Genomic DNA, 281,595 nt, shown 5'->3' with positions numbered 1-281,595 from the left:
CTTCTTCCTTTTAGCCTCCAGGTTTCTTTCAGTGGGCCCTGGACATGCAGACAGCGGCCTTTCTGTGGAGTGACCGGCTCCCCAGAGCACCCAGTTAGACCACGGTCTGTGTTCCTCCATGGCCCCTCGAGGTCCTCAGGCCCATTTAGTAGCATCAGAAGGGGTCTTTGGTGTGTCATTTCAGTCCTTAAACAAGTTGTCATTATTTACTTCACAGAATAAATGAGCCACCAGCCCTGTAGGGGGCAGGTATAGGCCATGCATAGAGTCTACCAGTGATAGCAGGGTGACCACAGTTTTGAAGGCCTCCAGGGGCAGGGATGGGCGCCATCTATAGCAAAGACAACTTGCTTGTTCAGCACCCCCAGGACCCTATACACACAGACATTTAAACCCCAGAGGGCTCAACCACGTCTGAGGCCACAGATTAGTCCACAGGGGCTGAGAAGAGAGTCCTGAAAACCAGGCTTCCTGTCATAGTCCCCACTGGCCTCTGGTCACAGGCAACCCGGACACTGCCATCCTGCCATCTTGCTTGAGCATGCACCAGGCTCTGGCTTAAGACAGGAGGAGACACTCACTGAATTAATAGTCAAGGTGTTCCAACCAAGTCCTTATTTATACTCCCAAATTGTGTCTTCACTTCTGGTCAATCAATTCCCTCAAGATATGTGTAGTGAAGGCTTACTCTCTAATAACTTAATGAAAGAGTGCATCAGAAACATTTATGGTGGATTTCAATGGGTCACCCCTGGACTGAGTTTTACTAAGTGAAACCTGAGAGCCTTCTTGGGGCAGCTGGTAGCCCCAGGCACTGGCCTTTCTGAAATATCCGTTCCCAGGTCTCCGGTCACTAGGAAGAAGGGTGAAAAGAGAGATTCCAGGATGGCTGAGGGCAGTGAGCATCCTGGGAAGGTGAGAGGAGTAGAGGTTCGCGCAGGTCAAGGTGATGCGCCTTGGAGGGCTCTGGCTCAACTCCAGGCAGCTGCCTTGGGCCATCCCGGTCTTTGGTTCCTCCAGTTCCCCCTCTGGGTCTCTGAGTAGATCTGGCTCTTCCTAGTTTATAAAGCATGCTTCCACCCATCGTCTCCTTGGATCTACAGCTCTGACAGGAGACTTGGGTTGCTATCACCCCCATTTTAAAGACAAGGACACCAAAGCCGGGGTGGGGGCAGTGATGACTCCCATAAAGACTCCCTGCTGGTGAAACGGAAGAGCTGGGACTAGACATAGTTTCCGAGGCTAGCCCACCCACACCAGGAGTCATCTCAGGTGAATTCTCCTGCCCCCTTTTGGGGGATGGCAGAGAGAGGGCATTGCCTGGAGCCTAGGAAAGGTGGCTCTGAAAATTTAGTCCGCAGCTGCTGATTCTGTTGCTTTTATGCAAGGTTTGTGTCTTCTCAGTGCAGTTCTGGTTGTGCTGAATTTAATTATTTGTAACAAAGCATTTTCACAGCCGCTAGTAAAAGTAGCGTAATTACAGTGCAGTGATGTAGAATCCCTGAGCCTCCGGGCCGCCCCTCCTGGAGAAGGGAACTTCCTGAATGAAGCAGCCACTGCATCTTTGCCAAAACACCCCCATAATTAGGTCACATTAAGGACGCAATGCCCGTAAAATTGGATTGTTTAAAAATAATGAAACTTTAAGAGGCAAAAAAAAAAAAAAAGAATTTTAACAATTAAAGATTTTCACACAGTGATTAGATTAAGATTTCCTTCCAGTTTGAACAGATTAAAATGTCACCCAGAAAACTGGATTTAGGGAAGAAATGAAGAGGGCCCCTGGTCCCCTTGAGATGTGGGACTGGGTTGAGTCGCTGCTCCAGGAGAGCGAGGGCAGGGTGAGCTGAGGGGGGGTCTCTAGCTTAGGGGCTGCTGGGCACCCCCGGCTCTGGTGGGGTCGAGCTGCATATGGCTCTCATTCTTTGAAAGGAGCACAAGTCCTTGCCTTTTGGGCTTTGATTTGAACACTGTGGCGAGTGAATGAAATTCACCTTAGGCCCTGGAGGGCAACTGGAGGGGTCCCCCTGCCAGGCTTCAGGCTCAGGATGAGAATGAGGATAGTGGGAAGCGCCCTCACTCCTCTGTGCCCACAGAGGCCCCATGAAGCCTCTCTAGAGAACCCTGGAAACTCACCCCGGGAGGCCCGACCGGAAGGGTGGGCCTGTCTGCTCGCTCAGGGAGGGACTCACGTTCCCACTGAGGGTGCACGTAGATTTTGAGGACCCCTCTACCATCTGTGGAGGACCATCTGGTTCCGAGTGCCCCTCTCACCCATGCACTCACTCAGCCGCAGTGAGCTATGGCACAGTCTGGACCCTGAGGGTGCGGCCTGTCCACCCCGGTCCACCCCGGGACTGTCAACACAAAGACAGAATACGTGACCTCAGGCCCGGGGAAGCACAGCAAGGAAAGAGAGCAAGGGGGAGGTGGGGCAGGGTCAGGTGGGGGCAATGGTGAGTGGGGAGAGGAGCTCAAGAGAGGGGCTGCCAGGCGGCACAGGTGTGTCTGCACCTGGTGGCAGCACCTGCCTGTTTTCTGGCTGGACTGGAGCAGCCTGTTCCCTGCAGTGGCACCGCCTAGAGACCACCCTCCAGCCTGAGCCTCCCCACTTCCCGGCAAGCCCACCGAATGCCTCCCCCATGCCCCACTTTCCCTTCTCAGTGCCTCAATTAGCTGTGGGCAAGGCAGGGCTGCACCCTCTGGGAATCTCTGTTGGAGGGGGCTCCTGCTCCTGAAGTGCAAGCATCCAAGGAGGACTTTTGGAGGGAGAATGATTCTTTTCCTCCTGCCTTGGCTACATCTCTCAGTTGTCAGGCCCTCTTCAGGCCAGTGATCCTGGGGATTCCATGTTTGTCATTGAATCGTGTGGGGAATATCCAGGTGAACTCATGATCTGGGTTTCTCAGGCTCTTGGACAACAAGGTCATTCAAGGTTGTGATCGGCTGCCACCTGTGGAGAGCTGCTGCAGCTCCCAGGCCCAGCGAGGTGCTGGGGGTGCCTCTTGGCCCTAATGCACATGCTGAACTTACAGGTCCCTTTTGAGCTTTGGGAACAACATTTCAGAGTGGAGAGGATGGGATTGGCTGTGGCTCCCACTGCACAGGGAGGAAACCGAGGCTCAAGGAGAGAAGAGGGGAAAGGATCTTCTATAGTTTGGATCTGAAATGTCCCCCCCAAAGACCCATGTGTTCAATACTTGGTCCCCATCCTGGCACTGCTAAGAGGTTGTGGAACTTTTAAGATGCAGAGTCTAGTGGGAAGTATTGGGAGCAGGCCCTGGAAGGGAATTGTGGGACCCCGCCCCTCTTCTTCTTCTCTTTCTTTCATTCCTGGCCATGAAGTGTGACTTCCTTTTTGCCACACATACCTGCCTTGATGTAGATCCAAAAGCAACAGAACCAACTGACCATGCACTGAAATCATGAGCCAAAATAAGCCTTTCCTCTTTTTAAGTTGATTATTTCATGTATTTTGTTACAGTAACAGAAAGCAACTTAACACAGCCTGGAGCTAGCAGGTGTCAAGGTCCAACCTGGAGCCCTGGCTGGCCTCTTTGTATACTCGCCTGTGACTTCTTTGGCAGATTGCCAGGAATTTGTTGGCCTAAAACAAAAGAATTTATTCTCTCACAGTTCTGGAGACCAGAAGTTGGAAGTCAGTCTCAGTGGGCTGAATCAAGGCCTGAGCAAGGTCTTATTCCCTCAGAGGCTCTAAGGGATGACCCTCCCTTGCTGCCTCCAGCTTCTGGAGGTTGCCAGCTTTCCCTGGTCTGTGGCTGCACCGATCTTGTCTTCAAGGCCACATCTTCGTTGTCTTTGTATCACCCTCTCCTCTGTGTACATCTAATCGCCCTCATGCAGATCCATATCATGGCATCTGGGGCCTGCCTTTATCCAAGATAACCTCCCCATCTTGAGCACACATGTGCTGAGACCCCTTTTCCTCATTAGGAAAGTTTACAGGCTCCAAGGATTAGGCCTGACATCCTGGGAGCCATTGTTCAGCCTATCACACTCTCCCACCTGCAGAGGCTGCAGTGTTAGCTCAGAGCTTCCAGAACATTGACTGGGCCTCAGCTTTGAGCTTAGACAGATCTCCCCCAGCAGACATCCACAGCGGGAGACCAGGCGGATCCTAGGGATGGAAGGCTGGCCAGCCAGGAGTGGGGGAGGGGAGCAGGCAAGCCCAAGGTCACTGGCTGCCTGTTGGCTCCACCCCCCAGCATGCAAGTTGGGTGCAAATGGTCCCCACTGGGGAGACCCCAGGGAAGGAGACTGACATCTGAGCTGGGACCTGCTTTGAAGTTTGTATCAAAGCAAAGCAGAGTGAGCACCCAGCTTCCCCAGGAGTGGAAAGGGGAGAGGCAGCCATGGGGCTCCCAAGGGGCTCCCATCTGTCCAGATGCCTCTGACAGGCCAACCCCACATCCTCAGGCCTCTCCGACTCCTTGGGCACTAAGCTCTCTAGACGCTCGCACAGAGTCACACTTCCAGAACCGGCTGGGGCTGTTGTCTTCCCTGGCGTATTCATTTTCCAGGGCTGTTGTAAGAGATGGCCACAGCCCGGGAGGTCCAGACCACACACACTTACTTTCTCATGATTCTGGAGGCTGGAAGCCAGAGGTCAAAGTGTCGGCAGGGCTGGTTTCCTGTGAGGCCTCTCCTCGCCTGGCTGACAGCTGCCTTTTCCCTGCGTCCTCTTGTGGTCTTTCCTCTGTACACCTCCTTTCTCTCTCCTCTCTCTCTCTCTCTCTCTCTCAAACCAAGGGCCCTTCACGTGCTAGGAGAGTACTCTACCGTGAGCTACATCCCCAGTCCTAACTCTTCTTTTTTTAGGAGAACATCAGTCAGATTGAATGAAGGCCCATCCCCACGACTTTTTAACTGGATTACTCTTTAAAGACCCTGTTTCCAAATACAGTCTCATTCTGAGATACTGAGGGTTTGGGCTTGAACACAGAGTTTCGAGGGGGATGCCATTTAGTCCGTGCGTGCCCTTTCCTTTCCCGCGGGGCATCCTTCCATTTGTCCTTTGAGGCTTGGCTCCATGGGGTGCCTCCTCTGCAAAGCTGTCCTAGAACTCCTTCTCCCCAGCAGAGGCCTTCATGGCAGAAGGGTGTCCACACTGCCCACAGTTCTCACCGTCTTCTCACCGTCAGTCACATCCCCGGCTGCTCTCATTGCACCTGATCCCTTCCCTCTGCCCTGTGTTCCTGCCCAGGGACTGGCAAGAAGGGCGTGCCAGTCCTAAACAGAGAGGCAGGCCCTCCAGACCGCAGGCTCTGAAGCCTTCCTTCCTGCCTGTGGCTCTGGGTAGGACTTGCATACAGCTCCTGTGTTCCACCCTGAGACCCTCCAGCTAGACCTGGGTCATGGAGGACCTGGGAACTAATAGAGGATGGAACATTTAGGGGAACTCATCGGCCTGACTGGCCAGCTTCCTGATGGGGCCATTCTGGTTTCTTGATGGTTCTGCCAAACTGAGCATTAATTACCAGGATACTTAAGTCTCTGTGTCCTTTCTGAAAATGAGAGACACTGACATATATTCCCTTCTTTGGCATGAAGTACCAATCTGACACTAATTCTAATAATGTGATAATTCAGAAGGATCTTTAAAGGCCCAATAGCCCCGTACAGAGCCACCATGATGCCCCCTGGTGCTCACTGGAATGACCTAGTTTGGTGCTGACTGACATTCTCACTGAGCAGGATGCTGGCCGAGTTCCATTTCCCTGTAGCACTGGGACTTCTACATGTGGCTTTCTTCTGCTTTCTCCTCCCTACATTTAGTGGACAGTGACTGGTTCTACTTCTCTGTGCTGAGGGATCACAGGCCAGCCTGACTTCTCAGGGTCCTGTTGGTCTTCCAAGTGGAGACCACTGGGTTGCCTCGGTATCTCCTGGGCTCCTGGGGAGGCCGGGTCAGCTGATGCATACCAAAGAGCTTTGAAAACAGCTGCTTGAGCACACACTTAAAAAAATCATTCCAGAGGTTGCGAGACTCTGCTTAGGGGAAACCACACAGTTGAGAAAGTGGAATGGGTTGGTTTGCACCCACACCCTGCAGGGGAGAATTCTGCTCTCTGAGCCAGGGGACCAAGTTGCAGAGAGACACACTCCCCCCTTATTGCCCCCTCTGCCACCTTGCTCAGGGAGTCCATTCCTAGGCAGCAGGGGCTGTCCAAGGGAGTCAGGCACCATTGATACTTGCCCGCAGGCCTGGAGCGGAGTTCCTGGGTAAGGCCATCTGCATGCAAGCCCGGGGACAGATGAGACATTTAAATTTTACCAGCTCTCAGTTATGGGCTTGACATAGAGAAATGGCTGCAATTCTTTTTATCAGCTGAAAGAACAGGCATTAAATGACAAAATATTAGCCAGGGCCTACATTCGCAAAATCGACAAGTTCAGGAGTGATTTCATGAAATCCAAACTCCGGGTAGAGCTGGAGACGGGCAGACAGGGCTTCCTGTTTCCAGACCCGCTCTCGGAGCACCTGATCTTCTCTTGCATTTATTATCTTGCCCACTTTATTCATCCATCTGTTCATCTGTGTCAGCCCATTTTTAAAAAAATTTAATTCTTATTTGTAGAATGACCTTAATAAACTCTCCTCAAGTACTGCAGGTTTGTCACTGTCATGGATGAAAACATTATTAATGGCCAGCTGGCTGGCTGGGGACCACTGCCCTTTAAACTCCTCTGGAGCTGGCTGGACTGCAGAGTCCTGGCTGGGAAGAGGGGGCAGCGGTCGATGAGGTCGGGTCAGCTGCAGGGGCCCATCATTACTGCCCCCTCCTATCGACACAGCCCACCTCGCCCTCAGGTGGAGCCTTCTGCTCCCGCTCTCATCAGATGTCCCCAGAGCCCAAGTGCCCCACACAATCTCTTTATTTAAAATAAAGAGAAATAAACAGAAGGCGGCAGAAGCCAGAGAAGGAGAGTGTGTGGAACCTTGTCCACGGGGAGGCTGGGAAGTGGGATGGCTTCACAGAGGCTGTCTTGGCCTTGAAACAAAGAAGTCCCTGGCTGGGGCATGGCTTGGTGGTGAAGCCTTGGCTGGCAGGTGCGAAGCTGGGTTTCAGCCCAAGAACTGAAAAGCAAACAGCAACCAAACTCCTCTTGGAGAAAAATCAGACCAAGCAGACAGAGCACCAGGGGCCCACAGAAATATTGTAATTTCCATGTCTTGTAAAATCAGAAAAAAATAAATAGAATAGCAATTACTATATCATAATGAATCTAGTGTAGATTATATTTGTCTTGGTACCAATGCTATGCTAAGACATGATTTTAATTTTGTGTGTGCGTGGCTGAGGGCCATGTAGGAGGGGGAATCCGCAGGGCTAAGGCGCCCAATACAGGACCCACGAATACCCTAAAGCAGCCCTGGCCCAGGCTCACAGGTTTGTTAAACTATGTCTGATACTCTCCCCAGATGGGTAATCCATAATTTCATTAAAAGCACATCCTGGTTTTGTGGCCTTCTCTCGTCACCTGGGATCGTAAACTTTCCAAAGACGCTGGCTTGGCAGGGAAGAAAAATATTTCGTCAAATTGTAAATCAAGGCTGCATCCATTAGCCTTAAAATTAGATGCTTCTCCACGAATTCTTGGGCACATTCTTAAAAGACAATAGTCTGCAGCCTGACTGGGAAACAGATGTAAATCCTGATTGTCGGTGGCAGACAGACTCCAAATGGACATTTCCCCTACTTTAGGGGCTGAAAATAAGCTTAGCAATGATTTGTCAGAATATCTCAAATCCTGCTCACTTTCATCTCCCATGCTCGGTGACAGAGCCTGAGTGTGCAAGGCACAGCGGAAGGGCCGCGGCATCCAGGGCTTCCCCAGGCACGTGGCCACTGGGACTCGGGAGTCCTCCCACGCCACCTGGCCCAGAGCTGGTGAGGTAAATCACACCACGTCCCCATTAACGTCTCATGTTGTTGCAGGGAGGTAATTTTGACAGCAAAATAAGCCACCAAACTGCATATGCTATTGGGTGACATGTAATTTTAACTTCATTCAGGAGCGAGACTTTTGAGACATTGTTACCTGCCCGAGCAAGCAATAAAACAAGGATGTACAGGAATGTGTCAAATAGAGGACCTTCCTAAATTACACCGGGAGGCACAGATTAATACATTTAATATATTCTGGTCATGAGTGAGGTGCTCATAGCAGAACAACTGCTCCTTCAGCGATATCATTCATGGGAATGAACTACAGTCGCCCTGACAGCCTGGAAAAATGCCCCCACTTTTCAAACTGTACAAATGGTGGTTGGACACAGTAACTCAAAACTGGACACTTCATTTCAAGTTTAAAGCTAGTGGCCCAGCCACAAACTATTACTCCATCTTCTTTATTTGTGGTCCATGGTTTTGTACTCTTTAAGAATCAAATAAATACTGGTGTAATGGTTAGCAACTGCCAGTTCAACGAAAAATACTGCTAAATTCACCAATAAGTCTTTTTTCCACACACACAAATTTATGCCCCAAGAAAAGAGCCCATTCCTGCCACGGGGCCTGGATAGTTTTTTAATGTAGAGGGAGACTCACTTTAGTGATAAGAGTTTAAACCTGAAGTCCTTTTTCCTTTCTTCTGGCTCATAGATCTAGCACTGGGAGCAGAGGGAGGTAAACGATCAATGTATGTAAGTGGAGGTGCATTAACTCTGGCCATCGGCCATAGGGCGGGATGGGCAGGACTCCTCCCCACCGCCCCAGCTGGACTGGGTTCTGAACCCTCACCCACACTGGGAATCTTCCAGGTTGGTAGTGGAAGAGACCTAGCCAGTGTCAACACATTGTTGATATTGTCGTCATGGATAAAAATAGCTCCCATTTCCTGAGTCCCTTATTTTTTTTCACTTTAAAAAACCATTTTATTGACATGTAATTCACATACCACCCAGTTTATTCACTTAAAATGTACAGTTGTGGGGCTGGGGGTGTAGCTCAGTGGCAGAGCGCTTGCCTAGCATTAACAAGGCCTCGGGTTTGGTTCCCAGCACCACAAATAAACACACGTGTACAGTTCAATGGGTTTTAATGTATTTGCAGATATCTACAACCCACTGACACCACAGTCAATTTTAGAATATTTTTTATTATTCCAGAAAGAAACCCCCATACCTATTAGCCAACATCCCTGTTTCCTCTCTTTCCACCCAGCCCTGGGCAACGGCTAATGTACTTTCTGTCTCTGCAGATTTGCCCCTTCTGGACATTCCTGTAAATGGAATAAAACAACGTGTGAGTCTTTGGGATTGGCTTCTCTGGCTTAGCACGTTTCCCTATTTCATTCTTGTAGCAAGGTTCGGTGATTTGTTCCTTTTGTTGTGGTGCTGGGATAGAACCAGGCCCTGTGCGCGCCAGGCAGCTCCTCCGCCGAGCCACACCCCAGCGCCCACGCGCTCTTTTCGTGGCACAGATGGACCACAGTTTATCCATTCCTCAGGTGCCTGGCCAGCGTCTGCCCCAGGGCTTGGCCCACCCGAGATCTTCGCAGCAGGCCTACTGTGCGTCAAGCGTGCAGAGTGCAGTCGTGTCTGTGGTTTCCAAGCTCCTTACATACACTAGGCACTGCACCAGGTGCTGTTTGTTCCTGGCTAGTTGACAGCCGGGACACTGAGGCAGAAATAAAGCAAGGTGCCCAAGTTGTCTGGTCTGGGACATCAGCTCAGAATGCGACTTTCCATTCAAGAATCTTTCTTCCACACGGTGAGTCCAGCCAATGAGCTGGGAAATTTCAGCCCATCTCAGGAGAAAGAGGTGGCCCTGGGTTGCCCATTCTCCTGTAGAGATGCAGCCACAGGACTCCAGGCGGCTGAGCATCCTGGCAAGGCTCACACAGCGGTGTGCAGATTTGTGGTTCCCCTGGTCTCCTCGACACCCACCCTGGGGGAGTGACTGTCTGCCTGAGTCATCGCATTAAGAGGGGAAATCCTATCAGCATGTGAGCAAGGCCAGGAGGGGCTGATTCCAGCAAACAGGGAAAAACAGAACTTCACACACCACGGTCCCTGCTCCCCTGTGTGCTCTGTAGTGGAGTCACGAAATTGTGCCCGATCAGACACTGTGGGTCCCTGCGTGACATCAACTCTCCCCTTCTTCCTTGCCCACAGATTGTATTCAGGAGTCAGTACGCCCCACTAAAGGACCACAGTTCCCAGCCTCCCTTTCTGCAAAATGTAGCCAATGAGAAGAAAGCAAATGTTGTTAGGCAAAGATTATGGGTAATCTCTCCTTAAAAAAAACACAAAAGACAAATTTTTTATTAGAAAAATTTTTAAGCATAAAGTTGAAGACAGGGTAACAGACACTCAAATTTAATATTTAACATTTTGCCATATCCCCCCTGCCCCAAGTAATTAAATAAATACAGATGTCATGACATTTTTGCCTCTAAATATTTTAGGTGCATTTTAAAAAGGAACATTTTCTTATCTATCCATAATATCTATCACACCTAATAAAATAAATAACTTCCTTATTATCAAGGAATCAGCCCATAGTTGATGGAGAAAATCTCTGAGGCTGACTCACATGAGAGACAGGTGTTCTTTTGTCCCTCTTCTTTCTATCTTTCTGCTTTTCTAAACCACAAACATAATGGTTGGAGCCCCAGCAGCTATCCTGTGATTCTGAGGTCATCTTGATGATTAAAGCCAGGGATAAATATTGCAAAGTTGACAGAGATCAGGGGAGGTTCCCAGATTAACAAAACTCAAAAAATTCAAATTAATAAAATAAGATCCAACTCTCCCCAATGAGTCAACGACAACAACAACAAAACCAGTTTTATTTGAATTGCAGATAAATAATGAATAATTACTTTATTTTAAGTATCTGGGACATACTGGAACATTATTTGTGGCTTATCTAGAATTCAAGTGTACCTGAGCATCCTGTGTTTTGTTTGGCAATCTGACAAGTGGTCTGGGTCTCTGAGTCTGTGGAGCTGGCAAGCAGCCTGAGCCTGCTGTCGTCTCCTATCCTGCAGGTTCTAACCAACCCACTTAAGGGTTATTTATTAAGCACCTAATATGTGCTAGGTCTTGGGCACATCCCTGTGGATGCAGATAAGACCCACCATCTGGGGAATGATACAGATATTAAGGTCAATACTCCCATACCTGGAAGATGAGTAATATAAAGGGGATGGAGTGCCCCCCTCCCCACACCTGGCCATACTGACCCCTGAATAATGGGTTGTTCCCCTCCACTGGCTTTTGTCTATGCTGCCCCTTCCCCTGGAATGGCCGCCATACTCTGTTCTTCTCACTTCTTCCTGTTGTGCGTTCACTCATTTATTCGTTCATTCATTCTACAAACCATAATTAAATACTTGCGGTGTCCTGGGGAACAGCCCCACCCTGCAGGGGCTTGCAGACCCACTGACCTTTCGTGAAGTCTTTTGGGGGCTACCACAGAGGTGGGGCCTGGGTCGTGACAGTGGAGCAGGCGGGGAGGGGATCTGCAGGGCCGATGGCTCACTAAGCGCAGGTTGGGAAGGGCGCACAGAGGGTGGAAGTGACCGAGCGGTGGAGGATGTGGCCCTCCCAGGCGGGCCCCAGCGTGAAGTACTCTCTCTTCTCCGTGGGGACAAGGCCAGATCCAGGGGGACTTCAGGGTCCACAAAGCCTGGATGGAGCACTGCGGGAAGCAGACGCCGCTTCCCTGCCTCTGGCTGGGCAGCAGTCACGCCCCACGGTGTCTGCCTCAGCTGCTGGGGGTTTAAATCACTTCACTGTTTCCGTGGCCCACGCTGCCACTCCGCAACATGAGGTTGAAAAGCCCGAGGTGGCTCACGCTCCAATCTCTCCCCCTCCAGCAGTTTGGGAGTCTTGTAGAAGGTGAGGGCGGAGGTTTCTTAAAACAATATGAACCAATCACTGGGTTGAATGATGAATAAACTGAGCCCAAAATCAGCGACAGAACTTCCCCAGGGTTGTATCCCACAGCATGGTCCAGCCAGCTGTGTTGGAGGCCTGACTTCCTGGATCACCACATGCCAGCAATGATGGGAATGGTTCCAGGCGAGTTAGAAAGGACACCTTGCCACCAACTATTTGGGGCACCCTGGTGGTGTCCTAACCCCTTGGTGCAGACCTGCCCGGCATAAGCCCTGGCAGCTTAGCTTAGGCCCTCTACGAACGCCAGCCACCTCACAGGCTGGAGGCCCAGGCTCCTGAAGCCAGCCAATCTTAGGCTGTGGTGGACAGTGGTGGACAGTGGGCATCCTCGAGGCCCTGTCTCTTCTCTGCCTTTCCTTCCCCTGGGGGTTCTGCCTTTCCGCCCAGCGTGGCTATAGCCAAAGTGAACACAGGAGGGAAGCCTGGAGTTGTTCCTTCCTAGTGAAGGGGAGAAGCTGCTGAGACTGAGCCTGGTGCAATGAAAGGCAGTGGGAGCTGGGACGCAGTCTGCAGGTGCCCATGGAGCAGATCCGGGAGTGGGAGCGGCTGGTTCTCCTGGGAGAAGGTGAGGACTGGGCTGGCAAAGGCTTCCCAGGAAGGCAGCCCTGGGGCCCCTGGGACCTGGATTAGTAAATCACGGAACCTGATTTCCAGTGAGGCCAGAGAAGACGGCATCAGCCTGCTTCATACGTGAATAGGGCCCAGATGCAGTGGAGACCATAGGTCTCCTGACTCCCTTGCTCCCCTGGGCTCTCCCTTGTCCCTGGGCTGCTGATGGAGCCTGGCTGGGCCTTCTGGGGATGTCCCAGAGTGCAGTGCCGTGGCCACTGCAGGTGAGCAGTCTGCTGGGAGCATGTGGGGCATTATCCTTCATGGACTCAGAGGTTAGGTGCTGATTCCACCTTGCCGCTGGCAATGAAGAGCACAGAAGACAGATGGAGCGGCTCCCACTGCCACTATGCTAATCCCCTACCCAGTGGACCAGGAAATGGCTGGCCATTTGAGCCGCCATCAAGACTCAGCGCTGCTGCCTCAAAGCTCACGTCTTTAACGCTGTCCCCTAGTTGGGGCTCCTTGGAGCAATTGCTCCAGTCAGTTTCCAGGGTTGCCAGCAGCATGAGGAGTGGAACAAGTGACAGAAGTGTGGGGCTTCGTGGGGGCCTTCGCGGAGCCCTCTACCCACACTCATACTGCCCTGCCTGGGCACCTTTGGGCCAGTATCAGCACCTTCACCTCTGCTTAAGTCTGGTGGATGACAACCACAGAGTCCAGAGTGCACAATGCCACTCTGGAGTCTCAGCCCCATGCTGGTCTCTCTGCATTGCTCATAGGACAAGAATGCTGCCTGGCATTTGCAGAGTTTGATCTTCAGGCGGTGCCAGGCTTCCTCATTGGCAGCCACTCGGCCCTTCTTATGCCCAAGCCTTCAGCCACAGCACTTTGAACTTGAACTCAGTGCTCCTGGACCCCTTCCTTCTGACCACCAACCTCTATGACCTCCATAGACATCTGTGTACCCTTTGCTACTGGGAAACACCCAAACTGGGAGGCCCTCTCTCCTGGACCAGCCAGCCTGGCCATCTGGACCCGGAGGTGGAAGCTCAGGGGGACTGATTCCTAGTGTGTGTGTGTGTGTGTGTGTGTGTGTGCACGCGCGCGGGGGGGGGGTGCACAATGTCCTTGTCCTCCTAGAAAATTGACACTGACAAAGCCCCACTTTAAACTGATCTGTTTAACACATCACGTCTGTTATCCTATGTGGAATTGAAAACTTGGAACTTAATGGGTTAAAACAGCCGCCTGCCATCACTGACTTTTCTAATCAATGGGAAAACAAAAGAGATATGATGAGGAATTTGTCTTAAAACTTTTCAAAATAAAACTCATCTTATTTTCAAGTTGAGGCTATAATTACATCTGTAATCTGAACCAAGCCAAAAACGAATCAAGTGTGACTCTGGGCAGGGGTCTGGGTTTTTCTGCACCAAATGATGGCTCACTCTGTAGGCTGTTCTGTGTGGTTGATTTTCACAGCATGGCCTTAGAGAGCGTCATTTTGGTAAAATTCTCCAGACGCCTCATGCATTGTCCCAAGGGCGTATCTTAATCTGTGGCACTCAAGTCACTCTTCTGAGTGCTGCTGGTCGTCCCCCCTTTGCCTGTTTTTTTTTTTTAAACTTGAGAATGGCCAGATCCTCATTTGTCAAGGACTTTGCATGAAATTCGAATCATTCTCTAGCGTCATTTTCATGACTCCATGAAATCCTGCCAGGGTGGCACAAATTGCAGCTTCATTTTGCAATCCATTTATTCAGGCTTTGCAATATATTGATGGAACATGGGACAATTAGTGAGGCAGACAACAAAGATGACAGGCGATGATATGAGCAAAGGCAGACACTAGGGTTTCCCAGAAGGGGAGGTTTGAGTGGGTGCTGCTTCCATGGTTGTTAGTCCTTTAGCGGACACAGCAGGACACAGCATCGTGATGACTTTCACTACCCTCAGGGAACTACCTGGAGGGCACAGGTAATGAGTCCTAGGATAATGGGAAACCGGAGTGTGGCATTTCTTTTATGTATCTAGATCCTCTCCTCTGAGAAGCAGGGAGGGAAACCTGCTTCCTTCTGTGTTGTCTCTGCTGGTTTTTCCTGAACCAGGTCTGAGAGACTCATCCTCTCTAACTCAGTAGAGCTCTGCGGGAAAGCGCTCTGGACCTGTGACCTCTTTAAATTGGGTCAGTCTGGCAGTCTTCTCTCTGGGAAGGCAAAGGGTTCAATCAGAGATGAGAGTCCCTGTGCCATCTCTCCAGGACTCAGGTCGTTGGCGGGCAGCACTTTGGGTAACCCATCTCATGAAACACCAATGGTCTTGAGGGCATCGGTATTAACATACCAGTATTAAGTATGTTCCTTGTGCCAGGTCTTGCTGAAAACACTTTAAAAGTATTATTTTATTTCATTTTTACTGCCCTGTTAGTGTTATTCAACATTTTAAAGTTGAAGAAGTAAAGACATAGGTGATCCCCCCCCCCCGAGGTTACATAGTGAGTTGGGATTTGAACCCAGGTTTCCTGACTCCAGACCTCAGATTTGTGATGAACACTGGATTGGACACGAACTTGGCTTGTTTCGTCTTGGTCTGAGTAATGCCAAGGGTCAGAACTAAGACCCAACAGGAAATGAATATTCAGGATATTGCCTCATTCTCAATTGGATAAGTGTAGGAATGGAGACCCAGGAAGATCTTTGTTCCACTTGCCCACTAACTTGTATGTGGTCTCCCAAATCAACAGCAAAAGGCAATTAAAATTGAGTCTCCTAAACCCTTCCCAAGTGGACTTCAATTTAATCATGAATCCATTTTTAATATTCCAAGCATAAGTCAGGAAGCTGTCTTCTACGAAAGGCCACCCCAGAAAAGCTGTTGTCACTCAATCTCAACAGACACAGAAGTATTTTCGCAAAGATGCCTCATTTCTTAAAACTAATAAAATAATTGGGCTGAACATGCTCAATGCAGACCTTCCCTACCAGTGAGCTCTTTCATAGCTACTGAAAAGTCACTTTTTGGGGGGCTCATTATCCTTCAAGATCTTGTGCTGCTCATTTGCATATGAAAGAGGAAGTTCATAAAAGCCTTTCTTATTTTCTAACACAGGTTCAAATCAGGGGCCATTATCATCCTATAGAAAGACCCAAATGGCATATGGATCATTCTGGAGAAGGGGTGAGCGCCTTTTAAGAGAATTGTTTTAGTTTTTGCAGGAAATTAATCAGAGGGATGGGCTTTGTGAAGCGGGGAGCAAATCTAATCTGTCCTTTGTTCGAATTTGCCTTGCTCCAATTCCTAGCAATTGTAGACAACATGGTCTTTTGTTCGGGAGACACTTGTTACATGCGTAATTAGAGACTGCAGTAGCTGTGTTTAAAGAAAAACTGTTTTCCAATGTAATGTGTGATCTTGATAATAGTATTTTCATCAAAGGTAGCAATTACATTCATTAAGCTGGGACTGGCGTGGAGGCAAGGAAATTAAGTGGAAAGTGAATAAAAAGCTCCCCTCCCCCCTTTTATCTCTTTCTCTTTATAAGTTGAAATGCACCATGGTGAGCTGTAACTGGGAAATACATAGTGAATATAAAAAAATAAAGTCCTCCTTAACCTTTCTGAATAATGACCCTGCAGATATCCTAGGGACAGCAAGTATAGATGCACTTTTCAAATCAAAGGGCTTTATTCTGCCCTAATTTCCTATGCATGTTTTAAACGAGCTCAACATATGATTCAGGCCTTTAAAGGCTGCTGGGATCTTTAGGATTAATTCACTGTTCTTTTCACACATAAATTAATACTTCTGGGTTCTCAAAAAAAAAAAAAAAAACCCACAACAAGGCATAAATCAACCGGTTTAGGAGAGAGACAGGCCAGTCACCTACTTTTAATTACCCCTTTAACTACTGATTAGAATTCCTTATACTTTAATTTTGAGGAGGTTATAAATGAAGTGCACACATTTGAGAGAGAGGCTAGCATTGGGAAAAGAGTCCTGCCCACGTTGCATCTCACTATTGTGTTGTGAGAAATTCATTCTGCAGGCTCCAAATGTGCATGTGTGTGTGTACTTGTGTGTGTGCGTGTACTCGTGTGTGTGTGTGTGAGTGTGTGTACTCGTGTGTGTGTGTGTGTACTTGTGTGTGTGCATCTCCTCCAGGTCGAGGTTCTGTGTTTTCACCCACTGGATTAAAAGTCCTGCTTTAAAAATGTCCTTGCAATGCCTCAAATGGCTTGATGATTCCAATTTTATTCAGCAGAGCACAATGAGAGTCGGGCATTCCTGGGCAAAGCAGATGGAAACACATCACCTCCTATCAGCACCCTTGCTCCCGCCGATGTTTGACCTGAAAAGCTTTCTGAGAAAATGAAAGCAGTCCACAAAAATCAATTGGGGACCCCTCTTCTGGTGATTGGGTGGGCACAGCTCTGCAGCAAGAATCATTATCTCTCGATTGATTGACCCAAATGTCATGCAGATCATCTTAGAGTGGAGGCCAAAGTGCTTGAACAACCTCCACATTTTCAGCCGGCTGCACAGCCAGACTCGGCAGTGGCCTTGAGGCTGACCTCAAACCCAGTGGGTCAGGGTATTTTACTCCCTAGGGGAGTTGATACAATTTTAAGAAAAAGTGAGGTTTCAGAACTTTCTCAAATTTACTTTCTGACTGCTCCTTAGCAGTTGCTTTGACATCATGAGACAAGAACATTGACTGAGGTGCCAGGAGACCCAGCTTGGGGTCCCAGCTGGTGTTTACTAAGAGGTTTGCTGTCTGCCTGGTCCTCTGCCCAGGGTTTACATGCACATACAACTTGCTCCTCAGAGTGACCCTTCAAGATGGGCATCAGCATTATCACCAGGCCCCTTTACACGTCAGAAGACTGAGCCGACTTGGACAGGTCAAGTGGCCTGCTACTGTGGTCTGAATGTCGGGCGGAGGGAGGAGAGGAAGTCTTTGGAAGGTGATTAGGGTATGGGGGCTATACCCTCACGAATGGGATTGGTGCCCTTAGGAAAGAGGTCTGAGGGAAGGTTTTTGCTCCTTCTGCTATGTGAGGACACAGCGAGAAGGCATCACCTAAGAAGCAGAGAGCCCTCACCAGACACGGATCTTGGACTTTTTTTTAAGTTCTGATTTATTATATATGACAGCAGAATGCATAACACCTCATATTACACATACAGAGCACAATTTTTCATGTCTCTGGTTGTACACAAAGTAGAGTCACACCATTCATGTCTTCATACATGTGCTTAGGGTCATGATGTCCATCTCATTCCACCGTCTTTCCTACCTCAGCCCCCTCCCTTCCCCTCTTCCCTTTGCCCTATCTAGAGTTCCTCCGTTCCTCCCATGGTCCTCCCCCACCCCACTATGAATCAGCCTCCTTACATCAGAGAAACCATTCAACATTTGGATTTTTTGGAATTGGCCAACTTCACTTAGCATTATATTCTCCAACTCCATTCATTTACCTGCAAATGCCATGATTTTATTCTCTTTTAATGCTGAGTGATATTCCATATTGTGTGTGTGTGTGTGTGTGTGTGTGTGTATAACATTTTCTTTATCCGTTAATCTACTGAGGGGCATTTAGGCTGGCTCCAGTGTTGAGCTATTGTGAATTGTGCTGATATAAACATTGATGTGGCTGTGACCCAGTAATGTGCTGTTTTTAAACCCTTTGGGTATACATTGAGGAGTGGGATAGCTGGGTCAAATGGTGGTTCCATTCCCAGTTTTCCAAGGAATCTCCCTACTGCTTTCTATATTGGCTGCACCAATTTGCAGTCCCACCAGCGATGTGATCTTGGACTTTTTTTGGCCCCTAAAATGGTGAAAAATAAACCTCTGAGGTTTATAAACCACCCAGTCTGAGGCGTTTTGTTATAATGGCCTGAATAGACACTGACGCCCACCCAGCGGGGTACAAGTAAGAGGCGTCAGCAGATGTCTGAACTCCGGTTGTCTGATATCCAAGCCTTGGCTCTTAGTCATCTGCTCAGAAACCAGGGGGAAAGGGCTTTCGCTCCTCGGCTCTGACTTCCTCTATTTAAGATAAGGAAGTAAGCAACAAGTCTCTGGGAGAACAGGCTGAACTTTCCAGGGAACTGAGACTTACGGTCATCTGATCCTTCAGCTGCTCTGGACTTGAGCTCTGCTTCTGCCAAAGGACAAAAATCATGCCCTGCACCCTCTCGTACCACCCATCAGTGTGGCGTCAACTCAGCCCCGCCCAACAACTGGACGGGATATCCACCTCCGAGCAGGGCTCCCTCCCCCAGGGGTGCTATCTGGGTTCTGGGATTTTACCCAGGGCCGTCATATGAAGGGGTCCCTCCAGCCTGCATCATCCTCCATGCTCTTTACACCTGTGTGAGAAAAGGTCCATTCTTTTGACCCAGACCCTTCCTTCGGGCCGGCTTCTCTGCTGGGGCCGTACTTGAGGTACAGCTTGTTTTGCAAGGAGAGGGTTCTGCCCAGGGATGCAGCCTCCTGGGGGTCTACTCCTCCTCCCCTCCTCTTTGGAACATGTTTCAGGGCACTTGTGTAGCCTACATATCAGACCTGAAGACCTCTCTCCCTTTCTGCAACTGGGGGCAATCTCTCTTTAACTTGGGGGGAGTTCTTTTTTTAAGCATTGTTCTGCACATTGGACTTGGGTTTCTTCTTTCTCTTCACACTTTTTTCAAAACTCAATAGATTAAGCTTCTAGACAAAAATCAGGAAGAGTTGCCACCAATCTCAGCCAAAGGCAAGAAATAGTACCTCCTGAATAGGGAGAAGAGAAAGGAGAGAGAAGAAAACAGCTCCTCCAATTCCTCTTCCCCTACTGCTTCACAGCCAGCAGGTCCTGGAGACCAGGGAAGCTACTTGGTCAGCAGCTCTGGGCACCACTTGCTCTTCTGAGGGAGAAGCTGTGCATCTTCAAGAGCAGCACAGAACTTTCTGGGATAATGGAAACACTCTGTCTGCACTGACCTACGGTGACCATGGGCCACAGGTGGCTAATGAGCACTTGAAACGTGATTAGTGTAACCAAAGAACTGAATTTTAAAATTTATTTCATCTTGATTAATTTAAACAGACACATGTGGGTATCATATTGGACAGTCCTATTCTAGCGAAATCATGGAAGAGGAATGACATAATCTAACATTTAAAAGAATGTCTTAGAAATGCAAACTAAAGATCCTAGGCCATGTTCATTGGTTATACATGTTTGGAATGTTAACCAATATATTTGTCAGTTGTGATTTTTATTCACTGTTACACTTTTGTGCATGCTTTAACAAATTATTACTTTTTAAATCTAGACTGAGTGTTCTAAAGACTGCTACTAAAGATCTGATTAAAAAAAAAGACTACACTGAGATTTCACCTCACTCCAGTCAGAACAGCAATTATCAAGACTACAAGTAACAATAAATGTTAGTGAGGATGTGGGGGGAAAGGCACACTCATACATTGCTGGTGGGGCTGAAAATTGGTGTAACCACTCTGGAAAGAAGTATGGAGATTCCTCAGAAAACTTGGAATGGAACCACCATTTGACTCATGTGACCATCCCACACTTTGGTATATACACAAAGAACTTAAAATCAGCATACTATGTATAGTGATGCAGCCACATCAGTGTTTACAATAGCTCAACTCATAATAGCTAAGCTATGGAACCAACCTAGGTGCTCTTTAACAGATAAATGAATAAAGAAAATGTGGCACATAACACAATGGAATATTACTCAGTCATAAAGAAGAATAAAATTATGGCATTTGCTGGTAAATGGATGGAGCTGGAGACTTACCATCCTAAGTGAAGTAAGCCAATCTCAAATAACCAAAGGGCAAATGTTCCCTCAGATATGCAGATGGTAACTCACAATGGAAGGGGGGATTTACAGATTGGTTAGGGAAGAGTGAGGGGAAGACAGGAGGGATGGGAATAGGAAAGGCAGGAGAATGGATTGGACATAATTTTTCTATGTTCATATATGAATACACGATTGGTGTAACTCTACATCATGTATAACCACAAAATGGGAAGTTATACTCCATGTATAGATGATATGCCAAAACTTGTTCTACTAAAATGAACAAGTAAAAATTTTTAAAAAGCCAAAAATAAAAATAAAAGAATGTCTCAGGATGCTAGATGGAAAATGTATTGGATGACGGGAAGCATGGAAGATGGAAGCCAACTATGAGGCTACTGTGCTAGTCCAAGCAGGAGACAATGCCCTAGGTTAGACTGTAGTGTTAGTAGAGGTGAAAGACCTGACAGACTGAAGAACTGCTTTCAAGGTAAAACCAGTGAAGGAAGCCCACTGGTGATGGAGAGCTGGCTGCCATACTCCACGCTGAAATTTACATTTGCAGTTAATTGTGTCAGTCCATTTTCTGTTGCTGTAACAAAATACTAGAGACAAGGTAGTGTATAAATGAAAAAGACATATTTTGGCCCGTGGTTTGTGGAGGTAGGGAAAACCAAGACAGGGCAGCTGCGTCTGGTGAGGACTTTGTGCTGCTTCAATTCATGGTGGAAAGTGGAAGGTCAAGTGAATGAATTCAGGAAGAGAAAAAAATACAAGGGGCAGCTCTGCTTTAGAACAACCTGCTCTCATGGTAATTCGTTCAGTTCTAGGAGATCAAGAACCCCCAGGAAAAAGGTATTTATCCATTCATGAGGGCTCCACCCCATGGCCAAACACCTCCCATTAGGCTCCACCTCCCAACAGTGGTCACTGAGGTTAAGAATTAAGATTTCAACATGTGAACTTTTGGGAAGCACACTTAAACCACAGTATCAATCCACCACCCGCTGAACCATCCACTGATCCTCGGGTGCCCCTTGATGGAGGGCGTCTTCTTTCAGTGGTGGACGCCGTCCCAAGCCATGTGAAGCCACAGAGACAAGGACTACCCTTCCTCTATCCAGCTACAGACCTGCCAACAGGAGTGACCACAAATACTCCTGTCCCTGCAGGTTGATGTTCCAAACGATGTCTGTGTCCCTGGAGTCAATCCCAGCAGGACCCCACTGGGGTGAAAACAGAAAGTAAAAGAAAGAGAAATGCGACCCACAAGATGCTTCCTGGCCAGCCACAGTCTGTTCTCAGCGGTCCGGAGGCTGGGCTGGGAACAGGGTGGGAAGGGAAGATTCTTCCTGTTTACTCCAAATTAGGTGATCCCACCAGAGCTTCCCAGGGTTCTGACTTCTCCCTCCTCCTGTCTCCTAAAGTTTTTCTCAGCCAAGAAAAAAAAAAGTATTCTAATTTTTGAAGTCTTCAAAATCCATCTGAGTTTAATTTCCCCAACTCTTTTTTTTTTTCCTTGGTGGTCGTGGGGGGGAATTGAACCCAGGGCCTTATGCATGCGAGGCAAGCTTTCTACCAATTGAGCTATATTCCCAGCTCCTCCCCAACATTTGATATGCTAATTCTCCTCTTTTTCACTTCCTGAAGAGCTCTGTCCTCCTTCAGTCAACGAGTAGTCCACCCCTTTCGTGGTGCAGCTGCGGCAACCTTCCCCACACTGACCACAGTGTCCTGCAGCCTCAGTTCCCAGAGCCACTTGCTTCTCCAGTGCCTGGGCTGCTGGGCTCTTCCCTGGGAGGCTCTTCCTACATCCTGCCCACCTCCAAGGTCAGCTTTGCTGGATGGTTCCAGACTTTAGCTTGCTTCCGAAGTTGCCCCTTGCTTGTTCTCAAGAATTTGGTTCTCTTTTCCTCTGTACTTGAAAGGCAGTACTTAAGAATCCCTGGTTCTGGGCCTCATCTCTTCTTTGTCAAGCTACAAAAATGTCGCAATTTCTTAGATTTACCTTCACCCCACCCAAAAGAGATCAGCTGCTTTAGGGTAAAGCTGGGTGGGAAAGAGACAGAGCCTCACCCCCTCTCTGGTCTGGAACCTAACTCCTCAGTGGAGGCTAAGAAGCAGGAGCAGGGGTCTCTGCTGCAGACACCCTGCGCCCCATTCCTACCCCAGAACTGGCCAGGGGTGTGTAATTCTGCTTTCCTTATGTCAGAAATCAAATCAGGAAATAACAATACCACATGTGGAAACAAAAGCCTTCTTTAAAAAAGACTACTTTTTGTTGAGGATGCAAATCAAGTCAAGATGGCGCCTGGCACTTTGCCAGGAGGAGTGGTTTGTGAAGCAACACCAGCGAGCCATTAAGATGATGAGGATTCCTTAAAGACTGACTGCTGTATCTAGATGTTAATTGAGTTAAGCTGTGTGTAATTAGTTAAGTATATACACCTCTGCTGTCCCGCAGAGAAGCGGCTCCTGCTACTTTGAGTTCTTACTCAGTTCCCGCTGAGTTCAATCGCAATAAAGTAGTTCCCATTTCAACCTTCAAGTTGCTTGTCACCTCCCGGTTATTTGCCCAGCCGGACTGCGGCAATTTTTTAAGTCAGTTTCTAAAATTTATAGCAAAACAGAAGAAACTAAAGAAATATCCCATGTATTTCTGCAATCATATCTGCACAGCCTTCCTGTTAGCCCCTCCCCGTCCCAGAGTGGCACATTCGTTACTATTGGTGAATCTGTACCGACACATCACCCAAGGCTCACAGTTGACGTTAGGCTCACACTTGTACATCCTTTGGATCTGGACAAGTGTCTGATATGTCTTCATCATTACAGCACCAAACAGAATAGTTTCACTGGCCTAAGTGTCATCCCTGCTCTACCTGTTCGTACCTCCCTACCTTCCTCTGGCAATCCCTGAACTTTTTATGGTCTCTATTTTTTTTTTTGTCTTTTCCAGAATGTCCTATAGCTGGATACTAACAGCATGTGGGACTTTGCCCACAGATTGGACTCTGTGGCAAAAGTCAATGTATTTAATTTGCTCCACATTTTCATGGCTTTATAGCTTATTAAAAATTTCTACATCATGCTTTTTTTTTTTTTTAGTGCTGAGTAATATTCTGCTGTCCTGAGGAATCCTCCTACTGACACCTTGGTTGCTTCTTCCAGGTTTTGCTAATTAAAAATAAAGCTGCTATAGACATCTCTGTTAGGGGCTCGTGTGATCAAACTCATGGAGTGCCCAGCTCCTTTGGGTAAATACCATGACATCTGATTACTAGATCAAGTAGTGTGTTTCAATTAGTAAGAAAATCAGCCAAACTGTCATCCCACCAGCAGTAAACCAGAGTTCCTGTTGCTTCACATTCTGAGGGAGTTTTGGTGTGGTCAGTGCTTTGGACTTCTGCCCCTGAGGTGTTTCCTGATATCTTGTTTTAATTTGCATTTCCTGGTTACATGTTGCAGAGCATATTTTCATATGCTTATTTGCCATCTGTATATCTTCTTTGTTGAGATGCCTGTTATGGTTTTGGCCCATTTTTAAAAGGAACTGTTTTCTTATTGTTGAGTCTTAGGAGGTCTTTGTATATTTGGATAATAGTCCTTAATCATAGGTGTCTCTTGCAAATACTCCCTCAGAGTCTGTGACCTGCCTGTTTGTTCTCTTCAGAGTGTCTTTTGCAGAGCAGAGATTTTAATTTTAACAAAGTTCAGCATATCAATTCTTTGATGGGTCATGTGTTAGTCAGTTTTCTGTCACTATTATAAATACTTGAGATAATTAACTTATAAAGTTATTTTGGCTTGTAATTTCAGAGATTTCAGTCCATGAAATATGTTGCTTTGGGGCCTGTGGCAAGGCTGCAGCACATGATGGTGGAAAGCCTGTGGCAGAGAGGGGAAGAGGAAGGGACTGGGTCCTGCCTCCCACTCCCTTGAGGGCATAACTCCAAGGACCTGAAGACCCCACTTGGCCTGGATTCTTAGTTTCCATCACCTCCCAAATGCACCACTCAAGTATCCCTTTGAGGGATATTTAAGGCCCAAAGTATAGTTGGTCATGTCTTATGTAGTGTATCTAAAAAATCATCAGCAGACTCCAGGTCTTCTAGATTTTCTCTCAAAGTTTGTTTTGCTTTTGTTTTTGTCCTAGTGTTACCGCTGTTGACTGGTGACGAGTCCTTGCTTCCCCAATGTTGAAAATAACACCAGAAAAGCACATGCCGAGGCAAGGTCAGAGTAGAAATTAGAAGTTTATTAAAGGACAGCAGGAAAGACTTCTCCCAGAGGAAGAAGGGGACCCAAGAGGTGGAATCCATGGAAGTGCGGTTGTTTCCCCTTTTTATAGTTTTGGTGATGGAATGTAGGTTGGAAGGCCCGAGGGGTGGGACACAGGTGGACTTAATTATCACCTTTTGGGATGGGATTATCACTTCTCTGGGATGGACTATCTCCAAATCTGTTGAGGCTGTTTCCTGGGCTCCATTAACATTTCTTTGAGGTGGACTTTGGCCTAGGGCCTTTTCAGGACTTCATTAACATTCCATGAGTTGTCCTGCGTTTCCTGGAATCATTCTCAGCATGGCCTCCATTTTAGATTTCACTCGATATTAGACCCGATCTAACTTCACAGACTACCTAACTTTAAATCTGGCTTCATTCCCCCCTCTAATTTGGGAACTCCTTACTGCTGTAAGGAAGCGGGGCGAAGAAGATCTTTCTGGCTTCTTCAGGTTGAAAAGGGACCGTGTGGGGCAAGCAGTTTGGAGTCCCCCTTTAAAAATCAGGTCCATGATAGAAGTGGTCCATGATAGAAGTCTGATTGAGAAGTAATAGACTGGAAGGCCATTTGAGTGATGGGTGGTCTATAAGAGAAACAAGAATTCATTAGTACTGGAACCAGATTGATGCAGCAATAAATCCCATAGCACAGGAATATGCCAATGAGTATGATGTCAAAGACAAAGACTAACAATGTTTTCCACCAGGAAGTACCAGAGAACCAGGAGCTAAGATATTGTTTCCATGACAAAGTTGCTGAGAACATGGCTTCTGTCTGAGCATGTAAATCTTTAAGGATATTTGTCACATTGCCAGAAATGTCAGGGATGTAAACACAACATTTAACTTTTAGGGTTACAGATGTCCTTTCCCTAAAGATACAGTTTAATAATTTAATGTCATCTGATCTTGCAAAATCCTTTTACTAGTATGACCTCTGTGTCTAATAGAGAAATCTTTAATTCTGTTACTTAGGGCTGGATAACCATACTAGCAAACATTGAGCCTATCTGTGTAGGTTAGAAATAAAGGCCTTAAATTAAAAACTACTCTGGCAGTTCCTTTTGATAGTTATCAGGCATTCCTGTCTGAGAATCTCTTTTGCAGCCTCCAGTTTACTTATTTATGGAAGTTACATTTAACTATTATTTAAAATGCCCAGGAATAGCTGTGTTTTGGCTTTGACTGTCTTTGCTAAGTGTTTAAGATGAAGCAAGTCAAACTGACTTTTGTTTCTATCTATTGTTAACAGTCAGCTGAGTTTCCCTGGGAGTCCTCGGGGAACTTACAGCAGCTTCTCAGTTCTGCTAGTGCCATTTGCGCTGCTAGTGCCATTTGTGCTGCTAGTGCCATTTGCGCTAGGATGGGTCCAGGCCTTTCTTGACCATGTGGCTTCCCTTGGAAGCATCAGGGATGTCTCCCTTCTTTGATGACCCTCCTCTTCACAGCAAATGCACTGATTGGCTTTCTGTCCTCCACTGGTCTCATTAATCTCCCTGATTGGGAGGTTATGTGGCCCAGAGTTGCAAAGCTCTTTGGAGAAGTCCCCTATTCCCTGATTCAGACTGACTCAGAGGGCAAGAGCCAAATATTGGTTTTCTTGGCCCTTTTAATTTAACTAATTTTAAAACTTAATCTTAAACATCTAGCAAATAAATTTCAACAGCCTTATATTAAGAGCACTGGGCTTTAATGTCTCTCTCTCTATCCCGTAGGTGATAACTCCTTATCTTAAATTAACCCAGGTTGTGTGTTCTTAAATCAGTACCTCTGCAAAACATTAACAGGCAATCTTTAAGCCATTTATAAGAAAACTACAAGATAAAATTATCAAGAGTAAAAACATATTTAGTTCATGTAATAGCTACCTTGAATTTTGGCAGAGTTATACATTATAATCCCCTGTTTGAGATCCTAGTAATTTTGACAAAAACCAACTTTTGGACACAACTTTAAATGTACTGAAATCTGGCCTACTTCTTTCATAGTCACTTTCACATGTAGTGAGATGGGACATAGAGCCTTATCTCAGGTAAGGCGGGGCTCTTCATGAATCTTAAATACTATAGCTCTGAAGCTGATCTTTGCTTTTTAGACATCATTTTATAAAGCCTACATAAATTGTTGTTCAAGTTTACATGAATATTAGCTAACACAATATAATATCACACCTAAAACATGAATTAAAGAAAAGCTGAAAGCTTTTAACCTTTTGTAGAAAAGTAGCAAAGTACTTTTGTGTTTTGCAATAAAACCTTTACATAGATTAGGCTCTCATTAACTTAAAAATACATTTAAATTGTATCTCAGTGTAAAAAGTAACATGGAACTTTACGTAACTTATTGATAATAAGTCCAGTTATAGGACACAAATGATATAAACAAATCTCCAACATGTTTTTCTTTTTTAAGCCTAAAATTACCATACAACTTTAGATCACAGCTTGATATAATGCTCTTTCTAAAGCTTCTATCTTACAGACTTGTATACCTGGAAGATATGAACACATTAATAGCACCAATTACATTGATGTTTTTATATTAACCAAGTTTAGCTTTTAAAGAAATAACATAGCACAATTTTCTAAAACAACAGCATTTGTTTAACCAGCTGTTTAATTTCTTAAGATTACTTGCTCAAAAACTTACACTTATAAGCAACTTACACAGACCTTCTTTATATCATTTACTTAAACCCTCTTAAATACTTAATCATATAGACTCTTATCCAGAAACACATTTTTCCTCTATTAAATCCATACCTAGAACCTTCTAGTTTCTCTTTTTTATCTGTTAACCTCCTTCTGTTCACATTTTGAAACAACACTTGTAAATTTTTTAATTTAAGCAGATTTAACATTTTATTAGGGCCTTTTTTGAACACCTAGAAAAACTTATAAGCTTAATTTAAGACCTCTTTTTTTATCTATTTACCAAATTTAAATTGAGCCACTTGAATCACGTGAATCAAAGATATTTGGATCCATTTTTTTAAAATTTTTCATGAGCGCTCCTCATCTGTCAATTGTCATATCACTGCATGATATGTGGACATACACACATACAGACATACCAACATACAACATGTAACACAAGTGTAACACAACACAATAGTAAAGGCCTTGTAGCTTTCTCAGGTGAAATCTCATTGCAATGTTTAAAAAAAACTCCAGTTGATCAAAAATAGAACTTATCAGAAAAACATTAACTTGTCTGTAGGATCAAAATCATGAGCTCCAAAAAAAAATACAGAATCTAAGAAAAAAGCAAAAGTCCTAGAAAAAATTGACCGGCCACTAATTAGTAAATGCCATACAATTTACTCTTTGGTTTAATCTAGTTTGAGTTCCCATAAAAAGACACTTTTACTCTTTTTTTTTTCTTGGGCCTCAGATCTGTCTCCTACTGAGCTTCTTCTATTTGCATATCAACTTAAGTCCTGGCTGAGGTCTGGAAGGAACTGGGAAAACTGGAATTCTGAGCAGAAACCTCATGCCTAAGGCATTTTAACCATAAGTCACAATTTTTCAGGTTTGGATGTTGAAAATCATGATACAAGTTTAAGATACAATTTACAAAATTTCATACCTTTACATTTTCCTACACTAGAAAAACTTGCTCACACAAAACTGAAAATAGGATCTTTCTTGATAATATAAAAGCCACCATCAGAAGAAATTCCTTCAGGATCATTAAGCTACTTCCTTTGTTTTGAAGTTCCTAAAGTAGTACTAAGTTACATTAAATCACCTGAAAAAATTTTCAAAAGAGAACCACACTACCATGTATATCCAAAATTAAGCTTTAAAAATTTTTAAGACTGTTGCTATTTAATGTCATTTTAATAAGCCAGGCCAATGTCCCAATCCAACACTTTCTTTTCCTAAATCTTACACACTGAGGGGAACAGATACCATATCATAATTTACTATCCTTGTCCAAGTTAATGCACTGGTGCACCTAGTGAAATCTTCTCAGGCTACCCAGCCAGTTCAAAATTGATGAAAAAATAAAACTGAATGATTGGGAGTTACTTGCCAACTTGGAATTAGAGTTCTTTTAATTTTTTATCCTAAGTATCTAAGTTCTCTGGCATGAATTATCTGAAATCATAAACTAAACAATTACCTAACCCCAACTTTTAACTGCAAGATTATGCAATGCTTCAAACTCATTTAGATACCAGATGTTACAATGAAACATCATCTTTTAGACACACATTTAACCTAGATTATCCCCAAGAAACAATCTATAATAACCTTTAAAACAGACCAGATAAGAAAAAAATCTCTCCAGGTTTTGAACTTCCATTTAATTATGACTCCTATCAGTGGCACCATAGATTTTCCCATGAGTGGACCAGATGTTTTCACATAGGGGCAACTATAGGCGTAAAATCAAGGGTCTCAGTGTGACTGACTTTACTGCATTCAGGTGGAGTAATCCTTACAGTGCAGGGAGGGAATGAGGAATTTCCCCAAAGCGAAAATGGCTTTGGCAGCTGCTGGGAGCCCCTTAGTTTCCCTTTTACTTACAGGATTAGCTCCTTTGGATAGATCCAATCCCAGGCAATCTGGCATATCTCCTAACTTTCCAGTAGAGTCAGTTTTTATCTGCCTTAGGTCTTGAAGGGGGAAGGGGGTATGTACTTTGATTGGCTCAAATTTTTCTCTTGATTCTTTTTCCTCAGTGAGTCCAAGATTTTTTCTCTTCATGGCAGATATCACAGCTAAGTCTACTTTACACTGTTGGAATTTAGGATTTTCCCTTAGAGCAAAGAAAGTCTGAACATACAGCACCTCACATCATTTTCTTTTTTGTAAATTTTATCAAACTGTAAAATTGTATTAAAATTGATATTTCCCTCTGGTGGCCAGGTTTCTCCATCAGAGAGTTTGTATTGAGGCTAGGCCAAGAAAATGAGGCGCTTTTTCTTGAGTGTCTGAGGTTCAAATTTATCCCAATTTTTCAATACACAGGCTAGTGGTGCACCTGGCATATTGGAGAGAGAGAAGCTCCCGTCTGAGAAGAAAACAGGATTGAGGCGCCCACGCTGCGCTGGAGAAAACTGTTCTCATTAGGGATGTCTCCCTAAGCTTGAGCTTCCTAAACGGTTCAGAAAACCCATCTCTCACCTTGCTTTGCCAAGGAGTTTCTGATCCCCTTTAGCAAAGTGCTAGGGTCTCAGTTTGCCCTGTGCCAGAGACCCTGGGAGGATTCAGACTTAAGGGCATTACTGCTTACCCTCCCGGCCACTAAAAACCCATTGCAAAAGAGAATCATGCGCTCTTTTGTTGCCTTTGCTCTGTAGACTAAAGGAGCCCCCTAAGTGTTAAGGGATATCTACTGGTTGTAAGGTAGCAGATTACTGGAGGAGTTGATTCTAAAAATGCCTCTCTAGTAGCTTGAAGAACACAGCACATTTTAAACATTGGGGCCGTAAAACAGACTATTGAAAGTTACCCATGCACCTTAGGGAACCTGGGCAGATTTTACTAATTATCTCATGCCTTTCTCAGTCCTACAATCTGAATTGCTAACATTTCTGACCTGCAAAGGAAGGGGAACATCCAGGAGGAATGGATGCGAGGTTGGGAGTGTTGCATAGCCCATACGGAGGCAAATGTGATTGGGGCTTTCCCTCAGTGCCATTCATCTACCGATCACCCTAGATACCCCTGAGGGCTGTCGGGAGTGGGCTCAAGAGAAAGGAAACTTAGGAATACGTCTGAGTGTAGCCCAGACCGGAATTCCACAGTTGTTCCAAACTCCTTCCTCCACCTCCACGCATCCGAGGCAGATCGGGATTTGGGACACTGTGTACTCACGCCAATTGCTCTCCGGGCCCAGACAGAAAAGTTGGAAGCTGCTTTGGCAGAACTCAACATGCCTGCTCTGTATTGAACAGGTGATTGAGAGCTGCCTAGGCCGGGAAACCTCTCACCCGAGTCTTGAAGAATGACGGCTGCACTAATTGCGTTTAAGTAGCCGTCGGGTGCCCACCTTACCCTCCAGAAAGAAAGACAGAGAAAGATGCACCTCAAACAGACATGGGGTGCGTGCACTTACCTCGGTGTAGAATCTCGGTGGGACCTCCAATATGTTACCGCTGTTGACTGGTGACGAGTCCTTGCTTCCCCAATGTTGAAGAATAACACCAGAAAAGCACATGCCGAGGCAAGGTCAGAGTAGAAATTAGAAGTTTATTAAAGGACAGCAGGAAAGACTTCTCCCAGAGGAAGAAGGGGACCCAAGAGGTGGAATCCATGGAAGTGCGGTTGTTTCCCCTTTTTATAGTTTTGGTGATGGAATGTAGGTTGGAAGGCCCGAGGGGTGGGACACAGGTGGACTTAATTATCACCTTTTGGGATGGGATTATCACTTCTCTGGGATGGACTATCTCCAAATCTGTTGAGGCTGTTTCCTGGGCTCCATTAGCATTTCTTTGAGGTGGACTTTGGCCTAGGGCCTTTTCAGGACTTCATTAACATTCCATGAGTTGTCCTGCGTTTCCTGGAATCATTCTCAGCATGGCCTCCATTTTAGATTTCACTCGATATTAGATCCGATCTAACTACACGGACTACCTAACTTTAAATCTGGCTTCACTAGGGATTGAACCCAGGGAGCCTAACCACTGAGCCACATGCACAGTCCTTTTATAAATTTTTTATTTTGAGACAGGGTCTCACTAGATTGCTTATAGCCTCACTAAGTTGCCAAGGCTGGCTTTGAACATGTGATCCTTTTGCCTCAGCCTCCCTAACCCAAGCCACTGGAATTATAGGCATGTACCACCACTCCTGGCTCCTAGAAGTTTTATAGTTTTGTGTTTTACATTTAGGCTATGATCATTTTTAATTTTTGTGAAGGGTAAAAAGTCAGTGTCTAGATTCTTTTTTCTTTTTCTTCTGCGTATGAATGTTCAGCTGTTTCAGTACCACTGTTTGGAAAGAGTATCCTTTCTCTGTTGTATGGCCTTCGCTCCTTTGCTCTAGATTAGGTGACTATATTTACTTGTGTCTATTTCTGGGCTCTCTCTTCTGCTCTATCAATCTATTTGTCCTTCCACCAAGACTGAACCAACTTGATTACTGCAGCTCTATAGTTAAGCCTTCATGTTGTAGTTTCAATTCCTCAAGTTTGTTGTTCTACTTCAATGTTGTGTTTCTAGATATTTTGCTTCTCCACATAACTTTAGAATCAATTTGTCAATATCCACAAATAGCTTGCTGGAGATTTTTATATGGATTGCATTGAATCTATAGGTTAATTTGGGAAGAACTAACATCTTGACAGTATTGAGTCTTCCTATCCATGAACATAGACTATCTCTCCACTTATTTAGTTCTTCTTTGATTTTATTAGAATTTTGTAGTTTTCTTCATATAGATCTGGTACACATTTTGTTAAGATTTATGCTGAAGTACTTCATTTTGGGGAATGCTAGTGTTAATGGTATTGGTTTCTAATTCAAATCCCACTTGTCATTGCAAGTATACAAGAAAGTGAACAACTTATATATTAGCCTTGTATCCTGCAACCTTGCTATAATCACTTAGTAGCTTCAGGAAGTTTTTGTCTTGTTGATGCTTTTGAATAATATGCATAGACTGCAAATAAGGTAAATAAAAAAGAGTTTTATTTCTTCCTTTTCAATCAGTATACCTGTTATTTCTTTCTCTTGTCTTATTACATTAATTAGGACTTCCAGTCTGACAGTGAACAGAAGTTTTTGTTGTTGTTGTTGTTATTGTTGTTTTGTACTGGGGATTGAATGGTGACTGTACCATTGAATTACATCAATAGCCCTTTTTATTTTTTGAGACAGCATCTTGCTAAGTTGCACAAGCTTGTCTCTAATTTTTTACACTTTGAATAAAATCACATTTAAAAATAATCCTGTGGACCATAGTACATGGCAAGATCATATTAGAAATAAAACATACTAAGTGGAGCTCAGAACACAAAGCTAGAAAGAAAGTACCCAAGAATGAGCCTGCAACTATAGACTAGCCCTAGGCCCAGGAGCACCAGGGAGGCCTATTCACCCTTCAGAATGCACTGCAGAGAAGGTGGAGATGTCTAGTGACCTCTGTTACATGGGGTCTGCTGAAATGATCATGAAATCATAGAAGGGAATGATGCAGGAATTAGGGACCAAAAAATGATAGAGTCAGCAGCATAAGACATGTCCAAAGAGCAAAAAGAGATGAGTGCTGAGAGAAATGACCTAAGAGCCTCAAACCAACCACCAAACAATGTGCCAACAATGAGAGTCCTCCCCTTTCCTGCTGGGCATGAGCTAAGAGGCACAAGGACGGTCTTTCAAGAGCTGTTGCTTTAGATGCCGGGGGGGTATTCTGCCTTCACACACAGAGCACAATGACTTCCTCCAAGGGGCCAGGGTGATGCTGCAGTGTTTCCTTTGGACAGGGTTCTACAGCCTCTGTATTGCTAGTCAAAGATGAGAAAGTAAACTAGTTTAGAAATGCTTACTCTTCTGGAGACTACTCTTGACTGAAAAATCAGCAACCATGAGGCAAAAACTAATAAAAACTTAGGGTCAACTGGGGCAAGAAGTGCATTAACTGAAATGCAGCATGAATGTCCACATCAAATAAGAAGTTGTCTTGTGAGAATATCATGGTAGTTTGGCAGAATCAAAATATTTTTATATAAAATATTTATAAAAAATAAACATACAAACCCAAACCTATGTCTTTCTATATCTGGCAACTGTTTTACATTGAGACGTTTCACCCTGAGTAATTTCCAAGATATTTTGCCCACTGGATACGTGAAGGTTTGCTTCAGTCTCAAAATGCTCATCTTTACAAATAAGTTTAAAATGAGCTCAGCAGCAATCAATAAGCATATCCTTAGCCTTTGTCTACTTGGAAAAATCAATCAGGTTGGCAAGATGGAGCGTTAATGTGTGAAGGAACTGTACATGCATTATACACTGATGGGTTTCTGTTACATGACAGAGCACAGAATAAATCAAGACTGGAAGGGACTGTCCACTCTACCGGAAGTACTCCCTTCAGAATCCCTAACCCTCCAAGGGGGCAAAACCTTACAGCCTGGAGTTACTTTATTATTAGTTTGCATCTCCAAAAGGAAAAAAAAAATTAATCTCTTTGAGAAGTGGTTAGATTTAAAAACACCAAACTCACAGTGAGTTATTTTATCAGCAGCTTCTAAATCTTGATAACAAAGGTGAAAATTCATGAAAGCGAGCCCCAATGAGCCTCTTGGGAACTGTGAACACCTTGTCCTAAATAACCCTGGTTCTGTAGAAGCAGGAAAGCAGATAGTGTGGGACTTCCTAGGAGCACCTTGGGAGGGTGTGTGGGGAGTGGGTAAGGACACTCAACTCAGGAAGACACAGAGGACCTGCTGGGCTGCTCCTTCCCCCTTCTTCCTCTCTAAGCAGGCAGGGCTTTAGGAAACTCCAGGGTTTACTGAGTTGGTCTTACTGGTTTGGGTGCTGAGGAAGAAGCTGGACAGGAATGTGGACTTAGGGCTAGAGTCATTTTGAATATCCTGCTCAAGCTTTCATGTGTGATGAGAATCTCTTGGGGGATTCTTAAACAGGCTGATTCCCAGGACCCTTCAGACCCAGTCCTAGGACTCCTAGATCCAGAAGTGAGACCTTTTTTACAGCAACCTGGTCATTTGGGAGCAGAAAGCCCAGGAGGTGGCCATTCCACACTACCTGAGATCTCCACCTACCTCTACACCATTAGTAACTCTGTGAGATCCCAGATCTCCTACCCTAATCTTTCTGCACTTCAGAAAAAAATTTCCAAAGCCTGCTGCATGTCCTACCAGGACAGGCCTGAGAAGAACACTAGGCCAATGACTTGAAAACTTAGAGGGCTATGCTTCAGTCTGCTCTTCTAGGACCCTCAAAGCTCTTCTAAAGCACAGTGAATTCTGAGACTCGTAGCCTCAGGCCAGTGCTGATGGCCATGCCTTGCCTGCCTGCAAGCCCATCTGGGAGGCCCTGGGAAGCACAGTAGGACACACATTGCTCTGCCCACAGGACAAGCAGTTGAACCTGGATAGAGCTGTTTATATATAGACATGGCATCTTCCCATCGGGGATTATATTTCTGTCCTTTTCCCTCCTTCTGTGCCAGTCATGTTCCTGGGAGGCTGAAGGGGCTGTCTTGTTGGCTGTGGCTATTTGAGAGAAGCAGAAAGATCAGTTAAAAATGAGGAACAAAAGTGAAAATTTTCAGTGACCCTATTATAACTGTTAATTTATTCCCCATTACAGTTATATAAGAATATATTTCCATTATAAAATTTCAAATAGTATAGATGACACCAATAGTATAAATGATATTCCTAGTCCTAGCACAGGCCCCCAAATCAAGTGCAGCTCTCAGTGTGGCAACATTATTTTCCAAAGAATTTGTACCTACATGCTCATACATAGAGAAATAAAAATAGTTTGTACTGTTCTGTACAAATACTGAGTGGTTCATCATTTTCTTAAAGGTGTGACTTGATGATTTTATCTCCATATGTGGATCTTATTCTATTAAACTGCTGAAAAGAATGTATAGTGTGTATTTCCATGTTTTATTCATTTATTCTTATTAGTCGTTTCTAACTTTTCACTACAGGGCTAAGCATCCCTAATCTCAAAGTCTGAAATGCTCCAAAACCCAAAACTTTTTGAGCACCAACATGAGGAAAATTTCACACGTGACCTCATGTGACAGGTTGCAGTCAAAATGTAAACACATTAAAAATATTTTGTTAAATTACCTTAAGGATATGTGCACAGGAGATTATATATATATATATATATATATATATATATATATATATATATATATACACACACACACACACACACACACACATACATACATACACACACATACATACACACACATACATACATACATACATATATATAATGGATAAATTCTGTGTTTATATTTGGGCCCTCCTCCATGATATCTCATTATGTATACATAAAAAAAATTTGAAAAAAATTAATAAAGCAACCCTGAAGTCCAAAACTTTTCTGGTCCCAAGCACTGGGACAAGGAATACCCAACCTGCATCAAACTTGCACTGATGTCCCTAACAAATCTTTCTATACATCCTCCCAGCATCCCTGAATGAGACAGCAGAGCTTGTCATGCCCTGGATGACAATTAATACTTCACATTTTTAATTAATCCAGGTTATTTAAAGTCATGATTGGCTTTTAATATCCTTTTTATTTATTTATTTGCTTACCATTGTGTATAATGATGCTGCCCTTAAATTGTGTCTTTTTTGGAATTCATGGTCCTGAGTCAAAATTCTAATGTCCATTCATTTGCATTAGAAAAGAAACAAAAGCATTCCCCATATAGCAATCTTTTTAATTATGCTATCCAAATCCTCTACATCTGTTCTTACCTCTTCCTATTTGACTTGTAGGTTTCTAAGTCAGTACCTATGCTTATGGCTTTGTCAATTTTTTTCATTGTATTTCTATTTGTTTTGCTCTATATAGTTCCCAGTTATGTTGTTGGGGATTAGGGACATAAAGTTCATGACTATTGGACCTTCTTGGTGATTCTTTCTTTTTATGAGATATCCTTTAAAATTATTTTTGCTTTAATTCAGTTTTGCTACGTATTAACATTGCTACTCCTGCTTTTTTTTTTTTTTTTTTTGCAGGTTTCTAAAGTCTTTCCATCCCTTTATTTCAACCTTACTCTGCTGTTTTGTTTTAGGTGTCTCTAACTTTATGTAGCTAGGATTTAAATTCTTCTTTTGCTCATCTGAACATTGGCACCTATAAATACCACTATGTGTGGCTATTATTCCTACCATATCTTGTTTTTTCCCTAACCATGACTGTTTTTCTTTTTTCCTTTTGTACTGGGGCTTGAACCAGGGCTGCTTTACCACTGAGCCACAAGCCCCTGCTCTTTTTTTAAGACAGGGTCTCACTAAGTTGTTGAGGCCAGTCTCAAAACTCCTGAGTTGCTGGGATTATAGGCATGTGCCCCACATTTTTTTCTTTTTTTTGGGGGAGTGGGGTACTGGGGAATTGAACTCAGGGGCACATTATGCTACCAAGCTACCAAGATGAGCCACATCCCCAGCCCTATTTGCATTTCATTTAGAGACAGGGTCTTGCTGAGTTGCTTAGTGCCTTGCTGGCTAAGAACTCATCCTGCCTCAGCCTCCAAAGCTGCTGGGATTACAGATATGCACCACCACAACCGATTTTTTTTTTTTTTGCTGTTGTTAATATCATGTTTTTTTCTTTATATTGGGAGCTATCTGTAACAAATACCTGCAATTTAAATAACCCGTAGCCACCACTCAGATTTTTATCATATTCTCTTGTCATTCTTCACACAGCAGGGTAGCTTTTAGTTATTATTTTCTTAAAATTTTTTTTCATATGAAGAGTCGTCTGTGGCTGGGTTCAGTAGTTCATGCCTATAATGCCACTGGCTCAGAAGACTGAGGCAGGAGGACCACAAGTTTAAAGCCAGCCTCAGTAACTTAGTGAGGCTCTAAGTGACTTAGCAAGACCCTATCTCAAAATTAAACAAAATAATAATAAAAAAATAAAAAGGTTTGGGGATTTAGCTCTTTAGCTCAATGTTAGAGTGCCCCTGGGTACAATCTCTGGTAACCAAAAAGAAAAAAAAGTCACCTGTGGCATATAGCATGTTGCCGTTGAAACTCTGGAGGAGATGGCACCTTGGTACTCTGTAGTTCATTTATTTTTCAATACTTTTCCAGCCATGTACCAATGAGCATCTTATTGAAATTCTCTATGCCCCAGTCTCCTTGCCTGTAAAATGGGATATAAGAGCATCCAACTCATAGGCTGTATGAGTTAATATGTACCAAAAGGGAAGTATGACAGTTGGCACAGGCACATGGGAAGCTTAAGAGGTGTTAGCACTTGTCATTCTAACAGATCTGAGGGAGTACTTCTGCATTGGGGTGACCTTGGTAGTTTTCTACTCCATCTTTTTATGAGGATACACCAATGAAAACATTAAAAAGACAGTAAGGTGGGCACACATTTAAATAAGCTGTTCTAATTCATTTACAATGGCAGGTCAGAGCCCATAGTACCTCTGATATAGTAATTACTCAAACATGTTGCTGAATGACAAAAGGAAAATCTGGATTTCTAAAATAATGTAGGAAACAGTGGGTCAGATAAGCTGAAATCTTCTATGGCAGACTGAAGTGTACCACTGAGTAAAAAGTACAATAACATAAAGTTTCCAAAAGTAAATCATAAGCCACAGGCTTAAATATCAGTCACATAATATATGAACCATGAGGATATGCTCAAAAGAGGTGACTTCTCTACTCAAGAGCTAATTATTTTGCCAGGGAGCGGGTAGAGGACACTGGTAAATTTTTCTTTAGTGTCGTGAATTTAAACTTGGTTTACAGGAGAGGCGAGCTATTGACTTGGTAAACAAAGGTGTTGCATCTATCTTGCAGGAAGATTACATTATTTTCTTCATCTAAATGTGTAAACGATTTTGTCTTATTAAAGTAGCAAAAATCTCCAATTTAGTGCATTATGTTTTCATTCATCATAAAATATTGATTTTGTAACAGTGAATATATTCTGATAAAAACCATTAAAACAAAACTTTCACTTTATGAAAGATCAGCATAAATAAAGCAGTGAGAATACAACTAGTGCATTTACTAAACTACAGAATAACAATGAAGTCAAATGATCACATACAATAATCTTCATATCTGATCCCAGCTACAACCTAGGAGAGCATGTTAAATGCCAGTGCCTTTAGCAAGTGATTAATATAAGTAAGTGAGACACCGATGAATCCTAATACTTGAAATGTTCATTCTTTGCCAGTTAAATCTAAAATAAACCAACACACAATAGCAGGGAAGAAATCCAAGATCTGTTGAACAGGGACAGTATTAATAGTGTATTTGGATTCTTGTCTTTGTGCCTGCATAATCTTGGGAGAGCAAAGGCTATGATCCTTCACTTTAAAAATGAGGAAATGTCTGGGCGGTTCTCTAAGGTCTTTCTAGGTCCATGATTCAAAAATTCTTGATACCGATTCATTTTCATGGATGAATTCTCTAACAATACTAATATGGCAGCTGGGTTAAGACCAGCTCCCCCCACCCCCAAATATGGTCAAATAGTTCTCTACTTTCTAATCCCCATCCTCAAATTAACAGCCCGATCCTCAAAGTAACAAACAATAACAACAGGCTTCAGGAGGCTGGATCTCCACCAGACACAAACTCAAGATAGAAAATTTTAAAGATCCCAAAGTCATGGTTATCAGAAGAAAAGCTATAATGAAAGAACAACAGGGAAAACCCACAGTATCTTCTCTGGTTAAACAACACAATGATACACTAACAGAAGATGATAAGATCATATAATAACAAGAATATAGAACATGATTAATTTTGACTATTCTCTGTGACATGCACAAAGTATACACCACAAATTAGAACTTCATCATTCCTAAATATACATTCATGGTCCAGATATATATGGCAGCCTCTGATACTGCAAATTTAAACATGAGGTTAATTGTACTTTCACAAGTTTTCCAACTGTACAGGAAGAGGGTGGGATTCTGTTTACTAATATCGGCTCTTCCTCCATCGTCTGTAACATCCACCTCTTTTCCACATCATCAGACGAAAAATATCCAAGGCACCCAGGGCATTTCACCCACTTCCAGGGTAGTTCACTGACCCCCTACTCTCATCAAATGACTGTCTTTTTGTTTTGAAAGACTGGATGGGGTTTCCATCATCTTCCTATCTGAATGTAAAGCAGACTCTCTCTTTGGACCAAGGTCTAAATTTGTCCTTATTTCTTCGTAATATTTTAATGTAATTCCTACCTGAATTGTGTTTACACAACTTTGAATAATTAACTATGATTTGCATTGCAAAAATTAACACAACTCAATAAACATGAATGTGTAAAGCAAAATTGCTTTGAAAATGTCAGGTTTTCTTAGTATTTATCCTTTCATTAAAGTACAAAAATGCCCCATATAATAATAATAATGATTACTTTCAAGTGAAATTGCATGAGGCTTGGAACAATTCTCATGTTTGACCCATGTCTCTTTTTCAGAGAATTCAAAACTCTCATCTGTTGTCCTCCTGTGAGAACTTAGGATCAACCCTGAAGTGTTTTTTCCTGCTGAGACTCCCTATATGTAAGGAATGGCATTGCCTGCTATGTATTTTATTGGGATCCACCTTTCTGTCATTTGTATTGTAGAAAAATATTTACTTTTGTCTTCCCAATTATAAAATTGCTTTAAGTTGATTATGATTTTTCAAACTCTACAGCTCCCTTCTATCCCTCATTCCTTATAAGATTCTGATATGCTTCTTAATGGAGGCAACATCTCTCTTTCTTGAGAATCACTGAACCGAAACCCAATTTTTGAATTAGTTACTATTTAGGATGAAGCCCAATAACGAAGTTTGAGAAAAGAGCATTCAATCAAAACACAGAGAGAGGACTGGGGATATAGCTCAGTTGGTAGAGTGCTTGCTTCGAATGGACAAGGCCATACACAAAACAAAACAAAAACAAAACACATACATAGAGAAATTATATTATTGAAAATAGTGCAAAACAGAATGAATATTACAATTTTAGACATTTTCAGTTAAAACAACTTCATTTGAACTTCATAGTTGAAAATTAATGCAAAGACAGATTTTTAAAACGATCGTCTGAAACCATTATGAAATGCAGTTTTTATATAGGTTAATTAAAGTGGCAAATTATATTGCTTTATTATAAGACCTATAAAGTTACACCCTTAATTTCCACCCATTCACTGATTTTTTTTTAGAAGTTTTAGATTTTTTCCAAATAAATTTCTATCATTTTTGGCCTCATTTGGCTACTTACAATAAAATCTATAAAGTATTGAATAAAAATCGTTGATTGTAACAAATGTTTCTCTGATGTAGTAATATAAAGATTTAGAAAAAATATAAAATAACTACTTTTTTAATACTTTGATGCCTTCATTTTTCCAAATGTTGACAGAGCAAAGCTTTTGTATACTCTGAAATTACAGTGATAATTTATATAAATATTAACATAAGTTTTAAGTCAATTTTGGAGAAAATATGGATGCATTTCTTCCCAAATTAAAAAATGATCTCCTGTGCCCATAAAGGGAAAAGGCCAAGGCCACAGACCTGGCCTGGGGACCTCAATAAAACACCACAATGCCATGGAGCCTAATACCCCCAACAATGCACAGGAGTTTAGAATGTTAGACCAATGGCATTCAGGAGGGGCCCAGACCCAGGGCCATCAGTATTCCTGGTCGATGTACTTTGCAATGGTGTTCAGCTGGATATTGGAAGTTCCTTCATAGATCGTACCTTAAATGAGAGGAAGCAAAAGGAACAATTAGGAAGGGACCCACAGCTAAGAGTCAAAGACAAAACCATAAACACTACCTCTGTAGTTGCTCAAATCCATTGCTAGTCACATTATTTAATGTCCCCAGAATATGGAAGTACTGGACAAAGTCATTTTGACCAAGAGAAGATGACAATTTTCCTTGGCTTAGAAAATGTCCAGAATCAGCAAGGAGCAATTGAAGATTCTGGTTCCTAAACCATCAATGCATAAGCTCTGACTGTCTCTGAGGAACATGTGGCGTCTGAGCTAATGTGTTTATTTTCCTTTCAGGTGGTAGAGCACTGGACCACTCCAGCCTGATAGGGCACTTAGCTTCTGAAATTAGAACCCTACTTCAAAAAACAGCATTAAATCACACTAGTCACAAATATTAAGACTTTTAGTAAAAGAAAAATTAAGATAGTAGATCTTGATGCAGTTTTACTCAAAGGCCTGTTGAGGCACTTAAAAAGACAAATTGATGTTTTTAAAATACAAATTCATTTTTCAGATAGAAGAGGTGGGCAAAAAAAAAAAAATCTAGCTACAAGAAGAGAGCCAATAAACATATACTGAAGAGATTAAAACTACTTATGCCAAGGTACCAGTAAAATAAAATCAACAAATATAATAGCTCAAATGCCAAAATAACAACAAAATAAAATGTAAAAAAATCTACTTACCAATCTTTGCATCTCGGAAGTATTTTTCCACAGGGTAATCTTTTGTGTAGCCTACTCCTCCCATCCATTCAATACATTTACTAGTTGTTAGCCCTGCAATCTACCAAAAAACAAGCAGCAAGTTACATACTGACACCACATAATTTATGATTATAAACACTCGTTATGCTATTTTAGTAACATGGATTTATTATTACTGGCAACTGGAAGGACTGAAGTTGTTTTATAAACTAGCATTTTTTTGTACCATTCTAATATAAGTAATTTAATTTAATAATTAATTTTCAAAATTCCTTTTTCCTTAAGAAAATCAGAATTTTGGTGTTCTGTTTGTCTTCTGCAGTACTAGAATGCTAGGCAATCACTCTACCTGACCTACGCCCCCCAACCCAGAAAACCAAAGAATTGCTCACACTCATATGCTTGCCATTAGGTATCATTTATTAGCAGACATTTGTCAAGGGTGTCCTTTATACTGCATACTCTGTCAGTCTATGGGTATACAATGGTTGGCAGTGAGCAGTCACTGCCCCTTTGGTCCTGGTGGTCACGTAGAGAAAGACATTAAACCAAAAGCACAGAAACTGATAAACTGCATAGGGCAAAAGAGGAGCTTGCTGGGAAAGTGATGTGATTTACATGGTGGGATACTGGAGGAGACAGTCTGAGACCTAAATAGGAGTTACAGGGCATGTTTTAATCTGAGAAACAACACATGCAAAGGTGCCACGGGGAGAAGGGGCTCATCATCCTCAGGGACCTCAGAGAGAGAGCTGATGGGCTAGGTTCAGGGAAAGCTGTGATAAAAAGAGAATGGAAGGGTACGCCGGCCTTAGAGGATGGTGAGCTGCTTGACTACTGGTACTGGTCCCTCCAGGATGCCCACAGCCTAATCCTCAGGAACAGAATAAGCTACCTTACATGGCAATGTCTTTGCCACTGTGATTATATTAAAGACCTTGGGATGAAGATTTTATTCTGGATCATCTGGGTGGATCTAATGTCATCACAAGGTTTTTTAATAAGGGGCAGAGAAAGGCAAAGTAGTCAATCACTGAAGGCAACAGGAAGTGTGAGAGAGCTTCAACTCTGCTATAGCACTGGCTGTACAGACAGTACAGGAGGAAGAAGTTGAGGAATGCAAGCAGCCTGCCTAAGCTGGAATCACATTCTCCTTGGGAGTCTCCAGGAAGGCAACCTTGCCAACATCTTGATTTGATCCCAGTTAGACCCATCTCAGACTTCTGACCACCAGAAGTGGGATACAATAAAGTTACATTGTTTTAGGCCATTTCATTTTTGGTTATTTGCAGTAGTGGTGATAGAAAACTAACACAAAAATATTTGTATGAGAAGGCAATGAAGTAAAGGTTTAAAGTGGAGAGTGACATGACCTCATGGATACTTTGGAGTCAGCAACAGGAACCATGATAGCAGTTAGGTGACTGCAGTAGTTTGGTGAAGAAATGACATGTCTTGCTTGGATGGTGACGTTCCAGGGAGAGAAAAGTACATAAATTCAAGAAATCTTTTGCGGGCAGATCTACAAGAACGGATGACGGATTTAACATGGGGAAGGAGGAGAATGTTAAGATGACACTGAGGTTTCTGACTGGTGTACTGGGTAGATGGGCAGGTTAAGCACAGGCTGGATGCATTAGTTGGAACACAAGGGAGGTTAAGGTAGGAGGATAAATTTAGGGACTGGAGAGCTTAAATAAGTATTCAAAATAAATCAGACATATTGTCAAGACTGGGAAATAGCTGTTCAATGATGTAGCTAATTTCTCCAGCCAAACTATAACTCCTTAAATGTTAAGTATGAGCAGAAAACATTAAACACAGACAATTTTTTTCTTTGCGCTTTTAATCTCATTTGCTAACACCTCATCTTCCATGCCCCAACCTGAAACCATGGGCCTGACACCACTGCTCACAGGAGGCTCCTCTGTGGACTTGTTAGGGTGGGCTACCTGAACTGACTACTCATGAAAACACAAGACCCCACAGAATTAAAATGTTCTCCTAGGGTAGCTTTGCTTTTTTGCTTTTCAACTGTCAGAAGTGAAAAGTCCATGTTACCTACTTGAAAAAAAACCTGAGTTCAGTCAACATTCTTAAGTGGAAAGGTAAAAATAAAAAATTCCATTTTTTTTTTACCTCTGCTGCATAATATTTGGCCATAGATGCTTCTTTGATGAATGGTCTTCCAGTTTCTACAAGCCTAGCAGCGTTGTATATCAGTAATCGTGTAGCTTCCAGCTGGGTGGCCACGTGAGCCACTTGGTGTTGGAGCCCCTGTAATATTCAAGGCCCAAAATGGAGAGTTAGGATCTCTTGAGACAGCTTTGGTCCTTTCAGAAGATATAACCCTGACAGATTCAAAATATATCCCAAAGGAAATTCATACTCATTTCTAAAATACTTTAAAATCTCCAATCTAAAAATGAACTAAGACATTACAAGATTACTCTTTTCTCAGAAAAATTCAAAGCTCATGTAATTCTTTATAATTGTCAAGATTTAATAATTGTCAAGATTTAGTATCTCAAAGTCAGATTTAAAAATCTGAGTGTTATTAACAATTATTTTCAATTCTCTTTTATGATGAAAATTGAGCTTAAATTAAACTCTAACAGCAAAACTTTATATTCTTTATTTGCTAGAATTAAGAAAATTCTGGGGCTGGAGTTGTGGCTCAGCGGTGGAGTGCATGCCTAGCACATGTGAGGCCCTGGGTTCGATCCCCAGTACCACATAAAAATAAATAAAATAAATGTATATATAAAAAAAGAAAATTCTGATTTTGCACATGGTCTCAAGGTATCACATGATATTAAATGCAAAGTAATGAAGGAATATTTGAAGCACCCCCTTTGAGTGACTTTATTAATGTGACTTTACTAAAAAACCCAATAACAGATACCACTTTCTTTAAGGTTATAGAAAACAGAACAAGAACTTAAAAAAACCACACTAAAAAAACTCATACCACTCTGATATTTTTGAGGGTAAAAAAAGTGAGTGATTTAGTGAGTGAGAAATGAATGATAATATTTAGAGTTATAATTAATTTCCTGGAAATCTAGGCACAAGATGTTTATTATAGACTGAAATGATTCTCATGCTTAACTTATCTATTCACCCAGACATTTATTGAGCGGCTAGTATATGTCAGGCACTATGCTGAGCAATGCAGACATCACACTGAACATTATAGTCAAGAGTTCCCTGTCCTTCTGATTTATGGCATCCTGCAGAGAGAACAGACAAATAAATATAATAATCTGTGCTGAATGTTAAGACAGACTCTTGATTGGGCAAGTACTCATATAATCCCAGGAATGGCCTTTCCTAAACAAAAAAGAGGAATAAACTGCAGAAAAATGGCACTGTTTGCAAATACCCTGTAGATTCTTCTGCCTGTGGTATGTGATACATCAAATTTTGATGTGTATAAAAAAGACTAAGTTACATACATATAGGTTATGAAACATGGTAACAAACCAAACACCCTCAAATCTATGTGTAACACAAATATCTTCTCCATTATGATCTTTTTACTTCCTGGCATCTTCTTTTAAAAAATTAATTAATTTATTTGTTCTAATTAGTTATACATGACAGCAGAATGCATTTCAATCATAGTACATAAATGGAGCACAATTTTTCATTTCTCTGGTTGTATACAAAGTAGAGTCACACCATATGTGCAGTCATACATGTACACAGGGTAATGATATTCATTTCATTCCACCATCAATGTGGACAAGAATACCCTTGCCATCAAGGAATCCCTGAATGCCCTATCAGTGGACCAGTCCAGTATTTCCCAAAATGTCTGGCTCAGAGTATCTCAATTGCATTAGCAAACTGTATCTCCAGTAAGATGCATGTGTCAAGGTGCCCTCTGAGATTACCACATGGGTCTGGTTTGACTAGGGCACTTAAGACGAGTTTTACCATCTACTGAGAACTATTACACCATGAAGTGTGTTAAACACTTCACACATATCTAATTTAAAATAGGATGTCTCATATCATATTATCTTTATATTATAAATGAGGCATTTGAGGCTTAGAGTGATCAAAGCCTAAAGCTATGACAGATTGAACACCTGGATTTGAAAATGTGAAATCCATAAATGTCCCAAAATCTGAAAATTTTTGAATGGCAAAAGTGAAAAAATTTTGATGCCACAAGTGAAAAAATCTACAACATGAAGCTTTGTTTTGTGTACAACATCATTAAGTACATCATATAAAATTACCTTCAGGCTATGTATATAAGATGTATTTGAGGTACAAACGAATTTTGTGTTTAGGGGGGGACCATCCCCAAGATGTCTTATTATGTCTATGTAAATATTTCAAAATCTGAAAACACCTGATATCTGCAAGACTTCTGCTCCCAAGCATTTCAGATAAAATGATACACAATGTGCAAGTGGCAGAACTAGGATTTGAACCCATGAAGTCTGACTTCAGACTTCATGTCCTGTACTTATGAAGCAGTGAGGAGAAATCTCTGAAAAATTCACCAAGACATCCCATGTCACAGCACAGCTGGAACACAAGGATGACAGTTCCACCCTTGACAAAGATCAAAGCATGTACAAATGCATGCTCAGAGGCCTATTCCTGCCCTCCTCCCTCCATTAAAATCCCCTCCAGTGATTCCCTCCATGGATTTTCAACAAAGCTCCTTATCAACTGGAAGAGAGGAGAGTCTGGGATAGTAGAACAGTCTAATCATGTACCTGAAAATCAAATATTCTTTGGCCAAATTGTATCCTTTCTTTAATATATGGAATGGTGTAGTCAAAGCATCCTTGGGCCAGTCCCAGCATCTGTTTAAAAAAAAAAAAAGAAGGAAAAGAAAACCAGAATTTCTCACTTTTCCACAAGTTTATGGTTGTAGTTACCCAAGTCATAAATTACTTTTCTAGCAGATTGAACAGATGGAGTAGGAGGAGAACTTGATCTACCAAAGTGCTGAGGTATGTATTAACTACACATCTTCATCTATTGCATTTATAGAACTGAACTTCCAGTAACTGGGAGAAAATCTGGACTGGTGTCATATAAATATGAGTGTATTTAATTCTAGGACAGAGTAAATCTTCTGGCATGGCTGTATTCATGCAACTAAGCTACTGTTCAGGAATCTTTTTCTTTAAGCTCTGATCCTCTAGGCACAAAGTGAGCCACAGAAATTCTGCCCAGAACTGGCCTTCAAGACAGTAACAAGTGTCCTCTCCAGTCCTTCCAGAAGTCAAATATGGAAGATCACTTCTTAACCTTCTACCATTTTGCCTATAATTAATGAAAGTTCCAATGGAAGGGACATCAGAACATAACAGAACAGGATTTCCCAAACTTGGATGCACATTAGGATCATTTGGGGAACTTGATTAAAACAAATCCATGCCTGGGTATAACATCTGAGTATAAGAACTGAATCCAAATCTTGGAAGTGGAGGAGGTGGTTAAGTGTGTTCTAAACATCAGCGTTTTAAAACTCTGGGTGATTTAATGCACAGATAAGGTTGAGAACAACTGATAGCATCTGGTAAAATCATTAATTTACAAGTTTGAAGAATAAGGGATGGTGTTTAACAATTTTAAATGAATTATGTCACTGCTAATCAATTCTATATCTATTGAATGATTTGAGCTTATAAATGGTTTCTAAATTTCAACATTAGGTAGCTATTAAATCACTAATTATGTCAAACTATGGAGGTTTTTAAAAAGGAAAAAAAATCAATAGTTAAAGCTTTAGGGGGAATGCCCACAAACATCAATATTTCATTAGTGTTCATTCATATTTTCATTTAGCCTTTACTTTGAACTCTCTGCAGAACAGAAGATTATGCTAAATATTAAAGGAACAGCTAGGCATGGTGGTTCATTTCTGTAATCCCAGTGACTTGGAAGGCTGAGGCAGAAGGATTACAAATTTAACACCTTGGCAAAGTAGCAAGACCCTGAATCAAATAAATTAAAAGGGCTGGGGATGTATCTCAATGGTAGAGTGCCTCTGGCTTTGATCCCCAGTACTTGAAAACAAAAAACAAAAAAGAACATAAGAAAATTAAAGGGACAAACCCCAATTTAAAATGAGGCAGTAGGTTCAATGCTTCTGGCTATAAGAAAAGATGATGTCAGTCATAACTAGAGTTTAAAGCATAGAAACAATAGCCTATACTGACACAAAGACTGAAGATATTAGTTATCAATCAAAATAAGCTATTTCATCTCAGTAAAATGTTTCCATAAAAAATACTGAAGAACCAAATTTTCTCCAACTGCAGTGTTTTGAGGATGGATGACCTCAGTTCACTCTGTTACCTGTGCCTCTTCCTCTAAAAGCCATCCACAGAGACATAATAACTATCTGACCTTAACTTTTCATTAGGTTATAAGATAACTTGGAGTAATTAGACTAAAGACCATGCTGTGTATTTTACTGCCAGAACATCTCTATTATTTAAATGCCTGAGAAAAATCAGGTCTGGTACTGTAGTTTTTAATGCCACATCTGATGAAATTAAATCACAGAAAAACTTTAAAAAGGATAGATATGCCAGTGCTCTTTAGTAACATATTACCTAGCTTTGTGGGAAACTTAGGTTAATTACTGATCTAAAGAACACTCTGTTGGGCTGGGGATATAGTTCAGTAGTAGAGGTAGCAGGCATGCTTAGCATGTTCAAGGCCCTGGACTTAATTACCAGCACCAAAATGAACAGTTAGTTAACAAAGTAACAGCAGCAGGAAAATATCTGGAGTAATACTCTAACATTTAATTATTCCAATTGCTAATGTATATCAATGTACATCAAAATCTAAAAGCTCTAAATTGAATTTCAGATATTCACCTATAAAATAAATGTTCTATAAAAGTAACATATTTATAATAAACTAAAGCCTTTATTCATTTTGTTAATCTAGAAAATAATGTCATTTAATATAAAATGAATATATACAATAGGGTAAATCTGGTAAAAATTTGAGTAATTCTCAAATTACACTGTGTATTTATTTATGGCTGTTTTATTTCATGTGCCACAAAAAATTGCTCCATTTTCACACTTGTAAAACACTAAGCAGTGAGTCTTTCATTGTTTGAGTCAGAGATCACAGAGAATATGTATTTATTCTTAATTTAAAAGATGTCTTCCAGAATGAATTTCATGCTTTGAGATGCTGACTTTATAAAAATTACATATTTAACTTAGAATACATTTTAGAAGTTATTGAGTCAGGTATTAGATAATACTTCAGTGTTCTCAAAATAGAAAACATGTTATCACTAAGCCATTGTTTGGTTCTCTGGATACTTACATAATTGACTAAAGTGGAATCTGAAATAACAAGCCGTTCTTTCATCTCATGTAAGGGAAGGGTGCCATCTTGTGTTCAAAAGTTTCCACATTCTCATTGGTCTTACTGCATTTCTTTATTTTTACATTTTAATTGGCTCATATTGTGGAAGAGTTACAATTTGACTTACCTGTGCAGCAATTCCTATTCTGCCTTCATTAAGACTTCCTATAGCATACTTATAGCCGTGGCCAATTTGTCCCAAGATATTGGCTTCTGGAACCTGAAAATACAAATGTGCACCTTTTTCTCAATTTAATTTGACATAATTTGATTTGATTACACACACATTTAAAGGCTCATATACTTCCAATTTGTGTGATAGTACCTGATCACAGTACTTATTAAAATCTAATGAGATTATCTGCTGATTTCTCCAAGTCTCTAAAACTACTTCCCCAAGTCGGTTATTCACTATTGCATTGTGCAGAGCCTAGCAGTCTGCTCCATAAATGAATGAATGACTCTAGAAAAAGGGAATGTTGAACAATTCATCAATTGCATAAATAACAATTTTCCTCCAATTCTTATGTGTATATTAATAGTGTAAGATAACATCATTAGGAACTATAAAAAACATGAAGTACTTGTAAAATAATAAGGTTTTCTTCTGTTGAGATGATTCATCCTTTTTTAAAAGTCAACTGAGGCATGTGTGTAGTGTGTGTATACATTCCTGTGTGCATGCAAAAGGGAGAAAAAAGGAGGAACGAGAAAACAGACTAAAATGTACTTGAAAATAAGATTAAAGATTCAGATTGGGAACAATAAAAAATACTTAGCTTTATAATATGGGCAATTAGGAGAGGGAGCAGAGCAGAATGGGAAAGAAAAAGGAGAATCAGAAGGTCAGGGGAGGGAAGTAGCCAGACCCAAATGACAACTGTAAAGTCATCTCCTACCCCCACCCCAGATACACAGGTGCATGAAGATCAAGCTCCACTATGAGTGACGGGAAACCCATGACAACCTGTCCTTCCTGTGTAAAAGCTCTGGAGCCTCAGCCTCAGCACTCCAGCTATCTTGTTTTGTGGGGTGCTACCTCCTTGCTCTTCATTCTCACTGAGCAACATCCCCATCTTGTGGCCTTTGATGCACTGACACCAGACTTCCTTCACAAGTACACCAAGCTTTATAAAGTAGTAGTCATTCAGAAGTATGCAAGTTATAAAACATAACAGGTTAATTCTCAGCATTTTCTTCCGAGCCAGTTACTGGGAAGAAAGGTTTCCACTCTGGTCTAAACTACCATGAAAAGTACTCTGGTGACAACTTAACCTAAGAGCACTTTTAGGATTCCACAAAACACTCCTATGCGTACTGTTTGCCACTTAGTATTTTGATAGCTCTCTTGCACACCCACACTCCCTATGGTACCACCCGAAGCTCCTTTCACAATACTTTACTGATTATTCTAAATACCCACCTTGACATTTTCAAATGTTACTGGGCAGGTGGAAGAAGCTCTGATACCCAGTTTATTTTCTGCTTTCCCTATATGAAGGCCTTCTGTATCACGATCTACTAGGAAGCAGGTGATTCCTCTATATCCCTAGAAAGAAGATTTAAAATTCTATTTCCACTTGGATTTATAAAATCTCTTGTTCATAAAGGGTTCCAAGGAAAAAGAAAACTAAAAATGGACTTTAGAATACTTAGGAAAGAACTCTGAATGTGTGCATTATGAAATAAGTGGAAGATGTGAGATACAACACCAGGAACCTTGCCATTTCTTTTGCTTCTTCAGAAACCATAATGGATATTAAAATTATTTTTGTCATAAGGTATAATATGATTATGAGAATCCCATGTTTTAAATTTAATTTTATTAAATACCTTAAAGTTTTTCAATTCAATTAAATGTTACATTAGTGGAAATATTAAAAATATACTTTTTTTTTGTGGTACTAGGGATTGAACCCAGGGACACTCTATATACCCAGTCTTTTAAAATTCTTTAAAATTTTGAGACAGGGTATCACTAAGTTGCCCAGCTGGTCTTGAACTTGTGATTCCCCCCAACCTAAGCCTCCCAAGTAGCTGAGATTACATGTCATTGTGTCCAGCTCTAAAACATTCTTAAAAATAAATGTACTACATAGGTACTTAAATTCTTCACTATTAAAATTTGAAATAATATAAAATTAAAGATTGGCTTCTTATATAGCATATTAGGAGATAAATAACAAATGGTCTCATGTAATTAATAATTATGTCAAAATATTTTGAGAGATTAATAAATAAGGTGAAAAGATGCCAGTTCAATCTCACATTTTCAGTACCAAGGAAAATACAAATTTAAGACTAAGTCCTACAAAGGAAATGGAAGGAGGAAAGAAAAAGAGAAAAGATGAGGAGGAAAAGAGAAGAAATTTTGTTTTCAAACTTACACGGGTAGGGTCCACATTTGCAAAAACCAGGAAGAGTCCTGCATGTGCAGCGTTGCTAATCCACATCTTTGACCCATTGATGAGATAGTAATTTCCCCTTTTATCAGCTCTGGTCTTCAAAGCAAAGGGGTCACTACCTGCTCCAGTCTCTGAAAGGCAGAAGCTTCCTACCTACACACATGAGGAAAAAAAAGTCCAAATAACAATTGCATTTATGTTCTGCATGACAAATGCTTATAGCAAAATGGACATTTGTAAATAAAACCCATAGCTACTTTTTAAAAAGTCTATATTTATCAAAACAGTACTCTCACAGTATTATTTCCCTCAAACTACCACACTATTTGCCTAAGACAAATTTGCAGACCTGAGAATACATGCTTAAATTCATCTAAATTAATTCTAATAATTAGAGGAGAAAGCCAACTCAACACAAATGAAACTATCAACAAAAGAATTGGAAAACAAAATTGTGACAAAAAAGAAATAATTTTACTGTATAAATTTCCAAGTGGCAAATGAGAAGCAGAGTTTTTCCCCCCGCCTAGTAAGTTACTGAGCACCGCTTGATTAATTTATGGTGCTGCATTGTATCCTAGATAATAAAAGTTAACACTGCAGCTACTTTTCTCCTGAAAATATTGCAAACTTAGAAAAGACCAAACCATTTCAACAACTCATTTTTAACTCACTTTTTCTGTAACCAGTTTAGGAAGATGGGTGGTCTTTTGTTCTTCTGTTCCATGTTTTTTAATCAGCTTGTTAATTATTGTGTTCTGGATGTCACATAGGAGAGCAACAGATGCATCAACTTTGGCTAATTCCTCTATGACTAGGATACTGGAAAAAAATGAGAATCCTGTTCCTCCATACTTTGCATCAACTTCAATACCCATCAACTAAAGGAAAAACAAGAAAACAGATTAAGCAGTCTATTTTTATGCCTGAAAATTCCTTGCAAGAAAAGTTAAAAATACACTATAAACATAGATGTTTTTAGTTCTTAAAAAATTAATTAATCTTTGGTACTGAGGAATAAAACCAGGGCATTCTACTGAGAAACATCCCAGTCCTTTTTATTTGCTTTTTATTATTTTTATGTTGAGGCAGGGTTTCACTATGTTTCTGAGGCTGGCCTTAAACCTGCCATCCTCCTGTCTCAGCCTCCCAAGTCACTGGGATTATAGGTGTGTACTACTGTGGCTAATTTGATATCAGTAAATGAAAAAAAATTGTAACAGAAATAATTTATTTTGGAAAGGAATAAAATTGTATTCTAGACCTATTATTTTCTTTTGGGCCTCCAAAAATGAAAATAAGAGGTAAAATGCTTTTGAGAGTGTTTAGTCAGTTTTGCATTGCTGTGGCCAAAACACCTGAGAAGATAATCTCAAGAGGAAACATTTATTTTGACTCATGGTTTTAGAGATTCAGTTCCTAGTTGGCAGACATCATAGCTCTGGGCCCAAGATGAGGAAGAACATTGTGACAGAGGGCATGACAGAGGAAAGTAGTTCAGGACATTGTGGTCAGAAAGCAGAGAGAGCTCTATGCATTAGGGACAAAATATAAACCCCAAATATAAATCCTAAGGGACTCATTCCTCCAGCCATGTCCTACCTGCCTTCAGTTATCACTTTGTAAATTCATATTCATATCAGTGGAATAATGCATTGATTAGGTTAAAGCTCTCGTAATCTAATCATTTCACCCCTGAAATTCCTTGCATTCTTGCATTTGGGGGATACCTTATATCCACACCATAACATTCCACCCCTGGACCCCCCCAAACTCAAGCCCATCTCAAAATGCAAAATACATTTAGTCTATTTCTAAGTGTCTCCATAGTCTTAAGTTATAGCATTACCCAAAGTCAATGTCTGAGACTCAAGGCAAACTTAGCTATGAGCCAAGATCAAAAGCAAGTAACATATATCCAATGTATAATGGCCCAGAATAAACATTTCCATTCCAAAAGGGAGAAAGAGGAGTATAGGAAGGAAGACTGAAATCCAGCTGGCCATACAAGTTTTGTAGCTCCACATCCAGCATCTGGGGCACATGGCTTTGTGAGTTTTCTCCAAATTTTGTGCAGCTTCACCCCATGGCCTTGTTGGTTGCAGCTCACATGACCTTTCTCTTGGCTTGTGTCGGCTCAATTCCTGCAGCTTTCCTCTGCAGATGTTCCTCATTAATAGCATCTCTCAATCTGTGGGTCTCCACCGCAGCTTAGGCTTCCTTCTCACGTCTTCATGCATCATCCTCTCGGTGCAGCTCACAGGAACTCCAACTCTGCTACACTCTGCCTGGCCTCCGAGGCCTTCCTTTGAAATACTGGTGGGGGCCTCCATAACCCCGAACTCTAATTCTGCAGTCCTGCAGAATTGGCACTATGTGGTTGACACCAAGGTCTGCCACCACCATGAGTAGTAGCCAAGCCTCCTGGGACCATGGCTGTAGCAGCCTCTGAGTTCGGATGGCTGAGAAGAGTAAATTAACTTCCTAGGTCCCCATGTGCAAGCAATGTTCCCCCAAGGACTCAATGGAATTTTAACTTTTACACCCTTGAGCCTGATATGGTTGTGGTCTTGCCAATTCCTGAGAAGCTCTCAAGCGATCTTTTCCATTGTCTCTGTGTAAAGTACTTAGCATCTCTTTATACTGCTGTAATGTCTTTAATAATCATACCTCAGCCCTAGCTTTACTGGTACTTTCCTAGCCAAACTGCAAGTTTTTCCAAATCTTTCTGCTTTGCTTTCTGCTCCTGATTAAACTTGGTTAAAAGTATCCAGAAATATCTATGCCACCCCTTGAATGCTGTGCTATCCTGAAATTTTGTCTGCCAGATTAATAAGTCCATCATCTTTAAATTCAGCCTCACAGAAAGTCTCAGGATGCTGGCAAACATAGAAAACTTGTTAGCCAGAATGCTAACATGAACAGCCTCTACCCAATTTCCAATAAAGTCCTCCCTCTCCTCTGAAACCTCATGAGCCCAGTCTTTACTGTCTGCAGTCCTACTGGCATTCTGTTCTGCTGAGTTCCCACCAGCCATCCATTAAACTACACTCACAACATTCTAAAGCTTTTCCAGTTTGTATTTCTAAACTTTTCAAAATTCCTCCCCTCATAAACCAGCTCCAAAGGCTTCTGAACCACATGGTCAGCCTAGTCATAGTAATGACCCCACTTCTCAGAATCAAATTCTGTTTAAGTTTTCTCTGTGTCACTGTGACTCAAAGACCTGAACAGAACAACATAAAGGAGAAAAAATTTATTTTGGCTCACAGTTTTAGAGGTCCAGTCCATGGTCAGCCAATTCCATAGCTCTGGGCCCAAGGTGAAGAAAGATATCATGATAGAAGGGCATGACAGAGAAAAGCAGTTCAGGACATGGCAGTCAGAAAGAAGAGAGAGAGCTCTGTTCACTAGGGACAAAATATAAACCCCAAAGGCATACCACCAGTGACCTACTTTCTCCAGTCACACCCTATCTGCCTACAGTTACCACCCAGTTAATCCATATCAGTGGATTAATCTACTGATTTGGTTAAAGTTCTCATAAAAATAACCATTTCACCTCTGAACATTCTTGCATTGTGTCAAAGATGAGCTTTTGGGGAACACTTCAGATCTAAAGAATAACTGAAAGGAATGAGAAAATATCTTACGTAATACAAACATAACCTGATGTCCTTTCTTGCTGATAACTATAGGAGTTGTTTTGGTCTTTCAACACTATCCCCTTTATACCACTTTGAATATAATAAGTAAATACAAGAAAACGACTAGCCCTCAAGGGGAAACATTAACAATTTCATTTAGCATAATCTCTTCTAGAGAGGTTTCTTGATATTTTCAGCTGAGATAAGGGTTGAATGACCAATCCACTTGCAATTTTAGCAAGTCTAGGATAGCTAGCAGATAATACTTGGCACTACTTGCTAGAGTCACATTTGACCAGGCACAGGTGCCTGATAAACACAACAAAATGTTGGCCACAGACTTCTAATAACCTAATACAGGCCAACTGATCAGTCACTACTCCTAAGTATGACATATGAATCTTCCTCAGTAACACTCATTCCATTTTTATTTTTAACTTTTTTAAAAAATATATATTTTAGGGGGCTGGGGTTGTGACTTAGTGGTAGAGCGCTCACTTAGTACACATGAGGCACTGGGTTCGATCCTCAGCACCACATAGATATAAAATAAAGATTGTGTCAACCTAAAACTAAAAAATAAATATTTAAAAAAATTATATATATATTTTTAGTTGTAGTTGGACATAACCTTTATTTATTTATTTTTATGTAGTGCTGAGGATTTAACCCAGTGCTTGCACATGCTAGGCAAGTACTCTACTGCTGAGCCACAAGCCCAGCCCCAACATTCCATTTTTAAGAGACTTTATTTCAGATAGGAACATGTGAACATGTGAATCAAGACCTACAGCTGGTAATGGATAAATGATAATGCTCCAATTCTCACTATACTCTCTGGGAATCACTCCATGTTATGTATGGTCAGGGTTATGGCTGTCATGTTTCAGGATGAAGACAGATTTTGCTGCTATGAAGGCAGAAACACAAAGGGGATGATTAAAATGTGAGAGAACCAGAAATGATGCCCTCTGAGGAAAACCTGAGGATCTGGGCATGCCTGGAGACTAGTAGGCCTGACAGCTACCTGATTTAATATTTGGAGCAGCCATTGGAGATACTGCTTCTCTATAAAAAGTCATGAACTTCTCAACTGGAAAATAGGCGTCAGGTGACTAAAGAGCTAAGACAACAGGTGTTAGGTAAGTGGAACTACTCTAAGCAGAAGCAATTTATGGAGCTGGGTACTAGGAGCATCAGGCCTCTGAGGTTTACCACCTCAGGAGAGGCCTCAGAGAAGCCTACAGGGTCATAAACCACGACAGTGAAAGCTAGCTAGTGACGGACCATTCAGTCTGTTTGTCTTATGTTCTGGACTTCTGATTGACCTGGTGTGGCTCCACATAAGGTTCCATGTTCCCAAAGTTGGAAAAAACACTAAAAGCTGGTCACTTTAAAATAGGAAGAAATGAAACTATATGGCTAAGTGGCAAGGTTATTTTTCAAACAGGATGACAGATGAAATTTAGGACAATGACTATGAATAGCAGTGACTAATTCTGTGCCATCCTTAGTATTAAAAAAAAAATCACTTTGCATCTATGTAGAAGGGAGAAATCAGGAGTGAGTGTGGTGATTTTTAAATGTCCTCCTTGGAGTCCCCATGTCCTCCTTGGAGTTCCTCATAACCTCTTCTAGCCATAATCAAAGTAGTTCTATTTTAATCTTTTTTGTCTATTTCACTAAAGGTCTAGTGACTTAAAGAGTTAGAAATCTGTTACCTTGGTTAACATAGAATTCAGATGTCACCCGTTTCTAAGTGTCTAAGCTGAGCACACACATAGGAGACTCAGGTAGAATGAATCCTACACTACGGCATCTTATTGTTGCTGTGGCAGTTGTCCTGTGCATTGCAGGATGCTGAGCAGTATCCCTTGATGCTGTGACATAGGGTTAAGGAAATAGGCTTTGGAGTCCAAAAAACTTGATGATCTGCTCTCTCAATCATCATTTCCTCATTTGAAAGAGCTGCAGTGGTGCAAAGGGCAGTGCATTATTCCTACTCCATTGGATGCCTGCAACATGCCCCCTGGAAGGCCAAACTGCTCCTGGGTGAGAACCACTGCTCTAAAGAAATCACTCTCTCACTGCCAACTTTTTTCTTAAAAAACACAATATTTCCATTTATAATGTTAATTCAACTACTAAAAATTTTAAGTATATAAACATTAATGAAGACCAACAATGAACAGAGAGCACAGACATTTTTTGGCTAGGAAACAAAGGGTTCATTATGCTCATTACAGTCCCTAAATTTAAAAGAACACATGAGTGTTAACACTGGAAAGTATCTACAGAAGCTTGAAATTGGAAGAATTATAAAATATATACCCCTTGTTGGAATAAGCCTTGTATTACTGATTTTTCCATTTTTGAATTTTCATCCATGGTTGAAACCAAAGGAGCAATCTCTTCCTGTGCGAATTTTTTAACTGCAGAAAAAAGAATCACTTTTTAAGTCTACGTTCAAGTGGTAGTCATTTTAATAATAACTATAATCATCATTGATAGTTTGCTGACAAACTTTAATTTTTAATTTAAGTTAAATGCATATGAGTGCACTTATTCTTTTAAAACAGAAATTATAAAGTTTCTTTAATATAGAAAAGTATAATTCTCCAACTCCCTTTGTAATCCTTGATGTCATTAAAAATAAGTAACATATATAAAAAATATAAACAATACAGAAAGCATAAAATGAAAAATGAAAGCCTTATGCCCTGTTCTGGCTACCCACCCCTCTCCCCAAAGGTTACTATTTTTATGTTTATTATGTATTTTTTCTGAAAACTTTTCTTTGAAAATCATCTGTGTCTACACAGACACATGAATTATCCATTTATCTGTCAACTTATATCTCTACACAAAGCAATCATATGAAACACATTCAACCTTCTCCCCACGCATGTCTAGCTCTTTCCATGCCAGCACACTCCATCTAACATGGGCCTCTGACTAGCTGCATGGCCACACAAGATTGAGGTTTCTCCACCTCAGCACTATGGACACTTTGAGCCACACTTTTGTTGTGGAGTCGTCCTGTGTACTACAGGATATTTAGCAGCATCCCTGGCCTTTATACAAGTAGGTGCCCATTCCAAGGCTCTCTCAGAAACTTTTTAACAAAACAGCTTCTGGCAAGAACTGGGGAAGCAGAGACCAGAGGTTGGGGGGGGGGCCCTTCAACCAGACAGCATTTTAGTCTATTGTTGTTTTTAACTTTTAGATATATATCACTGTTTTTTTTTTAAAGTCAGAAAACTCCATTCACAAACTTAATGAATTCACCTTTCATCTGTCATATGTAATTTCATATTGCAGACCTCACTCATGACCAGAGGAGTAACAAGGTAAAGTGAGAAATGTACTCACCTGCACTCTTTATCATCATTTCCTCGTCTGTAAATGTTTGCAGAGGCACAAAGGGTAGTGCATTATTTCTGACATCAAGGACAGCTTCTGACTGGGAAGATTTTAGGACACGAGGAGGAATTTTCCAAGAAGACAGGCATGTTGGGAAGTTTCTTCTTAGCTTTAGGAACAGCCCCGATGAAAGAGGGAACACATACACACACATGAAAGTAAAAAAGTGATTGAACATCTGTTGCTTTGGGGATAATTTCATAACCAATTCTTATATTTCACCTCACCAAAATGAGAGCTTGACTTAGTAGATTTTAAAATTTATTGTCTTTTGAACAAACACAAATTAGTTTAACATTATATCTTCTTTTCCCAGAAATTGGTGGCCAAGTAATTTTTTCCAATCAAGGAAACAGCTTTCTAGGTGGAACTCACTGTCAAAATGTATTTCTCAGTTCACTGACTTCTTGGCTAGGGAAACTGGGACACAGCGCTGCTAACGTCTACCACTGACCACTGTCAAGAGCATTCTCTCGTGGGGCACAGGAGCAACTGGGGGAGTGGCACTGCCTGCCCTGCAGCTGGCCCAAGCAGCTGTGCTTCAGTGTCTAGTTTTGTTTTCTCAGAGTCTCCCTAGTAAGAGACTATGCAGCATAAAGGTTAAGGATATAGGCTCTGGAATGTTAAAGAACTAGTCTCAACTCCTAGCATCTGATATTTAATAGCAATCTAGATGGGCAAGGGATTTTCTTCTACTGGTTCATTATAATTATACAAAATAGTGGAATTCAGATTGTGTTTGTAGCCGCCCATTGCTCTCTAACGCCAGTGCCGCCTCTAGCGCGCCGACCTCTACCTGAAGGAGAAAGGGGGTAAGTAGGGAGGTCTCTCTACCATGGCTCCTACAAAGCAGACTGCCTGCAAATCAGTGTAGCACCCAAGAAACAACAAGCTACAAAAGGTGCTCACAAGAGTGCATCCTCTACTGGAGGGGTGAAGAAACTTCATTGTTATAGGCCTGGTACTGTGGCACTCCATGAAATTAGACGTTATCAGAAGTTCTGATTCACAAACTCCCCTTCCAGCATCTGGTGTGAGAAATTGCTCAGGACTTTAAAACAGATCTGCGCTTCCAGAGTGTAGCTATTGGTGCTTTGTAGGAGGCAAGTGAGGCCTATCTGGTTGGCCTTTTTGAAGACACCAACCTCTGTACTATCCATGCAAAACGTGTAACAATTATGCCAAAAGACATCTAACTAGAATGCCACAGTTGGAGAAAGTGTTTAAGAATTCATTATAATGGGAAACATTTCAATCTCAAAAAATTTTTTTTCTCTTATTCCTGTCATTGGTAGTTCTGAACATTAGATTTTTTTCCCACGGGGTCAAAAGGTACCTAAGTATATGATTTGCGAGTGGAAAAATAGGGGACAGAAATCAAGTATTGGCTGTTTTTCCATTTTCATTTGTGTGTGAATTTTTAATATAAATGTGGGAATGTAAAGCATTAATGCAAGTCAAAATGTTTCAGTGAACCAGTTTCAGCAGCTCAACTTTATAACAATTATACATAAAACTGTTAAATTTTTCTGGACAATGCCAGCATTTGGATTTTTTTTTAAACAGGTAAATTTCTTATTGATAGCAACTAAATGGTATTTGTAGCATTTTTATTTACAGTAGATTCCATCCATTCACTATACTTTTCTGAGTTGTCCAATATGTAAGTATATGTTTTTAATGTTGTTAAGTCTTCTCTGCTGTTCCTGTAAGTTTGCTTTTAAAATACATTAAACTATAAAAAAATAGTGGGATTCACTGTGATATATTTGTATATGTATATGACATGATTTGATCCATTTCATGTGGCAAATGATTTTTAACTTCTTAGTTAAAACTTCTCAGAATCTATTTCCTTTGGACTGGAAAAATGAAGATAATCCATTGGAGTTTTGAGTGGCTGAGTGAAACAATCCACACAGAGGTTTTAGCCTAAGTATCTATCATACAGAAAGCGCTCAGTAAACATTAATGACTGTTTCTACTACAACTTAGAAGACAGTGGTGGTGGTGATAGCAGTAGTAATAGTATCAACCTTCAGCTACCACTGCTTGCCATCAGTGCACCTCCCTGTTACTGTGTCCTGATGCCTCTGACAAATGTAATAATGAACTTTCTCAACAGTTTTGATTATACGCTGAAAAGCTGAGAAAAATGAAACAAGAGTCACTTCAGTTAATATCACTGGCAATCTTAGTTACTTGTTGGCCAATCTTTGCAATTATGTGCCTAGGTGAAGACGTGTTCTACTCTGGATTCACCTGGGTAAAAGAAACATTGACCAATCTGAAGAAAAGCATGTCTTCATTTTTCTCATTACATTTTGTTATTGTTGTTTTTAAAATCAGTTTTTAAAATGAGTTTAGGGAAAAGTTGCACAAAAAGTTGCACAAAATTTTTTTTAAAATGAGTTTAGGGAAAAGTTGCACAAACCTTTTTTCCCATTAGAAGACAGGAAACTCTGGACTACAAAGGGGGATACATGAGGTATTCTTCCTGATGAGACAGGAAGAAGTAAAAAAGAGGGTAAAGAAGTTCAAAGGGGCTCAAGATGGGGAGGAATGTTGTTAAGCAGCATAAGAAGGGGAAGTGGCAGCAACTGATACACAGAAGAACCAGAAGAAGGAAAGAAAAAAATGGAGAAGAGACGCAAGCATGGAGGTCATTTGGCTCAATGCTAGTGGCAGTCTTGGATGGTGTCCTCAATATATAATCAAATGAATGAAAGAATGAGCCAACTAAAAATAAAATGCTCATAAAATGCTCATGAAACTTGCCTATTCACTTCAAAAACTGCAACACACTGCCCACATTTCTTATTTCTAGAGATTATTTACTTCACTAAACCTACCACAGAATTCTTTGTCTCTTAGTCAGCGCCTCTGTACCTAAGCTGATATTTAAAAGAAAGCCCACCACTGAGAAAATTAAGAATTCAGTGGGTCTTAAATGACCCAGCTATATCACTCTTCGGTATATATTCTAAAGAATAAAGTCAATATACTATAGCAATGCATGCCCATCACGTTTATAACAGCATGATTCACCATAGCCAAACTATAAAGCCTAGGTGTCCATCGATGGATGAATGGGTAAAGAAAATGTGACATATGTAACAATAGAGTTGTATTCAGTCATAAAAAATGAAATTATGTCATTTGAAGGAAAATGGATGGAACTTAAGAACATTATGTGAAATAAGCCAAACTCGGAAAGTGAAGGGTCATGGTTTTTCTTATATGTGAAAGCCAGAGAGGAAAAAGGAAAAGAAAGGTGGGGGAGGATCTCATCAAAATTGAAGGAAGATCAGAAGAGTGGAGGAAAGGAGCCAGGGGGAGGGAGGAAGAGAGGAAAACGGGAAACGCTGGGGAATGATATTGGATAAATCATATTGTTATATTGTGTGCATGTACGTATATGTAACAATGAATCCACTATTATGTGTAATTATAATGTACCAATAAGAATATGGAAAAAATGATTCAGTGCATCTTATGATAATACCTATTTTTCCTGATAACAATTGCGAATCTCTTAGTCTTAATATGGTTACTGACAAAGTATATGACAACTTCAACACCCAGTAATTCTTTTAGATACAAAGACAAGAAAACAGAGGTAAACTGACTTTTAAAAATGCATAAAATAGTAAGCAATCACAGGTAAGATTGCTGAAAATGTTTATCATAAAATACAGGGATGATAAGCTAAGTGAATGGAATCCACTTTTAGTCAAAGTATTGAGAGATATTATCTACCAGATAGAAGAAAACTTTGTTTAATATGAATCTTTAATAAAGGGAACTGTCCTTTGCTTGCCTTTAGACTCACAGCCAAGATGTCGATGTTGATTTTCTAGCATGCTCTGCCTTTTGGTGGTGCCTACAGCTGCTGCAGCTCTGGGGTTCACTCCATCAAAATGATTTTCCACAGTTATAACCCATTGCACCACATCATCACATTTTTTTTGTATAGAGCAGCAATTGCTACTTGATGAAATAATGGTTATTTATGCCTTGCCAGATACGTGTCAGAGCTTGAGTCTGATCTGTTCTGTACTCAACTGACCAGAGTTCTGTTGCACTTGGAAGTGCTGATGATCAAACCCAGAAGAAAAATAAAGACTATGAACTTGGTTGGGGGGTGGGGAATAATACCTTTATTTCATAAATCTCTAACCAAAATGCAGCCATGTCCCCATATCTTGGGCAACATGTTATGGTAGTATTAGCAGCATCTGTAAACTCTGCCACCAAAAGAAATTACATCTATTTTCATATTATATCAAGTTGATGCCCATAGCTTAAGATACTGTTTGTGCTCACCATGACTTTGAAATTGCAACAGCTATTATAACGACTGCCAGGTCTTATTTAAGAAGCACATATTACTAAATCAAATTTTAAAATATTTTATAATTATTTTATTATAATTGATTTCCTTTATAATCCCATATCTTTCATGTTATACATTTTAAAAAATTTTGGAAAAGATATAAACTTTACTGCATTGCTGTATACTCTTTTTTTTTTTTTTTTTTTTGGTTCTGGGGACTGAACCTGTGGCACTTAACCACTGAGCCATATCTCCCCCCTCACCTGCCCACACTTTTTCCCCCAACCCTTTTTTGTATTTTATTTAGAGACAGATCTCAACTGAGTTGCTAAGTGCCTCGATAAGCTGCTACGGCTGGCTTTGAACTCGCAATTCTCTTGCCTCAACCTCCCAAACCGCTGGGATTACAGGTGTGTGCCACTGCACCTAGCTACTGTACACTCCTTTGCAGGAAGCCATCTGAGAAATAGATGAGGATCTTCTCTAGCATGAAGTCAGGGAGAGTTAGGCCACAGCAACAGATTGCCAATGCACGTGACCTTTCCTTCCCCTCTGCTAGGAAGGGTCCTCACAGTAGCTCTGGAGACAGGCATAACCTGTTAGGAACTGAACAGCCCACCTTTAACCTTTTTTGGAGAAGAACATTCCATAGAATCTCTTTGATGTTTCCAGATATACATAAAGCAGGAAAGGGCTTCATTTTGTCTAGAAGCTCAACCTGTCTGATCAGCTTGCCTGTCCTGCCCCTGCTTTTGAAACTACTTTCTGTGTTTTGTGTTTTTTAGCCATTTTATTTCTCTTAGCTTTTATTTCTCAGCCAGCCCATTCCATGGAGGGGAACCCCATTCCCACCACCATCACGGGACGTGGGTGGGACTCCTTTCTCATGGCACAAACAAGTTAAGAACACCTGATTAATGGCAAGCATGTTCTAGCAAACCTTTTGCTAAACTCAAACTTAGTCACTGTGCTAGTCATCACTCCTTCTCCACTATGCTCTAGCATAATAAAGTACTGTTTCAACGTATCTAAAGTACTTCAAGTCTAGAAGCTTCCACAATGCATGAAAGGCAAAGGAAGATATAACAAGAAGTTGTACTGACCAACAAGGACAGAACCAATGAGGCTACCACAAGGAAATGCTTCCATACAACACAACAGCGTGTCACCTTAAATCTCCACAGTCACTGGTTCCTTCTGAGGGTGCACTTCTGGCTCTTTCCTCTCTGAGAGGGACCATCTGCCCACTGTCAACTCAGATATCCATCACTAGAGAGCATGACAAAAGGCTGCTTCCCTCTCAGCTTCTGAGAACATTCCTCCTTCCTGGAGTAAAGGTGACTTTGCTCCAAGTACACACTTCCCCGAAAGTTCACTCAAGTGGAAATTGTTCCTTCTCTCACAATCTGCCTTTCTAGAGGTGAAGGGTCTCGTAACTCCTACTACTTTGTGAAGCTTCAAGAACATTATACCTGAATCCTCTTGTGGGAGGAAGGAGGAAGGGGAGGGAGTGAGAAAGGAGACGATTTCCCTTGACACTCAGGATAACAATCAACAGCACCCTTTCCCACCCTTCACCCCAGCATCTCTGTCCTCCTGGACAATTTCCCTTGTTTATTGAACTTTGCCCACAAATAGCCTCTCTACCCAACACCAACCAGGGGTTTAGTCCTCATGGACTCTGGTCCATGAGGCTAACTTGACACTGGCCCTGACCTCTTCTCACACCCAGTGACTTTTCCAATTTTATCAGCCATCTGCTCTAAGTCATCCCATAGTAGTCTCTCTAGAAGTCTCCATTTCAGATCACAGCTTCCTGTCCCTCAAGCTTGCCTGCTAACTATGACACTGAACTTGTTTCTGAATATCACCAGTTCTCCAGCCTCTTCAACTCAACTAACTTCTTTCTCTCCAGCTGTCCGTCCTGCCTGCATTACCTCCACTACCCAGCATCGGCTCCACGGTTGATCTTTGACAACATTTACTTCATTATACACGAATCATTCTTACCCCTATTTTCTTCTCCTTTAAAAAACTCTGTGTTGAGATGCTGTCCTTTCAGAAGATCTGCATGCAGGCTCATCCCATTTCCCTCCAACCAGCTCCCCTACGTGTGAGCACCTGAAATAACCATGTTCAAACATCACTGTGACCTCTCAGTCAGGAGACACACAGGGAGCCTCATACAAATATAAGTCCATGGCCACCAACATCCTCAACTCAGTGCTTAAGGCTGTCTGCACCTGAGTATCTGCACTCAGTCCCTTTCCTGAGCTCTAAATGACGACCTCAAACCCACACTCTGCTCGAAGGCCCTTCATCGTCAGCTAGTACCTCTCCTGCTAGAGAAGATAAATGCCAACAAGCGGAACCAACACAAGTGCTCACTGCTACACCCACAGATTGTCCTGCATCTGCATTTCCCCCTTCTCTCTTGTTAGTGTCCCTTCTCTCAAGGCCAGTCCTCCAGTTCTTCTCTGGGTCCCATTCTTCCTGCCTTCTCAGGATCCTCAGTCACTACTTTTGCCTTCTCATCTTTGCCATTTCCCTTTAAGCCTTTCTTTGGCATGACAACCTGCAGATTCTCCCCATCTTGTCTTGTTCTCGCTGACTTTGCCTCCACTTCTAGCTACTATCCTTTCTCTCCTTCACCCACACACCCATATATTGCCAAAGCATGGCTTTATTTGCTGTCTCCACGTGTCACCCCGTTCACTCCCCAACCCCCTATCTCAAGATGCCCACCGCCCACCAATTACCAGAAGCTCATCTCAGTCAGGTGACCAGACATCTCTGTGTTCTTCAGGCTTCCTTGTATTTGTCCTCAACAGATTCAGTCCACCAAGCACATCTTCACCCTTTGCTCCTGTGCCCAATTCCCATGTCTTGTTTCTGCCCTATTTCCCTCCAGTTCTGAACTGTCTTAGTGTCTTACAGCTTCCTCATCACTACTTGGTCCTGAAGTGTGAAGGAAAGTGGGGGAGAGGGAGAAGAGACTCTTTATCCTGTGGGTTGAGGTGTAACTCACTGGCATAATAATTTGGGACAATTTAATGAGACCAAAAATAAAGATATGCTATGACTGAAGTATGTATCCTCCAAAATTTAGACGTTGAAGCTTAATGGCTAATATGATGTTGTTAAGAAGTGGGGCTAGGGGGTGGGGATGTGACTCAAGTGGTAGCCTGCTCGTCTGGCATGCGTGCGGCCTGGGTTCGATCCTCAGCACCACATACAAACAAAGATGTTGTGTCTGCCGATAACTAAAAAATAAATAAATAAATATTTAAAAAAAAAAAAAAAAAAAAGAAGTGGGGCTAAGCTAGGTGCAGGGAGGCTGAGGCAGGAGGATTGCGAGTTCAAAGCCAACCTCAGCCAAAAACGAGGCGCTAAGCAAATTCAATGAGACCCTGTCTCTAAATAAAATATAAAATAGGGCTGGGGATGTGGCTCAGTGGTCAAGTGCCCCCAAGTTCAATCACTGGTACGCCCCCCCGCCAAAAAAAGAAGTGGGGCTTTTTGAGCTGATGAGGCCATGAGGCTTTTCCCGGCATGAACATAAAAGTCGTTTCACATGGCATTCAGCACATTTGCTCTTCTGCATTCTGTCTTGTGAGGACGCTTGTCCTTAGTAAGGAAAGTCCTCACCAGACAACTGAGCCTGCTGGCACCTTGATTCTGGACTTCCCAGTTTTCAGAACTGTGAGAAATAAATTTCTGTTCTTTATAATCCAGTTAATAGTATTCTAACAGCTCAAAACAGACCAAGACCTTACTATGGAAAGGTCCCATAATTTTTACTTTAGTTCATATGAACAAGTACACAAATGCAAAGGATGCAGTGGTGTTTGTAAGGGTCAAAAATAAAAAGCCTTATTATCAACATAGGAATGCATAAATTGTAATATATTGATTCAAGAGAATATTTTACAGGAAGAAGGAAGAAGGGGGAGCTACAGGTACCAACATGTATAAATCTTTTTTTTTTTTTTCAACACAAGTTTAACTTTAGTTGCTTAGTGAATTTTGAATTAGCTCCCTTTAGTGGTAAATATAACACTTTGTATTTGGTGTAGAAACTAAACAAATCAGGCTTTTCCCTCGACAGTGCAATGTTCATTTGTGTGTAAAGTACTAGTTTTATTTATAAAGTAGTTAAGTAAACTTTAAAGTCTGCTTTGTAGCAGTGAGACTGATATCTTTCATGGATAAATTTTGACAATATAATATTGAGCACAAAAATGATTTGTTCAGGATAACAACATTTATGTACACTTTTAAAACACATTAAATGACGGCATACATTCTTAAGGTGCATGCAGATGCAGTAGAAGTTCCTGACATGAACAGGAAGCATACATACCAGCTTCAGAATTGGGGTTACAGGAGCAGTATGGAAGTGTAGGTTTATGACAGCATTGTTTTATCTGTTTAAATATAAATCTATATCAAATGTGGGTTCACTGCTAGTTATACTAGTTCCTGCACTATTCAGTATATTAGAAATATTTTTTAAAACTTTGATGTTTAGACCTCTTAAAGTATGTATAATTGACTGAATCATGTATGCTTTGGGATTTCAAAGTAGGCTTGCCTTTAAAAGCCTAGAAGTAAATTTTGGATAATGTGTTCACCATGTTCACCATGACATTACAGAACCATCTTATGGATGTCTTAAGAACTTAACTGACAAATAAAATGACACATAATTAAACTGAAGAGATTGGTTAGGGCTGTGGCTGCGGCTGAGTGGTATCGCACTTGCCTGGCATGTGTGAGGCACTGGATTCGATTCTCAGCACCACATAAAAATAAATAAAATAAAGGTCTATCAACAACTAAAAAAGTATTAAAAAAAAAAAAAAGAGATTGGTTTATTCTGAGAATATCTACCAACTACTCTATTAGTGTCTACAAAACAAGTGCTCCTGAGATTTAAATCAGAGGTTTCCAATGCTGGGGGTCAGGAAGTGAGACCCTAAAGAATGGTGCTTGACATCCTGAGTTAAACCAAAGGAATGGCTTCAAGGTCTTTCTGACTCCCCTCCCCCATCTCCAACCTCTCTCCTGAAGAGCAGAGAGCTAAGGTTCACCTTATCTGACCAAGGGAAGTCCCTTCAGAAGGAAGGTAATGTACCGCCCTCTCTCTTCCACCACCACAATTTCATCAAACAGGGAAGATCAACTTGCAGGATGGAAGACTGGAGCAACATCACCTGTGCAGATCCTGTTAACTTTGTATTACCTGTTCTTTGGGCCCATTCATCTCCCTAAAAACCATTTACATGTTTTCTTCCTTATCTTTGGTTTTGCTTTCCATGGTTTTAGTTACCTGTGATCTGAAAATATTATCTGGAAAATTCCAGAAATAAACAACTAGAAAGTTCTAAATTTCATGCCTTTCTGAGTATAATGAGAGATGGTAGAAACTTTCTTGCTTTGTCCAAACAAGCCTGAATGATCCCTCTGTCCTGCTGCATTTGCTGGCCCATTAATCACTTAATCCCTTAATAGACATGTAGGCTGTACTGTTGCTATGTGGCAGTGGTTGTGTTCAAATAACTCTTAAAGCACTTAACATAGACCCAAAGTACAAGAGAAACAATGCTGGCAATTCAAACATGGAGAAGCAAGAACACAAGCGCATGCTTTAAGTGAAAAGGTAAAAGCTTGATTTAATAAGGAAAGAGAAAAACTGTACACTGACGTTGCTAACAACCACCGTAAGAATGAATCCTCTACCCATGAAATTGTGAAGAAGGGAAAAGAAATTTATCCTGGATTTATGGTCATATCTTAAGCTACAAAACTTATGGCCATAGTGCAATAAGTTAGCTTAGTTAAAAGAGAAAAGGTACTGAATAATAGGGTTTGATATTATCCATGGTTTTGGGCATCCACTGGGGATTTGATAAGGTGGGACTGCTGTATTCTCTTCTCAAACAGCACACTTCTTCCACTTCCTTATAAAGATGGTGTAAATGAAGGAAAACCTAAATAAATCCTCTAAATTTACTTGCTTTCAGCTAATTTGGATGTCATGCAGATAATTAGTCTCCCACAAACTTAGCTGTAGAGACACCTCTCTTCTTAGCTGAAGCCACCTAACAGATTAAAACTATTCTCTGGCAAAAGTTGTTTTGTTCTCCTCCCTTATTCTGCATCCTAAACTGCAAGGTTAGCTAAAACTAAAAAGACATATGAGTTAATAAACTTCCTAATCAGTAATTTTTCGGTAGATTTATAGAACCCTGGGTATCTGATGACCTTCAAACCAGATCAAAATGTATATCATTTAACACAAAACATTCAACTTGCAAATAATGTTCTTCAACAAAAAACAGAAGTATAATTAATGATTAATGTTTAACTTGCAGGAAAATACTGTGTTTATCTGAAGAATTACAAAGACTGTCCTAGGAGATGAAGGTCGGTTGTTGTAAGGATATTCTGGCAAGAAAGAGAAAACAAAATATCTCCTGATTGACAGAGATGAGTATCAAGCCAGGATGGATGACTCAGCATGTCCTCTTCCTGCCCATGGCCGCCCCCCAACCTGAACCCCCTTTCCCTCCCTATAAATGCCCTTTCACATAACTGAGGTACCAAAGATGTGGCTCTGAGATATTAAGTTCCCTCATCTTCTCAGGGTACCAGCCCATGAATAAAACTGATTTGTCTCTTTGAGTATTGGCTACTGAGTGGAGAGCAGACAGGCCTGGTCCTGTAACAAAGGTACATAAGTTCCAAACTTCTAAGTTATTGGATATTCACTTGCTTATGATGCCAGTGTGCACAGAATAAACTTGCATGCCTTTGTTCCTGTTGATCTGTATGTTGTCAGTTTGTTTCAGCAGGCTCAATCACCAAACCTTCAGAGGGTATAAAGGGAAGTTCTCTTAGCCCCTAAACCACTCTTGACTGCATACCCAAATCACCTGGGGAGCTTAAAAAAGAGCACTGTTCATTTCACCACTTAAGATGATGGGCTTCTTTGTTTCTAACAAATCTCCCCCAGGTGACTAGAATATGGAGTCTGGGCTGGAATATTGTGGTTTACTGACAAAGTCACTGCCTAGCCAAACTTTAGGCTTCTGCGCCTTTTCCTACGCTCATCTGAGCACTTCCTTGTGAAATCTAGGTGTAGCAAAGAACCCTAAGTCAGTTCAGCCAGAAGTCCCCTTCAAATATTTGATCACCCTTAATATCTGGTCAGACTCCTCCCCCTCAACCTCCACCCCAGGGAATGTCTGAACACTCTGGACATCTTCAGCATGAATCCTGTTCAGTTTAGTCAGAATCTCTTTTACTCCTGATGTTTTCTCTTAGTCAATTTTCTTTCTTTTTTCTTTGGTACTGGGAATTGAACTCAGGGACACTTGGCCACTGAGCCACACCCTCAGCCCTATTTTGTATTTTATTTAGAGACAGGATGGATTTGAACTTGTGATTCTCCTGCCTCAGCCTTCAGAGCCACTGGGATTACAGTCATGTGCCACTGTGCCCAGCTGTTAGTTATTTTCTACTCTCTGACTCCCACACTACTCCCTGGCTATCCAGTCCTACTTGCCTATGCTATATTAATACTTGAGTCTAATCTCCCCCCAACTGCAAGATCCTGCTGCAGTGGTTCTTATATGTACCATGACCATTCTGAAAAAGTCTTCCCTGCTGTGCTTTAATAAGTGCCACTGAACAATGTTTTTCTTTAACATTACTGCACTCCATTCTTTGGAGGATGAAAACTCAACTCCTCTTACAACATTCAAAAGCCAACCTGCTCCTTCATTTGTTGCCTAGATTATAAGATAATGATTCATGAATGTGCCTCCTCATTAATACCCCCATCCCCAGTTGTCTGTCTTTAAAACTTATTTTGTTCAGTATATAACACAAACACATTTTAAGAAAGCTGTCATAACCTCCTGATCTAGTCCACTTCTCAAATTCTCCCATAGGTAACCACTTTGACTGATTTCCTTAGAATCCTTCTAGTGTTTTGTTTTGTTTTCTGGCACTCAATCACTGAGCCACATCCTTAGTCCTAGTTATTGTATTTTTAAGTTAGAGACGGGGTCTCATTGAGTTGCTTAGCACCACACTTTTGCTGAGGCTGGGTTTGAACTCACCATCCTCCTGCCTCAGCCTCCCGAGCCACTGGGATTATAGGCGTATGCCACCATGTCTGGCTCTAAACAAACATATTCAAATAGGAATATACATTCTCATTTTCCTTCCTGTCCTTTGCAAAAGGAAGCATATTACATAGCTTATCTCCCCCCCCCCCCCATGGAGCAATACATTCTGGAGATCTTTTCATATTAAGCTTTTTCACTCCTTTGTTAAATAGTTGCAAAATAGTTTATTGTATACAAGAACAGCTTTCTTTCAAAGGAGACTCCACTTTAGGATGCACAGGGCAGGCTAAGGCAGGAGAGGGTTAGATGGGAATGGTATGGTAGAACTTTTATTAAAAATGATCCTGCAACTGAAGCCAAGCCCTTCTCTCTGAGCTGTGGAGAGGCAGCCAGGATAGGCTGAAGCACAGGCAGCAAGCTCAGGCCTTAGCCTGTGGGGACACCAGTTCCAAATAGCACTCCAGCCCAAACCCCTGAACATTCACAATTCACTGACCTCAACCTCTAGCTTCCCAATGAGCTGCAAGAAAACAGAAGTGGGGCAGACCTGAGTGGAAGTTCAGACTCACGGGTTAGACTTTTCCAAACCCCGAATAACCTAAATTTGGACCCACAGTGCTGACCCTAGAGCTATATAAACCGCCCCCCCCCACTAGCACGCTCAGGTCCCCTCTTACCCCTGCGAGAGTTCTGTTTCTATTCTTCACACTTGAATAACTCCTATTCCTTTTACTTTTCATGAATTTCATTCTTCAGATTTGTTGTTGCTGTTGGTGCCAGGGATTGAACCTAGGCTCGCTTAGCCACTGAGCTACATCCCAGCCCTTTTTATTTTGATACCTGTTACTTAGGGCATCACTAAGTTACTGAGGCTGGTATTGAACTTGTGATCCCCCTGCCTCAGCATCCTGAGCCACTGGGAATACAGGTGTGCGCCACCATGCCAAGCTCATTCACCACCACGCCCAGCTCATTATTCAGCTATGTCAGACAAGAACCCTGAAAGAAGTTGGTGGTGAGCTGTTGGGGTCTGCTGCAACATTGGAGGGCAAACCTGCCCCCCCCTTAAGAGTTTCGACACTAAAAGCTGCAACATGCCACTCAATGGTGGTGGAAAAGAATCATGCTTTGCCGGCTGCAACACTTGAGCTAACCCACGAAGGCATTCCCTAATGTAAATAGCTGCTACCATAAAATGGGCTTTCTCCACCACAGAGGCCTGCAGCTTGCAGAAAATCAAGTTTTGTCTCCAACACCAGTGCTATCCGCCAGCAAGGACAGAGAACTGAATTTGGTCTCAAGAAATCTTTGTATCTTTTTTTTAAAATCTTTTATTGATTTTATTTTATTTTTTAATACACAACAGCAGTGAAATGCATTACAACTCTTATTACACATAGAGCACAATTTTTCATATCTCTGTATATAAAGTATGTTCACACCAATTCATGCCTTTATACATGTACTTTTTTGCATTACAATTATTAATACACATATATACCACAATTTTTCATATCTGTTTGTATATAAAGTATGTTGACACCCAATTCAAGTCTTCATACATGTACTTTGTATAATGATGTCCATCTCATTCCACCATCCTAATCCCCTGCCCCCTCCCTTTCCCTCCCACCCCTCTTCCCTATCTAGAATTCATCTAATCCTCCCAAGCTCTCCCTCCCTACCCCATTATGAGTAGAGAAATGCAAATCAAAACTACTCTAAGATATCATCTCACTCCAGTCAGAATGGCAGCTATTATGAAGACAAACAACAATAAGTATTGGCGAGGATGTGGGGAAAAGGGTACACTCATACACTGCTGGTGGGACTGCAAATTGGTGTAGCCAATATGGAAAGCAGTATGGAGATTCCTTGGAAAACTGGGAATGGAACCACCATTTGACCCAGCTATTCCTCTCCTCGGACTATACCCCCAAAACTTAAAAACAGTATACTATAGGGACACAGCCACATCAATGTCTATAGCAGCATAATTCACAGTAGCTAAACTGTGGAGCCAACCTATATGTCCTTCAGTGGATGCATGGATTAAAAAAAATGCGGCATATATACACAATGGAATTTTACTCAGCATTAAAAAAGAACAAAATCATGGCACTTGCAGGTAAATGGTTGGCGTTGGAGAAGATAATGCTAAGTGAAGTTAGCCAATCCCCAAAAAACAAATGCTGAATGTTTTCTCTGATCATCTTTGTATCTTGATTGTAGTAATGATTACAAAAAATTGACCTGTGACAAATTCCATAGAACTATACACACTGCACTTTTCTCTACCACTCTTAGTTAAATGGTGTTGGGGTTGATAATGGACAGATCAATAGGAGAAAGGCAAGGTTTATTTACACATGCTGCTGTATTTTCAGAAGGCTGAGTTTTAACTTAGGCCATGTTTCTGACTGTGGCTGCTGGTTGTTGGGATGTTTATACAGTTTAAGGTAATGTTCACACCACTGTAGTGGAATAGGGGAAACAATAAGGATTTGTTGTTGTTGTGTTAGGACAACTCTGTTTTTTAGCACAGTATTCTCAACTTGCCCAACTAGTTGTTGCAGTATCACAATGTTTATGTTGATGTAACCCTTATTTTACTTCACTGTGGTCCCAAAGTGCAAGAATAGCAAGGTTAGAAATATGGGTATGATAAAGAGAAGCTGTAAAGTGCCTTCTGTAAGTAAAAAGGCAACATTTACCATAAGCACATAAGATAGGAGAAACACAGCATATAGAGGGTTCACTGCTATGTTTGGTTTCAGGCATCCACTGGAGTTCTTGAGACACTGATAAGGGATAAAACAATAAATTATGTAATGTTCCTTTCTCGACTCCCAATAGCTAAAGGATTCCAATCTTCTACACAAACTTCCAAACTTCCACTGAATTCTGACTAAAATTGGAATATCCATGGTAGGATCTGGTTGAAATGCCGCCTACCCTATTTATGTTGCCTCTTTCTCTGCTTTCACTTCCCCAAGCCCAAATTTCCACACCAAAATCTCACTACCTTCTGCTTGCTTTCTTCAAAACAGAGACTTTTGCTCTTGAAATTCTCCAAAACTACAAATGGTATAATTTTTTCCCTTCCACATGTTTCTGGCTCCTCATTTTATCTCTGTAATTTCCTAACAATCCCTCAACCTTTTAAAATAATAGTGACTGCCTCAAAAGAGGCCTAAACAAACCAAGACAGGGGATAGTACCCAGGAATTAACACAAAGAATACCTGTTTATTTTCTGTACAACCCTGGCCATGCCAAAAGTTCTCATTCCTAAATCACCAGTGTACAAAAATGACACCAGATGTTCCGTTTTTTCTATTTCCAAAGAAATCTTAAATGATAGGATTACTTTTTATGTAGTTATTTGGGTCTAACACCTTATTGGGGACTGTGAACTCCTTTGATACCCTCCTTTTCAGGGAAGACAGGTTATGTAGCACAAAGAACACTTAACTAGAAGTCAGGAAGCCAGGGTTCCAGAGCAGAAGTGGCTCAATCAATGTCTGCAGGGTCAGGCGGATACCAAGCTGAGTGGAGGGTGTGCTGCAGGCGTTCACAGCCAGCTTGTTTTGTATTCCAGCAGCTCCAAGTGCAGGACCTACTGTGTCTAAACAACTCCCCGTCCTTCACTGGTTTGTTTCCTTTACTTTCTGTGACACAGATTCCGCTTGTACTTTTGCTCTTAAATATCCTTCTCCGTTTTTGCTCCAATTCTGAATATGATATATTTGTTGCAAAGACTCCTCTAACTCTATTCTACTAATTCTCCTGCTTCTTTGCCTTCCTTCGATGTTCACTCAGAATGGTCTGCACGCTACTCCAAAGGCTCAGACTTGTCATCTCCTCTTTACTCTCCCTCAGATGCCCCATAGCTCTCTGTGGCTCTGGCATCTATATTTCTAGCTTCTATTTTCCTACTACTTTCCAGGTCTATTTACTGACCAGCTTCCAAAATACTTTTTAAGGTGTTGATAACATTTTAAACATGTCTAAAACAGAATTACTCATCTTCCTTTCATTACCCTAAATTACTTTTCCTCTACACACTGCATCAAGAACTTAGAGGCTGCTGTCCTAAAAGCACTCTCTCTTCACTTGGGCCTTCTGTATGGCTGCAGATGCCTGATAGGCAACTAAAAGCAGGATAAAAGCTAAGCTATTCCTTCTTTAGATGGTCAGTTCAAACCCCACTTCCTATAAGCACATCTGCCCATACTATTATCATTAGCCATCTTAGCTATCTTCTACTGCCCCAGTATTCATTTTCACACACATTTACCACACATTTTAACATCCCGTCTCCCCAATTAAAATTGTAATTTCCTTGATGTCAAAGCCCCTGTTGTAAACTTATAAATTTCCAAGACCTGTCCAAGTACTTCGCATAAGGCAAAGACACCCTGCCTCTTCCCTCATGGTATTATTGGTAACGGGTTCTCCCTGTATGATTAGCTAGTGGCTTTGAGTATTTATGTGTCTTAAGTACTTAGCATTTACTATTTCACTTAATACTGTTGTTCTCTCACTTTGCAGAAAAGGAAATGGAAGTAGAGTGGGGAAGTCACTTGTCTGAAGTCATCATGCTAAGAGGTAGCAGAGAGGATTAAATTCAAGCAGCATGATTGATTACACAGCCTGTGATTATTTTTCTCCCTTATTGCTCAAGGATAATTTGTTTGCCAACTTACTTTCTTTGTCCTTTTTGTTCTGCTATGATAGAATACTACCAACTTGGTAATTTAAATAAACAGAAATTCATTTCCCCAAAGTTCTGGAGGTTGGAGGGGCCAAGATCAAGGTGCTGGCATCTTGTTGTGACATTCCACGGCAGGTGAGAGGGCAAGAGGGAGCAAGAGAAACAAAGTTTCACAAAGATGGCATTATCCATCCAGGAGGGCAATGAACCCAAGACCTAAACATACCTCCTCAGGCCCCACCTCCCAGGGGATCAAATTTCCAACAAATGAACTTTGGAAGTCAAATTCAAACCATGGCACCTACCAAGCTCTCTCTACCTGAATGCCAAAAAAGGAAAAAAAAAAAAAAAAAAAAAAAAAAAAAAAACAGTGTTAACTTTGTTGATTAGTAACACTTGTCTCTGGATAGGGATCAAAATTAGCCCCAACTTGCAATTCTCTATCTTCCAGCCACCTGCTACTACAGCTAACTACACTTTAGCTCTGATTAAGTACCTCTGAGGCTCTAAACCTTCAATGGCTCTCCACAACTCAAAATGATAAAACCCCCAAATTCCTTAAAATGTACATTTCACTCCCCATTTGCTACAAAGCTCCCCGGCCTAAGCTTCCTAAATTCTAAAACCAGCTACCAGAGTCTGTCTTTGCTCAATGTTCCTACTCAACACTCTGTCCTCTGAACTCATGGCCAGCTGTGGACCCTTTAGGATTTGTTTCACACCTAAATGAATATGTAATTAGATAAAGTTATACATCTTCAGGAAAAGATAAAACTTCTTGAAGGTAGGGTGTTTTAGTCCTTCTTACATCTGTCGTGGTCACAAAGCCTCATGCCTGGAATAAGAGCTAACATTTACTAAAAGCCAACTATAGACTGGGCACTATTCTAAGAACCTTAGAATATAAACTCATTCAATCTTCACAATAATCTTAGGGAGTAGGTAGTATCAATCTTTCCATTTTAGAGTCAGAAAATTGAGATCAAAAAGAGTAAAAAACTTGGCCAAGATTTTGCCACTAGAAAGTGACAGAGCTGGGTTCAAACTCAGGCAGTCAGGCTATAGAATGCACATTCTTAACTATCATGCTACAGTCAGCATTCAATTATATATGGTAATGTATGCTCTAAAAACTATGAAGGACCATTACCACAATAAAACCAACAAATCTAAACAAAATATCTAGCTTCCTGACGTTAAGGAAGGGGAGGCAGCAGTGCACACAGGTTGGGTTTTTAATCAGACCAGAGTTTCAACACAAGTTCTATCACTTTCTAGCTTTGGGAATTCACTTAAGTCATTTCTGCAACCTGCATCTGCAAGATTAACTAGTACTTATTATGTTATTTCTGAGAATTAAGTGAGATCAGAAGCAGGCAGTAAACCAGGAACATGTAGAGCACACATTATGTGGTCATTATTTTTGGCCCTAAAACAGATTCAAAACATGAAACCCATAAAACTTTACATTATTAGTCAACAGTTATAAAACTATTCAACAGCAATCATGCGAACACATTCTATTCCTTTGTGACAATACACTGACATGACTTTACTTATTTTCTTAATACCACGAGCTTATAAAATAGTCAGAAAACATTAATTATCTCTAATGTGAGATGAAGTTATAAAAGAGTTCTGCCTCTGGGCAAAAGAGACAAGCAGCAATACAAGAGCCTTTGATTAGTTAAAGCAAAAGCAAACGAAATATAAAAAGCAACCGTCAGCAGAGGGAAAATTTCCAAAGTACCACCTTTACTGAGAAACCCAGGGTACCCAAACGTGTGAGGATTTTTGAAAACCCGCCATATGATGACAGGGCTGAAGAGGACAGGGATGTTCAACGTGTAAGTACCAATCCCGACACAGGGCTGCGGAGGAGTGAGCAGTTTGCGAGGGTCCAGGGCAGGATTAAGTACAACGGGAGGCTTCGGGAAGCGGCTCCAGAAGGGGCTCCCCCGAGCCCTGGGGTGCCCTTCCCTGCAGGACGGCAGGCCCAGCGTGCGACGCGGGCAGAGGGAATTCTCTCCCCGGCTGGCAGGTCCCTCCGACCCCGGGACCCTTCCACCCGGCGGGCGGGACTGCGGAGGAGGCAGGAGACACCTGGCGGGAACGAGACCCGGCCAGTTTTTAGTGGGGTCATTAGCCACCGGGAAAGCCGGGTTAGGGCACCTGAGAGTCAGAGACCAGTCTGGCCGCCTCTCACCAGTGGCCTGTGAGGGTCTCCTGCCCGGCCAGCGCTCCGACCCCACGCTAGGGATGGACCCCCGCCCCCTCCAACGCAAACGGAAGCCAGCTCCGCCCGAGCGCGGGGCGAGGTCGCGGTGGCCATCCGCCCCTGGGTGGCGGCTCTGAAGGGACCAGCGGTCCGACGAGAAGCGGACCCTGGACCGGCTCCCAGCCTGTGAGAAGACCCCGACGACGAGGACGTCGGGGACCATTGTCGTCCCGGGGGCCCAGGACGCTCGCCACGAACGCACTTACCAGACCGCTGCTCCGCAGCAGCCGAACAGCTGGGCCCTCCATAGCCGCCGCCAGCCAGAACACTCGGCAGGCCGGGTTCTGCGCTTCTGGCCGTGCGCCCGCACCTGGGGGCGGGCCGGGCCTGGCCCCGCCCCTCACACACCCCCCCCCGGAGACGACGCCCCCTCGTGCCTACGGAACCCTAAGAGAGACAAACAGTGCCCTCCTCCGCTGGCGCCCTGCGCCTTACTCACGCGAGACTTGGGCAAGGCAGGGGGCGGGAAGGGATCGGAGACACAACAAACATGGCGGCGGCGGCGACGGTGACGAAGACGGAGGCGGCGGCGACGGCGGCGGCGGCGTTGAACAAGGCGGTGGGGGTTACCCGGAGTGGTTGTCAAGAGGTAAGTAGCAGGCTCCCGGGTTGGAGAGCGGCGCCCCGGATGAGCAGCGCGCATAGAAAGAGGGGCAGAAGGGGACAGCCGGGTTCATCGCGGGCCGGCTGACCCGGCCCGAGCCTCGCCCCCAGCGGAGGGTCGTGCGTGGCCCGTCGGTGGACAGGGTCAGGAGCCGGGTCCTTCCTGGCCCGAGCGCGTGCGGCGGCAGGGTGGGCCGCCGGAGCCCCGGGGGAGCGGTGCCTGGGCGTGGGCGCCGTCGGGCCGGAGTGCGGAGGCTCCGGGTGGCGGAGGCTGCTCCGGGCTCTGACAGGTGGCTGCGCAGGGGGCGCCCGGCGGTTTGCGTCTTCACCGGGTTCCAGGGGCCGGGGTCAGCCCCGGCGCGGGTCTCCTAGGTGTTTCGAACCCTGGCGAGGATGTCCTTCCGAATCCTGGCGAGGATACAGTCCCGACGCCGGTTCCGGGCTGCTGTTTCGGGGAAGGACGTTTAAAACCTCGGTCCTTTATTTCGCGATCCTGCCGGGATCCGTTTCTGCTGCACGTGCACTCTAATTTGGGGAACCTGTGAGCTTTCCGGAGGACGTTGAACTATTGAGGAACTACTCGGGTTCATTCGGGGTGTAGGTCTCTGATGAACTGGAATGCGAGTAGCCACCGCAGGCATCTAGTAAGTGTTCCATAACCGTGGGTCTGAAGTTTAGTCGGTTCTAGCTGCCAGTAACCACGTGGCCCTTTTAGTGACCCGGTAAAGTGATCGGAACCCGAAAGAGGAGTGACCGTCCGGGGAAGTCATGAAGACATCTCGGATTGTGAGATATCAGGAAATAAAGTTTAGAAGAAGCAAAATTAATTTTAAACCATGTTTTAAACACCTGGACTAACAATTAAATGAAGAGTTCCGTCGATTTTGATTTATATCTGTTTTTGAAAAAAAAAAAAAAACAGCTAGAGATTGATATATTCTTGGGAGTTCCTTAGAGTGAATTGAGATGTTTGGTGTTCTTTCCCCCGGTGGTCCGAGTGTTTCCCAGAAAAACCTAATTATTTTGTATTGGTATAGAGAGGATAATGAAGATGAGGATCGGATGGGATTAGATGTTCTTTTGTTGGGCATATGGTAGTTCTGTTTTGTTTTTGTTTGGGTTTCTTTACACCCTTTCCTACAAATATTTCCCTAATATAGGGCTAATACATTGTTGTTGGGCAACTACAGCTATTCCCCAGGACTAAGCCTGACCCTTGTACAAGTATACTGTGAACAAATGAAATTAATATTATAAATTTAGAAAAACATTTACAAATTTCCCAGAACTAAAATCTTGAGAAGTCACCAGTGTGTGTGAAGAGTATTCAGTAGTTATATATTGCATGTTATTCTTTGGTGATTCTATGGTGGTTTTGCAGAAGTGAGACTGTTGGTTTGTTCTTAGATTGTCACCTTCATTCTGTGTTCAGCTAATGGTAAGATTGGCACAAATTTCTTAATTAGTTTATTAAACCTGTAGATGCTAATAAGATTTTGATTTGTGGTGTGCTTTTTTTTTTTTTTTCTTTTTTTCCACAGACCTCTGTATGGCTTTTGAATTTTAGTTGAAATTCTCTCCATGGCCTTTTGGAGTCCCTTGGTATGTCTCCAGAATAAATTTCAAATACTCTACATTTCATCAATGTTGGAGTGGCAAGAAAAAGGTGGAACTGATTTGGGGTGAAAAGGTTAGATTGTATAACACTTCTTTTGGATTTCAACATGGTTTTAGTTATGTTTTACTTTTATATTATATTTTCTGGTTTCTTAAAGCCTCCTCAAAAGGTCCCTTTTTGCCTTCAAAGAGTTTTTTGACATTTATGAAATGAGGAATTGTGTTCTAATTCTTTATGAAGGCCCGTGTTACTATATACAAGCCAAGCCTCCCTTATCAGCCTTCTCAATTACTATGAATTCTATTAGAGAGTAAATCTTTCAGTGATCATAATTATTATACTGTAGAAGTAAACACATCTGTTGAACTATAATCACTTTACACATATAGACCTAAAAGTCCAAATGAAGTATTATATATTAGTTGCTAAGTATTCTTCTTTATGTTTAGTAACCCTTAAACACTTCTCAAAAAAATGCTAGATGGATGAAATGTATCTTATTGTTCCCTAATCATGGTCTCAAAATTCTCCCACAGTTTGTGGGGAGGACAGGTTAAAGAGCCTCTTCTGGTTCTTATATTCTCTCTGTTTCAGTTGTGTTTGCCTTTTAATTCACATCTTGATACCTCTGTTTCAAATAATTAACCCCCAGTTAAGAGGAACTGGGTATTCATGTATTCATCATCAACTTCTCATTTCTGAGACGGAAGATGAAAGGTAAAGAATTTGGTACAAGATAAATCCTTTATCAGAGGCCAAAGAAGGTTGGAGAATAGTTTAAATTACCTGCTTGAAGGTAAAGAAGTTGTCATGTTCTTCTGGGATATCAAAACTTAATTCTTGGATGTCTTTTTTTCCTCGACTGACTTGGGCAACCTCTGTTTTGTAAAAGCATTTATTTTTGAGACTTGAATGGATAATTTTCTGGACACTATTGTCACAAAAATAATTTCTGTATGCTATAGCCAGCTTCTCTACATACATATATCCAAGAGAATTCCATACTAGACTCAACTTACCTTTTTTTTTTTTTCTTTTGTGGTGCTGGGGGTCTAACCCAGTGCCTCTTGCATGCTAGGCAAATGCTCTACCACTGAGCCACATCCCCAGTCCATCTCAGCTTAAGTTCAATCAGAGTAATCACAGGAAGGCCTCAGGAGTTATACTAAATCATAAGGTATGATAATAATAAGGTTTGAAATACATATTTTCTTTGGTTGATATATTTATTTATCTGTTTTAGTTCAGGCTATTATAACAAATTGCCATTGACTTGGTAGTTTAAACAAACATTTCTCATAATTCTGGGGGTTGGGAAGTTTAATCTCAAGGTACTGGTGAGTCCAGTGTCCAGGTACAGGCCTGCTGTCTGGTTATATTCTCACAGGGCAGAAAGCAGAGGGGAAGCACCATGTTTCTTCTTCTAACGGCACTAATCCCATTCAAAGGGCTTCACCCTCACAGCCTAATTATCCCTCAAAGACCATCATTTTGAGGGTTAGAATTTCAACACATGGATTTTAGGTGATACAAATAATATCATTTAGCAGAAACAGTAGATCTGGCTTGGGACAACCCACCTAATTCTATAATATTGGAGAATACTTAGTATGTTTCTTTTTCTGATGACATGATTTTACATACTAAAGTTTTGTGTAAGTAACTTTTTGGCAACAAACTCCAAGGTTTGTTGGAATGATACCATTGGAAAAAAATTATACTTTGCTGACTTCTTTTTTTTGGGGGGTGGGTGTTACCAGGGATTTAACTCAGGGGCATTCAACACTGAGCCACATCCCCAGTCCTATTTTGTATTTCATTTAGAGACAGGATCTCACTGAGTTCTCTAGTGCCTTGCTTTTGCTGAGGCTGGGTTTGAACTCCCGATCCTCCTGCCTTAGCCTCCCAAGCTACTGGGACTACAGGTGCCCGCTACCATGCCTGGCTGATTTCTGGTATACACAGTCATCCCTCAGTCATCCCTTGGGGGATTAGTTCAAAGATCCCTTGTGAATACCAAAATCTGAGAATGTTCAAGTCCCTTATATAAAATGGAGTAGTATATCCTCAAGTGATTCTCCTACCTCAGCCTGAGGCTGGCATTATAGGCAAGCATCACTGTGCTCACCTATCCAAGTCATCTTTAGATTATTTTTACCTAATACAATGTAAATGGTTGTCAGACTGTATTGTTTAAGGAATAACAACAAGAAAAAAGTCAGTACACACTCAGTTCAAATGCCATTTTTCATCTGCCGTTGGTTGAATCCTTAGATGCAGCATTTGTATTATCTTGGCACAGATTTTTAAATTTATCCGTGCCTTACCAGTACCTCTAGGTATCAATTAATTTGTGGAGTTTTTAGATTAAACTTTCAGCCCTGAGCTGATGATTATTAAGAACAGGAAGATGGTTCGGATAGAAAATCTGTATTAACAGGAAGTCTGTAGTTTCAGAATTTTTGTTTTCCACATATTGTGCTTATAAATATTAACCTGAGATGGTGAAAGCTGTGTGTGAGCTAAAGATTCCACTAACATTTAGACACCTTTCAAGAATCTGTTCCCCTGCCTAGAGCTCTGCAAGCACATGTCATGTCTCTTGTCCACAGATATGTGTAATACAGATGATGATACAGGTCAGGTGTACACCTAGATACTGAAGAATGATAATGACACCAAATTTTTAAACCATGGCAGGATGTCTAAGGTTATAAGCCATATTAGTATGTTTAAAATTATAACTTAAGAAGAGCTTGTCTTAATGTTTAGAATGTTACCTTCCCTTATTCATTGGCATCTTTTTTTAAGTCCATCATGCATAATTGAAAGCAGCTTGCAGTTTATGGTAGGGAGCACTGTGAAATGTATAATGTGACACTGTGATGATAGCTAAGACTGTCAAAATATGTCAGCCATCCTCTGTATTTAGGCTCATTTATGTTCTTAAACTTGAGATGCATGTATAAAAATATCACTCTTTTCTGCTTGCTTACTGGCAATTTTAACATGTTTTCACTCCATTGTCACATGTTGTTCTATAATGGTGTTATGCTTTCTAATCAAGATTTAGTGAAATTTAGTTTGCTTATTGAAGCCTATCAAAGTACATTCAGATATTTTTAGAGGAAAATATATCAGCTTTCATATGAACTGTATACTAAGTTATAATGTAAATACTGGGATTTCCTTTTTAATGAAATCTCGTATAATTAGAACTCAGATGATCAGTAGGGCTTTACAGCTTGAAAAATCATTTCTTAGATCTTATTCTTGATCATTTTCATTGATTGGGGCAGACCCTAGCTCACATTCCCTAACCAAAAGGCAAAATTTAAAGGACAAATAATCAGCAAATCATCAATAGTCACAAAACAAGTAGTAATACAATGACAGAGAACTGGTTCAAGTAAACATGATAATATAGAAAAAAAAATTGAAACTTCAAAAGTCAACAATAATCTATAAGATTGATAAAGTTGAGCCAGATTAAAGCAAGTGATTTAAAAGTAAAATAAGACGAGGTGAGGGAAATTATAGATGGACTTAGGAAATTGCAAATGGGGATATGTGAATTAATGAGATTGAAGTGGTTTATATTTGTTTCATTGAACTAAGGAATAGATAGATGCTCAATATATTCTCCATCCAAGTTGATAAATGAAAGAAGGGGAAAAACTTTGAGACAGAGAGGAGTTTCTTAATCCAAGTATAATTACTTTTTGCTGTAAAAATAATTATTATAAAAATAATTAACTGTTGTCTGAGAACTTACCATATTTTGTACATATTGTGATTCTTTATGCATATTTAACTATAAAACTGAAGATAGTACTGCAAGTTGGTTTTATTATTCCAATTTACAAAATAGGAAATAAGAGCTATGAGCTATGAGTGGTCCCTTCCTATTCAGTGGTCCCTTCCTGTTCAGAGTCAGACAGTCAAAGTTTGACTTAGTACCAAAATATTCTCTTCATCCACAGAATAGAGTTTCAGTAGGCTCATTTTTCTAGAAAACAGTGAAAAGGAATAGTCACAATAGTAACTTTAAAATCTCTGGGAAACTTCTAAAAAAGGAGTTAAGAACCATTCACAAATGTTGCATTGAGAAAGAATTCAGGGGCCTGGGGTTGTGGCTCAGAGGTAGAGCACTCGCCTAGCATGTGTGAGGCACTGGGTTCAGTTCTCAGCACCACATAAAAATAAGATATTCTGTCCACCTATAACTAAAAAACTAAAAAAAAAAGAAAAGAAAAAAAAAAGCAGTCACCTACAGGTCCTTAATGTATTCAAGTAAAGAACAAATTAGATGTAAGAGAAAGGAAGAAAAGAAATATGAAAATAAAATATATCAGTCTGGGACCAGTAAACATTAGGGAAAATAAGAATAGCCATATTCTTTCATTAGTTCCTGAGTATATCACTGCATTGTTGTAAAGTATGGTAATCTGTAGTAATGTCATAGTCTAGGGTTGGTCTATTTCCAGTTAAGTCAAAGTGTAAAAGTTTTGATTCTTGTGAGGTTGGGCAAGTCTTTGTAAATTGGGAAATATACTTTTGTGAAACCCCCTTATTTCTCATCCCCACAGTTCTGCCATTTAAAAAACTTAGGCTGAAAAGGATCAAGAATAATATAGTCATTCTCAAAAAAGAAAATCAAAACTGTTGGTCTTAAAGGATAACAACACTTAATAAGACTGAATAGTGTGGCATCCATAGACATAGACAGGATAGTGGAGCAGAATTGAAAATTCAGAAATAGAGCACATTCAGAAATAACCACCTGATGATTCTGGAGCCTGGTGGAGAAAGGCTGGCCTTGTTAAATTCAGGTTGCTGGGATGTTGAATATCTTCTTGGGAAAAAAAGCAAGTTTTGACTCTTATTGCATGTAAGACTAAATTCTGGATAAAAATAAAAGAAAAATGTTAAAGCTTTTAGAAGGAAATATAGGATAACATCTTCAAGTAAAATGAAGACAAGGATTTCTTGAATAGGGCACAAACCTCTCTAAAAGTAAAGGGAAAGAATGAGTGAATTGGACTGTATTAAGAACTTCTGGCCAGGCATGGTGGTGCACACCTGTAATCCCAGCAGTTCGAGAAGCTGAGGCAGGAGGATCAAGAATTTAAAGCCAGCCTCAGCAGTTTAGAGAGGCACTAGGCAACTCAGTGAGACCCTGTCTCTAAATAAAATACAGAATAGGCCTGGGGATGTGGCTCAGTGGTTGAGTGCCTCTGAGTTCAATCCCTAGTATCCCAAAACAAACAAACAAACAAATAATTAAAAGGGCTGGGATTGTGGCTCAGTGTTCGAGCACCCCTGGGTTCACTCACCAAACAAAAAAAAAGGACCTCTTTTCATCAGAAGTTACTATTAACTAGTTGAAAGCACAAAATAGGAAAAAGATAAAGAATTCTTACATATTAATTAGAACAAAACAGACAGCTGTAGAAAAAAGGATCAAAAGACTTGAACAGACAATATCCCAAAGAGGGTATCTAAATCGCTAGTTAACATATTAAAAATATATTACTTCACTAATCGTCAAGAAACATAAATTAAAACTAGTGTAAAACCACCACACATTCACCACAATGGCTAAAATGAGAAAGGTAAAAATTAGACAAGTGCTGGCAAGAGCAGAACTCTTGGCCACTGTTGTGGCAGTGTAATTGGTAAAATCACCTTGAAAAACTATTTGGCACTAACTAACCCTGAATATATACATACCCTTTGACACAGAAATTCCGTTTCATTTGTATATAGCCAATTCAATGTATAAATATGCCTTTTCTTAAATCTATTTAATGAGTAATTTTCCATCTAAAAAAGTTTTCATCTTTAATTGCCAGTTGTAGGCATCTAAAATTCATTACTCTTTGGCATATTGCTTAACTCTTTCTTGAAGCATAGCATAAACACAGAAAAGTATATAATTCAGAAGTCTTGAGCTAATCAGTTGTCACAAAATGAAAACACATCCATGAAATCACCAAAATGAAGAGTCAGAAGGTTGCCTGCTTCCTGGGAGCTGCCCTTGTGCTACCGTCTGCCCTAGTGGGGGTCCCACAGGCCTGACTTTTGGCACTGCAGTTCAGCTTGGTCTGCTCTTCAACTGGATGTAAATGCAGTCCTGCCCTACAAACCCTCATGGGCTTCTGTCACTCCACATTCTGATTGTTAGATCCGTGTAGTTGCATGCAGCTCAAGTTTGCTCCTTTCCCTGCAGCCAGCTGTGTGGCCATGCCACAACTAATGTATTGTACTGTTTTGGGGTCATTTGGGTAATTTTTGGCACTTGGCTGTTGTGAATAAAGTTTCTCTGTTTTCTGTCTTTAAATTTCTTTCCGTCCTCTGTAATGAAATTTGAATTCCAGTTACTTAATTATTAAATATGTTAATTTTTCACCGTTTTCAGATAACCAATAAGATTATATGAGATATTGGAAAGCAAGCACCATATTTTCTGTTGCTTTGTACAGTATCTTGCACAAAATAGTTTTTGTCACTGTTGTCTTATTTTATACTGGATCTCCCTAAATAATGTAAAATTATTTCAGTTTTTCCCCCCTCTCTAGGTATAAGAAACTATAAACGTAAGGAGGAAAAAAAAAGCAAAGATGGGTGAAAAGAAACCAGAACCTTTGGACTTCGTGAAAGATTTTCAGGAATACCTGACTCAGCAGACCCATCATGTGAACATGATTTCTGGATCGGTTAGTGGGGATAAAGAAGCAGAAGCTCTTCAGGGAGGTAGACTCTTCTTAATACTATTCATCACTTTTATAAATGTATCAATGTTTGTGTGTAGCTATCCATACTATGAAAACTAGTATTTACTAATGTAGATCATTCCACTTTTTTAAAGAAAGATATAGGACTTTTTTCTCCCTTTAAGTGTGTCAGATTCTCCCTCAGATTTTTGCTAAGGGAGAATGACTCAACATGGGGTTCTAAAACCCAGCCTGTCTTTTAGGTTCTGTTAGCTAACAATAGACTCAAGGAAACCAGAAGAAAGCAAAACATCAACTTCACCACCCAGAGATTTCAGCCATCAGGAAGTATGGATTAGACCTGAGTCTCTAAAGGGTTTTCTGTTCTCTCTGAAAATGAAGAAAGGGCTGACCATGTTTACATGTTTAAGAGGAGAAACTAGAATAGGAAAAGCAGCAACCTACTGAGCCTGGTAGAAGTAAACTTTCTCCAGTTTATAGACCACAGAGACTGGAATATATTTCCAAGCGTAGCTCAGGGTCAGCAAACTATAGCCTATAGACCTTATCAGTACTGCTGCTTTTGTGTGGCCTACAAGCTTAAGAAAGATTTTTATTTGCTGGTGAGGTAGTACATGCCTGTAGTCCCATCAACGTGGGAGGCTAAGGCAGGAAAATTGCAATTCAAAGCCAGCCTCAGCAACTTAGCCAGGCCCTAAGCAACTTAGACCCTGTCTCAAAATAAAAAATAAAAATGTGGAATGTGGGAATGTGGCTTAGCAGTTAAGCACCCCTGGGTTCAATCCCCAGTACTCCCCCGCAAAAAGAAAGGTTTTTATATAATGTCATTACACATGAAAATTATATGAAATTTTAACTTCAGTGTCCATAAATAAAGTTTTATTGGAATATGTACATATATTTCCATATTGTCTATAGTTGCTTTTGTGCTCCAACAACAGAGATGAGTAGTTGTGATAGAGACAAAGCCCACAAACTCTAAAGTGTTTACTATTTCACCCCTATAGGAAGTTTGCTGACCTCTGACCTATGTGGTCAAATCCAAGGACTGGCAGCAGGGATCAAGCATCACCTGGGAGCTTGTTAGAAATGTAAAATGCAGACAGTTGTGGTGGTGCACACCTGTAATTCCAGTGACTTGGGAGGTTGAGGCAGGAGGATTCGTGAGTTCAAAGTCAGCCTCAGCAACTTACAAGGCCCTAAGCAATTTAGTGAGACCCTGTCTCAAAATAAAACATTAAGAGGGCCAGGGATACGGCTCGGTGGTTAAATTTCTGGTACCAAGTGGTTCAATCCCTGGTACAAAAAAGAGAGAGAAAGAGAAATGAAAAGAAAAGAAAAGAAATGTAAAATGCCAGACCCCACCCCAGATCTAGTTAGTCAATTTATTTTAATTATTCATGCATACATCAAAATGTGAGTGTTCCTAGCTATGGAAAGCAGTGGGAACAAGGGAGATACCGAGCCTGGTCCCTCAGCACACTGGTTCCAACCTGCACAATCACTTAATTTCTGGTGAAGGGTAGAAGTAACAGTGGAGCAGGGCTTGAGTAGTGCATGCCAGTACTGCTCCATCCTGGGATGGAGTGGAAGTTCTTTTCCCAGGAGACTGTAGGAATAAAAATTTTCCCTTCTGAGTCTAGTGTGTACAGATTCCTATATTGGCATTGAAGAAGCCAAGTTTGTAGTCCCCAAAGTTTGCTGGTTTTCCTGATTATGAGTACCTGCCCCTTTATACAGTTTCCTTTATACAAAGAAGTAGTCCACTTAGATTGAAAGCAAACACCCATGCATCTTTTAGCTCTGAATTTCTTAGTCCTCACACTCAATGGTATCAGATAAAATATTTTCCTTTATGTGCTAAATTAGAATTTTAAGATCCTGAATATAACCCAGAATGTGGACTATATATATAAACTGAGTGGTATGGTGGAAAACTCATTAATTGCTTTAGATTAAAACAAATAGTTTTAGAGATTATTATGAATGCCAATTATTATTGTAGGAATGACTAGCATCCTAAATGCTTGTGTGAACTGTGCCATCAATCTTAAGGGAGTCTCTTGGATCTCTTTATCTCTTCTTGAAAAGCATGTTGAGAACTGACTTATTCAACTTATGTTTATAATTTGAGGTCCCCCTATAAAATTTTCTCAGAATATAATGCTTTTATACAAAATTAGCCTCAGTTAGAAAAAAATCTGTGTTATTTTACAGATTTAACTTGTAGGAAGTGAACTTTCAATTTATGAAAGATTTTCAACCACTTGAGACTAAAGTGCTAAATTGAGTTGATTCTGAGATGCATAATTTCTTTTGCTATACTTTGTTTATAGCTGGAACAGATGGTGATCAAAATGGACTTGATCACCCATCTGTTGAAGTTTCCCTGGATGAAAACTCAGGAATGTTAGTAGACGGGTTTGAAAGGACCTTTGATGGGAAGCTCAAGTGTCGGTACTGCAATTATGCCAGCAAAGGAACAGCACGGCTTATCGAACATATTAGAATCCACACAGGTAATGGAGAAACAGCTGTTGAAGGGGGGCTAAGGAGCCCAGGTCTGTCCATCATATAAAAAGCACCAATTGTTCACAAATGAAGGTTTGTAAGGTTTGAATCAATGGAGAAGTTATTCCATTTTCTTACAAAGCAATAGCTTAATGGCATACAAAGAGTGGGAAGTGAGGCCCCTTTTTAGTTCATCTCCCTTCTCAGGCATTTTACTGGTTGAAGTACATAATCTGTCAACTTCCGTCTGTTTTTAAGGTTGGGGAGGTTAATGGTAAAGGCAGTATGGAATGTTGAATTGTTTTTATCTTACTCTCACTAGTACAGTTCAGTTGCACCTGGTCTCACCTTCACCATCTCTGAGCAACCTTCCTAACTACACCCTACCCTGCTTCAAGACCAGGCCAGTTGTCCTGCCTTTGTGTTCCATGGCATTCTGTTCTCATCCATCACATCATTTTGGTGACTTGAAAAGCCTGTGAAGACAGGGATTGTGATAGGGCCATTCTTGTACCCCAAAACTAGCATAGCATCTGGCACATAGTAGGTCTCGATACTAGTTAGGTGAATGGCTCCAAATCTTTCATTTCAAATGTTTATTCTGCTTACTTGGGGAGTCTTCAACTAACAGCATTAACTAAAATCGTGCCTTCTGGGAACTAAAGAGTAGGAAGGTAGAAGAAAAGTCCTGGCAGTTTTGAAGGGATAATTTGCATAACTCATACTTGGACTAGCAAGCTCATTTTGATTTTGAACTTTTTATTTTATATAAGGACTTTTAAAAAAAAGTATTTTTTTTTGTATTTTTCCCCCTGAAGAAAGGGTATGCATAAATGTATATATCTATGAATATCGATATATAATTAAGTGTTTATTTATGGTCATGTGCTTGAATATATTTCTCTGAGGCATACTGTTGATAAAATCATGTAGCAAATATTATTGTCATTTCGGCTATTTCTTCTTTCCCCAAATGCCAGTTAAAGCTATAACTATATTGACTAATAGAATTTAAATGTATATCTCAAATTGTTGCAGATGAGTTCTTAGGTTTTATTTCAACTTGTAGGTTTCTTTACAGATTTTAATAATCTTTTATGCAAATGTGAATTTCTTAAAAACATTATATTTTTGACCAATTCCTGAATCCAATGAATGGAAAACATGGAACTTTCCATAAATGAGCTACTCTTGCAGTTTCTTCCCCATTTTTCCTTTTAAACAGGTGAGAAACCACATAGATGTCACTTGTGTCCATTTGCATCTGCTTATGAGCGTCATCTGGAAGCCCACATGCGTTCCCATACTGGAGAAAAACCATACAAATGTGAATTATGTTCCTTCCGCTGCAGTGATCGAAGTAACCTGTCTCATCATCGAAGGCGAAAGCATAAAATGGTACCAATTAAAGGTACTAGGTCTTCCTTAAGCAGCAAGAAAATGTGGGGGGTTTTACAGAAGAAAACAAGCAATCTGGGGTATAGCAGAAGAGCACTAATCAACTTAAGTCCACCTTCCATGGTGGTTCAGAAACCAGACTACCTTAATGATTTTACCCATGAAATCCCAAGTATCCAGACTGACTCCTATGAAAGTATAGCAAAAACAACACCAACTGGTGGCTTACCGAGGGACCCCCAAGAACTCATGGTTGACAACCCTTTAAATCAGCTCTCAACTCTAGCAGGACAGTTGTCCAGTTTGCCACCTGAAAACCAAAACCCTGCATCCCCTGATGTCGTTCCCTGCCCAGATGAAAAGCCTTTCATGATTCAGCAGCCCTCTGCCCAAGCAGTGGTTTCTGCTGTATCAGCAAGTATTCCTCAGAGCTCCTCTCCCACAAGCCCTGAACCTCGGCCATCACATAGTCAGAGGAACTATAGTCCAGTGGCAGGTCCAAGCAGTGAACCAAGTGCCCACACTAGTACTCCCAGCATAGGAAACAGCCAGCCAAGCACTCCAGCCCCAACCCTGCCGGTCCAGGATCCTCAGCTTCTGCACCACTGCCAGCACTGTGACATGTACTTTGCAGACAATATCCTTTACACTATTCACATGGGGTGTCATGGGTATGAAAATCCTTTCCAGTGTAATATATGTGGATGCAAATGTAAAAACAAGTATGATTTCGCCTGTCATTTTGCTAGAGGGCAACATAACCAACACTGAAAACAATCACTTTGTTTTACTTGGTTTGGCCTTCTGGGGGGTTGTAGTTTGTTTTTGTGTGTTTTTTTTTTTTTTTTTTTTTTGGTTATCCCTAATGAGGTGTCTGCTAATTTAAAGTTTATGCATTATATTTATAGAATATGAATTTGACAGTGGAAAATTTTTTTCATAAAAGTGTGGTCAGGGTCATTTATATATTAGAATAGTTATTGATATCTGTTTTTCCCTTCATTTATACATGTGAGAATTGGAGTACAATCATAATTTTAACAGGTGTTCTTTTACATTTCCCACATTTACGGTCCATAGAGACTTGAAGGCTTATCCATACTCTTGCTATTTCTGTATATGCAGTATAGCCAGATGTTACTTCTGCCATATTTCAAAATGGTAGAGTAAATTATTTTCTCTTACAAAATCTGTTACAACCTATTTCAGTGTTTATAGAGAAATTGGCCTTTAAAATTATTCTTAATTAAAGTACTATTTAGTTCACATATCTTAAGTTGAATTAGTAGTTTGATTTCAACTGATAATAGTAAACTTTTTTTTTCTACAAGGGAAAATGTAAAACAATTATTTTAAAATTAAAGTTATAAAAATAGGTCAAAGTTCTGAAAAGAAGTAAAACTCAAGACTTTAAATTGAAAATTGTGTTTAATATTTAAAATAACCTGTTTATTTCATGTCTACTTTAAACATGTCAGTTTTCCATTGGATTTTTTTCTAATAGTTGGCAGTTAGTTTTTAAAAACCACTAGATGCCATTTTCTTTTCATTTTGAACTTCTCATTTAAATTCTTCCTTCTGATGTTTAGTGTCAGGTGAAGTTGGTATGGTGAGAATCTGTTTCTTCCTATTCCTTTGATGACCAAAGAGGTATAGTGGAAGTCATTCATCTTATTATTAAGATGCAGTCCTTCAAAAAAAATCTCCAAAGTTTCCTTTTCCTGCCTTCTATCCATTTATTGCCCATAATATCCAAGAAAAGGTGGGTATAGAAACACACGGGGAAATGTGATAGTAAAGTAATACTTAATAAAAACAAGAATTTGTATCCAGAAGAGATCCTGGTCTTCTCTTCAGGGTTGGCCATTTGAAATATTTTCTGTGAATTCAAACTGTAATATTTACTTGCAGTTTTACCAGTCTTCATGTACAGTGACAATACCATATGGAAACTGATTGAATTGTCCCCTTAATAGAAAAGGATAAAGGTGTAAAAATGGATATAAAATTCATTTAAACATGCCATTTAATTTGTTTATACAAGTAAGGCTTGTTAAATAGAGTAATTCATTTTGAACAGGAGGCTATTGTTTTTATATTGTGTAATAACTAGCTTACTCCAGAGAGAGTTTGGTCAAACAATAAAATATATTGTTACTAACTTGGTTTCTGTGTACTTTGCAAAAAATTTATTTTTAACTTGGTTCATATCTTGAAAATATACATAATTGGATTCTTAAAGAAAATATGCTATTAAGCATTTGTTAAAAAAAAAAGCATCCTTACTCTTATAGTAAATAAAAGGGAAATATTGATAGTATCTGCTCACTAAGCCCCAAGTGCCAAGTTAAAAGAGCCTTCTGCCTCCCTGCAGTGCTTGAAAGCCATTAGAGTGAGTGCTTGTGGTTGAGTAGCCAATCTAGGATAATCTCCACTGCCTTGTTTAAAGCACAGCTTCAAGGACACTTTCTCCAAACTGGAACTCTCTTGCTGTCAAATCTTGTGACCTTAAGTTCTGATTTCACTCCTGCTTGAATCACCACTGCTTAGATCAGTTTTAGTGCAGTTTCCAAATGTGTAACTTGGCTTTAGTTTTTATCATTTGTCAGAAAGAAACAAGTTGTCATTTGGAAACTTTTGCAATTTTATTTGTTTTCTATGTTATTCTTCAAATAAAAGCAATAGCCCAAAACAGAAAACAGAAATTTTCATTAAACAAAGAGGAGTAACTCTTCTGAAAACAAGCTTATTAATTGTATATTATGGGCCAAATAGTGACAAATACATTTTTTTTCTAACAACTAAAGATGGATGTTTTAAAGGTACATTTTAATTTAAATGGAAAATATTTTTCATAATTACAAACTAGAATGTAAAATTATAATTTTCCTACCACTTAAAAGAGCACAGTTGGTATTCCAAAGGTGTTGATGCTTCAAAGCTACAATTCTTTCTAAATGCACTAAAATTTTTGAAGCAAATCTACCTTAGAAACTTTTTTGGAATTGTACTTTTTAAAAGATTTAGTATTTTATTTAAACTTCCTGAGTTGAATTGTGTATTTGGAAAGATGTTAGAATCTTCCCTTAAATGTTCATTTTATTTTAATCAAATATTTTATAGAAAATGAGTTAGGAAGAGTTTAACATGCACTATTTATAGTACTTTGCCATTAACAGGCAATGTTCTGAAACTAAATTTATTTTTGTTCAGTGAACATGAGTTTAGATCTTTAAAGTTTGTAGATAATTTATCTCCACTAATATTTTTTTAAGAAACTGTGAAGAGATTAACAGGGAATAATTTTATTTCAGATTTTACTAATGTAGTATGTAGCTGCAATTTCTTGAAAATCAAGTAAAGGCTAGCTAGACTTTTACTTTGAAAAAACTCCATTAGTATTTTTTGTGCTGTTTCGTTTTAGAAAAAAATATTTGCCCTTCATCTGCAGAATTGATTGACAAAGGGAATATTACTAATAATAAAGAGAGAGAAACCTAATTTTAAGTTCTACAAAATTATTTATCAAATGAGCGTGTTGTTAAAATTTTTTTAATTCCCTGCTAAAGACTTTTTCTTTAATCTTAGAGGGTATATACTTTCTACAACTTGTTTTTCTTAATATGTACTTTGATGTAAAGAACATATTTTGTATGCAAAGCATAAATCTTGCATTATGGTTGTAAAATACATTATATTCTTTAGGAATCCAGGAAACAGTTTAATGCTGAAATAATTATATCTAGTATGTAGTTTAAATGGTGAATGAAGCTTTGCTTTTGTAATATATGAATAAAAAAATAACTTTCTAATGACCTTGATTTTTCTTTTTTGAAAACTAGGAATAAATTAGTTTTTTAGTAATTTTCTGGTATGTAAAATGTTATTAAAAGAAAAAGATTTTATGGGTACTCTGGTTTGAATTTCTGGAATGCCTTACCATGAAAAGATCTTTCACCAAGTTAAAAACAAAAATAGCCCCACATATGTGCAATTGCCTCCATCCTAGCTTACTCTCTTTATTCAAGATCCATTTAACCTGACTCCTATGCCCTCAGGGTTCTGGCACATCAATGAGGAGGGCCACCTCGGATGCTTAATTATCCATGTCATACCTGACAAGTGACTGAAGTGATTTCTGTTATGACTAATGGGTCCTTTAGAACAGACTGTTTTCTTTGAAAGAATGGTCTTTAGCAGGTCACATTATTGGCCTAGAAAACACCCACTAATACAAAATTACTTATCTGCAAAAGCTCATCAAAATCAAACAGTTGGAAATTCTGAAATTTTAATGTTGCTTTGAAAAATACTTCTGTACAATATTATCTTTCTCATTACAAAAAAAAGAAGTGACATCTGATAGGTCAGTGGTTGGTTGAAAGCATAGATATTTGTTTCCTTGTCTTAGGTCTTCCAGAAATTCTGCTTTGAGCTTATTAAGTTCTTCTGCTAGAAGCTTCAAGTTGTTAGGAAGTACTTGTTCATCTAAAATAAAAAAGATTCTCAAATTATTTCTGCAAATCTAGGCTGAAAATTAATTTGATTAGATCACACAAAGGATTCTCTATCCTATTCAATACAGTAGGTGCTAGACATTCAGGCACTATTACTGAGAATCTGAAGTTCAACTTGACCATTAGCTTTATTAAGATTTAATTCATATACCATAAATTTATCCACTTAACTGGATAATACAGTGCTTTTTCATATAGTCATATAATACAACCATCACCAAAGTTGATTTTAGAACATTTTCATAGTCTAAAAACCCTCTACCCTTTGGCTATCACTCTCCTAACTTCCCTTTTTCCTACCCCTTTCTCAATCTCCAATTGTCTCAAAAGTTCCCTATTCTGGACATTTCATATGACTAGAATCATATAATAAATGTTTATTATTATTTCACTTTGCATGTTTTCTCATGTTGTATTCTATATCAATACTCCATTCCTTGGCTGAATAATATCCCCTTGTGTGGACAGACCACATTTTGTTTATTCATTTATCAGCAGATGGACGTTTGGATTGTTTACATCTTTTGGCTATCATGAATAATGCTGGTATAAACATTCATGTACAAGTTCTGGTGTGAGCATCTGTTTTCATTTCTCTTGAGAATATAGACCTTGAGCAGAATTGCTGGGCCACATGGTAACTACATTTGAGGGAACCGTTAGGCTGTTTTCCAGAGCAGCTGCATCATTTGACATTCCCAGCAGTAGGGCATGAGGGTTCAGATTTCTCCACATCATCAATGTCACCTAGGCTTGAAGTGGTGTCTCCTTATGGTTTTGATTTGTATTTCCTTAATGACTAAGTGATGTCAAATGTATTTTCATGTGGTTATTGACCATGTATATACCTTCATTAGAGAAATGTCTATTAGGATCCTTTGTCCCTTTAAAAAATTGAGTTATTTACTGAGTGATAAGAGTTCTTTCTTTATATATGGATATATACACGTTCCTTACAAGCTATAAGTTTGCAAATATTTTCTCACCTGTCAGTTGATAGAGGAACTGAATTTTCAATTTTATTTAAACACAGATTTAGAAACTAGACTAACTACCTTGGATCCCCTTAAGAGTTTTTTTATAGGTGGGAAATAGTTAAGACAGATTTAGGCATAAGAGAATAGAAGAAAGGCAACGGTTAAGAGAGAACTCCTGGAACTACTTTTTATTATTTTCTAATTATGCTGCCGTTTCTGTTCTGGACCTTTGCTATAAATTCTGGATCGTAACCCATTAGTTAAATTCCGATTTACATCAATCTTGCTCAGAATTCCATGAAAATCTTACACCTATCTGGCCCTTGCCTACCTCTCCCCTGCCTTCCTGTGTCACTTCAGGCTCAATGGCTTCTTTTCTGTTCTAGAACATTTCAGACGGCTTTACATCTAGACTTAGGCACATCATATGTCCACTGCCTGGAACCCTCAGGTCTCTTGCCTGGCTTTTTCTTCTCATGACTCACATCTGGGTTTAAATGTTAAGAAGCCTTTCTGATTACCTTTTTAAGAATAAACCCATCACTCAACATTGCCTTGGCCTACTTTTTCTTCAAAGCACTGGCATATATTTCACATCATTCCTTTTTGTCTCCTCACTAGAACGTCCTGCTTCTTGCTTACTGCCCATATTGGTCGCAATGTGTCACCAAATTGCAATTTTAAACTAAGCAAGATGTGAAGTTTGGAACCTTATAAACCACCAGAGTGTCAGGAAATGGCCACAACAATAGTCAATATCACATGAATTATAGCACACAACAGTCACAAGTCAACTACATCAACTACAGCCCCCTACTGTCAACAGACCTTTTGCTTCTTTCATTGTCTGAGAGACAATTCTTCGGAGTGTCTGATCAGCTTTATGAAGAACGTTAGTTGAACAAATAATTCTGTCCATTTCCTATGTAAATACAGACATTATTATCATTGTTACTGGAATAGCTAGTTTATCAAATAAATGGCTAAATGTAGGTGACCCATTTGATGAGATTAAATGAAAAGTAAAGTGGCTTTCCTGTTTGTTAATTTTCCTTAGGAAAGAGTCTAAAGGAATGATGTCCACTTGCTGGAGAGTGTCTGCTGACTGGCTCTCCAGGGAAAAAAGTAATCCCCAAAACCTCTCTGTAGTGTTTGCTTATTTTTGTGGGGTAAATTTACTATCCTTGTCCATTTCAAGATACCAATATAATGTCAAAAGGCTCCAGTGTTTCTGAAGATGAAGTTTTGGCCAAATGGCACAAGCCACCTAAGGTCACCACTACATCCAGGTGTCAGGTGCTGAATATTGGCAAGACGCCAAGCCACTGACAAAGCATCTTTACATCTGACTCACTGAAAGCTCAAAAAGATCTGAAAAGTTTTCCTTCTCATTTACACTGAATTCTTACTGGAAGACTTACCTTTTGTTCCATATTGTCCTCAATATTTTTTACTGGATTTTCCAAAGCAGTAAGCAATAATAAATCAGTCACCTCCAGGCTACAGAGAAAGTGGAATAAAATACAATAATTCCTTATGGTGAACATCTCTGTTCTTAAAGACTAAGTATTTATTAATACTGAATTGAATTCTAGAGGAGTAAAACTGCTACAACCCAAGATCATTAGTAAAAGGGGAAGAACTCAACTGATTGGAAGTATCTTCCATTTGCAAAATCCAAATACAAACAATTATAATTCCAAACCTCCCTCGTTTACAAAATATTAATTTCCTAAGACTCATCAATAAGCTTTGAAAAGTTATCCCCTATCTTCCCCTATTAAATGTTGGGCTATATAGGCTATATAGCCCAACATTTAGTCTTTAGTCTCTGATGAAAGAAGGTCTGTCTTTACTTTCTGTCTTCTGCTTATTTACTGGATAAGGATTAGCAAAGTTCCTCACTGGTCAAGGGTCCAGAGAGGACTGAGGTAGAATTCACTCATTCACTTAAATATTTATTGAGCTTCTCATATGAAAAATATTGTACAACTGCTTATGTAGAACTATGTGCTGATTTGGGGTATAAAAAGATCCCTAACCCCACCAAGCCTGATAATATAATGGAGGGAAATATCAATTAATTAAGCAAAAATAATTTTGAACAGTAATGGATAGGTGAGTGAAGACAATAAATAAGGTGATAATGGTAAGAAAGTGACTCTTTCACCCTAGTCAGACAAGGCAGTCAGCTTAAGTATGTGGGAAACACAGCGGGGGAGCAAGTACAGAGGCCACAGGAAAAGACCAGTTTAGTTTAAAAGTAGCAAGTGGGGAGGGGAAGTGGTAGAATATGAAGCTGGAGAGTCAGGGCTATTAGAACATGTAAGTAAGGGTCAGGAGTTTGAATTTTACTCAGAATACATGGAGGACTGAAATGGTAAGCCAGTGAGATCATCATGTTGAGTCTTAACCTCAAGATGATTTTTCTCACACTAGGAGTTCAGGTTCTAAAGTGAGACTGCAGGGGGCTTGGCCACTTAACTACCTGGGTCTGTCACTTCCTGGGCCTGTTATCCTATGGAAAAAAAAATAGGGATTATAGTTTCCCCTCTTAAAGTGTTGTTATAAAGATCGAATGAGGGAGCTGGAGTTGTAGCTCAGTGGAAGAGCACTTGCCTAGCATGTGTGAAGCACTGGGTTTGATTCTCAGTACCACATATAAATAAATAAATTAAAGGTCCATCGACAACTAAAAAATATTTTTAAAAAAGAATGAATGAGACCATACACATAAAAGTCCAGAACATGCCCAATATGTAGAATGTGATCAATAACTCTTATTATTTACTTTGTAGAAGTCTGGAAAAGGTACCTTTATCAGGTCATTTTTCGACTTCAACACAGGACCACCAGATTCCACACTTCCCCTTCAACAGTTACCCTGTGACTATGTGGATATAGACATAGGTGACAGGTTCTTAAGACTGCTCTTACGCACAATAGTCCTCCAAAGCTACGTAAGGATCAGCCAAATCGAGATGGGTAGAACATTTACTAAGCACAGTCATTGGCACAGGGGGCACCAAGGAAAGATGGCTTTGAGTAGCATACCTGCTCTCCAAAGAACATGCTGGACTCTGAATTGTGAGGCTGTTGTGTTCCCAAGCATTTTTCTGAGGGTTGGGCTTTTCTATCTTTTCCCCCATTGCATAAATGGTCTCAGGTGGCAGGGCTCGTAATCTCTGGCCATTCCTCTGCAAGCAGGTCTCAAGGGGACAATCTAAAAAGAGCTGGCAAAAGCCTAATGAATCTGAAAACAGTTTAAATCATCAAGTTACTGGTCTATTGTCTTTCCAAAATGTGAAGTTAACATATATTAGACAAACTATCCCAGCTGAAGCAGGAAAAACTCCATCTGTAATACTGAACACCTCACTTTTAAAATCAAATCTGTATAAACCTCCTATCCAACTAAATTCTTACTGAAGACAACAGTGACTGATATATGAATAACTGTTTCCATGTGTAAGAAAAAAGTGTTTTAATTACATTTCCGAGCCAGCTGGAAGACTTCGTATCTCATACTTTGATAATAAAAGTTGTCATCTAAAACCAAAAATAAAGGTCTGGAAACAGCAGTTTTTGCTAAGAGATAGCAATATGGGGCCTTGAGTGCTGAAGAAAATATCAGTTCTTGATCCTTTAGGCAAGTTATAAAATTCTCCCATGTGGCTTCAGTCCTGTTGGGTGGGGCAGACAGCTGGCACCCGCTAATGACAGCAGTCAAGAAGCATTCCAGGTACTTCAACAGTTCCTGTCGTAGCATTTTCCATTGGGATGGCTGTAAAAGATGGAAAAATTACAATTTACATTAGGCTTTGGCCAGCAGGGTGGTCATCTGTCCCAACTGCCACCCTGCCTCATACGGAAATGTCAGCTTACAATGCTAAACCATCTGGAGTTCCCTATAGACACCTCCTTTCTCAGGCTTCCGTCTTCATATACACTGCTCCCTTTGACTGAAAACTCTTTTATTTAATGCTGGTAGTGCCGAGAGAAGCCTCCTTCAGACTCAACCTCACCAAAGGCAACTCAGCTTCTCCCTTGCCTACTGACACACCCCATTCTGTACATATTATGTGTCCACTCTAGTTAACACTGGGCTATTTAACTGTTTGCACATCTCTATGTCTCTGCCAGATCACTAGTTCACTGTATACCATCCCCCAACTGACAGTCTGGCACCTATCGGGTGTTCCCAACATTTATATTCAACGAATGAATGAATGAGTGAATCAGTGAGAGAATGAAAAGCTCTCATTTAGAAAGGAGGAGCTAAATAAAACATCCTGCCAAATTAAGAGTTGGCTAAGATATGACAGTGCTGATTTGCCCCTGAAATGAGGAAGATTACAGACAGCAAGATGGTCAGCTGAAAGATCTCCAGGTCAGGATAAAAAGTCCTCAGGCTAACAACTCGGCTGGTGGGGGGCTAGAAAATATGCAGGAAGCAGATTGATGGGAAGAAAATAAGCAGTTGAGAATACAAGCAATCTTGTGTTGGTCCAGGGCTGTGAGGAGCACTGACATATTCCTGAAGTCAAGGCTGAAGGGAGAATGCCAGGACAGGTCAGGTCCCTGCCTTACCATCTCATTGAGATTACACCGTGCACAGGTGCATCAGCTAAACCCCTAAGCAGGAAACATGAATCACTTCCTAAAAAGTGAGATTTTCTAATCATGGTGACCAAATGAGTCCCAGAACCTCTGTCTAAAGACAAAGAGTGGGAAAAATATATAGTAATGAACATGAGGCAAAGGCCAGCAAATACAACACTCCTACCAACAATTTTCTAATTTCTTCCAACTAAATCCTGTGCTACTCCAACACTGTATCTACCTCCCAGTTAATGAAGAATGAAGAAGTAGGTAAGCTTTCCTGGAGAGGTGGAGAATTTGTCCACATGCCAAAAGAACTATACTTTCGCAAATATACTTATTGAGCAGAACCATGTCATGTTTGCATTTGATTTATGTGAATTCATCTACACTCAAACACACAGCAAAAAAAATCACTATTTAAAAATATCAGAATATTTCAAGGGGTATTTGCTCTAGAGTGAGTAAATTGCAGACAGGCCTTACTCTTCCCCGGTGGCCTGTTTCCATGTGCTTCTCCAGGAGGGTAAATCTCAGTGTGCTGACTTTAAGTGGAAGGATTACAGTCAAGTATATGCTTGGAATATACAAGCTGGTTCCCAAATATAAGCCCATTAAATTATCCAGTGGTCAACTAGGACACAGTCATCTTTTTCCAATTCTGGTGGAGGCAGATTTTCCCTGACTGGAACGAAGATAAGCCTGAGAGGCCAGGCCCTTCATTTGAACAGTCTCTTTCTTTCTGGGAGGAACTCTTGCAAATGTTGTTCAAAAAAAATTTTTTTAAGGGAATAAAGTTCCCTTTACACCAAATGACAGAGTTCAAGCTCTGATCTGGTGTTAAACTGGCTACCTTGGACTCTTGAGAGATTCTTTCTTGGCCCAAGGAGAAACTTCCTGTGGGTCTGGTGGTGCTCACCCATAATCCCAGCTACTCGGGAGGCTGAGGCAGGAGGACCACAAGTTCAAAGCCAACCTCAGCAATTTAGCCAGGCTCTAATCAACTTAGTGAAGATTCTGTCTCAAAAAAAAAAAAAAAAAAAAAAAAAAAGACTGGGTGGGGGGATATAGCTCTATGGTAAAGCGCCCCTAGGTTCAACCCCTAGTACAAAAAAAAAAAAAAAAAAAAAGAGAGAGAGAGAGAGAGAAAACTAGAAAAGAAAATTACTTCTGACTACCCCTGTACACTGAACTCAGAACTTAACTCTGCCGTAAGAGTCCAGTGTGGGACGCGATGGTGCAGGTCTATAGGCTACTCTGGAGGTGGAGGCATGAGGTTCGCTTGAGCCTAGAAGTAAGAGGCCAGCCTGGGCAAAATAGCCAGACCTCGTCTCAAATCAAAAACAAAAATCAAAAGGCTCCACTGCATAGAATATGCAATCCATAAATGCACCAAACGCACACGTAAACCTCCACAATGCATCATTCTAAAAGTCTTATCCAAGGCCCCCTCGTTCACGGGCTGCAACGTTAACCGTGCCCACTCTCCTGGAACTCGGCGTCCCCTGCCCCGGCAGGGCTCCATCTCCCACACAGCGGGCGCTCGCTACCGTCCACACGGCACCCGTCCGCGTGCACCCGGCGCTGCGTGCCCGCGCTCGGCGCCCTCAGCCCGCCCCGTGCTGACCGGCGGCCGCGCGCCCTCGGAATCCAGGGAGGCGTCTGGGAGGACGTCGTCGTAGGAGAGGATGCCCACGGTCCAGCCTCGCTCCTGCCGCAGCCGGCGGCCCAGGGCGCGCGCGAAGGTCGATTTTCCCGCTGCAGGCAGGCCGCACAGCACGCAAAGGCCTCGCTCCCGCGGCCCTGCGCTACCGGCAGCCTGGGCGCCCGCCGCGGTCTCCATCCTGTCCGCGGCCGGGCGGCGGCACCGGAGTCCCCCAGTTCGCCCAGCGCGCACGCGCCGCGCTCCCGCTGCCCTGCTGCGCCCCCTGGCGCCGCGGCGGAGGAATGGGCGAGGCTTCCAGTCCAGGAAGGATACGCGGTGCAGGTGGTTTCCCACGGCGCCCGTAGGGTCACGCGGCCAGCCTTCTGGCCGTGGAGTCCACGGCGCTGCGTCTCCTTCTCCCCGACATTGCTAATGGGTCCCAGGACTGGGTTAGTCTTCCTACAGAATCATTCTCCCTTCCAGAAACGAAAGCCATTAGGACTTGTGCCTCGGTTTTGTTTCCTGCCCAGGAAAAACCCAAAAGAGACTCTGGGCATTTTTATCCAGCAGGCTTTAAAAGGTAAATTCCCGGAGACCAAAGAAGAGGAAGCGAAGCGAGGACCGGGCTCCGCTGCCCTTGCTAGAGGTGAACCGGGCAAGAGCGAAGTAATATCAGTTATGGCGCCGGAGCGCCACCTGTCGGCGACAAGGGTGAGGACATGCGGGCTGGAAAGGAAATCCTTGGACCTCTTCTGCGGTGCAGGGCGCAGGGTTGGGGAGCTAGTTAGCGTTAAGTATTGTGGAGAGAGAGAGAGAAAAAACAAGAAATGTTAATGTGGGAATACTGTGTAGGGCAAAAGGAATTCAGATGCTACTTTTTCATCGTATTTTTCGGAGATGACTACTTTCTACTCATGACGGTTATGTTCAAAATATGAACACGTGAGGATACAAAAAATGTTTACTGAGCTGAAATACAACCAGTAACCTGATATACTTTTAGAGCACATGCAATAAATCGTCTCCTTTTCATTTGGATTGCAAATGAACAGTATTGCAGTATTGAGTTACTCCCCATCTCATGATTTTTTTTTTTTTTTTTTTTGAGGGGCGGGATACTACTGAACCCAGAGATGCTTTACCACTGAGATACATGCCCATTTCTTCTATTTTTTATTTTGAGGCAGAGTCTTGCTAAGTTGCTGAGGCTGACCTGGAATTTGGAATCCTCTTGCCTCTACCTCCCCAGTCGCTGGGGTTACAGGCATGTGCCACCACTGTGCCTGACATTTCATGGCATTTTATCATTATTGGTTCAACACAAGGTCCCAGCTCATTAATTTACCATTTGCTTTTATCCCTTCATTTTCCACACTAACACTTGTTTCTCACCTTTCCTAAAGACAGCCATTTATTTTTCTTTATAACATGGTTACTTTTGTTTTGGTCATCTCGTTTTTAAATACACAATACATTTATTTATTTGTTTTTGTGTGGTGTTGAGGATTGAACCCAGGGCTATGCAAGCATCACACGTGCTAGGCAAGCACTCTAACACTGAGCTACACCCCCAGCCCTGTTTTGATTATAGCTTAAAATAAATAGACTTTTAAGAGCAATTTAAGATTCACTGCAACATTAAGCAGAATGTACAGAGTTCTCATGCACCCCTTTCCCATCCCCCATACAGCCTCCTCCACTATCAGTATCACTCACCAGAATGATACCTTTTCTCCAATTGATGAAACTACATTGAGTATTGTCACCCAAAATTCTGTTGTTTACATTGAAATTCACTTTTGGAGCTATACATTCTGTAGGTTTTGAAAATATATGATAATATGTAGTTACCATGATAGTGTCATACAGAAGAGTTTAACAGCCCCCCAAACCCTCTGCATGCCATCTATTTATTCCTACTTCTCTAATACCTGGCACCACTTAGATTAGAATCATAAAGTCTTTTTAGATTTTTTCTTTCACTAGTAATATGCATTTAAAGTTTCCCCATCTTTCCATGGCTTGATAGCTTATTTCTTTTTTGGCACTAAACAGTATCCCAATGTCCATAGTTTATTTTTCCATTTACCTGCTGATGGATATCTTGGTTGCTTCCAAGTTTTAGCAATTATGACCCATGTGCAATTTTTTCTGTGAACACAGGTATTCAATTCATTTGGGTAAATGCCAGAAGCTGGGTTATATGGTAAGAGGATGTTTAGTTTTACAACTGTCTTCCAGAGTGGCTGAGTGGTTGTGCATTTCCACCAGCAAGGAGTGAGACTTCCTGTGCTCTACATCCTCACCAGCATTTGGCATTGTCAGTGTTTTATATTTTTGCCATTCTAATAAGCATGAAGTGATATCTCATTACCCTATTAATTTCAAATTCCTTGATGGCCTAGGATGATGTGCACCTTCTCACATACTTATTTGCCATCTGTATATTTTCCTAGTTGAAGTGTCTGTTTAGATCTTCTTGCCCATTTTTAAATTGGGGTGTTTGTTTTCTTGTTGTTGAATTTTAAGAGTTTTTTGTGTATTTTAGATAACAATCCTTTATCCGATGTCTTTTGTAAATAATTTCTCTCTGCCTGTGGGTTGTCCTTTCATTCTCTTGACTGTCTTTGGCAGAGCAGGACTTTTAATTTTAATGAAGTCCAGTTTACCAATTGGGTCTTCATGATTTACTCCTTTGATATTAAATCTAAAAAGTCATCATGAAACCTAGTCTTCTTAAATTTCTCCCATATTATCTTCTAGGAATTTTATGGGTTTCGTGTTTTACGTTTTGATCCATCCGAGTTAATTTTTGTGGAGGACGTAAACACTACGTTTCATGTTTTAAAACACTGGAGTCCAGTTGTTTCAGCCCCAAGTTTTCTGGCAAAGGAGCTAAGGAACTGCAACAAAGATCAGTTCGATTATGTTTCTATGGGTCTGGTTCTCACTGGTCTAGTTGTCTGCCAGTGTCCCCATACCATGCTGTCTTGATGACTGTAGCTGTGTGTAAGCCTTGCAGTGAGATAGTGTCAGTTTTCCACTCTCATTCTTCTCTTTCAATATCGTGTTGGCTATTCTAGGTCTTTGCTTCTACATAAACTCTAGAATCCGTTTGTTATTGTTCACAAAACAACTTGCTGAGATAGATTGGGATTGCAATGAATCTATGGATCAAATTGGGAAGAACTTCCACCATTAAGTACAATATAAGCTATAGGTTTTTTGCAGATATTTATCAAGGTGAGAAAGTGCCCCTGTGTTCCTAGTTTGTTGCAAGTGGTTTTTAAAATATGGCTGTGGATTTTGTAAAATGTTCTTTCTGTATTTATTAATGTGATCATATGATTTTTTTTCCTTCTTTAGTCTGTTGATATGATGAATTTCATCGATTTTTTAAAACGTTGAACCAGCTTTGTATAGCTGGAATAGATTCCACTTCATTGTGTGTATAATTCTTTTTATATATTATTGTATTAAATTTGCTGATATGTTGTTAAATTACCAGGTTACACACATGGCAACATTGTATTACTACTGGAGGGTGTTGAGGTGGACCGAGGTAGGTAGATTAGGATCCAAGAAATGGGGCCAGGGGATGTGGACTTTTGCCCTGCTCTGCACTCCCTTCCTTCTGTAGTTCCAGGTTGACCACTTTGCCCTACTAGAAAGGGAACTACTCGTGGCTATAAGTGGCGAGCCAGGCTTGTTCTGTGTGTGTGAACTATGAGCATTGAGCACTAAGTGGACTGGACTGACATTGCCTCTCTGGGCTGCCGACGTGTGTATCCTTTTATGTGACCTTCCAAGATGTCAGTCAGTCTGCTAACACCAAGACATTTCGAAGCTAGACTCAACCCCCTGAAACATGACCCTTGCCTCCTTTGAATGGCTTCTCCCTAATAGACCCCAGATTCTAGGCGAGCTCCCTCTCATTCTTGCCTGCCTTGCCTCCTTTATGGGAGCTGGGTCAGAGGGACCGTCACAGAACCCAAAGAGAAAGGTATTTGTTTTTATGTGATTATTTCGTGCCAGCCCAGTTCTCCTGGAGTGACCCTGACTGGCTTAGTCGCATGCAGCCACAGCTGTATTTCACGCTCCTCTCATCCCAGCTTGGGACCCCCACAAGTCATCCTTCCACAGTACACCTTCCGTGGGTGCCATCTGTGGCCTGTTTGTTTCTGCACCCAGTGGGGTCAGGCTGGGTACTTGGTACAGACAAGGGTGAGAAGTTAGTGATGTGGGAAAAATCCTCCTGAACCATGTATAGACTGTCATCCCCACCACCCCTTGTTGGCAGAGATCCCAGGCCAGCACCTATCCTAGCTCCCAGGGTTCTGAGTGTTAAAAGAAAATCTTCTCTTTCAGAAGAAGCCTGGCAGGTACAACAGAGATTGGGTGACTGCGGAAGAAGTTGGGAGCACCTCTTTCTACCAAGACAGCTTGTGGGGAAGGAGGGGAGCAAACCGAACTAGATCTGTCTGGAGACTGAGAGGGAGTTGGAGATTGACAGGCATTTCCTGGAGTCAAGGCAGCTGGGAGGGAACTAATAGAGCAGTGGTAGCTGGAAATTACCTCAAGATCAGTCCAACTGAAGTTTGTGCAGATTTAAACACTTGTTGATCCCAGGTCAATTTGATTATCTCCAAAACGAGTGTGGTCCTCTTTCCCCTCCCGCTTTCAATAAAGAGCACTACCACCTACCAAGCTTATCTAGGAGTCACACGGATTCTTCCCTCTTCTTCACCCCCAAATCCAGTTCACTTGAAGGTGTCTTCCATTCTCCCTTCAAAATTTGTGTCTATCTTCGTTCCAGTCCTCTACAAATATATAATCTTTTAATTGGAACCACTGAATCCAGGTGCAGAATTAGTAATTTTTTGGTGTTTGGATGGGTAATACATATAATGTGTATGAACCTCGGTGAGTGTCTAGGATAGTGCCATATAATCAGATACATTAATAATTCTTCAAAGAAACATGGATGTTCATACAATGAAAGGTAGCCCTCATTTGAAAACCATGCAACACCGCCCCCCCGCCACTTTGTAACTATATTCTTGAAAATCTTTACTTTAAAAAAAACTATAAAAATGGCTATCTGTAACCTTTAGGTATATAATTTTACATTAATATTATTATGGCTAAGTCATTCATAGTATTGTATACTGATGTGGTTCATTCATCTTGACTGCTAATATTAAGTTATGGTATAAATATAATTTATTCATCCTGTTCATAAACATTAGGGTTGTCTTAAAATTTTGTTATCATAAATGGTGCCACTATGAACATTCTTATATATATCCTTGCTCTACATATGCAATAATTATTATTGAGTATATATTTAAGGGTAAAATTGCTAAACTTTTGAAGGTTGGAAGATAATACCAAACTTCTTTAAAAAATGATTGACTCATTCAACATCATTGTTAACATTTTATAAGAAATGCAGATCTATTATCTTCTTGAACATTTGATATTGATGTTGATGTGATTTGATGTTGAGGCCCATTACATTGATAATGCATGTTATTGTGGTCTGGATTTACACTTCCCCTCAGGAAGAGGTTGAGTAGCTCTTTATTTCTTCAGTTTGTTTTGGCTATATTTACTCATTTGTGAAATTCCTGTTGATGTATCTTTTCACTTCTGTGTTGTTGTGCTTTTCCCACTGATTTGTACCAATTATCACATGTATATATTGTGATTATTTTCTCTAAGTTTGTAACTTTTCTCTTCCTTTTTTTTTTTTTTTTTTTTTTTTGGCAGATTGTCTTTCTCTTAAGAATGGGTCACATTTTCCTACTTCTCTGTATGTCAAGTAATTTTGGACTGTTGTTTGCAACAGTGTGGATGATATTCTGTAGAGATTCTGGACTCCATTTTGTTCCTCCAAAGATTGGAGTGTGATTTTATTAAAGCAAATAGTTTACATGACAGAACTAACCCTGCACAGCCAATTGGCCTGCCCTATATTGAGCAACAGTTTGTATTTCAGTTTGGTTCTTTAGACTTTCGCTTAAATCTCTCGCTTGTGCATGAATTCCTCGAAGATCAAAACACTGCATGCAGAAGTTACTTGGGCTGTTTTTTTCACCCATCTTTGTTGATTTTTTACATCTGAGTATACAAAACTTTTAGCATGGTTCTCCATCCTGTCTACTCCATTCCCATTCAATTCCTGTGGGTAACCAGTAACATTTGTTTTAATTTTTTTTTTTTATTTTTTATTTGGTACTGGGGATTGAACCCAAGGTTGCTTTACCACTGAGCCACATCCTCTCTCTCCCCACTTTGTATGAGGTGAGTTCTCATTAAGTTGCTTATGGCCATAAGGCCATAAAGGAAGGCTGGCCTTGAACTTGCAATCCTCCTGTCTCATCCTCCAAGCTGCTGGGATTACAGGCATGCACCACTGCATCCAGCAAGGACAAATTTTTATTGCTCTGTGAATATTAGTACCCATGTTTAGACTTGATCTTTGGAATCATTACTAATTATCATTGGAGGCAATAAATGAGGCATTAAGCAATCCCCATCTTCAATGGAGACAGTGGGTGGCCAGTTTTACCTTACACACAGACATAGAACCTAAGGGCCATAGGTCACTCTAGTCTAGGGTTTGCTGTTAAACTTGACTAAAATTGCATTAGGTTGGTAGAGTCACATGGGCAGAGTCAGCTGTCATCATTCTGTCCCTGATGACCCTTAGGACAGTAGGGGGCAGGTTGGTAATCCTTCATGCTAGAGCAGGCATTCTACTTGGAACCCAGGGCAAGGCCACGTGACCCACCTCACCTTACTAGTTCTGTTCTGTCAGTGCTGCCACTCAGGGCCCTGGGCATTATAAGGAACTTTTTAGAAAATCTGAGATTGGACTTCTGCCATCTTTAGTACACTTATAAGCAGGTTTCTCTTCTGGTTGCTTTCAATTTTGTGCTAACTCATCATCCAGCCTCTTTAATTGATAACAGAGATTGCTAACAGTAGCTGCAAAAGCCCAGATTTTATCACAGCAATGGCTATAAAAAATCCACTTCTCACCCCTTTTGCTCATCTTCTGCCTTCTTTATTAATTCAACGGCCAAGACTTCTGAAGCTCCCTTTAAGTTATGAACAGATTTTTACCTTTTAAAAATGCCTGGAACTCCTTTAGCCCAGCGTGGTGGCATATGTCTGTAATTCCAGTGGCTGGCAATGTGGCTTGGTAGTCGAGTGCCCCTGAGTTCAATCCCAGTTACCCTTCCCCCCAAACCTGGAAATCCTTCACCATAGTTCAAACATGAGTTGGTCAGTATACAATGTCCACAAACTCCACACAAGTCTCATTTCTAGTTGCAGAGAGTAAGTGTTAGTTAGTACCTGGTAGATAATATTTCATGCTTGCCCCTTAGCTGCCACCCACTCACTGACTTTATTCTTCACTGAGGCAAAATTAATACCCATTTCAACATTTTGTAAAATGCAGGCCAATGTAAAATTTACAAGCCTCCTGGCTCCTTTTTATACTGTCCATTATTGGATCATTGTCATTTGTGGTTGAATCACCTTCAAGTCACCTGTCTTACCTTCCTATTTTTTTTTAAACAGGGGATCCTAAGATGTGAGTCAGATATTTTGACATATCTAGTGATTTTTGGTTTCCCAAAGGCCACTGTGCTCCTAATATTATGAGATCCAAAGCAAATAAGTTATGTAATCTGCTGAGAGTGGATACTAGACCCAGAATAATCAATGTCGCTAACACTAAGATTACCATGTATCTTGAACAAAGAGCAGTGGTACATGTTGAGAAAGGATCTGAGCATCCAGCACAGCTTGGGAAGAAAGCAGTTCCTAGCAATTTCCAATGACTTTTCCCACTGTGTCCTTACTTCCTAGCATTGTTTTATATGTTTAATTATAAAGATGTTTAAAGTAGCCCTCCCACAGGTTAATAATTGTATTTTAATGCTATTTAAGTTATTCATTCAGTGTTCACTTGATATTTCTATATTAGAGACTATTAAATCCTGGGAGTTCACACGTAAATAAAGATAGTTCCTGCAGTTAAAAAAGGTCACAATTTAAAGGGATAAAGTGAGATAAGTACAATGTCTACAGTATGTTGAGAAAAAAAAATAATTACAAATTAAGAAAATTTACATTTGATTGTTTATATCATGTTACATAAAAAAGCACAGCTAACCAAGCTGATTCTGCAGTAGCCCCTTAACCTTTAATCCAATAGTACAGCATATCCCTGGAGGGAATGTTAATAAACATACCTCAAAATTCTATCAACATTCTGCCTAAAATGGGTGATTTCTGAAGGAAATGTACAAAATTCACATGGACTGTAGAACTTTTGATGGGTTACTTTTTCAGAGTGTACAAGTGCCACAAAAGCATAATAAAAAGTAGTAAATCAAAAGTTCAAACCCTATAGTTAATTTAGTTTAGTTGATACTTTAAACTTACCAAAACAAGAGTTGGTTCATCTAGGCCTCTAAGACTCTTAAGTTACTGCCGAGTCCTCAAGAAAGCAGGATAAAGCAACTTCATTAATGGGTTCATTATGAAAGTTCATCTTCAGTCAGGTGTTCTAAAGCTGGAGGGGCATTTTCTGTATTGTAGTTCACGCTGCTTACCTTTCTGATCCACTTTTTACCATGTTCATTCACATTAATGTACATTACTGTAGACTCAAGTAAAACATTGATTTTTTTTAAATTAGGAAGATAAAATATAAACAAAAACTCTGAATTTAAAAGATGTGCCAAAGTGTTTAAGAATGTGTTATAAGACACACATAGTTAGCAATAAGACATCGCTATGTGATTCCTACCTACTTGTATTAAGGAGTCCCCTAACTTTACTTTTAAATTATTCTCTTTATCAATACTCTAGGGTAGTGATCATAGACAGAGGTAAGGAAGCAAGAATAGCGATTTTTGTGTGTTGCTAAGAATGTATGTTTTTTAAGTCACACACACTATCCCCTATATAACTAGCACTTTCCCACTGAGAATTAACTTACTAATGGAAGAATGTCCATTTCTTGACTTATACTGACCATCACTGCTGTGTTGAAGATCCCTTCAACCACCCTCAATGATTTGCTGGAAGGACTCATAAAACTCAGAAAAAGAAATAACTCACAACTGTGATTTATTACAAAGAAAGGACACATATTAAATTAGCAAAGGTACATAGTGAAAAAATCCAGGAAAGACCAAGGACAAGCTTCTAGTTGTCTTCTCTCAGTGAAGCTGGGAGCATTTACTTGTCTCTGCAGTGATGTGTGACATGTATACATTATTGCTGACCAGGGAAATTCATTGGCACCTTGGTGTTAATGGTTTGTCATTGGGGTCAGTCTCATAGGTGTGGAACATCCATGTGCTTTCTTCAGTCTTCAGTCTATCCAGAGGTCACATTGATAACAGCATGACTCACCTGTGGTCCTCACCTTAAATCATTGCTGACATAAACTAGCTGGCAGGATTCCTCTGGCTTAGAGGTTATCTTCCAGGAGCTGGTCAAGAGCCAGAGTCTTTGGAAACTGCATTACAGCTTTAGGATAAGAAAGTGTAAGACAGGGGATGATCATGTATGTGGACAGATTCCACTATAGTCTAAAAGCCTCCACAGTATTTCAACATTTTCTTAGGCTGTATTGAAACCTGTACATAGTCCAGCAGTGTTGGTAACCAGACAGAGGTTGTAAATGAGGTGGAGGTGGAGAGTGCCCAGTGATGGAATTGAGGGAGAACGGTAGGGAGGCTAATCTTTCCACACTTTCCTTACTGCAGGCCCAGTATGAAGACTTGCTGGGAAGGAATTCCTGGCAACTGTGACTTGCAAGGACAAGAGAGAGGAGGGAAGAGAGGAAGTACAAAGCAAGTGGTCCTAGCAGGGAGGGAAATCATGTCCCTATCACCACTTTGCTGGGTAAAAGGGCATCTGCAGTAAAATGCTATTTAAAATGCAGATGGTGTAAATTGCTGCACTTCTAACTGGGTTCAAGGAAACATCTTAAGTCACTTCTAAAATGTACCTTTCAAATATATGCTGCCCCATATTCTGAAAATAGATGTGAAACATGCTCCTAAAGCTGTAATTAGTTGTTGAAAATAGGTAAACCAAAAAATTGCATAGTTTATCCTAGTGATATTGGTAGGAAATTTCCAACATTAAAAAAAAATTATTTCAAAGTGAAAAATAAAGCAAAAAACAAAACAAAAACACATTTGCAGTTCTTGATAAGGGTAATGAATCATATTGAGATCAGCTCTAAATCATTACCTTGCAGGCTTTGGGGGAAAAAAGGCATAAAATTGGATTTACTAGTTCTGCCTTTTTCTGCTTTTAGTTTGTGATAAAGCTGCCCATTAACACCAATCAATTCCACACAAAGAACCTGTAGTCAACAACCAGGCACAAAGTAATTCTTAATCTCAGCAAGCATGAGGATTAATAGGCAAAAATGTCAAAGAAGAGAATTTTAGTGCCTAAAATAAGTGCAATGTAGCACAGAGGAATTAGTTCAATTATGTAGCAGAGTGGATGTGGGCATGGTTTGAATAATAAACAGAACTTTCACAACTATTGAGAAGAAATGGCATTCTAGGTAACAAAGAACTTTGATTGCATGCTAAGGAGTCAAGATGATGGTGATTCTCTATCACCAGAAGGCAGAAGGCAGCCCAAAGGATATGCAGGTGATGAGAATAAAGACTAGTGACAAGTAAATAAAGGGCTGGAGTGGTTCATATGAAGCTAGTGCTTTAAAACATAAGCAGCAGAGATAAAGGAGATCTTAAAATGTAGACTGGGTGATTTATTGATCATACGAGAATGAAAGGGAGACCATAATGTGTTTACTTTTTTAAAAATATATTTTTTATCTGTAGATGGACACAATACCTTTATTTTTATGAGGTGCCGAGGATCAACCCAGTGCCTCAAACATGCTAGACAACCACTCTACAACTGAGCTACAGTCCAGCCCCAGCCCCATAATATGTTTACTTTTGGTTCCAGATTCACCCGCCTTAACGAAGTACAGATAATATTGATCTTGTTCCCGAAATTGCAGATTAGTGTTTCTGAAGAGCCTATTTTCCTTTGAATTGTCCACAAGTCAAAGTTAACTTATGACCAAAGAAACAGAAAATACAGAACTGAAATAATGGTAAGAACCTAAGTTCTCAAGAGTCTAGAGTATTAAGGAATATTTGCACACCAGGAGCTTTTTAATTAAAGACTTTATTCCTTTTGAGTTCTGTATCCATAAGACATCTGGTTGGGTTTCTTTCAATCTTGGTGAATTCACTTACACACTGGTGAGTTTTAAATTGAGGACACGTATTCAAAAAGAAAAAAAGGTAAATTGCAATGAACGAACACATAATACGCCTTAAACACAACTTTGAAACTCTGACACTGCACTTTTCTATAAACTATTTTGTTCTCTCAAAAGATGCTAGAATCACCTACAGCCTCTTTGGGGCGAAAACTGGAGGTGTACGGCCTTTCTCTTCTTTCCCTACAGCCTACAACTACAAGATAGATGCAGGACATCTAGAAGGTCCCAAGTTACATAGGCTCTCACTTATCCCCACCCAAGGCTTCAGTTCCACTTAATACAATTCTTCAAAAGAGGTGGCGGGCATGCGGGTTAGGCTACCCAGGTCCCCTGGCACACTGGAGCCGGTGCGCTCCCTGGGCGGGTCCAGGCGCCTAAGAAACCAACAGCTGCCGGCACAACCTCGCGGGGCCGCCTGGAAGCCTCCACGTCGCACTTCCGCGACCCTTTTCACGGCAAACGAGCGCCAGGCGCCGAGGCGCGGGGAGAACTAACACCAGATTCCGTCACCGCCGCTACACGCCCCGGGTGCCACGCACACAGCTCAGGCTGCAGGGGAAAGGCCCCGAGTCCACTCCAGCGGACACTAGGCCCGCAGCGGCGCCCAGAGGTCGCGAGGGGGAGGAGTACACACCTGCCACCTGCAAAAGTCCTCGGCACCGCAGACACTTCTCCCCGCCAACGTCGGAAAACCGACACCGGGCCTCGCCCTCCACCTCTTCGCCTGAATGCGCTTCCGGAAGTAACACGGAAGAGCGCATGCGCGCCTCGGATTGCCAGGTCTCTAGCCACAGCCAAGGGAAGCGGTGGCTCCGGGTTTGAAGACAGACAGCCGGAAGTCGCTGCGCGTCCTCTCTCCACTCTGCACCGACCAAAACTCGAGCCCTACAAGAGAGGTTCCGAGGCTGGCTGCGGCCGGAGGCGGCGGGATGGAGACCCGGGCCGAGGACTCGGGAATGACCGGCCGCCCGACGCTGGCCTCTTCCTGGGATACCGCGAACGGGGTCCTGTCCCGGAGCCTCCTCCTCACCCGGGCTGGCGTCGGCGCCCAGGACTTCGACTGGGAGGAGCTGCTGGCGCCGCCTGCTTCGGGGTGCGCCGTGCCTCGGGGGAGCCGGGTCGTGGCGCTCGGCGACAGCCACGCTCCGGGGGAGACGAGCGGGGGACGCGGGGCGGGAGACCTGGGAGCGCTCGCAGGCGCCTCCGCCTCGCCCGCTTGGAAACGAGGGGCAGCTCCTGGCCGCCCGAACGGCCCAGAAGTCACCTAGAGCCCCGCACGTGCGGGCGGGGGAGGGCGCGCGTGCGTCAGGCTGCGCAGAGCCGGCGAGTGCGGGACTGGCTGCGGCCAGCAGCGGCTCGGGGTCAGGGAGGGGCGCGGGCTGCGGGGCTGCGGCCCAGCCGCGCCCCTGAGCGGCGCGTCCCGAGGCCGCGGGGGTCCGGGGAGGGGCGCGGGCGGGTGCGAGCGCGACCGCGGAAACCGGGCGTCACGCGTGCCCCGACCTCCTCCTCAGCCAGCCTCTGGTGAGCCTGAGCGCCGTGCCGGGCCCCCGGGGCGGGACGCCCTGCTTCCTCGACCTGCGGTGCGACCCCGGGGCCGGGGAAGAGATCCTCGCGGTGGGCGTCCTGAGCTCGGCGAGGAACATGGAGGTGTACGTGGGAGAGGAGTACTGTGGCACCGGCCGGGGCCAGGGCGCCCGCACCGTCCCGGAGGGCAGGTCGGTGATTCCGCGCCGCTGCCCCTCGGCCCCTTTCCCGGGCGTGGGACGGTTCAGATTGCCTGACGTCGTGCCAGTCACCCAGGGAGGGAACCTAACAGTGCACCGGTGGCAGAGACGGGGTCGCCTTGCCGCCTCTTAAAGGCAGCGCAGTTCAGCCTAGTTGTTTTCATACCTGGAAACTTGGGGCTGGTTAGTGGAAGAGTTTTGTTAGGAGAAGCCCTGACAAGTGCTCCTTGTCTCTCTCCTTCGCTCACAGGGTTGGCTTCCAGAGTTTCCCCCAAATTAATGACTTCGTCAGTCTGGAACACTGAGCTCATCTTCTAGGAAGCCCCTTACTAAGGGTGTGGGAATCTAAGACTGCCGCAGCCGCCTAGTTGTTAACCGGTTATAAACGTGATCATTTGGGCGCCCCCTCCCACCCCGTTTCCCCCCTTACAAAGATTCTGCTGCATCTTTTTTAATGTACCCGAAATTTAGAGCTTTCCTATGACCAGTGCAAGTTGAAAATAATAGGTGTGTTCAGTGAACTTTACAATGTGGTCTGTGCTCCGTGACTGTAGTATCTCCTTCACTTCTCCTGGCTAGTCTGGGAGGCCCCTGTGGTCCTGAAGGCGGTGCAATGCATTCGGGAGCCCCAGCTCCTTGTGCCTCACCACGAAAACGGTCCCAGGATGGAGTATTGTCCTAGAAACATTTATTTTTAATCGTAACTGTTAATCATCACTAAAAAATTATTTTTTGTTTTTAGTGAACAGGAAAATGTTATTTTCTACAAAAAACATCTAAAATTGGAAACTTCCACATATGCTTGTAAAATAAAGGTAAGTCATCATCAAATTTTAACTAATTTAAATTTTTATCAAATTTGTTTTTCTTCTATACATAATTAATTTTCTTTCCTTGAATACAATTAATCCTATATTGTCCCTAGTTTTACTAAGACATAGTAATCATATAAAAGGTAATAACTTTCCTAAACCATCATCAATCCTCTTGAAGATTTAATTCTTTTAGTCTATCACCAGTTATGGAAATATATTTTGAGGTTTTGGGAAATTTATCTAAAACATTTTTTAATCTTTCTGTAAAACTGTGTTGCCAAAAAAATTACAAACAAAACTCTGGTCCTATGAATTAAAGAAGAAGGTAGTGAAAGGAGTTTCAGACAAGAGAACCAAGAAGTTAAAGGGTTTTGGACTGTTGGCTGCAGCATGAAGATTGTTAAGGTTTGCATTAGTGGTAATGTCAAAGTCTAGGAATCATGAGAAATACAGAGCCAGAATATTACCTCAGCTTTGTTGCTGTCACACTAGTCAGAGCAAGCTTCTTCGCTTGTTTGGACGTACTTCAGGAGTAAAATTAGAGAACTGAAGAAAGAAAATTCTTGGGTTCTTTTTGACTGAAAAATCTATACTTATTATCATCACTTATGGGAAATTGTGAGATTTAGTTTTAGAATAAGGTAAAATTAGTGATTTTCTTTCATTGAAGAACAAAATAAATGTTCTTCAGTCACAGAACTGATTAAAGTGATTCATTCATTCTGTGAATATTTGATGCCAGATACTATATGAGGCATTTAGGAATTACCAGTAGTAAAATAAATTGAAATACCTGCCCTCATGTTGCTTATATTTTACTGGGACAAGACTGGTAATAAGCATGCTCAATGAGTGAAACAGATCCTATATTTGATGTTGAGAAAGTGTTTGGGTATTACAAAGAAGAGGGGGGAGAATAGGTTGGGATGTAAGATAAATGTAATGGGTGTTTCCCTGATTGTTGAAGACTGTCACATATTTGGTTACACACTTAAAAGAGTTTTTAGAGCATAGGTGTACATTTACCTATTGTGTGTGTGGGTCTGTGTGTGTCACTCTGGTAAACATTTTTTGTAACTGTTGTATGGAAATGAAGGGTTGGTTCATTCATGGAACCCCTGGGTTATGTATGAAAGTGTGTTCTGGGACAAAAGCATATGGAAGGTTAAGATAAAAATAAAGTGTTCCTAATACAGACTTTTGAGCACTTCCTCAGGGATAGATACTGGATATTTTGACACATAAGCCATTTCTCATTTTACTGACTTGATTTTAGTTTTACCCTGTGTGAGCATTTGCCCAGGGTCACCCAGGCTGTTGAGCAGCAGAGTCATAATTTAAACCCAGATGTGTCTGATCCAAATCTCTTTCCTTTCATTTTACTACTCTGTTTTATGGACCACACATGGAGTACAGCTCAGTGCTACAGCTCTTGCCCCACATGCTTGAAGCCGTGGGTTCCATGCCCAACACTGCAAAAAAAGAAAAAAAAAACTACAGGGATAGAACCAGAGGATTTAGACTGTAAGCTCTGATTTTTAACATTTCCTTACAGTTCTAAATCCTGAAAGACTGAATTGTGTCTATAATTTCAGTAAATACTGCTTGGGCCTCTAGACAGTTATATTTTGTATTAAAGAATATTATACCAAACTGTGGCATGTTAAGATCTCAGACTGTTTATTTTTAATGCCTTAACTTAAGTAAATCTACTCAGACTTATTTTCTGTATATTAGTTTGAGAAGGATTTCTTGATTCAAATAGTTGATCTGAGCCTTATGTTAAAATAGAAATTTTTCTATCTATGACTATTCTAAAGATAACTTAAAAACATGCTTGAGATTAAAACTGTTAGCTTCTTGAATATTTCACTCTTGATTTGGTAATACTAGGAAGTGACTTTAAATTATTGGTTTTAATACCTATATGTCCTGGACTTTTTTGTTTCATAATAGTTGCTGTCCTTTGGTGAAAAACAGTGTGTGTTCATCAGTAAGGTTGTGGTACACATGAAACCAGTTTCAGGAAATTCTTCACCAAGCTCTCCTGCTCTAGGATCAAGGATAGACCTTGACAAGGTCCAAACCATAATGGAGTCCATGGGGTCAAAGTTATCACCTGGAGCTCAGCAGCTAATGAACATGGTTAGGTTTCAACAGCAGGTAAGTAGAAATGTTTTTCTTTCCACATAGCAGTAAAAAATCATTTCAAAATGATGGCCTTTAATGAGGAAAGGCAGTATTGTGTATTTTTTTCAAAACTTTTTTCTGTGATACTAGGGATTGAACCCAGGGACTTGGGCATACTAGGCAAGCACTCTAGTGCTGGACTACCTCCCCGGCCCTTCTTATTCTATTTTAGATGGGGTTTTGCTTAGTTGTTTAGGCTATACTTGAACTTGCAATCTTTCTGTCTCAGCCTCCAAAATAGCTGGGATTACAGGTGTGCACCACTGCACCCAGCTAAATTTTTAATTTTTATTATTGATTTAACCGTCATCTGTTCATAGTTTGCAAAAGGCATATTTTGTAGACTTACCCTCATATAAAAAGTTTTGACTGGACAGCTTCACCATTTTTCATTAATTCTTTCACCCATCATTCAGCAAGTAGCAACTTTGATGAATTATGGGCTGGTCTGAGCACTTTCTAGGATGCAGAAATGATCAATTGGTGTACAGCCTGTTTTTAAGGATTTTTACAGGCTAGATCATATGAGTGGTGTCATACAGAAATAAATTTTCTCTGATGACTGAGTAAAGCTCCTTTGAGCTAAAAGAATGTTGTCTAATGTTAAAATATTAGAAATAAAACCCATCTTATTCCAGGAATATTTTAAGACTTATTCAAAACTTGGAATAGAATAAGAAAAAATGACAATAGGCTAGCATTTCTCTATAGAGAGCCTTTTCCAAAGTGCATTTCTGTAAAATATGTTGGATGGGTACTTGCTATCATCACAGGTGCCTCTGCCTCCACTTCCCTGGCCCTCATTATCCCCTTTCCTACCTTATTTTTTCCCTGAAGTATCTATCACCACCTACATCCCATGATGTATTTATTTCCTCCTCCTCTCTCCTCATCCCTCCTGTCTTTCCCTCTGTCCTTTCAGGCAGTCTCTCCCTACTATCTTAAGACTCCAAGAGGTCAGAGATTTTAATTTGTTTGATTCACTGCCATATTTCTCAAACCTCAAGTGGAGCCTAACACATAAATTTCTGGTAAACATTTTTTGAATAAATGAATGTAGATCTAGCTTCATCTCAGAATAATTTTTAGAATATCTAGATCAATGTATGACCTGAACTTCTTTAGCTAATCTTGATAATTACTTTTCAGCCCATCTTTCAAAAATGGAATAGCAGTAAGTGTGGGATGATAAACCCTGATAAAAACCTGTAGTAGGCTTCTACGTTTTGAATTTAAGAGCTCCATATGCCTTCACACAAACAATTCAGTTAGAGGTCATTTGGTTTTTCTTTAGTGGAAAAATTGAAAACCTGAAGAAGAAGATAGTATACTTTCTCTTCAACGTAAAATCTCAAGAAACAAAGGAAAGAATAACACATAAGCAATTTAGTCATGGTACCAATATGGAATTTTGTTTTTTTTTATTTTGGTGTAGGGATTGAACCCAGGACCTCACACACTTCAGGCAAGTGTTCTACCACTGAGCCACATCCCTAGGTCTTTAATTCTTATTAAGGTGGAAATTCTTAAACACAGACAAGTGGTAGCTCATTTTAGTTATTGAAAATGTCACAAAGCTAAGTGAAATAACCCAATCCCAAAAAACCAAAGGCCAAATGTTTTCTCTGATAAGTGGATGCTGATCCATAATGGGGGGTGGGAGAGGGCATATGAAAAATGGAGGAACTTTGGATTGGGCATAGGGGAGGGAGGAGAAAGGAAGGGGCCTGGAGGGTAGGAAAGACTGTGGAATGAGGTGGACATCATTACTCTAAGCGCATGTACATATGGTGCTGCACATATGTGTAAGGCCACATCGTGTACAACCAGAGAAATGAAAAGTTGTGCTGCAATTGTGTACGATGAATCAAAGTGCATTCTGCTGTCATGTATACCTAATTAGAATAGTAAGTTAATTAATTAATTAATGTAAAAAAAAAAGAAAATATCACAAGTATATACATAGAATACCTAGCTTTAAATAGTGTATAGCCTCCATTAAAAACTCATGGCAAAAGATATGGCCAGGTAAAAACGAATAGCTTTTCAACCATATGTTGAAAGTTGGGGAATGACATAATTGAGTTCTAAGAGAATGATCAATCATTGTAACTCAGTTGAGAGTATCACATTTTTATTGTCGTAAATTAAGGAGGACTTTGTAGGTAAAATATTAAAATATGTCACTGAAATTTTACTATGCAATTTTAGCATTTATTTTCTTTAGAAAATAATGTTAAGTCTTGCCTGTGGAGTTAGGTTGCTTGGATTTATGACCTGGTTCTGCCACTTACCAGCTGATTACCTTGGCCAGGGACCTTCTGACTGGGTCGACTTAATATTGAATAGTAATAGCCTACCTTCCTGAGGAAGTTTTAAGGATCAGATGAAGGAATGCACAGTGCCCAGGAATGACTCCCACAGTGAACTGTCCTTTTTAATCTAAACATTTTCTTATTTACCTTGCTTAGAACTGTATTCCCATTGGAGAGCAGCTTCAGTCAGTTTTGGGAACTACCGGGTACAAGCATTTGATTGCACTCCAGCCATCGTCCACTTCAGGAGCCTTGGACAAGTCATCCTCCACACCTTTCCCTTTTAGAACTGGATTGACATCTGCAAACAGGACTGAACCCTTACAGGCTTTCATCGATAAAAACACCAGGCCACCTGGGGAAGGAAATACCACCAGCCGCGACAGGTGTAAAACTGCGCCACAAAACCATTCCCTTCTTGAGAATGATCTTAAAAATGCAGTATCTTCTTTCTTACCAAAGAAAGCGAGTGACGGCTCACTGCCCAACTCTGAGTTGCTGCCCTTTCTCCAAAATCTGTGCAGTCAAGTTAACCATCTTCGCGTGGGACATAACGCCAAGTGGCAGGAAAACGTCTCCAAGCCCCGTGAGGGCATTGTTGGTGTTGCGTGAGTATTTTATCTCAAGACAAATGTGGTTACAAATGAGGTTTATAGCCGGTAGGTGAGAGAATCAGATGAAGGGAAACAGATCTGTCTCAATGAACAATCTTTCCAGAGAAAATTTGAGCAGTTTTTGCATTTTACCATGAACACGCTTGGGGGCAATAACTGTTCTCCAGAGTGAAATGCATGGCTGTGACAGAAGTGCCTATAACTGAAGGTGCTGCACACCTCTCGGGCATTTGGTGGAAGGGTTACCAGCAGCAGCTGTGGGTTGGAGTAGAAGGCTATTTGCATGAGTGGAAAGGTGCTGTGGTAATAATGATCTTTACATTGTTTTTATTTGGGTTTATGTTATTTTCTAGCTGGGGTATACTAAGCATGTCATTCCTTTGTAGATTATATTTGGTCTAGGTTAACTTTGGAATTATCAAAAACTATTTTAGGATGGTAATTATCTGTAGGATACAAGTTTTTATGCTCTAGTCTCTTAATCCCTTACCTTGACAACATGTTTCAATAAGAAGTGGCTGAGGACTTAGTATGTTCTTAATCCTTTTCACAAATATAGTGTGTCAAAATAGGATTCTAGATTGGAATTCAGACTTTGGTCATAGTTTTCGTTTATTTTCTATACTTAATCTCGCTTAGAATTTTCATCTAAAAATGAGATAGTTATATTAGTTTGGAACTAAATCCACTAACCACCAGCAGGATCAATTGGCATTTATAGAACTCTCTGCCAACAGTAGCAGAGTACATTTTTTTTTTTTTTGAAGATTCACAAAGATAAATTATATGATAAGTCTTAAAGCAAACCTAATGAAGTTTAAGGGGATTGGATCATAGAATGTGCTTTCTCTGGCTACAAAAGACAAGAAATCATATCTATAACAGAAAAACAAGACATTTAGATTGATAAAACACTTGTAAATTAAACAACACTTGTAAATCTATGATTCAAGAAGTCTCAACAGAAAAATTTTTTACGAATATATGAAAATAATAATAGATCAAAATTTGTGTGACTCAGCTAAAGAGGTTTTGCTAGAACTTGTTTACCACTGTATGCTTGCATTAGAAAAGAGCAGAGTTTTCAAATCAGTACTATAAAACTACAGCTACTCAATAAAAATGATATAGATAATCTGAATAGTCTTATAAGCACTAAAGAAATTGAATTTTTCATTTAAAAGCCAAGCAAAAGGAACCCAAAGCTAGCAGAAGAATGAAACAATAAAGAACAGAAATCTATTTAATTGAAAAAAAAATCAGTTAAAAAGCTGGTTCTTTGAAAATTTCAGTAAAATTGACAAATTTCTAGCAAGACTGGCAAATAAGAGATGACACAAATCACCAATCTGAGGAATGTAATGGGAAATACCATTACAGGGCCTCAAGCCATAATAAAGATAAGGGAATATTGTAACAATTTGATTGACAACTAGGAGGATATGGATTAATTCCTTAAAAAACACAAATTATCAAACACAACCAACATGAAATAAATAATGGGACACTTCTATGGCCACTAAATACTATATTCGAAATCGAAGAGATCGTGAAAAAGAAATGTCCTGTCCCAAATGCTTTCACTCAAGAATTCTGCCAGACATTTAAAGAAAACCACTTTTACACATTTCCAAAAAATAGAAGAGGAGGGAAGACTTCCCAACTCATTTCATGAAGCCAGCATTACTCTGCTACCCAGACTAAATTATCCCCAAAGAAATAAGTACATATAAATGAATGTAAAACATAATTGTACATATAAATCTGACACGAGACATAGAGGAACTTACGGCCTGAAAATTGTTAAATACTGATGAAAGAAATGAAAGAAGACCCAAAGAAATGGAGCAATATACCGTAGTCATGGTACTGTTGAAGACTCAACAGTAAAAATGTCAGTTTTCCCCTAATTGATATATATATGTTTAGCACAGTTTCTATCAGAAGTTCAACATGTATTTTTTGTAAATATGAATAAGATGATTCCAAAATTTGGAAATGGAAAATTCTAAGTGGAAAGACAACAGTACTGGAATTAGAATAGAGAGAAATCACTACTGGATTTCAAGAGTCTGTTTTGCTAGACACATAGATGAACAGAATAGAACAGAGAAGACAGAAATCGCTCTACAGAAGTATACCTGTCAGCCTTCTACCAACGTGCAGAAGTCATTCAGTGGAGGAAGGATGATCGTCTAGCATGTGATGCTGGAACAATTGGAGAGTCACAGGCTAAAAAATGAACCATGAATACAGATATATGAAAATTAACACACAATGGAGCATAAGCTAAAATGTTAAGTATAAAACTGTAAAATCTTTTTAATATATGGGAGAAATTTTTAGGGACCTAGGAAGATAATTCTTCGAGGTCACCAAAAGCATGATCCATAAAATATGTATGTAGAGCTCATTTAATATTTACAGATTTTACATATGAAAGGCCCCAGTAAGAGGATTAATACACACTGGGAGAAAATATTTGTAAATCACGAACCCAACAAATGCCTTGTATCTAAAATATATGAAGGCTTTGCAAGATTTGTTTTTTAAAATACCATCTAATTAGAACATGGATAATAAATGTGAAGACTCATCAGGAGGATGGATATATAAATAGCAAATAAGCCCAGGAAAAGATGATCAACAGTGACTTCACTACTAGTAGAGAAGTGCTTATTAAAACCACAAGGTAGGGCTGAGGTTGTGGCTCAGAGGCAGAGCGCTCGCCTACCATGCGTGAAGGACTGGGTTCAATCTTTAGCACCACATAAAAATAAAATAAAGATATTGTGTCCACCTATAACTAAAAAATAAATATTAAAAAAATACCCACAAGATATCTCTATATATCTATTTGAATGACTAAAATTTAAAATTATAAACAATAAGAATACCAAATGTTGACAAGCATATAGAGAAACTGGATCTCATTCCTTGCTGGCGGGAATTAAAATGGTACAACCACCCTAAAAACGTATCTGGGCAGTTTCTTAACAACTAAACACACAGTTACCATACAACCCGTTAGTCCTAATCCTGGGCATTTATCCCAAAGAAATGAAAAGATGTGGCAACATTAAAAAGCTCTTCGCAGTTGTTCATGAGAACTTTATTTGTAATAGTGCCAAACAAAAAACAATCCAAATGTCTCATGGTAGGTGAATGGTTAAACAGACTGGGGTGCATCCATATCATGAACAACAATTTAAATGGCTCTGCAGGGCATTATGCCAAGATCAAACTTACTGGTGTTTACAATCTTAAAAATAATTGAGGACTCCTAAAATCTTAGTTTTACAGCTATATAAAATATTTGTTCAAAAATAATAATTAAACTTTTCATGTCAGTGTAAATAAGAAATAGTCAAACTTTTAAAACATTTAACAAGAAGAATTTTGTTTTAAATTTATGCAAATCTATATTAGCTTTTGGGCACATTCTCATACTTGTTACTCTATACCATGTGTAATTAAACATAGCTAGTATGAGAACAGTAGGAATACCGAGAACAGTTGACCTCTGAAAACATACATATTTATACAGTAAATCTACTACCTGAAGAAATTCTAAAGAGAATTCACAGCCTTGATTTCTTTTAGAAATTAGAGCAGTGGCATACATTGTATAGACTCTGGAAAAGTACTTTTTCCTCATTGAGCTCCTGAAAGAATTATGGAAACCCTAAGCGTTGTGGATTTTTAGAAATCGGGTACTTTTGATCCTATTAATCTTTGTTTGTCCATCCTAGTTAAATTCATAAACATTTTCAGATCAGGTTAGCAAAGAACCTTCTAGTGTTTTAGTAACGTTGTTTGTATTTAGAGGAAAAAGCTATATGAATCATAGGGTTGCTTTGAAAGAATACCTGGAAAAGATGCATTTTTTTTTTAAATTGTTCAAAATCAGTTTTTATTTGGAACTTAAAAAGGGCATTCCCCAAGGTTTGTTTTTGAAGATGTGTCTTCATTTTTATGTTCCCACTTCAACTGAATACTTAATAAGAAGTAAGGAGTGTGTTGGGCATTAAGGGCTGTGGTCACCTATTGCATGTGTTTTGCAACCTGGAAATGAGACACAGGAGCAGTGCAGTTGTGGAGACAAGTTTCAGCCATGTTCCTTGGCCAGTGGTTGCATAGCTTGCTTGTTTTTGTTGTAATAGTGGGGAAAATTGATAGACTTTTTTAAACTTATTTTTAGAGTGGAAGAACAGCCTATTTGCTCCTACTTGGAAAAGATTCTTTCTAAAAATATGGAACTGATGGAAAAGAAACTTGTGGACTACATTGATCGGCGAATACTCCAACTCCAGGAGCACATAGATGATAAGATTACCTTGTTAATGGACTTCCTGCAGAATCCCAACTCCCCGCCCAATGGGCTGCCTTTGAGACATTATGACTCTGGAGAAAGACTTTCCAATGGAGAAAGATAAGCTCTCAGCGTACGATGGCCTGCAGATATTTATTACCTATTTATTACAAAGCCCAAACCTAAAAACGTTTATGAAAAGCAGTATCTGATGTCCTCCGAAGGATCATCGGCTTACATAAAGTGACCTCAGTGTCCATTTTTACTGCCCTTGTTATTGTAAATCCAGTACTGTACACCAAGAGGTGACCCCATTGTCCTAAGTTATTCTTATTTGCAGTGTTTTTCACTTACAGATTTTCAATGTATTCTTGTGTGTTAAATGTTTAAATGATTATGGATTTCTAATGCAGTTCATTGGTTTGTATTGTATGTTTTTGAAGTACTATTTTAATTTGTACAAAGACCTTATTTAATAGTTGAAGAGTATGAAAAAATGCTTACTTGACTTTTTTTCCCCTAATTGATTGTTCTTGGAAAACCAGGTGTTTTGACCTGAAACATTTAATTTCAGATCACCAACATATATTTAATGTTGTTTACTTCACATTTCAAAAATGGATGTCATGTATGGTACATGAAAGATCATTTCTCATTGGGGCCATTGGTTTTATGCTCTGTCACATTTTAACAGCAGATAGGAAAGTGAAAAATGAAAACTGGCCCATTCTTTGTTAGGATTGTTACTTGGATGCAGTGTTTGATGTAAAATGGAAGAAGTTGTCTTGTCTTACCTCAGTAACCCAGAACACATAATGAAGCCTCCTTTTCCAGCTGATACAGGTTCTTTTTCCCAGGCCTTCCTAGCTTATGTTGAGTATGAACTGCTGAGGGTCTGCATTGATGTATTAGAGCACATGAGTCCACTTCTGTCTGGTAGACTTGATTCTTCAGAAACTAGCTGGGCATAGTGGTGCTCACCTGTAATCCCAGAGACTCTGGAGGCTGAGGCAGGAGGATTGCAAGTTTAAAGCCAGCCTCAGCAACTTAATGAGGCCCTAAGCAACTTAGCGAAGACCTAGCCTCAAAAAAATAAATAAATAAATAAAAGGGCTGGGGGTGTGGCTCAGTGGTAAAGCACCCCTGGGTAAATCCCCAGTGCCAAAAAACAAAACAAAAAACAGGTACAAATGTATATATGTTGAAGAGTGATATATTTGAATGTAAAAATAAATGCATTCACTCTGGAAGCTACTTGTTTGGAATAAATAGAAGAATTTTCTTTTTATTTTATGTTTGTTTAAGATGTCTATTTTCATAAAAAAATATTACCCTGAATATTTTGGTGAACTTAGTTCTTTAATATGAGAACTTATCTAATGTTTGTTCATGTAGGAACAGAGTTCTCGTTCCTTAGATGTATGTTATTCCTGGGAATTATAATTGCACAATTACGTGCTTGAATCCTGGTAAATGGCTCCATGTTATTTCATTGAGTAATTGAAACATATCAGGCTTCAATTGAAATATTAAATCTGCTTTTGATTAGTAGTCAAAATACTGAAAATGTTAGAATTGATTAAAAATAGCATTTATATTTCATAGGAGCTAATACATACCTACATGTGGAACAGAATTCAGAACTCTGAGGTAGGGAGCTGGGATCCTATGGGTTGATGTCACACTGCTTGGGGCATGAATGTTGGAGTCGGCACATTCTACTACCACTGGACCACACTGCTTCCAGACATCCACTCTCAACCATAGACCTTATTTCCTCTTACCAGAATGATTAGATTCCTCTTTCTCAAATGACAGGTATGAGAAAATAACTTCTGATAAAATAACTTCTTCAAAGTTGTCCCCCCACCCCCGCAACAGCATCCTTAATCCACCTCTGGGTGGTTTAACTATCTATCTGTGGTTTAAGTAATCTGCTTGCCAGTCAGATTATGTACTCCTCTTACTCCCCAGTTTTGGAGTGAGATGAAGCAAACTCTTATCCCAGACAAATCAGACTTCCTGGTGGGGTGGGGGGAGTATTTAGGAAGAACACCCATGGTCTATTAGATGAGTAGCAAGAGATCCCAGAAGAAGCTGATTCTGGGTCTATGCAGGCCACTCCCCATCTCAGCCTTGGGCAGGGGTTGGCCAGAAGCTTCCAGAATCTCCTTAACTCTGAGATGGCATGACCCAGTTGGCAGTGGGTGATTTAAAACTTTTACTCCCTAAAATATTTACCACTTAAAGAATAGCTTTGCATATTATCAATATTGTCAGACAATAATTCTTTGAAGTAATTCCGTTAAGCTTACATCTTTAAAGCTTAAGTATAGCAGGAGGTCATTCTGAGTAGGTGTGGACACAGTTCAGAGGCCCAGGCACAAAGCCATTAGCTCCATTGCAGGCCTGATTGTAAATTAAGGGCCACCATAACCTGTGAGAGGCAAAGAGTCTGTCCCCTGGCTGGCTGTCCTTCTACTCCTTCTGTCTGGGTTTTGCATCTCAGCTCCTCTTCATACAGAAGTGAACCCTCTTACCCACCCCTGGCCAGCCTCAGCCTCTCTGGGAAGATCCCTCAAGGTTTACACACAGAGGATCTGTGTTTGGGTCTGTTCCTCCTCCCCTGGGCGAAGGTGTGGAGGTTGCTGATGGCATGTGGGAGGGAAGCCACCCTCACTGCTTGCCTACACTTCTCTGCCCAGGTGTGAAAGATGTTTGATCTCAAGACAAAGATTATCATCGGCATTGGGGCCGGCTTACTGTTTGCAGCCATCGTGCTGATCTGCGTGGTCCTCAGTCTTTTCTTCAAGGTCTCCAGCATACTGAAGTGAGTCATATGGGCAGAGTGAGTGTCCTTGAGATGGGACACCTGAGCTCTCAGCTTGACTGCTCATTCTTTGCTGCCGTAGCCACTCCCTGGGTGAGGTCAAGAGCCACAGACAGGTTGGAGAAGGCAAAGGCACAGGATCTTGGGGCTGTGACTCCTAAGTAGAATGTTCTCAGCCTAGAGGCTGTGTGTCCCAGCACAGCTTTGCTGTCATTGGTCCTCACGGAGTTTCCCTTCAGGTATATAGCAGCCCCTCGGCTGAGCCTCCCTCTGTCCTGGGCGCTGCAGACTGAATGTGGGGGACACTGTGGGAGCAAGATCTGCCTCCCACTCAGAGGACAGGCCGCATTGACCTCCTTTTGCCAAGTTGGGAGCTCCCAGGACGTTCCCCCTTCCATTGCTGGAGGCCTTGGGAACAGCGGGGTGAACCTGTAGGACAGGTCTGCTAGAGAACCGCTGACAAGGGGTGCAAGTCGAAGAGGAGGTATTTAAGTTTTGGGGAGAGGACCTTAAGTGTGGAGAGCAGTTAGCAGCACTGGTGTCCCCGTTCTAGGGAGTTAGATGGTGGATACAGAGATCAGGTCACAGCCAAGTGTGGCACCTTCCCCATCACTCCTGCATCTTGAGGGCCTACAGCAAGCAGCTGGTGGGTCCCTGCTTCAAGTCACTCTCCTTATTCTTGTGACCTGATTTTACATGCACAGCAGTTGTAGGAAAGGATGAGGGAGGAATTTAGCACAGGACCAGAGAGTGTTAGCTAGGGCGGTGTAACGTGTGACTGACTAGCTCCAACCCTGAACCTCCCAGATAGCACTGATAATTGTAAGAAATGCACTGTGAAGAAAAATTCTAAGCCCATGCTTTGGTATGTTTTTTCTTAAGAGCGGCAAAGGAATGTTGTCCAACCAAGTTCCAGAGCAAGATCATCCCACCTAAAGGCACGATGGAGTCTTGTCCTGCCCTCCCGTGCTGTGACGAATATAGCCTATATGCAGATTACGATGCCCTGCCACCTTGCTATTGTGGCACAAATGAGGGGCTCTGAAGTGCGAATGGTGGACACACATTTGTGAACAATATTTCTTAGTAGAAGCCTTATTATTGAAGTTCTATAGTGTTTATATTTATGTACTAATGAGATATTTATGTACTTTCACATAAAGGTACAATAATGAAAAGAATCCTGCCTGCCTCAGTTGTTGTTAGTTTTAAATGTCCTTTTCCTAAAGTTTTGTGTTACCACTTTGGTACTTGAGGCAACTAGCTCATCATTTTATATTGCAACACAAGCAGGAGAGTTAAAGTAGAAAATAGAGGCCATGTGAATGAATGGTGTTAACAAGAAGGGACAGCATATTGCTAGGTGCCTGGTATAAAAAATAAAAACATTTGAAAACTGAGTTTTGACTGAATCTTCCTGGCAGCATAGACAAAAAGAAACTTGACGTCTCTGAATGAGCCCAGGTTTTCTCCTGGTTCTAAGTTAGATTTATTACGTAGAACCTTCTCTTTGAAATTCTGAAGAAAATGATTGTGGGTTCCATTTGGGTTTTTTCAAAGGCTCAGACCAGCTTTCAAATCTTGGCACATGCTCACTGCTGAGGGCAGCTGTCCACCCAGATGTTTATTTCTTCCTAAACTGGAAGCACTAGGTTGCCTCTGGGGGCACAGGATTTTCAAAGTCATACACTCTCCTGTGGGCAACGCTGGACTCTTCTCATGGCTATTGCCAGGGCCAACGTAAGGCCTTCATCTGTGAGGAACATAAAGGACCAGAAGGAGCTCTGAAAAGAGTCTCACATCATCTGGGCTGCTTCTGCCACCAGAGATGCAATCAGCAGATTGAGTTTATAACCACCCGACCCAGGTGTCAGTCACAGGATGGGCACTTAGTAAAATAATAGACCTGGTAAAAGTCCCTGTGGATGTGAATTCTAGAGAATTCCAAGAGACACACAGGGATTGCATCACTCAGTCTAGCTCACAAATCCTGAACATAGCTCTGGCCCCTTCCTCCCTCTGTTGGACCTCCAGCCTCCAGTCTCCATCAAGCCCAGTACTCCTGAATGGTCATGAAGTGTGGACTGCCAATGAAGTGTCCACTATCCAGAATGCAGAGCAAAAAGTGCTTCCACTTCCCTAAATTGCCTGTGACTGACTGAATTTCTTTACAGACCCCTGGCTCAGAGCCCCAACTCAGCATTTGGTTCACAGAGTTGGGGGCACTGGATGTGGAATAAGAGGACATTTGCAAGGTTAAGGTTCAGTAGTAGAAGGACAGAGCCAAGCCCTGATTCCTGCCCTGGCCCAATTTTCCAATGAGCGGTGGAGGCACTTCTGTTCTCTAAGCTTAGTTTCCCCTGTCAGAGTTTTGAGCCACTCTTGTCTCCACTTGGAACTCAGAAAAATCCTTCCTAACGAACTGGGTGATAGTGAGGTCAATGGCTGGATATGGGTGATTAATGAGCAAAATTAAAATGAAAGAATATATTTCAGGATTTACTCTTGTGTCTAAATTAAGAGGATCAGGAGGGTAAATCTAACAAGTTGATGAAATTCATGCAATTTATGGGAGGTCATTGCTTTGGATTGAGCTCCTGCACTAGATCCCAGCAGAACAGACCTAACCAATATGGATTCACTCATGCTAAAAGCCAATAATCAAACCGAGTTTGAAACAGGCCAGTTTTCCAAAAAACAGGAAATTCTTGGCAAATAATCAGAAGAAGTTCAGTCTACTCAAAGTCAACAATTCCTTTTTTCTAACAGGTAATAGCTTTTAATTATACAAAACTAACATATTAATAATAGCAGAAAAGGTATTATGTAAGTAACTAATTTTAATTCATGTGGATTTAAGAAATATAGGCTTAAGGAAGTTTGGTATCTTGCAGAGAACAAATCCAAAGTTCTAAATATTACTTTGAGAGTTATTTTTTTCACTAAACCTACAGAGTAAATTTTTATTTCCATCAGTTGATAACATATAAGTCACATTTTAAGAATAATACAGTGATAATTCACTATTTACCAATATTGTTTTTGACTAACATTCGATGTTCTTATTTTTTAAAACACCTGTTCTACTTGACTTCTTTATTTTTTAAATTTTTAGTTGTAGATGGATATAATACTTATATTTATTTATTATTTATTTATTTATTTATGTGGTGCTGAGGATAGAACCCAGTGCCTCACACATGCCAGGCGAGTGCGCTACCACTGAGCCCCAGCCCCAGCCCCTACTTGAGTTCTTTAGATAAGTTATTGCTAAGTAAGTGATGTATTTTAATTCCTAAATAGGTAATAAAATAAACCAATGTCACACATAAAAGCTTATTTGAAAAAAAGTTATTTTTAAGATGGAGTATTATCTTACCACAGTACAATCTAATTTTGAAAAACCAAGAACCTGAATTCTGAGATTGAATGGGGCACGAGATGTAGCAAAGGAACTCAAACCATAAATTTTGGGTACTTTGGATTATTTCCTTCACCTGATCTAAGCACCTGGTATTGAATGTATCTCAAGCTCGATAAGCTTGTTTTGCTTTTAAGGATAGCCACAAGTAAAAAGTTATAATAATTTATTTATTAAGTGAAAACGATAAAACTATAAAGGTCCTGTGATCCTTGTATTATTTGCCTGCACTACAAAAGATTATTATTTTTGGTTTATTAAAAAAACATTTCTATATGAAAACAACGAAATGAACTATTAAGCCATGAAAAGACAGGGAGGAAATGCAAGTGCATATTGCTAATAATTATATAATTTATATTGCATATAAATAAAAAATTCACTTCAAACACATACAATACAAACCAATGAACTGCATTAGAAATCCATAATCATTTAAACATTTAACACACAAGAATACATTGAAAATCTGTAAGTGAAAAACACTGCAAATAAGAATAACTTAGGACAATGGGGTCACCTCTTGGTGTACAGTACTGGATTTACAATAACAAGGGCAGTAAAAATGGACACTGAGGTCACTTTATGTAAGCCGATGATCCTTCGGAGGACATCAGATACTGCTTTTCATAAACGTTTTTAGGTTTGGGCTTTGTAATAAATAGGTAATAAATATCTGCAGGCCATCGTACGCTGAGAGCTTATCTTTCTCCATTGGAAAGTCTTTCTCCAGAGTCATAATGTCTCAAAGGCAGCCCATTGGGCGGGGAGTTGGGATTCTGCAGGAAGTCCATTAACAAGGTAATCTTATCATCTATGTGCTCCTGGAGTTGGAGTATTCGCCGATCAATGTAGTCCACAAGTTTCTTTTCCATCAGTTCCATATTTTTAGAAAGAATCTTTTCCAAGTAGGAGCAAATAGGCTGTTCTTCCACTCTAAAAATAAGTTTAAAAAAGTCTATCAATTTTCCCCACTATTACAACAAAAACAAGCAAGCTATGCAACCACTGGCCAAGGAACATGGCTGAAACTTGTCTCCACAACTGCACTGCTCCTGTGTCTCATTTCCAGGTTGCAAAACACATGCAATAGGTGACCACAGCCCTTAATGCCCAACACACTCCTTACTTCTTATTAAGTATTCAGTTGAAGTGGGAACATAAAAATGAAGACACATCTTCAAAAACAAACCTTGGGGAATGCCCTTTTTAAGTTCCAAATAAAAACTGATTTTGAACAATTTAAAAAAAAAATGCATCTTTTCCAGGTATTCTTTCAAAGCAACCCTATGATTCATATAGCTTTTTCCTCTAAATACAAACAACGTTACTAAAACACTAGAAGGTTCTTTGCTAACCTGATCTGAAAATGTTTATGAATTTAACTAGGATGGACAAACAAAGATTAATAGGATCAAAAGTACCCGATTTCTAAAAATCCACAACGCTTAGGGTTTCCATAATTCTTTCAGGAGCTCAATGAGGAAAAAGTACTTTTCCAGAGTCTATACAATGTATGCCACTGCTCTAATTTCTAAAAGAAATCAAGGCTGTGAATTCTCTTTAGAATTTCTTCAGGTAGTAGATTTACTGTATAAATATGTATGTTTTCAGAGGTCAACTGTTCTCGGTATTCCTACTGTTCTCATACTAGCTATGTTTAATTACACATGGTATAGAGTAACAAGTATGAGAATGTGCCCAAAAGCTAATATAGATTTGCATAAATTTAAAACAAAATTCTTCTTGTTAAATGTTTTAAAAGTTTGACTATTTCTTATTTACACTGACATGAAAAGTTTAATTATTATTTTTGAACAAATATTTTATATAGCTGTAAAACTAAGATTTTAGGAGTCCTCAATTATTTTTAAGATTGTAAACACCAGTAAGTTTGATCTTGGCATAATGCCCTGCAGAGCCATTTAAATTGTTGTTCATGATATGGATGCACCCCAGTCTGTTTAACCATTCACCTACCATGAGACATTTGGATTGTTTTTTGTTTGGCACTATTACAAATAAAGTTCTCATGAACAACTGCGAAGAGCTTTTTAATGTTGCCACATCTTTTCATTTCTTTGGGATAAATGCCCAGGATTAGGACTAACGGGTTGTATGGTAACTGTGTGTTTAGTTGTTAAGAAACTGCCCAGATACGTTTTTAGGGTGGTTGTACCATTTTAATTCCCGCCAGCAAGGAATGAGATCCAGTTTCTCTATATGCTTGTCAACATTTGGTATTCTTATTGTTTATAATTTTAAATTTTAGTCATTCAAATAGATATATAGAGATATCTTGTGGGTATTTTTTTAATATTTATTTTTTAGTTATAGGTGGACACAATATCTTTATTTTATTTTTATGTGGTGCTAAAGATTGAACCCAGTCCTTCACGCATGGTAGGCGAGCGCTCTGCCTCTGAGCCACAACCTCAGCCCTACCTTGTGGTTTTAATAAGCACTTCTCTACTAGTAGTGAAGTCACTGTTGATCATCTTTTCCTGGGCTTATTTGCTATTTATATATCCATCCTCCTGATGAGTCTTCACATTTATTATCCATGTTCTAATTAGATGGTATTTTAAAAAACAAATCTTGCAAAGCCTTCATATATTTTAGATACAAGGCATTTGTTGGGTTCGTGATTTACAAATATTTTCTCCCAGTGTGTATTAATCCTCTTACTGGGGCCTTTCATATGTAAAATCTGTAAATATTAAATGAGCTCTACATACATATTTTATGGATCATGCTTTTGGTGACCTCGAAGAATTATCTTCCTAGGTCCCTAAAAATTTCTCCCATATATTAAAAAGATTTTACAGTTTTATACTTAACATTTTAGCTTATGCTCCATTGTGTGTTAATTTTCATATATCTGTATTCATGGTTCATTTTTTAGCCTGTGACTCTCCAATTGTTCCAGCATCACATGCTAGACGATCATCCTTCCTCCACTGAATGACTTCTGCACGTTGGTAGAAGGCTGACAGGTATACTTCTGTAGAGCGATTTCTGTCTTCTCTGTTCTATTCTGTTCATCTATGTGTCTAGCAAAACAGACTCTTGAAATCCAGTAGTGATTTCTCTCTATTCTAATTCCAGTACTGTTGTCTTTCCACTTAGAATTTTCCATTTCCAAATTTTGGAATCATCTTATTCATATTTACAAAAAATACATGTTGAACTTCTGATAGAAACTGTGCTAAACATATATATATCAATTAGGGGAAAACTGACATTTTTACTGTTGAGTCTTCAACAGTACCATGACTACGGTATATTGCTCCATTTCTTTGGGTCTTCTTTCATTTCTTTCATCAGTATTTAACAATTTTCAGGCCGTAAGTTCCTCTATGTCTCGTGTCAGATTTATATGTACAATTATGTTTTACATTCATTTATATGTACTTATTTCTTTGGGGATAATTTAGTCTGGGTAGCAGAGTAATGCTGGCTTCATGAAATGAGTTGGGAAGTCTTCCCTCCTCTTCTATTTTTTGGAAATGTGTAAAAGTGGTTTTCTTTAAATGTCTGGCAGAATTCTTGAGTGAAAGCATTTGGGACAGGACATTTCTTTTTCACGATCTCTTCGATTTCGAATATAGTATTTAGTGGCCATAGAAGTGTCCCATTATTTATTTCATGTTGGTTGTGTTTGATAATTTGTGTTTTTTAAGGAATTAATCCATATCCTCCTAGTTGTCAATCAAATTGTTACAATATTCCCTTATCTTTATTATGGCTTGAGGCCCTGTAATGGTATTTCCCATTACATTCCTCAGATTGGTGATTTGTGTCATCTCTTATTTGCCAGTCTTGCTAGAAATTTGTCAATTTTACTGAAATTTTCAAAGAACCAGCTTTTTAACTGATTTTTTTTTCAATTAAATAGATTTCTGTTCTTTATTGTTTCATTCTTCTGCTAGCTTTGGGTTCCTTTTGCTTGGCTTTTAAATGAAAAATTCAATTTCTTTAGTGCTTATAAGACTATTCAGATTATCTATATCATTTTTATTGAGTAGCTGTAGTTTTATAGTACTGATTTGAAAACTCTGCTCTTTTCTAATGCAAGCATACAGTGGTAAACAAGTTCTAGCAAAACCTCTTTAGCTGAGTCACACAAATTTTGATCTATTATTATTTTCATATATTCGTAAAAAATTTTTCTGTTGAGACTTCTTGAATCATAGATTTACAAGTGTTGTTTAATTTACAAGTGTTTTATCAATCTAAATGTCTTGTTTTTCTGTTATAGATATGATTTCTTGTCTTTTGTAGCCAGAGAAAGCACATTCTATGATCCAATCCCCTTAAACTTCATTAGGTTTGCTTTAAGACTTATCATATAATTTATCTTTGTGAATCTTCAAAAAAAAAAAAAATGTACTCTGCTACTGTTGGCAGAGAGTTCTATAAATGCCAATTGATCCTGCTGGTGGTTAGTGGATTTAGTTCCAAACTAATATAACTATCTCATTTTTAGATGAAAATTCTAAGCGAGATTAAGTATAGAAAATAAACGAAAACTATGACCAAAGTCTGAATTCCAATCTAGAATCCTATTTTGACACACTATATTTGTGAAAAGGATTAAGAACATACTAAGTCCTCAGCCACTTCTTATTGAAACATGTTGTCAAGGTAAGGGATTAAGAGACTAGAGCATAAAAACTTGTATCCTACAGATAATTACCATCCTAAAATAGTTTTTGATAATTCCAAAGTTAACCTAGACCAAATATAATCTACAAAGGAATGACATGCTTAGTATACCCCAGCTAGAAAATAACATAAACCCAAATAAAAACAATGTAAAGATCATTATTACCACAGCACCTTTCCACTCATGCAAATAGCCTTCTACTCCAACCCACAGCTGCTGCTGGTAACCCTTCCACCAAATGCCCGAGAGGTGTGCAGCACCTTCAGTTATAGGCACTTCTGTCACAGCCATGCATTTCACTCTGGAGAACAGTTATTGCCCCCAAGCGTGTTCATGGTAAAATGCAAAAACTGCTCAAATTTTCTCTGGAAAGATTGTTCATTGAGACAGATCTGTTTCCCTTCATCTGATTCTCTCACCTACCGGCTATAAACCTCATTTGTAACCACATTTGTCTTGAGATAAAATACTCACGCAACACCAACAATGCCCTCACGGGGCTTGGAGACGTTTTCCTGCCACTTGGCGTTATGTCCCACGCGAAGATGGTTAACTTGACTGCACAGATTTTGGAGAAAGGGCAGCAACTCAGAGTTGGGCAGTGAGCCGTCACTCGCTTTCTTTGGTAAGAAAGAAGATACTGCATTTTTAAGATCATTCTCAAGAAGGGAATGGTTTTGTGGCGCAGTTTTACACCTGTCGCGGCTGGTGGTATTTCCTTCCCCAGGTGGCCTGGTGTTTTTATCGATGAAAGCCTGTAAGGGTTCAGTCCTGTTTGCAGATGTCAATCCAGTTCTAAAAGGGAAAGGTGTGGAGGATGACTTGTCCAAGGCTCCTGAAGTGGACGATGGCTGGAGTGCAATCAAATGCTTGTACCCGGTAGTTCCCAAAACTGACTGAAGCTGCTCTCCAATGGGAATACAGTTCTAAGCAAGGTAAATAAGAAAATGTTTAGATTAAAAAGGACAGTTCACTGTGGGAGTCATTCCTGGGCACTGTGCATTCCTTCATCTGATCCTTAAAACTTCCTCAGGAAGGTAGGCTATTACTATTCAATATTAAGTCGACCCAGTCAGAAGGTCCCTGGCCAAGGTAATCAGCTGGTAAGTGGCAGAACCAGGTCATAAATCCAAGCAACCTAACTCCACAGGCAAGACTTAACATTATTTTCTAAAGAAAATAAATGCTAAAATTGCATAGTAAAATTTCAGTGACATATTTTAATATTTTACCTACAAAGTCCTCCTTAATTTACGACAATAAAAATGTGATACTCTCAACTGAGTTACAATGATTGATCATTCTCTTAGAACTCAATTATGTCATTCCCCAACTTTCAACATATGGTTGAAAAGCTATTCGTTTTTACCTGGCCATATCTTTTGCCATGAGTTTTTAATGGAGGCTATACACTATTTAAAGCTAGGTATTCTATGTATATACTTGTGATATTTTCTTTTTTTTTTACATTAATTAATTAATTAACTTACTATTCTAATTAGGTATACATGACAGCAGAATGCACTTTGATTCATCGTACACAATTGCAGCACAACTTTTCATTTCTCTGGTTGTACACGATGTGGCCTTACACATATGTGCAGCACCATATGTACATGCGCTTAGAGTAATGATGTCCACCTCATTCCACAGTCTTTCCTACCCTCCAGGCCCCTTCCTTTCTCCTCCCTCCCCTATGCCCAATCCAAAGTTCCTCCATTTTTCATATGCCCTCTCCCACCCCCCATTATGGATCAGCATCCACTTATCAGAGAAAACATTTGGCCTTTGGTTTTTTGGGATTGGGTTATTTCACTTAGCTTTGTGACATTTTCAATAACTAAAATGAGCTACCACTTGTCTGTGTTTAAGAATTTCCACCTTAATAAGAATTAAAGACCTAGGGATGTGGCTCAGTGGTAGAACACTTGCCTGAAGTGTGTGAGGTCCTGGGTTCAATCCCTACACCAAAATAAAAAAAAACAAAATTCCATATTGGTACCATGACTAAATTGCTTATGTGTTATTCTTTCCTTTGTTTCTTGAGATTTTACGTTGAAGAGAAAGTATACTATCTTCTTCTTCAGGTTTTCAATTTTTCCACTAAAGAAAAACCAAATGACCTCTAACTGAATTGTTTGTGTGAAGGCATATGGAGCTCTTAAATTCAAAACGTAGAAGCCTACTACAGGTTTTTATCAGGGTTTATCATCCCACACTTACTGCTATTCCATTTTTGAAAGATGGGCTGAAAAGTAATTATCAAGATTAGCTAAAGAAGTTCAGGTCATACATTGATCTAGATATTCTAAAAATTATTCTGAGATGAAGCTAGATCTACATTCATTTATTCAAAAAATGTTTACCAGAAATTTATGTGTTAGGCTCCACTTGAGGTTTGAGAAATATGGCAGTGAATCAAACAAATTAAAATCTCTGACCTCTTGGAGTCTTAAGATAGTAGGGAGAGACTGCCTGAAAGGACAGAGGGAAAGACAGGAGGGATGAGGAGAGAGGAGGAGGAAATAAATACATCATGGGATGTAGGTGGTGATAGATACTTCAGGGAAAAAATAAGGTAGGAAAGGGGATAATGAGGGCCAGGGAAGTGGAGGCAGAGGCACCTGTGATGATAGCAAGTACCCATCCAACATATTTTACAGAAATGCACTTTGGAAAAGGCTCTCTATAGAGAAATGCTAGCCTATTGTCATTTTTTCTTATTCTATTCCAAGTTTTGAATAAGTCTTAAAATATTCCTGGAATAAGATGGGTTTTATTTCTAATATTTTAACATTAGACAACATTCTTTTAGCTCAAAGGAGCTTTACTCAGTCATCAGAGAAAATTTATTTCTGTATGACACCACTCATATGATCTAGCCTGTAAAAATCCTTAAAAACAGGCTGTACACCAATTGATCATTTCTGCATCCTAGAAAGTGCTCAGACCAGCCCATAATTCATCAAAGTTGCTACTTGCTGAATGATGGGTGAAAGAATTAATGAAAAATGGTGAAGCTGTCCAGTCAAAACTTTTTATATGAGGGTAAGTCTACAAAATATGCCTTTTGCAAACTATGAACAGATGACGGTTAAATCAATAATAAAAATTAAAAATTTAGCTGGGTGCAGTGGTGCACACCTGTAATCCCAGCTATTTTGGAGGCTGAGACAGAAAGATTGCAAGTTCAAGTATAGCCTAAACAACTAAGCAAAACCCCATCTAAAATAGAATAAGAAGGGCCGGGGAGGTAGTCCAGCACTAGAGTGCTTGCCTAGTATGCCCAAGTCCCTGGGTTCAATCCCTAGTATCACAGAAAAAAGTTTTGAAAAAAATACACAATACTGCCTTTCCTCATTAAAGGCCATCATTTTGAAATGATTTTTTACTGCTATGTGGAAAGAAAAACATTTCTACTTACCTGCTGTTGAAACCTAACCATGTTCATTAGCTGCTGAGCTCCAGGTGATAACTTTGACCCCATGGACTCCATTATGGTTTGGACCTTGTCAAGGTCTATCCTTGATCCTAGAGCAGGAGAGCTTGGTGAAGAATTTCCTGAAACTGGTTTCATGTGTACCACAACCTTACTGATGAACACACACTGTTTTTCACCAAAGGACAGCAACTATTATGAAACAAAAAAGTCCAGGACATATAGGTATTAAAACCAATAATTTAAAGTCACTTCCTAGTATTACCAAATCAAGAGTGAAATATTCAAGAAGCTAACAGTTTTAATCTCAAGCATGTTTTTAAGTTATCTTTAGAATAGTCATAGATAGAAAAATTTCTATTTTAACATAAGGCTCAGATCAACTATTTGAATCAAGAAATCCTTCTCAAACTAATATACAGAAAATAAGTCTGAGTAGATTTACTTAAGTTAAGGCATTAAAAATAAACAGTCTGAGATCTTAACATGCCACAGTTTGGTATAATATTCTTTAATACAAAATATAACTGTCTAGAGGCCCAAGCAGTATTTACTGAAATTATAGACACAATTCAGTCTTTCAGGATTTAGAACTGTAAGGAAATGTTAAAAATCAGAGCTTACAGTCTAAATCCTCTGGTTCTATCCCTGTAGTTTTTTTTTTCTTTTTTTGCAGTGTTGGGCATGGAACCCACGGCTTCAAGCATGTGGGGCAAGAGCTGTAGCACTGAGCTGTACTCCATGTGTGGTCCATAAAACAGAGTAGTAAAATGAAAGGAAAGAGATTTGGATCAGACACATCTGGGTTTAAATTATGACTCTGCTGCTCAACAGCCTGGGTGACCCTGGGCAAATGCTCACACAGGGTAAAACTAAAATCAAGTCAGTAAAATGAGAAATGGCTTATGTGTCAAAATATCCAGTATCTATCCCTGAGGAAGTGCTCAAAAGTCTGTATTAGGAACACTTTATTTTTATCTTAACCTTCCATATGCTTTTGTCCCAGAACACACTTTCATACATAACCCAGGGGTTCCATGAATGAACCAACCCTTCATTTCCATACAACAGTTACAAAAAATGTTTACCAGAGTGACACACACAGACCCACACACACAATAGGTAAATGTACACCTATGCTCTAAAAACTCTTTTAAGTGTGTAACCAAATATGTGACAGTCTTCAACAATCAGGGAAACACCCATTACATTTATCTTACATCCCAACCTATTCTCCCCCCTCTTCTTTGTAATACCCAAACACTTTCTCAACATCAAATATAGGATCTGTTTCACTCATTGAGCATGCTTATTACCAGTCTTGTCCCAGTAAAATATAAGCAACATGAGGGCAGGTATTTCAATTTATTTTACTACTGGTAATTCCTAAATGCCTCATATAGTATCTGGCATCAAATATTCACAGAATGAATGAATCACTTTAATCAGTTCTGTGACTGAAGAACATTTATTTTGTTCTTCAATGAAAGAAAATCACTAATTTTACCTTATTCTAAAACTAAATCTCACAATTTCCCATAAGTGATGATAATAAGTATAGATTTTTCAGTCAAAAAGAACCCAAGAATTTTCTTTCTTCAGTTCTCTAATTTTACTCCTGAAGTACGTCCAAACAAGCGAAGAAGCTTGCTCTGACTAGTGTGACAGCAACAAAGCTGAGGTAATATTCTGGCTCTGTATTTCTCATGATTCCTAGACTTTGACATTACCACTAATGCAAACCTTAACAATCTTCATGCTGCAGCCAACAGTCCAAAACCCTTTAACTTCTTGGTTCTCTTGTCTGAAACTCCTTTCACTACCTTCTTCTTTAATTCATAGGACCAGAGTTTTGTTTGTAATTTTTTTGGCAACACAGTTTTACAGAAAGATTAAAAAATGTTTTAGATAAATTTCCCAAAACCTCAAAATATATTTCCATAACTGGTGATAGACTAAAAGAATTAAATCTTCAAGAGGATTGATGATGGTTTAGGAAAGTTATTACCTTTTATATGATTACTATGTCTTAGTAAAACTAGGGACAATATAGGATTAATTGTATTCAAGGAAAGAAAATTAATTATGTATAGAAGAAAAACAAATTTGATAAAAATTTAAATTAGTTAAAATTTGATGATGACTTACCTTTATTTTACAAGCATATGTGGAAGTTTCCAATTTTAGATGTTTTTTGTAGAAAATAACATTTTCCTGTTCACTAAAAACAAAAAATAATTTTTTAGTGATGATTAACAGTTACGATTAAAAATAAATGTTTCTAGGACAATACTCCATCCTGGGACCGTTTTCGTGGTGAGGCACAAGGAGCTGGGGCTCCCGAATGCATTGCACCGCCTTCAGGACCACAGGGGCCTCCCAGACTAGCCAGGAGAAGTGAAGGAGATACTACAGTCACGGAGCACAGACCACATTGTAAAGTTCACTGAACACACCTATTATTTTCAACTTGCACTGGTCATAGGAAAGCTCTAAATTTCGGGTACATTAAAAAAGATGCAGCAGAATCTTTGTAAGGGGGGAAACGGGGTGGGAGGGGGCGCCCAAATGATCACGTTTATAACCGGTTAACAACTAGGCGGCTGCGGCAGTCTTAGATTCCCACACCCTTAGTAAGGGGCTTCCTAGAAGATGAGCTCAGTGTTCCAGACTGACGAAGTCATTAATTTGGGGGAAACTCTGGAAGCCAACCCTGTGAGCGAAGGAGAGAGACAAGGAGCACTTGTCAGGGCTTCTCCTAACAAAACTCTTCCACTAACCAGCCCCAAGTTTCCAGGTATGAAAACAACTAGGCTGAACTGCGCTGCCTTTAAGAGGCGGCAAGGCGACCCCGTCTCTGCCACCGGTGCACTGTTAGGTTCCCTCCCTGGGTGACTGGCACGACGTCAGGCAATCTGAACCGTCCCACGCCCGGGAAAGGGGCCGAGGGGCAGCGGCGCGGAATCACCGACCTGCCCTCCGGGACGGTGCGGGCGCCCTGGCCCCGGCCGGTGCCACAGTACTCCTCTCCCACGTACACCTCCATGTTCCTCGCCGAGCTCAGGACGCCCACCGCGAGGATCTCTTCCCCGGCCCCGGGGTCGCACCGCAGGTCGAGGAAGCAGGGCGTCCCGCCCCGGGGGCCCGGCACGGCGCTCAGGCTCACCAGAGGCTGGCTGAGGAGGAGGTCGGGGCACGCGTGACGCCCGGTTTCCGCGGTCGCGCTCGCACCCGCCCGCGCCCCTCCCCGGACCCCCGCGGCCTCGGGACGCGCCGCTCAGGGGCGCGGCTGGGCCGCAGCCCCGCAGCCCGCGCCCCTCCCTGACCCCGAGCCGCTGCTGGCCGCAGCCAGTCCCGCACTCGCCGGCTCTGCGCAGCCTGACGCACGCGCGCCCTCCCCCGCCCGCACGTGCGGGGCTCTAGGTGACTTCTGGGCCGTTCGGGCGGCCAGGAGCTGCCCCTCGTTTCCAAGCGGGCGAGGCGGAGGCGCCTGCGAGCGCTCCCAGGTCTCCCGCCCCGCGTCCCCCGCTCGTCTCCCCCGGAGCGTGGCTGTCGCCGAGCGCCACGACCCGGCTCCCCCGAGGCACGGCGCACCCCGAAGCAGGCGGCGCCAGCAGCTCCTCCCAGTCGAAGTCCTGGGCGCCGACGCCAGCCCGGGTGAGGAGGAGGCTCCGGGACAGGACCCCGTTCGCGGTATCCCAGGAAGAGGCCAGCGTCGGGCGGCCGGTCATTCCCGAGTCCTCGGCCCGGGTCTCCATCCCGCCGCCTCCGGCCGCAGCCAGCCTCGGAACCTCTCTTGTAGGGCTCGAGTTTTGGTCGGTGCAGAGTGGAGAGAGGACGCGCAGCGACTTCCGGCTGTCTGTCTTCAAACCCGCTTCTCTGGCTAGTGGCTAGAGACCTGGGAAGCCGAGGCACGCATGCGCTCCGCCGTGCGACTTCCGGAAGCGCGTCCAGGGGAAGAGGTGGAGGGCGGGGTACGGGTTTGGTTTTCCGACTTTGGCGGGGAGAAGTGCCTGCGGTTTGGACGTTGTGTGCAGTGGGGTAGGGGATGTGTGGTCCTCGCCCCCCGCGACCTGCGGGCGCCGCTGCGGCGCCAACTGACACTTGGGTGCTTAATGCTCCTGATTGAATTACCATGACCTTTACTTTTTAACATGGCATACAGAACTCTTTTTACCCTGCCTGTTCATCTCTTCTGTATTTGCATATGAATTTTCTTCTATGTAGGTTGCTTTTTTGGGGGGGTGATGCTGGGAATTGACTCCAGGACCTTGTGCATGTGAGGCAAGCACTCTACCAACTGAGCTATATCCCCAGTCCTAGAATGCTCTTTTGGGTAGTAGGAAAAATCCTGTTTATCAGTCAGTACCAATCATAGTGCTTCACTTTGCAAAAATTAATCACCAATTCCTCTGTGCTGCACTCAGACTATTTAGACACTATAATTTTCTTGTGGTCTGGGAATTTATTGAATAATGCTTACCTTTGTTTTCTCAATCATCTGAAACAATCATTGACATTAGGGAAGTTTTTTTGTTTTTTGTTTTTTAAAGAGAGAGAATTTTTTAAATATTTATTTTCTTTAGGTTTCAGAGAACACAACATCTTTGTATGTGGTGCTGAGGATCGAACCTGGGCCCCATGCATGCCAGGCGCGTGTGCTACCGCTTGAGCCACATCCCCAGCCCAGGGAAGTGTTTTATGCTTTGCTGAAGTGTAAAGTACAGATTTGTTTTATGAAATTTTAAGGTTTCAGAGGTAGAGGTTACTTGGACATCACAATGTAAGAAGACTAGAAAAAGGAGAAACTAGAAAATTGTATCTTACACTTATTTTTATTGTCAGAGTCATTGTGCTGATGCCCAGGTGGCCTTGGCTTTACTGTGTGTGTGTGTGTGTGTGTGGTGCTTGGAATGGAACCCAAGGCCTGCTGTATGCTAGGCAAATACTCTCCCAGTGAGCTACATCTCCAGCCCTACACTTCAGTTTTAATGTACCATATTATTTCTGTCATGCATTGTAAATGGTTTTAATAATATTTTTTCTACATGAAGGATAAACAACTTAAATGGAACCTCACCACTGGCATCACAAACTGTTGTTTTTTTTGGTTGACCATTTTAAGGAGCAGTTTATTATAACATGTTAATATAGAATGTGGATAGGGATCATATGTTTGTTAACAGTGTGCCTGTGCACAGTGATTCTTAAACTCTTTGGTCTCATGTTACTAGGAGTTTCTAGGGAATAGGGGAGACCAAAGTAATAATACATTCTTACTGTACTTAAAATTCTAAATACTTTTGATTGGGTGGCCTGTATTTCTAATTTTTGGAAACCTGAACACTTCTCTTTCAGCTCTGACATGGAACATCTCAAAAGTTATCACAATTATCTTCACAAAAAGAAAAATTTCGCTGAAAAACGGAAAAATCAATATCTTTAAAAAAAATCTAGCAGATAATTAAGGGGAAAATGGCTACCCTAAAACTAGAGATGTAGGGAAATGCAGAAAATAACAATTGAGATCAGCTTATCAGGAATGAAATTCTTTTTGAGGCAGTGAGTGGTAGGAACACTTAAGATAGATCATTTATGAATTGCTGGAGGCAAGTAAAATTCTTGAGAGAAAAATTCTTAGGACCTCATTTGTAGGAAGCCTGTGTATTTTACAGGGTTTTATATCCAGGAGCTCCACCAGGTTTTCAGAAAAGAAGACACATCCCCTTTTGCTTAGTTCAGCGGCAGGGAAGAAGTAACCATTTTGAAGTACTATCCACAACTTTCTCTTTAACAAAGGCCTCAAGAGAAGCTACTAGAACCTTATGTGATTTGGAGGAAGGGCAATTAGAAAACTCAGGGTCTTTCTAGCCTTCAGTCTCATAGGAGGGTAGGGAAGGCTAAAGAAGTGCTTTTTAGGGTGACAGACCAGGGATTCTGCTTATTGAATAAACAGATTTTCGTAAGTTGATAGAAATACCCTCTCTACCCAGTTCCTTACCACCACATTGGTAGGTCTCCAGTGGATTACAATTGAGAGTTGCAAGACCTCATGTTACTAGGAGTTTCTAGGGAATAGGGGAGACCAAAGTAATAATATAAAGGGAACTGAAGCTTTTGATGCTTTCAGGTACAAAAACATAAAACACAGTTTAACTTCTTATCAGGTCAATGTAAACTTCACATGAGAAGCCTGATGACCTTAGGTCCTATACATTCCACCAAATCATATTTTTCATCAAAAAATAAGCGTGGTCCCAGGTATCTTAAGGAAGGCTAAAACGGCAAAAAAAAAAAAAAAAAAAAAAAAAGCATTAGAATAATTTGTAGATATGACATTGATTTTTGAATCATTGTTTTAGTCAGCTTTTTCGCTAATGTGACTAAAAGGACCTGACCAGAATAATTAATTACAGGGGAGCAAAGCTTATTTGAAGGCTTATGGTTTCAGAGATCTCAATTCATAGACAGCAGGCTCCATTCCTCAGGGCTCAAGGTGAGGCAGAACATCATGGTGGAGGATAGCAGCTCAAATCATGATTAGGAAGCAGAGAGAGACAGGTCCAATACAAATATAAATTCCAAAGCCATGCCCCAATACCCACCTCCTTCAGCCACACCCTACCACTCAAGTTACCAATCAGTTAATCCTTATCAGGATTAATTTACTGATTAGGTTAACACTGTCACAAACCGGTCATTTCTCCTCTGAACCTTTTTTGCATTGTCTCATAGTGAGCTTTTCAAGAACACCACATCCAAACCATAGCAATTATCAAATAGAGAATATAAGTAAGATTGGATCTAATGGGGAAAGTAGGTTGTGTGCAAGAACAGATGGGTAATGCAAGCAAAGAATGATAATTCTACAGATAATTTAAAGAGAAGTGATGTCAAAAGCACTGACAGAAGTGAAGAATGCCTTTGGTGGATTTATCAAGAGGTTGGATAAGCTACGGGGGAAAATCAGTGAGCTTGGAGATAGGTCAATATAAACTTCCTCAGCTGGAAAGCAAAGAAAATAGAGAATGAAAACAACACCTAGGAACTATGGGATAGTTAGGAAACTTGTAACATGGAGATAAGACTATCAGAAGAAAAGGAAATGTTAAATAATATTGGCTAGGAATTTTCCAAAACTAATGATGGTCACCAAGCCACAGATGCAGATATGTCAGAATATCAAGCAATATAACTAAAAAATAGCTGTGTTTACACATATAACAAGTTTCAGATAATCAAAGTCCAAAGGTCATTGAAAGAGGCCTCAAGAAGAAATACAGAGGAAAAAGAATAAGAATTACAGATTTCTCATTAGAAACTGCAAACAATAAGAGAACAGAATGAAATATTTATAGTGTTGAAAGAACAAAGTCTGGAATCTGTCTAGAATTTCTGATTATCCCTCAAAAGTGAAGGAGAAATAAGACCTCTCCAAATCTGAGAGAGTTTGTCACTGGTAGAGCTTCCTCATAAGAAAGGGGAAAATAAATTTCTTGGAGAGAAGGAACTTTATATCAGGAACTGAAATCAACACACAGGAATAGCATCAAAGAAGGAATAAATGAATGCAAAATAAAATTCATAATTTCTATGCACATAATGACCCATCATAATGTGAAGCAAAAAAATATATGGAGAATTGTAAAAAGAGGTTAACAAATGCATTATTATGGTTACAAACTTCGACATCTTGTATCAGTAATTGACAGGTCAATCAGACAGAAAATCAGGATATAATTGAACTGAACAGTACTACTGTCCACTGGACTTAATGAACATTTACAGAATGTTTTCTCAAACTTACATGGAACATTTGCCAAGGTGGAACATATTCCAGGCCATGAAACACTGCTGCAGTCTGGCTGGGCACAAAATCACGAGCCACTCAAGCAGGAACAAACTTTATTTTTTGAAACTGCCGCCAATGCTCCGTATGTGTCCGGGAGATCACACGCGGCATTCTCCCCCGCGTTCTCCCGGAACCCCAGAGCAAGTTCCTTCCCTGGAATTCCCTCCTACTGCACTTCCCCAACCAATGGGAACTCTCCAGGAGTCCCGCAGCAGGCCGAGGTGCACAGCAGAAGTCCAATATCCATATGAATGTAAATCTTAACATAATCATATCATCTCAATGGCTAGCTGGCGTCACCTTTCAACCAAAAATGCCATGCATCATATTACTTGGCTGTGGCTCTTAGCAAAACACCTCAACAATTTTAGAAGTAATTATACTAACTAGGTTCTCAGATTCCAATGACATTAAATTAGAATTCAATAACAGAAAGATGGCTGGCTTAAGCTACATAAAAGATTAAACAACATACTTGTAAATAACACATGGTTCAAAGAAGTTTCAAGAGAAATTAATATTTTGAACTAAAAAGTACAACTTGAGGTTTGCACGATGCAGTAATGGCATTACTTGGAAGAAAACTGATAGTATTAAATGAACAGAAAATCAGACCGAAAATCAGTTAAGCTTCTAACATAGAAAGCTAGAGAAAGAAGAGCAATATAGACCTAAGGCAAGCAGAAGAGTAAAATTAGGAAATCAATAGAAATACAAAAGATGGTTCTTTGAAAAGAATAAAAATTGATAAGCCTGTAGTCTGGCTAAGAAAAAAAAGACAAATTAGTATTAAAAATTCTTAAAAGAGGGACTAATAGTACTGATTTCATGAATATCAAAAAAAGCTAGCAAAGTAATATTAATGAACAACTATGTACACAAAATTTGAGAAAGATGAAATTGACTAATTCAAGGATATTGTATACCAAAACTTAGGAGAAAAAAAAATCTATATAAACACACACACACACTCACAGTTTTGAGACATGATCTTGTGTTGCCTAGGCTGGCCTTGAACCTGAGATCCTCTTGCCTTAGCCTCCTGAGTAGCTAGGATTATAGGCACATGCCATCATGCCTGATGTATATTCATTAAACCAAATCAATAACCTTTCGAAAAAGACCCTGTGGATTCACTGCTGTTTTTCCAAACATGTAAGAAAGAAATGATAATATAATTTTATATAATCCCTTCCAGAAATGAGATGTAGAGGGAACACTTCCTAATTCATTTCATGAGCCAACATTATGCTAGTTCCCAAACAAGGTAAAGACATTAGAAGAATGAAAGCATTCAGGCCAATATATCTCCTGAACACAGATGGAAAAATACAACAGAATATCAAGTTGAAGTAAAAAATGTATACAAAATACTATACATAAGGACCAAGTGGGATTTATTCAAGGTATGTGAGATATTATGGTCCTGCTTCAACAAAAGCCAATTAATATAATCCATCATATTAAGAGCTCCCACAGTGAATAGGATTGAGGTTGAATAGGATTATGCCTCCCATATAGTCCTCACCAAGTCATGTAAGTCAATTTCACCAGCAATGTTTCCCCTCATTTGGAGACCTGGGGAGAACAGCAGTTATGATTTCTCTGTAGTCCACTGAAGAGCAGTGTATTGATACTGAAGGAAGATGATTGTACTAGAAGCATTTAAATGCATTGTACAAAACAAGAAAAACCCTGTAGTTCATAATAAAACATGATTTCTGATTTGTAATCTTTTCATTTAAATGGAACAAAAGCCTTTTATTTTTAACTGAAACTAACTCATTTTAAGAAAAACACGTTTATTGTAGGAAAATCAGCAAGTAAACATAATGAAAAAAAACTTCATAATTGTTAACTTCATGTATATGATTTTCCATCAAATTTCTAAAATGTTCTAGGGAATGGGAATATCAAAATGAATAAGAGAGACAGTGTCTACTCATGATATTTACATTCTAGGTGGAGACATAGTAAGCACTAAAAAACACAATAGCTTTTTAAAATATAATTTTAAAAAGGTGATAGGATAGATAGGGATTGCCTTGTAGGTGGAGGCTCCATGTGGGCAAAGAGTGCATCTTGACAAATTTTAGCAAAAACATAAGAGTAAGGCACATGTATGCGGGGGGAGGGGGGAGTGCATTTTAGGCAAAGAAATGGACAAGGGGCTAAGGCCTGAGGCAAGAAGCAGCTGAGTGTGTCTGCACAATAGGGAAGATGGATGTTGGTGAGAGGAAGCGACGTGGGAGGTGATGGTGGAAAAGGGGTGGCAAAGGGTCCGATTCTGAGGATCTCTGTGGATCAGATAATGAGTCTGGATTTAGCTCTCAAGTCAGTAAGTACTTTTAGAGCAGAAGAAAAAGACCAAAGAATCTCTCATTGGCTCTTTGGATCTTAGAAGCAGGTGGGATCTCTAGGTGAAAGCCCTTTCTAATGCCCAGTAACCCTGCTGGGTTGAACCGGAGAATGCATTCCCAGTTGGGTCTACAGCCGGTGCTACAGTAGCAAAGCCAATACCTGTGATACAGCAAAAGAAGCGTTTCAGTGGGGTATCTCTGAAGGCTCTACCTTGCTCTAGGACTCTCAGGTAATTGATGGGTCCTTTACTGCAGCTGCTTTGTAGTTCATGGGTTCACCAGTCCTCCTTCATTCACCCTTCACCAGGGTGAAAGCACGCCCCAGGAAAATTCTTGTGTACAAGCCCCTGAGGTCAGGATATGACTACCAGAATCCCCACCCATGATGGCCAGTACCAAGAGTGTGTTGGGAATGGGCCCACCACTGAATCGCACTAAGCTTGCATCTTTCCACATAAACCATGCTAAGCAAAGGCTGAATTATAACTAACCGGAGGCTTGATGATCCTCCAGGATCAAGGCAGGAGAAGAGGCTTGTAAGGAGCTGCTACAAGGCCATTTCTTATCCAGTACCTTTCTCCCCTGGAGTTATCATATCATACGTCCCCATAGCCTCTGTGGTTCTGAGGAGGTATGAGCTCCCTGCCCTGCCCCACCCTCAGAATAGAACTTCAGAATATTAAACTACTCAGCTTCAGTCTTTTGGCTGCTTAGCAATGAAATGTCTCACAACTCATGTTGCCATCATTCACCCATTTTGTTTTTTGAGTGTGAAATAAGGATTTTTGGCACATTTGCCTAATCTCCCTTTCACTGTCTATGTAAGTAACATAATTATATGCACCTAGAAGTGGATTGTTGTGCCTTAGCTGGTAGAATAACTGGGGCCTTGAATTAATTATGGGTGCTTAACAGTGCTACGCTACCCTACTTTCACTCACATCAGCCTTTTGACCTGCAACCTCTTATATACACATATCTTCTTGTATATGCAATCTTGGAGAGGAGCAGAGAAGATTTAAAAAGTATTTATGATCTGAAAAAACAGCAGGACAAACCCTGCTATTATAAACTCCACAGGTACACAGTGCCTACCATGTACTAGTGCTGAGATGCCCTAGCAACGAGCTCTAGATCAATGCTGATTAACATGTGAGTGAGTGCAGAAAAAAGGGAATGCTTGCTCTCCTGGAACTACTGATGTAGATCAGTCAAGCAGCTGCTGTGTTCCCACATAGATCTATTTGTAGCTGGAATTGATAAGTTTCCCTGGAAGTCAGCTGGAACCTAACCAGATTATTGTGAGAGACCAGCATTATAAAAACACTACACTCAAAGCTGCCTATCCATTTGTCAAGATAGAGGTCAAAAGAAGCCTTGTCTCATTGTCCCTTTTAATTTTTTTTTTTTTTTTGATTCTGGGGATTGAACTCAGGGGCACTTGACCACTGAGCCACATCCACAGCCCTATTTTGTATTTTATTTAGAGACAGGGTCTTACTGATCTGCTCAGCACTTTGTTTTTGCTGAGGCTGGCTTTGAACTCATCATCCTCCTGTCTCAGCCTCACAAGCCATTGGGATTACAGGAGTGCACCATCTCACCCAGAGCCCCTTTTAATTTTGCCATATTTTGCAAATAAATTTGATAGGAAGAAAAATGACCAGAGTTTTCAATGAGATCAATTAAGTCCTTATTTCAAAGATTTTTTTTTTTTTTTTAATAACCTGGCTGGGGTGTCTAGCTTAGCATGTGTGAGGCCCTGGGTTTGATCCCTACTACCACCACATAAAAAAGCTAACATTTTAGGGTTGGGATATAGCTCAGTGGTAGAAGCACTTCCCTAGCATGTGTGAAGCCCTAGGTTTGATCCCCAGCACCACAAAACAAAAATAAAAAATCAATGCTGGACACTGGAGAAGTATTTGCTCTCATACACTCTTTTTTAAAAATTATTTTTTAGTAATAGATGGACACAATATCTTTTGTTTCATTTATTTATTTTTATGTGGTACTGAGGATTGAATCCAGTGCCTTACTAGGCAAACGCTTTACCACTGAGCCACCACCGCAGCCCCTCTCATAGACTCTTAGTGGAAGATGATGTAATGCAAATATCATATCTCTTTAGGATAGTAAGGCAGTATATATAAATATGGCATTTTATCTGGCAACTCTAGTCTAGGAATTTATCTTTATAAAATAATAAAATATATGCATAAACGTATATAAGAATGTTAATTATGGCATGCTTATAAAAGTATTAGAGACATTTTTGCAGATTATGCAAATTATGGTAAACATTTGCAAAGAATTATTCTGCAGTTACTTTTTCAACTGAGGCATAGATAGCTATAGGAAAGATACCTGTGATGTATATATGAAGAAAATCTATTTGAAGAATGTGAAGTATAATTTGACTTACATTAAAAAAATATGAAAAAAAATATGAAAGATGAAAAAAAAAATTAAAAAAAATATATATTAGTAAATAAAAAAATATGGAAGTATTTTTAAAATCTGGAAGGAGAAAGGAAAATAACATTGTCTATGAGTGGATAGGTTTATAGAATTTTTAAAAATTGTCTTTGCTTCCTATTTTTTCTATCACATATATTGTTCTTATGATAACTATTATTTTTAAGTAGCTGGGCATGGTGGTGCATCCTGTAGTACCAGAAACTTGGGAGGCTGAGGCAGGAGGTTTGCAAGTTCAAAGCCAGCCTCAGCAATTTAGCAAAACCCTCAGAAACTTAGCAAGACCCTTTCTCAAAAAAAGTGTGTGTGTGTGTGTGTGTGTGTGTGTGTGTGTGTAGGGGGAACTGGGGATGTGGTAGGGTTGTGGCTCAGTGACTGAGTGCCCCTGGGTTAAATACTCAGTACCTAAAAAAATGAAAAATTATTTTTGAGTAAAAAATAATAAAAGGGGGCTGGGATATATAGCTCAGTTGATAGAATGCTTGCCTTGTATGCATAAGGCCCTGGGTTCAATCTGCAGCTCAAAAACAAACAAACAAAATAATAATAAAAGATCCTTTTCTTTAATCACTGTATTCTTTTTGGCCAAAAACAAGACATAAAAACAAAAATTATTGTTCCTTTATAGGAACAATAATGTGATTACAAATTACATGTTTTATTACCAAGTGTTTTTAAAAATGCAGTTAAAGGTTCTTTTACTAAACTCATCTTTCCTCAGCCCCTGATATATTCTCTTCTCTTCTATGGATTCTATTTGGAGAAATCATAAATGCTTTTCTTCCCAAAGATTCCAAGGAGAACTCAATCCTTGGTGGACTATTTTTTGTTGAGTTAAATACAGTTTGTGTAGCCAAATGACTGTATGGGGTTCTACCTGGGAGGTGGGGCCCCACTCATTGGAAAGGTCAACTCAGTGCTAACTGTGGTCCAAAGCTGGCAAATCAAGCTATAAGGCCAACCTAGGAGGCATGAGCTGGGAGAGAACCACAAAACCCTAACCCTGCAATTCAGTCCCAACGAGAACTGTGCCTGGATAAGAAATTAAAGCATCAGATCACCTCTCACTTTGAGTGAGTAGAGGCTTCCATCTACAGGGGAAGAAAGAATTCCCCAGTGTGAGGAAACATTTAGGAAAAGAATTCAGCTGTTCTGTAGGTGGCAGGAACTACTACATCACAATGATGGTGATAATGGCTAGTATTTGTTGAGTGATGATTTTTGTGTCCAGCACTGGATCTTACAGATATTTAACCGTTACACAGAGAGACCCTGTGGGGTAGCTAATACTGTTAGCATCCCCATTTTATTAGTGAAAGCAATTGTAAACACCAGCATAGGGAGGTTAAAAACCTGCCCAAAGCCACACAGTAAGAAAAAGGGTCAGGAATTGGTATCAGTTAGTCTGGTTCAAGAGATAGACTGTAAACCACAAAACTCACAATTTCAAAACATTGTGTTCTATTAGAATTGGTTGTGAGCTATTGCCTTCTGTTTGTCTCAATTTCAACTCAGAAAGATGGATAGTTTAATGCTGGTTACTTATAAGCAGGGTATAAATGAAATAATATTAGTCAAGGTTTACTGCCATGTCTGAGTTTACTGCTCTGTCTGAATTTAGAGGTTCAGGTGGAGAAAGTCATTCCAGATTAACAAAATTGAGGTTTGAGTAATTGCTCATATGTGCCAGCACCTAATGACCTATGTTTGATACATAGGGATCCAGAGTTCCTGCCCTAATGGCACTCACAAACACTTTGAGTAAGCAAATTTCCAATGCAGCCAAGTAACCACTGAAATCTTACAGGTAACTCACAGAGCAACCAAGTAACCACAGGAATAGAGGGACTTTGGGAGATGAAATGGTCAATTGCATAGTAGCAAACCTGGCTCCTTAGTGATATCCAGGCCCATTCAAGGCTATATCCCTGCCTCAGTGGGAAGGAATTGAGAGAAACTTCGAAAAATGAAACATTTTTGAATGGGAAAAAAGAATAACAAAAGTCACAGCTATTTCAACTCAGGTTCAGTAGATTCTTGTACTCAGGACAAATGTCTAGTCAGCTAGATAAAGCAGGAACTGGAAATCCTTAAGACAAAAGAAATTAAGTTTTTTCAGCTGGGCATAGGGTGCACACCTGTAATCCCAGTGGCTTGGGAGGCTGAGGCAGGAGGATTGTGAGTTCAAAGCCAGTCTCAGCAAAAACAAGGAGCTAAGCAACCCAGACACTGTCTCTAAACGAAAAGAAAGGGAGGAAGGAAGGAAGGAGAAATTAATGCCAGAGGGGGAGGGGTAGGAATCAGTGAAGCTTCACAGGGGAGGTGGCATTTGAAAGAAGTCTCACAAAGTTGGTGTTTGTTGAAACAGATAAAGGACAGGACACCTGGGGGCCTTTTAACCAAGGATGGGGTGTGGGGAAATGCAGGCCATGAGGCTGAAGGGTAAGTTGTGTTGAGTTGTAGACAGGATGATATGTGAAGGATCTAGGGGGCGAATTTTAAGGAGGCACTCACTCTCAGGCTTAGGCAAGAGTAGGGTTAGTACAGTGGTTGTGGCCAATAAGCAAAGAATTGACTTCAAAATCTCTTATATGGGTGATTTCCATTTTGAGAAGATGTACTTTTCCTTATTCTATATGAAACTAAAACCTTGGACATTATATATAAAAGAGTGTTAAGGTCTGTAAACAAGTCAGATTGGCACCTGTTATTTTGCCAGAGAAATGTTAGAGTCTGTAAACAAGTCTGGATGGCGCCTGGCAAAATGCCAGAGGGAGTGGTTTGTGAAGTAACAAAAGCAAGCCATTAAGTGTGGAGATTCCTTATTGGTTGACTGCTGTATCTATTTTATGCTAATTAGATAAGCTGTGTAAAATGTATAAATACTGCTCCTATCCTACAATAAATGCCTTCCATTCCTGCTGTATCAACATACACAAGTTATTCGTCACCCCCCAGTTATTTTGCTGCAGTCGGACTGCGACAAAAGAGCACATGTTTCAGACAAGTAGAAGAATTCTGACTAGTTAGAGACCTTGAGAATCCAAGGAATGTCATGGTGGTGAATTCCCTGGGTTTTGTTTTTGCCTTATATTTCCACACTTGGGGCTGAAGGTGCCTGCAACTTGGAAACACCAGTGAGTTCAGGCAACAGTCTCCAATAAAACCATACTCTGTTTAACCAAAGGACCAGGAAATGGGCAGCCTAGCAAGACAGAAAACTTTTACGAAGTTTCTGCTGTATTCTGACAAACACAAGGTAAACTGTGGCCCGACTCCAATCCCGCTAGAAAAGACTGAATGTAGGGTGTAGACTTCACCAGACTCTATTCTCACCAGACTGTAAAATGGTGTCTCAAACTACTCTTCCCTGCCTGGATGGTGTCAGAGAAGTCTCAGTAGAGCTGAGACTCAACCTGGGTGGTAATAATTCTCCATCATGTGGTATCAGTAGAGACCCTTGGGGAATTGAGATTTCCATCCTTACCCTATTGGTAATAAGATACCCTCCTACCCAGCTGCTGGGGTAGCATCAGAAGGAGGCCTATTGGAAACTGCACTGTCTGGAAACCAAAGCCACAAGGAGATTTTTCTGTAATCTTCTCTATAAGAACCTGGTTGAAGTCCTAGAGGCAAATCTCATGAAATTGTACCCCCGTCCCAACCAAAACAAAAATTGGGCCTCAGAGAGTTTTAATCTCTCAAAATAGTTCTCATTCAGCCTCCAGTAAGACATTAATTACCATTTAAATATTCCTACCAGTTGCTGGCTCTGATGATGGATTCTGTTCCTGGTAAGCTGTAGTGCTTTTTATTCATCTGTCTACCCATTTTATTTCTTTTTCTTTATTATTATTATTATTATTATTTGTGATGCCTTTTGCCCTGCTTGAATTCTCTGGTTGACTTCTGCAGAGCTGCTGATTTTTTTACTTTGTTCAGCATTTCTCTTGTTGTGAGGATGATAGTAACAATTCCCAAGCTCTTTACATGTGGGAACAGAAACTGAAAGTCCTGTGTTAATTTTTATCCATTATTTTATTTATTTAGATTTGTTCTTCAGTTTGGGTAATCTCAATATATCTTTAAGTTCACTGAAGTTTTCATTGCTTATCCCTTTCTTGTGGGCCACACTTTCTTGTTTCTTTATATATCTTAAGTCTTTCTAAAATTTGGACATTTAAAATAATATATCATGGAGCCGGGTGCAATGGCGCACGCCTATAATCCCAGCGAATTGGGAGGCTGAGGCAGTAGGATTGTGAGTTCAAAGCTAGCTTTAGCAAAAGTGAGGTGCTAAGCAACTCAGTGAGACCCTATCTAAATAAAATGCAAAATCCCTGGTACTCCCTGCCAAAAAATATACATTTATATTTATATTTCATGGCATCTTTGGAAATCAGATTCTTTCCTCTCTCTAGGGTTTGCTGTTTCTGTTGCTTAGTATAGTTGTTGTTTACTGTTTTTTTTCCTCTCAAATAGTTCTGTAAAGTCTGTATTCTTTGTCATATGTGGACACTGAAAAATCTACTGATTAGCTTAGTGGTCTCCTAACAAATGGGCAACTATTTCTTTAAATGTCTGGAAAAAATGGAATACCCTAGTCATTGTTGAGTGGCTTTGTTTGCATGTGAGGCATGCCTTCAAAGCTCAGCCAAGCAGTTGAAAACTCTTCCTTGGCCTTTTCTTCCTACTTGGGAAGAGCCTCAAGGTCAGCTCAAGGATATAGCTTTGGACTTAACCTTGAGCCTGCTCACAGTCCTGAACATGCATACAGCCTTACACATGTGCATGATCTCCTAGACTTCTGGGAACATGTTAGAGCTTTTCAAAATTCCTGCAGTTTTGGGATTTGGGGACATAATGTTTCCCCAGGTTTTCCTGTAAGCTTTTTTGGCCAATCTATCATTTGCCCCAAATGTTACCCACTACCTTAGGTAGGAAGTTAAAAGAAAATTGCCTGGAATAGTTTTTGCTGGAGTTCTGTTGGGAGAAGGATTATTACACTGGGTGATCTTCAGGTCAGGTCAGCTTTGCAAATGTGGTCTTAAAGGTAACCAGCAAAAAGTTCAAACAATGAGAGAGTTATTTGTTAATGAGGACTTGAAAGAACTCCACCTTTGTTCTGTTTCTCTGGTAGCTGCTCTGGAACATAGGCTGTTATTTCAAGGTTACTATGGAGCTAAAGAGCAAGTGATGGGACAATGCCACAGAGTTTGCTATTTATACTGATCTTTGGTTGTTTCTCTTGAATTAATGCTTTTTGGAATGCTGCAAGGCTTTAGTTGATTTCAAGAGTTAAGAAAAAATTGTTCTTAAAAAAATTTTGCTCGACTTGTATTTGTTTTATGGAATGACTTTGTGGAAGTTCTTATGCCACCATTTTTGTTGACATCTACTGTGCTATTCTTGATCTCATCCAGTTTGTAGCTAGCGCAGTAAGGAAATTGTAGTTAAAATAATTCCGTGCCTTTGCTGGATCAAAGTACCTTGAAATTATAGAATCCTGAATAAAGTGGGTAGCCTACTCAAATTACTTTGAGCCCTTTTGTCTTGTCTGTAAAGCACGGTATGATACCAATGAACCTATATCTGAATCCTGTTAAATGGCTAGATACTATTTCACTGGGTGGCTAAAATATAAAGTCTTAACAGTTTTCTATAATTGACTTTTTAGATTCATGAGCATTTTTAGATATCATTCTCTCCACATTACTTCCCTTTTATTTTATCCAGATTTGCTTTGGGTTAGCAATCAAACTTAAGTTTATCTGATGGAAACAAAATCTGAAAAGAGAAGACTGTGAGTCCCATGATGTCAGACAGTGTCTGGGCGATTCCGTTTCCATTGGTACTAAGCTGTATCTGAGCATAGAATGGAATTCAGAACTTCATGAAAGAAGAACTGCTGTCTAGAGGGTTGATGTCACACAGCCTGTGCCCTCACTGACAGTGGCTATCCATTCTGCCAACTCTGGTGGAAGATCACACTTCTCAAAGTGAGTTCTTCAATCCTGGATCTTAATAATTAGAGTCTGCTTTATTAAATTAAAGGTTGCTGAAGTTCCTGATAAAGATTGTCCTGTTTCATAAAATGTATTTTAATTGTAATTTTGTTTTTACTGCCAGACTTCATCCAGCCAAGAAGACTCAGAAGGTAGTGAGTATGCTTTGGTAGTCAGATTGTTTTTCTATCTCAGGGATTACTTTTTCACAGTTTCAGAAAGACAGATTAAACACATTGATTATTCCAAATTAGATTTATTGGGAGGATTTACAATTTAGAATTTAGAAGGAATAAAGGCAGTTTTCAGTAGAAGAATGGAAAAACTTTTGCCCTCAAACATGCATTATTTACAAAATGGATTTGCAGATTCTCAGAATTGTCAAAATAATAATATTGTGAAACAGTCATTCCCATGGGAAACCTCTAGATCCAATGTTCAGTGAGAGGTTAGTTCTGGCTGTGAATGAGAACAGTTCAGAGGCCCAAGCACAAAGCCATTAGCGCCACTGCAGGCCTGATTGTTAATTAAGGGCCACCATAACTTATGAGAGGCAAAGAGTCTGTCCACTGGATGTCTGTCCTTCTGCTCCTTCTGTCTGGGTTTTGAATCTCAGCTCTTTTCATACAGAAGTAAACCCTCTTACCCACCCCTGGCCAGCCTCAGCCTCTCTGGGAAGATCCCTCAAGCTTTACACACAGAGGATCTGTGTTTGGGTCTGTTCCTCCTCCCCTGAGGGAAGCGTGTGGAGGTTGCTGAGGGCATGTGGGAGGGAAGCCACCCTCACTGCTTGCCTACACTTCTCTGCCCAGGTATGTTTAAGTCTTTTGACCTCCGCACGATAATCATGCTCGCCATTGGTAGCGGGATCCTGGCGGCCATGCTCATGCTGATAGGACTGGTCCTCTGTCTTTACGTCAAACTCTCCAAGGCACTGAAGTGAGTCACATGGGTTGAGTAAGTGCCCCTCAGACGGGACACCCGGGGCTCTGCTTGACTGATCATTCCTTGCTGCCCTGGTCTCTCCCTGTGTGAGGTTAAGAGCTACATTTTGCATGTATAGTAGTTGAGGAGAGGAAAGGATGAGATAGGCACTCGGCACAGGGCCCAGAGAGTGTTCATCTAGGGCTGGTGTCCTGTACGTGACTGGCTTCAACTCTGAACCTCCCAGATACCCCTGATAATTGTAAGAGATACACTGTAAAGGAAAATTCTAAGGCCATGTTTTTTGTGTGTTTTTTCTTAAGAGCTACAAAGGAATGCTGTTCAAACAAGTTCCAGAGTAAGGGAAACCCACCTAAAGGCATCACCGAGACTTCTCCTGCCCTCCAGTGCTGTGATGAATGTAGCATGTATACAGATAATGATTCCCTGCCACCTTGCCTTTGTGGCACAAATGAGGGACTCTGACATGGGAATGGTGGACATAAAAATCTTGAGCAATATTTCTTTCTTAGTGGAATGTTTTATTATTCAAGTCAAGTTCTATAGTGTTTACATTATACTACATACTATAAAATGTTATTTTATGTTATTTTAAATAAATGTACAAAGTTGAAAATATTCCTCTCTTTCAGCATTTTTTCTTAGTTACACCTGCCTCTTATTTAAATATATTCATTACTTACTGTGAGACTTGGGTAAACAAGCATGTAATATTATATGGTAAAAGGAGAGGGAGAGACAGAGTAGAAAATAAAAGTGGCCCATACTTTTACAACCCCAAAAGGAAAGTGCACACCAACCTCAGGGTATTTCCAGTTTGAGCCACAACTAAACATGCCAAGCCAGAGCAATGTTTTCAGTTCTCCTTCCGAGGGCTTGCTCGTTCCCAGCTCTTCCACCAGGGATAGTTATGTCACAAGTCCTGAAGGGGATGCCATTCATTGAGAAAGAGTGAGAACAGTCATACTGGACAGATCTGGGTTTAAATTGTCTGAACTGTAATGATGGGGTGACCCAGTGGCCTCAAAAGGGCATGTAGAAAGCCTGGGGTTCATCCTGCTGACCTCCTGACACTTTCAGAAGCAGGGTCCTCCTTTTCAGACCACTTTTCAGACCCATCGGTGCCCATTCAGCCATCAGCATTTTCAACTCTAACTGGAGCCTCCAGCCAAGGCCAAAGTCCAGATTTCCTTGACCACAGCAGGATACACCCTCTCACTGCTTTTGCTGCTTCTACTGAGCCTCTGGAATCTCTTCCTGAGCATGGACGTCCATCTGTAACCATGATGTACTCCCTCGTTAAGAAAACTCTGTGGGTGTTGCAGCTGTACATAAGATAAAGAATCATTCTAGTGGCAGGGACTGCCTCCTGGAATGGGCTGAAGGGAGGAGCTGACTAGAAAGTGAAGGAGGCAGTTGCTCCCTCTAGGTCATGAGGGGCTAGAACTGGAACAAGGTGCCAGACGAGGGCCACCTGCTGCCTGGGCTTTAGTTGAGAGGTGGGTGGGCGTTTCTCCACTCTGCCGAAGCTGCCCTTAGGTGGTCAAGCAGCTCCCTGTGCTCCCTAGCCTCTGGGTTCTTTGAAGAGGCTGAGCCCAGGCTGCGTCTCTCCTGGATGGTACCCTGAGATCCTCCATCTGAAAATGACCTGTCCCTCTTAAATTTCAAGAGCACCAGCTCATCCCTCACCTCGCTTCAATTTTGTCCCCAATAACCTCTTAGCAGATAGAACACATCTGAGTCTCCTCCGAACTACCCTGTGACAGCCACGTCTCTGGACCTGGAGGCTGGTGGTGGTATGTCCCTACAGAGGTGCTAGGCCTGTTCCAGGCATTCTAGGCACCAGGAGGCAGTGGAACAAGTGGTCTTTAGAACGCCACCATGTGGGCAGGAGGACAGAGCATGCTTACAGGGTCTTTAGAGGCCCATGGATAGTTTCTGTCCCCCTTCTGCCTTCACTTGGGGCATTCCTTTGATGTCCCCCAGTCCCTTGATGTGAAGTGGGGACCAGGAGGATCTGTGAAAGATCACAGGCCACTCACTCAGTGGTGAGTAGGGAGTGAGGAGATCCTGACCATAGGAGAGGGGGAGCCCTTATTAGTAATTTGAATGGTCCCCTCCCTAAAGGCCTGTCCCCTACTCTCTCTCACATTAGGACACACAATCCCTGTCTCTTCTGTGGCCACCCACCCTGAGAAGAGAGGAACCCAGCAAATCTGTGCAAAGATCTTGAGGGATGCCCAGCTCCTTGTGGGCATCGCTATCCAGCCTCACAGGGGGCTGCCTTGGTGCTTCAGCACCAGGTATGGGCCGACCGCTGACCTAGGGACCCAACAAGGAGTGGATGCCCTGGGGCACTGTCTAGGACCTGCCTTCCCCCAGAAAGTCCCTGTCCTGGGTCCTAGTGAGGGTTCCTGGGCTGCAGAGCCATAAGAGCAACACAGAAGGGTGCAGGGTGGCTAGGAAGGTTCCCACCTAGGAAACCCAGGCTCCACCCGTCTCAAAGCTCCACAGAGCTACTCAGGAGATTCCTTAAGACTTAGTCTCACTCCACCAAAAAGTTCCATGCAACTTAGAGCCAAATCCAAACTGCTCCCCTGCCACACAGGTTTTTCCCCGTAGACCATCCCCTGCTCTCCCACCCTCCCCTCTGAGTTCCTTCCCCGTCTCTCAGGTCCAGCCACACTGTCCCCTTCCTTCCCGAGTGCTACGGAATTGCCCAGCTGGTTCCTGTGCAGGGCCTTTGCTCCTGCCCCTTGCCTACAATGCAACCTTCAAGCCAGATCCAACGGGAACGCCTCCCTCCTGTCTCTGTGCTCAGATCTCCTCATGATGCCGTCTGTCCACCAGACATTGTGCCCTCCCCACTTGCGGCAGCCACTCTATCCAATCACCTTGTGGAAAAGATGGAGAAGAAAATGAAAATTTGTTGCTATATAAGTGGAGGTTTTGATCTTTGGAAAGATGTCTATTCTGGTCCTTTGCATTTTTAATTATATCCTTTATCTTTAAATTATTGAATTGTAAGAATCCATTCCTTCTAAAATTGCATCCAAAACATCTCTCCCTCTCTGAATTTTAATTTATATTTGTGTGTGTGAGTTGTCTGTCTCCCCATTTAGAGTGCAAGCTTCAGGAAGGCAGGCACTGTATCTCTCGTGTTCAATTGTGTGTTCCCAAGCCCTAGAACAGCAGGCAATGGACATTTGCAGAATGAATGGGTGGAAAGAGGACAGCCCCCTTCACACAGACACTTGCTCTTCCTAGACTCAATCTAGACACCAGGATTCCTTTCTTTGAGCAGCAAAGTGGGGGCCAGAGGGGCTCTGACCCACCTGCTTCAGCTTCTGCAGACAAAACCATTGAGAAGCTCCTGCACTTTCTTTTCCTCCCTGTCTTCTGTCCTCTCCTCTCACCTACCCCAGTAGGTAATGAGTGGCCCAGAGTCCTCTCAGGTGCCATATAACCCCTTGGTCCCACTGAGTTTTGGACCCCCTAAGACTTCCATTACTGGAGAAGAGCAGCGGAGGCCTAAACTGTCACCCGTGCCACCCCACTGGTGATCCTTACAAACAGGCCAAGGCTCAAGACCAGGTCATTTCCCTGAGGAATTACTCCAGTGCCAACCCTGCCAGATGCTGAGACCTATAAAGAGCTCAGGCCGGGCGCTGCCTGCAGCCCTTCCAGGAATGAGCCTGGGAGCAGACACTCACTGCTGGGGACCGCTGGCAATAATGCAGTCACACAGCTGCTGTGTTCTCACCTCCATCACCTACACCTTGTGCCGCCAAACTGACACGTTTCCCTAGAGGTGGCCTGATAGCTTATGAAACCAGACGGTTACGAAACAGAGAGATATAAAAGCCTGCTAGCCTCAGGGGCTGCCTGGCCCCTTATAAACATGGAGGTTGCAGGAAGGCTCATCGTTTCGGCTCTTTTAATTGCCTCCAGTTTGGCAGAGTTGAATTCAACTGAGGCTCAAGGTAAGAAAATTGAACCAGATTTCTCAGTGCAAGCAGGAAGAACTTCTATTACCAGGCTTCTTCCAGAATGTCAAGTTTTCATATCTGCCATTGGCTCCAATGCAGAAAAAAAATCTAATATAATATTGTAGGTGGGATTCAGAGTTAGTACTAATTTTACTCAGGCTTATATGACAATGTACATGGAAAGATATAAAACATAGAATTACAGTGGGCAAGTTTGCTAGTAAGAGAGTTTATCTTTAGAAAAGAATCAGAATACATGATATATATAGAGAGAGTGTATCTGTATTTATATAATTAAAAAACAATATAAATTTCCAACATTTATTTTGTTATGGTGAATCCAACAAAGAACACTGACAAATTTTTAAAAATCTATGAGAAAAGGATCTACAAGAAAGCGTTTATTATAAGAGGGAAAGGAATTATTTTAAATTTGTACAATATGATGTTATGTTACACATGCATTCAAGCACTTCAGAAATTTGGAAGAGAAGAGGAAAGAGTCCAGACATGTTCCCAGAACCATGGTGGATGGGATTGTGGGATCAGACTTTTCTTTCTTGATTGCCTTTTCTTTTTGATTTTTCCTAATGAACATACTATTAATAGTTACTGTTAGGTAAAACAAAATAAAGACTATTGTTGTGAGGACATTTCAATTCATCTGAGATGGAAAAGAAAACAAGAAGTTTGTTGTTTTATAAGTGGAGGTTTTGATCTTTGGAAAAATGTCTATTCTGGTCCTTGGTCTTTTTAATTAGATTCTTATTGAATTGTAAGAATCCTTTACACATTCTGGATATAAAGATTCCATTTAAAACTGTCTTTCTTCAAATGTTACTATAGTTGCTTTTATGGACCATTTGAAGGGAAATTACAATTTCTCCTTAGTCCTCCAAGGGGGAAAAAATCAATTGCTTACAGCTTAGTCTGGAGGGAGCAAAAAGCTCTTTACAGTCAGCTGCATGCTTGTATGAATATTTAATGTAGGAGGTAGGTTCTAGTCACTACTAGAGGGTCAGGGTCTGAGCACCTTCCTCAACACTAGGTGTGGTCTCTACCAGGCAGGTCAATCTGCACTGCCAGTCTGGGAGGAGCCAATCTGGCAGAGACCCACAAAGCCCTAATCCTGAAACTCAATGCTGATGAGAACTGCACGTGGACCATAGAGAGACCAGAAAACAAGAGCATCAGAATCATCTTTTCCCATGTCCAGTAAGTGGAGTCTTCAGTTTCCTATCAAGTGTGCTTGACCCTTGGCTCAATGGAGTATGGGGGAAGTCACTCTGTGGAAAGAATTCAGCCATCACTGGAGGTGATAGTAATTCTAATGATGATGGTGATGATGGCTGATAGTTACCCATGGAGACCACATGCTGGCACTGGCTTACAGAGGTCCTTCAAAGTCAATACTAGGATTACAAACATAGGGAGGTTAAAAACTTATCAAGATCACACAAATAGTGAATGAAATGACCTTGCTAGACCAATTCCAGATTCTAGACCTTAAAGCACTAAACCTGTGATTCCAAACATTGGCATACATAAGAAGCTCCTGAAGGGCTCATTGAGGCACATTTGCTAACCCCTCCCCCAGGGCCTCTACTGTGAGGTTTGTGGGGCCTGAGAATTTGCCTAGGAACCAATTTCCCAAGAGATGCCGATGCTGGTGGTCCAGATACCACACGGAGAACCGTGGCCACGTACCACTGAAGTCAAAGTTGACTGCCCCGGAGGAAAGGGGAAAGAAGAAACTTTACTTCCTGGGATGATAAAATTATTAAGAAACATAGGTGTTATTCCTGATTTGTAAAGAGAGAGAAAGAGAACAAAAGCATGAGAAGAAAGGGAAGGCAGAAATAAATATTTAGCATTTATGGGTCACTTCTCGTGTGCCAAGCCTATGGAAGATGCTTCATGTTCACAATAGACTAAATCTCCTGCAAGAGTAAACAGTGTTGTGATATTCCTATTTTACAGAAGATAAAACTGAGGTCAAGAAAGTTTAAATTGAGCTGGGGATATAACTCAGTTGGTAGAGTGCTTCCCTCACAGGCACAAGCCTCTGGGTTCAAACACACACACACACACACACACACACACACACACACACAAACTTTACATCACTTGTCCAAAGTTACACCACCCATAGGTGACTAAAGTGCAAAGGGAACTTGGTTTCTCTACCCTAGGATTGTTTGCTCTAAGCCTTCTTGGACATATGCCCTTTGTAGACATTTGAGGAGACCCTATCAGAATGGATGGATGGAAAACTGAAAGCTGGACTGCCCTGTCCAATGCAGAACATGGGACTCTGTGTGAAGGAGGAAGTGGTGATATGAGGGGAGGAAGGGGCAGTTGGGAGATGCTAAGGTTCCCTTTACCTTGAGAGCTGGCTATGGAAGGATATTGGCTTCTCAACAGCCTTGGCTATCAAGTGTCCATGGGGACCAGTTCTAACTAAGAAGGTTCTACACCAAAAAAGTCACATGGGTGACAGGAGTGATGGAGATGGGAGAGGGAGCAAAGTCCTGGCTTCTAGGCCCATATTTAATGTTAGTTGATGTAAGGTGTAGATAAATCAGTTCACCTTCTGAGCCCATCGAGGCTGATGGTGTGTGGTTTGATTTTGAAGATGGTGAGGAGGGTGATTGGTCTTGGAGAGGTTTGAATGAAAGCAGATGGGCCCCTGCTTTATGAATCATGGTGCCAGTCTGAGGAGTTGACTGCTCTGTGAAACCCCTTTTGAAGTGTGTCTTCACTAGCCACAAGTACATTCTGCCCACAGGCTGGATCCAGACGGAATGTGCGAAAGTGAAAACATTCAAGTCTTTGATGGAAACTCTACCAATGGGCCTCTGCTAGGGAAAATCTGCAGTAAAAACGACTTTGTTCCCGTCTTTGAATCATCATGCAATACACTGACATTTCAAATACTCACAGACTCCACAAGAATCCAAAGATCTGTCTTTATTTTCTACTACTTCTTTTCTTCTGGCACCTGTAAGTCGGCCTCCACATCCTTTCCCCAGCCCTCCCACAAGCAGGTTTCACCCCTGCCCGCCTGAGTTGTAATGCTGAGTCTGCGTGTGTTCCCTGGAGCTCTCTCCACTTGGGAGAGCAGCAGCTCTTTCTCAAGTGTGTGGGGTGTTAAGTAGAGAGCTTGTTGAGCCACAGACTCGGGCTCCACCTCCGAGATTCTTAATCCTTGGTTCTAGGGGAGCCTGTGAACTCTTCCTTCTAACTAGCTCCCATGGGAGGCAGAGGACTGTGGCTGACCAGAGGGCTCCAGCCTGAGAGGTCTGTGTTAAAGCTCAAAGCAGAGATTCCACGTTCAGCCGGTTTAATCAGGACCCTGAGGCCATCGGCCGAGTCTGTGGTGGGACGGTGCCTCCCTTGGTCTGATTTGTTAGATATGGCTTCAATGTTTATCAAGTCCCCTCAGGTAAGTCTGCCAACAAAGACTGGGAAGCAGGTGTTGAGAAAAGCTGGCCTCAGTTTTAGATGTCAGATGTTAGGTGGTTCCACAGTCACAGCACCTTAATTCCATTTTACCCAGAGTAGAATGCTGAGAACTTGAGCAAGTGGATTCACAGGGGAAGGCTCCACTCTGGTTTTCTTTGAAAAGCCCAGAACTAAATGTGACACTCTTCTGCTTACTCCACTGATTTCTCAGTGTCATCAAATATCTGGAATGGAGCAGTCAGGCTTTTCCCAAGCTGGACCCAGGCGCAGGTAACGGAGATGTCCAGCCCCTATCCGATTCAGACCATCGAAGCCATTTTATATCTCCCCCAAAGGAGTCTTCCCTGTTGCCTCTTTGTTTGGTTCATCCCCGTTCTTGCCTGTGTACTTAGCAGGACAGGGAGAGACAAGGGAGTTTTCATGAAGGCTATGTCTGAGCTGAGCTTAATAAAGCAGGAATAGGGAAGGGCAGAGGCAGAGGGCTGTGGCTGACTAGCGTTGAGCAGAGCTGGGAGGACAGGGCAGGCTGGAATAGCAGGTCGTGTGCAAGTGGCCAGTGAGACTGGACAGCTGGGCTGGAGCCCAGTGAGGAAGAACCTCTGATGCTGGCCCTGGGAGTGTGTCTGTATTGTCTATGGCTCAGACCAGGTAATGGAGGGTCTCTCCAGGAGCGACAATAGATCGCTTTAGTATGATCCATTTGGCAACAGTATAAAAATTCCCCCTCTCCACTGTACTCAGGGGCAGAAAGTCCAGTGATAAAGAAGAATGAAAATCTCAGTATGCATCCCACAGGAAAGACAAAAATGGAATGACACTAAGAGGAAGCAGGTTAACTTCATGCCCCAAACAGAAATGAAAAGAAGTCTGCATCTGATTAATATTCTTGATAACCTTCCTATTCCTTACAGCTATTCCCAACTGTGGTGGTTACCTGGATGCTATGGAAGGATCCTTCACCAGCCCCAATTACCCAAAGCCGCACCCAGAGCTGGCTTATTGTGTGTGGCACATACACGTAGAGAAAGGTTATAAGATAAAACTAAGCTTCAAAGAGATTTTGTAAGTACTTCTGTCGACTTCCACTGGAGCAAAGCAGTGAACCCACCTGGCTACTGGGGGACCTGGGGAAGGGAAATAATCACAGGCATCCTCCCTGCTGTGGGCACTTTTTCAAAGAATTGACCTAGAAGGGAAAATACTCAGCAATACTATTGTGTTGAACTTAGTGAACTATTTTTCGAGGCTAGGGACTGACATAGACCCAGGGTTATCATCGTAAGCCCATGATGCCACTGTAAGGACGAATCTCTAATCGCTTAGGAATGGGATGATAGAAAATAGCACTGGATTGTTGTTTGAAAAGCCTTTTCATGGGAGGCCTTATTCTTAGCCTGGAAGTCGATCAGCACTGCAGGTTTGATTTTATCGCTGTCTATGATGGCTCCTCCACCAACTCTGGCCTAATTGGACAAGTCTGTGGTCGCGGGACACCCACTTTTGAGTCTTCCTCAGACTCTTTGACGGTTGTGCTATCTACGGATTATGCCAACTCCTACCGGGGCTTTTCTGCTTCCTACACTTCAATTTATGCAGAAAATGTCAACACTAGTAAGTCATGTTTTATGTTTCTTGGATATTTTGCAAACATAGAAACTGCTCCTAAATTCTCAGCCTTTCTCTGGCTGCTCCTATGTGGGGCTGTCATACCTACTGGGGGGTAGCTGTAACCTGAGACAGTTCTGTGCATTACTTGATCCAAGGGGAAATACATAACTTTATTAACTTCCTTAGAAGGAAGGCTTCCTTAGAAACACTGACTGGTTTCCTCAATGCTTTCTGCAAAGACAACTAAAAATATTAGATTTATGAATTCTAGCCCCAAAGACAGTGAACATTATAAAAAGTGTACATATAACTGCTCCAGTATCTCAGGCTTTTAACTACCCATTAGGGCAATATGGGTTTTGGCTTTTTATGGATTCAACTGCACAGGAAAGTCTCAATTTCTAAAATTCCTACCCGGCCCCAATGTGATCATCCTCTCTCCTCCTTCCTTTTCTTCCCGATAGCATCTTTAACTTGTGCCTCTGACAAGATGAGAGTCATCATAAACAAATCCTACCTGGAGTCATTTGGCTATAATGAGAATAACTTACAACTAAATGACCCAACTTGCCGACCCAAAGTATCCAACGTTGTGGAATTTGCTATTCCTCTGGATGAATGTGGTACAATCAAAAGGGTAAAGTGAAACTCTGACACCTGGGTTCTGTCAAATGCTGAAGGTGGCTGCTGGTGGGCTTGTGTAATACCTGGGAGCTTTTGTCACGGAGCACAGCCATGATGGGCATGTGTGGATACACAAGGTGCACACTCATTCACACACAGATGTCAGATCGCTGCCTTCATCTTCAAGGGCAGGGTGGTTGTCTTGCTCAGAAGGTGAAGAACTGAAAACTCACTAGGGAGAGTTTGAACATCTATGTGCTGTGGCTTTAACAGTCTACTGGGAACACTTGTGCATAAAATGCTTACATCTGGGCTGGGGTTGTGGCTCAGTGGTAGAGCACTTGCCGAGCATGTGTGAGGCCATGGGTTCAATTCTAGGCACCACATAAAAATAAATAAAAAGTAAAGGTCCATTGACAACTAAAAAGTATTTTAAAAAATGCTTACATCTTACACTTAACAAAAATTGGGCTGGATTTTTCAGGTCTATTCCCTTCCCTTGTAAAGACAGAAGGTAGAGACATCCTTAAAAAAAAAAAAAAAAAAAAAGGAAATTTACTGTACATCTGTGATTTGTTTTACATATTCTAGAACTCCCATTCAAGATCTCAAAGATTTTTCAACCAGTAAGTCCTTTTAAATACATACTATGAGCTTTTCACTCAGGATGTTAAAAATTATACACACATACACACATACATATATACATATATATAGAGAGATTTATATATATAGTACATATATTTATATATCATATATATACACATGCATACACATACATGTGTGTATATATACATATATATGTGTGTGTGTGTGTGTGTGTACAAATTTATTTTTCTTTTTTCCAAAACTGAACACACAGGCTTTATTCAACTGAGGAAGGCAGACTAGGGAGCCCCTATTCAGAGCTTCTGTCTGGGTACATTTGGAAAACTGCCCAGGTAACCACACTAACTAAGTGCTCTTTATGCACTAAGTTAAGGACAGTATGTTGTAGGGGTTGAAGTCTCATAGGGCTGCAAGTTTGCATTCAAAATAGATTTTAATGTAGCTGAAAGCAGCTCTGTCCAATTCTATCTTCAAGTCGTTCTAAGATAAGCTATGTCCCTCATTCCACAGTGCCATCATTTCCCAGGCATTTCTTCAATGAAATTTACATTGAAGGGCATAGTATTCTGTCATGAAAGGTGTTATGATTTAAGAACATTATGTTAGGGCTGGGGATATAGCTCAGTTGGTAGAGTGCTTGCCTCAAATACATAAGGCCCTGGGTTCAATCCCCAGCACCACCGCCACCACCACCACAACAAAAACCCATTATGTTTCTACCTGCAAGTGTTATTCACATCTATGCTGTAAATTATTACTGGGCTTAGAATATAAAATTTGAATTCCATCTTCTTCGGCAGGTAGAAGACCATTCAATTATTTACACCAATATAATCACTTTCACTGCATCTCCGACTTCGGCAGTGATCACCCGCCAGAAACACCTCCAGATTGTTGTGAAGTGTGAAATGGAACATAATTCCACCGTGGAGATGATGTACATAACAGAAGATGACGTTATACAAAATCAAATTGCACTGGGCAAATACAACACAAGCATGGCTCTTTTTGAGTCTGATTTATTCGAAAATCCCATACTTGAGTCACCGTATTATGTGGATCTGAACCAAACACTTTTTGTTCAAGTCAGTCTGCACACCTCAGACCCAAACTTGGTGGTGTTTCTGGATACCTGTAGAGCATCTCCCACATACGACTTTGCATCTCCAATCTATGACTTAATCAAGAGTGGGTAGGTATTAATGTAATTGATGCATGATATTCCTTCCCAGGAGTAATAATCGTTTTAATGAAGTAATATTTTTGTACGTGGATACATATAAATTTTTCCTAGTGCTACTACCATGGAATTTTATTAAATTTATCTTAATTAATTTATAAAACACAGTATTACTGTGTTTTATACTAATCTCAAATAATTTAATTAAAATATTTATGTAGGCGCTGGTATCCTCTGGAATTTTAGATGTATTTATGAAATATTTGCTGGCGGAGAACAAATTTGTTTTTCATTAAGAAGACTGCATTTACATTTTTGCTTTTTTGTACATTTTGATTCTTTTCCTCAAAAACCCAGAAGATAACGTGTGCTGCCTAGAACATAAAGTCATCAGGAAAATATATGTAGCATTCTTAAGAGAAAAAGTATAAAGTTCTTTGAAAAGAAAGGTTTTCCCTAAAAGTGGATGGATTTTAACTACACCAGCCATTTATCTATATTAACAACAAGCATATTAGGAAGGGTGCTTGAGCCCCAGTACATAGGGATTGATTTTCTGGTTAATTCACATGTACAGGAATTGTAGCGTCAGGAGGAATCTTTCTGTCTTACCCAGGAATCAGATCTGTGGTCTGAGCCGCAGATGCTGTCTTTCATAGTGATTTCTAGATTTACAAATTAGACAGTCGAGAGAAAACTTTGTGTCATCTCTTTTTAATATGGAACAGACTGGGCTGCTGGGTGTCCTCTGACTGTGTTCATGAATTCTGTTCCAGATGTAGTCGAGATGAGACTTGCAAGGTGTATCCCTTACTGAGACACTATGGAAGATTCCAGTTTAGTGCCTTTAAATTCTTGAGAAGTCTGAGCTCTGTGTATCTGCAGTGTAAGGTTTTGATATGTGATAGTAGTGATCATCAGTCTCGCTGCAGCCAAGGCTGTGTCTCTAGAAGGAAGCGAGATACTTCTTCATACAAGTGGAAGGCCGACTCCATCTTGGGACCAATTCGTCTGAAAAGGGATCGCAGTGCGAGTGGAAATTCAGGTAAGAACAAAGCTGGTTCATGATCTAAGAACAACTCATGGCTCATCAAATGCTTCTCAAATCTAGTTGTTCTTAAAATATGCAGATTACAGATTTATAATAGAGATTTTAGCAAATAAGTGATGAGTTTTAAGCACATGGAATTAGTACTTATTTCTATCTGTTGGTAATATGGATGCCACAACGGGATAAGCTCCTGATACTGATGATTCACCATCATTTATATGCCTTTTGGACTCAATTCTAAAAATAAGTTAACTTACCAACTCCATATTATAGATGCCACAGCAGATAACAGAATCAGAAAGAATGTATGTGAACTCCTAAATGAGTAAAACAAATCAACCAGCATCCCACAGAATAGCCTATTGAAAAAAGTAGTTATTTTTATTTATTTATTTATTTATTTTTTAGAGGGGGGGGGAGAGGGGAGAGAGAGAGAGAGAGAGAGAGAGAGAGAGAGAGAGAGAGAGAGAGAGAGAATTTTTTTTAATATTTATTTTTCAGTTTTTGGTGGACACAACATCTTTATTTTATTTTATGTGGTGCTGAGGATCGAACCCAGCGCCCCGCGCATGCCAGGCGAGTGCGTTACCGCTTGAGCCACATCCCCAGTCCCAGTAGTTATTTTTTAAAAACAAAATTCATTATATTAATATACAACAAGCCAGCTTCCTTCGAAAGGACTGAGACTGAGATCTGCCAGATTGCATGGGAAAGAGACAGTGGAAAATACTTGAGGATGGTCCAAAATTAAATGGCACAGGAGAAACCACAAGAAATAAAAACTCTCTGTGATTTTATCTCCCGTGAAAGTGATGCTGGCAACAGATCCTGTGACTTGTGTATTTATTTGTTATTATTAGTTTGGAAAATATAGGAGCAATTCTGGTTTGTAGTAAAATATTTCTGTGGCAAAAACAAAAGAGAACAATCAAGTTAAATTTAATAACTTTTATACATACATTAACTAAAATAAACAAGACTGTTTTCTGTTAATCAAATAGATTTTGACAACCATGGGACAGAGTGACTATTAATAAACAAATTTGAATTTTCATTGGACTATTATGCTTGAATTTCACATAGTGTTCATGTTATATCAAGGAATCAAACTATGTCAATCATTTGAAGCGAATGTATTTAAACATAAACATGATTGATTTAAATATTTGATAATGGTCCCTCTAGATTGTGTTGGAATTATGTGTTACACATTAATGTTACACATTCATACATAAGAGTCATTATGTAGAGATATAAATGTTACCAAATTTTGGTAATGCTAATAGTTTTTAAACAAATTTGTTTCCAATTACAGAACTTCTGCATCAAACACATGCAGACAAAACTCAGAGCCAGCCTTTTGACCATCTGTATCTGTTTTCATTCGTGGTTCTTGCTCTGAACGCAGTGATTGTGGCTACAATTGCAGCAAAGCGTTTTGTAAATCAACGGACGGAATACAAATACCAGAGGTTGCAGCACCATTGACTAACTGGTTCAGCCCTAAATGAAACTCATTTCTCCCTGATGCTGGAAGAAATGGTACCTCATGCCTACATAGGTTATGAATAAATCAGGAGAGTCCCTTAAAAGTGATGCACAGGGCTTCATGTCATTGTGCCAGTGTGTCTTGTTGCAGGATGACTGAAATCACCAAATATCACATCTGTAAGCTCTCATCTTAGGAATGAAAGGCATTACTGAATGAAAATCATCTCTTCTCATGAATAGAAAACATTTTTTTTTTTTTTTTTTTTTGGTTCATGGGATTCAACTCAGGGGCACTTGGCCACTGAGCCACATCCCCAGCCCTCTTTTGAACTTTATTTAGAGACAGAGTCTTACTGAGTTGCTTACACCTTGCGTCTTGCTGAGGCTGCCTTTGAACTCACGAGGCTCCTGTCTAGCCTCTGGAGCTGCTGGGATTACTGGCGTGCGTCACTGCACATGGCAACAAAAAACATTTTAAACAAATACTAAATGAAAAGAAAAAGGTTACTCTTACTCAAGAAAAGGAGTCTTCAAAGTTAGGTACTTTCATTTTTTTAGATGCTAAAAAAAATGTAAATATAAAATGCAAATAAGGAGCAGCCAATATGCTACTGTCCTGCAGGGGCTCAGACTGTGGAAAAAAGGTTTGGGATTCTGGCAGTTGAAAGAAGATGTACCAAGGTGCAGCTGGGATTGTAGACATTTTTTATTCGAAGATGGCAGCAGCCCCCAATCTTCTCCATAGGCTTTTTTTTTTTTTTTTTTTTTTTTTTTTATGTGCAGGCAAACAAAGAAGGCACAGTGCCAATAGGTTACATAAATGAGCACATTCTCACAAGCAGATATTCATGACCTTGAGCCCACATGCTGAATCAGGGTGCTTATGACTTTGACTATATGCTAAAACACAGTGGGCTAGAAGTCTCAGGGAGGGAGCCTAACTCTAGATTCTATATAGTCATAGACTCTGGGTGGTTGCCGGAAAACGACACACACAGTTCTGGCTTCTAATGTAAATCCAGCCGTGTTCCTGAGTGCCTGACGCATGCATTGTACCCACAGGACGCTGGAGGGAATACACAATGGATATGAGGGACAGTCTGCTCTCACAGGGCCAGTCTTTAGCAGCCTGATAATTTTCCAGCTCCATTCCAGATCTTCCTCCTTTTCTTTTTAATATCTTCATGTAGTTCTTTTAAGCAGCCGTGTAGTGACTCTCTTGTGTTCATCATAGAACCTAAATCCAACTACTGCAAACTTTTGAATATTTAGATATTTAATTAGAATGGGGAAATCACATTCAGTACTTAAAATAGCACACCTGTCTGGCAGCTGCTGTCCTTCAGCCACCTCTTCATCAGGGCCTGACCAGAGGTTCTCTGATGGCCAACACGGCAGGTAGGCAGAGGCGTATCAGGCCCAAATGTGTAATTCTAAGAAAATTGTCAGATTTATCAGAATTATCAAGTACTGTGTCTCACTAGAGGGTGAGATCACGTCACCACGAGTCCGGAAAAGTCCTCGAGCTGTACTCTTGCATTTTCAGGATGTACGCTACTGTTTAGATTTTTTTTCTTTAGTAAGCACTATAGGGAGTGATAAAAGGCCCTGGATGTGAAGTTGGTGACCTGAGTTCTGGTCAGGGATGCTGTTCAGGTCACCTTCAGCCTTGGTCACCACAACTTAAAATAGGGGTTGGTAGCAGCTGCCCGTCCCCACTTTGGGGTGTGATGAGGATTAAAGGAGAGAACGTGCCAGCACTTGGGGACCTCCATGCCTCACTCATCACCAGCAGAGTCCTCAGTCCCCACCCCGGAATCCTACTTGGAATCTGCTTCCCAGGGCCACACTAGCACTGTCATAGGTGAGGGTCGGATTGGAAAACAGGCTCTGACGGGAGGCTTCCTGGAATGTGAACTCAGAACCAGCAGGGGAGAGGGAAGCAGGACCCGGGAGCTGATGGGATGTGACACAGCTGCAGTCAAGGGCCCAGGCAATCCTGCGCAGCCCAGGAGCTGGCCTGGCCCCTCAGAGGTCCCATTAAGGCATGGTGCTCAGAGCTTTGCGTGCCACCCTGGCCAGTCTGAATGAGGGCTGCTCTAGTCAGGGCTGTGAACTTAGACAAGACAGTTGTCTTGAGCTAAGGGAAATTCCCAGGGAAATCAGCCACCAACACTCCCAGCAGCCTGGAGAAGGAGTGGCTGGTTGAGGAGCATCTAGGTGTCACCTCTGAGCAGCTACAACACCTACTTCCTCAAAGAGCAGGATTTTCAGAATGTCTCACTAGGCAAAGCCACCTCTACGCTGTATCCAAGAGACTTGCTTAAAGTGTTTCAGAAAAACTAAAAACAAAGGGACCCGCAGTGGAATACCAGGCACCGGCAAACAGCAGGGCCAGGGAGTAGAATCCAGGCTACCTGCATGGCCTCTGCTGTCCAAGGGGGTGGAGTCACTTTGTCACTGCTGGGCAGGGGTGAGAGCCTTGGCTTGCCACTGGGCCCTGCTCTGACCAGCACAGAACGAAAGTTTCTGCTTGTCTTTTCCACATAGCGGTAGGAATGGAGGTCCAGGCTTTCCACCTGGTGTGCACCTGACGTGGGTGTGCAGTGAAGGCCTCACTGTGGTCCAGAGCTGATGAGCATCCCACTGCCCACCTGTCCTCTCTGACATGCTCCTGGTGAGGGGAGGAAGGAGGGCAGGAGTGCTGGCGGAGGGGGAACAAAGGATCCTCACTCCACCTTTGCTGGCTGGGGAGGAGTTGGGCCCTGTGTTCCCATGATGGTTGGTTGGAGGACACTTTCTGCCTAACAGTTTGCTGTCTTGCTAGGTGGCCCCTTTGCTGGTTCTTTGGATAGGAAAAAACAGCCTTCCCTTGAGCTTCTCTTGGTCTGCACCCTTGGTGCTCCCGATCACAGGCCTACCCCTGTTTTGTGCCTTTTGATCCATGGGGCAGGAATGTTGCATAGTGACCTTGGCTTTCAAACCTTTATTATTATTGTTATCATTATTATTATTATTATTAAGAACCTAAGAACCACTTCAAGTGTTATTATTATTATTATTGTTATTATTATTATTATTTTATTCCTAAAAACCACTTCAAGTGTTTTAGATAGAGCCGCTTCCCAGAGGAATTCATATTCAGCTTTGTTTGGACTTTCACTTAGTTACTTTAAAAAATGTTAGTTCTTTCATTTTCAGTACTTTCCACACTAGGAATTTGTTAAAAGTCATAAAATGCTGGATATTCCTAGCTATTAGCCTTTACTTCCTCCACACACTGTGGATAGGCAGTCAATGGGCAGATGAACTGTGGAGAGTAGAAACTCTAGCAGCCCCCACTTACCCAGGAAAACCCCTCGATTCCTTTAAAGTTCTTGAATGAAACAGGTGTGAAAATTACTGTTTTATATGACTGAAGATGAAGTTCCTCAGGGACAAATAATGAATTTGATTTAAAAATGTCATTTTCACCAAATTGGCCACTAGTTATATTTCATCAATTTCTATGTGTGAGAACATCATCAAAATGTATATTGGCATCATATTTTTCTGAGGCAGTTACTGACTAAGGACACATCTGTAATAAAACTGAGATGCTCCTCTTAGAGGCAACACCTCTTTGGGTCACTTATCAGATTTTCATTTCTCAGGAGCTCAGGGTTAGCTCCCAGATCCCACTGGGAACTGCCCTTCTCCCCGAGGGACTGGACGGCTGAGTCTCAGCTCAGGCTGTTTATCCATAAAGACCAACATAATTTCTTGGAGGTGGGAACTCTATTTTCTTTTTTGTTTGGTACTGGGGAGTGAACTCAGGGTTACTCAATCACTGAGCCACGTCCCCAGCTCTATTTTATATTTTATTTAGAGACAGGGTCTCACTGAGTTGCTTAGCACCTTGCTATTGCTGAGGCTGGCTTTGAACTCGTGATTCTCCTGTCTCAGCCTCCTGAGCTGCTGGGATTATAGGCATGCACCACTGCACCTGGCTCATACTTTAAATATTACAATTGAATATTTCTTGAGAAGTGAAAGAAAAAAAAATAAATCACCTGACTGTGTCTTTCAATACAACTTTGAAGGTAGTGAGTCTAGGCAGGTCTCTTCCAGTCAAGAGAAATAGATGAAAGTGGGTGCTGTCTCCTTTAACAGGGGATGCTGGGATATGCTTGTCTTTCCTTGTTTGCTTTTAAATTTCTTGTGTACTTTTCAAATTTTCCAGATGCTTTTGCAATCTGAGAACCAGACTGAGAACATGAGCATGTGGGTTCTTGGCATCTCAGAGAGCGGACGCTGTAGTTCTTGATTTATGCATTGGCCTATCTTTGTAAGCTGCAACCTAAACCCCACAAAGCTCCACCTAGTTCCCTTTGAAACAGGACAATTAAAGCTTGTTTGGTGAATCAATGGCATGTGTGATTCAACTGTCCTGTATTAGAGTGTAGAGAAAAATGAGCAGTGGCTTCCTGACCGGTGCTTGGTTTCTTTTTCATAAGACTCTTGGTGAGATTTGAAAATAATTCTCACACCACAAGTGGGATAGAAGCAGGGATCCATCCACCTATTAGCATCTGAATAATAAGGAACCAAACTGAAGACATAATCTTTAAATTGGCCATGGGGTAGGAGACAACCCTGCTTTTGATAATAATTTGTACACTTTAAGACAACAGTTCTTGATAGTGAAGAATTAGAAAATCAGCATTTTGAGCCTACAAAGAGTAACTGCCTTAGAAGTTTGGTAACCAGAGAAGGTTTATTTAGTGACACACCTCAGAGAAGCAATCTCTTCTGTCTCTTTCACCTGTCTCTACGTAGATAATTTCTGATTTGTCAAACACTGCTTCACCGAAGGAAATGGACCTTCCTTCCTACTTTCTAACAGATTTACATGAAAGCGCAGACATCACACCAGGGTCTTGCTCTGAGCAGCTGCTCTGTGGATCTCCAGTGGCCCGACCACTGGGAAGTGCTCAGTCTGCTTTTCCTCGGCCTCAGCGAGGCCTGTACCCCTCCTATTCCGCCTTGCACAGCTCTGGGAGCAGCGAGAGGAAGAGTCCCCATCTCTGCACACAGCAATCTCACACTTCAGATAGATCACATCGTAGCTGTCAAGAAAGCCGAAGGCATTGAATTTGAACTGGGCCACATTCTTCTGGTGGGATTGGAGATCGGCATAGCTTTTGTCTTTGATGCACCTGGTGGGAAGAAAAACCCCAAGCCCAAGAGATTAATCTCAAGTATAGTGTGAAATTGCTCTAAACCACAGACCTCTGAAATCCAGATGGAGTTTTTCTACTACCCACTCCAAAGAAATGACTACACTGTGTTTTAACACTACTATGAATGGAAAGTCACTATTCCTAGCCACAAAATAAACACAGTGAAAACAAGGTAATTACATACCAGCTACAACTCTTGCCTTCAGAAGGATTAGTCTATTTTGTCCAAAAGGAAGATTATAAGTGGGTTGCATTATTTGAAGATTATTTAATTTTATTTTTAAATCTTAGGGCAGCCACTGAAAAAGTGAAGGAAAGAAGTATAGACAACACATCAAAAGGAGCTAAAATGGAATCACAGAAAATGCTCAATTAAAACCAGAGAAAGCACCAAAAGGGAGGGTGGGGGGAGAAACAAAGAACAAATACAATGCATAGATGTTTGATTTTAATTTAACTCTCTCAGCAACATGAATGGTCCAGATATGCCAATATGAGACAGAGTAGATGAAAAAGAGTAGATTTAAAAAACAACAACAACAAAGATTGAGCTAGAGTTACACATTGACTCCAAGAAACCCACTTTAAAATCAAAGACACAGACAAAAGTACAGGGATGGACTAATCAAGCGAAAGCTGGGGCAGCTGGGTCAATTTTCAATAGAACAAGCTTCCGAGACAGGATAATTATCAGGGACAAAGAGGGACATTATATAACATAATCAACCCTCCAAGAAGATAATCTATAACCAAGATAACCAAGATAAGGATTAGTCCTTAATCCAATTCACAAACCTCAACATACACCCTCCCTACAGTGGAACATCAAAATACACAAACTGACAGAACCGCAAAGAGAAACTGACAGACTCGCCACCACAGCTGGACGCTCCAATATCCTTCTATCAGTGATTGGCAGGCCCAGCAGGCACACAACCATAAAGGATGTAGATGGCCTAGGGCACCTTATTAATGCACCAGAGCTAACTGGAACTAGAACACTCTGTCCAACAAAAGCAGAATACACATTCTCCTCAAGCCCACATGGAATTTCATCCAGAAAGACCACATTCTGGGCCATAAGAAGCATCTTAACAAATTGAAAAGAATAGAGATCACACAAGATACATTCTCAGATTACAATAAAATTACACTAGGAATCAATGACAGAAATATTGCTAGAAAAAAATTCCCCGATATAGAGAAAGTAGACCACACACTTTTAAGCAACCCATGGGGCAGTCTCAAGCGATGTTTAAAAATATTTTGAACTAAGTGAAAATGAATACCCCACATCAAAATTTGTGGGAGATAGCTAAGAAGGTGCTTGAGAGGGCAGTTCACAACATTCAAAAAACATAGATTAGAAAAGAAGAAATCAATCATCTCAGTTTCAAACAACTAGAGAAAGAAGAGCAAATTAAACATAAAGAAGAAAGAAAATGTGTTGGTTGTTAGATTCTGGCACCAAACGGAACCTCTTGCCCTAATACGTTCACAGGGAGGATTGACGGGGAGGGATTCTTCACTCTGGGACTCAGGGCAGGTTAGTGCCACTGCGTGCACCTCTTGGGCCTGTGCTCACACCACCGTGGCAGGTGCTGTCTTGCTCCTCCCCTGGCCTTTGGAGGAGTGCTACAGTGCTTCTCATGGGCTTTAGACCGCTGCGGCTTTCATCATGCTAACAGTGCTGTTGAAAAGCGATAAGGTTTTGGTGGCAACTGCCCATCCATTAACATTTTGTCCCTGTTAGGGGACAAGGGAGCTAGAAAGACAAACCACTTGCCTAAGTTCTAATTTGGAAAGTCACTTGGTAGCCAAAGAAGCCAGAGAAATCTCACTAGAATAACTAAGCTTAGTTTGGGAAACCCATCAGCCCATCAGTATTGGTCAAAGGGGATCATGAGTGGGAGTCTTAACCGTAAAACTAGAAAGGAAGGGAGGCTTAGGCCTGAAAGGGTGGAGCAGAGCAGCAGGGGTCTGTCCAGGAGTGCTTGGCGTGTCAAGGGAGGTTCAGGCTGCCTATTACTATATCCCCCACTGGGATCCGGGGCTAGGAGGACCCCCCACTCAGCCTCTGGTGAGGACCCTTGCACAATGCTCCAGGTTAGGACCTCCAGATCAGAGGCCACAGTTCCTAAAGGAATGCCGTGTGGATATCGCAGCCAACAAGGAAGGGCTTCCGTTTTCCTTACCCCTTCTGGATCAAATCATACTTGATGGTTGTGAAATCATGGGGATCCGGAGAAGCCACACAGGTATCCACGAAGACCCTCAGTCTGGGATCGGCGCTATGCAGGGTGGCCTGGAGGAAGACCTCTTTCCTCTGGCTGTCGGAGTATGGTACCATGCCCCCCACAGGCTGGGACCCGGGAGACTGGATAAATGAAATGGACACATCGTAGCCGGCACCCTCTGTCTGGTCATCAGCTCCATGAACGATTTCAACAGTGGGCGGATTGTTCACCTTGCAGGTGAATTTCACCTGGGGCACCTTGTGCCGCACCACCACTCGGCCCGAGTGGCCCCGTATCCGGCCTCTGATGGAGTTGGAGTAGCTGAGGGAGCCGAGGTGTTCCTGTGAGGACAAGAGGGGAGCTGGGGGCCAGTGCTCCTGGCTCCCTGACAAGCACCTGCCCCAAGACCTCTCCTCCCTCTCCTGATGGGCACCAGCTCATTGATGTGCTAGAGGGCACTCCTGGACCCCTGGGGAGCTTAATGCCAGGAAAGGATAACACAATGTGTGGGTGCTGTGGGAGCTCCTGGTGGGCGGGAACCCCCTCTCTCTGAGGGCTAAGCTGTGCCCCTATGAGCTGGGTGTCTAGCCCATGACGGCAGCCTACAGCTTGCTCTCCCCTGAGTCCCTGATCACGCTCCACTCTCTCCGCCACCCCCAGGCCACCCCATGTTGTGGATTTGTTTCCTTGAGCCCCAGACCAGTCTGGCTTCAGGTGAGCTTCAGGCCTGACCCTGCGGCCGTTGGCCCCAGCCTTGCTCCTTCAACTCCAATGTGACTTGCAGAGGATGAGGGGATGCTGACAGCGGTCCCTGCCTCTCGCTGCCTCCTTCCTGTTCCCTGCGTGCAGGTCTAGAGGCTCAGCTTGTGCAGGACCTCTGGCTTAGGAAGCTATAGCATCAGGACTCAGATCCTGGACTCACTGCCTCGGGGCCCTTCCCTCTCTGCCCTCTCTGCCAGCTGAGGCCAGTGCTTCTCAACCTTTTCTCCATTATGGCCTTTGGAAGGAGTTCTCTAGACCCCTTCTTTCCTTCTCATCCTGCCCTCTTTCCGGCCCCCATAATATGACAAATATATCATTTGTGTAATGCTCGTGTTTTATCCATAAAGGAAGATTTTATTGCTTTTGCTCCTAAGAACAAACATCTAGCTCTCCTCCCCCACAAGGGGTAGGACTGCCCTCCTTGAGAACGTACAGCTTAAAATAAAAGCCAAACTCCATGCCACGTGGCCCTGTGCCCTTCTAATCTGCCCCTGGACTCTGGCCCTGAGTCTCTTCCTCACCCATCCACAACCAGCTTGCGGCTGCCCCACCCTGCTCTAGCCGAGGCCTGTCGCGCCTCTCCTGCGCCAACCTGGCCGCTCCACCTCGCCACTCAGCCGTGGCTCCTCAGCCACCACTGTTTAAAGTGGTAGCCCTTCCGCCCCATGCCATGCCCCTATGCCAGTCCTTGTTTGATGACCCTCTTACCCCTCTTCAATACTCAAAAGACTCGTTCAGGGCTCAGCTCTGTTTCCTTGAACAGAAAAGCCATAGGGCAGGAACCGTCAGTTCTGCGGCTGCCATGTTCTTAACACCTAGGTGACTGCTCAGCCATTGACTTTGAAATCAGACCCAGAACCTTCCCGTGACAATGTTTTCCTCAGGGTGGCCTTGGACTGGCCTCCATCCTCTGTGGTTGCTGACTGCAGTGCTCTGAGGTCAGAACATGGGCTTTCCTAGGGCAGCTGGACCAGCCAGGGCCAGACAGGACATCCGTAGGATCCTCCCCATAGACCAGCAATGCCTGGGGCTGCCCACCTTCCAGACATGTGGGGGCTTCCAGCATAGAGCTGGGGGCAGGAACCTCTGAAGTGGACCACAGAAATAAAAGGATAAGAATGACCATGGTCTGTCATTGAATCACCATTGATCTGACATATCAGATCAAATGTGAAGTATGGAATTCATGGTTCTTTTGGGTCATGTAAATTGCTTGAATGAATCTGACCTCCAACAATGTCAGATGGGCTTTTTGTAGGTGTCTAAATGGGGATGCAGAAGAATAGAAGAACAGCATAAAGATCTTGCTTTGGAACATATTATATCGTTAATTATACTGGAAAAAAGGATGACACAGTTGTACATTTTTCCTACACCTTTAGTATGCTAGCTTCCTTAATTTCAATGTCATGGTTTTGTGAAATAAGCAGGTAGTTGAGGAAAATTAAATAGGCATATAAACTTGCTATTCACAAATATTCTAGGTGTCTGCTTTCCAGTTTGTGGAACATAACCAGGTACTTGGTTTGAAACATAACAGTCAGACAATCTGTCCTCCCTCATCTGCACGACAGCTGCACGTGGCAGGTGTTCCCTAATGCCTAGGCTAGACGTCTGCTGTGGAAAATGCTTTGGCTTCAGAGCTAAGAGAATACATTGATCCACTCGTCCATCCATTCACATATCTGTCACACATCGGCACTCAACACCGGTTGCAGCGTATCCCAAGTTAAGTGTCCTAAATTCCCCAGAGGACGGAAAGTTTCACACAAATTATTGAGCTTCCCTAGGTCTCCCAAAACTGAGAAATGAAGTTGTGGCTGAGTTTTTCCTCCGTCCTGACACAAGTGTTCAACAGGTAGTTCAGGTTTCCAAGGTCCTCTCCTTGGTCTCCATCCTTAGAAGGGTACCACCTCCTTACGGATTTCTTACCTGCCGGACAGTGCCGCAGTGGCCGTATGGAATGTTGAAGATCAGGAAGCGCCCACTGACTTGTGGGCGACACAGATTATCATTTAAGTGGATATCCCAGGAGGAGTAGCCCAGTCTCCGGAGATAGCCTCGGTCTATGACAGCTCGGAAGAGGTGGGGCAAGCAGAAGAGCTGAGCTGCAGAATGGGGAGATCTTGACAAATGGACTTGCAGGTCAGAGGTGTGGGTGTGTTTATTTCTAAAAGTACCATGGGCAGTGCTCTGGGCAGGGGCTGGCTCAGTTCTCTTCATCACCAGCCAGCACTTGACTCTCATTGACTATTTATATCCCCTGTGATGGCTTGCATCTGGAATGCTCCTCAGAGGCTTAAAGTTGTCTGGGGCTTTGGGGAACTGATGGGATCCTTATCAGTGGATTGGTCCATTGATAGCTGGATGAACTACTGAGAGGTGGTGGGCACACCAGGCAGCAGGGCATCGTTGGAGGAAGAAAGTCACTGGGGTGTTCCCTGGAAGAGTTATTTCTCATCCTCAGTCCCCCGACCCCCAACTCTCTCCTTCTCTGCCTCCTGGCTGCCATGAGCTGAGCAGCCTTCCTCTACCACACCTTTCTGCCATGATGTTCTGCTTTACTTCAGGCCTGAGCAATGGAGCCTGCTGACCACAGACTGAAACTTCTGAAACCATGAGTCAAAATAAATGTTTCCTCCTTTGTTTTTCTCAGGCTATTTGTCATAACAATGAAAACTGACCAATACATTCCCCCTTGTCCAAAAAGGCTTTAAGGTCAAATCACATCCACAGGGAATCCTGCCCACAGCACATTTCCCATGGGCCATGAGATGGAGCTTTATCTAAGCATTTAAAGGACAGCTTGTTTTCTATAAGAGAAAAGCTGAGTCTGGACCTGTCTATCTGGGTGTTGGCATGGAGATAAGCTGGAGGCAACCAGTGAGAGCCTGGGTGCTAAGGGGCTTCTCTGCCAACCTCCTCCAGCCCACAGTGGACAGAAACCACAGAGGTCTCAGTGGAAACACAGGCGGGTCCCCCTCACAGCAGCGTTTTCCTCTCCATTCATCTCCCTCTTAGCTCCCCCTTTTAGTAGCCTCAGATCTTTGAAGGAAGATGACTTTACCATTGTCCTTGGGCACAGCAGAGTCCGCTGGACCTGGCAAGGAGAGATGATGAGGGCAAATGTCAATAAAGCTGAAACACGGGCAGAGGATACCGTAGACAAGAAGTGTAGCTAAGTGGTCTTCTCTGATTTGCTACTAAAGCTGGAGTACAATGGCATGAGAATAGTCCAGGGCCTGCAAGGGAGAGGAGGGCCCAGGCATTCCTGATGGAGCTGGATCCTGGCACATGTGGACTAGACTTGAGACTATGGGTCTCATCAACACCAGGACTTGTTGGAGCAAGAGACAATAAGCACAGGACTTCCAAGCTGATAAATACCACCATAGGCAGGAACTCTGGCTTGTGTCCCATTTCATGAACATGGCACACTTAGGACTTCAGGCTGAAAGCAAAACAGGACAGTACCCTAGGCTCCACTCAGCCCAGGAAGCATGGCTGGCCTGATTCACTCAACCCTTTCAGACATTCTGGGCCCCAGACCACTGGTCCTTTGGACACTGTAGTCCATGAAAGGAAACCCACTGGGTATATAACACAAGAAGGGAAAAGGGATTGTCATTGAGAGTGGGTCTCCTGACAGCACTAGGAATGGATGGAACTGCAAACAGGCACAATAAAAATGATGTAAAAGATGAGGACCCCATGACCCCAGTGCAGACTCAAATTGCTTGGTTCTCTGCAGAATTAGTGTTATCTCCAAGGGGCTCCAATAGCTTTCCTACTTGGGCTCCACGTGTACGCAAAACCAGATAGCACCTACATAAGGGTAAAGGCAATGGCAGCAATTCGTTTGATCACTTGTAAAAAACTAAGAATGGAACAGAAAACATGAGAACAGACTCATGCAAATCTTAGAATTCCATATCTGCGTAAGATGTACAGGTCAACTTAGGGCAAACTGAGGACAAATGCAAGTGACTCCTCTATGCAGAAGGAAGCTATCCTGTGGAAGTCATATGCCAAGGACGATGCTGAGTGAAAATAAAATATATTCCAGGAGCAGGCGTTGTGGCTCAGCAGTAGAGCGCCGGCCCAGCACAGGTGAGGCGCTGGATTGGATAGTCAGCACCACATACAAATAAATAAATAAATGAAATAAAGGTGTTGTGTCCAACTACAACATAAATGTACATTCCAGCAAAGGTATCAGCCAAATCTCAGATAAAAAGGACACAAGGGAATCTGGGACACTGTGGTTGTCTTTTTGACTTCTGAGGGTTAGGTCAGGATGCCGTGTCACCCCCCTGGGATTGAGCCCTTGGAGGCCTCCTCAGAGACTGAAAAAGGAAGGGGACCAACTGCAGTCGGACAGAAGCAAGATTTACGCCCTTCATCATTTTATGACTTTAACTCAACCTTTTAGCTATATTTCAGAATAAAAAAGACACTGAGTTGGAATTAAATAAAACTGATAAGTCAACTCCTGAGCCTGATGGTTAAAACACTGACCACCTAGGTATCCTAGGACGTGGGACCTTGGCCAGACCTGCCGTTCCTGGGATGCTGAGTTTGGACCTGGGCGTGCTCAGGGGTGGTGCTGGGCAGAGCCTTGGGATACTTCCAGGCCCGGGCCGCGCGAGGGGCCGTACCTGCGCAGAGCACGCCCGCGTCCTCGCTGTGCCTGCAGTTGTGTCGCGCCCAGCCCGCGTGGGCACAGCGCTCCAGTGCGTCCTCATGGCCCGTGCAGCGCACGTCGTCCATCAGAATGGGCCCGATGCCAGGGCCGAATCGGCCGCGGCCCGGGGCGCCCAGCGCTCGGCCGCAGCCCAGAAGGCGGCACACGACGCGGGCGTTCCTGATGTTCCAGTGGTCGTCGCACACCGTGCCCCACACGCCCTCGTGCCGCACCTCCAGCCGGCCCTCGCAGCGGCCCCGTCCGCCCGCCAGGCGCAGCGCACGGTCTGCGGGCAAGAGACTGGGTCAGAAGCTGCACCTGGGCGTCCCCCTGCACACCTCTCAGGTGTCACCTGCAGCAGGAGATATGACTCTGAAACGAGTTCTAGTTACGGTTTTGCTGTTCCTAGTTCTCTCTCTTCTTCAAAGTCAAGTTAAATTACCCGAAGCCCTCAAGGAGTGTCCTTTATGGGCAAGCCTAGTTTCCCAGACACTTAGAATTTAATCTTGTAACAAAAACACAAAACTCAAAAAGAAAAATAAAAGTACTATCAGGTAAAAATCAAACAACTGTCCTCCCAGTCTTTACAAAACGGTTATTCTAAATTAAAGCTCTGCCCTAACTCATCCAACAAAATATGCCCTATGAAATTACTTTTACTGTTGATGAGTAAGAGCTTATATTTTAACTATAAAAACGGTCTGCGAGCAAGAGGCACTTGCTATATCATATAACCTAGCTATTCCACTCCTCCATATTTACTTCAGATGCATGAAAACATGGGCCCACAAAAAGATTTATACATAGTAGAATTTTCCATGCACATTAACCTCAAACTGGAAACAACCCAAGTACTCAAGCATAGGAGAATGAATAGATTGTGTATGCACATTATGGAATATTACTAAATAAAGAAAAGGATACATTACAACACAGGGATGAATCTCAAAAACAATTTAAGTAAATTAAGACACAACAGGGTCTCATATTATTTGGTTTCATTCCAGAAGATTCTAGGGAAAAAAACCCAAACTACAAAGCTAGAAAGCTGACCAGATGTTACCTAGTGAATGAGGGAATTTCCTGGGGTGATGGAAATATTCTATGTCTTTTTTTATATTCTATGTTTTGCTCGTGGTGGCAGTTACATTAGACAAAACTTGTAGATGTGTGTAATTGTATATATATGATACTCTAAAAGAGTGATTTAAAGGGTAAAAACAATCAAAAGTAAAACTTGTAGTTGTGTATTGCTTAACAATGAGGATACCTTCTGAGAAACATGTTGTTAGGTGACTTTGTCGTATAACATCATAGAGTGTACTTACAGAGGAAGATAGCTACGGTATCTCAAGGCCATATAATCATATGGGACCACAGTCACATATAGGATCACCATTGACTGAGATATTGTTATGGGGCACATGACTGTATTATGATCATGTGCCATACCCACAGATGTCTAAAAATGTTTTTGCACGAATTGGCTTGTAGTGGCTGTATTTTTAATTTTCTGCACTGTTTGCCATATGGAAGAAACTTAGGGAGTGTTAATAAATCCCACTCATCAGTTTTTCTGGTGGCAGTATACCAATCCAGGACGACTGCTCTCTCCTGGCTTACCTGGCTGCTACAATATTGGAAGCATGATACCCAGGCTTGTTTGAACTGGGACTGTGGAGGCGGGGTGTAGCTCAGTGGTAGAGCACTTGCTGGGCACTAGGGACCTGGGTTTGAGTCCCAGCATGGGGTCAGAGGTATAAGTGTGAGTACATATCTTGAGTGAGGGCTTGGGAGGTAAGGTTTGGGTGGACCCATGACCCACCATGAGTGTGTCTGTACATATACAAAGAACTAGCTCATAAACAAAATCTAAGTGCAAAAGAAATATAATCCAAACAGTATTATTAGCGCTCTGAAACAGACAAAACTTACCAGGTAAAGGGACCATTTCTTCTTCAACTGAAATTGTAACTGTGAAAAAATAAAATTCTTAAAATGAGTCTCCTCAAAGTCACATATTTATAGTCAAAGTGGAAGAGGAATCAAGTGTTTTCTGTAATTCGGGACAGCCATACTTTTGTTTAAGCCTCTACTTTTGTTTAAATGCAGAAATACTGTCCAGTAAGTTTTATTTTCTTGGCATCAAAATACAACAAGTTGCCTTACATGCTGTGTAGTCTTCAGAAAAAAATAATTTATTCAATGGTCATAAAAAAAGCTTTATAAATATACTGAATTTTTGAAAAGAAGAATAATCTTGCAACAGGCATATGATCATTACCAGATGATGGAGTCACTTTTGTTGAAATTGAATCTGTAGCTGCCAAAAAAAAAAAAAAAAAATTCTAGTTGAAAAGGAAGCATTAAAATTTAGCCTCATTGTGATTTTACACTGTAGACCACAAGTTTATGAAAACAAGCCTGTTCTCCCGAGGGGTATGCATTTATTTTGGGGATTTACGCATTCAGGATGAAATTATTGTGTGTGAGAATTTGGCATTTGTAAGATGGAGCAAGAATGATTCTCATTTAGAGCATGCACAACCTGTCAGGTAATCTATGTCTCTAAAGCTTAGATGACCAACCCAGGAGTGTGTTTTCTTATTTCAGAAAAGGAGGCTCAGAGGGACTGAATGACATGACAAGATCATGCACAGTTCAAACCTGCAGGGCCACAGAGCACAGATTCTAAGCACTCTGCTTTCCCTGAGCTTCGGATCTGGGAGTTGTTCAGCCCAGGCTCAGGGTGGTGACTCAGGGAGGAGGAGGGTTTGCGGCCACCACTCCTGTCCTCACCCTGAGGAAGGTCTCCTGTAGCAACAGGACGTGATTAGGGCTGTCAAGGTTTCCTAAAGGCGTGGAAGTGCCACCTGATCTGTACCCAGTTGACACCCACAAAGAAAGCCTGCCTCTTGTGGTGTCAAGACCCAGTGGGGACCACCAGGGAGGGGATCATCAGACATAAATGGAGGGGTGGTGAAGGCCAGAAAGGAATGTGGTGAGGAAATGCGAAATGGAGGGCGGGAGGAGAGAAGTGAAGGAAGCCATGTCATCCGCAAGGGAAAAGGAAGGACTAACCCTCGGCTTCACTGAGATTTACCCCCATATGGCCAAAGGAACCAGGGCTTGACGAGGGAAGAAAGAAAGGAAACAAGCTCAGCAGAGCCTCATCACTGAAGATGTTGCTGTGCGGGGATGGGGCGGGGGCGGGGGGGTGTCCCACAAATGGATTCATCAGCAAAGCCTGGGAGCTGAAAGGACATTGGATGGGAGTTGGGACCTGGCTTTGCCTGACCAACTCTGTGACCTCAGGCAAATGTCTTTCATCTCTGGGCCTCATTTTCCTTCAAAACGAAGGTGGTGGTTCAGTTCTTTACACCTCCATCAGGGTCCATAACCAGCAGCACTTGCTTCACAGGGGAACCTGTTAGAAATGTAGAGTCCAGGCTCTATCGGGAGCCACTGGATCTGCACTTGAACAAGTTCTGCAGGAGGTTCACATGCACATGAGAATCACGTGGGAGAATCGCTGGTCTAGGTCAGCCCTAAGGGTTCCTCTGGGCTCGACATTTGAGGTTCTTTTGTCCTGTTCAATCTGCCCAGCACCTGCCTTCAAGTGTTCAGTTTCATAACCAGTGATGGGGAGTGGTCTGGAACCCTCCGGGACATGCCTGGCCTCTCCTGACCTTGCCTCAGGAAACAGGAAGTGTCTATTCTGGGTGTGTTAATTCTTGCTGGGCTGAGGATGCTCAGGAAGTCACTCACAGGGACTGCAAACAGCAGAGAGCGTACCTGGTGAAGAAGGAGCTTCTCCTGAAGGCGGGGGAGTGGGAATTGTATCTGCGAATGTAGGAGAAGAATGTTTTGGTTTGACCTTCAGAGTCAGAAAATCCAAGAGCAAATGAGCAGAATCAACACCCTCACAACCCGGCTCTCTGTGCGGGTGCTGGGGTGTGCTGGCTGGCTGGCAGCATGGCCTCAACCATAGCACACACGGCCGAGCAGGCAAGGTGTGGACCCCAGCCCTGTCCTCCCCCGGGCGTGCCTGATCCAGACCAGGGCAGCAGGCAGAGTGTTCCTGCTGTAGGTGCCTCTTCTGTGTCTCCGGCTGAGCTAAGGGGCGTGGCGCTCCCTCTCTGAGGATGCTGGGCTCTATGCACACGGGTCTTGGGCCACGGAGTGAGCATTGGTGCATGTGTTCATTGCCAGAGAAAAAGTTGATCAAGTTTAACTCAGGAAATGTGACAGGGAGGAACATTACCAGAGAAAGCGTCCACTTCTGTTGAGACTGAAGTTGCATCTGTGTATGAACCAAGAGAACAGGACACTGGGAACCGAGTGTGGCAATGCTGGGTGTCATTTCCTTGAGCTTCACGTTGTGGTCCACGTGGTCATTAGTAGGCTCCTTTCCTTTTTTTTTTCTCTCCAACCCTCTCTCCCTGCCCCTCCCTCTTTTCCTCCCTCCCTCCCTCCGTCTCTCTCTTTCCTTTTTTTCGAATAAACATGAGGGTTTATTTAGAGAAATGCAGGTACTCGAGAGAATGTGGAGTGGGCTGTCCCAAGCAGGAGGTGGCCTCATGACTTCTTTTTTAGATTTTTTTCCCACAATGTCTTTATTTTATTTATTTGTTTATGTGTGGTGCTGAGGATCAAACCCAGTGCCTCACACATGCTAGGCAAGTGCTCTACCACTGAGCCCCAGCCCCAGCCCCAGCCAGTGCTGTGACTTCTGTGTTGTGGGTTCTCAAGACCTGCTTGGGATCCCCCCACCCTATGAACTATTCATTTGTGTGGCTACAGCCATTTCCACCTAAGCTTAGTGCACCTGTGGTTGCTTCATTTTCTAAATAGAGTGCAACAAACAAGAAGCAAATCTCATGGATTTGAAAAGCATAGTGGGAGACTTTACCAGTTGAAGAGGTTGCATCTTCTGGGGTTGAGGAAACATCTGTAGATAAAGGGGAGAAAGGACTTAAGTACCCTTGGGGGCACACCAGGCTTCTGTTCTTACCGAGGTTGCGTTGGGGCAAAGTTTTCATGAAGCCAACTAGTGTGATAAACAGAGCTCTAAGAAGAGGCACTTGAAGGGACGACAGGCAGGTTGTACCTGGTGAAGAGGTCACAGAAGTTGGGATGGAAGCTGCAGACAAACAGAAATGGCAGGGAGGTGATTAGTCATGCCAGGGGCCGTGGTTCCAGAAGATACAGGAACATCGCCGTGGTGCCTTAGATCTGCATTACTGGCCAGGCCTGTCCTCCTGATTTCCAGACAGTATGCAGCAGGCCATCCACTGCTTGCAAGCCATGTCCCCAAGCCTGGGGTCTCCATTCCTGAGGCCCACTCTTCCCTTCTTCCCATGGAGCTGGAGATGACTCGTTTGGAGGGCAGCAACCATTGGCCAAGTTTCTCAACTCCAGAGGGTCAGTCTAACAAGGATTCTGTGTGGGGACTTCTTTCCCAGCCTTCCCCTCCTTTCCCATGGAGCAGGGAGGCAGTGACCCAGGAGAGGGTCAGCTCTGGAGATGTGAACTTTTTCTAGGTGTACTGTCCCAAGACACGGGGGGGGGGGGGCGGGGGGAGGGCAGCAGGTCCACTTGTCCTTTGTGCTAGTGCTGCCCTCCCACTCAGTGTTATCAGTAGTAAAGGCCAGATTTTGGTGCTGACATTGGTATTTTATTTCTCATTTGCTTCAGCACCGACGATAGGGAAAGTCTCCTCTTTATTGCATCCCCTGAAGCGCTCTACACTATTTGTGGTTCTTGATCCTAAGGTCGCATCAGGAACTTCCCACTCAATCCAACCAGATTCACTCAGAATCTATTGCACAGAGGAGAGTTGTTTGTTCTCAGTCAACTCTGCCTCCCCGCTGCCTGGGCAGAGCCAGCACATGGCCATCCTCACTGATCGCCGGGGGAGTGTCAAGGAGGATTAGTGTAAGCCGTGGCTGGACATCTCCCTGATCCAGCAACACCACTTGGTGGCTGGGCTCCAGGAGAAACTCCCTCCATGGAACTCGAGTGAGCGATTGTGTTAGACCACTTGTGCCAGTGTACATTTTCACGGACCTGACCTGGCTAACTAGCTGAATGAGTTTTTCCCTGTGAAAAAGAAAATTCCTTCACCATCAGGGGGGGTGGTTTTTATGAGCCAGGTCAATATAAGCATATTAAAAAAACTCAAGAGATTACTAAAGAATCCAAGAATTTGGTCAAGACATAAATGGTTATTCAATGAATCTACTGGAAATTAAAAAAAATTGCAGCAAACAAGATGAAATCCAAAATAACACTTAAATTACCTGTTGGAGTGGTTATAACAATATCCAAAGATCCTGGAAATAAGAAATGATAATTGGTTAAAATCTACCAAAGGGCAAGCAAACACTGCTTTATAGTTAACTTGTTTTCTTCTCTTTGTCCCCGGAGCACAGAAAGCTGATATTATGGTTTGGATGTGAGGCGTCCCCCAAAAGCTCACATGTGAGACAATGCAAGAAGGTTCAGAGGAGAATTGATTGGGTTGTGAGAGTCTTAACCCAATCAGTGAATTAATCCCTGGTGGGATTAACTGAGAGGTAACTGAAGTGTGGGGTGTGGCTGGAGGTGGGAATTGGGGCGTGGCTTTGGGGTACATATATTTTGTATCTGTAGAGTCGTCTCTCTGCTTTCTGATCACTGTGATGTGAGCTGCTTCCCTCTGCCGCCCTCTCCCTCCATGATGTTCAGCATCACCTCGAGGCCCAAGGAATGGAGCTGGCCTTCTATGGACTCTGAGCCCTCATATAAACGTTTCCTCCTCTATGATTGTGCTGGTCAGATCCTTTAGTCACAGCAGAGAAAAAGCTAAAACACCTAACTTTCCTTTAATTGATTCACACATCTCGATCGCCCATTCCCCGGTGCCAGGCACTGGGCTGGTTCTGGAGCAAAAGAGTCAATAAAACTACATATAGTTGCTGCCCTCAAAAAGGAGACCAACTCATGGATAGACAGAGAGGATGAAAAGACACACAAGCAAATGGATGACTTTTGCCATGAAATGAGAGACACAGATGGCCCGAGAACCTCTAACAGGTGAGCTGACCTGGCCAGGGAGCTCCCCTCCCATGCCCCTCTGCCTGGCACAGGTCCGTCCAGGATGAGGTGCTCTGCTCAAAGACAGTGACAACCTGACACTAGCCCGCTCCCAGGCCTGGAGTGGCAGACCCTCATGCTGCTGACATGTGCAGTGCAGGGGCAGAGGCATTACCAGGCGAAGGAGTCTCTTCCTCTGGAGTGAGAGTTGTGCCTGGATGTGAAACATGGAGATATGCATCATTCCATCAGGAAGTTTTTGCAGAAAGGCCCAAGTCTGCCTTTACTGGGGTCTCATGTACTAATCGTCGTTCTTGGAAAAACAGGGACTAATTATTTCCTGTCTTCCCAAATAAGAATTTAAGTATCCAAGTTAAAACACATGCCCTGTGATAGTATATATTAAATTCTGATATGATGCAAGTTTATATTTGTGTCGGGCACAAGAACATACATATTATTTGATTCCCTTTATAAGATTTTAGTCCTTTTGAACAAAAGACACTGATGGCGTTCCCATCTGCCTGATTCAGAGTCCTTGGGAAGAATGCCATTGTTGTTTAGGGATGGAACACAGAAGCATCTCAAAGGGACATCAAGGTAAGTAAATGACGTTTTAATTCCATATTGTTGTAGTTAGAAAGTCTGGCGACATTAAATGGCTTTTCTGAGCACTTCTGTAGCTGTTGGAGCACCTTCTAGCATTTCCTGGATTGTCAATGTGGCTCTTCTATGAGGGTTACCCCTCCCATCCTGTGTACCCTACCTCCAAACATTTTTCTTTCCTAACATGCAGCCAGTTGGGAGGCCAGGTAGCCAGCTACTATGAGTGCGTAGAAAGGAGGATGACTGGCTCTGAGAGAGCAGCTCATGCACCAGACACATCCCTCATGAGTACCCAAGTACTTTATTTAGGATTGAATGTTGGGATCTCAATGTGGCTGCCTAGAGGCCCTCTTTGTCTACTTCTGGATTCTAGACTATTTTCTAAGGGATTAATTTAGCCAAGCAACTTCCCAACAAATAGAGGGATAATTATACTATCTTGGTAGAATTTCAACAAATAACTATCCCTGAGATAGGCAGAAGGGGGGCAAGCCACAGGAAACTTGTTACCAGTCGTGAGGATCAAATCTGTGGCTGAAGTTGAAGTAGGAACTGTCAAAACAAGCAAAAGATAAATTGTATTTAAATAACATCTTTGTTGATCAAGTTCATTGGTAAAAAATTTTCTCAAGAATGACCCTATTTATAAATGTGTCTCAACCCAGTTGATTATGCTTTGTTCCTATTCGATTCTCCTAGTCTGTGTAATCAAGATAAAGGAAACAAATAACGAGGGTGGTGGTGTATGAGTCTGGGACCTGAGTGACTGGTTGTGGTCTCTAGTGTTTGTGTAATGGAGCAATTGACCTTGTACAAGTCCTTTGGCATCTCTAAACTTCAGGTCCTGCAGCATCTGAAGGACCAATCCAAGGACCAGTAGCATCAGTATCCTGTTGTTAGAAATGCAGACTCTTGGGATGCTTTGAATCCAAATCTGCATTTTGAGAAAATTCCCAAGTGAGTTATGTGCATATTCAACTCCAAGAAGCACTGAGCTTGCAAATGGAGATGCTGCGGGCCAGGAGAATATGAGAGGTCAGGTGCCATGTGAAGGGGCCACCCTGCCTTACTTAGCCCCGGGCAATTATTGCTTGTGAGGTGTGTAATACTAGTTCCCACTCTCAGATTTTCCAATTAAAGCTGGAAATCTTGGGCTGGAAATGCAGCTCAGTGATAGGGCACTTGCCCGGCATGCATGAGATCCTGGGTTCAATCCCTAACATCACAAAAAGAAAAAAGAAAAGGAAGAAAGCCTGAAATATAGATTCTTAAAACAACAACAACAACAATACAACACCATTACCACCAACAATAACTTTTGTTTTCAAAATGTGGGATTAAAAATAATTTAAACATGCATTGGCAATGCTGGGTTGTCTGAATCTAAATTCATTTGTGGGTCAAAACTTGTCCAGGGCTGCCCATTTGTGGCTTCTGATCTGAGCCATCTCTAAGGGTTCTTCCAACTCTCAGGAATTGTTACATTGTGATGGTCCCATATCTAAATTGTCCTTGCCTAAAAGACTGTGGGCAATTCTCATAGCTATAGTCACAAAAGGGAATTGTGTTTCATCATAATTTCCCTTAGAGGTTAGTCTACCAAGCCTGGCAGAAGGCTTTTGATATTTTGGAAATACAGACTATGGGCCACTCTCATAACGTTTACAGTTCAAAGAAAATGTGAGTTGAGCTGTTTTGTGTTGAGGTGGTATTTCTCCAACTTATTGAGCTGCACAATGACCAACTCAAGCCCTAGGACAATCCCTGGTGTGTAGAAGGACTTTTACAAAAGGACACTTAGGTCGCTTGCTTTGGAGGGTCAAGCTAAGTCTTGGCCTGCAGCAGCATGCATGTCCCTAGAAGGGTGACTGGAAACTCCCACCATGGTGCCCTACACAAGTGTAGACCACTCAGTCCCCAGGACAAGGCTTTCAGGATTGTGTCCATCCTTCTGTTCTACAGGTAAAGAAACAGAAGCCTAAGAGGTTCGGGGACTTGCCCACCATTGCCCAACTGGTTAACACTGGAGCCAGAGAACCCAAGGTTATGCTCTGGTGCCAAATAGGGCCATGCTGCGTCACCATCTGAAAGTGATGAGAAGTTTGGGAAACATTGGGTTACACCAAATTAAGAAGAGATCTCTCCCTGCAGGACTCATCAGAGACTTGAAAGTGCTAATAGACTGAATCATCAAGAGAAGATATGGTATTTCCCAACTTATGAAGCTATGCAAATCATTCTCAGAAATTTGCATAACACCAGATGAAGGAAACATGTACTCTGAAACATGCTCAGGAGACAAATTGCTCCATTATTTTCTGAAAATATGGATTCAGGTTTTGCCTGAGATGTCTGAAGTCTAGTGAGTTAAAAAAATTCCAGAAAAAAATCTCATGATTACCTCATGTGCTGACACTAATGAACATGGGAGTGAAGCAGGGTCACTAGAATTTGATCTCAGAGACCAATTGTGGCACCAAAGAGGGAAGGAACACATTGGAATCCTGTACCTTGGTACAAAGGCACCCTATCTGTTCCTTTTATTGTTCTGGTTAATGAATATGTAAGCAGCTTACATTAGTTTGATATGAGCTTGATATTTAGTTTCATGAGATAAAAACTGCAACCCTCATCATATGTAAAACAATCTACTTCTCTGATTTATAGAAAGCAAGAGAGAAAATGAAATTACCCAGTGAAGCAGTCAATTCTGTGGCTGATGCTGAAATGGCAAAACAATCAGGAACTTAGAAGATACATTTTTGTTTAAAAATTTGATACCTCAGATACATTAAGTTAGGTACAAAACAACTTCTGAAGTGTGAAACCAAGAATAAGAAAAATTTCTTAGTTGATACTCAAATTATTATTCTAACCTGTGGGCTATAGAATTAAGATAAGCTGGGCAGTAGGTATTTTCATTTCGTCTGATTTCCTTTTCTATTATACGGTGAAGAAAAAAAATAATGCACAAACTGCTGAATTAAACAAAGCAGAGCAAACAAAGAAGGCGGGACCACTCCAACCACAGAGGGAGAAGGAAATAGTGTTGAAGTGTTGAAATACTGTTGAGAACTCCGGTTTGGGTCATGGAATTCTCATCAGCAGTGCCACAGTGTCATCTTCAAAGCTCAAAACAGATAATTTGAAGACAAAGACTAGAAAGTGCCTGACCCCATGTGGCTGACAGGGAGTCTGTGGCGGGGGGTGGGGGGTCCCTGAAGACTGCAGAGATAGAGGGCTCTACACTGAAGCAGCTTAGAAGGAAGGTTATAAATGATCTGGCCACCTGGAACCAAGGCCAGGTAGGCTAGGGGACTGAGGGACTTGGGATGATCCAGGTTAAATGATGCCCCATTATTTATTGGCTGCCCGGTGCTGAGAATGGACCTCCGATTGTGTGTGGAGCTTCTCAAGGTGACCCAAACATTCCCATGTCAGTTCCCAGATCGCTGCCAAGAGTCACAGCTCTACCGGTTTCAGGAGACAGTTGAGAGTGAGTACCTGAGCAGATGACACTGGCGTCCTCGTGATGGCCACAGTTGTGGACGTACAAGCCCAGATGCTGGCATCGGCCTAGCGAGGTCTCAGTGCCCTGGCACTGCACGTCGTCCAGGAGAATGCTCCCCACACCCTTCCCGAAGTAGCCGCTCCCCAGGGCGCTGATGCCCTCCCCGCAGCCCAGCTGCCGGCACACCACGTGAGCGGCGTCGATGCTCCACAGGTCGTCACACACGGTGCCCCAGGTGCCATTGTGGTGGACTTCAACACGGCCTTCACACCGGCTCCTCCCACCCACCAACCTGATGATGGACAGGTCTGGGGAAGACTCAGAGGTTATTACTGGGACTTCTACTAGGACTTTTCCTGAGTTCTATACCATACACCCTGGATTCTGGAGACTTCGAAGCCCTGGCTTCTTGCTTCTAGGTCTCACAGGACTAAGTCAGAGTAGTGCTTACAAATGCAGTGCCTGCTTTCCCCGGGCTATTTCTGATTTCCACTATTTTACTCCATCATTCTCATCTTTGGGTTGGGCAAAAGGTTACAAAAGGATGAAAATAAATATCTATTTTGGAGCTGGACACAGTGGCACACTTCTGTAATCCCAGTGGCTGGGGAGGCTGAGACAGGAGGAGGGCGAGTTCAAAGCCAGCCTCAGCAGAAGTATGTGTTAAGCAACCTAATGAGACTCTGTCTCTAAATAAAATACAAAATAGTGCTGGGGATGTGGCTCAGAGGTTGAGTGCCCCTGAGTTCAATCCCCGGTACCCACACCCCACTGCAAGAAAAAAAAAATCTATTTTGGAATCAAGCCATCAGATTGATAGACAAACTCATTGTCATTGTCATTGACATTGATAGATATCACACCCAACTTCTGGTTTTCTTTAAGCCAAACCTTCCCACTAGCTCAGGTTCAAAGTTAAAAAACATCTCAGTTGAACCAGAGAGCAGATGCACAGAGGCTCTGCTTATAGCCTGTGCCTCTGTTTCAGGTCTGTATTTTCCCAGTCCCAGGGAGGCATGGATCCAGGAGGGCACTGACATCACTGGCTGTGACCCCAGGGACCCCTAGACCCCAGGGACCCCAATAACCAGGAAGTTGTGGGAGAAACAATGAGAGGATTACCAACTGCAGGAGCCGGGCTTGCCAGAGCTGGGGCCACTTCAACAGCTGAAAGAGAAGAGGCATTCACATCAGGGGGGTGAAGACTGACAAAACGCCACCAGCTAAGCAGGCACGTGAGTCCCATGGGTGGGGTCAGAGCTTCCCAGCAAATGCAGCAGTGCTGAGGGGAGGCCAGTGTCCAGAGGTCTGGCTCAGCGGGACAGCGGCTGTGAACCAGCTCGGCCTGGCCTGGGCGGGAACCTGTTTCACTGGAAGCATCTCTCTGAACCAGGGAGGTCACCTATAGTGGCTCTGGAGATGTGAGGCCAGAGAACAGGATGGTGGACATTTGATGCCGTTTTAACTCAGAGCACTTATCCCTAGATCCCATGAAAACTGTCTTCAGATTAAAATACCACCAGCCAACAGAGGGGAGTAGAAATGCCGTCTCCTCTGCCTCATCTTCAGCCCATCTGGGGACCTCATCTCTGCCCAGCCCTGAGGAGCCTGGGGTGGTGCTGGGCTATGGTGAGACCCCACAATGGAGTAGGGAGTTACAGATATTTGTTGCATGCAATTAATTAGTAATAAAAGGTAACAAAACAGGGATTTAGCATGTTCATTCAGCTGTTTTGAAAAGTTGCCTAACATTACCCCTCACGGCAAGAAAGTCCCAACTTAGGCAATCAGCAATCAATCAGGAGCGTATTCAGAGAGCATAGCTCTCTCTCTCAGAAATATCTTCCAGAGAAACCCACAAGTTGGACACACCTGGGAGAACCATTCCCAGAAGTTAAGAATCACTCCAGGGCGAGGCTTGACTTTTGTTTCTTTGAATGTTTTGGCTCATGGGATTTCTTCTCGGGGCCAGGGGGACTGGCTGTGGTGCGTGGCAGGGGATACTACTCTCCTGACAGGAGAGTGACCAAGGTCCTGACTTGTTGGAGCTCAAAGAGGACATGTGACTTCTCAGTGCTAAAGCCAGGACAATTCCAGCAAAGCAGGGCAAGTTCTTGACCCAGCTGGGACCCCAGGCCACTCAGGTATCTGCCTGTCAGAGATGGCTGTCCTGCTTGGGAGGGAAACCGGGCTCAGCAGGGTTCAGGTACCTGAGCAGACAGCCCCGGCGTCCTCATGGTGCCCACAGTTATGCACAGACAGTCCGAGGTGGTGGCACTGTCCCAGGTTGGTCTCATTGCCTGTACACCTCACGTTGTCTAGGAAGATGGGGCCGGAACCGTCGCCAAATAGACTGCTCCTGGGAGCTGCCAGGGCTGCCCCACAGCCCAACTGCTGGCACACCACCTGGGCAGCGGGCAGGCTCCAGAGGTCGTCGCACACGGTCCCCCAGGTGCCGTTGTGGTAGATCTCCACGCGGCCCTGGCACGGGTGCTTCCCGTCGGCCAGCCTCACCCCCGGCAGATCTGCAGGAGCAAGAGCAGGTGGGCTTGAGGAGCCTCCTGCAGTGCTCGACCGGACAGCACATCTGGCTGGAGACTCCGGCCCTGGGGTGCAGCCTGCTCGGGGAGAGCATCTATCATGCAGGTGGGGATGTGCTAATGCAGAGCCTTAGAAAACAGAGGAGCAGAGATGCCTGCTGTCTACCTACAATTTAGCAGATTCCACAGTGGCTCTTCCTGGGCTTTGTGGAAGACATTCTGCTTTCACCCTTGTTTATTGTGTTATGTTCCTAAAAATTCAAAACAAGGCAGCTGCATGCTTGGAGCTCAGGTTTTGCATTTCTAAGCCAGGTTTCCCCAAACATGATGAGATTATCAGAGCAAAATTAGTTTTGCTTTACTTGAATTTAGAGAGCTGTAAAGTACTTATTTGGGATGACACAGGTGGATAGAGGTTGGAAAATCAGAGGAAGATGTGGAGTCCCAGCTGCAAGAAAGCAAATTATTGACTAAGTAAAACAGACCCTTTGAACCCAAAGCAAGTGAAATTGATTCTCAAAGTCTAGACCTTTGTGAGCAGGACTGGTTCCTGGAATCCCCTAAGCAGAGTGTGGAGTGGGCCTTTGTGCAGGCCTTTGGATGCTGCGGCTGAGGTGGGTGGGGGAGCTGGCTCTCTCCTGGAAGAGAATCCCATACTAGGAGAGTCCTCCAGTGAGCACAGCTCCTTTTCCATACAGAGGTGGGAATAGTGTTCACTAACTCTCTGCTGGTCAAATGGTGGGACTCCAGCTTCAGAAAAACTGTTATGAAATGCAAGAATAGAAACAGTACCTATTTGATGGAAAATGTGTGGATGATCCTGAGGAGCTGAAGAAACTGTACAGGTACAAAAGAAAAGTAGCCTCCGTAAGTACATTTAAGAAAAAAACAATGAAATTTCATATTCATTTCAAATACCATCTAAGTCATAGGCGTTTTACCTTTAAAGAACCCCATTGAGTCTCTGATCAGATAGTTACTATTTAAAATGTAATGGCAGCTCATGAATGAAGATGCACATTATTTTTATTAAGAAAATAAAAACTATGGGGCTGGGGTTGTGGCTCAGTGGTAGAGTGCTCTCCTGGCATGCAGGAGGCACTGGGTTCCATCCTCAGCACTACATAAATGTAAAAATAAAGATATTGTGTCCACTAAAACTAAAAAATAAATATTAAAAAAAAGAAAAGAAAAACTAAAACTCATGTTGGGATTTTGAAGCTACGACCCCAATACCCAGGGCTTCCTCAGCAGAACCAGAGTTCAGCCGCTGCATCCCAGGTCCCAGGTAGGGCTGTAGGTGGAGAAACAGCTCCTGTCCTTAGGCCCTCCTTCCCCAAACCTCCCTATTCCCAGGCCCCCCCACCGGCATTCCCAGGCCCCCCCACCGGCATCCCCAGGCCCTCCCGACTTCCCTGGTCTGCCAAGGCCTTTGCATGAACTACCGTTTTAGGTCAAGAGCTTTTGGGTTAAAAGCAGCTCTCAAATGCAGAACAGACAACACACTGGGCTGTTAAGATCCAGAACACCTTTTCCTCTAGGCACAGAGCAGGGTCCCAGGAGAATGGGAAACAACCCTGGGTCCTTACAGAAGAGTCTGTGCTCAGGGCATTGTCAAGCCCCCTTAAAGCTTCAAAGGGAAACCCACTGTAGGACCCTGCATTAGACAAGAGTCACCAGTCAGCAAATAACAGACACCAACTCACAGATACCTGGATGCTCAGCAGCTTCAGAACCTGCAGAGATAAAGGAGACACCGGGCGGTGTGACATTAGAGACCAGATGGTGCGGAGGTCTGAAGGACATTTTCTCTGTTTAAACATGACTGGAGGAAGCGGAGCATGACCAATCCTTGAGCGTCAGAGCTGTCCCCTCTGTTGTGGTTCTCACCTGGCTAAAATCTCTGCAGCAGTGATTCTGATAGAATTTCCCTCAGTAACTAAAATGACGCATCTGCAACGTAGGAATACTTTTGTGTATCAGTGGTTTGTCAGATGCTCAAGTAAATGTTCTATGTGGACTGTCTTATTTAATCCTTCCAACAAATCTATGACATGAGTACTATTGTTGTCTTTATTTTATAACCGAGTCACCTTCATAGACGCTCAAGTGGACCAGGCCACCCTATATGCTAAACAGCTGATGTATTTTTCAGAGTTGGAACAGAAATTCCCTGTCAAGGACATGGGGTAGGCTGAAGGCATGAAGTCGTTTGCATATTCTACCTGGCCTGGGCATCTGTGACACTGGCCAAGAGGCGTCACTGGGAGGAGATTTGGCGTCAGCAAGGTACTCTGAGCCACCACTCACCTGAGCAGATGACACCAGCATCTTCATGGTGCCCACAGTTGTGGGTGAACCAGCTGCCGTGGGGGCACTGTTCCAGGGAGGCCTCACTTCCTGTGCAGTGGACATCATCAAGGAGGATGCTGCCTGACCCAGGGCTGAAGCTGGCCCCTGGGAGGGCAGATAAAGCCAGGCCACAGCCAAGCTGTCTGCAGACCACATGGGCATCCTCGATGGACCAGCTGTCATCACACACAGTGCCCCAGGTGTTGCTGTGGAAGACCTCGACGCGGCCCTCGCACCTGCTTGACCCATTTGCCAGCCGTAGGCCCAGACCTAGGTGGACAATCCAAAGGACACCCTTCATAAGGGCCCATCCAGAAAGGCCATTTCCTGGGGTGTGCGCTGACAGCAAAGGATAACGAATCCCTTCTCCCCTTCATTTCATCTCCTTTACTTTTGTCTTGGGGACCACACCGTGTGCCTTCCATGGCCAACTGGACTGTGAGCTGCCCCACTCTGTAGCCCTCCTTTCACTGTGGGTTGTGGAGTTGTGGTTCCTGACAAAGAGTTTGTTGGATTTTTCACAAGAAGTAACCAGGCACACACTAAGTTGTGTGTGTGTGTGTGTGTGTGTGTGTGCACGCATGCGTGTGCACCCTTGCACATGTTGACCAAGTGACAATGACAATAGCTGTCATCTATGTTGTCCCCAGGATCAAGTGTGACCCATATGTAAAGTCATTCCAGGGAATGTGAAGGGCAGCCACTGCAGGTGCCACCCATTTTCAAAGGGCAGTGTTACGAAAGGGATTAAAAAACTGGGTGTGTTCAGAACACAGCCAAGGTGAGTTCCTGGGTGGGGGCTGGGAGGAGATTTGGGGTCAGCAAGATGCTCTGAGCCTTTCTAGTTGGCAACTTCCAAACCATCTCACAAGCCGGTGTTGCATCTCACATCTGTTTCCTCCCTCTCCCTTCTAATCATAGATTTTCTAGGTGAACCCAGACATTACCAGCCCACCCTCCAGCAGCTGCCATTTATAGGGCCAGCCTGAGGCCAGGGAGGAAGATGGAAGTGGACGGTGTGTCCACCTGGGATCCTTCTTCCCACAGCACTGCTGGAGTCTTTCTGAGCTGAAACTCTATGAAGGGAAAGCAACTGAAGAGAGGAGAAAGGATTGATTACCTGTTGATATGGGCACCTCTGTCGGCTTTGGAAAAGATGCTAAGGACAGATAGAAAGCAAAAGGAAAAAAATATAACATCTTAGTCCAATGTCAAACATTTAACTTAGTCCGCTGCCAGTGGGCTCTCCACCTTCTGCATTATCTGTGGGCAGTTTCTGATTCTAAATGAGACTCCCCAGCTGGGTCTTTCTCTGCACACAGTACTCCAGCAGGTGTGTGTGTCCAGAAATAACCTCCCCAGAGCTTCCTCTGAGGGTTTGGGGTCATTTCTTTTCCCCAGCTCTTCCCTATATTGGACTTTGCACTTAAAGATCAGCCTGGGAAGAACAGCTGAATAAATTTGAAATGTAAACAGCCAGGAGCAAACTAAAAAGTGATGTTTTCAGCTTCTTCAATATTAACACTTCTCTCAAGCAAAAGGAAGTGTACAAAGATGAATCCTTGCAGTGCCCTGGCCTTGGAAGAGCTGAGCAGACCATGGCTGATGTCTTATGTTGGCCCTGCCTCTTGGCAAGCCCTGTCCTCACCACTGTGCTGAGAAAGCCAGTGAATTCCAGCAGAGCCCATGGACAAATGCTACCGTCCTTCTCAACCTCATCCAGGGGAGGAAACTGAGGCAGGAAGCAGTTTGGAGATTGGCTAGAGGCTCACAGCTGGCTAATGATGAAGAGAGGGCGTTTGACCCCTAAACCACCACCATTCTACCCAGGGCGACTATACTAAGGCAAGTGGCAGCCAATTCATTAAAAACAACTGAAATTACCTGAAGTTGTGTAGCGCACAGCAGCTGCTGGTGTTGGGCTAGGCCGAGAGGCTACGAAAGACATAGGAAGTGCAGGTTGGTCATCTCCGTCACCCTCCTGACCCCAGAGTAGACCTGGGGAGAACCCAGACCAGATGCACCCCACCCAGGCCTCTGAGAATGGCCCTGTGTTACCATGGTTACAAACCCCGGGTGTCCTGGATCTCTGGGTTCACTTCTGCCCTGCGGCTAGACCCTGCACTGTCATTTTCTTTTCTTTCTTTTGGTAAGTTGGCCACAGCCATGGTCGCCATGTGTGGAGCACCTCTCCAGCTGCTTTGGTGTTGTAATTCTTCCTGTGTGTGTGTGGGGGGGGGGGCTGTCTTGCCTCCCAGAGTGAATGTCAGCTGTAAAGAGTGGCGTCACATTTGTCTCCAGGAAGCACACTGGCACCCTCAGTGCAGGGAGGGACAGGAAAGGCTGTGTGGACCATGGAGCTGGCCATGGAACTCCAGGGTAGGGATGGAGGAGAAAGATGCTCCTTCAGGCACCTCTGACTCACCCCAGGCAGCTAAAAGCCCGGCTCCAAACCTCCCGGCTCTTCAAGCCCCCAGCCCTGTCCTCTGATGTCCCACTCAGCGTGTGGCTTCAGCTTCTGCTCTCCTCAGAACACTGATTCTGTCCCTTGGCTTCTCTTCTCCTCTCCCCACAGCACCATCCAGCACGCCACCCCCTTCCTCCTACCCTCTGTAGCTGATTGGTCAGTTTGCCTTTCCCCAGCCAAACCCAGAAGGATGAAGAGATGGGTGGGGACTTTTGACTCCAACTGCTAGATTAATCTGCAGAAATTTGAATGGTTGGAAAAGGAATCAGAGCCCTGGATTAGGACCTGGGCTGCTGGCTGCCAGGAAAGATCTGAGCTCTTCAATTTATGGTGGTGATGTGAAGTTTCTGTATACAAGGAATTCATGTAAGTAAAAATAGAAGAGCCCGTTGAAAGGAAAGGGTTTTAAAAACTACAGTGTGGGTAGCAAGTGGGTACACTGGAGATCCAAGTGGCTGCCACAGGGAACAGTGGCCTGGGGACAGTCCGGGATTCCTGGCTGCTCTGTGCGGGGTTGGCACAAGGCTTGGAGCAGGAATGCCACTCTCTCCACTCCATGCACACAAGTCCAAAACCCACCTGAGCAGACGGCACCAGCGTCCTCATGGTGGCCACAGTTGTGGGTGAACCAGCCACTGTGCAGGCACTGCCACAGCCTGGCTTCTGTCCCCACGCACTCCACATCATCCAGGGCGATGGGGCCCACACCTCGCTTGAAATGGGCCCGCCCAGGGGCTGCAAGGGCCTCGCCACAGCCCAGCTGCTTGCACACCACCTGGACGTCAAGCAGGTCCCAGCTGTCGTCACACACGGTGCCCCAGCTGCCATTGTAGTGCAGCTCCACCCGGCCCTCGCACGGGTGGCCGCCGTCGGTCAGCCTCAGGACCACATCTGGGAAAGGGAGACGTGCTCGGTCACCACCCTGGGGCTGCCCTTGGATGCTGGGCCAGAGGGTAATGAGGGCACTTCCTCTAGTCCTCGTGCATGGAGAGGAGACCCTTGTGGGTTAAAGCTGGCTGCAACAGCACTTTAGGTTTGATCTCTCATGTCGACTTTTTTCCAGGGGGAATATTTTTTTAGTTGTAGATGGATACAATATCTTTGTTTATTAGTTTATTTTTATGTGGGGCTGAGGACACAACCTAGTGCCTCCCACATGTGAGGCAAGTGCTCTACCACTGAGCTACAGCCCCAGCCCAAGGGGTGGGGTGCGTATTTTTAAAAGCTTTATTCCCCAGATTGGATTGCCTACTTCACAGAGGTCACGAAGGGCCCTGAAATCCTTCTGTAAAGTGAAAATCACCAGGTCCACCAGCACTGTGGCTGCTCCCAGGGAGAATCGTGTTCTCAGACACAGTTTTGACTAAGGAGACTCCAAGCAGGGCTGAGCAGCCGTCCCTGACATCAGAAGACACATGCGGCGCCTTAGTGTAGGGGACCGTGGGTGCTCGGCCAGGTTCTCAAGCCACTCCTTGGGAGATGTGACTCCCAGAGGCCTTGGGAAACCCTTTTAAAACCCTAGTGCCCAGTCCCCCGAGGAGGGCATCCAACTTCACTGTCATTGCCAAGCAGGGCCAGGTGCTAAAATGACAGAAGGACTTACCCGTGTCGTTCTCGTTGTAAACTAGGGACTCATAAGATGCGTAGAAGCCCATGTTGGTGACGATTGCGTCGCTGTGGAACACCACGGTCAAGCGATTGGAGGAGGAGGTAAATACTGGGGTTGTCCCTGAGCAGAACCTCCCCAGGGAAAAAGATTCACTTTGTGGGCCATCGAAGACTTCGATGAAGTCGTAAGGACAGCCGTAGAAGTTTTCCATTCTGTGAAGTGAAAAGTGTCATTCAAACTCCACCCACGGGGGCTTTTCACCCAGGCGGCAGTGACCCAGGTCAGCTCAGGAGGGGTTGGGAAAGCCACCTGAAGCCGACAGCTCTTCACATAGGTTGGAGCCTTTCCTGCTGACCCTACTGACGTGGGCAAAAGGGACCTTCCTGCTTCAAATACCTTTAAATTTTTAAAGTTATAATTCAATAGCGTTTGTTCCTTATATATCACAAGCACAGGGAATAGAATTTAAGTGGTGTTGCTGACTTATGGTGAAAAGTGAAAATCTCCTCCCGCCCCCGAGTAGGCCCCCCTCTCTTCTTTCTGCTTCCCAGAAGCAGTTCCAGTGAATGGCTTCTTTTTATTTCTTCCAGAGACTGCCTACGCACAGATTATTTAATGGTCTGTGGTTTCTTGCAGCCCATTTTATATCAAGACTCACTATGTGCATGACAGCAACATGTAGATATATGGAAATCTATTTAAATGATCCCCTACTGATGGACGGTAGACTGTTTCCAATCTATTGCTACTATGCGCAAGTTGCCACGATTATTTTCAGTGCACGTGAGACTCTCTGTAGACCTAATTCCTGGGGCTGGAATTGCTGGGCTAAAAGATCTGTACATTTAAAATGTTGACGTTAAAAATTCAGGTGGAGTTCACCTTTGAGGATTAAATATGGGAGTTTTTGTTTGTGTATTTTTGAGAGGGATGGATGGAGGAGAACAGATAAACTGCTGTACATAACTGCGTGACAACATTAGTGAAAGTGGGGAACATGTACTTACTTGACCACTTGAAATGTAAGTTTGATGTGCGCCCTGGTGTCCACTTGTATGTCCCAGGCACATACCACATTCGTGGGGTATTTTTTAGGATACCAAGGACTGGAGAAGGAGCCTGAGTCATTTGTGAGCAAACCCCCACAGTGGAAGTTCTCATCTGTAAGAAACAGTCAAGAAGCCCCATTAGGAGGGCACTGACTTCTGCTGACTTTAGCCACTCAAGGGGGACGTAATGAGAACAGAAGCAGGAAAACATGGTCTAGGTCTGCTTCTGCAGAAAAGTCAGCTTTGCAGACCCTCCCTAAGCTCCCAACACTGTCCCCCTGGGCCAATGAAGACCATTCCGGTGTTCTTGTGAGGAGAGGATGATTGTACACAGGGTTGAACGGGCTTTACGGACCTTGTGCCCAGACAGGGCAAACCTGAGTAGCCTTTCTCAGTTTAGCATGTTATACAACAGCTTGTATGAGACAATCCCTTGTGGTATTTGTTAAAATAATGAATTGGAAGGACACGAAACTGATCAAGTGCCCTGGATTCCTACAAGCACACCAAAACTCAGCTCATTATGATTGGTCTTTGTCGATCAGAGACTATTCTCTGAACCCTAACTAGGCACTTCCCGCTGAAATGATCTAAAGAAGGCCACTGCCCAATTCCCAATCCAATATTTTCTTTGCTTTGCTTCTGGGTTCACCCTATCAAAGTCTTCCCCTCAGTGGAGCCCCCGAACTGCTCCGGTTAGGAGATGTTCAATTCAAAATGGCTCTCTGTTCAAATAAATTCTTATAAAATTTTAATATACCAAAATTATCTTTTGATAATTATATACAAATCCTAGCTGACATTAAGATCAAGGTTACATAAAGCATCCAGTGTATGGCTGCAATATTGGCCTTGGTATGGAAGGGATTAAAGGGCTCTGTCCAGCTACTTCTCAAATACAAAAGGAAGAAAGGACATTTGTCCAGTTACAGGAAGAGTTGACACTGAAGTGAAACACACATGGGACCACACGGGGAGCTTGCATGAGCTGAAGTACCTGTAAAGGGACTGTCATCAGTGACACCTGTGAAAATACAGAGCAAGAGTAACACCATGAGTGAGGGTCTCTGTCCAGAACACTCCTTTAAAATACTCAGAGCACTGGCCTCCAATACTATGATTTCTCTGTCCCCCAGTGGACAGAAATGACTCTGGCTTCTCAAGAGCTTGGACCTTTGAACACCAAGTGTGCGGATGGGTGTCACCCATACAGCTTGTTCAGGGCTGGCCTGGGGTTCTCATTGTCTCGCTCCCTCCAGCATCTCACACACGGCCATGGCTGCAAGCAGTCAGCCTTCTCTTCGCAGCAGATCCTGGCTCAGAGTCCCCGTGGCTGACAGGTCGTATCTCTGGTGAATCTGCTCCTTCCCTCCCTCTTGCCTTTCTTCCCACCCTCTGCAGCCCCTCGGCCCCACCATTTTGTCAGTCCTAATGGACAGCACTGCTCTTGTTAATTAGCCACAGAGAACTCCACTGGACTGTGCCCCAACCTCAGGATTAAACAGTAGCCAGGATTCACATACACCAGGGACCTGGCAACTGGTCGAACCATATGGAAAAACAGTACCTGTTGGTCCTCCCTTTGGATTGCCACCAATACCTATTCAGAAGTCGGTGAGAGAGTGAGAGAGGATTGAGTAAGGTGTTCACACAATTCATGAAAAAAATCGAGCAATTTGTTCAGGATCAAGCATATTCTATTCTGGGCAGTTGGTGACATGGTGTCGAAACTCATTAGAGTTGGGTAAAAGATCAGTGCCTCCTGGTGAGGGAGCACACTTTGCGCTTGGGGACTCAGATGCTACATGTTTGCTTTTGGCAAGTTTCTGGGTTGACTGGGCTTTCCTGATGGGGTGAGCTGTCCTGAGCACAGGGCCTTGGCGAGACCATAAGACCCACGTGTGATCCTGGACAGGCCTGTGCTGCCTTGTCAAGGGCAGATGCCTGTAGTCTCCATTAGAGGCTGGGAAGATTAAATAGGAGTGTGAGGGCACAGGATGCCACAAGAGGTTGGCATGGCTAAGCACTCGATGGGCACCAACTCCTCTTCCTACTCAGGAGAGCAGTAGTCACTGATGCCCTGGAGGTCCCTCCAGGAGTAGGACATCTGCTGAGACTAACTCTCTATTGAGTCACCTCAACTTTCTGCGGGGAGCCGTCAACATTTTACAGGTGCCGCAGTCGAAGAGGGAACTAACTCTTAAGCAAATTGACTTAAGAAGCTGGCCTGACGCCCAGCGCTTGCCTGGACTCATTGCCTGCTGCTGTTGACATGTCCCTTCCCAGAGGCTACCGGTGGGTGACTTCCCCGCTGAGGTGTGCGGTGTGCTCACAGGTGCTCACCGGAGCAGATGGCGCTGGCGTCCTCGTGGTGCCCACAGTTGTGGGAGAGCCACCCGTTGTGTGTGCACCGCCACACCTTGGCCTCGTTCCCTGTGCACCGTACGTCATCCAGCATGATGTGACCAGTGCCCCCGTCAAAGTAGCTCTGAGCTGGGGCTGACAGGGCCTCGCCACAGCCGAGCTGCTGGCACACCACCCTGGCGTCCTTCAGATCCCAGCTGTCATCGCACACCGTGCCCCAGGTGCCGTTGTAGAAGACCTCCACCCGGCCCTCACACCTGTGGCTGCCGTTCACCAGTCGCAGGGACATCTCTAGGGGACAGGAAAACGGGGGCTTCTGAGCTGTGGTGCTGTCCACAACCCTAGGACCTTCTGCAGGCAGAACGCGTTTTCTGGCACGTGGGCCACGGTTCCCCTGCTAGACTCTGAGCCCCTAGGAAGTGGGTCCCTGTGTCCTGATTTACCTGGAACAGTCCTGGCCATGACGGGGGAAGACCAATCAATGCCTGCTAATTATTTTAGAATCTCTTTTAAACTCATAAAAGTATCCCAGCTGGACAACAACTTACACAGCCCCCAGGCGTGAGCCACCCGAGTGCAGGGACGTGTTCCCTGTGCCTGGTGGGAGGACCTCAAAGACCTGGAAATGATCTGGATGGTTTTGTACTGAGTTCAGCTGGGAGCAGGTGGGCTGCTAGTTGCAGTTTCCCACAGTTTTGGTCCAGATTGGTTTTCCTTCCCTCGGAGAAGGAGACTCTCATTTGGGTCCTTTGCCAACACACACACAGCCAGTGCAAGATAGGAGACCTCGGCCATCTGTTTCTTCAGTGGGGGTGACACTGGGCGGCAGAGCAGGGGTGAGGACTGTGTCTGGGGCTTGTGTGGATGTCCCTAAGGTTGTCAGCAGTGGGGGTGATTCCTCAGATTAGATTCAGGACAGGATGCGAGTTAGACGTGACTCCTGTAAGGCTCATGTCAAGATACCCACCACTCTCGCTTTCATCTTGCGGAATGGTGTTGTACAGAGCATAAAACCCCGGGCTGGTGATCATGGCATCACTTCTGAACTCTACGGTCATGATATTCGAAGACGAGAGGAATGTGAGCTCTTCCCCAGCACAAAATCTGCCCATGGAGAGCGAGGCAGCTTGCCGTCCATCAAACACTTCCACAAAGTCATAGGGACATCCATAGACGTCCTCTAGTCTAGGACAGGAAGGCAACGTTAGATTCCCAGGAGATCTGGGCAGGCATCCTGCCATCTTCTCCCAACCGGCCCCTGCTAACCGCGTGACCTTTGAAGGACCACCCAGGTATCCGACTCCCATCTCTCTCCTGGTCCATTTAAGTGACCTCCCACCTGGAATCCTGGCTCTCAGCTTCCCCCACCCCTTTTCTCTCTACCTTGAGTGTCTCCTCAATGTCCCCTGACTCTTCAGTTCAAATCCTGCCACTCCCTGGGTGGTGGTCAGTGTTCAACAGGGGCTCACTGAGTCATAATCACGGAGACTCCTGAGCGTGGAGAAATAATGAGAGCTGTAGAAAGCTCCAGGCCTCGTTGGGTGGACTCCTCCCACCAGTGCCCCAAACTGCCTGGTCCAAACCAAATGCTTTCACACAGGTTCCATCCCACCTGGATGACCAGAGGCTTCTTGACCATTCCCTCCACTGCTTCTCCCTCCTCATCCTCTAGCCCACAACTGTAGACGTGTGGATTTTTCTTCACAGCACTTGTCAACTTATTGCTACCTGAGATTGTCCACTTAGTTTTTGGTTTATCTGAGCACTGTCTTTCCCTCTAGGATGCAAACAGGATGAAAGAGGGCTTGTCTGCCTTGTTTGGTGTGATAAGCTCACTCCTAGACCAGGCCCTCACAGAGTGGGGCTCAATCCACATAAGTCCTATAAGTGGTAAAATCTCTTCAAGTTCCGAACCTCATTGTAAATCATAACTAATTTTATGTCTTGAGAAACAAAAAGCAAATATTGATAAATCTAGACTTAAAAACATAGAACCCTCCCAAATTAACAACTGTGCTCTGGTTCTAGGCAACACACTGAATGCTTTCTTGGTTGTGTGCTTCAGAACTGGAGTAGGAACTTTACCTTGAAATAGCGACCTTTTCATTAGAGGGGATGTGAGCCACTACAGTTCTTTGGAATAACTATTTTCCAGAAGTGATAAAATGAGATGCTGTGTCTTAATAAACCATTAGAACTTTAAATTTCCTATATTTGAAATATGTGATACCAAATCTCCTCACATTGTTTTCTACAGATAAATGCACATTGAATGAATGGATGATAAACATAGACTGCTCATAATGTGTAACCCCTGATGTTCCTTTATGTCCTCTCTAACCAAAATGAATTTGTCAGCCAGGAGACACCAGTGGACTCTACCCTTTGTTCTACTGTCTGCACTTTTTATGCTTCTGAAGACAGCAGTTAGCCATTCAGACCCTGTGCTGCTGTGGCTGATGATCGCAGGCAGGAAGAAGCAGCAGAGATCTGAGACATACTGTAGGACAAAGTCAAGAAGAGAGAATAACCCAGATACAACCAGTGTAGACAGGTGGGGAGGTAATTTTTTTTAGAAAGTTACTCATGTGTATGGTGTATGAATGAATTATATATATATATATATATATATATATCTCCAACTGGCCCTGCACACCTGTGGGTTCTGCACCTGAGGATGCAATCAACCGTGGATCACAAATACTTGAAAAAAAAACTGCATCTGTACTAAATCAGTCCTAAAACTGCAGACTTTTTTCTTATCTTGATTCCCTAACATTACAGTGTCCCAGCTGCTTGCACAGCATTGACTTTGAATCAGGTTGGTCAGTCATCCAAGGTGATTTGGGGTACACAGGAGGATGTGTGGGTTCTGACTTATTAGAGGATTTGAGCATCTGTAGGCTTGGTAGCTAAGGGTAGGTGGGGGACCCGAAACCAATCCCCTGTGGATACTGATGGTCAAATGTATACAGGGACATATAAATATACATTAAAATAGGATAAATTCCTTTAAAATGGGTAGTGATTGGAGAAAGAAGTAGGAAGTGTGAGGTTCATAAATGGAGGAATAAATGAGCTGCTCAATTTGTAGAAGAAAATCTCAGCAGAGACGTGGTAGAAATTCATGGAGGGAAGAGAAACCAGATTTGCCTTGGGTGCCTTAAAGGGAACAAAGATGGGGCAGCGGAGAAGAGCAAAGCAGATCTGGATTCAGCAGGGAGAAGCAGCCTGTGCCTCTGCTGAGCTGGCTGAGGTGGAGGGGTGAGGTGTGGCCACCCCGCAGGGGCTCCAGGGGCCGCTCTTCATGGGATATTCTCTCATTGCAAAGGAAGTTGAGCAAAATGACTGAAAGACCCTCACAGCCCAGGTGATCAGACCAGTTCTCACCCAAATGTGAAAGGATTTGAGCCACAGAAAGGCTGCCTCTTTGAGGAGACCCCAGGGTCATATTCCACCTGGCTTTTGAAGTAGAGAGAGGCGAGGCCACTCACCTAAGGCTTGGGATGGTCAGCTGTATGTGGAACTTCTCAGCCACATGTATCACCCAGATGCACTCCACATCGGTGGGGTAGTTTGTAGGATACCAAGGACTGGAGAAGGAGCCTGAGAGGCTCGAAAGCACTCCCCCGCAAGAGTTACTTCCCTCTGTGAGAGCAGAAGAGAGACCGTGGTCGGCCTCTACGGGCATGCACCCTGCATTTTCCCAGATGCAGGAACCAGAATTCCATCAAGCTCAACAGCAGAATCACAAAAAGGGGAGGGACTATGCTGGTCTGGGCATGGCTGTGGCTTGGCTGGTGCAGGTGTACACCTCTCAGGGGGCATGTGGGAGGATGAAAGTGGGACCTTACAATCAACTGTGGGTGAGACTGGAAAAGGACTGGACACATGCAGGTGACATGTGGGTGTGTCCAGGCTGTACTTCTTTAATGCTCTCCCCAGGTTCCTGTCACACAAACCAGCTCAACTCAGGCGTGGACAGCCCACCCCTCTGTGAGGGCTCGATCCCACCCATTCCTCCCCCTCATGGCAGAGTGGACAGATAGAAGTCCATTCTGTTTTTATGAATTATCAAAATGATCTCACTTGATGCTTTATAGACCATGATTTCAATGAAGAGGGTTACCTTTTGGTATAGGCACTTGAGCATCAGCAGCTGCAAAATACAGAGAAAACCAGGAGAGAGCTGAGCATCATAAAATCACACTTGCAAAACAAGGGAGGCTGGGGAGGGAATGATGGAAATAGATTGGACGAGTGGGGAGGGGACTAGGAAAGACAGTAGAAATAACTTTCCTAGCCTTGTATTTGTCCACATGACCAAGGTAACTCCTCACTGTGTTTGACCACAGAGTGGGAACCTAATAGAATAAGTTATACTGTGTGTATGTATATCCTGCCAAAATACATTCTACTGTCATGTGCAACTAAAAACTTTAAAAATAAAAAAATTTAAAAATCACACTTAATTAAGGGCAAATGAATGAACATGTTACTACTCTTGGGTTTTACTAAGTAGTGTGGACACTCTCTCTTTTCTCCCTGATCTAGGGTGGAGCTGGTCCATTTCTTTCAATGGATTCACCAGATAATCACAGACAGTGTCCAGCAGCATGACATCTTTTCTCTTCTGTGCTTGGTCCACCAAACCCAAGGGCTGTCCAGAGACTGATTGGTCACTGTGAATGACCCACAGTAACATCACTGGGCTTGTTGACCATGCCACTGTGTCTGTAAAAATTGATCGAGTGCCAGAATCTAAGAGGAGAAAAATCAGAATCCTAGAGCCAGGGGTGGGAGGGGTAGGTCGGAGGGTCCTGTGAAGGAAGGTGGGCTTCAGGGCTTGTTTAAAGTCCCTTCTTTCTCCTTTCATGCATCCTGTTGGCTTTGATTTCTATGTCGCACGTATTTCAACATTCAATATCCCGTATTCTCAGTCCTCTCCCCACAAGGCTGGCTGAGGGCAAGGAATTTTTGAAAGCATGTTCTTTGGGATGCTGCCACCTGCCTGAGTTTACAGGAGGGCTTGGTGGGAGGGAGTCTGAAGCACCCAGGCAGAGGGTTGAGAACTCCTTTACCCTGTCATCTTGCTCTGCAGCCAGTTCTGCTGCAAGGGGCAGAGCAGTGAAGTGAGGGATGCTGTCCACTTTCCTGTCCTTTGTCCTTTGCCCAGGACAGGGTTGGGGACCAACACAATGATTTTTTTCCAACCTTCAGCGTCTCAGAAGCAATTTTCTTTTGTTAAATGCCTGATATACAGTATTTCTTTCAGAAAATTAAATGGCAAAAGTATTATATTTTTGTGCCTAGATAGAGGTCTCATGCTCTATCAGTAAGTGGTTTGCTGGATACTATTTATGCACAAATGGTCCCATTCCCACCCCCCGCCCCCAGTTTCTTTTTTTCCCATGGCCCATTCTCTTCTCCAGTCAGCGAGGCCTCTATGCTTCATAAAAAGGGATCTTGGAGCACAGGGAAGAAAGAAAGGCCCCCGAGGTTTGAAACCCTGGGCTCCAGGAGGTCTTAGGTGCAGAATCAGCTGCAGCACTGGAAGCCCCACCCTCCCTTCTCCTGTCCAGGCCTCCTCCCCCCTGACCCAGGCTACAACAGATTCCTCACCAGGGAAGAAGGGGAAAGCCAGGAGGAATCAAAGGGGCTCAGCTATTCGTTAGACCCTAAGAAGGGATCCTGTATGCTCTGTCTTCCCTCCAGGGCTGCTATAAAATTGTGGGTCCCCTTGTGAAATGAAAATGTGGGGCCTCAGTCAGGCATGGAGAAATCACTCTCCTCTTCCCACAGGACCACTGCTCCATCCACAGTGAAGGTGAAGCCCTCCAGGGATGGTGATGTCCGTCCTGGGGTGCACACAGGCCCCGGATCAAAGTGGGTAGGAGACCTCCACTAAGTTTCCACAGATGTGCCATGGTGCCGTCAGCCGGGTAGGGACAGCTTCCAGCCATCCTGGGGGCCCTGAAACATCATAGGGTGCACCCTCAATCCTGGCACCGTCCAGTGCCCAGCCCCCAGTGGCAACAGTCAATGGCAGAGACAGAGAGGACCTAGGCCAGGCCCTGGGAGCTGGGGTCAGGGAAGAAGGCAGCTGAGAACCTGTCTTAGAAGCAGAGAGAAGAGGCAGGGCCACACGTGAGCTGAGTCTAGATGGAATTGCGAGTGTGGGAGAAGGCCATTGCAGCAGTGACTTTGAGTAGGTTACTAGAAGTTCTACTCTGTTGTGTTGTATACGCCAAGGAATCCAAGGCAGAGCCCCCAGATGGTTTGTCTCCTTCTCTCTCTCCCCCCCCCACCCCCTCTGTCTCTTTGGTGCTGGATATTGAATTCAGGGGTGCCCTACCACTGAGCTATATCCCCAGTCCTTTTTATTTTTTTATTTTGAGACAGGGTCTTAGTAAGTTGCTGAGCCTGACTTTGAACTTGTGATCCTCTTGCCTCAACCTCCCAAGTTAGGATCACAGGTATGAACCACTGCACCTGCCCAAATGGTTTACTTACCAGAGGTCTGTTATTGAGCCGTGGGAACAGAGTTTGCCATTGAATGCATCTTGGTTTCTGTTTGTTTCTCTGCATGCTTTCATTTTCTAACCCACGTCCCTGAGATGCAAACCTTTCTACCTTGTCTCCTCTCCAGGTTGACCCTCTCCTCAGTCACAGTGATTGAACCATTCTTCTTCTCTCTCCTCCTGCGCCTCCTTGCTCTGCCACTAGACAGGGTGAGTTTTGAAAGTAATTCCATTTGGGAAACGTGACTCTCAGTCCCTCGTCTGAGCTACTGGCTCTCAACCTGAGCCGCACATTGGATCACGTGGGGAGATTTAAGTATTAGTGATGAGTGGGAGTCACTCCAGAGGTCCTGGATGAGACTGGTCCTGGGTACAGTCAGGACACAGGGAATTTCAGAAGCTCTTTGGGTGGAGGCAGTGTGCAACTATAATTGGAAATCAGTGATCTGGTCACTGTTCACCAGAGTCTTGGTCAGGACACAGGTCAGATTCCTCTTTAATTTTGCAGAGATGGAAATTCCCAGGGTTGGACCTACCTCTGGGTGTAGGAGTCACATCTGTAGCCCAGTTCCCAGCACCTGCATGTATGGAAAATAAGCAAACTTAGAGATCTAACTTAAATTCTATGAAGACAAAGAAATGGCTTTCTAGGGTGGGCAGGTCTGAAGCAGGCAGGCCTCATGTTACCTAAGTAAGCACAAGGATGCAGCTTTCTCAGGAAAGACACCTAGGAAACGTGCAGAGGAGAGGACCAGCCAGTCGAGTGGTCTGGTGTGCTTATCCTCAGAACAGTCAGCCCCTTAGTAATCTCTGGCTACCTGGCTGAAGAGATGTTCACCTGATGGCCACTGTCCTTAGATTCCCTGGCCCTACTCTATCTATGCATGGTCTCTATCACTAAGACCCCTCATAAAAAGAACCCACTGTGAGAGGGGAGGGTACCTGAGCAGACAACACCAGCATCCTCATGATGGCCACAGTTGTGGTCTGACCAGCCAGAGCTGGGGCATTGGCCAAGGTGGCTCTCACTTCCTGAACACTGGATGTTGTCCAGGAGGATGTCTCCAGAGCCTGGGCCAAAGTGGGCCTTTCCAGGAGCAGCAATGGCCTGTCCGCACTCCAGCTGTCTGCACACAACCTCAGCTTCCTTCAGGTCCCACAGGTCGTCACACACGGTGCCCCAGGACCCCTGGTGGAGGACCTCCACGCGTCCTGAGCACCTGCCGGAGCCGCCCACCAGCCGCAGCACCGGTCCATCTTCTAAACAGAGGAGGATTTTATTTTTGAATTTTGAAAGTTTAATGTAGGAAGTGGCTTCTAACTCCCATGCCATGGCCAAGGCCGACAACACAAGAGCCAAACCTTAAAGCTGTCTTGGTTCCATGATAGGCAGAAGGGCTTAGAGTGAGACAGAAATTGGGCTTGAATCCCAGTTCTACTGCTCTCTAGTTGCGTAACTTTGACAAATTGTTTTGTCTCTCTGAGCTTTGGTTTCCTCATCTGTAACATGGGAGCTCCAGCAGCACCTACCTCAGAGGGCTGTAGGGATAAATCAACCAGGGTGTCCGCATGAAGGACGCAACTCAGCCCCGGCAACATGGTTGCAGCAGATCTTTCCATGTGGTTCTCTGTGTCAAAATGCCTAGCTACCGGGGAAGCAGATTCCCAGATGCTCTTCTTTGGTGTATCTTGGATAAGTATAGGTTTAGTCCCCTGACAGGCATTGTTCCACCAAGGTGGCTGTGGCTTCACTGGATCAAATGGCAATGACAATTTCTGGGCCAAAGGGCGGTGGCCAGTTGGAATTACCCGCTGCCTCCTGGAGCTACCCTAAGGACAGCCTCTTCTTACTGCGCCCACAGTAAGGCTCCTCCACTCTGCTCCAGTATGTCCAGCTCTCCCCTGGAGGCCTTTGCATCTGCTGCTCTCTCTGCCTGTCATTCCTCACATGTCACCTCCTCAGGGATGCCATGTCCCCCAGTACCCCTTCCCTCAGGCACTCTTTACTAGGCCACCTGCCCTTTCTTCCCAGCCCTTATCTGCACCTTTTGTCATCCCTATCCCCAACTCCTCCTATTTACTTGCTTCTCTTGTCTTGAGCCTTCCTCTTTCTGGCACCCACCCTGGAACACAGGGCAGGGAGCCGGTTCTGTTCTGTGCCACACACTTCCAACAAGCCTGGAGCATGAAGAACCTGTCTGGCTGTTATTTAATGAGTGAATTGGGGTCATGAGTCAAAGAGTGGTCTTGATTGCAAATGCTGGGGGTTCCTTACCCCAGGGCAGGTCTCAAACACGCCTTTGAAGGTCAGATAAGAGAAATTCCCTTCACGAAAATCACACAAACTCAAACTGCAGCTGGGGACTTACTACTTGTCTTTTTGAAGGCCTGAAAGAATTACCAAGACTCCTGCTGGACCCTCTGAGCCCCGAAGTCCCTAACTGGAAGGCAGCGTGCTTTCAGATTGAAAATTGGGCGAATGCTGGAATGGCTGCCTATAGGGCCATGGAGAACAGTGGTCCTAAGCCTGTCCTTGGGTGAGACCAGGCACCATGTGTGGAAGCTGGCAGAGAAAAGCGCCACCTCTAAGGCCCCCACGTTTCAGCACTCTGGACAGTTCCCGAGGTGCTGACCATAGCAGATGCAGCCGGAAGACACTGCATAGCTTACAGCTGTCCCCAGGATGGTTGCTGCCTGGCCATTTACACTCTGGGTACACATCACTACTTTACTGTAGCTTGCCTCGGGGCCCTCTGTGGGAAAATCTAGCAGGTACTGAGCAGGGCGGATGGAGCTGAGAGTGAGGATCTTTGAAAACAGAATCCCAAACCTCTGTCATAGGGGAGCCTCTCAAGTGAGAAACCGCTCAGTCAGGCTTCCCACCTGACTCCCTTTCACCCTGTGCAACCGCATTGAACAGAGCATGAAAGCCGGTGTTGGTTATCATCGAATCGCTGCGGAACACCACCGTCATGATGTCTGACGAGGAGAAAAATAGCACAGCTGATGGAGCACAGAACTTCCCCATGGAGAGCGAGGCAATCCTGGGGCCATCGAAGATCTCCACCGAGTCATAGGGACAGCCGAGGATATCTTCCAGCCTGCGGGAAGAGAAGTGGAAGGTAGTGGCAGGTTAGAAGCTTCCTAGATGTTAATGCTCCAAGTGTGACAATATAGAGCTCGAATATGTGCATTAGAGCTTAAGTTTCACACTAACATAGAAATGTTAATTAATTTTTTCAGATGCTTTCTCAGAACTCCTTTTTCTTTCCCTGAGGAATGTGTGCAACTTATTTATGACAGAAGTTTTAAAATCTTAATTGTTTTGGCCAGTCCCAACCTGCATGAGACATTAACAAATAAAAAACAATATTTGTTATGACTGTAATAATACTGCAGCTAAATCAACAGTCAGATCACCTGGTGACCAGCATGTAGTGGGTGTCACAACCAGATGTCCCTACCTCTACGATTCACAGTATCTTCCATAACATCCAAATTCTTAGGAGGAAAAAACTTAATTTTAAAATGAAAGCAATAGCAGCATATAGAAGGGTATTTGCACTGTGGCCATTTATTTATGGGGGATATGATGAAGAGTGATGCTGAGGAAATACACAGCCCCCATGATGATAGGCCGGGGAGGTGTACGTTCAGGTTCCCCCTTCACTGTGGGATAAGTACGTCCCTGTGGCTTCAGCCAACAAAGATAATGTGGCTTAGGACTTTATTATTTTGTTTGTTTTGTTGGACAATCTGTATCCATGGCTTGGTGTAATCATGACTGATCAACAGTTCAGAGCCTGGCTGAGGCTGGGTTATCAGGGATCCACAGCCTCGCCAGTGAGTGTGTCGCAGGTGTTGTGTACAAGAAGGGTGTCCTGTGCAGACTCTGCTTGAGGAATCACGGATCAGTGAAGAGCTGACAGACCTACGTGGGTTGGCCTTGGGAAAGCTATTGTCCCCTGGGAGTCGGTTTCCTCATCTCTAACGGGAATGACAACAACATCTATTTGGGAGCTGTATTAACCCCCAAAGCATAAAGGTGTACAGGACAGTGTGGGCACACAGTCAGCCTTTAAAAAGTCAGCTATTAAGTCACTGAGACAAAAATATAACAGTGACTAAGGACTACACCTGTTCTCTTCATGTCAGGATGAGACAATGTCTTTTCTGTCTCCTTTCACTTTGTGGAACACTCAGAAGATGCACGTCCCGGGGCTGGAGTAGTGGGCCAATGTGTGCATAAGGAAAGTCTCCTACTGTTTGTTTAAAATTTAGATTTAAAAAATAAAGTTTAAGAAGAAAACTATTGGTACTCAGTGTATTACAAGGGAAAATGTGTTGAGTATTTTGTGATAATTTTAGGGGAAAAAAAATCAAAAGAGAAACTATCCAGAGAAGGTGAATATGTTCACCAACGAAGTCTCAAGCTTACAATTCTGTAAATATTTCAATGAGATTGATAAAGACACATTAAAATGGGTTAAAAAATCATAATATAGACTTTGTATCCCTCATAAATATTTTCATATGCATATGGGAGGTAGATATGTACCTCTAATCATTCACCTATTATTTTTCTCAAAGGATTAGACCCGTAAAACATGATAATTATTTCAAAGTTACCATAAGGTGCCCATATTAAATTTTTACAGGTGTTTCACACCTGGTAAATGGGCAAAGTGGGTTAATAAGCTACTTACTGAGTATTTTTAAGCTAGAAGTGACTCCGTGCATGACATTATGAATGTAAGCCAGATTTGACTTGGAAAGATGGTAGAGTTTTGTGTTCTTCTGGGTTCACCCTTAAATGTTTCCCACTAAAAGAGATATCTTCGTCATAATTTTACAACTGATATTGTTATGTGGATATTTAAAGGTCTTCTTACTTCAAACTTGGAATCGTGAGCTCTATGCGGAATTTTTTGTCCACATGAATTTCCCAAACACATTGGATGTCTGTTGGGTAGTTTTCTGGATATCGTGGACTAGAAAATGAGCCAGAGAGACTAGAAATGACCCCTCCACAAGAGTTACTTCCTCCTGAAACAACAGGAAAAGAAAGATGTCAGGATGGTGTCACCCAGTGGTCCAGTAGAGTCCAGTGGCCTTGCCTGGCTGAACACACAGAGCCATCTGAGCCGTCTTTAGCCTTCATTTCTCTTAGGAAGGAGAGTGCATTCAATCTGATTCCGATGGGTCAAAAGTGTTAACCATTCATGAAAGTTCCTTGTCTTTCCCTCCTCATTACCACCTGATAGAGAAGTGTGACCTTTGTCCTCTCTGCCTACTGCCTCCTCCCCTGGGGTTTTGCATGCTGGGAGAGAGGCTGAGCAGATCTACCGACTGAGAGGTTGGGAAGGAGAGACCAAGAGGTTGTGCACCCATGTAGGGGAGAGATTGGGGGGGGGGGTCTGGGGAGCAAGAGGCACTAGAACAATCCTGGGGTCTGATGAGTCCGAGATGAAGGGAAAGGGACATGGAGCACTGCTTGGGGAGGCTGTGACTGGGACCCCCTCAGAGTACTTTTTCATTTTCCCTGGTAGATTGTGTTTCCTTTAACTCAGTTGTACTCACACTGGAACTTGTAGTTTTTTGGACTTATAGGGGTAAACAAGATAACAGTGAAATCCGATTCTTTCATATTTGTTTTCAAATTTGTACAACTAGATATATGCACACATGTGTACATTTAAAGCAGCGTGACACGTAAGGAAGCAGAGACTTAGAATATCAAATGATCTTGGAGGAAGCTTGAAAACACAACCAGCTTCATGGACCTTGTCCCTACATATTGTAAAGTTGCTTAAGTTTTCTTCTTTCTGCTCCTCTGGCCAATTTGCAGTCCTATCACAGTCCTGCAGACTGCTCGTCCTTCCTGAGATGGATGTTGGGAAGTGGTAGCGCTCCTGGTTGTCCTAGGTTTTATCACTAATCACATCTGTAGGTCACAATGACAGAGCCAGGTCAGCCTGACACTGAAGCCCTCGAGAGCGGAACTCCCTGAACTCTCTCCACACATGTGGCAGGGGATGGTGGGCTGCTGCCTCCTCTCTACAGGACTGTTCCCAAAGAAGGCAGGCTGAGCCCGGCTCAGGAGCCATGTTCTCACATCTCTCGTCAGCCTCCTGCCTACTCTGACCTGCTCCTCTCATCAAAAGTTCAGCATTTATATACAGATGTAATGCAACTCCTATTAAAATTCCAGTGACGTTCTTCATATAAATAGAAAAAGCAGTCACGAAATTCATTTGGAAAAATAAGAGGTCCAGAATAGCGAAAGCAATCCTTAGTGAGAAAAGTGAAGCAGCAGGCATCACAATACCTGACCTTAAATATGCTACAGAGTTATCATAACAGAACCACATGGTACTGACACCAAGACAGACATGAAGACCAATGAAAAAGACAGAAGACACAGAGACAAACACACATAAGTACATTTGTCTCCTACTAGACAAAGGCATCATAAACATACATTTTAGAAAATATAGCCTTCTCATCAAATAATGCTGGGAATACTGGAAATCTATATGTAGCAGAATGAAATTGAACCTCTATCTCTCATCCTGCACAAAAATCCAACTCAAAGTGGATCAAGGACCTAGGTTTAGACCAGAGGGGTTTGCCCCTACTAGAAGAAAATGTAGGCCCAAATCTTCATCATGTTGGCTTAGGAACCAACTTCCTCAATAAGATTCCTAAAGTGCAAGAGGTAAAATCAAGAATCAAATGGGATGATATCAAACTAAAAAGCTTTTTCACAGCAAAGGAGACAATCAAGAATGTAAAGAGAGAGCCCACAGAATGGGAGAAAATCTTTACCATCTACACCACAGATAGAGCATTAATCTCCAGGATATATAAAGAACTCAAAAAACTTAACCCTGAAAAATGAAATAACCTGATTGATAAATGGGCAAAGGAACTGAACAATCACTTCATAGAAGAAGAAATACAAATGGTCAGCAAATATATAAGAAAATGTTCAGGGCTGAGGATGTGGCTCAAGCAGTAGCGTGCTTGCCTGGCATGTGTGCGGCCCGGGTTCGATCCTCAGCACCACATACAAACAAAGATGCTGTATCTGCCGAAAAACTAAAAAATAAATATTAAAAAAATTCTCTCTCTCTCTCTCTCTAAAAAAAAAAAAAGAAAGAAAATGTTCAACATCTCTAGCAAGTGGAGAAATGCAAATTAAAACCACACTGCAATTCTATTTCCCTCCAGTCAGAATGGCAATTATCAAGAATATTCATACATTGCTGGTGGGACTGCAAATTGGGGCAATCACTCTGGAAAGTATTATGGAGATTCCTCAGAAAACTTGGAAGGGATTGGAAGGGAACCACCATTTGACCCAGCTATCCCACTCCTCAGTCTATACCCGAAGAACTTAAAATCAGCATTCCACAGGGACACAGCCACATCAGTGTTTGTAGCAGCTCAATTCATAACAGCTAAGCTATGGAACCAACCTAGGTGCCCTTCAACAGATGAATTGATAAAGAAAATGTGGTGTATATACACAATGAAATATTTCTCAGCCATAAAAAAGAATGAAAGTATGACATTTGCTGGTAAATGAATGGAACTTGAGACTGTCATGCTAAGTGAAATAATTCAATCCCCCCAAACCAAAGGGTGAATGTTGTCTCTGATATGCTTATGCTAACACACAATAAGAGATGGAGGGAAGAATACAAGTTCTTTGGATTAGACAAAGGGGAATGAAGGGAAGGGGGTAATGGGAATAGGAAAGAGTAGAATGAGTCGGATATAACTTTCCTATGTTCATATATGAATACAAGACTGGTGTAACTCCATGTCATGTTCAACCAAAAGAATGGGAGCCTAATTAGAATAAGCTGTACTCCATATAGGTATAAACATGTCAAACGTTCTATTGTCATATATATCTAAAAAGAACAGATGGAGTTTTTAAAAGTCCAGCTTTTAGAGTTGCAGCAGAGAAGCTGGCCCCCTTTCCAGTGTCTCTTTGAGCTACATCCCGAGCAGCAGCCTCCAGTCTGCTCTGAGGGTCTTTTGACAGGGAATCATTTCCACTTAAAAGAAGTGATTACCTGCTAAGTGATCCCGAGAAGGTACAGAAGGACCTGGAAGAGAAAAACAGGAGAAAATAATGACATCTGGGGGGAAATGTTCATTCTCATCTACAAGTTAGGGAAGCAGAAAGGCTTTTTCTGGAAATGTCAAGGACTGTAGTGTAAATCAAGAAGAGTTGGTGGCGCAAGTGAATGTCCTCCAGGGCCTGTGGCCGGCGAGAGCAGGTCACACTTTCTTGGTCAGGTCACATGCCTCCTGTCAAGAGATGGGGTCTAGTTTCCCTCCCTCGAACTGCCTGGGCTCTGGGACTGCTTTGACCAACAGAACATGGCAGAAGGGGTGGCGATGTATGCCTTTAAGGGACTGGCGGCTTCTATTTCCTGTCTCAGAACACTGGCTTGCTCCTGTGGCCCTACACCATCTTTTCGTTTTTGGCACTGGGGATTGAATCTAGGGGTGCTTAACTACTGAGCCACATTTCCAGCCCGTGTGTGTGTGTGTGTGTGTGTGTGTGTGTACCTTTTTTTTTTTTTTTTAGAGATGGGGTCTCTGAGTTGCTCAGGGCCTCACTAAGTTGCTGAGGCTGGCTTTGAACTTGAGATCCTCCTGCCTCAGCCTCCTGAGCTGCTGGGATTACAAGCACTGTGCTACTGGACCCAGCATGACACCAACTTTTAAGACCTCTGACTGCCCTGCAGGAGGGACCCTGTGAGGAGCCCCTGAGACCACGTGGACAGGAGCCCACCTTCCAGCAGCCCACCTCCAGGCACACCAAGCATGGGAGTCAGCCACCAGAGAACACCGTGGAGTTACCCTGCTTGATGCCCAGGGGAGCAGGACCCTCCACTGACCCCAGCCCACATTCCCCGCCCACAAACCCATGACCTGTATCTAAATGGTGGCTGCTTCAGCCTCTAAGCTTTGGGGCAGCAACTGGCAACCAGATGGCTCCTCTCACTTGCCTTGTTCTCCTTTCCCCACTGTCCCTGCAATGTGCCTGAACTGAGAAAACTACAGTTTGGATACCCAGGGCTCTCGCCCCTAACCATGGCCCTCGAGCTTTAGACAGCCCTCCTTCTCACTCACAGCCCCCCACGTAGGGCTGCCTTCCCCCAGAACACCCAGAGCACACCCAGGGCCCCTCCAGGCAGACGCAGGAGGGCAGCTTCTCCCAGGGCTTGTGGCTTCTCTGCAGCTGGGTGGGTGCATCCAGGTGCATCGGGGGGCAAGGGACAGCCTACAAACACCCAGTGCTGCCTCTTTTCAATCAAGTTATCTTGGGCAGGCTTTGGGATCTCCCTAATCCTTTTATTTTAAGAATAAATAAAGTAATTTATCTGGAAACCCTTGCACCACACCTGTGTTGAACAGGTGCTTGGAAGTATTGTCACAATGAAAGGACAACACCAGTGTCACGTTGGAATTCACTGAGCGTGTGTTGGTCTGCTGTTTTCTAATCTCCAGTTTTATCACAGATGGATATCATTCAATCATTAAGTCATAAGAGCTGTGAAAGTAGGAAAAAGTCACACGATCCCAAGAGCTTCAACTTTAGGGTCAGATTGGTCAGTGTCAAAATATGGTTCTACCATTAGCTTGCTGAGTGATCTTGAGAAAGTTACTCAACCTTTCTGTGTCTCACATTTCTCATCTGTAAAATAACATATAGTTCCTTTTTGCAGGAGTGCTTTGCTGATTAGCAATAACCTGATCAAAACATCCCCTATCTTGGCTCTAGTTTTGCCTGGTCTTTGTGTATCCAGGGCCAATGCATGGTATGGAGACTAAGATGGGTGGTCAAGGGCACTGATTACCCACAGGCCTGCCCTGTGAACCTTGCTAATTTACTATGTCTCAGTTTATATTGAAAATGTAAATGATTGAAGTACCTACCTCAAGGGGTTATTTGGAGCATGATATGAGTTACAGATAATCCCTGAATTATGAGGTTTCAACTTACAGTTTTTAGACTTTCCAGCAGTGTGAAAACAGTTCTCACTCAGTAGAGACTGTGCTTCAGATTGTGAATTTTGATCTTTCCCCAGGCTAGCAGTCACCAGTGGGTACTGCCCTCTGCAGCAAGCTGCACTCCTAGTCCACCAGGCAGTCAGGGGAGTGCTCAGCCCTGTTGCTAAGCTCCGAGCTTGGGCGGGTTAGGCTAGGAAGTGCCTCCTTCGACTTAGGATGTTTTCCAACTTGCAACGAGTTTATTGGGACCTAACCGCATGGTAAGTGGAGGAGCGTCTGTCTGTACGTGAAGGGCTCAGAACAGCGCCTGGCCCTTAAGTATTTGCTGCTTTTATTATTATTGCTGTTATTATTATTATTGGAAAGTTGCCTGAATCAGGAAAAAATATGGACATACCTGGAGGTGTGGGCGGAGGCAGGTCTGCTGAATCTGCTGCACAAAGAAAGGTAATAGGTCACCCTCTTGAATGAGTCCACAGTGTGGAGGAGGTGGGGTGACAAGGGTGTCCTTAGTGGATGGAGGAGGAAGGACCACGGCCTTTCAAGGAATATGAGCCCAGAATACTAGAGCTGCCCCCGGGCCCCTTCCGCCCTCATGTGGCCAGGTCTTTGGCCGGAGGACTGGGGCTCAGCAGCTGGGTCGACTCTGCCTCATGGCGGCCAGGCTTGGATTAACTTGGTCACTGTCTTGGGGGCAGGGCACTGGAACCTGTACTGCACTGCCCAGGTGGGGCTGCTGCCCACTGTCACCTAAGACCTCCTCTGTGCGACCCTGGAGCCACCCACACAGGGGCATTGTCCGAGCCCAGTGCTGGCCTCAAGTGGTGCTCAAGGAATGGGCAGATGGAGGGGTGGAAACGCCCATCCAGGAAGATGGCTTTAGGACGTCTCCAATCACGCCACCAGACGCATTTTCCTGAGAGGGAGCGTGTACCTGAGCAGATGACACTGGCGTCCTCGTGGTGGTCACAGTTGTGCTCTGACCAGCCCAAGTGGGCGCACTGGCCCAGGTGGCGCTCCACTCCAGAGCACTGCAGGTTGTCCAAGAAGATGTCTCCTGAGCCTGGGCCAAAGTAGGCCCCGCCAGGGCCAGAAATGGCCTGTCCACACTCCAGCTGACGGCACACGACCTTGGCTTCCTTCAGGTCCCACAGGTCATCACACACAGTGCCCCAGGTCCCCTGGTGGAGGACCTCCACGCGTCCTGAGCACCGTCCGGAGCCGCCCACCAGCCGCAGCCCTGGCCATTCCCCTGCAGACAGAAATGTGGTGTGCGAGTCCCCTCAAAGCTCTGCCTGGGGTCCGGCAGCACTAGGCCCAGAGATGGGCTGGGAGGGGCACCCCCAGTCTGGAGCCTGGGGCTTTGTTCCTCACACGTCTCATGGGTTCCTGAGCTGCAGGCTGTGAGGTCTTTATTAAATTTCCTTTCATTTCAACAGTATTTCCTGACTGTCTTCCCTGCAGGGTGGTGTGGTGCAGCCATAAACCTGAGGTAGGGTCTCTGCCCTCAAGGATCCCACAGTCTATTTACTAGTGAAGCACAGATTGCAGCATGATGCACTATTCCTCCCTGTGACAGGCATCAAGGGAAAGAATGGGGTGCTATGAAGAGTGACAGAGAGGTGGTGGCTGGGAGGCACCTCCTAAAAAGTGAGAAGGAGCCAGTCAGGGGAAGAGCTGGGGAAGGTCCTCGGAGCCAGTGGGACTAGCACGGTTAGAAAGACCAAGAGGTGGCTTCACTTCTGCAGCTCTGAAGACAACTCACCTGGACTGTTCAACCGAGATTCTGCAGCCTCTGTAGAGAGGAAAGATAAATACATCAGCATTTTGGGGGAATCCTGACTTCAATAACTGAGGATGAAGCTTTAATTATATCCTTCTACATGTTTATTAATGCAACATGAGAAAGTTAGACCCAGTAAATAACATAGTATTAGAAGAAACAGATTCATCTCTAGACAAATGTAAGTTTCTGTGTGGCTTTGCTAGTGCTATGGGAAGATGACCAGGTGTGAAAGGTACATTTAGGATAAACTGACAAGCTGTTGCTTTTGTAGCAGATGAGTTTCGCTTTTAGGGTCTCTGGGGGCACCTCAGATTAGATAATCATCTTCTAGAACGTTGAAATTTGGGGATAACAGGAGCCCACAAGTCTATAACTAAGTTAGAGGGTGCTCCACACAGTTAGATGCCACAAACAGGTGAATAAATGACACATAGGACAATGCTTTTAAATGTGTGCCTTAGGTTAAAAGTCACGGGGAGTGGGCTGGGCATACAGTGGAGTTTCTGCTCACACGGGCCGCTCCATGGAACGAGCACTGATTCGAGTTGTGATTGTTGATTCTTTCAAGTCACATCAGGGATTATGGCTGTATTTTGTCCCATTGCAGAGAGGGCTATTAATAGTCACTCCAGAGGTGACTGATTTGCTTCCTACTAAAGGTTGGCACATGAGTGAATACAGGGTTTTCAAAAAAACCGTCACAAAGAAACTAAAATTGGTTGCTTCAGTACACAGATTTCCTCTGTTACAATTGAGTGGGGACATGGCAGGAAGAGGGGTCAAATGTGCAGCCTCTTTGCCAGCCGCTACGCCAGGGCTTTGTCAAAGACATCTCTGTTCCTGTTGGCAGTCCTGCAAGAAAGCAACTAAATTTTTTTAATATATATATATTTTTAGTTTTAGTTGGACACAACACCTTTATTTCACTTGTTTATTTTTGTATGTGGTGCTGAGGATCAAACCAGGGTCTCACATGTGTGAGGCAAGCGCTCTACCGCTGAGCCACAACCTCAGCCCCCTCAAAAGCAACTAATTTTATAGATGAAGAAACAGAGGCTCAGAGGGTTTAAGGGCCACTCAAATACAGTCTGGGTGTTCACACCAGCTCTGAGAGCCAGCTCGGCCTCCCCAGCTCCACTGCCTCCTGTGGCCTCTTTGATTGAGCTCCTTTTCAGAAGCCCTGGAAGGATCCCCACAGCACACATGCTGTGTACTTTCAGCGAAGCACACTTTCCTTTGCTAATGCTCACCACCAAATGAGAAAATCAAAATGTTTGATTCTGGAGCCTGGTAGTTAAAACACTGTATAATTAGCCAAGTTGGAAGAGGAAGAGCAAAAATCAAATGCGGTGAGTTTTGAGGGTCCTGTCTTTCTCCCTGACTAACTCTGAGTGCTGGCAGGTGACTTGGTCTTGGAGCACTCTGGTGCTGGCAGTGCCCATCTGAGAGAGGTTACCTGAGCAGATGACACTGGCATCTTCATGGTGGCCGCAGTTGTGCTCCAGCCAGCCCGAGTGGGCACACTGGCCCAGGTGACGCTCCACCCCGGCACATTGGAGGTTGTCCAGGAAGATGTCTCCTGAGCCTGGGCCAAAGTGGGCCTTCCCAAGGGCAGACATGGCCTGCCCACACTCCAGCTGGCGGCACACGACCTCGGCTTCCTTCAGGTCCCACAGGTCATCGCACACGGTGCCCCAGGCCCCCTGGTAGAAGACCTCCACGCGTCCTGAGCAGCGTCCAGAGCCGCCCACCAGCCGCAGCTCTGGCCAGTTCCCTGCAGATGAAGACCCACTGACTGCTATTCTCTGGGAGTGGGGTGTCCTTCCATGACACCATTGAGCTCTGCCCCTCACACCCACATTAGAGACAGAGAGCCTGGGAGCCGACAACTGGAGTTTGATTAGTCATGGGACTGCCAACAACTTTTAGCTTTAAAAAAATCCGTTAACTATCTATTTTGCCAGAGGTATGTGCCAATCGGTTTTGGGTAAATGCAGAAAAACATTACAAATAGTTTGCATGAGGATTTGTGATTTTGTGAAGCACTTTAATGTGCGTGTTCACCTTTATAATAACTCCAGGTGACAATACAAGGGTACTGATGCACCTCAGGGATGCAATGAGGAAGCTGGACGTTGGAGAATCCATAAGCAGCAGACCTATACTGAGGTCCCGCCTCCAGGGTTCACCTTGGTTTCTCTGCCCCTCTATCTGCTGCCTCTGGATTGGCTCTGGCACTCCACTCACTCCAGAAAAGCCCATTTGTGGTGCCAACACGAGGCTGACCTTGATCAGGACTGGCACCAGGACAAAAAGACAATCCTGCTGGGAGGTATTTGCAAACTGCTCAGGCTTTGAGGACAAGGAGCCCCCGACCCCCAAAACAAAAAGAAAGAAAGAAAGAAAGAAAGAAAGAAAGAAAGAAAGAAAGAAAGAAAAGGAATCTGCTCATGGTGGGGTGCCAGAGCCAGATCTTAAGTCTGGAATGGCCCTGCAGTTTGCGCAGAGCCAGCTGGCTCATTTGCAGGTAGATGAACTGTGTGCAGTTGGCTTCGTTTCCCTCCATGGAGCAGACACAGACGCACAGACCAACGCAGACTCCAAGAGGAGGGGACACCGTCAGGGGAGGGGGTGTGCGGGGCTTACCTGGTCTTGCCGTTCCTGACTTGGGTGTTGATGTGGGGATGGCTGTGGATACAAGGAGACGCCCTTGCATCAAAAAGGAGAACTGGGGCAAGTCAAGAGGTGACATTCTGAGAGCAGTTATGTGCCCAGCTTCTGGCTGATTCTTTCTCTGCCTTCTGTATGGTAATGAACTTCCGAATCACTCTTTTCTCATGGGTCCTATTTCTCGTCTGCCTTTGGGCCAATTGAAACAATATTCCCTTCTACCCAGTCGCTGAAAATGTACAATACTTCAAGTGGGCCATTTTGTGCTGAAATACCAACATTCACACCTAGTGTCCTTCTGGGGAAAACTGCTGTTCTTCTTGCTTGCTTCTGCTTGGTCAACTTTCTCTAGACATAGAGTATCTAATTAGGTGTTTTTCATCATCTTTGATAGAAACAAGAGATTAGGAAATCAAATAGACAATTATCTTTATATAGGGACCTGATTACTGATAGGCACAACTTGTGAATAGGCAGACACCATGCAGACAGAATCTCTCCACCACCGTAGGTTTATACATGGAACTGGAAAACATGTTTGTAAAGCCTTGGGAGGGAGGACGAGCAAGAAACACAAACTAGGCCTGTAGATTAGTAACAAAACAAAGATGGACTCACTGATTAGATGTGGGGTCTGTAACACAGCCTCTGCAAATACAAGAGACATCATCAGGGTTGCTTGATGCCAATCATGGTGATTTCCCCTGATCCACTTTGTGCTGCAGAACATCTCCTCTGCTCTACAGCGTGTTTCCCCAGGAGGTTCCCGAGTCACCCCGGCACTTGTGAGAGCCACTGGAGACTGTTTCTGAGCCGCATCTTGGACAAGGTAGACGTAAGGCACTTGCAGTTCTATTGGCTTTGCCTGTTTCCTCTTGGCAGTAAGTAGTGCAGGACCTCAGATAATTATGGAACCCCGGAAACCTTGGTTCCCCCAAATGTAGAAGGGGATGAACCATGGTTTTATGTAAGGGTAACATGTGGCAGGGAATTTGAAATGTGCTGCATAAATATAATAGACAATAAGCACTAGCTATTACTTTGACTATTTGGATCTTTGTTGTTGTTACTGATTTGTTTTGCAGACTGGACTGGGCTGTGCTTCAGTAGAAACCCTTGGCTTGGCTTCTGCCCGCCTTCCCGCACACCTCCAACGCCCTGTCCCTGGGTGCACGCTGTTCTCTCTCCTTGCGTGCCTCTCCCCACTTCCCTGCTCGCAGCCTTGCCAGTTTCAAAGCCAAATCCAAAGGAGGCTGGTTCCCTGGTTTTCAACACTATGCATAGCCTCTGCCCGTGCTGCTCTTGTTCCCAATATCTTTCTCCAAGATGCATGCATGTGTCGATTTAGTATGTTCTAGTACATTCTCTCTGTTCTACGGGTTTGCCTTGGTCCAGGGTATTCTATCTGTCCAGCTCCATCATGTGTATTTGTCTTACTTCCTTGAGGTTGTGTTCAGCTTTCCTTAGGCTAAGATCACATCTTCTGCAGGTCCTAAAATGCCCACCTCAAACCGGATTCAGAGTAACATCAGAAATGACTTCCCAAGGAGCTGACGGTGGAAATGCGCCCAGGACAGAGCAGCCAGCCGCTGCATCCGGGATGTGCCGTCGCTCTGCTGAGCGCACTGCAGCGTCACGACATGCGTAGCTCGCAACCGCCCTCACTCAGGAGTAAGGTCCTCCTGCTTTCCCCACAACAGAGCAGGAGTGCCAAGCCATTTGCCCAAAGTGACGGTCCCCAGGCAGTCCGTCCAGAGCTGCGGCTCCAGGCCACCATTCTTACCTTTGTTTGCAGAATAATAATAAGCAGTGAAGTGTTTGCCTATGTTGTTGGAGCTTCGGAAGTACACAAGGGTCACTGAGCTGGAGGAGGACGTGTAGGTGAGGTGGGAGCCAGAGCAGCTCCTCCCCAGGGACTTTGCTGAAGCTGGGGGGCCGTCCAGGATCTCAACATATTCATTGGTGCAGTCGAGGCTGGGGAGAGAAACAGCCACGGGGGTCTCAGTCTCCTCCTCAGAAGGTCTGGAAGGTGGGGTATGAGACAAGCTTGTGTGTGGCTACAGAGGCCGGGGACAAGTGCAAAGTCATGTAGAGACGGAATGGGTCTTTTCAGCCTGCTTCTTCTCCCTGGTGCCACTACCTGCAGGGAAGGGGATTGTAGCTGGGAGAGAAGGAGGAGCTGGCTCTAGATTACTCTGCTCGGGGCTGGGACAGCTGAGGCTGCAGGACCTCCCAGCCGGGAAGGGCAGGCCAGGGCTATCCAAGGTCATCCCAGCACACAGCCACCTAGGGAGGGAGGGCCCAAGGTGCACAGGCTGCTCGGCTCCATGTGGGTCCGCAGTGGGGGCAGCTCCAGTTCCCAACAACCCATTTACAAACTTCTGGCAGCCAACCTGCTTAGAGGGAAGCAGGCCACAGTTCTACCCAGCTTGCTGTCTGGAAATCATCTGATCTTGTCCAAAGTTGTTCTCTGTGAACTTCTGTCCAACTACCACCAGAGACCATTTCCAGGTCACCACCTGAGAGCCATCATTCCAAGCCATCCTTCCATTAGGGAAAATCCAGGAGTAATAAGACATTTACATTGTTCCTAGGGCTTCATTTCCACAGGGCATTCATCTATGAAGGACATCAATCTTGCATATTTATGATTTTAAAACCTAAAATTTCCTGACTTAATAGGTGTAAGGTTTTCCTAGACTGCCTCTGTAGCCAGCTGGTTAGGACACACACTCTGTCTTTCTTCTTTCTCTCTATCCCTACAGCCCTTTCTCACACACACACACACACACACACACACACACACACACACAATCTATCCAAAGCTCATAGATGATTTTTATTTTAACTAAAAATTCATAGAAATATACAAAAATCAGTCATATTTCTACATATGAGCAAAGGCTTAGAAACCCAAACTGAAAGTGGTGTTGTTTACAATTGCTCCAACAACAACAAGAAAGAAAGATAGAAATGCCTAAATATAATCTAACAAGACACATAAAAGATCTGCCTAAACAAACAAACAACCCCAGCTAACATTAAAAAAAAAATACCAGATGCTCCCTAGGATGTGGAGAAACAAGATCTCAGGTGTTGCTGGTGACATGTGACATGGAAGTTACTCTAGCAAACAGTTTACTGTGTTCTAAGAATTTAAATATGTACACACTACACAGTCCAGCAATCACACTCTTGGGCATTGTTATTTCCTCGAAAAATAACTAATGTTTTCACAAAAACCTGCATGTGAATGTCCATAGAAGCTTTCTGTGTAATACCTAAAGATGGAAACAACAAAGATGTTCTTCAAGGAAGAGAGGAGTAAAGAAACCTGGATGCATCTTTAGAAACTCTTCAGGGAACTGTGCTGAATGGAAAAGTCAATCCCAGGGCTACTGTAGGCTTCCATCATATAACATCCTCAACATGACCTACTGTAGCGGTGACAGATTGTTTTTAGGGGGCAGAAAGAGGGGCAGTTTGTGAATGCAAATGATGAAAGGATGGTTCCCTTGTGGTAACAGAGCAGTTTTATATCTGGAATATGGTACTAGTTATGTGACATGGGATAAAAATGCATGCAACCACACACACACACAGACACACATACACAGACACACACACACACACACACACACACACACACAAGAACATGTAAGATTAGTGGGAATTGAATGAGATCTGTAGTTCAGCACACAGTATCACAACCAACACCAACTTCCTGGCTTCCACATTGTTCTACCGTTGTGCACGTGATGCCACCATTGGGGGAAGTTCGGTGGGGGTCTGCAGGACTCAGCATTACTTTCCTATGCATCTGTGGCTATTTCAAAAGAAAAAAAAATGCACAAAGGACACTTTTGCTTAAAATATCCATTAAGGGAAAAAGTAATTGGGATTTTTAAACTGCATAGTGAACTGAGGTAATGCACTCGGCACTCACTCGAGACACGGAAATGCCAGCCGTATACGGTGAGACGCGTTTGCCGTGATCTCCCACGTGCAGGTTATGTTGTCGTGCATTTCATACTTTGGAGGATTTCTAATGCTTCCAGATGAGTGACTAACAATGCCACCACACTGAGAATTTTCTAAATAAAGAGAGAGATTTTAGAATTTCAGTTTATTTCATTGTTCAGTCAAGAAATTTTCTAATTCACACTCTCCCACATACTTTCCCAAAAAAGGTTTCAAGGGTTATCATTTGGTGGTGTCCTAGGATAGAGTAGAGGTATAAACCAGTCTAAAAAGGCTTGCAAACTTGGGAAACTAGAGCAGGAATGTGTCTGAAGCTAGAAACATCTTTCCTCTCTTTTGGGAATCCTACCAAGGACATGGCCTTGCTGGAAAGAGCTGGTGCCCTACATTGGCCCAGCCCTTCCCCTTGGTTACTCCCTAGTCATGGGCTATATCTTTGAATTTTGTCAGCCCACCTGTGGTTATGAGTAAAGTTCTCCTTCAGTTTGGTCAATTAAGGCCAAGGCAATGTAGACTCTCGGTGGATACGATGATGGCGGGACCCCATTACTGTCAGCCGTAATTTCTTAAAATTACATTCTTAAAATCTATTATTTAATAAAAGAAGTTGCCCTGAGTTATCCACCCCTGCAGTGGCCCTAATGCTGATATCATTTTCTGTCCCCCTGTCCACCCATCTGTTTGGTTCTTCGTCTGCTTGTCTTATTTATCTGGCCATCCAACATTCAGTTCAAAATTAAAGGTGACACGGTGACAATGGAAACAGCTGGCTTTTCTCCTTCAGATTATCTGGACCTACACTCAGTTGGCCCTGGTCATCTAGTTGTGGCTCTTCTCTAGAAGGACCACCTACTTCTCCAACATTAGTATTTTAACTCTTTATCCCCAAGTAGTGCTAAGTACAGTGGAGTTTCTGGAGCCCAAAGCACCGGCAAAACGGGGCGGGGGAGATGGCAGATGAGAAAGGAAGTGTAGAAAAGGAGGACAGAGATCTTTCAGAGAAAGGGAAAGGGTGGAGAAGAAAACTGCCCATCCGGGTGGACACGCTCTAAAAGCAAGGCCCTGGGCAGCACCCTGGTGGCATCACTGTGGCAGCAGCTGCCGGTTTTCCCTCTATTCATGGCGGGCGTGCTGGAAGGCCAGCCATCAGGGCTGGCATCACTTGGTTGTTTGGATTTCCTTCTTTGACTGACATCGTTATTAGGTTCTTCTCTTAGAACACAGGTTCAGAAGTGGCCCCTGGATAGCATCTGGGCACATTTTCCTTGAAGAATCATTTCAGAGATTGAGCCATAAGACATTGAACAGGGCTCCAGGGATACACGTTCTTACCTGTAGACACTGTCTCTGCCAGCGTAGTCAACTGGTGACCTGTGAAACACAAAAAGGACACGTGAACCAGCATCTGGAACGGATATCCACACGCTGTCTGCACATGAAAACCCTGAGGAGCTTGTAACACACCTACTGTCTCCGCTCCTCCCAGAACCACTGAGCGAGTCTCTGGGGGAGGCCTGAGTGGGCACCTTTAATGTGCAAGAGGTAAGAGACACTGATCTGAATTCTTCCCAGACTTTGATGCATAATTCTTTCCTCAAATGTGAAAATGAGATGTTTTGTAATATGAGGATTTAGGAAAACTAAAGACTTGAAATACTGGCTCCTAGGCCTCTTCTGGTGACCCAAAGGCTGGGAGTTACGAGCTTATGCTGTGGGAACAGGAAGGAGCACAGAGGCGGATGCCTTGACCCAGTGCTTCTCAGAGGTGCTGAGTCAGGACCCAAAGAAAGTGTGGGCTCTCCTCCAGGTCCCCAATATCTCCCCACCAGAAACACTCAGCTCAGCACCTCCCTGGATTCTCTTCCTGGATCACTTTATTTCCACCTGGTAGAGTTGAATACACAGGAGAGGTGTGAATGCTTACCAGACCTTATCAAACCATGTTCATTCATAACTCTGACTGAGAGGTGACTGCCAGTAGAAGAACCCTGGGGTCTGGTGAGGAACAGAGAATGGGCATGGGGAACTAGGTGTCGAGGCCGGGAGTGTGTGGGGAGCCAACAGCAGGGGGCTCTGGGGTGGGGGCAGAGATGCACCAGGAACAAGGCAGAGGCAAGAGGGGTGGAACTGAGATTGGCTCAGCTTGGCTTTCCCCAGATGGGTCCCAGTGGCCATTCACCCCGGGGCAGGAAGCTCCCTTAGCCATCACCCGTATCCTCACCACCTCCCACCCAATCATAGCTCATTGCACCTATGTAAAACCTCAGAACAGAAGCACCCACGGTGCTCTTCAGAAGTCGGAGATATTGAGAAATCCACCTCCTGTATGTGAAATTCATGGTGAGTAAATAGAGAGGTAGCCAGTGAGGCGCGGCTAGGTGACTGCTGAGGTATATCCACCTCTCCCCTGATCAGCCAGGTCCTTCCACATCTCTCAACCCCCTCCACAGGCTTAGAGGACAAGACATCCCATTTCCAGCAGAACCTGATCTCCAAGGTGCTGATGAGCTGCCCACTTGAACAGCACCCTCCTTACCTGGTGGTGAGACGGTTGAGTGTTCGGCACCTGTAGGCAGGGGAGAGGACGACATCTGCCGTGAGCGAATGACACGGATTCAAGTCCAGCTGCATAAAGCACGCTCTTGGAAAGAGCTAGGCTGGGCCCCGTCTGGAGGGGCACGGGGCTTACCTGAACAGATCACGCTGGCATCTTCCTGGTGACCACAGTTGTGGGAGAACCAGCCGGCATGGGAACATTCCCCAAGGTGCCGCTCATGTCCTCCGCAGTGCACGTCGTCAAGGAGGATCTTCCCAGAACCTTCCCCAAAGTGGGCCTCGCTCGCGGCTGAGATGGCCCGGCCACACTCGAGCTGCCTGCAGACGACGTTTGCTTCTGAAAGGTCCCAGAGGTCATCGCACACGGTCCCCCAGACTCCTTGGTGGAAAACCTCCACACGGCCGGCACACCTCTCAGGGGTGCCTACCAGCCGCACAGGTGCCCAGCCACCTGGGGAAGGACAAAGGCTCAAGTAGTGAGAGCTGCCCCCAGCTCACTGGTGGCAGGACTATTGTCTACGTGACAGACTTCGGTCCTAGTCTTCCTCGGGCTGCTCTGAGTGAGTCCGTGCCACTCACCAGACATGTGGGCTCCAGCCTGTGACATCCCTTATCTGCACCCTACTTTAGGACCGCTTGCCTGTGGGGATTATTTCTAGAAGTGGATCCAGCTCTTCTCCTCCCTATATCCTCACTCTTTACAATGTGACCGCGTGACCGCTCCCCTTTGGAATCTGGGCTCTTTCTTCACTCCTTGACCCTGGGCTGGGGGCCTTTGGCTCACCTTGGCCAAGGGAGCGTGGACAAGTGCCCCTTGTGCTTTGAGGGCATGAGAGGCCTCCCAGGCTGCAGCTCACCCTCTGGGCACTCGGGAGCATCATGTGAATAAGCTTGAGCTATCCCGCTGAGTGATGGAGGACATGCGACTTTGTCACCTCTGCCACTTCAGGTGACAACTATAGAATTCCCAGACATGTGAAGGAGGCCATCCTGGGACAGATAGTCTTTGACCACAGATGCATGAGCAAATCCAGCCAAGTTCATCTGAACCTATCCTGAATCCACAGGCTGCCCAGCTGACTACTTGTGAGCAATTATCCATGGAGGTTGTTTTAAGCCACAGTGTTCTGGGATGGTTTCACGTGGCAATAGATAACTTACACACATCTTTGTCCATATTCTCTTTTTAGATAACCTGCTCCTTCCATAGTCAGGATGAGACAGGGCCACAGCCATAATCCCCAGGGGAAGTCTGCCTGATCTGATGTGGAGTGCACATCTGACCCCAGGGACACCAGTCCAGGTGCTGGACTGTGCAGGGTCTCTCTGCTGGGTATCTGGGATTGGGAAGAGAGCTGGAGGACTCAGGGTGCTATGCTTCCATTGGGGGCAACCATGATAGTCATACATGAACAGATAAGCGAACAGAGAAACTGCTCAAAATGACTCATGAGGGGGACAGAGGAAGAAGGGAGGTCCAGAGAGTGGGGGGATGACTCTACGGTTTGTACCCCCTGGGCTGGGCTCTCCAAGACCCATCTATACCCCACCGTATACTCCCTTAATTAACCTTTCTTGAATGGGGATTTGTACCATGAAGCCAAATGCCCCCCATTTCCGTTTACTTGGCTTGAAGTCCCCATTCCTGCCCACTGGAATCCCCCCGTCCTCCAGACTCCATCCCCAGCGGCTCCATTTGATGAGGTCTGTGATCACCCAGACCAGGGCTGACATTTCTGATTCTCAGCCACTTGCTGTGGTTCTCCTGGGACTGGCCACACGGTCATGTGCAGGGCCAACAACGCACACGTGTTCTCTCCCTGAGCAGGTGGTAACCGGGAGGTTGAGTGGACAGAGACGTGGATGCCGGGTCCGGGTGAATGGGTCTGAAGCCCAGCATCCTTGACTAGCTCTGTGGCCTTGAGGGGAAGGGGAATCACAAGCTGTGATGAGGCAGAAGAGAGGGAGTGCACCCGGAAGAGGGCTTGCCTGGCTGGGGATGCCGAGAGGGGTCCAGATCTCACATGTCCGGGGTGAGACGGGTGTGAAAACAGTGGGTGTGGTCATGAGTGTTGTAGAAGTGTGGGCCGAAAGCACTCCACAGGGGTCCCAGAACAGCACCAGCCATGCTCTGAGGATGCAGGGGGAGCGTGGCAGGGCCTCTCACAGACCACCTCCCTCCACGTGTCCATTGAGCTGTAGTTTTCTGTGTGTAAGACTTGTCTCCTTACTAAATGACATGCCCCCTGAGAACAGGGACTGTGGGAGTCATTCACACATTATCCAATGCAGGCCCTGGTTTAGCACATGGTGGGCACGCAGGGTGGAAAGTCAATAAACAAATGAGGGGGGAAAAGATGGAATGTGAGTTCAAAGACTTGAAAGTCACAAAACCATCAATGGTGCCTTTGCCATCTTCTCAAGGCCATGGTCAGTAGGCCTGCTGGGCACTGTCTCACCCACAATACTTTCAGGCCAGGACGGTGGTGCTGGCTCTTCTCAGTCCTCCCACATCTTTTGGCAGTACCAACAGATCAAGGGAGTGATCGGGTTGAATATTTCACTCCTGTCTTATCTAGCCTCAGGCTGAACCTAGCTTATAAAAATCCAAGGCCCAGCTCAGTCTGAATTCCCCTAAATCTTACTTATCCCTGACCACACATTAAAAACAAACAAAAACATCTCAGAGGGCCTGAGCCTCCTCCCTTGTCAGTGACCGTGTGATTATTGGCTGCTCTGAGTCCTGCTCTGGAAAGTAGCCGTCTTCTGCTCCGTAGCCCATGGGGACTCCGTCTGGGACTTTCCTGTATGGCGTCGTCCCACTGCCCTTTCACCCTCCAGGACCTGCACGAGGTACTGTGTCCTGTCTGACCCTCAGGTCTGGGTGGTGACCCTCTTCCAGGCACCCCAACACCCCATCCCAGCCTTCACTGCCCCACGGTACCAGCCCACCCACTCAGCCCACACCAGGGTCTCCTTCGTTCAGTGCTCTACAGGCCCCCAGTGACGTGTTCACGCATCCCTTCATTGTCAAAGGAGCAGAGTTGTCCAGAAGCCGTGACACAGAACCACACAGCCCTACCTGCCAGTGCAGAGGAAGGTGGCTGCTGAGTTGCCGGCATCGCTGAAGAGGTGGGCAGCAGGTCCTCATGGGCTAGGGATGGGGAAGGAAGGACAGTCGTGAGAGCAGGGTTGCATCACGGGAGAAGAGACAGTTCCTCCAAGGAGGTGCCTGCCTCCTGCCAGGACTCAGTAGGAAAAAAGATGCCACAGGGTTCCAAGGCCAGGGACCTCATAGCCCCAGGTCTCTCCTGAGGGTAGGCCAGGGCTCTGCTGCTTGTTGGCCACACGGCTGCTGAGAGAGCAAAACTCATGGGGAACTGTTGCCACGTGACCCGCGGTAGGAGAGGCCATCAGCTGTCCACCGTCTCCCTTTGCTACCTTCTGCCCATGTCTGCTGCCCTCTGACCTCCCTGAAGGAGGCAAGGATGGTCAGTCACACAGCAGATCTGTCAGGGAAGGGGGTCAGCTCTGAAATGGCACCTGGGAATCTTACGGAGTGTCTTTACCATGGAGGTCACACACCGTCACCACAATTCACCGTGAGGAAGCCCTGTGTCCCATGGAGAGAGGCCGCTTGGGACTGATTGGGGGCAACCTGTGGAGCCGATGGTTTGCAGAGAAGCTACTGCAGGAGCACGTGGGAGAGAACCAGGAAAGACTGGGAAGCGCAGTGAGGTAGAGAGCCAGCTAGAGGGACAGATGGCCTTGGGAAGGTCAGTAGGCTCAGAATGGGGAGGGCCTTGGGCATCAGCTGACAAATTTGGCCTGTCACCCAGAGGTCACAAACTGTAAAGTCTGTGGGCCCATTCAGGTAAGTATGAGGTCCGAGTAAAGGGACCAGGTGAATGGAGAGTTGTTCTGGGTCCAGAGGGGCAGCCCTCTCGGATCGGGCCAGTTGGTATAATAAAAGAACTTGCCATTTTTTGCCTTCGCTACTTTCATTTCTTTCACTAGATTAAGAATTTTTATTGTTGTTGTGATGAATATTGTGATTTTTAGATTCAAGTTTAGCCTGAATTTTCAAACTAGACAGCCCACTTTTGGGCCTGGATCAGTCTGTGAGCTGGACTTGGCCCTCTGGGCAGTCAAGGGACTGGTTAGGCTGATGCCAGACATGGACGAAACATAGGCAGCTTTGGTGATCTACCTAGATCTGCTGTGTTCCTGGACTGAACTGTGGTGTGTGTGTGTGTGGGGGGGTGAGTGTGTGTGTGCATGTGTGGGGGGCGGATGCAGGAGGGGAGGACTGGAGGGGGAGCTAAGAGTCCCCTCCAATGCTGACAGCCAGCCCCTCACCTGCACCCTCCAGGTGCCCACAGTTGTGCCCACCCTGGCCCCTGTGCCATGCTGCCCCAGGTGGCTCTTGTTGCCCACATCCTGCATGCCATCCTGCTGGATCTTCCAGAGCCTGCCCCAAAGTGGGCCCCCTGGGAGCTGCCCCCACCTGGCCACACTGCAGCTGGCAGCACATGGCAGTGGCCTCAGCCAGGTCCTAGAGGTCACCACACATTGTCCCCCACATGCCCTGAATGAGGCTTCATGCAGCCTGAGCCCCTCCCTGTGGCACTCAGAGCTTCACCTCTGTCCAGGCTCCTGGGGCAGAGGGCACAAAGAGGAGGGACACTGTGTGACATGCCTCCAGTCTCTAGAAGGTTTTTTTTCCTTTAAATCCCCAGGTGGCCATGTCCTCCTTTTACATACATGTAAGATCCTGTAGTTCTCCTGCACCCACACATGACTAATAGCCAGAATCATCTCCAACTTCATGTGAAAATTAGGCTTTGCTACTTCCAGATGAACGCCTCTTTAAGGAACTTCTAAAACTCCTAACAGGAACATATCCTTCATATATGATTCCCCAGCTGTGGACGGGGATAGACATGAGAGATGTCAAAATATCCAGTGAAATATCACCTAGCCCGTCCATGGCAGGTCACAGCCACATAGACACCTCCTCAGCCACAATCACATAGTCTTGGAGCACAGGCCCCATTGTCTCATAAAGATCTTTTTGTGTGGCTATATTGTGGCATTTGTTGTTTGTGAGTGAAAAGCAGGAGTCCCCAAGAACCACTAACTTACATGTTTCTCTCTAAATTTTTACCACAGGCGTGGGCTTCCCATTTTGCAGACAAAGAAACTGAGACTTGACAGGGCTAAGAAATTTGCCCTGAATCCCACAGCTTATGAGCGGGTTGTTTTCCACTTGTGGGTCCCCCTCTCTCAACGCCACCCATCAGCCCTTCATTTCTCAGGTCCTACTTCCCAGCCCGGCACGTGGAGGAGTTGAAGCCTCGGGGGCTGTGGTCACTGACGGCCCTGAGAGGAGGTCAAGGAAAAGCCACAGCTCACGTAAACTACTGCCAGTTGCATGCAGAGAATTAAGTGAACACTCTGCAGAACGGGCTCAACCCAAGGCCCAATCTCGTCTCCAACTTGTGGCTTTGTCTTCTTTTGACTCATCTAAGCCAGTCACTATCGTCCCCACTAAACAAGATTAACTTTTTGTTCACCCATTATGTGTTTGAAAAATACAAGATGAATCTAAAGATCTCACACTTACAAAACCCAGGAGAATCAAAGCGGCCTCAGTAATGCCGTGGGCCATCATTGACTGAAGGCAAGACGGAGGGCCTGCACTGAGGAGGCCATGACTCCCCTCGTCAGAAGCTAGAGCAGGCGTCAAACGCCTGTGATGTCCGGTGGATTTCGAGGCGGGTCAGTGAGAAGGGTCCAAACGCAGAGGATGAGTGTCCTTACGGAGACCAGAGCAAGAAGCCACACGCAGAAATGGGCACGGAGGCCATGGAAGGACTTCAGCAGGTGGAAGGGAACGAAAGGCCTCCCTGCAGGCAGCTGGGAGTCACAGGTCGGCCACCAATTTTGGATACTAAGAAACTCAGGGTGTATGCACTTAATATGACTAGAACACCTTGGTGGCCTAGGCATTAACTCCAGACACCTGGATTCCAGCACTTTTTTTTTCTTACATCATACAGAAGACTTCCAGAGAGATGACGCAGGAAGACAATGGAGTTTTGGGTCACCTGTCTTCACAAGCATGGCATCCCGTGACTGACTGTTAGTGGGGGCCTCTAAGGGCTGACTGTATGTTAGAGACTCCTTGATATCTGGGAGGAAAGAAGCCCATTTCCTGTGTGAATGCAGTGTTTCCTACACTCACAAGGACCTGAGAACCCATGTGTGTGAGTGAGGGTGAGTGTGTGTGTGTGTGTGTGTGTGTGTGCACCACTGACCAGAACTCCCTGCTGAGCTGGAGTTACTAGAAGCACATTCCTCAGAAACACCTTTATTTCACTATCTCAGGAACTTGACAAGGAATATTTCTAGAAAAACACAGTCTCTTATGATTTTTAATAAATACACAGGATATAAGATTCAATGTAAACCCCAAAGACGCATTTTTAATGTACCTGTTGGTGTTTGCTCTTCCCCAGAAGAGATGGATTCGGTTGTTATGTCCACAGCTACAGAGAGCAGAGAACACCAATCAGTAATGAAGGGCACCCAAGGACAGGCCGAGGCTGAGCAAAGGGAAGGATGGATGCCCCAGGCCAGCGTCATGGTTTCCTTGTGGACATCTAACATGAGAAACTGGTTCTAAGGAGCCTACGGAGCTTCAAGTCCAAAGATATGACTTTCAACCTGAGGTCTAAGTCCTATTCCATCTCATACTATAGACAGACTTCAGTTTCCTGAGCTGTAAAATTGGGGATCAGATGAGCTAATGGATAGGAAAGAGGTTCATAAATCAAAAATTAATATCCCTAATTCAAGAAATACTTTTGGAAAAAATATTTTTGGAAAAAGTATCCCTCTCCCCCCCCCCCTTTTTTTGGTTTCAAGGATTGAACCCAGGGGAGCTTAACCACGGAGCCACATTCCCAGCCCTTTTTATGTTTTATTTTGAGACAGGGTCTTGCTAAGTTGCTTAGTGCCTCCCTAAATTGCTGAGGCTGCCCTCCAATTTGTGATCCTCCTGCCTCAGCCTCCCAACAGCTGGAATTACAGGGGGTGCCATCATGCCTGGCTTTTTTTTTTTTTTTAAGGATAAAAGATTTGGTCACTTCAGCAAAGAGATAAGAATAGGCAAATGAAAAAATCCTCCTTATCACTAATCTTTAGAGAAATACAACCAAAAATCACAAAAGTGTATCATTATTAGCTCATTATAGTAGAGATACCATAATAGCCCAGCTTAAAAAACAGATAATCCTAAATGTTGACAAGAATGTAGAGAAAATGTAACTTTCTTATGTTGCTATTGGAAGTACAAAATGGCACAGCTACTTTGGAAAACAGCTTGCAGGCTGTACGTGAATATTTATGATAGCTGTATTCATAATAGTAAAAGTTAGGAATAATTTCAATGTCTATCAGATGATGCATGGAGAAACAAATTTTGATATATCCATAGTTAGCAATAAAACCACACAAATGTCTGATAGGTGGAATTACATGAATGACTCTCATAAGCATTAGGCCAAGTAAAAATATCCCAGTGCAGGGCTGGGGTTGTGGCTCAGTGGGAGAGCATTTGCTTAGCATGTGTGAGGCACCGGGTTGGATTCTCAGCACCACATATAAATAAATAAACTAAAGGTCCATTGACAACTTAAAAAAAAAAAAAAAACAGAAAAGAAAGAAAAAAAAAGTCCCCGCGCAGAACGCTCTGGGGGTGTTCTGCATGATTCCAGGAAAGGCAAACCTAGAGAGCCAGACATCATACTGGAGCTGTCAGGGTTGGGGCTTAGGCAACATTTAACTACAAAGGAGCAAAGGGAACTCTATCAGGCAGTGGAAGGGCTCTGTGTCCTGATGGGGGCAAGAGCTTCACAGTTGTAACCGTTACGATGCTTTGAACTACATGGTAGTTTTTACTGTAGGTAAATTGTACTTCAATAAGCCTGACTTTCAATTAAAAATTAACTCTGCACATAAACAAAGGCTTAGAACATTGGGGACACACAGGCACAGAAACCAGGTAGACATCTGTGGTCATTCAGAAAGAAAGGGGAGATGAAAGCCTGGGTCAGGTGGGTGACTGTCAGGGGAAGAGGAGGCCAGGAATGCACCCCTGGGTCCCCAGCTATAAATGGAAAATAAATTCCTCCACAGAGACCTATTTGAATAGGACTAGATATCCAGAGGGTTGAAGGTATTTTATTTTTTAAAAATATTTTTTTGTGTGTTGACGAACCTTTATTTTATTCATTTATTTATGTGGGGTGCTGAGAATTGAACCCAGTGCTTCACACATGTGAGGCAAGCACTCTGCCACTGAGCCACAGCCCAGCCCCTGAAGATATTTTAATAATTTACTTACATATCCCTGTTTGGACGTGAAGCTCTGTATATAAATAATAAACATGAAAACAATTAAAACATAATAAGTTCATATACGTAAAACACATAAACTGAAGACAACTAGGGAAGCGACTCACAAAATTGACTTACTATGGAGACTGGAGTTTGATGATAACGGAGCTGGTGAAGGTGACGAGGACAGTGACGGCATTGAAGACGGAGGTGAAGACGAGGCTGGTGACCGCAGCGGTGAGGACAATGATGGTGAAGCTGAGGACAATGATGGTGAAGATGAGGAGGAAGGTAATGATGAAGGTGAAGACAAGGACAAGAACCGTGGCAATGAGGACAGCGATGGTGAAGTTGAGGAGGAGGGCAAGGATGAAGGGGAAGCTGAGGACGATGACTGTGGTGGTGAGGACAGTGATGGTGAAGATGAGGAGGAGGGCGGTGATGAAGGTGAAGACGAGGAGGATGTCTGTGGTGGTGAAGACAGTGGTGGTGAAGATGAGGAAGAGGGCAAGGATGATGGTGAAGCTGAGGACGATGACTGTGGTGGTGAGGACCATGATGGTGAAGATGAGGAGGAGGGCGGTGATGATGAAGGGGAAGATGAGGACGGTGACCGTGGTGGTGAGGACAACAATTGTGAAGACGAGGACGATGACCATGGAGGAGAGAACAGCGATGGTGAAGCTGAGGACAATGACCGTGGCGATGAGGACAATGATAATGAAGACAAGGAGGGCAACGATAAAGGTGAAGACCAGGACGATGACTGTGGTGGTGGGGACCATGATGGTGGAGATGAGGAGGAGGGCGGTGATGAAGGGGAAGCTGAGGATGATGACCATGACAGTGAGGACAATGATGGTGAAGCTGAAGACGATGACCGTGGTGGTGGGGACCATGATGGTGAAGATGAAGAGGAGGACGAGGATGAAGGTGAAGACCAGGATGATGATGACCGTGGTGGTGAGGACACCAGTAGTGAAGATGAGGAGGGCAAGGATGAAGGTGAAGACCAGGACGATGACTGTGGTGGTGGGGACCATGATGGTGGAGATGAGGAGGAGGGTGATAATGAAGGGGAAGCTGAGGATGATGACCATGGCAGTGAGGACAATGATGGTGAAGCTGAAGACGATGACCGTGGTGGTGGGGACCATGATGGTGAAGATGAGGAGGAGGGCGGTGATGATGAAGGTGAAGACCAGGATGATGATGACCGTGATGGTGAGGACACCAGTAGTGAAGATGAGGAGGGCAAGGATGAAGGGGAAGCTGAGGACGATGACCGTGGAGGAGAGAACAGCGATGGTGAAGCTGAGGACAATGACCGTGGCGATGAGGACAATGATAATGAAGACAAGGAGGGCAACGATAAAGGTGAAGACCAGGACGATGACTGTGGTGGTGGGGACCATGATGGTGAAGATGAAGAGGAGGACGAGGATGAAGGTGAAGACCAGGATGATGATGACCGTGGTGGTGAGGACACCAGTAGTGAAGATGAGGAGGGCAAGGATGAAGGTGAAGATGAGGATGATGTCCGTGGTGGTGAGGACAGCGATGGTGAAGATGAGGAGGAGGGCGGTGATGAAGGGGAAGCTGAGGATGATGACCATGGCAGTGAGGACAGCGATGGTGAAGCTGAGGACGATGACCGTGGTGGTGAGGACAGCGATGGTGAAGATGAGGAGGAGGACGAGGATGACAGTGAAGACGAGGACGATGACTGTGGTGGTGAGGACAGCGATGGTAAAGCTAAGGACGATGACTGTGGTGGTGGGGACCATGATGGTGAAGATGAAGAGGAGGACGAGGATGAAGGTGAAGACCAGGATGATGATGACCATGGCAGTGAGGACAGCGATGGTGAAGCTGAGGACGATGACCGTGGTGGTGAGGACCACGATGGTGAAGATGAGGAGGAGGACGAGGATGAAGGTGAAGACCAGGATGATGATGACCGTGGTGGTGAGGACACCAGTAGTGAAGATGAGGAGGGCAAGGATGAAGGTGAAGATGAGGATGATGTCCGTGGTGGTGAGGACAGTGATGGTGAAGATGAGGAGGAGGGTGATGATGAAGGGGAAGCTGAGGATGATGACCGTGGCAGTGAGGACAATGACGGTGAAGCTGAGGAGGAGGACGAGGATGACGGTGAAGACCAGGACGATGACTGTGGTAGTGAGGACCATGATGGTGAAGATGAGGAGGAGGGCAGTGATGAAGGGGAAGCTGAGGATGATGACCATGGCGGTGAGGACAGTGATGGTGAAGATGAGGAGGAGGGTGATGATGACAGTGAAGCTGAGGACAATGACCGTGGTGGTGAGGACAATGAAGCTGAAGCTGAGGACGATGACTGTGGTGGTGGGGACCATGATGGTGAAGATGAGAAGGAGGATGAGGACGGTGAAGACAAGGACGATGACTGTGGCGGTGAGGACAGCATTGGTGAAGATGAGGAGGAGGGCGGTGATGAAGGGGAAGCTGAGGATGATGGCTGTGGCAGTGAGGACAATGAAGCTGAAGCTGAGGACGATGACCGTGGAGGTGAGGACAGCGATGGTGAAGATGAGGAGGAGGGCGGTGATGAAGACGATGACCGTGCTAATTCTGCGTCTATTTATTAGGATAAAAATGTTCCTCTTAAATCATGCTTCAGGACAGCGATTCTCAGAGTGGTCCCCGGACCAGCCCCATAAGCATCTTAGACTTGTCAGAAGTGCAAATTCCTGAACCCCATCCTAGAAGGACTGACTCCAGCCCCTGAGGGGTGGGCCCAGCAGTCTGTTTCAATAAGCCCGTAGGTAATTTTGGTGTAAAACACAGGTTCAAAACCCTGCTGCAGGATACGGAAGAAGGGCTGAAATGGACCCACGGTATTCCCGAGGGGCAGGGCTCCTCTGCAGTCACAGGTCTGAACCCTTCAACTGCTGCCATTCCTTTGTCAGCTAGGAAGGGTCAGCTTCTGCAGGCACCAGAGGGGTGGCTTTCTGACCTGACCACTCTGGAAAATGGATGGCGACCTTCCCTCAAATAGGTGCTGAGTGACGGGTGATGGGCTTAGTCACCACAGAGTGCACCCTGAGCGAGGACTCTCCGTCGCAGTCCTTGAATGACCACAGGCCAGTCTTGCTGGCAGCTGCCTGGTGACCGCGTTCTGCTTGGGGAAGGTTCTGTGCCTGGGGACTGGGCACTGAGAGCTAGAGTCCCCCACTCCCTCTTCACTGATGTCACCTTCAGTGTGGAGCTTTCTGAGGGGCCTCACCCCAATTATGACCAGGATCTACCCGGGGCAGCTGCCCAGGAGGGGCATTCAGGCCAGGATTAACAGGTGTCTTGAGAAGGAGGCCCCTGCAGACAGCAAGCTCCGTGCTGAGCTGGGTTCTGAGTCTACCTGTTGGGAGTCACCTCTAGGCTTCAGGTGGGGGTGGACCACCCATCTTCTCTGCAACCGCTTAAAGCTCCACCCCACGGGCTCATCCCCCCCTTCCCGTTTCCACCACACAGATACTCAGTGCTAGACAGATGTGGGACGGGACCCAGGGAAAAGTCTGCCCTGGAGGGAGGGGCCTGCCCTTTGATCTAGAGCTGTTAGTGTGGGGAGAGGGGAGGGGTCCTCCCAGAAAAAGTCAGGAACCCGTTCTGCCCACGAACTATTTAGAAGGAAAAAGTCCTCACCAGAGCAGATGGCCCCGGCGTCCTTCTCATGGCCACAGTCGTGCGTGAACCAGCTGTTGTGGGTGCACAGGGCCAGGCGGCTCTCCGTGCCAACGCAGCGCACATTGTCCAGCAGGATCTTTCCAAAGCCTGGGCCAAAATGGGAGCCGAGAGGGGCAGATACGGCCTGGCCACACCCAAGCTGTCTGCACACCACCTGCGCTTCCGGCAAGCCCCAGCCTTCGTCACAGACCGTCCCCCAGGTGCCCTGGTAGGAAACCTCTACCCGTCCAGAGCATCTTCCTGTGCCATTAACCAGCCTCAGCTTCGGCCAGTCTTCTGTGGAGACGGAAATAAGAGTAAGTGTTGGAAACTTACCTTTTGAATTCACCTTGTTTGCTTGGCTTTCAAATCAAGGTGAGCCCTTCAGTCATCCTAGGTGTGCAGGCCACGGCTGGACAGAAGATTTGACAATCATGCCACAACACAAGGTGCTGTCAGTCACTAAACAAAGCAGATCAAGTGGCAGACAGCATCTTCTCCTGCATGGGGCTTTGCAATTTGACGTCAGCCGGGGAGACAGAAAATTTAGGAAAATGTTTTTTCTATTCAATGAATTAAATTAAATGGTATATTCCAAAAAAATGAAATATTCTGGAGCAGTCAAGAGCAGTCTCTCTCTCTCTCTCTCTCTCTCTCTCACACACACACACACACACACACCACACAACAAAAAGGATTTACCTAGAAAATATAATGCATGATATAGAGAGACTAATATAATTTGTGTGAAAGAAAAAACACAGAATAACATATATGGAAAGCATTAATTCATATTTGTGAGATTTTAAAAAGAAGAATATATGCAAAATGCAAGACAACATTTGTCTATGAGGAAGGAGAGAGGAGAGGCAGATTGGAGATACTGAGAGTTCCATATTTTTTTAAATTGTTTTATTTTTTCCAATTAGTCATACATGACAACAGAATGCATTTTGACACATCATACATAAATGGAGTAGAACTTCTCATTCATCTGGTTGTACATGATGTGAATCACACTGGTTGTGTAATCATATATGCACATAGGGTAATCATGTCTGATTCATTCTCCTACCCCTTCTACCCCCATACCTCCTCCCCTCCCTTCACTCCCTTCTGCCTAATCCAAAAGACCTTTTTTAATCTTTAAAAATTGTTACTTTTTTCAGTGCTGGGATGGAATCCTGGGCCTTGCACATGCTGGACAAGCACCTACCATGACATGTATCCCCAGCCCTGGGGGGTTTGTATTGTTTCCTTTCTTGATACGAATGGAAAACCAGCAGGACAAAATGTAAGCTTTGGTCCTGTTAGGTAAGGGCGCTATGGTTACCTGCTCTTATTTTTGTGATTTTTGATGTTTCCTTGGTGTAGCAGGAATGCGGAGATGAGCAGATGCCAAAGCTGTGGGCAGGACCAACTCATCAGCCCAGGTCTGGAGGTTGGTGGCCCTCCGCCCCTCCCTACGGAGCTCTCCCTGCACCCTCAGTGGCCTCCAGCTGACCACTCCCCAGGCTCCTTCCTGGTTATGACCCCTCTCTGTAGTTCACAAGAGCAGTGGCTGGTCCCTGGGGAAGGCTGCTTACCTGGGGGACCTAGCGCTGGTATATTGGCTCTGCGATCGGCAGGGGCTGGGTCGGCCACAGGTAGAACTGGAACGATGTGGAAATGGCAGTTAGTGAGGACCAAAGTCCCTTTCCTGAGATAGACATAGGACACATCAGAAAAGGATTCAACTAGCAGCTGGGGAAGAGCCCCCTGGGCCACACCTTAACCCAAATATCTGCACTGGCCAGATTTCTGATGAGCTGGAGCTAAGGTCAGGGAGCTGACATAGAGTTCACAAGCCAGAACCTGCTGCTCGATGCCTTCACCCCGTTAGCCCTGCATTAGCAATAGGTTCTGCAAGAGGGTGCTTGGCAGCAGCAAGATAAGTCACTGAAGAATTTGGCAGAAGTAGCCAGGCATGGTGGCACAGCCCTGTAATCCCAACAGCTCGGGAGGGTAGAGGCAGGAGGATCATGAGTTCAAAGCCAGCCTCAGGAATGGTGAGGCACAAAGCAACTCAGAGAGACCCTGTTTCAAAATAAAATAGGGTGGGGATGCAGCTCAGTGATTGAACGCCTCTGAGTCCAATCTCCAGTACCAAAAAAAAAAAAAAAAAGGAATTGGGCAGAAGTTGTAAAATTCATAATATTCACAAGGAAGCTGATTGTCCTGGATGAGCCCCCAGAGGATGCTGTACATCCCAGTGATCCGTTTGCCTGCACATCCACCTGGATGGTGAGGCTGAGCAACAGCAAGACCCACCGTGGGGTCGCTGCTCTCACCTGATAGGACAGTCGGCAGCTTTCCATTGTCTGCTCAGAGGGAAACATAAAAAAATATAGATTTGTCAGAGGAATCTGCTTTGTTAGTTTGCTCATGTGTGAAATACCAACACTCTCCTCTGAGGAGAGAGAGTCGTACAGATGGGGCTACTGGCATTGCTCAGAGCGAAGCCTGTGGCTCTCAAGTGCAGGCATCTGCGATACCTTTGGCCAAGAGCAAAGCTGCTCTGAGAGGAGTCTCATGCCCAGTGCACACATGTCATTTGTTCAGTGCCTGGAATGTGCCCAGTGCTGTGGCAGGTGCCAGGTGCTCATCACTATGAGCAGGACAGGTGGCACGCTCGCCCCCTGGGTCAAAGTCTGGAGCTGCAGGTGATACTGGGTGTCACACGTTCTCCTGATCCCCTGGCAGTGAGAATCAGCTCTTCCTTTTAGGGGCTTGGCCTGCTGCAGGTGGCATTGACAGTACCTCACACCAGCTTTTGGGAACTCGTAGCTCACTGACCTACCTGATGACGTGGCTGGGTGGTCCACATCTTCTGGGACGGTGGAGGTTGACACAGCTGTTGAGAAAGAACACGAGGAAAGTGACTCCTGGAATTCAGGATTGAAGAGAAAGACGAGGACCCTCTTCATCTGCCTCTTCATCTGCCTCACGTCCCCAGGAGAGTTCAATTCCCTCTTTACAAGCAAAATGGAGAACTTTTTTTTTTTTTATTGGTTGTTCAAAACATTACAAAGCTCTTGACATACCATATTTCATACATTAGATTCAAGTGGGTTATGAACTCCCATTTTTACCCCAAATACAGATTGCAGAATCACATCGGTTACACATCCACAATTTTACATAATGCCCTATTAGTAACTGTTGTATTCTGCTACCTTTCCTATCCTCTACTATCCCCCTCCCCTCCCCTCTCATCTTCTCTCTCTATCCCATCTACTGTAATTCATTTCTCTCCTTGATTATTTTCCCATTTCCCTCACAACCTCTTATATGTAATTTTGTATAGCAATGAGGGTCTCCCTCCATTTCCATGCAATTTCCCTTTTCTCTCCCTTTCCCTCCCACCTCATGTCTCTGTTTAATGTTAATCTTTTCTTCCTGCTCTTCCTCCCTGCTCAGTTCTTAGTTGCTCTCATTATATCAAAGAAGACATTTGGTATTTGTTTTTTAGGGATTGGCTAGTTTCACTAAGCATAATCTGCTCTAGTGCCATCCATTTCCCTGCAAATTCCATGATTTTGTCATTTTTTTAGTGCTGCGTAATACTCCGTGGTGTATAAATGCCACATTTTTTTTATCCATTCATCTATTGAAGGGCATCTGGGTTGGTTCCACAGTCTAGCTATTGTGAATTGTGCTGCTATGAACATCGATGTGGCAGTATCCCTGTAGTACGCTCTTTTAAGGTCTTCAGGGAATAGTCCGAGAAGGGCAATAGCTGGGTCAAATGGTGGTTCCATTCCCAGCTTTCCCAGGAATCTAAAATGGAGAACTTTAAAAGGAACCAGCAGCTGTGAAAACGTGCCAGGTGTCAAAGCATCGTCACATATTGATTCCAGATTTATGAAATATTCAGAATAGGTAAAAACACAGAAGGAGGAAGCAGGCTGGTGACTGCTCGTCTGGGGGACGAGTGGGAGGAGCAGCAGCACCAAGTCTCTTCACCCGCTCTGCAGCCCGGGAGCAGCAGCCCATTGCACAGGACGCACCAGGGGGCCGAAGACCCCCTCGCTTAGCACAGACGGTGCTGCAGGCTCTCTGCCATGTGTATTCGGTGGATTCGCATCTGTGTGATTATTCATTTAATAAGCATTGAATGCCCCGCAGGGAGCAGACACACAGACACTGTTCTTGGGACACCGTGTGCCTGGTGTGTGTGTGTGTGTGTGTGTGTGTGTGTGTGTGTGTGTCTGGGGCTGGGGCTGGGGACAAAGTCAAAGGTGAGAAAGATGGATTCTGCCACAAGAAGCTGACAACAGTCTTTGGAGAAACGACAGATCCTATGTGACTGTCTCAGGCTCCGGCCACACAATCGCCCACTCAGCTCTCCTTGTCACATGTGGGTCCTCTTGGTTTCTGAAGAGGGAACGCGCCTCGTCACCTGCTCAATAGGTAACAGGATTTTAACGTGGTTCATGGAGTTTAGGAAACTTTAGCGACTGGGCTCTAGGACTCTCAAGTCCCATGGTTTGTGTTATTGTCCATCAACCTTAGGGACAATACCTAACCTAGTTGAGCAGGATTCTCTCTATTTGGAAATGGAGATTACCCTCATCTGCTGTTGGGAAGAATTAGATAAGAAATCAACACGCTGCATTCAACACAGTGATTATAGTGGCATAACGCGAAGGTTTTTAATGGAAATTAAGCCAGAGTTTTGTATGTAGCTTAAAATTTGGGGGTAACTACCTTTTAAAAAGGGAAAAAAAACAAATGAAATTAGTTTTGATAATACATCTTAATTCAATATACCAAAAAATTATCCTTTCAATATGTAATCAATATAAAAATGTCAATGAACAATTTCATATTCTTTTTAGAGTTCTAAGTTTTTTTTTTAAACAACCATACTGAGGTGTAATTGATATGCCCAAACCCTACAGATGTTTAATGTATACAATTTGATGGATCTGGACACAGGTATATAAAAGTGGTGCCGTCACCATGATCAAGGAAATACACATACCCTTCTCCAGGTTTCCATGTATTTCTTCTGTGTGTGTAGTAAGAGCACTCACTGGGATCTACCCCCTTAGCAAATCTCTAAGTGCAGGAGATAGATCGGCTGTGGGCACTACTGACAGCAGATCTCTAGCAGTTATGCATCTCGCAAGGCTGAAGCTTCACGCCATTGAGCAGCAGCTGTCCACTGCCCTCAGTATTTGAAAGATACCGTGTGTATCTGACCCACGCAGCACATCTCAGTTCCCACTTGTAATCAGAAGCCACATGGATGCTGCAGGCAGCAGGCTTACTGAAGACTGTCATTGGTGGGGTCCGACCGTGGATTATACAACGGTTTAATTGAAATGTCAGCTGTTACAGATGGGGGAGGAGTGGAGACAGCATTAACTAGCACAAGGATAAAGTGAACATGGACTGTAATGGTGACCACTGCTCACCCTGACCAGGGAGGGCTGTGCCTTCTCCACGTGACCCGCCATGTTGGGCGTTTCCCAGACATTAGGCCGAGGCTCTACTTTGTTTCTTAAGTTCAAAATAACTAAGTCCATTCCCTTTTTCTACATATACACTAACCTCTTTTCTTCTTACCCTTTGCATTTGTGAAAGCATGTGAAAGGAGAAACCTTGAGTTACCATGTTCTTTGATGGTAAAATTATAGATAATCAAATATAAGGTGAATCTGGACAGTGAAATGCAGGCCATCTCATCCCTTTTTTCTCAAGTCACCAATCTTGAATGAAGCATTCCAGGTACCTAGTGACGGTGGCAAAACCACTACCTGCAGCTGAGGAGCTATGGCAGAAATGGAAATGGCAGGGTGGGAGGGTCCTACCTGGTGATGTTGAACTTGCAGCAGTTATAGGAGGAAGCTGAGTTGAGAGGGCAACAGGTAGAACTGGAAGAAAGAAACACCTATTAACAGTAAGTTACTGCTCACAGCCACTGGAGGGAGGGTGACACCCAGGGCTCCAGGTGACTTCACTGGATACAGTTTGTCTCCACCCCAAAGTGACCACACAGAAGCAGTGGAAATGCCAAGCCACCTCTTAGCCACCGGACTCAGTATTCTCCATTCTGTATCTGCCAGACGTGGAATCCAAGGGCAGGTATTCAGTGCTTTGTGGTAAGGATCATGTGCTTTGGGTATTAATATTCTCCCTGACTATCAGCCTGATGGTCCTGGCCTTCAGGGTCCCCTGACCCTTCTATCTGCTTGTTCTGCTTATTTGACTTCTGCGCCTGTTGCATTTCTGACGTTTCTGATTAGTAGGTGTTGCTCTGTTTGTAGGTGTAGTACTATTTGTAGTTGCTGTTGCAGTTTGTAGGTGTTGCGCCAGTTTCTAAGTGTTGAATTGTTGTAGGTGTTTCACTCTTTCATGGATGTGGCACCATCTGTAAGTGTGGAACTGATTATGGTTGTTGCACTATTTTGTACCTGGTGCGCAGTTGTGGGAGGAGTGCAGTTGGTAGGTAGGGCACTGTGTGCAGGCATCCCGGGGTTTGTAGGTGGTGCACTGTTGGCAGGTGCTCTGCCTTCTCTCCTGTGCTCCAGACTGTCCCCATGACATATCTGGCCATGGGAGTCACCTACACTCCCCATGAAGAGCCTTGACAGAGGAAAGAAAAGACAGCAATGGCTCTCTGCTTATCTTTGTGCTGACTTGGGCACCTGCTCCCTTTCTTGCACTGTCGCGAGCCGCCAGGGGCTGTGTGGGTGAGCCGTGAGCACACGAGGGGACTGGACTGACGTTGCTGATCTGACTGGACTTTTTGATCTCTCTGCCTTTGATCCCACACAGCACCTAAGATGGGCGTGGCTTTCTGAGATGTCAGGTCAAATCTGCTGAGGGCAGGACATCGCCAAGCAACCCCTCCGAAACCCAATCCCTTGCCTTATTTGGGTTGAACTTTCTCCCCAATAAATAGAGGATTTTCAGGTGGCTCCTCTTTCTTTCCAACAGATCCTCAAGGTCAAGAGCCGTCCCTGATTCCTATAAGCAAAGGGTATTTCTGTGTGTTGAGTGCTTCTTTCACCATTTTCTTAAGTTATTGGTACAGCCAGCCCTTGTGAACCCAGCTCAGGTGGCCAGCTGGGTTAGCTGGCGGTATTGTCCCACACCTTTCTTCTCTCTACTTACTGTTTGGGTCATCATGTTTCAGTGGGTGACTTTAGTGACGTGTCCATTTCTGAGCCACACCAACTACGAGACTATATCTCATATAAAAATGTGGTAAGCAAAATGTCACCCCCTCCCCCAAACACATCCACATCCTAATCCCAGAAGCTGTGAATACACCAGGTTACAGGACAAAGGGCATTTTGGTTACAGATGAAATAAGGCTGCTCATCAGTGCCTTAAATTGGGAAGACGATCCTGATTACCCAGGGGGCTTAATGTAACAAGGCCCTTCAGAAGCGGGAGGCAGGAGAGAGAGATTGGAAGGCACTAAGACTCTTGCTTTGATGATGAAAGATTTTGCCAAGGAATGTTAAGGGCTGGTAAAAACTGGAAAAGTCAGGGAATGACTCCTCCTTTTCCAGAGATTCCATAATGCGCACAGTCTGCGACAACTTGCTCATTGCTTAGATAATTAAGACCTATTTTGGATTTCTGATATCTAGAACAAGACGATAAAGCATGTGTTGTTTAACCATCGAGTTTTGGCAATTTGTTCTAGCAGCAATGGAAAGCTCATCCAATAATCAAACATAAAATGCGATCAAATAGCTCTTCCTTTGAAGACAAATTAAAACATGTCATTTATAAAAAATGAGAGAGTTTCTCAGAGCAGTTGGTCATATTCATGCTTAAAGATAATTATAAAACTTATGTTCCAAGTAATTTCCAGTATTTTTTAAACAAGTATTCTTATCTCTATTTTTTACAGTTGATAGTTAATTCTATTCAACAATTTAAATCATATTTTTGAAAAGATATTAAGAATGGTAAATAAGTGATAAATCCAATATTTCCTTCATCTTTCTAATCCTGCAGTCTTCCTGATGGATATAATTAATGGAATGGAAACATTTTAAGAACAACCTAAACCAGGAGTCATGGAAAATCTTTCCTGCAATTATATTGAAAGAAAGGACTCAACCCATATTGCTTTACTGATTTACCTATCCACCCGCCTAAAAGCGATCATCTTTATGTTTTTGAAGGACATTAGTGACTCTACCAGAATGATGCCCTGGAAATAATTCCTAATTATAAGAGGGAAGTTCTGATGAGTCATTCAGTGAAAGTGTTCTACAGCCACTCTTTCTTCTCCTTTCTGTATTTAGATGGTGAAACAGACACATCCGCAGGGAAAACAGCACAAAAAAATATTTCTCTTACCTGATAATACAGTTGCTGAATTTCCATCACCTATTGGTGCAAATTAATTGAAACATAAGTTATTTAATGGAGTTGAATAACTCTTACTTTATCTACATAGTGGCTTTCAATAAATCTTTAATATGACAGGTTTAAAATACAAAATTTAAAATACAGTCAATTCCTGCTGAAACACGGCTCTGAACTTAACAAGCTCTCAGAAATATTTGCTGAGTTGATTGATTTGAAGACACTGTAGGGATAAAACCTGAACACACGATACCAGCTCTTTGGAATGCAGGCAGCTGAGAACAAGCTACCCACCATAGGAACACAATGACCAAACTGTGGAACCGGCCTAGATGTCCACCAACAAAAGAATGGCTAAAGAAAATGAGGTATATATTTCCATGGAGTTTTAGTCAACCATAAAGAAAAATGAAATCATGTCATTTGCAGGAAAATGGATGGTACTAGAGACCATCATGTTCAGCAAAATATGCCAAACTCAGGTCAAGGGTCATGTGGAGGCTAGAGAGGAAAATGGAAAAGAAAGAGGTGTATGGGGAGGGAATCTCATGAAAATCAAAGGATGATGGTACAGTAGAGAAAAGGGACCAGAGGGAGGGGAAAGAGGAGGCAAAAGGGAAATACCGGGGAACAGTATGGGCCAAGTTACATGGTTCTGTGGTGTGCATGTGTGGATATGTAGAGACAGATCCCAGCACCGTGTACAATCACAATGGCAATAAATATGGAAAACATCAAGTTCAAAATATAATGCCCTTAATACACCTAATCTATTGAACTTCATAGTTAGTCACTCAGTACACTGTAGAGTGCCTGGTGCTTCCCCTTGTGATCCCAGTGTGGTTGGGAGCTGCAGCTCACCAGGGAAAGATCAAATTCAAAATTCAAAGCAGTCTCTATCCAATGCATATTACTTTTGTACAATACAAAGTAAAAAGATCAAACCATCAGAAATTATATATATTATTATAATCATGTTGCATATAATGTATAATAACATATAATAATTATATAAGAGTAGTGAGTATATGAATGAAAGGGAAATAAGCAGAAAAATGGCCAACTGACCCACCAAACCCTTTGCTGATTTCTAGAATTTGAAGGGAGGGAGCCCCTTCCCCCACCCCACAGTATAATGGACCCTCCTTGCTGGTGAGCACCGCCTTCCTGAAGGAAGCGTCAGCCTTTGTTGAAGGACGAGACGTTTCCCAGAGGTCAGAGATGTGCACAGGATCAGGTCACACGAAGACGGAGGGGCCACGGTGACTGACTGGACACCGCTCTGAACACAGTGGACAGGAAGGGGTTTGAGTGAGGGCAGATGATCCGATTTACAGTTCACCAGCTGGTCCAGAACAGAATGACCGTTTAGAAAATCGCTGCCATCATCCAGATGAAGGATGAGACGGCTTTGGGTGATGGCAGTGACGTGGGGTGGGGAGATGCTAAGGGGTTAGCGTATATCGCAGAAGTAGGGACAGAGAATTTCCCGATGCATTGGTTGTGTGGAGTGAGGGAGGAGGAGGAACAAGGTGGCTCTAGTTTCTTCTGGCTTGAGACACCGACTGAACAGGAGGAATCTGGCCTTCTTCAGAATCAGGTCTCTAAGCATGAGGGTACCGAGCGTGTAGCAGACCAGCTGCATCCAGGCTGTCTGCACGGTTTGGGGCAAGCAGGTGGATTTTTTTTTGTGTGTGAGATTCCATTTTGTCTTCCGTGAAATGGGGATTATCAAAGTGCCTACTCCACAGGGTCTTGTGAAAATCTTAAAAGCCATGCATGCCAAGTGTCTAGAATTAATTCACAAGGGTTGAGGTCCGGACATTAAGGCCTGTGGTTCAAGGGTAACTCAGTGCCCGTCTTTGTAGGGAAATCTTACTGGGACACAGACAAGCCCATGAGTTTATGAATTGCAATGGCTGCTATCATGCCCAAAGGGTCTGCCCAAAGCCATGCACCCATCTGACCCCTGCGCCCAAACTATTTATTATGTGGCTTTTAACGGAAGAGGTTTTCTGTACCCTGAATTAGAGAATTAAACAACTAGTAGCTATGCAGGTGAAGTTCTCAGGTCAATACCTGGAAGATCAAAAACATCAATAAGTTTGACTCTTGTAATTCTTCCACATCTGTGATCTCATTCAACCCAGATGGGCCTTCGTGAAGTGGTGTTTTTATCTCCCTCTTTAAAAAACAGCATAATGACTTGCCTGTGGTCACACTCAATAAGCGGCAGAAATGAAACTCAAATTCTGGCCTTTTACTGCCAAATCTTTCATTTTTCCCTCACCCCAAAGCTTGGCCTTGGCTGGTACTCAGGCCTGTCTTGAACATGTCCCCACTGGGCTACTAACTGCAGGACTCACCGGCTTTCTAATACACCAGGAAACAGAAGTCATTATGTACAAAATATGTAATATATTCTCCCTTCCAATTTTGGTTCAATCATCATCACCATCCCTTTTGGTTTTAAACCAAAGGGAAAATTTGTACAGAAGAAGGATGTATAAAGGCAATTCATCATAAAACACCTCCTACCTTGGGGCATTGGCAGTGGCTCCTCGGCATGCTCTGAAGAAAGAGGCATTGAGAATTCCGTCATGGTTAGGACAGCCACGAGCTACCCGGAGTCAGGTGGCACCCCTCCCCCTGCCACCCGAGTTCCACAGAGCAAGAAAGAACGTGGCTAAATGTGAACAATTTGCCACGATTTCCCCTAACATGGTGGTGGGGATTATGCTTTTAGCAGCGTAATAGCAATACTAGGGAATGGCTGGAACTCTCCTGATTGAAATAAAAATGAAGCTAATTACTTGGGAGGAAAAGGGTGACCCAACAGCATTCTTGACTTAATGGTAGAATCATCTTAATGGCCCAGGAATACAGAAATGGTGAACAATGACCATCCTAGTGTGGCCATCTGCTCCTTCTCACCACTTATGCCTTTATTATCTTCTCCCTGCCTGCCCGGGCAGCTAACGTAATGGAAACTGTGGGCCCGTAAAGCAATCGCGTGAACTCACCTGAGGTAGGCTCTATATAGTCAGTCTCTGTTGACGAGTAGGAAAAAAAAAACACAAACAGATCTACTTTAGAAAAGGGTAGTTATTTTTAGAAATATTTCAATTAAAAATTAATTTTGAAATGAAAAATATAACTCTCCAAAATAAAATTGTTGACTCTCTCTGCCTTAATTCAGGTGACTTTAATTAAACACTGAATGTATAAATGGTTATTAGCACAGTGTGTCTAATGGTGTGTGTTGGACCAATTGTGGCTGTACGATATCTGCTGGGCTAATTCAATTGCCCCCCAAAAGAGGCAAATGCCCTATTCACCTGTAAAACAGTTCAGTGGAACCTAGTGCCCTTGCAGAATATGCTGCCTTGACGGAATTCTAAACAACACTCCAACTAAAATTTTAAAAATCAAAGCAGGGGACAAAAACTAAATGAAAAACAAACCAGCACATGCGCGCGCACACACACACACACACACACACACACACACACCAGTGTTTGTATTGACTCAGAAGCTAATTTATTACTTGAGTATCAATTTAGGAGCTGTCTTTCTGGTTGAATGCAATTGGAAATTGGAAATTGTGGCAATTGACTGCATTCACTGCTCTAGACACAATAATCGCCTTCCTCTCCTGCGTTGGCACACAGATGTGCGTCTTGAACAATGGTATTGTGCTGAAAATCAGCCACATGCTGATGGAGATGTGTTTGTTATCTCTAGATCAGCAGTTCTGGGTTGGGGGCAATTGCTCCCCAAAGGAACATTTGGAAATGTAGGAAGACACTTTGGAACGAAAGCACTATGTCATTTGGTGGGCAGAGGTGAGGAATGCACAGGAAAGCCCACCCACCACAGAGGATGCCCTGGCCCCAGTGTGCATAGTGCTGAGGCTGAGACCCTGGTCAAGACAGACTTGATGATCATTCTTTGGTCAAAGACTCATGACTGGCAATAACTGGTGTAAGCTCACCATCAACAGGACACACTAAGAACTATTCTAATTTACATATGCTTCACCTTTATCACCTTTATTAGACTGAAAACTTTTAGGAGGAAAAGCCTTTATCTCAGGGCTGGGGATGTGGCTCAGTGGTAGAGCTCCCAGGCAGCATGTGTGGGGTCCTGGGTCCAACCTCCAGAACCAGAAAACAAACAAACAAACAAACAAACAAACAAAAATCCCTATCTCTTGCTCACTGTGGTGTCCTGGCAAAAGGGAGAACACACTCGGTTAGTGATTTACCTCCCTGTTGATGTAGACTGTCTTTTCACCAGAAGTTTTCAAATCTAGTCCTTATAATGGAATCCTCAATTGCTTTCATTATTTTTCTCTGCATAAAATCAATTTCAACATCTTGTGGCTAATATTTTTCTGAGCTCCCATCAAAGTGCAAAATAACCAACATCTCCTGGTGGCCCACAACACAGTAGGCTGGTCCCTGGCTGGCCCATGGTCACATGGGTGCATGATTACCACTGGGATAGTGAAGGTGCAGCCAGGTAATGAGAGGTGCACTTTGGAGGCAGAGGTGCCATTACCTGTGCAGATGACACTGGCGTCTTCTCCAGGGCCACAGTTATGCAGATACCAGCCAGCATGTGGACACTGTCCCAGAAAACTCTCTTTTCCGGTACAGTCCACATCATCCAGCAGAAACTCGCCTTTGCCTTCACCAAACTGTGCCTCAATGGGGGCTGCAAGGGCGGGTCCGCAGCTCAGCTGCTGGCACACCACTTGGGCTTCATTGAGGTCCCACCGGTCATCGCAGACCCTGCCCCACTGGCCATGGTAGAAAACTTCCACTCTCCCAGAGCATCTGCCTGATCCATTCATGAGTTGCAACTGTGGCCAGTCTTTTCAAGATGCAAAAATATTGCATTTTAGGAGAAGGAACATATTCTGCATGAACCCATGGGCATTTGGTGTGCCTATGCTGAGTCACAGTGCATAGCTCTGTGGACCCTGTGTTTAAGAGAAGAAGCCTGGTCCTCGCTGTCAAAGAGATGGGAATCTAGTTTGAGAGTCTGGAGGTGATTGACACATTAATCCAAAATTAAGTGGAGATTTGCAACTACATCAAGCTCCAGGAAGCAAAGGAGGGAGCATATCCATTGTGTTTTAAGGAGGTCCATAGTGGGGTGTGGCGGGGATATCTTTCTAAGAGGTGACAGTGCCTCAAAGTCCAGGGCCTTGAGAGGGATAGGAAAGAGTTAAGGGGACAAAGAGAAACACAGGGGAGGACAGTCTTCCTCAGGGCATTACACAAAACAAATCAAAGCCCACAGAGTTGTACAAAGAGCTGAATTCACAGGGACCCTCAGTGAAATCCTTCTGTTTGGCAGTATTCGCACAGCTGGAGCCTACCGCCACTTAGAAGCACGTGACCCACCAAGCCACATCACACAAGGATGGGGGGAGAAAACCTTGACTCACCACCAGGGAACGGTGTTAAGATTTCAGCATCTAAGAGCAAAGAGAAATAAATAAGGTATCGTTGCCCAGCAGGATAGACACAAGTTTGCTGGGCGAGAATCAGCATGTGTGTGGTGGAATCGCTGTTGGGCTAACAACGTGCTTTGAGAAGTATATTCAGTAGGTTTTGATCAGGTGAGAAATTTATTATGCTTAGGCAGCTTGGAGTCATTTGCAGCTTGCTTTTTAGAACTAGGTTATTTGTGCAAATGTCCCTTCTGCCAGAAAGGCAAAAGGGTCCAGTGCTAATGGAATTGTACTCCTGTGGCGCTCACAGAGGGCCTTCAAGAAAGGAGAATTTTGGAGTATACTGGAGGACTCACGTTAGTAAGAAAGCATAAGAGAGGATCGGAAGCTGTTTCTCCTAAAGTACTGACTCTTTGTTGGGGCCTGCAGATGCCAGTAGGTAACTCAAGGGAGGGTGGTGGCCTGGCATCTCTGCCTGCGTTCTGTATCTGGCCCTTTGCCGTGTGCTGGAGCAGGATTCTTGTTGACTTTGCTCACAGGCATGCTATTCATTTAAGGAGTGTTCGTGTAAACACTGGTGTTACAAGGTCCATTGCCCTAAATTTACCCAGCCTATCTCATGCCCCTTCAAGACTGAGGACACCAAGATAAGAGTAACTGAGGCATTTTCAAGATTTGTAGAGACATTCAACTGCCAGCTCTTTAGCCTTCTCTTCTAGACTCCTGGGTGGTGCCTGGTCAGTGCCCTGCACCTTCCAGGAACAGCGGAGGCTTTCAGGCAGCTCATCTCAGGATAACTGTCTTCCAAAGCAGGAGCAGTCATCTCATAGGAACTAAACCGGCCCTTCAGGATCATAGGTCTCACAGCTCAACACAGTGAGCAGCAAAGGGAGATTACATTCTAGGGGTGCAGAGGAGGACTTCTCTGGAGCCGCCTTGCAGAACCTGAACTGAGATATTGACACAGACTAAGACTGCTCAGTTTTCAGATCTCTCACCCCACCCCAATTCTTCCTCTATGTAAACCTGAAGCTCATATCAGTGCCATGAAGACAGGGCTGAGATGCTTGATCTGAATTTGCCTTTCAGGACAGCCATACTGATTAAAGTTCCCTTCCTGCTCCTCACCATACTTCTTCCTTTTGGTTTTGGGGGCCAATGGCCAGACCTAATTTGTTGGGACTCTCAGAATCAAGCCTCTGGCCTGGGACTCTGGTGACAAAAGGACACACTTTGCTCCATTAATCTCTGAATCTGCCAAAGAGACAGAGAGGAATGTTGTGTCCCGAGGCCACGCTTACCGCCTTTCCAACACATTATCTGAAGTCAGGATTTTCTTTAGTCTAATCCGAGTTTGATGACATCTCTGAATGTTAATTTACTAAAACACATTCATATCCTCACTTTGCAATTTTCTAAAATACAGTTGGACAGGAACACACCAGTTGGGAGAGAAAATATCTACTGCATGGTTAAAGGCAGGGGATCCACCTTCTCTTCCTTTCATTTGTCCCTTTGATCACATCCAATTGTTTGTCTCCTGCCCCTCCCCTGCCTCCTGCAGTGGGTTACATTGGTTAACACAGAGCACTGGGGCATGTGTGGGTGCTCTGCTGAAGACATACTAAAGTGTGACTCTTACCAAAATCTTCCAAAGTTTCATGTTCATATTCTACAAAAAAGAAAAAAAAAAGTGGAATGTAACTTGAATCGATGAGGAATAATAATTCTGAAAGCCCCACAGGCTAAGCAGGTGCTTTCCTAAAGGGCTAATACTACTTGATATGAGTACCTAAAGCATTGTTTTCATATTAAAATAAATGTGGTTTTATTGCAATTTGAAAGAGAATCTCTGAAGGGACTTTTATAGATAATAGGATTTCAAAGACAGTCTCTGCTTAGGGCAAGCAAACTTGGGCTCTGCTGTTTGGGGCATCTATTTGAGAAATACCACAACTGATTAATCTATTAACTGCAAAAATATACTCAAAACATACTCTTACATCCTCTGAAGTAAGACATGTATTTATAATTTGCTAACTGGACTGTTTCCTTCCAGGGAGCCTGGCCCAAGAAGATGCTGGGAGAGTGGCAGATCCTCTTATGCCCGCCCAGGCTGCTTGGGGCACCTTTAGCCAGGTGAGGCAAGGCTGAGGACTCACAGGAGGGGCTTTGGGAAGTATCTGGCACAGTCAAACTCTAAGGCAGGGCCTGGGGTCCAGGAGGCTGGAGGGGCAGAAGGTGCAAGATGGTGAGAGGCCTTGGGAAGGCAGCGCTCCTCCACCCCCTGGACCTGCTCCTACAACTGTGCTGTCTTCAGTAGGAAAGGGCCCAGCCAGGCAGGGCTCCTGACCCCAAAGTCATCAAGATGGGAGTCTGCTGCTTGGAATGGGAGCTGGCATGGGGAGGGAGCTATAAACCCAGAGCAGGGTCATTTTGCTCACTGCTGGATCTCAAAGCCTTCTGAAATACATACTGGTTGAGTGCTTAGGTCTCGGCCACTGGCTGATGCCTCAGATCCTGCTTCCCTATATGCTGAATTTGGGAGGCTCAAGAAAAAGGCTCTCCCGCTCAACAGGAGTCAGCAGCTGGGGAGCAAAGAGGGGCCTTCCTCCTTTACCTCCTCTTCCCCCTGACTCTGCCCCTGCGCCTTCATCCAAAGTCAGCTAATCAGAGACACAGCTGTGCTGTCTCTAGGAGGTTGATTACCTCAAAAAGCAGAAGGTGCAGGTACAGTGTCACTGGCAGCCTGCTCTCAGGCTGTGGACTGACAGGTTAATGGACCAGAATTAGCAGTACTCAGCCTCATGGCAGCCCGTGGAAGGCAATATGATTATCGTTGTGACAATCATTCCCTTTTGGCTAGAAAAGGGCTGAGTGATTTGCAAAGAGCCACATTAAGGCAAGGGAAAGAGGGGTTGGGGGAGGGTCCCAGAGGGATACCCACGGGGGTGACCCCACCGAGTCTGCGATTGGAAGGGCCCTGCCGTTAATGCTCCCCTGTCACTGTCCCGAGATTCTTCATAATTCTTGAACAAGGGAACCCTCGTTTTCGTCTTGCACTGGGACCCACAGATTACGTAGCCTGTCGTGTGCCTGAACTGGGTCATTTCATTTCAAATCTGGCGTTTTCTCCGAAGTTAATTGCAGTTGGCTTCTCAAGCAGACAGAAGAGGACTGGGGTGACACAGGGTGGCCAGCTGCTTCCTGAACACCACAGAGGGAAGCTTCCTGGGAGCGGCTTTCTTGGGAAGCTAGCTGAGGTCTCAAGCAGACGTGGTGAGTCACAAAGGCATTCTCTTGTGTTGGGGAGAAAGGAGGAGACTCAGGGAATGATATTGGACAAAGAGAAAAAATCAGCTCTCAGGAAAGATGGAAAGCAATTTACCGGAGCAGATGACACCAGTGTCCTCCCCGTGCCCACAGTTGTGGGTAAACCAGCCGGCATGCGAGCACTGCCCCAGGTGGGCCTCGGTCCCAGAACACTGCACATCGTCCAGAAGAATGGGGCCAGAGCCCTGGCCGAAGTAGGCCCCTCCAGGGGCGGAGACGGCCGTCCCGCAGCCCAGCTGCTGGCACACCACCTGCGCTGCCTTCTCATCCCACAGGTCATCGCACACCGTGCCCCACATGCCTTCGAAGTACACCTCCACTCGGCCAGAGCACCTTCCAGAACCTTCCACGAGCTGCACAACAAGCCAGTCTTTGGGAGAAAGGCAGTCCCCGCCCCCACCTGAGTGTTTGTGAATGAAGTCATTTTCCCCACCACCTTCCCCGTCACCGCTGGCTCTGGCTAGACTAAGCCCTTGACAACGGACATCTTCTTAAATTTCATAACTGCCTGTGGGCATTATTGTCCCCGTTTTACCACGGGAAGAAACAAGGTGACAATGGCATCGGCCTCCTGGAGTCTCACTGTTAGTGAGGGGCAGCAAGGGACCCCACGAGAGCTCCATAGAGTCCCCCTGTTTGGGTGGCATTGTCCATGGACCATTTGAGACCGCGGCATGGTGAGATGTCACAGGGCCTTGCTCTGTTCTTTTTCAGAAGCACTTCATGCTGGACCCTCCCGCCTGCTCTGACGAGAATACCAGCTCTGGGCCCTTGATGGTTTAGCCTGGGACCTGTCTCGTGGATCTTGGCTCGCTCTGGCTTTGCTGTCATCAGCCTCACATCGAGGGCGCTGTGCATTATTCCCAAAGACACTGCTGCCCTCGCCTGCCGCCTGGGCCTACATTTCACCTCTCGGAGGACTTTGCTGGGCATATTTTCCTGGTTCCCTCAGGGACCTCAGGGGCAGGCAAGGCCTGCTGGGCTAGTGGATAGCAAGGTGCCAAGGGTGGGGCTCCCACATGGTGGTCACAGGCTTCTCAGCTCGGCCAGTAACTATGTGATTTGTGGGCCACCTGAGCTCTTTCCCCCATCTGTAAATAAGAAGGGCACCTGCCTCACAGGGGATTCGTGAGGCAAATACAGTAAAGTGCCTGGCGCTGAGGGAGCACTTTGGAGCTGACAATTTTTTTTTTAACCTCCATTCTACAAACTGGTAATCAGATCCATCAAGGGACAGTTACCAATTCCCAAGGCTCGCTGCTACAGAGCCCTGGTTGGGTCCCTGCTGTCTCTCCTCTTTCCTGTGGCCACAGGACAGTCCTTTCAACGTGGGACCCTCACATGGCCCCTGTCGTGCACATCTTGGGGAGGCTTGTGAACATGCAGAATCTGGAGGGTGCCCACATCTCAGAGCTGGGACCAGGATTCTGCATGTTCAGTAAGACCTGGGGATGATGTCCACACACCCCCCTCATATAAGAACACCTAAAATAGAGACCCTTAAGACAGGCTTCACCTATTAAAATCATGAAGGTAGATAAAGGTCTGATAGCATCCTGTCTTATTAAGCAGAAGTAAAACTGAGCTGTTCTTACTTCTGCTGAGCAGGAACCATCATTCTCCAAAGGCTTTCATAGTATCCATCCTAAAGATCCTGCCCACCCTCATTCTGTCCTCCTGCTGGCCTAGGGGGCTGTCTGGCTGGGACTCACCTTGCTGCTCCACAGACGTGCCTTGGATGGGGCTTCCCTTAGAGTGTCCCTTCCCCAGCCTTCCTCCAGATCCTCTGGTGTCCCTCCTGTAGCAAACTGAGATGCACCAGCCTCATTAAGACCCAGCAGGGATGCTGACCACAGCCCGCCCCAACAGCAGCTTCCTGGGCCCAGCTGCAAACCCACGGACACTCAGGCTCAGCAGACCGGGGCCTGGAAATCTGAATTTTCAACAATCCAAGAGGTTGTTCTGTTCGGCCAAGTGTGGAACCCAAATTCCGCTGTTGCTTTATCTTAAGCTCTCACCTTGGAGGATTCTTGTCCTACAGCTCTTCTTTAATCAGGTAAGTTATGCCAACTATTTACCTGTAGTGCACTTTGTTATGCAGCTTTAGCTATCCATGGTTAATCTTAAAGCATTTTTTTTAATAAGCTAGGATTTACACAGAAATTCAGCCATGCTTTTTAGTTAAATTTCCGTTTTCTAATATCTCCCTGGGTTTATCTTTGCACAACAATTTTTATGGCTATTATTTTTATATTTTCATTACACACTTTTTTTTTTCTTTTCAGAGGCTATTTAACCTTAATTAATTAATTTTATGTTAGCCTTGGTAAGAGAGGAGGTATTTATACTCAACATCACATAAACACAGTAGTCTTTTTTTTTTTTTAACTGGTTCCTGACTCTTCCTGGAGGGTGCAATAGCTGCCATATAACATTGTCATTACCTACAAATAAGTACTATCCTCCAAAAATGCCCCTTTGGTGGATTTGTAACACGAATCCATTTGCCCTTCAGCTCACCTGTCTGTCTCAGCCATTACAAGGTGACCCCCTTATTTGGCAGAACACCCAGGGCACAGGCCTGGGATGCTGTTCAGCATCTGCATGGATTTGCAACAGCCCATTTAATCTTGAGGTGACTGTTGGGGTGGCCCTGGCATGCCTCGTCACTGAACCCAGCCCTAGGACCTATTGAAGGCATCTAGAGCCTTTGATGTGTCCTAGGGGCCCACTCCACAGGTGCCCACTCCACAGGTGAGCGCCAGATCAGGCGGCACACAGTCCAGTGGCCAGATGCATGGTCTGGGCTGCAAGCAGGGGACAGACAGTAGCTCTCCCAGACACGCAGCTGGCAAGAGACCAGGCTGGGATTTGGTTCCAGGCTCTAGACACTGGGCCACTGAGCCATCTGGCTCTCACGAGCTCCCCTGCCCCATTCCCCTCAGGACAGCGTCTCTGATTCTTCTCCTTCCACACCTCTCACATCCTGCCAGCATGTCAGAGCGATTCTGTCCAATGTCTCTTTGACCCATTCCTTTGCATGAACAACATTAGATCCCATGTCTACATTGAGCCTCAGCATTTTCAAAGCCTTTCCAAACCCTTTGTCTCATTAGATTATCAGAGAAACCTGGTGTGTGCTGCTCAGGCCTAGCCAGGTGACTTAGATTGCAGAATGTCACTCAAAAAAAAAAAAAAAAAATCCGAATCTGTATTGCTTTGCCTAAACCCACCCTAGCCGCCCTGAGCTAGGATTTTTAAACATTTTGTGCCTGGACTACCCTCACCACTGTTTTGGCCAGTTTCACTAATGCAGTCTCTCCCCACCTCCTCCAGGCCACCCACCTACTCATCTGAAAAAGCCACCGTAATGTCATTTTGCTGCTATCGTGGTGGGCAAAGACCAGAGTTCTTATCCTGGATTCCAGAACCCTCCAAAATCAGCTCCCTGCTTCCTTTCCAGCTGCTCTCATGGGCAGACTGCTCTCTCTCCCTCAGAAGGAAGCTCGCCTTTCCCAGCTCCGGGACCCCTCTAGAGCTATTAAAATTCCCAGGAATGTCATAACCCTGCCCACAGACATGGCATCCTGGACATCCAGACAGGACGAATCTCAACTCAGAAACCTCTGTAGCATTTTCTAAGAATTCTCCCTAGTGAAAGCCCCACCTCCCCATATCGTAACGACCAGTTTGTTTAACCTACGTGGCTGAGCACCTTGGTGCCAAGTGCTACGTGGTGTCTTGATAACTCAAGAGTCAAGACATGATCCAAGTCTTGGGAGATCAAGACGTGGTACCCACCAGCGAGCTTGTGTCTTGTCTCCGCAGCCCGGTGGAGGGCCTTGGATGGACAGGGCGGACTGTCCTCCCACACAGGACCTGGATGGAATCGGACACTCCCTCAGGGTCAGAGAGTGAATTAATGGCACAGGATAACAGAAGGCCTTGAAAACTGGGTTGATAAATTTGAAGGATGCGGATAAGGCATGGCATGAAGAGGTGAGGAAGGGAAAGCAGGCCAGCGTCTGGCTGTGGACAGGGGAGGGCTGGGCAGGGGCTCAGAGCCGAGTGCGGCCTCCGATGTGGAAAGTCAATATTTCCCCAATCTTAAGAAGGGCGCAGCAGGGCACAAGCACCCTGCACCCCAGCCTGAAGCCCCCACACCCCCAGGGCTGCCCAGCCCCTCCTGCGCAGGAAGGCCAGGCGGCCTGGGGGTGGGAATACGGTGTCCTGCGTATTTGTTATTTTGGGCTCCGGGGTGCTAATTGTAAGTGTGAGCTGAGAGCCCTGAAGGGTTTAAGACTAATTGATAACTCCACGAGGAGGGTGGCACTGGGGATGGGGGTAACAACAGTGCTTCTTTTGGGATCTGAAGGAGGAGGAAAGAACGGATGAAACAAGTTGGACCTGTTTGGGGAGTGTGTGAGTGTGAGTGTGATGAATGTGTAGAGTGAGAGTGTGCATGAGAGAGTGAGTGCAAAAGTGGGTGTGTGTGAGAGTGTGATCTATATGGGAGTGTGTGTGACTGTGTCAGTATATGTGTGAGTGTGTGAGTGCACGTGTGAGTGTATGTGTGAGTACGTGTGTATGTGTGAGTGCTGGTCCTCAGTGCTGTCAGCAGGGCAGGGCGGTGGGACTCCCACTGAGTGAGTGACAGAGATACATGGGACACAGCTGAGCACACCCAGGAGTAGCCATCTGACCTTGGCGGCAGGGCTGGAAGGCGGGTCTGAGGGAGCAGAGGCAGGGTGGAGAGGGCCGTGGGGGCAGGAGGCAGCCCCACCATGGAGCCTTGCTGGCTACTGGGGTTTCAGACTGTTTAGCAATTTAACTTGGATTGCGTTGATCAATAAATGCTGCCCCAGTCTGCAGTGACATTCTGAGAAACAGCCTTTGTTTCTACAGTGATCAACAAGTTGCCCTTTGTCCCCAGTTTTCATGTGAATTGTGCGAATCTCAACCAAGCTGCAACCGTCTGCAAGTTCCCCCAATCCCTTCCAGTACTGTGGGACCTGCAAGGACCTGCAGTGTGTCCCTGGGGTGGCTGTCCCTGGAAGGTCACACTGGCCTCATTGTCTGTGAGGCTCTTATGCAATTGGCACCAGGAGCCTGACAAAGCCGATCGGGCCATATCATGTCACTAATCCTGAGCTCCCGGAAACTCAAGATCACCCCCACCCGAAACCCACAGGGTGACTGACACCTCCTGGGGAGGGTGTGGTGAGAGTGTGGCATGGACGGGAGGTGGCAAAGGGCACCCAAGAAGCAGGGAGAGAATGGCCCCATTGGGAACGGAGACTTGCAAATGGTGTCTACAGGATCAGCTGAGCCTCTCAGATATCCCAAGACCTGCAGCAGCTCTGGAAACTGCAAATGGTGTCTACAGGATCAGCTGAGCCTCTCAGATATCCTAAGATCTGCAGCAGCTCTGGAAACCAACTCACAAGCTCACAATCCCCCCTCCTGTTCTTTGAAAGGGTCTCATGGGCAGAGACCAGTCAAGGGGGTGACACGCTTGCTCATTGTTCTTCCATTCATTTACTTGAGCTGTGGGTGCAGAGCCCTTTACTGTGCAGGGGACGTACGGAGGACTGGTCTCAGCAGAATAGTGGTGCCCTCGCATGCTGCTGGCAGAAAGCTGGCGAGTTTCAGGGAAAGCAGAATAAGGCAGGGATGAGAAGAAGTGAACATCAGTGTAACTGGACGCCAAGTGCCCGCTCAGGACATGCAGCCCTCGCTGGGGCTGATTTTTCCATTGGAACTTAGCGTTTTGGTGTGATGGGAGGTGGGGGCCGAGGGCCTGGGATTGAGGCTGATCCTTGGTCCCAGGGGCCCACTCTCTGCCACTCCTGATACATTATCAGGTAGCTGTCCGAGGCAGCCTCAGGAGAATCCCTGAATTTGGGGCCACTTTTTTCAGAGCTTCCAGAAATCATTGAACTCATCCAGACTTGGAATTCTCTCCATTTCCTACTGTGACATCTATCCTAAACCCTCTGGTCATTGATCCCAAACAGACTAAGCCACTTTCCAGTTCCACTTTGCAAGAGCAGCTCAGGACAGCTGTGGGGGCGGAGTTCACTGGGACTCCCTCTGGATTGGACCGAGACCCATATACCACGCCCGGAGCAGCTCCCCTACAGCCCGCGCTTGGTCACTTGGAGCACTCAGCATCGTCTTTGCCACAAGTTAACAGATACAATGAATGTGAATTTTGAATTCTTTCAGAAATTTCCACAAGTTGTCATACTCCAGCAAGCCCCCCTGGTTTCTAGGCTCACTTGGTATAGGACAGATGTCCCCAGAGTACTTACCTGCAGGTGTAGATTCACTGAGGAAAAAAAAAAAAAATTCCCTCCTACTCTTTGTTTTTAAAATCGAATCTATTGCTTGAAACTTATTACTGAAATACTGAAAGGGGAAAATTCCTTGGTTTCAAAGGGGGAATGGAGACGTTATGGTTAAATGTTATTTTCAGAAGCTGAGAGTCCCTATTTTTATCTTGTCTTGGTTTAAGATACTCAGTTTGTAATATACAATGTTTATAGTAACAGTTACGTCGACTGAGCGTTTTCTATGTCTGAAGCACTCTTCCAAGTATTTTACAGTCATTATTTCATTAAGTCCCTTTTACAATCCCAGGTATCAGACCTTTTTTTCATGGGAGAATATTCAACATAGAGAGCTTGCAAACTTATCCGAGTTCACGGGACTGGAAGGGGCCCAATTAGGGCCCAGTCCATATCCCTGGGTTCAGCACTCCCAGGACATCCAAATGAGAAAGGAGGCCCAAAAGGTTTAAGACATCACTTAAATCCTTCTTAACACCCTGGTATAAATTAATAAATATATTGGAATATTAAACATAAATATATCCACATAATTACTTGTAGAATAAAAAAGGGTTTTAATATAAACTTTAGGCCCAAACATTGTTCTATGACTGGTGAGTTATATTTCCTCTTTGCAAATAGTAAGAATTATATTCAAGCTATTTTTTGGTCAAGAATATTTCCTTTTTTTTTTTTGTCCCTCCATGAAACCACAAAATAATAATGAAATAATCAGAATTGTGCAGATATTTTAAATTAGCTCCAAATTAAATTAATATTTCCTTTAGAGAACTAGATGAGAAATATACATTAAAGTCAAGAATATTAAATTAACTAATCTAGTTTTAAGAGAAGGTACAGATTTTCAGATTAGAAGTCTTCATAAATCAACTCCAAATAATTTTATGAAATATGTTTCAAGCTAAGATTTTTTTTTTTTTTACTGTACTTTATCCATCTCCATTCAGCAACAATAAGAAGTCATGATTGCAGTACCCCTTGGGTAAACATCAATACAGAAGCTAAAGAACACTTGTAAAACCCATGCTGGATTGTCCCACAGCCAAGTATTCCTTCATTACATACTTTCCCCCAGAATCCTTATTGCTCTTATAAAAGGGCATTTTTACAAGAGCAATAAGCCCATTTTACAAGAGCAATAAGCCAGCCACTTGCTCACAGAAAGCAAAAATTACAGAAAATATCTGACCCAACTTCCCTAAAATTGATTATGGCAACGGGTCATTGCTGCAGCAACATCTTATCAGTGGCGGGTGGCATTAAACAGAGCAAAAGCTCCCTTTGTCTGGACGTCCTGCTTGTAACAAGGCAGGAACGAAAGCACCTGGCGCCTTATCGGCAGTACCTGCTCCAGGTAGAATACCGGCTTGGAAGAGCAGCAGCCAAAGGAGGAAGGTGAGACTGCCCATGGTGGGAGGGCTTTCGGCTGCTGGAATCCTGGAGCTTCGGCCTTATATACTCTCCAGACTCCCGGGCGGGGTGGGGCTGGCTGGGCAGCTTGGTGCTCTTCTGTCTTGGACTGGCAGGTGTTCAGAGCAGGGGCCAACTCACTAGCTTTGGCATTCCGTGGGTATTTGCTATGGGGAGAGAGGGGGATTCTGCCTGCTGGAGGCATTTCATGGAACATTTGGGAGTTGAAAGCAGAAGAAAAGGTCGGCAGTGTGCTGGTGGCCGGCTGGGCAGGGGGGACCCTCGAGCCCTCTGGGAGAGAGGCCACCAGCATCCCTAAATCCCACCGAGGGCACCATTTCCTTCAGCATGTAGCTGTTCCCAGGGGGAAGAAGCTGCTGAGAGTCTATCCCTCTTTCAATGCCCACACCCTGCCTCTCCTCTTTTTGAAATTGTCCCCTTATTCCTCAACTGCAGATTAGCCCCATTTTCCAACTCCCACACTCGCCCTGGGATCCTCTTCATAGCACTCCATCCATCCTGCCTCGACTGCCTCCCTAGTATCGTTATGAGTCCGTCATTAGCTTGTGAAGCTCCTGAGGGCCTGACTTCTCTTTAGATAGTTCATGATCTCACTTAAGTAATGCTTACGTATAACGTGCTTAGCATGTTGCCTTCCACTTAAATGTTTGTGAATCCCATTGTGCCATACCTAGGGATAGCTGATGTTTGTAAAATTGGTGCTCCCCTAACAGGAGCGTTCTCTCTACTGGATCATTGGCTTGGGGTACAAGTTATCCCATCATCTCAAGGAATTGCTCTCTGCTCTGAGTCTTGAGTATAACAGAAATTGGAGAGAGGATGCCCCTTTGAGAGCATATGTCTAGCTCCATATCCTGCGGATGAAACAGGGAAAAGGATGAGATGACCTAGTGGACGCCAGGTCAGGGGTTGCAAGAAAGCCTTTTTCAATCTGAATACACTTACTTATTGAGACAACTGTGGTGTGTTGGTTACCATGTCCAATAGGAATGGCTTCTGGGCTACTATTGTATGTGGAGTGCCCCAGACCAGCCAGGTCCACACCTGGTCATGATGACAAACATCAGGCTGTGGGTGGAAGTGGGTGGCAGCTGGGACTTGCTCCCTACACTGTGATTTGGGGCAATTCACTTAGCTTCACTGAGACTTAGTTTCCTTGTCACCATCTGCCCTCCTTAGTTTGGAGGGCTGCTGGGATGGTCAAATTACACATACACGAGACGTGTGCATTATTTAAGCAGGAAGATTTCTATCCCTCCATTGATGGCCTTATAGAGAGACTTTGAATTTTCCTGACAGTCTTCAATGCAACTAAGTCATAGAATAAAGTCAGTCAAATTTGGCCACAGCTGAAAAATAATAGGCATCAAGAGAAAGGAACAGTACACAGTCGAAAATAACTGCAGCTAATACATTTCACAGACCGAAAGTGAATCTCAAGGAGACCTCGCTCCCCCCAGAGGGATTCATGGAATTAAGTCAAAAGAGGTCTGAATAGTTCACCCACTTCAGGCCTACTCTTGGTGAACCCAGGTTTTCCCTCCCTTCTGCTAAGTCCCTGGGAGCAGGAGGCAGGCTGTGGCCTGCTGTTCACTCTGCCATCCACGAGATGCAGGGCCAGTCTGTCCTGTCCTCGGACTCCGCGGTCCTTCACACTGTGCTTGCTGCAGTGTCCCTGTCCTGGTGCGGTCCTAGCTTATCAACGCTTTCTTCAGCAGCTCTGGCCCTGACTACCCCACCCCCACACACATTTTGGGGTCTCCAGCTCCTTCTCTATTCAATGTCATTAAAATGTTAGAATACGTTCCTTACAATAATTGTTGAGAAGTCAAATTTTACACAAAATAAGCTGCTCAGCATCTTAGATATTCCAACCATAAATAGTAGTGCTTTGGGAAAACTGGGTCAGAGCAAAAATCTTATTGTGGCAACCCACCCCCACCCCTGAATATTCTCATGCCACGTTGCGTGAACCGCCTGGGCATTTGACTGAGACCTGGTCCCTCCTGGGTCACCATGGAAGGAAGGCAGCTGCCTCCCAAGGTGGCATTTAGGTGTCTGCATCTTCACCTGGCACTGCTGTGGGTTGTGTGCTACACAGGGACTGAGGACACTGCAGGAAGGACAGAGAAGCAGGGGCTTAGGGGAGTGCAGGAAGGACACGTGTGGCCATCTGGGAAGGCTCCGCAGTCCCTGGCAGCAGCTCTGCCTACTGGCACCTGCCACATGCCAACCCCTGTCCCAGGCCCTGGGGACACATCAGTGAACAGAACATGCTTTCTGGTTGGGGACAGATAATACAAGTGGGCACCCAGCATTTCACTGGTGGGAAGGGCTCTGGAGCCCAATAAGCCAGGGGAGAGGGGACGAAATGTGGGCAGGAGGAAGCTGCCAGATGCAAGGGCCCCAGGGGGGCCTCCCTGAGCAGGCAACTTTTGAGCAGACACATTTGGATCAGGTGAATGGGTGTGCCTCTGGGCTGGAGGGGGCAGCAGTCCCACAGCATTGGCCTGAACCCGGTGCCAGTGCTCTGATCACACCTGGGCCACGTCTGGCTGGGACCTGGATGCCACTGCACCGGCCTGGGCTCCTGGATCTGGAAACGGCCCCAGCAGGCCTCCAGGGATCTGAAGGGGCAGGTGCAAGGATGACCTTAGCCTAAGCAACTCCATTTTATATCAACCTGCAGTGCCACCAGGCAGCAGCCTAAGAGAACTCCACTACGTCAACCAGGCATAGCCTGATAAAGACAAGTCACTTTCCACAGCCCTGATAAGAGTCAGGGTGAAGTCACATGTCATTTGCCTTCACCCTGATAAGAGTCAGAGGTGTAAGTTCAGGGCCGAAATCACCAAACCATATGTCCTGACTCTATGATGTAAGACATCACTGAGAACCCTGGTAACAGCTGACAGGGACCCAAAGGGCAGTCAGAAGCCCCCCAAATTTAGTATAAATGATGGAGCAAATGGACAGACATTCAGCAGCCGACACTGATGCCCACATGCCGGAGAGCCTGATGAGGACCTGGACTGACATCCCAACTCTTCTCATCATCTGCCTGACCCTCTGTATCGTCCTCACCACTCTCAAACTCTACAGCAGCCTCCTGACCCTGATGAGAACAGCAACTTCTCCTTACGACCGTCCCTTCAACCGGCCGTCAACTCCACACCAGGAAAAGCCTCCATCAGTTCCTGACCTGATCACTGTGGTCTGAGTGAGTGTGCATCTGCTGGACTTAAGGCCTAAGGCTTGAGACTCTAGCTTAGCATGCAGAGGGAATGTCTGTAATGAGTCTGTCAGGATTAAGTGTGTTTGCAGTGCTTAGAGTTAACTTAAAATTGTTTGCTTTGAATTGATCATGTCTATTGCAGTGCCCAGCATTAAGGACCGTCATTTTCTTGATTCAGAACCTACTGAGTGAAGTGTATTGAGTGATTTCAGTGAATAAAACATTGATGAGGACAGAAGCATGTGAATATTCTTTATTTCTCCTGTCGACTGCATAAGTCTCACCTTTGCCCATCGCCATAGCAGGTTCTAGCATTCTCTCTGATACTGAAAATGAAATGCTGATTTTAATAGGATGTTGAAAAACTAACCATGTTGTCATCTTAGATATTGTGCTAACTCAGGGAGAACACTTTATTGCCTAAGATGTGGGGAGGGCTGACTTAACAGAGTAAGGAAGCCTGAGCTCTCACCACCCCGGGACTGATTCCCCACAGACGTTGGCACAGGACCTCACCTCGCTCAGCTCATGGCCCCTTTTGAAAAAAGGGGACAATAATATCGTATCTACCTGAGGCAGAAGGGGCACCAAAAACATACCTGGGACCCTCTTCAGGGTCCTTTTATATGACACTGTGAAATGTTATAAGGAGACACAGATTAAAAGAGAGAGAAAGAAAAAAAGAAAATGAGGGTTGAAGTCCACTAATAGGTGAGAATTTATTTCGTAACTTTCATTTGTTAGCATGATCAAAATAACACACATTTACTCAAGAAAAACTGTTTAAAATATATAAAAATTTACCAAACAGCCAGGCACCGTGGTGCACGTCCGTAATCCAAGCAGCTAGGGAGGTCGAGGGAGGAGGATTGCTGGTTCAAATCCAGCCTCAGCAAATTAGTGAGGCCCCAAGCAACTCAAAAAAACCCTGTCTATAAATCAAATATAAAAAAGGATTGGGGATGTGGCTCAGTGGTTAAGCACCCCTGGGGGTTCAATCACCAGTACCAGAAAAAAAATAGGCTAAAGAAAATAAAACCAGTTCTCCCAAGATATGTGTTAATAGTGCACCTCCTCTACAGCTGTTTTTTGAGGCATGCACATGCTTTCTTCATTGTTGTTATCTATCTCAGCCCCAATTTTGAGTTCGCACACTTCATAGGGTGGTGTGGTTGTGTATATCACTTTCTCCTCTTTTTTTTAAACTTTCCATTATGTCACAAGTTTCCAGTTTAAAATGATATGATTTGATTCTGAAAATCAGGGAGTCCCCCTCTCCTCCTCTTGCTGGCTGTCCTCCCTGTTTCCAACAGGTGGCTAAATGAGATGCAATTTAAAGCAAGAGTTTGTCAGCAAATTGTTTCCAAATTGCTCTTGGCATCTTCTGCCTGCCCCGGGCCCTGGACTGCAGATTCCTGTTCATCTCCTTCTCCTTCTACCTTCTCCCGTCTCTGCTAGGGCCCTGGCTCCAGGAAGAGGTTGCATTACGTGCTGATGAAGGGTGGAGGAAGGGTCAGTGGAGGAGAAGACTCCCGCAAAGTGATAAGAATGAACAGGAAACCCCTAGTTTCTGATTTACCATGTACAGAAACAATCAGTTCTTTCATTGGAGTAAAATGCAGTTGGTTACATTAAGTTAATTTTATAGAAATCAAGACTTCCTGTTCTTCATAAATGTGCAAAAGAAAATATTAGTTTCATGGGTTCCTATTTCAGGCCAAAGCCCCATTGATCCCACTAGGTTTGTGCCCAACTTGCAAAATTTTGCTTGTCATTCGGGAAGTTAGGTCAGGGGTCTCGTTACAGGGCTCTGCCAACCCAGCCACTAGCCCACGTCCTAGGCCTGCCTGCACTGCGAGGTAGATGCCAACTCTGTCTCTGCACCAGCTGTATAAAGGATGGCTCTGTATCTATTTTTTTTCAATAACAAATTAGAAATTTTAATTCTCTGGTGATTGTTGAGAGCCACAATCAAGTCAAGATGGTGCCTGGCATTTTGCCAGAAGGAGTGGTTGAGGGGTAGCGCCAGCGATGATGATAATTAAGTTAAGCTGTGTATGATTATTAAGATAATGACTGATTGCTGTAACTGGATGATGCTAAATTGGAACAAGCTGTGTATTCAGTTGTGTATATAAACCTCTGCTGTCTGGCAATAAGGAGGCTCCTGCTACCTCGGGTGCCCGCTACTTTTGAGTTCTCGCGGAGTTCCCGTTGAGTTCCCATTGAGTTCTCACGGAGTTCCCGTGGATTCCCGTGGAGTTCGTGTAGGTTCTGGAATAAAGTTCTTCCTGCTTGAATCTACAAGTGGCTCGTGACCTCCCGGTTATTTGTGCCCAGCCAGACTGCAGCAGGTGATGAAAAGATGAACTTGGATGGCTTGCTCTTAAAAAACAAAAACAAAAACAAAAACCCTCATTTTAAAAATAACAACAAAACCCTTTCTTTCCTTAAACAAGAAAAATCTAGCATATGTGGTTTTAAGCCGTAGGAGAGTTAGGGGTGTTTTTAGTATTTAACTTTTTCCTCAAGGATCCACACAAGCTCTGACTCACTGTGGCTTTCACATTGCTGGGGATGGGTACATTTTTCGTATTTTTTCTTTTCCCTGCTTTCTCCTGAGGGGCACTTCCGGCCTCGTCCTCACCTGCATCTTGAGCTGCTACATTGCAGTTAGTTGTTATCTCCTCCTGTGAAGTCACTCTCGACTCTGGGCCTGTGCAGACATGAAGTCAGGGAGCAGTGGCACAGAGCCCCAGCAGGAGCATGCAACTCTCAAGAGTAACTGAGGAGAGACTCGGGAAGCCAGGCTGCCCACTGCCCAAACACTCCTGTGTCCTCCTAGGAGTGCCCGATGACACACTCCTCAGTTTATTGCGCCTGGCCCATGGGAGAAGAGGGCCCAGGATTATCTGGGGATGCTCTCACTGCCCAGACCAATGCTTCATTTGTGAAATATCATCCAGCCCAGAAAGAAATCTCCCTGTGGAACTCACAGGCTCACCAACCGCTGATGATTTGACTCTGGAATATTTTTACAAGCTCCAAAATGGTTCAAAATGCTTCAGAACTGGATTTAGGGGAAAGTTATCAATTTTAAACACAGTTCACCCAAAATCAGGGGCTCTCTAGGCCGTGGTTGACAACCTTGGCTACAAGATGGGATCATCCGGGGAACTTTGCAATACGCTGACACCTGGTTCCACAACCCGTGGTTCTGATTGAACCAGTGCAGGTTGTCGCATGAGCATCTGGGTCTGAA

At 43.5% G+C, this 281,595-nt stretch overlaps 8 protein-coding genes, 1 non-coding gene and 2 pseudogenes across 18 annotated transcripts; 6 read left to right on the top strand and 5 right to left on the bottom strand.

Annotated features, from left to right (window-relative positions):
* Window positions 1–38,232: 38,232 nt before the first annotated feature.
* On the bottom strand, window positions 38,233–78,373 carry Acadsb (acyl-CoA dehydrogenase short/branched chain). The gene is made up of 11 exons (XM_077105317.1): window positions 78,261–78,373; window positions 58,536–58,695; window positions 57,495–57,595; window positions 52,191–52,397; window positions 51,499–51,669; window positions 50,535–50,660; window positions 49,239–49,331; window positions 46,480–46,569; window positions 43,880–44,017; window positions 41,720–41,819; window positions 38,233–41,014 (listed from the first exon to the last, which is right to left on the bottom strand). Exons 1-11 carry the CDS (start codon window positions 78,300–78,302, stop codon window positions 40,944–40,946), a joined length of 1,299 nt encoding a protein of 432 aa, XP_076961432.1. The 5' UTR covers window positions 78,303–78,373; the 3' UTR covers window positions 38,233–40,943.
* Window positions 59,422–59,782, top strand: LOC143638026 (histone H3.3C-like; annotated as a pseudogene).
* Window positions 78,374–78,510: 137 nt separating the features above from the next.
* Window positions 78,511–94,737, top strand: Ikzf5 (IKAROS family zinc finger 5). Of its 8 annotated transcripts, none has more exons than XM_077105473.1 (6): window positions 78,511–78,643; window positions 80,199–80,259; window positions 81,337–81,452; window positions 86,839–87,031; window positions 89,349–89,531; window positions 90,749–94,737. In XM_077105473.1, exons 4-6 carry the CDS (start codon window positions 86,899–86,901, stop codon window positions 91,690–91,692), a joined length of 1,260 nt encoding a protein of 419 aa, XP_076961588.1. In that variant the 5' UTR covers window positions 78,511–78,643; window positions 80,199–80,259; window positions 81,337–81,452; window positions 86,839–86,898; the 3' UTR covers window positions 91,693–94,737. The 8 variants fall into 8 exon arrangements, with proteins under 8 accessions (XP_076961588.1, XP_076961587.1, XP_076961585.1 ...); XM_077105472.1 differs by having other exon boundaries at window positions 80,199–80,347; window positions 86,857–87,031; XM_077105470.1 differs by having other exon boundaries at window positions 80,199–80,347.
* On the bottom strand, window positions 81,312–81,384 carry Trnaa-agc (transfer RNA alanine (anticodon AGC)). Its single transcript has one exon. It is a non-coding gene; the product is annotated as a tRNA-Ala (tRNA).
* On the bottom strand, window positions 93,694–103,357 carry Pstk (phosphoseryl-tRNA kinase). 3 transcript variants are annotated; one of them, XM_077105478.1, is made up of 6 exons: window positions 102,645–103,357; window positions 99,908–100,199; window positions 99,470–99,638; window positions 97,837–97,915; window positions 97,244–97,337; window positions 93,694–95,409 (listed from the first exon to the last, which is right to left on the bottom strand). In XM_077105478.1, exons 1-6 carry the CDS (start codon window positions 102,858–102,860, stop codon window positions 95,213–95,215), a joined length of 1,047 nt encoding a protein of 348 aa, XP_076961593.1. In that variant the 5' UTR covers window positions 102,861–103,357; the 3' UTR covers window positions 93,694–95,212. The 3 variants fall into 3 exon arrangements, with proteins under 3 accessions (XP_076961593.1, XP_076961592.1, XP_076961594.1); XM_077105477.1 differs by having other exon boundaries at window positions 99,470–99,668; window positions 102,645–103,348; XM_077105479.1 differs by lacking the exon at window positions 102,645–103,357 and adding an exon at window positions 101,504–102,631 and having other exon boundaries at window positions 99,470–99,668.
* An 11,491-nt stretch (window positions 103,358–114,848) lies between these two features.
* On the top strand, window positions 114,849–127,233 carry LOC143638001 (ATPase PAAT-like). The gene is made up of 6 exons (XM_077105407.1): window positions 114,849–115,108; window positions 115,527–115,730; window positions 116,482–116,554; window positions 118,511–118,717; window positions 121,216–121,667; window positions 125,875–127,233. Exons 1-6 carry the CDS (start codon window positions 114,945–114,947, stop codon window positions 126,107–126,109), a joined length of 1,335 nt encoding a protein of 444 aa, XP_076961522.1. The 5' UTR covers window positions 114,849–114,944; the 3' UTR covers window positions 126,110–127,233.
* Window positions 127,234–127,752: 519 nt separating this feature from the next.
* LOC143637983 (protein FAM24A-like) lies at window positions 127,753–129,860 on the top strand. Its single transcript, XM_077105368.1, has 3 exons — window positions 127,753–127,803; window positions 128,691–128,815; window positions 129,698–129,860. Exons 2-3 carry the CDS (start codon window positions 128,700–128,702, stop codon window positions 129,858–129,860), a joined length of 279 nt encoding a protein of 92 aa, XP_076961483.1. The 5' UTR covers window positions 127,753–127,803; window positions 128,691–128,699.
* A 2,527-nt stretch (window positions 129,861–132,387) lies between these two features.
* On the bottom strand, window positions 132,388–144,214 carry C15H10orf88 (chromosome 15 C10orf88 homolog). Its single transcript, XM_077105451.1, has 6 exons — window positions 143,939–144,214; window positions 143,317–143,520; window positions 142,493–142,565; window positions 140,330–140,536; window positions 137,380–137,831; window positions 132,388–133,172 (listed from the first exon to the last, which is right to left on the bottom strand). Exons 1-6 carry the CDS (start codon window positions 144,100–144,102, stop codon window positions 132,938–132,940), a joined length of 1,335 nt encoding a protein of 444 aa, XP_076961566.1. The 5' UTR covers window positions 144,103–144,214; the 3' UTR covers window positions 132,388–132,937.
* Window positions 144,215–159,853: 15,639 nt separating this feature from the next.
* Window positions 159,854–160,449, top strand: LOC143637982 (protein FAM24A pseudogene; annotated as a pseudogene).
* A 3,436-nt stretch (window positions 160,450–163,885) lies between these two features.
* Window positions 163,886–173,998, top strand: LOC143638045 (CUB and zona pellucida-like domain-containing protein 1). Its single transcript, XM_077105494.1, has 9 exons — window positions 163,886–163,967; window positions 165,038–165,188; window positions 166,762–166,976; window positions 168,350–168,500; window positions 168,832–169,049; window positions 169,511–169,683; window positions 171,080–171,471; window positions 172,236–172,504; window positions 173,826–173,998. Exons 1-9 carry the CDS (start codon window positions 163,886–163,888, stop codon window positions 173,996–173,998), a joined length of 1,824 nt encoding a protein of 607 aa, XP_076961609.1.
* A 4,909-nt stretch (window positions 173,999–178,907) lies between these two features.
* LOC143637981 (scavenger receptor cysteine-rich domain-containing protein DMBT1-like) lies at window positions 178,908–241,155 on the bottom strand. The gene is made up of 28 exons (XM_077105367.1): window positions 241,116–241,155; window positions 238,167–238,484; window positions 238,014–238,043; window positions 236,810–236,848; window positions 235,443–235,590; window positions 233,280–233,470; window positions 230,283–230,600; window positions 227,975–228,292; window positions 227,438–227,473; window positions 225,090–225,122; window positions 221,895–222,048; window positions 219,886–220,103; window positions 217,945–218,262; window positions 213,976–214,162; window positions 211,449–211,666; window positions 210,461–210,772; window positions 208,076–208,229; window positions 207,063–207,280; window positions 206,039–206,350; window positions 204,877–204,927; window positions 202,947–203,262; window positions 200,311–200,669; window positions 198,064–198,408; window positions 186,881–187,192; window positions 185,290–185,322; window positions 184,155–184,330; window positions 181,419–181,801; window positions 178,908–179,199 (listed from the first exon to the last, which is right to left on the bottom strand). Exons 1-28 carry the CDS (start codon window positions 241,153–241,155, stop codon window positions 178,908–178,910), a joined length of 5,829 nt encoding a protein of 1,942 aa, XP_076961482.1.
* Between the last annotated feature and the right edge of the window lie 40,440 nt (window positions 241,156–281,595).

Source organism: Callospermophilus lateralis, chromosome 15 (genome assembly GCF_048772815.1).
Source record: "Callospermophilus lateralis isolate mCalLat2 chromosome 15, mCalLat2.hap1, whole genome shotgun sequence".
NCBI lineage: Eukaryota > Metazoa > Chordata > Mammalia > Rodentia > Sciuridae > Callospermophilus > Callospermophilus lateralis.
This window is presented reverse-complemented; position numbering and strand designations above follow the sequence as displayed.

Bases quoted from the DNA above. Each gene is read 5' to 3' on its own strand.
- Acadsb (XM_077105317.1), bottom strand. From the start codon at position 78,302: ATGGAGGGCCCAGCTGTTCGGCTGCTGCGGAGCAGCGGTCTG. The intron at 51,670-52,190 runs GTGAGTTAAAAA...TCATGTGTGTAG, and splicing joins CTAAACTGGTTACAGAAAAA to GTAGGAAGCTTCTGCCTTTC. The intron at 41,820-43,879 runs GTAAAAAAAAAA...GTTTTTTGGTAG, and splicing joins CCAAATATTATGCAGCAGAG to ATTGCAGGGCTAACAACTAG.
- Ikzf5 (XM_077105476.1), top strand. From the start codon at position 86,899: ATGGGTGAAAAGAAACCAGAACCTTTGGACTTCGTGAAAGATTTTCAG. The intron at 87,032-89,348 runs GTAGACTCTTCT...CTTTGTTTATAG, and splicing joins AGCAGAAGCTCTTCAGGGAG to CTGGAACAGATGGTGATCAA. The intron at 89,532-90,748 runs GTAATGGAGAAA...CCTTTTAAACAG, and splicing joins ACATATTAGAATCCACACAG to GTGAGAAACCACATAGATGT.
- Pstk (XM_077105477.1), bottom strand. From the start codon at position 102,860: ATGGAGACCGCGGCGGGCGCCCAGGCTGCCGGTAGCGCAGGGCCGCGG. The intron at 99,669-99,907 runs GTAATTAAAACA...AACTGTTTTCAG, and splicing joins CTTCCAGCTGGCTCGGAAAT to ATTCATTAGGCTTTTGCCAG. The intron at 97,916-99,469 runs GTATGCTACTCA...CTTTCTCTGTAG, and splicing joins GCATGTTCTTTGGAGAGCAG to CCTGGAGGTGACTGATTTAT.
- LOC143638001 (XM_077105407.1), top strand. From the start codon at position 114,945: ATGGAGACCCGGGCCGAGGACTCGGGAATGACCGGCCGCCCGACGCTG. The intron at 115,109-115,526 runs GTGCGCCGTGCC...CCTCCTCCTCAG, and splicing joins CTGGCGCCGCCTGCTTCGGG to CCAGCCTCTGGTGAGCCTGA. The intron at 121,668-125,874 runs GTGAGTATTTTA...ACTTATTTTTAG, and splicing joins GAGGGCATTGTTGGTGTTGC to AGTGGAAGAACAGCCTATTT.
- LOC143637983 (XM_077105368.1), top strand. From the start codon at position 128,700: ATGTTTGATCTCAAGACAAAGATTATCATCGGCATTGGGGCCGGCTTA. The intron at 128,816-129,697 runs GTGAGTCATATG...TTTTTTCTTAAG, and splicing joins AAGGTCTCCAGCATACTGAA to AGCGGCAAAGGAATGTTGTC.
- C15H10orf88 (XM_077105451.1), bottom strand. From the start codon at position 144,102: ATGGAGACCCGGGCCGAGGACTCGGGAATGACCGGCCGCCCGACGCTG. The intron at 143,521-143,938 runs GTGCGCCGTGCC...CCTCCTCCTCAG, and splicing joins CTGGCGCCGCCTGCTTCGGG to CCAGCCTCTGGTGAGCCTGA. The intron at 137,832-140,329 runs GTAAGTAGAAAT...TACCTTGCTTAG, and splicing joins TGGTTAGGTTTCAACAGCAG to AACTGTATTCCCATTGGAGA.
- LOC143638045 (XM_077105494.1), top strand. From the start codon at position 163,886: ATGGAGGTTGCAGGAAGGCTCATCGTTTCGGCTCTTTTAATTGCCTCC. The intron at 169,050-169,510 runs GTAAGTCATGTT...TCTTCCCGATAG, and splicing joins TGCAGAAAATGTCAACACTA to CATCTTTAACTTGTGCCTCT. The intron at 171,472-172,235 runs GTAGGTATTAAT...ATTCTGTTCCAG, and splicing joins TATGACTTAATCAAGAGTGG to ATGTAGTCGAGATGAGACTT.
- LOC143637981 (XM_077105367.1), bottom strand. From the start codon at position 241,155: ATGCCGGCAACTCAGCAGCCACCTTCCTCTGCACTGGCAG. The intron at 203,263-204,876 runs GTAATTTCAGTT...TTGTCCACCTAG, and splicing joins TGTGCGCTACACAACTTCAG to GTCTGGGCCTACGGCTGGCA. The intron at 181,802-184,154 runs GTAAGAAATCCG...TTGTCCTCACAG, and splicing joins ACTGCGGCACTGTCCGGCAG to GAACACCTCGGCTCCCTCAG.